This window comes from Saccopteryx leptura, chromosome 3, assembly GCF_036850995.1.
Source record: "Saccopteryx leptura isolate mSacLep1 chromosome 3, mSacLep1_pri_phased_curated, whole genome shotgun sequence".
NCBI classification, from domain to species: Eukaryota; Metazoa; Chordata; class Mammalia; order Chiroptera; family Emballonuridae; genus Saccopteryx; species Saccopteryx leptura.
This window is the reverse complement of record NC_089505.1, coordinates 118,260,725-118,504,517: the sequence shown is the minus strand read 5'-3', so window position 1 is coordinate 118,504,517 and position 243,793 is coordinate 118,260,725. Positions and strand designations below refer to the sequence as shown.

The 243,793-nt window shown below is 46.2% G+C and overlaps 3 protein-coding genes, 2 non-coding genes and 2 pseudogenes across 6 annotated transcripts; 3 read left to right on the top strand and 4 right to left on the bottom strand.

Moving 5' to 3' along the window:
• Positions 1 to 241: 241 nt before the first annotated feature.
• Positions 242 to 130,768, top strand: ERI3 (ERI1 exoribonuclease family member 3). Of its 2 annotated transcripts, none has more exons than XM_066376102.1 (9): positions 242 to 593; positions 2,967 to 3,042; positions 15,907 to 16,184; positions 32,803 to 32,919; positions 39,869 to 39,928; positions 45,415 to 45,506; positions 70,529 to 70,601; positions 102,781 to 102,880; positions 130,240 to 130,768. In XM_066376102.1, the coding sequence occupies exons 1-9, from the start codon at positions 459 to 461 to the stop codon at positions 130,320 to 130,322; spliced, it is 1,014 nt and encodes a 337-aa protein (XP_066232199.1). In that variant the 5' UTR covers positions 242 to 458; the 3' UTR covers positions 130,323 to 130,768. The 2 variants fall into 2 exon arrangements, with proteins under 2 accessions (XP_066232199.1, XP_066232198.1); XM_066376101.1 differs by having other exon boundaries at positions 102,781 to 102,913.
• Positions 130,769 to 131,183: 415 nt separating this feature from the next.
• DMAP1 (DNA methyltransferase 1 associated protein 1) lies at positions 131,184 to 141,115 on the bottom strand. The gene is made up of 11 exons (XM_066376100.1): positions 141,036 to 141,115; positions 140,713 to 140,858; positions 140,105 to 140,196; positions 139,665 to 139,860; positions 133,235 to 133,393; positions 132,950 to 133,117; positions 132,514 to 132,699; positions 132,284 to 132,355; positions 131,960 to 132,032; positions 131,518 to 131,813; positions 131,184 to 131,298 (listed from the first exon to the last, which is right to left on the bottom strand). Exons 2-11 carry the CDS (start codon positions 140,815 to 140,817, stop codon positions 131,239 to 131,241), a joined length of 1,407 nt encoding a protein of 468 aa, XP_066232197.1. The 5' UTR covers positions 140,818 to 140,858; positions 141,036 to 141,115; the 3' UTR covers positions 131,184 to 131,238.
• On the top strand, positions 140,855 to 152,925 carry LOC136398300 (transcription initiation factor TFIID subunit 9-like; annotated as a pseudogene).
• Positions 152,926 to 209,553: 56,628 nt separating this feature from the next.
• KLF17 (KLF transcription factor 17) lies at positions 209,554 to 223,147 on the bottom strand. Its single transcript, XM_066372651.1, has 3 exons — positions 223,088 to 223,147; positions 210,112 to 210,964; positions 209,554 to 209,798 (listed from the first exon to the last, which is right to left on the bottom strand). Exons 1-3 carry the CDS (start codon positions 223,145 to 223,147, stop codon positions 209,554 to 209,556), a joined length of 1,158 nt encoding a protein of 385 aa, XP_066228748.1.
• Positions 223,148 to 234,158: 11,011 nt separating this feature from the next.
• LOC136401917 (U6 spliceosomal RNA) lies at positions 234,159 to 234,265 on the bottom strand. The gene has a single exon (XR_010750840.1). It is a non-coding gene; the product is annotated as a U6 spliceosomal RNA (small nuclear RNA).
• Positions 234,266 to 235,441: 1,176 nt separating this feature from the next.
• Positions 235,442 to 236,148, bottom strand: LOC136398298 (protein sel-1 homolog 1 pseudogene; annotated as a pseudogene).
• A 1,469-nt stretch (positions 236,149 to 237,617) lies between these two features.
• TRNAG-GCC (transfer RNA glycine (anticodon GCC)) lies at positions 237,618 to 237,693 on the top strand. The gene has a single exon. It is a non-coding gene; the product is annotated as a tRNA-Gly (tRNA).
• Positions 237,694 to 243,793: the final 6,100 nt, after the last annotated feature.

Sequence of the window (243,793 nt, the reverse complement as noted above, 5' to 3'; positions counted from 1 at the left end):
TTTCTGAGTACGTGCAACCTCAGAACTACAAATCCCATAAGGCCAGCCGCGGGGAATCACCATCTTGACATATCGTAGCGCGCATGTCGGCGGGAGAGCGAACTTTTGGAGAAAATAAGCCCCGCCTATATGCACCCCATTGGTCGAAGGAGCCGGTGGCGGGCTCAGCGGTTGGCTACTGCGCCCGCCCGTCCGCCGCGTCGGCCGGGGTCAGAGTGCGCGGAGGTGAGTCGGTGTGTTGTGGACTCGTGGTGCTGGCTACCGCTATTGAGGCGGCTGGGAACGGGCGGTGGAGAGCGGGCGGAGCGGGCCTTGCTTTAGCCCGGCCGACGCCGCAGTCGGCGCGGGCAGCGCCTGCTGCTGTAAACTGCCCCGAGCGCCTGCTGAGGCCGAGGGAGACGTCGGGGCCTGCACCTGGAGGGAGCCTGCCGCGCTGGCCCCAAGGAGGGGGCGTTGCCATGGCGACAGCCTCTCCCGCAGCGGACGGGGGACGGGGGCGGCCCTGGGAAGGAGGGCTGGTCTCTTGGCCGCCTGCCCCTCCCATTGCTCTCCCCTGGACTTGGATGGGCCCGAGTTGGGGGCAACACCCCGGGGTGGGTGATGTGGAGAGGCCCCCCAGATTGGGCCCGGGTTGATGCATGCGGGGTGAGGGTCGCAGCGCGCAAATTGTGCGGCTTGGGTGTTGGCCCATGCGCTCACTCTGGATGCATGCTCTACCGAGTAATGCTCAGGCGGAGAGGGAGCGGGGTAGGGCGCTCTCTGCAAGGCAGGCTGCATGAGGTGACTAAGGGTGCTGACTTCTTACATGGGATTACCAGGGAGGAGGAAGAAAGGTTTGACCAGAGAGAATAGAAACCCAGGAAGGAGAGAGTAGATAGAACATCCCCCGTTTCCCTCCCTAACAGCCACAGGTACACACAGGGTTAGCAGTTTGCCTCTTTGAATATCTGTAACAGGTAGTAGTGACGGTGGAAGGAGTGAGAAGGGGCCTAACAGGGCTAGCTTTCTGTTTGTTTTTCCTGCAAATGTTACAGCAACAGGTGCTTTCTTAAAATTAGCTAGCATTGGGGCTTGACTTCGAGTTCTTGCAAAATATAACTGTTCCTTCTAGACTAGGAAGATGCGGAATGTGGCCCTTAGCTGGGGGTGGGGTGGGGTTGGATTCTGTCCTTAGGGCTGGATTTTGCAAACTGGTGATGCCTATCATTGCCTCTGCAATAGGTGTCTGGCTACTTCTATGGCATTAGCTCCTGTCAGACATTTTATCCTTTTCCAGCCGAAAGGCAAAAAACCACGAATCCCACTGGCTAAAGACTGAACTATAGTAGGTTGTGATTGGCTGAATGATTTTTGATTGTAGAGTTTCTACTAGAAAGTGGCTTCATCAAATTCTGCTTTATTCTGACTTTATCATACATAGCATGCCTTGTTTTAGTGGTTCGTGCCTGGAGCTTAAGTATATTATACCTGAATCCCCTACCATTTAAAAGCCAATTTATAAACGGGGACTTGGAGTGTGACTCCACTAATGTGTGTGTCTGTGATCTTGGTTAGAAACCCACTTGGCTGCGTTTCCTCAGAGAGGTGAGGGGTGGGGGAAGGGACCTGCAGACAAGTGATTGATAAGGTTTCCTTTATGGATTCTGTGGTGCTTCACTGGAGCTCAGAGCACTTTGGCAACTTAAGCACTCCAAATTAAAAGCTCATTAACAATTCCTCCCCAAAGATCCTGTAAATAATCGGCTAGCTAGGTCATAGAGCTTTGCTAAGAGCTCTCCTTCCAACTTAAAATTCCAAATAAAAATGCTTTTATTTCCTTTCATCTTGAAAAGTATTTTGTTTGTGGTGGGGATCTGAGTAGAATAAACTCTTAAATATGTCTAGAGTGGTAGACAGGAATAGATCGGTTCCAAACTTAGACGTTTCTTTGTGCAAAGGGCACTGCTGGTGCATAAGGGCACCTCTACAACTTTTAAGACCTTTGAACGATCTGAATTAGGTATAAATATGACAGGTGTCCAGTGGTTATTTGACTTGGGATTTGGTTACCTCGACTTCCTAAGAACTTGAGGTAGACCTGGAAGTATTCTGCAAGTGTTTCCTGTTTTATGTGGCCATTTGCAATATGGCTTTGTGATCTGTGGCAACCAACCCCTCCTCCAATCTCAGCCTCAATTCCTAAATTTTTTTTTTTTTTTTTTTTTTTGTATTTTTCCGAAGCTGGGAACGGGGAGAGACAGACAGACTCCTGCATGCGCCCGACCGGGATCCACCCGGCACGCCCACCAGGGGGCGATGCTCTGCCCCTCTGGGGCGTTGCTCTGTTGCAACCAGAGCCACTCTAGCACCTGGGGCAGAGGCCAAGGAGCCATCCCCAGCGCCCGGGCCAACTTTGCTCCAATGGAGCCTCGCTGCCGGAGGGGAAGAGAGAGACAGAGAGGAAGGAGAGGGGGAGGGGTGAAGAAGCAGATGGGCGCTTCTCCTGTGTGCCCTGGCTGGGAATTGAACCCAGGACCCCTTGTACGCCAGGCCGACGCTCTACCACTGAGCCAACCGGCCAGGGCCAATTCCTAAATTTTGAATGCCATCATCCTTACTAGTGTCCTCTCCTTGACAAGACTAGGATTCAGGAATTATCCAGAGAGCCACCACTTCATGGCCCTCTTTCTCAGTCCAGGCTTAGATACTGTAAATGTTTAGAGTTTCTGAGAGATAAGCCTCCTTAGGAGGAAAAGTATACCACTAGAGAACATGAATTCACCATTCCAGAAATTTATAGTAGTAGTAGTTTCTGAAACCTACACAGGGACTGTCCTTCCACATAGATGGCTATTGTCCCAAAGTGGTTTGAGTTTAGGAGTTTGAAGTATACTGTTGGTCCTTAAGTTGTTTCAAACCGTAGCCCCTCGGGATTTGATCCTTTGTATTGAAATAGATTTGTTGCAGAGATGTGTATTTATCCACAGCATTGGGGCTTTCCAGCTCTCACAGAACCTTCAGCATCCCCAGCTACCAGCCTTGGCATCTTTGAAGTAAGGAGAGGTGAGAATCCTGCTGCATGGTCAAGGTTGGCTTGACTTCTTCCTTGCGAGTATTTGGGCTTGGAGGGTGTGGGGTTGGGGCTGATACAAATTGTATTTTTCTGTAGATTTTTCTGATGGGATACCATATGCTCAAATACCACTGAAACCCAAAGTCTATAAAGTATGAGAGTTGGAGGTGGGGTATCCAGATTCTCAAGTTCTGTAGTGATTTCTTTGTGGGCATTGTATAAACACCTACTTCAAAAAGGTTTAGTAGAGCTGGAATAATTCTTTATTCTGAGAAATAGACATCTTTAGACAGGAAGAACACATTCCTATGGCTTTTGATAATACATTTGACCAAGGGCTTTGGGATCATGGTTTAATTTGGATTATGAGTCATCTTTGGGTATATGGTTAATCCCAGCCTATCTCCATTTTACAAGGATCAGGACTGGCTAAAAAGATGGACCCTGATGATTGACATCGAGAATCTCAGAAGCTGTTTCTTTAGGGCCAGACACTTTGCTAGGTTCTGGGATTGTGGTGGTAAATAAGGTAGCTACTATCCCTGACACCAAAAAGCTTACAAATTCATGAAAGAGACAGAGAGTAAAGAAACAATGATAATACACTCTGACAGTGCTATAATGTAAATGTAGGTGCTTTGGGAGTACTCAGAACTCCCCAGTCCAGTACTCAGAACTAAGTCCCTCACCCAGTCCAGTTGGCTAAGGGAAGGCTTCTCAGAGGAAGTAACCTCCTCATTGGGAATTAGATAAAAACATGGGGGACCAAGTGTGAGGGTCAGAGCTTTATTGAATTTGAGAAACAGAAGTTTAGTGTGATTGAAAGAGTACTCTGTGCGCAGGGGGTAGGAAAATACGGTGAGAAATGAAACAGGAAAGGTAAACAGAGGCCAGGACCTTATAGGTTCTTAGGAGTAGGTGTGGGTGGAAAAAATAATTAGACCAGGTCAGTAAACATTTTCTGTAAAGGGCCAGTAAATACACTGCTCATAAAAAATAGGGGATATTTTATTGCTTCATATTCACTTTGAAATATCTCCTAATTTTTGTGAGCAGTATATTTAGGCTTTGTGTATTTCTATCACTACTATTCAACTCTACTCAACTCAGCTGGTGCAGCATGAAGGCAGCCATGGTACGAAAATGAATGAGCATGGCTGTTTTCCAGTAAACTCTAAGTGGTAGCTGGATTTGGCCTATGGACCATAGTTTGCCAGTCCCTGGATCAGACTCTCAGAAGAGCAGTAAGAATCTATGCAAAGGTTTTAAGCAGAGGACTGATAATAGATTTGTGTTTTAGAAACTTTGCTCTTATTTCAGTGTTAAGAATGAATTGAAGGAGACAGTACTGGATAAGAAATACCAGTAAGGAGGCTGTGGCAGTACATGGGGAGCATTTGGTATTTCCCTCTTTGAGGCAGTATTTTGACACTTAAAGATTGAGTGTGTTGCCTGACCTGTGGTGGCGCAGTGGATAAAGCGTCGACCTGGAAATGCTGAGGTCGCCGGTTCAAAACCCTGGGCTTGCCTGGTCAAGGCACATATGGGAGTTGATGCTTCCAGCTCCTCCCCTCTGTCTCTCTCTCTCCCTCTATCTCTCCTCTCTAAAATGAATAAATAAAATAAAAATAAATAAAGAGTATTTAAAAAAAAAAAAAAAAGATTGAGTGTAACTGAATCTTTGTATATCTGTATATTATTGTTCTATATACTAATTCTCCTGGAGCTTAAAAGATGTCAACCAAAGAATTTGTTGAAGATAACCAGTTCCTAGTTCACAGACTAGGAAAGGTGTAGGAAGGGAAGATTGGTGTCGATTTATTGAAAAGACTGTGAGAGCTCTTTCCTGTTTAAAGAAGTAGGAAATAAATGGAGCCATAGCAGGGATCTTGGTCCTAGGGCTCATAGCTTAATGTCAGTTGCTTTGGACTTCTTGAACTATACTCACAGAGGAGGATGTATTTTCCTAAGCTTTCCAGGAATTATCCTCATTATATGTCCTACTCAGTCTCTCCTTGCTTGTGGCAAACTCATGACCTTTTTTCTGATTTTGGGAATGTCTCCCAGTCAGGCACAGGGGCCAAATAAAGTTGAGTGTCTGATGAACTGTCTTCCTCCTACAAGCCCCAAGTGTACTTGCGTTGCTGAAGGGGGAAGCCTTTAGGTTTTTGATGACATTGTTACGTGATTTTGGCTAAGTGACTTACCTCTGAGTTTAGCTTTCCTACCTGTAAAATGGAGATAATGGGACTTATTAGGTAGGGTTGGTTAAAGGATTTAATGATATAATATACCTGGTATGTCAAGTTCTTAGCACAGTGTCTAACTTTTGTTACTGATAGTATTTTACCCAATTAATAATTTTTTTAAAAAATCAGCCAGCAGTTGGGTGAGTTGGCTTTTGGCTAAGTATGTTTTGGCTTCTATGATAGAAGCATAGACCCTGGTGGAGGCAGTCCTCAGACAGGGGGAAGTTACAACTAATGCAAGGCACCGTTCTTCATAATGTAAAATTTTCAGACAGCAGGAGTCCCATTTAGAATCCCAGAACTCTCTTTAGGGTGGACGTTAGCCCCAATACCATCAATGAAGCGAACTGAGAGAGCAGCTATCCAAAAGAAATTCACCAAAGTGTGACCAGTCATTTCTCCCAGTCTGTCGGGGTCATTGATTAGTGGTGCCGCCTTGTGGCCCTATATCTTTGTAAAGTGCTTCTCACAGTTTATCACTTTTCACCACCACACTGGGAAGTGGGTCAAGTGGTCAGCATTATTATCCCTATTACCCATTGAGGAAACTGAGGCCCAGTAAGGTTAAGTGTGTTGCCTGAGGTCAAGATGTAAGGTATTGTGAGAGTTAATGCAGATTTGCTTCCAGGTGAAGTTGTGTTAGTTTATTGCTGTGATCTCTCTTCCTTTGAGTGAGAGATGTGTAGTCACTGCAGAAATGCATTCTGATGCATGCCTTGTTCAGATCTGCTAAGGCTTTTTTGGGTCCCACTTTATCCACTTGGTCCTGTTGGGTTTTAATTGATGGCTGCTAGGAACAGGTCTGTTGGGAAGCAGATTCCCTTTGGGTCATTGTTTTTTTTTTTAGCCCATCCTCCTTTGGGGACATTCTTGGGGGAGCCTTGGGTTATAAGAGATTGCTTTGATATGTTCAGAATTGTGCCTTGTGCCCCACAGCTACAGGTAAAATCAAAAGACGGATAATTTATGGGAGTGTCAGAGCTGGCCGCTGGCACCCTAGGAGGCCATTAGTATGCCTGTTCAGACCCTCTGTGTCCTTGCAATTGATTCCTCTTTGCATGAGCTTGATTTGGGAAGCTGTAGATCTGTGGGTAGTGATTGGATGTGACAGTCCAAACACTGGTCCCTAAATTAATCCTTTTAATAGTATTCCAGCACCAAGGCAATGTTGCGTGCTCTCTCTCTCTCTCTCTCTCTCTCTCTCCCCCTCCCTCTAACTGGGAGGACAGAATGAGGTGGTTTACTAGGAAGGAGAGAGAGAGAGACAGAAAAAGAAAAGAAGCTTTGCATGGTGCTTAGGCCCTGCTCTGCTCTAACATGTTCTGATTCCAGAGCAGTTGGCATCATGACTTTGGGTATATACATTTATTCAGCAAATGTCAACTCAGTTACTTGTGCCTGGCTCTGTGCTGGGAATAAAAAAATGAATAAAATGTGGTCCTTGCCCTTAAGGATCTATGTTTAGCTCAGTGTTTCTCAGACCTTTTAAACTCATGCACTTTTTAGAAGAAAAAAACCTAATCTTATGCTTTTCTTTAATGTTACTTGAAATTTTAAAAAGCATTAAAGCAATGGTCCCAACTTTTTTGGGGCCACGGAACGGTTTAATGTCAGAAAATATTTTCACTGATCGGCCTTTAGGGGGGACGGATAAATGTATCATGTGACCGAGACAAGCCTCAAGAGTGAGCCTTAGACCAGGGGTCCCCAAACTACGGCCCGCGGGCCACATGCGGCCCCCACTGCACTTCCGGAAGGGGCACCTCTTTCATTGGTGGTCAATGAAAGGAGCACATTGACCATCTCATTAGCCAAAAGCAGGCCCATAGTTCCCATTGAAATACTGGTCAGTTTCTTGATTTAAATTTACTTGTTTTTTATTTTAAATATTGTATTTGTTCTCGTTTTGTTTTTTTTACTTTAAAATAAGATATGTGCAGTGTGCATAGGGATTTGTTCCTAGTTTTTTTTTATAGTCCGGCCCTCCAACGGTCTGAGGGACAGTAAACTGGCACCCTGTGTAAAAAGTTTGGGGACCCTGCCTTAGACGGATGTAACAGAGGGAATCTGGTCAGACCTGTGGTGGAGCAGTGGATAAAGCGTCGACCTGGAAATGCTGAGGTTGCCGGTTTGAAACCCTGGGCTTGCCTGGTCAAGGCACATATGGGAGTTGATGCTTCCTGCTCCTCTCTCTGTCTCTCTCTCTCTCCTCTCTCTCCCTCTCTCTCTCTCCTTTCTAAAATGAATAAATAAAAAATTTTTTTTTTAAAATAAAACATCGTTCAGACTTAAATATAAATAAAACAGAAATAATGTAAGCTATTTATTCTTTCTCTGCGGACCGGTACCAAATGGCCCATGGACCGGTACTGGTCCGCGGCCTGGGGGTTGGGGACCACTGCATTAAAGGGTCTGACCAGAAACAAGTCAAAGAAATTATATCAGATATGATTTTTAAGTACACATATGCCTGACCAGGTGGTGGCGCAGTGGATAGAGCGTTGGACTGGGATGCAGAAGACCCAGGTTCGAGACCCCGCGGTGTTGCCAGCTTGAGTGTGGGCTCATCTCGTTTGAGCAAGGCTCACCAGCTTGGACCCAAGGTCGTTGGCTCGAGCAAGGGGTCACTCGGTCTGCTGTAGCCCCCCCCCCCCATCAAGGCACATATGAAAAAGCAATCAATGAACAACTAAGGTGCCTCAACGAAGAATTGATGCTTCTCATCTCTCTCCCTTCCTGTCTGTCCCTCTGACTGTCACCAAAAATAAATAAATAAATACACACACACGTATAAGCTTACTTGCTATCTTCCATCCTCACCTTCTCCCTGAAAATGACTGGTGGGAAGAGAAACAGATAACTAAAACTTTACAATATAGTGAGATAAAAGTTATGAAATAGGGATAAACTGTGCTACTGGATCACACTTAAGCAATTAACTTTATGATAGAGTGTCAGAGAAAACTGCAAAGGGGGAGATTTGAACTGGATTTTGAAGAAGGAGCAGTAATTTGCCTGGTGAAAATGGAAGTACAGTTTAAAAGAGAGGAAGGAGCATTTGCCAAGGCACAGATTTGTAAAAGGAAACAACACATTTGGGGAGTTGAGCAAGAGCTGGTTGTTACCTGCCTCCTGCCAGTTTCTCTGCCCTGTGAGTTGGGAGCAGTTGCTCCTCCAGAATTGTGTTTGAGAAAAAGCTTTGAGTTCCTTTGCGCTGTAGTTGTTTTAATTCAGACTACCGCTTCCTGTTCCTTCTTTTTCTACTCAGGGCTGCAGTTTATTTTTCTTGCTAAAAAATATATATATAAAGTTGTTATGCAAACACATTTGGATGAATTGGACCAACTAAATTATTGCTTGTGGTTGAGTTACTTTTAGTTAAAGTCACACCTCAGAAGAAAAACTGAAGCTAATATGCATTATTAGCTTTATGGCTGATTGGGGAATTAGCCCAGTGGGGAAATGTGGGTCCTCATCCATGGGAGAGGAGAACAGAACCCCAAAGAGTTGAGTGCCTCGGAGCCTTAGTTTTCTCATATGTAAAGTAATAATACTGTTACCCATTTTGCTTGCTAGTTGAGGGGATTAAATGAGATGAAATATGTAAATTCCTAATAGTGTGCCTGGTTTATAGATTTTCAGGAAATGTTTTCTTTTTTGCTTTATCATGTGTTAACAATAGCTCCCTTTTACTGAGCACATACTATTGTGCAAAGCGATGTGCATCGTGTGACTAAATTGAACCCCTAAGAGATAAGTGTTATTATAGCTATTATTACAAAGAATATATGGTAGAGTCAGCATTTGAACCTAAGCTTGGCTAATACCAGCATTTTGATAACTAGCTATGTGACTCCTTGTTTCTATATCAGTTCTCCGTCTTGCAGGGGTATAAAAGGTTCTGGGGTCAGATGCTGTCTACAAGTGTGCAAGGTGCTTAACTGGGTGAGCGTCCCATACCCTGGCCTTCATCCATTTCTGTCCTACTCATGGTGTGCTAGGAAATAAGCATTTGCCTCTTGTAAGCGATGGGGTCACAGCTGACTTACAGGACTTTGTGAAGAGACGTTTCCCAACTCTGGCCTTCTACGGAGTTTGCCCAAGCAACTGGGTATGGCTGATGGGTTAAAAAACAGCAGGCAAATCAGTCACTTCTTTTTATGTGCTGCCTTGACCTGCTCAGACAGACGGGTAGAGTGAATCTCCAGTGGCCTGTGATGTGGCCACCAGAAATTGGTGTTCCTCAAGGTCTTTAGTGACTTTAGCTCTGCTGATAGTTTGGAATTAGCAGCTGTTTCTGATGTTGGGTGAGCTTTCTCTAGCACCACATTGGAGCAGAAGAAGCAGCTGTAGCTTCAGGTCAAGGGAGTGACGGGTTATAGAGAGGAGAATGTTTTGTTGAGTCGAGGATCCAGCTTTAGAGTTCCTTCTTCCATTCTACTTTGGGACCATCAGGAAATTGTGTAGAGGTTCCAGGGCATGTCAAGCTTTGTTGTCTCAACCTTTACCTTTCAGCATACTAGATCTAGCTCTCCACTGTGAGACTGCATAGAAGCTTGGGGGACAGGTGATGAGGCCTTCTGTTGGGGTAGTGGCCCAAGGCCCTGAACTGGAAGTTGGGAGCCCTGGATTCTATTCTTACTCATACTTGCTGTGTGAACCTTGTGCAATCTGTTTCTCTTTTTGGGGCTAATTTTCACTGGCTGGCTAGACAGTGTCACCTCTAGGTTTTCTTTCACCTTTGACAATCTGATTTTCATAGAAGGTGCTCTGGCATTAGATGCTTTCATTAGATTGAAGATTATGACATTTGAAGGCATGCAGTTTATTTATATTTTTGCCAGGCTATTTTTAGCTGCCTAAGATAGAGCCTGTGACCGAATGAGTTCCAGACAGGTATTGCTATATTCTCTGTTGATGCCTCTGTGACTCAGGTGTCTGAGCAGTTGTAATACAGGTCAGATTGGGACAGAGACATGCACCAGGACTGGGCCCTGGGGAAGCTGTGGCTGATCCAGGTGCTTCCAGTCAGCTGGACTCAGAATTTGCCTCTGGTGCCTTGGATTTTTTCGGGAATCCCCTGCCTCCCTGTCTGGCTTTTAATGGAATGGATTAAATCCAGGGATATACAAGCCCGTATCTTTCCCCTACCTCCCACACCCCCCAGATTCCAAGTATAGGTTGGGGAAATGGGGTGGGAGTAGACCCATATTTCATGATGGGTTTTTCTTCTTTCCTATCCCCCATGTTCCCCTGGCCTGTATATGTGGATATTAAAGGATGGTGCCCCCTCCCTTGGCCCTCCCCCCCCCCCTCCAGTAATGGAAGGCTATAAAATGTCTATTTACCCAAGACACCAGAATGACTCCTCTGTGGTTCCCCTAATCTGGTGATTTGGTGCTTCTCTGGTCTCTCAGGTAAATACAGATTGAGGCTTTTTATAAAGGCATATTATTTCCCTCATTAAATGTGTGTTTTGGCACATGCGTTATTTACCTGACGGACAGTAATGGCTGCAGAGGAGCCATTGGTGTCTGTTGTGTAAATACTCTGCACAGAAACCGTCCTCCAGGGGCTGTGGCGCAGGGCTGTTTCTCCAAATCAGGCTGGCCCCATGGCAGTCCCTATTTACCCCTCCCCTGCCCCGGGGGGCTGGTCCCTTCATTTTGAGGAGAGAGAGAATCATTCATTTTCCTCCTTGCCATAGGCTACATACTACCATTAATTTACTAGTAGAAAGAAAGGGGTATCTGAGAATAAATGTGTATAAATCTTGGTCTCTGGTGAAAGATGGTGTGCAGAAATACACAGAATCATAAACTGTTCCTTTTGTGTCCTGCCCCTCAACTAGATATCCAAAGTCCTGGTTGATAAATTCTAGACTTATATGTTACAAACTGACTAAAGTATAAAGGCATCAGTAGAAAAGAGAAATCTATAAGAAGCCAGAGGGAACAAGGGCACACTGCCCTGAGGGCAGGTGTATTTCCTGAGAAGACTCTAATGGTGGCAGGAGTGCCCATTAAGGGGGTACCAATCGAGGAATCTTCTTTTTTCTTCTTCTTCTTCTTCTAGGTGAGAAGAAGGAAGTAGACTCCCGCATGCGCCCCAACCAGGATCCACCCGGCAACCCCCCTCTGGGGCCAATGCTCTGGCTATCTGGAGCCATGCTCGCAACTGAGCTACTTTTAGTGATTGAGGCAGAAGCTCCACGGAGCCATCCTCAGTGCCCAGAGTCAATGCACTCGAGCTATGGCTGCGGGAGTGGAAGAGAGAGAGAGAAAGAGGTGGGGTGGTAGGGGTGGAGAAGCAGATAGATGGTCGCTTCTGCTGTGTGCCCTGACTGGGAATTGAACCTGGGACGTCCACATGGCAGGCCTACGCTCTACCACTGAGCCAACCAGCTAGGGCCACCAACTGAGGACTCTTATAGAGACTTGGCATCCTCCCTGCCAGAGGAGAGCATGCGTCCTGTCCTCTGTGGACAGTGAGGAGATTGCTCCTTCACATACTGCCTGTTCTTGGTTTCATTTTTCTTTTTTAAACCAAATTGCATATGTATGAAAAGATAATTTTTAAAAAGTTTGAAATAGGCCAAATTTACATAAAAATTGAAAGTTCAGTACAAAACAATTTTTTGAACCATTTGAGAGTTATACTACCGACCTTATACCCTATCACCCTGAATACTTTGCATGTGTTCCTACATGCAAGGATATTTTCCTACCTAACCAAAATGTGACCATTAAAACTAGGACATTAACATTGATACTGTTACCTCCATCTAACCCTCAAACCCCATGCAAGTTTTTCCAGTTGTCCCCGTAATGTCCTTTGTAGCAAAACGATCCAGTTCAGAATTGTGTATTGTATTTAATTATCAAGTCTCTTTAATCTCCTTTAGATTTACCTAAGTAACTATACCTCGACACTTTTGAAGATTATAAGGCTCTTCCTCAATTAGGGTTTGTCTGAAATTATTATATTTAGGTATGCATCTTTGACAGGAATATCACAGAAATGATGCTTTGTTCTCATTGCGTCCTATCATGTGCTGCAGGATTTTGACTTATCCCATTATTAATGATGTTAATTTTGTTCAGTGGATAAAGGTGATATCTGCCAGGCTTCTCCATTGTAAACTTACTCCCTGTAATAAAAAAAATTCTTTGGGAAGATACTTTTAAACTATGTGAATATCCCTTATCAAACTTTAATTAATTAATTAACTAACTAATATCTTTATGGACTCATGGATTTCCTTTTTGTTCAGCACATTATAATCTATTAATATCATTATTTACTTGCCTGTGGTATCCCCTTCAAGCTAACTTCTGCATCCTTTTGATATGTTCCTATCATTGAGAATTTCCTTTCTCTCTGGCACAAGATGTTGCAGGTTCATTTTGTCCTTTCCCTGCCATAGCCCTGGAATCAGTCATTTCTCCAAAGAGCTCTGGAGAATGTTATTTAGAAGGCAACTGAGTACTATGTGTGCTCATTGCTATTGGAGTGTTGCTGCTCCCTGGCCCTTCAGCAGACAAAGCTAGAAAATATATATATACATGTGTTTATATATCTGTGTATGTGTGTGTATGTTAATATTCACATGTGCTTCTAGCTTCATTTTTATATATTATTTATCAGAAACTGAGTTTACTCTTTTACCTTCAATTCTAATTCGACACCACAAATTTTTTCCTTTTTCCATGTTTTAATTCTATCCTCTAATTGTAAAAAACCTGGTTTCCATTACCCTTAATATATGCCCTTCTTTAATTAATTCCTCTGGTCTGTATGTAAGTAATCTCCCATTGTTGCCACTTCTGTTTCCCCCTCTTGGGTGCCTTTTTAACCCTGCCCATGACTCCCCACATCAGACCCCTCCACCACTTCCCTATGGATGCCCTCTATACCTCACATGGACTGGCGTGCTACATCACCTTTCTGCATCTGATGGATGCCCTCCTCACCTACTTGGGCTCTCACACTAACTTCCAGACCCATCTGCTCCCCCTACTCAGCTATTGTTGACACCTTCCTCTGCCACAACTAATGGCTCTAAAGCCATTAGATTGAATTTTTCAGGAAGGGAAGAGAGAGAGGAGCTCTCTGTTTCATTTCTTGAGTTGAACTTGGCTTTTAGAAGTAAGGGAAGTATAGAAGCTAGTGACTATTGGCATGTGGAAGCCTGGTCTCCTAATGTCTGCTGTCAAGACTTCTACAAGAGAAGCTATTTGATGTCGGTGAGAGCAGGTAGGAAAAGCAAGACCTGCAGGCAGGAAGACCTTTGGCTATCAACATCTTGTTCATGGAAAGGGATGCGGCATATATAGTATGCTGTATGAAAGGTCTAGTGCATTCTAAGATGTAGGAGACATTAATGTTACTCTCTGAGGTTGCCTTATGCATTAAGTGGATTTACAGGCCCCAAAAATGGGGATCTAGGTTTGACCAAGTGGGCATAGCCTAATAGAATAGTAGTAGTAATAATAGTAAGCTAATATTGTTCTATAATTTAGTTGTAAATACAGTTTGGTGCTGGGAGGAGGTGTGTAGCTGTGTAGCTTTCACTTACTCTGTGGCCATTTTGGATTCTCCCAATAGTAAGTGAATATTGAGCCCATATATACTAGATACTTCTCTTAGTGCTTTATGTGTACCCTCTCGTTTCATTCTCACCTAAGGAGTAGGAGCTGTTATTATTGTCATTTTGCAGGTGAGGAATTGAAGAACAGAGCTTGCACAAGGTGTCATGACAAATAACTGGCAAAGCCAGGATACGAACCTGGAAGCCCTCCTTAATCATAATGCTTAATTGCCTGTAGCATCTGGGGTCTTGTCAACTATTTATATATACACTTTATACACTATATTTACACATTGGAGGACACTAACCTAAACTTCAAAAAGTCCTTATGCATGGCCTGATTTTGATAAGTGAGAGAAGTGTTCTAAAGCCCTGAAGGACTTTAGATCCAAACGAGAATGAATAATCTGAGCAGACTGGTGTCTCCCATCTCATAAGGCTTCAGTACTGTTCAGGAGTGGGTGGTAGAAGAGTTATTTTGAATTCCCACTTTCAAAGGGATATTGGCCCATTTGCCTTTCTAAGAGATTCCCTAATGAGACTCAAGCTAGCCTTTGTCTACCCCAGGCTGAGTTTTGGCTGTATTTTGTAGAGGCTGTGAAGCTATGGTGAAAACAAGCACTGTGCTTATGCAGGATCCTTGAAGAACTTAGAGAACTTTTCCGTTTTAGCTCTACTCAGTCTACATGGAATCTCACTAGAGGTAGGGAAACTGAGAATGCAAACTAGCATATATCCTAATAAGTATGCAGGAAAGTTATTGTATCTCCTTCAGTGAGTCAGGGGAGAGCCAGGATGAGAAGTGATAACTTGGTATTGTCCCCTGACCACTCAGGTAGTAGTGACCTCATTGCCTTTGAGTATGCTCTGGACTTCACCGAATACTCTCCTCCTCCACCCTCAATGAGGGTGTAAGTGCTCGTTTGCAGCCTTGCAAAGGCAAGCTTTTGGCTCTGTAAGAATGGGCTTCCAGATTATGGCCATTTCTGTATTGGCAGTGAAATTTCTTGTTTGACTTTGAGGGAATTTGAGTATTTGGTATAAAAGAGGGGAAAAACACAAAATTTTTGCTTTGTTCCTTTTTTTTTTTTTAAAAGGAAACTTGAGTTATTTAAAACATAGGCTTTGATTTTTATATTTAGTTAGCCCTCTAAGGAACAGACATTCTGCAAATTTAAAGGGAAAACTTGAAAAGTCATTTGGATTTTTTTTTTTTTTTGCACATGTTCACTCAGGAACTTTACTGGACTTTTAGCAATGCCCCATTACTGCCACATCTGGGTTTTCTCTTTTTCTTCCCTATTTAAAAAAGTCCAGCAGTCATTCAAAGCCTCTAGCAGAGAGTGAGTCTAAAGGCAGCAAATGGGAAGGAAGGCCTAAGGCTGTTGCCAGCTGTGCTCTGCAGGCCTTATTCGTTCTCCCAGGGTGCCACTTACTGGTGTGGGGGCTGGGGAATCAGCAGAATACCATGAGCAAGCTGCCCTGTGATTGGTTCTGTTTGCTTTCACATTGGAGAAGGGAGGAGGGTATGTGGAGATGTCAAGAAACAGACAGGAAAGTTAGGGGCAAATGGCTGGGAATGGAACTGAGGAGAGAATCTTGGGTGTTTTCTGCTTCCTGTGAGTCTACTTAGCTCCCAGGACTGATTGTGCAACTGGCTCACCTCATGTTACTTTGGAAACCTTAGCATTAATGTTAACTGAGAGCACAGAATTTTTCTCTCCTCTCATTTAGAAATAAATTTTAGAGTTCCATTTAAAGATGAAGGCCAGTGTCACATGTTGTTTTGAGAATGATCTGGGAGACTCCAAGCTGTCATAATGCTGCAGGGGCCAGTATTAGGGTCTTGAACTTCAGTAATGAATACTGTGTGATTTAGAAAAGGGTCCCAGAAACACTGGGGAGTGGTTCAAGTGTGACTATCCCAGAGACTAGTGGAACAGGGCCACAGTGGGAGGGGAGTAACCCAGGCTCTCTGTTTTTTTGTTTTTGTTTTTTAATTTTCCTCCCCTAAGTTTTAGATGCTTCTGGATATTCAATGCTAGCACCTTTACAGACTGGAGCAGCTCGATTTTCTTCATATTTACTTTCAAGAGCAAGAAAAGTGCTGGGCTCCCACTTATTTTCTCCCTGTGGTGTTCCCGAGTTCTGCTCCATATCCACCAGAAAGCTGGCGGCCCACGGCTTTGGCGCGTCCATGGCGGCAATGGTGTCCTTCCCTCCCCAGAGATATCACTACTTTTTAGTGCTGGACTTTGAGGCCACGTGCGACAAGCCACAGATTCATCCTCAGGTAACTGTTGCATCATTGCTTCAGAAAAGGTGGGGTGGTAAGGAGGGCGGGAGGATAGTCTTGTATCCTGGGATCCAGAGGAACTTTCTCATGTCTTCCTGGCTTTTAGCTACCAGTTGGTGAATAAGAAATAAAAACAAGTAAAAAAATGTTTTTTTTCCAACAAACCAACAATGAATGGTACTTGTTCAGGTTACCTAAGGCATAACAAATCATCCCAAAATTTAGTGACTTAAAACATCAATAATCATTTATTATATTTCAGTTTCTGTAAACCAGGAGTTCAGGAGTGGTGCAGATGGCTAGTCTGGCTCAAGTTCTCTCCTGAGGTTGAAGTAAATGCCCACTGGGGCTGGAGTTCCTGCCTAGGAAGCAGGACTTGGTTCAGGCATGCTAGGGTAAGGTAGACCTAAGTTTCTGGAAAGAACCAGGTGCATTGTTTCTTTCTGACTTCAGCCTTTGGGAATCAAAATATTTCCACTTGTCCCACCCTTCCTCTCTCCTTTCCCTCCCTCCTTCCTTCTCCCACTACTGTTACGTGCTCTTTAAGGAACACTGTGGTAGTCAGCCTCCAAGATGGTCCCCAGCAGTCCTTGCTTCTTTATATTCATACCTTTGGTAGCTCCCCTCCCAGACTGAATCAGAGCTAGCCTTGTATAGTCAGTACAGTGTAGTGGAAGAGACATTCTGAGGCTGTTATAAAAAGCATTGCAGTCCACTTGCTCTTTTAGATCACTTGTTCTGGAAGAAGCCAGCCACCATGCTATGAGGACACTTAAGCAACCCTGCGGAGAGGCAGATGTGTATGGGAACTGAGGCTTTTAGCTAAAAGCCAGTACCAGCTTGCCATTCATGTTTCTTGGTGCTATCTTGGAAGTGAATCTGCCAGCCCCATTCAGGCCTTTATATAACTCCAGCCCCAGTGGGCATTTACTTCAACCTCAGGAGAGAACTTGAGCCAGACTAGCCATCTGTACCACTCCTGAATTCCTGGTTTACAGAAACTGAAAGATAATAAGTGATTATTGATGTTTTAAGCCACTAAATTTTGGGATGATTTGTTATGCCTTAGGTAACCTGAACAAGTACCATTCATTGTTGGTCTGTTGGAAATAAAACAATTTTTTACTTGTTTTTATTTCTTATTCACCAACTATATTCAGAGACCTTTAAAATTAGTGCTACTAGGAAGCTTGGCTTAGCAACAGAGAGGCTCCTATGCTGGGTGATCTCAGAGTGCTTGGTGTTTGCTTTGGAGGAATGATTGGGAGCTGATATGGCAGTTCATTGTAGCGTGGGAAACTTGGGTATGCCTGGCTCTAGGACTGTAACTCTTCCCTGTGAGCCTGGGTTATCAGGTATGTAATTCTGGGATGCATAGACATTTGGTCTGGGAATAGTAAGGAGGAGGGAAAAGGGGGCTGTGGCATTAGGCACTTGGGAGACAGGGAAAAGTGAGGTCCATTCAGAGATAAACTGGGTTCATTTCTCATGATTGATTTAATTTTTCCAGGAAGGTGTTCTTTCTTTAGAATAGTAGGTTGTTTTTCATAAAGCAAATACCACAACCCTTTTTCCTTCCCCTTTCTCCTCTTCTCTTTCCTATTCTTCCTTAAAATAGTAGTCTGCCTTTGGGGCATTGGAATCAGGCCTACTGAGGCTTGGGAAGACAGGAACAGATTGAGGAGCCCATCCTAAGGGAAAGGATTTTATATAAAAGGGAGTACAGCTTGGAAGCTACCTGAGTCACATTTACTGTCTCAGCCCATGCTGTAGGGGCTTCTTCTCTGCCTCCCAGAACTATTGGAGAGTCTGGTGGGAGTGCCTGGGTGGTGGGTGGGAATTTTGGTTATGTAGCTTCTCTTAGGCTCAGAATCAGCGATCCCTTTCCTAATATACCATATTATTTCCCGTACTGGTATAGAGTCTGAAATCCAACACATCCATTATACATATTTTTCGTCCTTTTGAACCTGATGATTGCTTGGCACCTTTCTTATGGCCTTTCCTGCTTTCTGCCTCTGGACACATGCCTACGTGTGTTTGTTTCTGAACTTTCAGTTAGATTAGAAGCTCAGATAATTATGTAGCTCTGTTTTCTTATTCTGCTGAGGGTCCTACTAATGTTGCTGAAGGTGAAGCCTGATTCATGTCTCAGTTTGGCTTGTCATTTTTAAGAGTATTGTTCTTTTTAATTTTTGTCCTTTTTATTTATTTATTGCAATGCTGAAGACATATTGTAATACAGATTTAAGTCACTTGTATCATGAACTTCCTTCCCAGACTTAGGCACCAAGGCCTTTCAGACCCAGACTGAGGTAGGGCTTCATGCTATTTACCAGGATCTGGGTCTGATTAAAGATTATCTGCAGAATCAATGAACCCTGATGATGTGATTCCAAGGGCACTTAAGGAATTGGCTGCCCTGGTTCATTATTAGCAAAGCATTAGCTGCTGCTTTAGAGAACTCAGGAAGAAGCATTTGCTGTCTTGCTTATCTTTAAAAGGGGAATACGAATGATCTTGGAAATTATAGACCCGTTAGTTTACTGTGATTCCAGAGAAGATACTTGACCTGATCGTCAGATAATCAATCAACAAACAGCTAGAAGAGCATAGGGTACTGAGTAATAACTTACATGGGTTTGTGAAGAAGAGCAAATCCTGTCAGATCAATCTAACTTCTTGCTGTGACACAGTGATGGATTTGCGTGGATCTAGGGCGAGTGATAAATGTAATGCAGCTCCCCTTCATTAAGCCTCTACAATGCTGTGATCAACAGGTAGGAACGTGAGTTTGGGGCCGGGCAGCTCTGCTGGACTGCCCATTGAACCAGTCTCAGGAAAGGGATGAGCAGCTCAGGAGAGGCTTGAGACTCATTGTTAGAGGCAATTTAAAGTGCCCTTCTTCCTCTTAAAAAAATAAAAGTCTTCCCTAAAGTTTGCAGGAGAAGTTGTCAGTCCCAGAAAGGACAGCATCCTTCCACCGAGGGCATCATAGGTCAGATTCTCATTAGAGCCTCTGTGCTCTTTTGGTCTTCTGGTCAACAAGGGCAGTGGGAAAATTGGAAAAGCTTATGATAAGAGAAATAAAAATCATTAGAGGCACAAAAATAAGACTTGGGAAGAAAAGAAATTGAATATGGTTGTAGTGACTAATTTCTTATCCAGACTAAATAAATTCATCATATAGGAAGTAATTGTTCCAAGGAGCATGATGATAACTTGCCCTTCATTTTAATAAAGACAAAAAAGAAATGAATTTAAATGGCAGCAGGAAAGATTGAGATTTGGAATGTGATTGAACTTCTAGACAAGGCAGTCAAAGAACTAGAATATGGTGTGCCAGTTAGATGAGCCTTCCCTAGCGTGTTCTCAGAATGCCTTGATGGCTCTCCACTTGACAGACAGACTTTGTGGGCAGATCTGCACGCGTCCTGGAATAGGCTTGGGATTGTGAATCAGAACCATTTCAACTCCCCTCCTGCCTGGCTCCCAGGAGCTTTCAATACTTAAGGCCCCTGCAGAGTCAACTTCTGATTCTTATGGGAGTGTGTCATTGCCCCTCAGTTGTGTAGGAGGCAAAAAGGAATTTTGGGCAGGGGCCTATTTGGAGGCTTGGCATTGGCTTCATTCTCTCTGTCTCTGGTTTTCAGAAATCCCTCAATCAAGTTATTAGAACTATTCCCAAAGGAATGCCACTAGAAAAACTAACAGGTGTAAGCTCTACTGTGCTTGGGTGTGTAACAATATTGGTTATAAACATAGTATAATGTGATATTTTCAATTTGTTATCCTTTTTACTGTTTATTTTTGTACTTTGCTCAGCCAGGTGAAACTGGAATGGTAGGTTTGCCAGTAATAGGCTTTCACTTTCTGGGTTTTGCACTCATTTTATTTTACATGTTTTAATTCAGATCAACATAATAGGTATTGGTTGAATATGAGACTTTTTCCATTTGAAAACATTTTTTTCACTTAAATTTTAATTTAGATGGTTTAAAATGCTTTTAAATTGTGGTTCCTTTATCCTGCTAGCAGGGTTTCATGTTGCTCATTTTGGTTGGGGGTGTGCTTGGAATGGTGGTGGTTGTGACCCCCAGGTCCAGGGAGCAGCCTGAAAGCTTTGGTGGAATCTTTAATTGTGCATCTTTAACCTCAGGGCAGTTATCTCACCACCTCAGTGTTCAGAAATGACCAGAGCAAATGTAAGCGAGGAAAATGAGGTGTAGGCCAACACACAGGGGAGGAGGCGGTAACCTGAGCTGTGCTGATGGCCAGTGATGGGCCAGCCCAGCTCTCCTGCTCTGGGGATTTGATGTCCTGGCTGCTGCCTACGCTCCCTCCCTCAGTTCCCCCTGGTCATCCATCAGCTACCCGGTCTGGTCTAAGCCTTTATCTCACTGCTCTGTAGCAGCCTTGCTGACTGTTGTCCTTTCCCTCTGTATTCAGGTGCCCCCAACTTTGGAGAAAGTTGACCTTTGGGGTTGGGAGTTTTCTAGTGTTTGGTCTTTGTCCACAGGGGCTTTTTTTTTCTTTTTAAATAAGGAATTCTTGAAGAGACTCCATCTGCATTTTGAATTAGAACTATGAGCAAAGGAGTTTCTTTTTATAGAAAATTGTCCAGATGCTGGGTTATTTTGGGAGGGTAGGGTGGGGAAGGGTTGATGGTGGCATGAGAAGGAATAATTCAGGAGAGGGGCATTTGGAGAATTTCAGTATGACAGAACTGACACATAATTATTAGTCTTTTGTGAGAGACATTTTGGAAAACTTTATAGGAAATTGGTTAAGATCCCTATAAATGAAACTATATTGATTCCCTTCTCATTCAAGGCTGAAAGGCAGGACCCCTGGTCCCCAAACCCCCACCCAGTTCACACATAATGATCTTGCTGTGGATTTAGCTTCTTCTCTCTGCTTTTGATTCCTGCACACATCAAGTACACGGAAAGGCAGTTCCGTAGAAAAAGAGCCTAACCTTTCCTCTCAGCTCACTTGTTCTGGCTGCAGCTCCTCCAAGTGGGAGGGGTCGGGGCAGGCTTTTTAGCAGGAGAGCCCAGTTGTTGGGCTGTAGTCTGTCTGCCTGTGGTCCCAGTCAGCTTGCACTTTTATTTCTGTACAGACAGGCGAAGGCGCTGACACTATTCTTCTAAACTGGGAAATGAAATGCAAAACCGACGTTAATGTAACGTTATGGTTGAGATTAAATGCACCAAAATCAGGAAATTCAAAGTTATGCTTCCCACAGCAACTATAACTCAGCCTCATCTGGCGTGTGTAGTATTTTGTGTTAGTGCGGATGGTGTTATATGTTAAGACATTAAAGTTAACACCATAAGCAGAGCACAAAATGCTTGATGGGGCTGAGTTATGACGACTGTGTGAGCCGTAAGTGTTCTTGCACAGGCTCCCGACTCCTGGAATAATTTTTCCCCTGCCCATCAGACCAATTATTGCCTTTCTTTTTAGTATATCTCTGCTTTAACACATCTCTTCCAGGGTCACTATAAGTGAATTCCTCTAATGGTGGCCAATGATGGTGGCAGCTTACTAGCTCCTTTTGTCCTTTTTGTTGCTGCCTCCATAAATGTGGTATTTCCTTCTCCCTCTTCCAAAGCCCCCTCCTCCACCTGCAGTTCCCTGGTGGTCCCTTTCAGGGATGGGCCTCCCCCAGTTCTCACTGTGGCTCCTCACTATTGCTTCCTGAAAGGGAATAACCATTTGCTATGTCCTCATCTTGGCCCTGTTGTAACTTCACATGAAAACCGAAGGGCCCTTCTTTATTTGGAGCCGACATAGCAATGTAGAAGCAAAATACACAGGGAGTGGGGAACTGATGCATGGTGGGATTACATGATCAAAGTGGGCTTATTTGCTCTATTGAGATAGCTTCTCTACCCTCTACCTTTAAGTTTTCATGATGTGTATATAGTTAGGCTATGGAGTTGCCTAGGGTGGGACCAGGGACTTTCCTTAGGGAGCACTGGGTCACTGGAAACAAAATCACCACATAATTTAGTGCAAATCAGAAAGTGCCCTCCCCCCCCACTCCCAGCCTCTTAATATCCTGGTGGCCTCTCCAAGGCTGAGACAGCTGTTGGAATGCAGATTTTGTTAGGGACTGGGCTAAGGTTGGTGGTGGGGAAGAGCTCTAAAGAATAGGGCCATTGATAAATGGTGAATGAAATCAGGGACTGTAAACTAACGGTGACACTGAGCTGCCTTTTAAGGTTTTTGTTGGACATGACAAAACCAACCAAGTGGGTAAAGGAATGGGGAGGACCTTATTGTAACTACCTTAGAGCCCATGAAAAGGCCTCTTTTTACTCTTTGAATAGCAACTTCAAGCTCTGTGTTAGATGCTGGGGCTAGAAAGACAAGTAGAAAATGGTCCCTACCCTTAAGGAGCTCATATTTGAGGAGAGTAGACACCATTTAGCAGTATGATAACTACTGTCACATAGGTAAGTTCTTGGTACAATGGGGCACAAAAGAGGGGATTGATCAATACTGCTTGCAGCATAGGCGAGGGTTGCGTAGGCCTCCTGGTAAGAGAAACTTAGGAGACTGGAGAGGGCCAGGCAGGTCTGAGGCTTCTCAGAACTGTTGTAGAAGGTACTCTTGGGATAGCCAGGAGGAATAATCTAAATCTGAAAAAACTGACCTGGATTGCAGGCTTGTTTGTGGGAATATTAAAAATGAAGAAGAGGGAGGATGAGGACTTTGAACCTGGCAAATATTTCACCGTTTGGTTAGTAGGGTTATCTGTGTTAGTTACATGGTATTTCTCACATTCAAGCTAGACGGTCTTACTGGGATGCTGTGAGTGAGAGTATGAAGGCTGAAAGAGGTTTAAGAGAATTTTAGCCTATAAAGTGTGGGCAAAAAAGGATGAAGGTCAATGAATAAATATGTGAGCTGAGGCCCTGAGGCATCATCAGGAAGGAGTCATCTGACACCTCAGCTGCCACTGAAGGCAGCACTGGGCCAGGCTGCTAGGTCTCTGGAGAGAGACAAGGGCTTGAGAATGACATGACACCCCCCTACCACGTCCAGAAATATTGGCAGTTTGGATCTGGAGCTGCTAAGTATGCCTCGGGAAGACCCACCTTACATAGATCAGGGAGGTTTGTACCCTTCAAATAGGTAAATGGGTGGAAAGGATTAATGAAGAGGCAGGAGACCTGGGTAACAAGGGAAGATTTGCTACAGCACAGAAGACTGGAAGGCATGCGGGTGGGGGTTGAGCTCCCCTCTGAGTGGCAGCAACAGGTATATAATAGCCATAGAGAGAAAGCCAGTCGGTCAGGAAGGAATAAGTGGGCAGTGAAATGCAGAGGAGTAGTTAAGTTAGGACACAGCTTTCGTCTTTCCCTGTCCCCATCCTTTTTTCTCCCTCAGCGTTATTGGTTACATTTCACACTTTGTAGACTGATCTCAGTTGTTTGACATGAGGAAACTGATGTTAGGAGATGCTTTCTCCATCTCTGTTTTGTTGGGGAAAAGGATCCTGCATCATTTTGATTAACATGCCATTGGAATGATTATTTTTTATTCTCTTATCCTGGGTGTTCACAATGCTTTAAAAGCTCCTACAGTCATACATTTATGTGATGTTTTGAGCTCTAGCTGTGAAAATTGAGTCATAGCCTAAAAGCCTGAAATGCGAGTGTTCCCAGATTGACACTAGCCCCCCAGGCTGGCAGGTCTGCAGCAGAAGGGTGAGCAGGATGGGACATGCAGGGAAGGGTTTGTGTGGACTGAGTGCTGCTGCAGGCAAAATCCTGTTAGGTGCTGGGAGAAGCAGAAAGGAGGTAAATAGACTGTGGAGGGAGAGACAGACAACAGGGAAGCTTTCAGTCTGAAGCTGAGGTATCTTGGGATGGACTGCAGTTTTGAGCCTATCTCTGTATGTCGTTGGCCAGTGGGGGATCTTGGTCTATGGGCAGCAAAGCAGATCTGTTAAATACGTGCACCACTTCTCTTCCAGTGCTACGGTCAGTGTCTGGTCCTGGGGAGGCCCTTCTAGCCAAGGTCTGGTCCGAGGCTTAGTTGGAGACCCTGAAGTTCCTGAAAAGAAAGGAGCATACAGAGTCCACAGTGAGGCTGGGGGCTAAATTGGTGAGCCAGAATAGGAAGCGTGAATGTATTATTGAGTGGGAAGGAAGAAACAGAATGCCCTTGCAAGCCAAGTTCATGGGAATGGAAGGGAAGGTGCTCTAAGGGGTTAAAAATGGATATATGGAAACTGGCTAGGAGGTATTATTTGAAAGAGATATTAGTGGGTTGAACTAAGGTGGTGGTGGTGGTGGGAACGGAGAGAAGTTATATGTTACAGCCCTTAGATATGCTGGGAAAGGAATGAGCTTGAGAACCATGATTTTAAATAGCTGATAGCTCCTGTGGATACTAGTGGGCTCCTGGGAGTCAGTGGTGCTAAGAGATTTGGTAAGGAGTGGAGTGTGGAATTTAGGGTTATAAATGGAGTGCGCTGAGCTGAAGATCCATATCAGGGAGAACTGGTATGTAGTAGGTGAGTTCCTTAGTGGTGATGTGGGTGGGTACTCTAGGATCTGTTTGATGAACTGTTTGGCTCTTGGCCTGTTGGGGGAGGTAGGTGGTGATGGTTGGGTGGATAGGATGATATCTGGCTAGAGAGCTTAGAATCATGCTCTCCAAAAGTGTGATGCAAACTGAGAGCCATGGCTGGAGATCGTGGTGTTGTAAATGGAGGCCAGGCACTTATCTGCATTGTTCATGGGTTCTTTTTTCCCACCACTGACAGTATTTGAATGGAAAGACAACTGATCAACTGACAAAGACTAGGGCATTAGTTGGGGATGGAGGAGCCAACTAATGGGAATGGTGAATGAAATAAAACATGGTATTTTAATAAGGTCTACTTTCACATGACTAGGAAAACAGTGTTGGGGCAGGCCTTAGACTGAGGAAGTTCATGATGATGGTGTGGGATGTGGTGGTTGGTGAGGAGACCCCAGCTTGGAGCCTCAGCATATTGCACAGACTTGAGCAAGCATTGAATCGTCTGGAGGGTTTGTTAAAGCACAGATTGCTGGCCACACCTCAGGGTTCTGATTCAAAAAGGCTGGGGGTGAAGGCCAGGACCTTGTATTTCTATTAAATTTTCTGTTGGGATGCTGCCTGTGAGGGACCATGTGTTGAGAACCACTGACTGCCTTATCTCTCTCCTCTGTATGGTAGTAATTCCGCCTGCCTTACAGAGATGTGGGATCAAACGAGCCAGTGTGTGAGATAAGTGTTTAGCACATTGTGGGCAAGAGATCAGTCTGTGTATTACTTATTTACTGGTCAGTGATTTTCAAATATGCTGTCATGCTAGCACAGCCATTTCCCTGTCCTGGCAGCTGGCTGTCAGGTGTGGACAGAGAAAAGGGAACCTATGAAGTACCCCATGGGGATGTAGTCTTCTATGACAAAACCAGCAGCCACTGGAGCTGTGGATGAGGTTGGTGAACAAGGCCTCTTGAAGCCCAGCCAGCCCCTCTGGGTTCTTATACATGTTACCTGATCAGAACCCTCTCTGTGAGTCAGTGGGCTCGGTCCTATCTTGATCACCTGTTATTCACCCCCACCTCTTCACCCAGCTAGTGAGTCATTGGTACAGTATTTGCATTGATTAGAAAACTGGCCTTTGTTTAACCCAGCCTCTGCAGTTCATCTTGTGATCTCAAGCATGTTGCATGACTTTTCCCAAAGCACGGGCTTTGGCTGCATATGTCCCAGTACCAGAGTGTGGAATCTGGACCTCCAAAGTTAGGAAAGCTAGGTAGATTCTATTCAGGTGAGAAGCAATATAGCATAGTGGTTCAGAGCACGGACTCTCAAATTGGACTCTATGAATTTGAGCCTAGTCTCTAGCACCTACTAGCCGTATGGCTTGTCTTGGGCGAGTTACTTGTACTCTTTATGCCTCCCTTGTCTTATTGGCAAAATGAGGTCAACAATAGTACCAGTCTTATAGGACTGTTGGGAGGATAAATGTAAGTGCTTAGAATAGTGCCTGGCATGTAACAGCTATATGTGTCAGCTCTTATTAGTAGAATTACTGCTAGTATTATTCTGACTGATGGCCTCACAGTAAACTATTGGGGTATAGCAGGTGGCTGGGAGGTAGGCCCTTCTTCTCTGGGGAGCATAGAGAGAGCCTACAGGCCCTCTATCAACATAGTGGACAGAGTCAAGCACGATTTTTTCCGCCTCCAGTGGAATAGTAAGTTGGACTTGGCACCCATCCACTTCCCTGCCCTCCCTCAGTGCTGCCTCTGGGGAACCTTTCCTGTACACAACCTGAGATTTGTTTAAATTAATTTCATGACAGATATATATATATATACAGGTAGCTACAAAGAAATCATTTGGTTGCTGGCTGCCCTAAAGGGTCACCTTCACAGAGACCACTAATATCTGAAGTTATTACAATTGAATATCTAAAAATGTTTGAACTGAGGTTGATCCTGGGTCATGTGCACTTAGAGGTAGACAGAGGTGTGCATACCTGGGTGAGGATCCAGTTTCAAAGACTTCTTGTCTTCTTCTTTTATTGGTATTATGCATATTTTTAAAATTTAGCTATTAGTAAATTATAATTCACTGTGCCACTCCCCCAATAAAGAATAGCAGTATTCATTTTCAGCCTCTTTTCTACATTTTAATTGCTTTGGAGTCTGTGAGGATGGATAAAGAGGGACATGTAGGTAAAAAATCAGCCTTTTAAAGCTCCGATTTTTTTACCCTTCCTTGTCCTGAAACTTCGAGCATCAGCTCTCATCTGTCAAAGTGTAAATCAGCAATTAAAACCCAAACAGCCAAATGCCAAAGATGACCCGAAGCACAAAGCAACTGACAAACAAGTCCGGACAAATCGACGGGTAATTTATAAGCTTTGCCCTAAAATCTAATTATTTGGCAATTCGAATTTGCAGCTAGCCAGGGCTCGGCAATAAATTTAACCCGCCATAAATTATTTAGGAGCAGGCTGTGGTGTAAATCAAAACCACGAGTGTTTGTTTAAGAAATAAGCTCCTTGTGCATAAAATGTCTTTTTTTTTTCCCAAGGAAGAAACTGTTAAGCGCACCATGCCCCATCTGTTGCCCAGTGTACCCCTTACTTTTCCCTCTCGGCTTTCCCTTGTCACTGTGGCCAGGAGGCTCCTAGATCTCTTGGAGAAAGGGCCTGCCTTTCCGTGGGACATTTATCTAGAAACCAAGTATTTGGATAAAACCCATGTTTTTTTGCCAAGTCCTACTTTTTCTACCTTGTGGTGTGAGGTTGCTTTTGGATTTTATCAAACTTTTCTGTTCAGGGACACACACTTTTTGGAGTTTTCTTCAGAACATGAAGGGAAGGGATAGATGAGTCGTTACTGCCTCTAAATTAAGGAAATACCAGTTCCTAGGTTGAGAGGGGAAGCCATGAAAATGATCTGCTCATTCCCTCATTTCACACCGGACTACAGAACCATCAGCTTAGGCAAAGGAGAATCTGTGTTTTGGAAAAAAGGTCTGTAAGCACACTACACTATTAAACCCTCTGTCCCATTGTCAAGAAATTCCAACTGTTTAACCTAGGTCTCTCCTGTTTAAAATCCTGTTTTTGTTGTTCTGTCTTCAAATATAATCTTATCACTACAGATACTTTAGTTGAAGGGAGTTTGAATACCCTGTAACCAACCTACACATTTATTTCTTGTAATCTACTGATTGTGGGTGTGAAATTTCATTTGAAATGCTGTTACAGTTTTGTCCTCAGTTTATCAAGAAAATCTCTGGGGTTCCTAGTTGAGCAATTAGAAAGCAGCTGCATTCAGAACCTTTGCTCCAACTTAAACCTCTGCTCACTTAAAAAGGTAAAAGAATATTTACTTGGTTCTTCCTTTTTATCTGTCTTCCCTCCCCTTAAAAAAAAAAAAAGACTTTGTAGCTGGCATTTTATTGAGAAAGACAGCAGGTACAATTGATTTAGAATCATGGATACTTTGAAAAACCCACGTTCTAATAAAGCTTTGCCTTAGTTGTTAAGTTGTGGCCAGTTTGCATGCATCATCAACTTTTTGGGTTCCAGTGCTTGACTTTAGACAGCCCAGTGGTTTAGACAACTTGTGGATGGTGTAGGAAGTGGTCGGCAAACTCATTAGTCAACATAGCCAAATATCAACAGTACAACCATTGAAATTTCTTTTGAGAGCCAAATTTTTTAAACTTAAACTATAGGTAGGTACATTGTTACTAATTTAATTAGGGTACTCCTAAACTGGCCTTTGCTAAAAACGTCCTCAATCTGATTGAGCTGCATGTGGCTCACAAGCTGCGGTTTTCCGACCACTGGTGTAGGGTGACCAACTGCCCCAATTTTAGCTCTGGAGGTCCTGTGTTCCAGGAAACCCTTGGTCTGGAGAAACAGCAAACTGGGACATTGGTGGTTTTTAGCAGTTGAGGGAGGATGAGAAACCATTTAAAGGTGAGAGGCAAGTGATCTGGTAGAAAGTGCTTTAGAATGCTCCATGTCTGGGTTTAAATTCTGGCTTACCATCTTTGTCACCTTGGGTAGATCACGTCACCTCTCTGTTCCTATGGAGAGCTCTGCTAAAGCAGGGTGTTTTCTGTTAGAGCCACATGCTTGGTCTTGCCATTTAACAGCCCCTTTATATGTCTACACACCAGAAGTTGGGAGAGTAAAGTCTGCGTGTTAGAATGGAGTTGGATGCTGGAGGTGCAAGCTCATGGTCCCTGCCCTCCCCAGGCACGGAGCACAGTGCCACCTGTGTCACTGCAGCCGTAGTGGAAGCTGTTCAGTAGCAATTCCTTAGGACTTTCTGCCTGGAATAGTCCACATCTATTGCTCTGGTAACTTGAGAGCAGCTCTCTTCCTAGGAGATAGTAGACTGAGCTCCCTAAAGACAGGCTTTCAGACTAAAAGAATCAGATCTTTCTTAACCCTTCAGATTTTGAAAGCTTCTAGTCATACTGTTGTAAGTTTCCTTTTCCCCATGTGGAGTCCCAGCTCTGTCCCTTAGTAGCAGTATATCCTTGAGCAAGTGACAACTTCTTTTTGGGCCTTAGTTTATTTGTAAAATAGGGATAATGGTTCCCACCTCATGAGTTGTTAGGAGGATTCAATGAAATCATTCCTGTTAGCATTTAGCAGAATATCTGCCACATAGTAAACAGTAGGTGAATGGAATGAAGTGATTTCATTTTCCACATGTCTCCAACAGAGTTGAGGTTAACCTCTCTCTACCCTTTCCCTAGACTCTGAGCACCTCACAGAGAGGAGTCACTTCTCATTGTATGTATCTGTGTCCACACCCAGCCTGTCTGGTAAATAGTAGGTGCTTGATAGTATTGATTTATGACCTGATGATGATGATTATGATGATATGACCTATCTTCCAGGATTAATGAGGGTAAAATGGGAAAATATATTGAAAGCACATTGTAAACTGAAAAGCCTAACACGTGGTATATCCCTCCACTAAGATACTTATCATAGTGCAGTGTTCATTATTTGTTCACGTATCTTTTCTGCTCACTAGTTTGTGGACTTCTCCAAAGCAGAGACTACAACTTAACTCTAAAAACCACTCCACCACCTGTCTGGTGTCCTGCACATACTATCGTAGATGCTCAGGTGGTTGAACTGAATGCAAATGACATACAAATTTAAGGAATTGTGAAAGTATGAATAGAAAAAGAAAAGAAGTTCTTTCCCTCCTGGTGCTACCTTTATACAAGCAGACACTCAACTCCTCCTTAAAGAAAAATAAGAAGATCCCTTTCATCATTCTAAAGGAATAATGAAATTGCGGGAGGGAAAAAGAGAAAGGGCAAGGATAAGTTTCATTATCAAAGCAGCTGCCCCAGAAGCTGGCGCGAAAGCACGTCTTCATAAGCTCTTGAGATTAATGTGACCAACCTAGTACTTGGGGTAACCTCTCTGAGTTACCCCTCTTTTTCATGGAGCCAAGGCTGGCTTGTTCTTCCTCTCTGAGAGGGTGACAGTGAGCATGAGCAGTTAGGTTGGCTCCATTTCCCCAGGGGTGAAGAAGCCAGCAGCAGCCAAGTGAGGATGGAGCTGCAGTGGGGAAACCCACAGACCAAGTTTTCAGAGAATCTACTGGGTGCTGGTCAGAGAGGAGCTGAAGCGCTTACTGTTTTATAATAAATACTAATGAAATTCTAGATATATAATAACATTTCAGATATCTAAAACAAGCCATGTGCTTGTAAAAAAGTGGAAAGTGATCAACTTTAAGCCATAAATTCTTGGTAATAGAGGGTTTTTTTCTATTTGTGTTTGATAGATATTTTTGTTTCCAGAGGAATGTCAACTCCTAATTTCATAATGTATCATGGGCTTAAGAAAATTGAATTTAATAAAAGCCAGAGATGAATGGCATCCTTAAAGGTCCCAACACTTGTCTTTATTAGCAGGACAAACTGCAGGTCTCCAAACACTGCTTCTCTCGAAATGAAAGTTTAAATGAAAAGTACAGTTGTGTCACAGGTTAAATTTCATTGTGGGCCCAGCTAACATTGTTACTGAGGAGCTGGCTGTATTTGTTTCCTGAGACACCAGGGCATCCAAACTCACCAGGCTGTGGAGCTCTTTCTGTTGGGGAAGTATTTTTTCTGCTTAGTGCGAGTTGAAGGGTTACATCAGAAATTAAGGAGTCAGATGAGCTGCACCTCAGAGTTGGCTCTTGAAGACCTTGGATATCTGATTTTTTAGGGGGACCAATATGTATTGTGTGTGTGTCTGTGTGTGTGTGTGTGTGTGTGTGTGTGTGTGTGTGTTCCTCAATTTTGTTTTTCAGCACCACACTCTTCTACCTGGCCAGTTTTGTGTGCATTGTGGGAATAAGAGGCCCAAGGAATTGGGAAACACATTGAGAGGAAGAAGCATCACTCAGCCTGAGCAGCAGTCTGGGCTTCCTCTCTGTTCCCCCTTGGCTCCAGCCTTGTTGCCTCTCTGCCCTTCCTATTTCAGGGGACTCTTGTCAGCTTCTCCATCTTTGGGTATCACCCCAGGGAAACCAAGCTACCAGGACCTTTGAATCTCTCATGAAATCTGACAACCTTCATTTGGTCTTCAGTCCTGCAGTAATATGTTGGATAAAAATAGATGCTTTAAAAACATGCCTGATAGTAGTGGGTCAATTTAGGGGGTAGGGAAAGGACACCTGGCTGCCCTGGGTAGGAAGGAGATCGGCCATATCTCCTGTCTTTCCACGTGCCCGTTTCTGAGTGCAGTCGGATGTCAACAGCTTCGCTGTTGCTGATCTAGGCTTTCCCTGGAGAGGACCAATTTGCCTTGATTTCAGTGATACTGGAAAGGTCCTCTCCAGAATGGGGGACCTGGGATAGGAATGGAGCTGGAACTGACTGCTGGAACCACTGAGTGGGCAGAGCCCCCCTTCTCTCCCTCTCTGCAGTGGAGGCCTTTCTCACATGCTAATTTTACTCGGAGGATTTTGCTTTTATTTATTTATTTTATTATTTCCTATTTGTCTCTTCCAGATGTTTTCAGGGCAGTTTTTTTTGTGTGTGTGTTGTAAACTAATTCCATTCATGTTTTAAAAATTTATGAAAGCGCTAATAAAAATGTCAAAGTAGTAAAAATGTTAGCTTTTCCTCTGCTTTGATTAAATTTTGCAAACTGTTTTTGAATATTAAAAAGCAATAATTTTTTTTATTCTCTCTGCTCGCTTTCCCTCTTCTCTTTGGTGCATGTGTGCTCTCTCCTGCCCTCTCCCCCCTCTGGTGCATTCCTCCCTTCCCAGGAGCGATGTATGAGGCTTGCTGCACAGCCAGCGTTCTGCAAGCCTGTTTGCACATCAGGACCTTGGTGCTGTGCATCTCTATTAAATAACGGAGACAAATTAATCTTAGAGACACCAAACAAATTGTCACTCCTCCTTCTTCTCTTCCATTACGTTCCAGTGGACTGGGAAGGGCTGGTTAAGTGATTTGGAGTGGGGGGGCTTGTTGGGGGTAGGGTTTACTGCCTGAAAGAAAGGTGGGAGGCACTAGCTCCCATTACTCTTACTCAGTTTTCTCTTCTTTAATATCTCCTTTGGTTTTATTTATTATGTATCTTTTTTTTTTTGTAAAAACAAGAAATTCATTAGCTCTGTTTAAACTTCATATACACTGTACATTAGTCTGATGGCTGGTTATCTGTAAGGCTGGAGACCCAGGCCCCTTCAGGGCAGGGGCCTGGGCTAGGGAAAGGAGGGGCCTACTTTTAGTGAGCAAGCCTGTGCTAGAGAACCACTTGGGGAAATTGGAGCAGCTTGTGCTGCTGTCTTCCCTCCCCTTTTCCAGAGATAATGAGGATGGGCCTGTGTCCGGTCCCTGGAGCTTGTGAGGATATTCACAGTGGGCGGGTTAGGGCTGTAACTGAGTTAGCACTGCTTCAGTTACTCAGTCTGGGGTTTGGCCTGGCAGAAGGTAATGAGTTCAAAATACTCCCTCATTCTTAACTTTGAGTTATTATTTGAAATGGTTGACTTAAAAACAAACAAACAAAAAAACAACAACTTATTTTTCCTCTTCTATGTCTTTGCCATTCCAGGAAATCATCGAGTTCCCCATCCTGAAATTAAATGGCCGGACCATGGAGATTGAGTCTACCTTTCACATGTATGTCCAGCCCGTAGTCCATCCACAGCTTACTCCCTTCTGCACAGAGGTAAGGGCCCTGGCTCTGGGCAGCAAGGGCTACTAGGGCAAGACCTTTTGGATCATTGGTATACCAGCCAATTAAGGAAAGTTAGGTCTTATCAGCAGTTAAGGCAAGTGCACGTTGGACCCAGCAGTTGGCTCTTTACAAAGTCTGCTGTTCCCCTTGGGCCAGTCTGGTCATTGGAGACCCAGGGAGAACAGCGGCACATTCTGTCCCAGCTTCCCCAGTATTTCCCTTCCTTGTAATCCCTCCCCTTCCTGGTGACGGGGCACTTGGAGTCTAGGAGCAGGATGGTGCTTCTGGGGCTCAGATTCTTTTCAGTTTCATTTCCCTTGGGCCTCTTGGTAAGAGGTGACGATTTCAGCTTCTTAGAAGAAGAGGTTCAGACTTTCTTAGCTTTCTGGCAATGTTTCGCTGTCTTTGAGAAAAGGGGCCCTATGTGAAACATTGGTTGAGTTTGTGGGAAGCACACTGAATCAATGAGGAAGGAGAAGGGCAATCCAAGTGGAATATGAGCACAGCCTGGCCAAGGCTGAAATGTCCTTATCTTTGTCTTAGGCTGATACTATACTTAGCCACCTTATCAGCAGGTTAACAGTGGCTCCATTTTACAGACTGTGAAACCAGAACTAACTGAGATCTTCATGCTTGCTGGAGGCTCAAATGAGCCATTGACAGAAAGGAGGCACCCTTAAGACTCTCATGACTATATGGAGAGCCTGCTGTGGCTGCTTTCCCTGTGATGTGTTCTGTGATGCTCTCTGGTGGCCACGGGCTGTGGTGAAATCACAAGAATGGTCAAGAATATATAGTAACAGAAGTGATGGGAAAACATGAGTGTTTCTAGAATTCTTTTAGAAATTTGGGGGTAGGGTTCATTAAAGACTTCATGCCTTCTTTCAGAGATCTACTTTTACATATGAATGAAACAGGAGGAAAGTTCTTGAGTAATCTCAAAACAATCTCCTTGGTGTGAAGGAGGCTGGAGAAGGGCCTGCCTGCCACTGATAGGAGGGCTCAGCGGGCTCTGAGGCTGACTTAGCCCGGACATGAGGTCCTGAGGGTCACTTCTGGGCTTGGTGCCAGTGTTTGCTGCCTGACTTGGGTGGGCATTTTGTTGCAGGCATCCATATGCCAAGGTGTGTAGACTCTCAAGCCTTTTGTTGTTCCAGGTAAACGATAATGAGGTTCTTTGTGTGTGTGTGTGTGTGTGTGTGTGTGAGAGAGAGAGACAGAGAGACAGACAGAGAGAGAGAGAGAGAGAGAAGGGAGATAGTGAGACAGACTTCCACATGCACCCTGACTGGGATCCACCTGGGCAACGGGCCAATGCTTGAATCAACTGAGCTATTTTTAGCACTGAGGCTGATGCTCCACCAGTCGACCAGCTGAGCTATCCTCAGCACCCAGGGCCTATGCTCCAACCAATTGAGCCACTGGCTTCAAGAGGGGAAGAGGGCAGGGGAGAGAAGCAAATGGTCATTTCGCTTGTGTGCCCTTGGGAATTGAACCTAGGGCATCTATACATTGGGCCGATGCTCTATTCACTGAACCAGCTAGCCAAGGCAGATATTGAAGTTCTTGCTCCCTTGGGGCTTACTGTTTTTTTCCCCTTTTCCTGGGAATTACCTATATCACCAGGGAGTGTTAATCTGTTTTTTTTGGGTTTTTTTGCTGCTTTTGAAAAATCAACATTTTAATGGTGATGAAAGTCCCCTTCCTTATGAGGAGGGAAGGGAAAATTTTCCTTAAACCAGCCAGTTACTTGAGCCCTCCACCGGCCTGAAAATGTAATGTCTTTTGTCCTTTTCTTCCTCTTCTTTGTGAGTAACTTCCCCTTGGGGGATCCTGTTCCAGCCGGGCTGCTTGGCATAGACAAGGAGGCCAAAGTTTGTCATGGTTGCTGCCTGTTTAGGGATGACACAGAGCACTGCTGGAACTTGGCCTGGGTAGGAGTGGATGTTCCATAGTATTGGGAAAAAAGATCTTTAGAGTAGTGTTGCTGCTGCTTTTTATTTATTTTTGTTTATTTGTTTATTTTTTTAGTGAGAGGAGGGGAGGCAGAGAGACAGACTCCCGCATTCGCCTAGACTGGGGTCCACCCGGCAAGCCTGCTAGGGGGCGTTGCTCTGCCCATCTGGGGCTGTTGCTCTGTTGCTCAGCAACCAAGCCATTTTTTTTTTTTTTTAGTGCCTGAGGTGGAAGCCATGAAGCCAGCCTCAGTGTCTGAAGCCAACTCGCTCAAACCAGTTGAGTCATGGCTGTGGGAGGGGAAAAGAGAGAGGGAGAGAGAGAAAGGAGAGGTTGACGGGTGGAGAAGCAGATGGTCACTTCTTCTGTGTGCCTTTACCGGGAATCGAACCCCAGACATCCGCAAGTCGGGCTGACTCTCTACTTCCTGTTTTTTGGGGAGGAGGGATTGTGGGACTATGATGAAAGCTATGGAAAGTTTCACTCATAGACACACATAATTTGGATGGTAGTAGTAGGCATGGTGGTGTTGGGAAATCCTTGTTTTGAAAGTGAAAGTATGGTTGTGCTGCAGGCCTTTAGTCTACATTTTGTCTCAGGCTTCCAGAGCTCAAAACTCTCCCTGACCTGGTCCCTGCCTTTTTGTCCAGCCTCATATCTCCCTGCTTCATCCTTCCCTCATTTCCCTCATTCACAGGTCACCCTCTCATAATCCACCTCTGTACCTGAAGGTCCTTCTCCTGGATAATGCTCCCACTCTCCTTCCCCAGCCCCTACTTGTCCCTAGGACTCTGCTCAGAGTCACCTTCTCTGGGCAGCCTGGAAAGGCTGGGTTATGCTCACCCCAACATAACACTGATCGTATATATCATACTGTAATTATTTATCTGTCTGCCCACTAAACTGTGAGTTCCTTGAGAGCAGAAACTAGATCTGATCTATCTTTGTCCCATCATTAGGGCCTGGTACCAAGCAAACACTTAATATGTGTTTCTTAAATGAATGAATATTGTCAAGGAATTATTCAACCTCCACACTTGCTAGAATAACTGTACTGCTGACTTGCTGTGTTGAGTAAGTAGAGTCTTCTTTGAAAGACGTCAGATCATCTAAATATTGCCCTGTCTCCGCACCATGTGGAGCTGCTGTGCAGAGAGAGGCATGGACACAGGATGGGGCTATTGTTCTCGGACCTCATTCAAGCTGGCACTAGCTGCCTTTCCAGCTAGAGGAAATCTTTCGTTAGGAAGTGTGAGGAACAACCCAAAGCCCTTGCTTGTACCTAAGCAGCTCCTCTGGTAGAATTTTCTCTCATGCACAAGAGGTTTTTAAGAACTCAGGTGTGCATACACACACGACACGAGTACACACATGGCAAATGCTTGTGTGGAGTGGGGAGAGAATGGCTCAGTGCTGTCAGCAAGAGGAGGGATTCTGCTTTGGGTGAGTCTGTAGTGACATACGGGCGCTCTTACTGCTGTGTGTGGTGAATATGTTACTGGCCTTCTTGAGGTCCTTTCTTAGTTTCAGGTGATAGTCGGCCTAGAGACATGGTTCTTACAGAGACAGGATGGGATGGGATGTGTTTTATTCTTTCTCAAGCCCTTTCCCTACCACCTCTAGAATCTGCTCCAGCTCATCAGATCTCTATGTCTAGCAGCTGGACTGCCATACAGTCCCTGACCATGGGCAGTCTTGTCATTGTCATTATTGTGAAAAAAGTGGAAAAATACCCATGGTGCTAAATGCCAGTAAAGGGCTTTGTCTTGCACCTGTACTTATAAAGGGTGAGATTTATTGGTCTCTTTGAGCAAGAAAGAGTGGGTCTGATTATCAGATTGCACACCAGAGACAAGTGCTTATGTAATCAACAAACTGTCTTGGTGTCAGAATACGATTATGTTGGAGATAAACTGTGAAAGGAGAAAGTGCTGGATGCTGACATGCTGTTGGCACCAAGTGTCCTGGGCTGCTTCCTGTAGTTGCTAGTGTTTATGATGAAGCTGGTTCATTCCTGGACAAAGCCCTTATGTGGGTAGGCTATCTCAATAACCACCAGTCATGTTATCTATCAGTCAGGGTCAAAAGCCCCTCGCCTTGTGGTTTCTGAGTTTGGAGAAGCAGGAGTTAATCTGTAATCCCTCAGTGAAAGGATCCATAGAGCACACATTAATTCTTCCTCTCACCTCTCCTGCTTTAAGTGGTTAAGGTCTCTGAGTTCTGTTTAGCCCGTGAGCCCTGGTTCTCAGCTTAATAATACTTGGCTTTGCTCTAGTACCTTTCATTGTGAGGATGTGAAAGCTTTTTACAAATATATATTAATCTAAGTGGGAATGAGTTTAAACTGTAGCATGAAAGATTTAAGTTATGCCTAAAGTAGAACTTCCCAATATTGGTTTTATTAAATTGTCTCTCTTCCTCACAATTTGTGGTATAATTCTTTCAGGTATTTTACCTGTTGTCAGTATCAGGTATAGGGACTAACTTTTTAAACTTCACTCCTCTTCATTCAGTTCCTTGGCAGAGCTGATAACACAGTAGTCCATCCTTGGAGGAATTGACACAGGGGAATGAGGCCTCCCCCTGGAAGGTTGCCTCCAGTTGAACCAAGAGCCCAAGCCCCTGTGTTTCTGGGGGTTAAGTCCTTTAGGAAGTGAGCTGTAGCCATGTCTTGCTGGACTACAAGTTGTATGGGAAGCAGGGAGAGAGAGGGAGCTGAACTCGCTAGATTCCTCCCAGCCTGATGATTCTAGGATTGCTGACCACTGGAGAGGAATTTGGGAAAGCCGCGGGATCCTGGAACCCCAGCCTTTACCCTAGGGTGGGAAGAGGCAGGCCTAGTCTGTAGTGAGAGCTCCTACAGAGCAGCACCCCTGCTTTTCCTTTTTGGTAGAATGATTTTATCTCCCAAATGAGTGATTTTCCTAGGGCCCAGAGCAGGTGCTTCTGGGGTACACAGATGCTGACCTGAGTACCATCTCCAAGAAGGGTTCTTGGCAAGGGTGCCATTGGTTTCCTGAGTGTCTGGAAGCACTTCGGTGTTCAGCTCATCTGAGTGGCCCTAGGTGGGAGCCAAGAGAAGGAGTAGCCCTACTCTTGCCCCAGAAGCTCAGACCAAATATGAATCTGGCACACACACCCTGGAGCTTTCCAAGAAGTAAGAATGGCTGTAGGCCCTCTTTTCCAGGATAGTCCTGACCCAAAGCTCCAACTCATGGCTTGGCCCTAGAAGAACTAAGCAGGAGAGAAGCTGGGCCAAAAAGGGCCCACTGGCAGTAGTTAGTCTGGTCATGGGAACTGGAATTGATAACAAGTCTCCTCTGGACTCTGAGCCCTGTGTGCCTGAGACAAAACACAGGGCCACTGCCTGCTCAGTGTGTGGCTGTGGAAGGTGTTCAGGCTCTGGGTGCTAGTGGGGCGGGACACAAGAGGCCTGCTGAGAACACATTCAGTGAAGTCTTCATGTGTTTCTTCACTGCTGGCTCCCAAGTTCCTAGAATGGGGCCCAGCACGTTGTAGGCTCTCCATGAATAGTTGTTGACTAAATAAAAGGAGTTTTAGCACTCCAAGATTAAAGCTGCTGACCCAGAGCTCATCTCCTCCTCCACCCCTCTCCCCCAGCCCTCAGTAGATAATCTTTTCTTCTCTTTGGCTCAGGCCCTCCCTCTGCTGGGCAGTTCTTTGGTCTCCCAAGCAAGGAAAGGGTGTGGAGGTGCCAGCTGGGTGGGCATGCTGTGGGTTAAAGCCTTGTGAAACAACAGTGTAGTTAATCTTTCTAATTTATTTTCCTTTTAGACCATGGGAAGTCTGTAGGCAGCAGCTGTTACCCAATTAAAATACAGATTAATATAAAAACAGTTTCTGGAATATAAAATAGAGTGGCTGTGTCCTTACACTTCCTTAAAATACCACCTAATAATGACTTGATGAACTACAGAAACCCACCTAGAGGAACTCAGCGTTCTTAAAATGAAAATTTCTTCCCTAAAAGGTGTGTATTACCATTCCATGTAAGTCGCTATGAAAATAACCTTCCCTCTTAGTGCCAGCGGTTTCTGTGAGTTGTGTATTTGGTATTCATTAAATGTAATTATAGTTTAATTGGAGTTTAATCCAACACCCCCCGAACACTTAAAAAAATAGAAGTTTCCAAGCAAGCCTTCGATGATACTCTCTGTCTGGATGTAGACAGGGCGCAGTGGGCATGGCGGTTTTCAGCTGACTTCAGTTTTGTGGACAGCACCTCCTGCCTCATATCCTCAGGGCAGTCTGTTCTAGTCTGAGCTTGAGGGATATTTTCACTTCAAAACAAAACAAAGCAACAAGCTTGTTTCAACCTAAGCCTGACCTGGGTGGAACATAGGCCTGTGAGTCAGAAATTCTCTAGACCAGGTTTGCACATTAGACCTTTTAGCCTGAGTTTCGCCATCGGTTAAGGTGCCTATTTCCTGCTTGGCTGGTTGGTATTGAGGGCCCAGGTATGCTGGGTGAAGGGTGGATGCCTGTGGGAGTCCCCTGGCCCTTCCTTCACTGGCATTAGAGGGGGAAGTGCTGGATCTGGAGGCCCAGAGAAGGGGTGCACTAGAAACCAAGTGTGCCTGTCCTGTGTGATTTTTCTCTGAGTCCGACAGGACCCTCTGGGAAGTTTGGAGGTGAATTTACTTTAGATTGTAATTTGTAGGGAGTAATTGAGCCTGTTGAACACACAAGACATAAAATCTTATTATTTTTCCCAAATGAAAGCTGGAACAGGTCTGAGACATACCCTGTGATCAGCACATAGATGTGTATCCCTATTTTGGGGCAGGGTGTTGTTGGGAAGTTTACAGTGTGTCCTGGGACTTGGTTCCCAAGGCTTCTGTCAGGTTCTCAGCCAAAAGCAGTGCAGGTCAGAGCTCTTTATAGTAGAAGGAGAATGACAGAAAGGGAAGGATTCAGTCCAGCTTCGAGTTTGCCATCCATTGGTCTTTATTTTTTCTTTCAGCTCACCGGGATTATTCAAGCCATGGTGGATGGTCAGCCAAGCCTGCAGCAAGTGCTGGAGGTAGGTTGAGTGACCTTTAATTCCTGACCTTTGACCCCTTCCTGCTGCTTTTCTCTCCCTCCCCTCCTGAGAATGTCGCTGTGTAATTTGACTATGATTATGGCTTGATTAGAATAACATTTGCTGTCACATCAGTGACATGCTGTTGAGAGTATTGAACCATTGATCTGTCATCTCCAGCTGTTCCCATCAGGGTTACTGACAAGATGTCCGAGTGCTGCCAGGAGGGGTGTGGAAGGCCCCCACCCCTTCCTGCGCTGGCCAGTCCTGGGCAGGCTGGGGAGTAGGGGAGCTGTGCTGCGGCACTGTGGGACTGGCCCCGGGGACTAGAGGTGTTTTTGTTTAGCTTTAGTGTTGGCTTCTTGTGGCATGTGAGCACTTCATTAACTCACCCAGAACTCCCCATCGATGGCTTTTGTTTGCTGTCAGCTCCTCTAGGAGGTGCGGCGGGCCTGCCTGCCCCACTGCAGCTTGCCGCTGGACGCGTTGTGCCTGTCGGGTGCAGTGCCTGTACTGGGTAATGATTCCTAATCAGAATAATTACAACAATTGCCTGTGTGAGGGAAATCAAATTAAAGGCTTTAGAACCCTTGGCAGAGACCACACTTCTAGGATGTTCTCCTGAGGGAGCTGGAAAAGGTTAAGATGCAGCTTCTTGTGCTCCAGCCTAAGGGAGTGAGGAAGGGCAGTGCTCTGCCTCAGCTTGTCTCCCAGCCCCCTCTGCCTGGGGGTTTTCAGAGAGGGAGAAGACCCCTCTTTCAGGCCCCCCCTCCCACTTAGTGGCGGGAGAAAAGGCCTGTGGATCTCCTTAGGTGCTTTATTTATCTCAAAGACCAGTACACCCAAAACTCAGCCCTTGTGAAAACACAGGAGGAGCAGAGTATCTGGGGAAGGACAGCGCACATCTGCATCGGAGGTAGTTAGCTTAGAGCAGGGGCAGTCAACCTTTTTATACCTACCGCCCACTTTTGTATCTCTGTTAATAGTAAAATTTTCCAACCGCCCACCGATTCCACAGTAATGGTGATTTATAAAGTAGGGAAGTAACTTTACTTTATAAAATTTATAAAGCAGAGTTACAGCAAGTTAAAGCATATAATAATAGTTACTTACCAAGTACTTTATGTTGGAGTTTCGCTAAGTTTGGCAGAATAAATCTTTATGAAACAACTTACTATAGTTAAATCTATCTTTTTATTTATACTTTGGTTGCTCCACTACTGCCCACCATGAAAGCTGGAATGCCCCCTAATGGGCAGTAGGGACCAGGTTGACTACCACTGGCTTAGAGGAAGGAGGGTGGTGGCCAGGAGAAGGAGGAAGAGCTGTTTGTTTAGCCAATAGGGCCTGTCCCACAGTGGAGAGAAGCACAGACTGAATTTCCTGGGGCTCATCAAGATGGAGCCAGGGCCAGAGAAACTGGTGTAGGCTCACCCAGTGGCAGAGTGTGCGTCCTGTCCCTGACAGTGTGCAAACCCAGGCTCTGCCCAGTCGGGCTCTGGGCAGGGGCAGGGTTAGGGTATCTGAAATAGATTGGGAGAAAGATAAGATGAGCTCTGAGATGTCTCCCAACCCCACTGACCTAGATGGGACCTGGCTCCTGAGGGAGGCTATAAGATAGATACCTTGTCCCTATGCAGTGTCTCTGTTTGGGGTCCTGGGAGGAAGATGCTTGTTTTGGGCTAGCACTAAACCTTGGCTGGGGGTGGTGGTTATGAGTTTGTTTTGCTCAGAGGTGCCAGTTGAGGGGGAGAGAGATGTAGTCTTCAGAAGGCACCCTCCTGTGGACCCCTGGCCGGCTCTGAAGAAAAATGCTCAGAAGGTTCCGAGTTTTGCCCAGGAGGCTCATTCTACTTCTTCAGCATTCTTTGTAGGAAGAGGGAAGATTTCTGGCATCACCCGAATGGGGACTCTTTGGCAAGATGAGACCAGATGAGGCTCTGCTTTGTCTCACCCTAAGTTGGTTATAGAGCTAAAGAGCTAGCTTTTTGTCCTAACCAAGGCCCTGAGCCAGGTGGCTAGCTAGGTGTGTGCCTGATTCATTTGTTCTTTTTAAAAAAATTCTTTTTCCTTAGCTCCTTTGGCTGGCCATCCCCACACATCTCCCTTGTCCAGTCTGGAGCCATTAGGACCGTCACAGAGAGAGGATATAGGAGTGAATGGTGGTCATTCCTTCATCCCAAAACAGGGTCAATGGATGGACTTTCTAGGCACCTGAAAACCTATTTATCCCTCCCTTTCACTGTCCCTCCCTCCCTCCCTCCCTCCCTCCTTCCCTCCCTCCGTCCCTCCTATTAGCCATCCACACATTCATCTCCCACCCATCCAGCCATCTATTTATCCATCCATAATCTACGCATCGACCCATCCATCTATCTGTCTGACTCATTTGTTCTAAGTAGGCTCAAGCTGGGCTTCTCTAAACCTTTAGTAGCTGGGGCTGAGCAGGGCTGGCTCAGAAGATTAGGATTATTGGTGGTTCCTCCAACCCTTTATCCATTCAAACTGAGAGGAAAGGAAAAGGACAAGCCTAATTCCAAACATGGTATCACTTTCTGAGCAGGTTCACAGTAGAAGGTGCCCACTAAATATCTGCTGCATGAGTGAATGGCCTAGGCCCTAAGCTTCCAAGAACCGTAGTGAGTGTCAAGTGTTTCTTATGGTGAAAGCCTGGTCTGTCTGGGTATTGCCTCCTGACAGTTCTGTCCTAACCTCCTGTCTTTTCCAGGACCACTATGCAGGAGTTGGGGCATTGGGGAGCCACCCCCGCCCCCATGCACATGGGGCACTTACTTGGGGATTTAAGGCCGGTGACCCAGAACGTTGGGTGACCTTGGGGAAAGGGTGTGTGTGTGTGTTTGTGTATCTGTCTGTCTGTGCAAAGGATTGGACCAAAGTGATTAGAGAAACAAACCATTCAGCATTGGAAGGTCTAGAATTTAGCTACTGGGGAGACCTTTGGGCTGAGAAGGATTCTCTGGTATACTGATTATGAAGAGGATCTGCATAATCTGGCACTGGGCAGCAGCTCTGATGTTTTGCGAGATTGAACTGCCGTAGCCATGGAACTAGACAGGATCCTTGGCCCTACTCAAGGACTGCTTTAACACGGGCCAGCCTTCCAGCATCTCTGAGATGTTCAGGGAGCCAACCTACACCTGCCAGAAGTAATCTCACTTCAACATTCCCATTGGCCCTTCGTTACCTGCGGGGCACAAAAAGCCCTTCACAGTCTGGCCTAACCTAGTCTCCAGCCTTAGTTTCTCTTCCTCTTTTCTATACACTGTGGACTGTGGTCACATTACTCCCTACTCACATTTCAATCAGTTGCAAATATCTATTGAGAAGATGCTGTGCTGGGTTAGAGATTAACACAGTGAATAAGACAGATAAGAGTACCTGCCTTCATGGTGGTTATAGTTTGGTGGGGAAGGCAGACATTAAACAGATAATTGCTTCTCAAATACAGAATGATTGGGCCTGTGCTTCTGCTCGTAATATGCTTTCCTCTGTTCCACCCTGTCAAGTAAACCCAACCCCCAAGCCCTTAATTCATTTATCTTCTATCTATCTATCTATCTATCTATCTATCTATCTATCTATCTATTTATTTATTTATTTGTGTTTACATAGATTCTAGGGTCACCCCGAATGCATCCCCACTTCCCTCCTATTCCCCTCAACATTTCCCTTGCCTTCCTCCCTGCAGTGCCCTCCCCCCTTCCCTTCAGGTTTATCCCATCCTATCATCCCCTTTTCCTCTGTCTTCTTTTCCTCTGGTCCCTTTGATCCCTCCTCTGTTTTAGTTCCGTTCCTCAGTTCACATTATTCCTTGGATTCCTCAAATGAGTGAAGTCATATAATATTTTTCTTTCTCTGCCTGGCTTATTTCACTCAACATAATAGCATTTTATCTTCTTTATGAAGCCTTTCTGACTCCTTTTCCTGGAAATGGTAGAGCTGGCCACTTCCTCCTTTTGGTCCTATAGCATTCTGATCACTTCTTTATTGCTGCATCTTTATATTATATTATGATGATCTGCCTTTTCCCACTTCTCAGCCTCCTGTCTATTTTGTGGTAGGCACTTAAATACATTATTGCATTTAATTCTCAAAACAACCTGAAAGGTTAGTCATACTACCTCATTTTATAGATGAAGGAAACTGAAGTTCAGAGGTGTTAAATGACTTTTAAATGACTTCCCATAAGTGACACAGCCAGGATATTAAAGAGCCAAGGTTAGAACCCAGTTGTGTCTGACTTTCAATCCTGCACTTCTAACTTCTGTGCCATATAGTCTTTACAAATGATCCTCCATGTGAGTGGAGCAGTGGTATGATCTGCTGTACGCCTACTCCATGCCTGGGGATGTCTGAAAAATAGGTGATGCTTCATGAATTCTTTATGATAATTCTGTCATTATATACTGATTTTAGTATTTGTATAATTCACACTTCTAGTGTGAATGCAAATAATAAAACCCATCAAAGAGACCCTGGCTGGTTGGCTCAGCGGTAGAGCGTCGGCCTGGCGTGCGGGGGGACCCGGGTTCGATTCCCGGCCAGGGCACATAGGAGAAGCGCCCATTTGCTTCTCCACCCCTCCTCCTCCTTCCTCTCTGTCTCTCTCTTCCCCTCCCGCAGCCAAGGCTCCATTGGAGCAAAGATGGCCCGGGCGCTGGGGATGGCTCCTTGGCCTCTGCCCCAGGCGCTAGAGTGGCTCTGGTCGTGGCAGAGCTACGCCCCGGAGGGGCAGAGCATCGCCCCCTGGTGGGCAGAGCGTCGCCCCTGGTGGGCGTGCGGGTGGATCCCGGTCCACCGGTCGGGCGCATGCGAGAGTCTGTCTGACTGTCTCTCCCCGTTTCCAGCTTCAGGAAAAATACAAACAAAACAAAACAAAAAACCCATCAAAGGGATGGAGAAAGAGACTTAAAATGTGTTTAGGAGCAATTTCTTTCCCTGTCTAGGTTGAGCTCAGCCTTCAAAAGAATCCACTGAATTTGAATCCTCAACCAGCAGAGGAGAGCTAAGTTTGGTTAATAAACATTTGGTGGAAGAGTAAAATGAAGAAGTAAATGATGGAACTGGACTGTAGTCCCTGCTTGGGGATCCAGCCTGTTCTCATGGCCTAGGACAGCCTATGTCTATGCTGGGCTGTGCCTTTGAGAACCATAGGTATTTGTACTGACTTACTGGGATCTGTCCTTATCCTATCTGGGGCAGGCTGCCAGGTAAAAGGGGTGTGGAGGGGTTTCCTCCTCCCTAACACCTGGGCTTGTGGGATCTTTCTGCAGGAATTGTACTGCAAGTGCTTCCGTAGTTCTGAGCCAAGACTGAGAGCCCAGAGGGCAGACGGCTGGATAAGGTTACAGTTTTCTTCTGCTCTGATTACAAGCAGCTTATCTGCGTTTTACTGTTGTGGCTCTTCACAGACTCAGGGAAAAAAAAAAGGAAAATCTCATCTGTTCTTGTTGTGTACTTTTCAGAGGGTCGATGAGTGGATGGCAAAGGAAGGCCTCTTAGATCCAAACGTCAAGTCAATTTTTGTCACCTGTGGAGACTGGGACTTAAAAGTCATGTGAGTATGAGAAGGGCTGTTTTGCTGGCAGGGCTTGGAATCTGTGGGACCAGTTCTTGCCTTTTACAGACTTAAATACCCAAGCCTACAGGGCAGCTGGGTCAGGGAGTCCCTGGATTTGGGGGCTGCCTGGAGGAGCAGAGGGCTGGAATCCCTGACTGCTGCCTCTGGAACAGGGGTGGACAGATCAAGGACTCTACTGGGACTGCTGTTGTTGGGGACTTCCTGCCTTTTCCAGGTCTCACTGCTGAGGACAGCCCTTCAGTTGCAGGGCTACGTGTCATTGCTCTGGAAGGAAGGAATTAAAAGAGGGTCTGTGTGTTTTAACCAGCTGCATAATGTTTATTATTTTAAGTACATTATAAATAGTAACTCATTTTATAATCAGAGGTACTCTTATTATTTCTATTTTATAGATACGAAGATTAGGGTACAAAGAAGTTAAGTAACTTGCTTAAGAACACACAGAGTCAGGATTCAAACCCAGGCAGCCTGGCTGCAGGGTCCTTTCTCTCCACCATTATACTGTGCTGTCCTCTTATCTGGGATACAGTCCGCGATAGTCCACCTGAGGGCCCAGTGGTGGGATGAGAGAGGGCTGCTTTTAGGAAGCAGCCTGAGTCACCAGCCTCCTCTGTTCTTCTTTGTCCCCAATGCCTTTTCTCCTTTGTTAACTGATCCTGAAAGACTAAACTGGTTCCTTTGCTAGGTTGACACTTCTGCCTCTTGTCTATCCTCATAGATACCTGGCTTCAGACAGCCCCCAGGGAGCTGAAGTAGGGTAGTGGGGGTGGGGGTATTGTTTGCTGAGGATTGATAGAATCGATAACTCTATGTTCTTTGTGACTGAAGGTGGCAGCAAGCTGTGTGTGTATGTGTGTGAGTGCGCGTGCACATCTGTGCTTTTGAGGATAGGGTGGGGTGTTGAGAGTAGTGGTTCTGGAGTGACATTTCCTACCAAATTAGGCATTATCTTCTCACCAAGGCCCTTGTTATGCTTTTTGGATTCTGGGCATTGAGGCGAAGTTATGCACCCAGCTGCATGGGTATCAGGCCTGCAATCGGACACCGACTCTGTAGGTGAGACAGGAGGAAGAACAAGCCCAGGTCACATAAACACCCACACACCTCATCTCCTGCACTGACTACACACGTCCAGGTTTGCACACACAGCTCCCGGAGCTCCAGAGGATCTCTGCTCCCAGATGACACTCGTTTGTCAGGGAAATTATATAGGCTGGGCTGATAGGAATCAGAACAGGGTTCCATGAGAGAGTTAGAAGGAGGAAGGCTATTCTTGTTTGGCGTCCTGGGCAGCTTTGAGCACTTGAAGCAGAGAAGGAACTTATGTGGAGCTCCACAGCATAGGAGAAGCTATTCGGGGTGGGACAGGGTGCAGAGTGATACCCTGAGTTCCTAGGCTACCCTGGTCCAGGCCAGACGTTCCTCCAGATAGCCTCCCAGGACTCCCACTCTTCTAGTGGTTTTCAGTTTTTGGCTTTTTCATTTCATAAACACATGCATTTCAGATTCATTTGTGTTAACTGTGATTGGCATGTACATACACAAGGTCAGGACAAAAGGTGGTTTACATTTGTGAGTACACGAAACAGTTTATTATTGTATTTACTTATTATTGTATGATTTTCCATATGAACAACTGTAAGCCTACTTTTGCCCCATCTATAGGTGCCTATGACTGTTTTCCTGGGCATGAGGTTGGAAGCTTGTGGCTGGACCTCCTAAGCTTGGAGCCTGCCCTGTGCTGGCCTGCAGCACCAATTCAGCCATTGTCATGGTGGACCCTGCCAGATTTTGGTGACTCAGAAGGCTGTTCTGTATCTTCACAAGAAGCCATGTGATCAAGAGGAGGAACTGGGTTGTTGAATCTAAGCATATATGAAAGGAAACCAAATTTTAATGAACACATAGCATATGTTATTCACTCCTCCTTTCGTCTGTGGTAGGAGGTTGTATCCCTTTTATCACTGAAAAAAACAAAACAAAATTAAAAACTGAGGCTCAAATTGGTAAGGACTCATAGCTAGATCGAATTGAATTCTAAGACCACCTAGCTTCCAGAAAGACAAAAGGGGTTGGGCAGACTTTGGACACTGGTCTGGTTTGGATTGGGAAAGCCAGGGAGGCTCTGCAAGAGTGTTCAGAGGAAGCAGATGTCAGGTGGCAGGCACTGGGGGGAGGACAGCTCCGTGGCTGCCTTTTAGAAGCAGGACTCCGCATAACTGCTGGGAAGGCTCTTAATTAAATGTGTAACAAAATAAAAACAGCCGGAGAGGAAACCTAAGTAGTGCTGCGTGACAGCGCACAGCTTATCGGTGTTCCTGGAACCTCTCGTCAGATGGCTCTCGGCAGAGCCCTCACCTTGTTATGCGTCTGGTAAAGGCTGATGATGAGCCTGACAAGGGTGGTGTTAACCTGACAACCACAACTTGTTAGTGTATGGCTTACTTCTTATTTTGACACCCATTTTCAGATTTAACTAAGTCCAAGAATTCAGCAAATTTTCGTTTTTCACTCTAGTCTCCCAGAGCCATGGCTCCTCGTGCTGTCCTTCCTCTCCCCTAGCCCCGTCTTCCCCAGCCAGCTTCACATCACTTTGGTTGGAAAGGGCCTGATTAGTGAAGCACTGAGAAATGGGAACTGAAGTGGCAGCAGAAATCCCACTGGAGAAAAGAAATCTGCTCCCATCCTGACAAAATCATTTTGTGTCCATCTTTTGTCAAAACTGGATGAGCTGATACTCCAGGTCTATGTGGGCTTTGATGCTACAGTTACAGATTCTGTTTAGGTGGGTTTTAATTTGGGAAGTGCAAATTTAATTTTTTTTCTAAGCATGTTTTAGATAGGACACTTGTTCTGGCATCAGCCCTTGGTCAGCTTGCCTTCCCTACCTGCCCTATCTTTGCCTTGCCTTGCCTGGTGTTCCTGAATCTCCCCATAGGGCTTAGTGTTCTTTCACCAGTTTTCTCTCTCCCTTCTTACACAGGCAGGCAGGAATGTCTCTATAAAGGGGTTCCATCTTTGGCATGGTGGGAGGGTAGGGCTGGTGCAGAGTGAGGGTGACACCTGCACAGGTACTACCCTTGAGGAACTCAGATTTTAACTGACAGCTTGAAGATCTGGGTTCACCGCTGAACAGCGCAGAGTGGCCAAGAAACTAGACCAGAGTATTTCCCAGTGGCCTGTGGGTCTGAGAAGAGGGGCAGATCAGGGAGAGAAAGATAGGGGTGGTGGTGGAAATGGAGGGGGGTAGGGAAGAGCTGACATGAGGGAAGGCCTGGCCCTCAGTGCAGTCTGGAAGAGGACCTTTGGAGAAGATCAGGATACTCAGACTCTGCTTTGCTGAAGCAAGATCTAGGGCCTGCTCAGAGTCTGTTGCCAGGACCCTCATCTAGCTCAGCCTCAGCTTAGAATAGTTTCCTTCCATTGGAGGTTGAATGTGTAAATGCTGGGCTCCATTCCTAATGAGATATGCATACTTCACAGCTCTGTTGGTGGATCTGGTAGACCTGAAACATTTCAGGTTTTAGAAAGTCTGGAGATCAGAAGATACTTGCTCAGATTATTCTACTCAGTTTTATTTGGGGGACATGTACTCAGTGAGGATTATTGAGGGTACCCTCAGACCTGCATTCAAGCGGCCAAGACGATTGAAGAGCTGCAGTCACCTGTAGTGAAGTCCTATCGTGATGGAACCACACACTTGGGAGAGAACTGCGGGGTAGTGACTATCCTGTGTGTGTAGGGGGTGGTTATAGGATATAGATGGGAGGCTGGGACCTCTTGGCATCATTTAAGTTGACCATTTCATCCTTCTTGAAATGCTCTTTATCTTTACTTTTCTACGTCTCCTTTTCCTCTAGCTATTTCTTCAGTGACTTATGGATGCTTCTTTCCTTTTTTCTTAAATTTTGTGTTTATTGAATATCAACGTTTCTTTTATCTCTCTCCCAGTTGTCTTTTCCTTTTATTTTGCACACTCGCACTTACCAGAGTGATCTCATCTTTTGCAGTAGCTTCAGCTATCCTCTGTATGTTGATGTCTTGTAATTTTTTTCTGTAGCCGAGAGTTGGAAACTGACATAGCAGCAGAGACCCCACTGAAGCATCTGCCGTCTGAACTCCAAGCCTTCATATCCAGCTCCCTATTCTCTATCCTCACCTAGATATCTGTTATCCCCTTAAAGCTCAGGGATTGGTTATCTTTCTCTCAACACTAGACTGCCAACATTCCCTCAGATGAGGACTGGTACTATCTACTTAGTAGATCTGTCAGAAACCTAAGAATCACCCTTGATTCCTTTCTCTAGCCTTAACCAATTAATTGCCAAATCCTGTTGAGTCTTACTCCCAGAGCTTTCTCAGAGTAACTGCCTTTTTTCCATCCCCATTTCCACTGGCTTTAGTTAAGGTCACAGTATTCTTTTTTATTTATTTCTTTTCCAGGTGAGAGGAGGGGAGATAGAGAGACAGACTTCCGCATGTGCCCCAACCGGGATCCACCCGGCACCCGCCATCTGGGGCCGATGCTCTGCCTATCTGGGGCCATGCTCACACCTGAGCTATTTTTAGTGTCTGAGGTGGAGGCTTCACGGAGCCATCCTCAGCACCCTGGGCTCAAACCAATTAAGCCATGGCTGTGGGAGGGGAGAAGAGAGAGAGAGATGAGAGAGGGTAAGGAAAGGAATGAGAAGCAGATGGTTGCTTCTCCTGGGTGCCCTGACTGGGAATCAAACCCAGGACATCCACACATAGGCCGACACTCTTCCACTGAGCCAACCAGCTGAGGCTGGTCATAGTATTCTTTGTGGTCACAGTATTGTTTGTGGATTATTACAAAAGTCTCCTAATTAGTCTATTTTTATTTATTGATTTCAGCAAGAGAAGAATTGAGGGAGAGAGAGAAAGAGAAAGATCGAGCTGTTCCTGTATGTGCCCCAATGGGGAATCACACCTGCAACCTATGTACCTCAGGATGATGGTCTAACCAACTGAGCTATCCAGCCAGGGCAAACCAGTATTTTTTGACTCTAGTTTTGCTGCTTCTATTCCATTTTCCTAATTGCAGCAGATTATGTCACACCTATGCTTAAATCCTGTCAAGGGTTTCCTTTGCCACAAAGTCACACTGTTTATTGAGGCTTTCAAGATTGTAGCCTCATCTCTCTCTCTCAATACTGTCTATGCAACCCCCACCCCCAACTAGATGTTCTAGCTGGTCAATTCTTAAGGATCCCTCTGACAGTCTTTTTCTGGGTGCCTTTTGAGATAAAGCACATGGAGCACATGTACTTATCCGTACATGAAGTTGTATTGGAGCTGCCTCTACTTGTCTGTTTTTTTCATGAGATTATGAGTACCATTGTAACTCTAGAACAATGCTGGACAAGTAGTAGTTGTTCAGTAAATATTTGTTGACCCTTGCCGGTAGTGGCTCATTGGATAGAGCAGGGGTCAGGAACCAGATGTGGCTCTTTTGATGGCTGTACCTGGCTTGCAGACAAATCTTTAATAATAATAAAAAAATAACGTGAAAAATATAAAACATTCTCATGTATTACAATTCATTTCCTACTGCTCATGTTCATGGTTGCAGGTGGCTGGAGCCAATCACAGCTGTCCTCTGGGACAACACCAAATTTTTATTGGATAAAGTACACGGGACGTTGTATGGCTCTCACGGAATCACATTTTAAAATATGTGGCGTTCATGGCTCTCTCAGCCAAAAAGGTTCCCAACCCCTGGGATAGAGTGTTGGCCTGGCTGGCATATGAACATCCCAGGTTTAGTTCCTGGTCAGGGCACACAGGAAATGTTACCATCTGATTCTCTCTCCCTCCTTCTCACCCTTCTCTCCTTCTTCCCCTCCCACAGATGGTGGCTTCATTTGTTTGAGTGTGGCCCTTGGGTGCTGAGGATAGCTCGGTTAAGCGTGTCAGCCTCAGGTGCTGAAAATAACTTGGTATTCGAGCATTTGGCCCCAACCGGGGTTGCTGGGTGGATCCTGGCTGGAGCGCATATGGGAGACTGTTTCACTATCTCTCCTCCTCTCACTTAAAATAAGTAAATAAAGCCCTGGCCGGTAGGCTCAGTGGTAGAGCGTCGGTCTGGTGTGCGGAAGTCCCGGGTTCGATTCCTGGCCAGGGCACACAGGAGAGGCGCCCATCTGCTTCTCCACCCCTCCCCCTCTCCTTCCTCTCTGTCTCTCTCTTCCCCTCCGCAGCCGAGGCTCCATTGGAGCAAAAGATGGCCCGGGCGCTGGGGATGGCTCTGTGGCCTCTGCCCCAGGCGCTAGAGTGGCTCTGGTCGCAGCAGAGCGACGCCCCGGATGGGCAGAGCATCGCCCCCTGGTGGGCATGCCGGGTGGATCCCGGTCGGGCGCATGCGGGAGTCTGTCTGACTGCCTCCCTGTTTCCAACTTCAGAAAAATACCAAAAAAAAAAAAAAAAAAAGTAAATAAATATGTGTTGGATAAATGATTCTCCAAGTAATGGAGCAGGCCCATGGAATCCCTGAAAGAGAATGGATAGTGGGTAGATTCAGGGAGAATGGAACAGAAGATGAAACATTGGGCCTTCCTGTACCTGCCAGAGTGTATGGGGCTAGAGAACTGTGCTGCTAATGCCAGGAAGCTCCTGGATTTTCTCACTGCCAGCATTGCTCATTGCCCCTTCCATGGTGGCCACTGCTGAGATGACCCACAGGTCTGGGCCATGGAGAAAGGGTTTGGTTGTAGGAATATTGTGAAGGGATTTCTCTGAGGAAGTTGTGCCTTTAGGCACATAAAGATAGCTGGCATTGAGTAAGTTTTACATAACAGGGGTCCTCCTCTGCTGTTTACATATTATCTCATTTAACCTTTACCATAATCCTATGACATGTTTTTTTAACTACCTTGTTATTATAATTTTTATTTAAATAACAAATAACAAAACCAGAGTCCAGAAAGGTAAATTATTTATAAAGGGCACCCGACTAGTTTATAGCAGGACAAGGATTTGAACCTCAGCATTCTGACTCTAGAGCCCGTGTGTTGAAGCACTTTGCCATCTGACCATCTGCTTCTGTCTTCCTTCATGCCCATGGCTTTGTGACTGGCAGGAATGCCCTTCCTCCTCTCCTTTGTTTGCACTGAGTGACGGCCTTGGGATATTCTCTGACATTGTGGCTGCTGGTACCTGGTCTGGTGGTGGAGGTCTGGACTATTCATTTTGATGTTGGGGGCATGGTTGGCCAGGAGGTATGGTGGGGGACGATTTGGGGCTGTCTGAGAGCCTCCTTGCAGAGCTGCAAATGAATGGATCCTCAAGATTTGTTTTAAGAAAACTACTGCCAGTATTGCTTTGGTCACCTCTGTCCCTTAGTATGTTTGAAAACATCAGGTCATCTTATTATGTCTTCACTAAGCCTACGGGAGCCTTGCCCCTTGTCCCTTGCCCATGGCAGTGCCAGACGGCCCCAGCACTGAGCCTTATCACCTTTGATTAGCAGCCTGCTGGGGGAAAGGGCTTGAGTAAGAACTCCCTGGCAGTCTGACTTATCTCATTTCCCGATACTTTTATCTGTCACTGTAAGCGCTTGGGCTCTCCTCCTGAACTAATTAAGTTTGCATGTGTTTAGACACATTGCCAAATAGGGCTTAGCAAAGCGGAACTGAGCTACATCTCTTTCTGCGTAGGGAAGGAGGGGTCTATGAATACTCCCCCATGAGGGCCCGGGAGAAGCGTGGATGACATGCAGTAGATGTGTGTACAGATGATAGGCATTCTGCCCTGGCTTTCCTATGGGCACAGCAGGCCTGCAAAGCAACCTCTGATTGGCTGGTAGGGGCAAGTGAGGCCCACCCACCAGTTGTCTTAGTGAATTGGGCATTCTAAGAGAGCTGAGGATGGATAGAGGACAGGCTCTGAGGTATGATTTTTCTCCAAGGACAAGCAAAACTGAATGTCAAGTTTAGTGGGATATGCAGAGGGAGTTTGTAGGGCTGTGTGCTATTTGCTGCCAGCCTGAACCTACCTAGGCCTAAAGCCACCTGTGTGGCTAGCAGAGTGCAGGTGGCCTTTTTTCTATGGCTGTGAAAAGTACAATGGACAACTGAAGGCCCAAGTTTTTTTTTTGCCTACAGCTCACTAGTTCCCCTGCTCAGTCTCATGATCTTTGTGAGGTGGCACCAGAGGGTGATGGAGAAAAAGAGCGTAGTATTGCCTAGAATCTCCCCACCCCAGAGGTGGGGTTTAGCCTGGTGGATCACCATAGTGAGGTGATGGCTCGGTATGTTTTTGTGTCAGACTGATGCCTGCCTCTTCCCCAGTGCTGGGTGGCTTGAGGTCTGAGATGCACTGTGGCAGAACATGTTTGGGTCCTCTCCAGACAGCAGGTATGGCAGCATTATCACACTGTGGACTCCTTCTCTGAGGTAGGGAGTAAGGGTGTTTTCTACAGAAGGCAGGGGAGCAGAGCCAGCGACAGCCATGGTCAAAGCATCAGTTTGATAGCTCTGAGGCCAACGAGTCAGCTTCCTGGCCATGAAGAGGCTCTGTCAGGCCAGGCTCCCAGTGCACACAAAGTGTATGCGTGTGAGGGTGAGGGTGAGTGTGTGTGTGTGTGTGTGTGTGTAGGAGCGGGGGTGTTAGGTTCTGGAAGTTGTATAGGAATTCTGGACCTTTGAGCTGCAGCCAAAGCCCAGAGAGAACAAGAACCAGACCTTCTGCCCTCCCTTCAGCTTCCCTAGAGCCCTCTCGTCAGCAAAGGTGCATCGGGTTAGCCCCAAGAAGGCAGCTGGAGTTGATGGGGTCATGTTTTAGCTGCAGCTAATCCAAGTCACTCGATATAAATCTGTCCCTGCTGCCTCTCCCCCCCTCCCATCCCCAACCCACAGACAGGGAAATGAATCCTGGCCCTCACCCTGAATACATCATGGCAGGCCTCCCTCTAATGAGAGAAGGCCATTCATTGTGGGGTGAAGCTCCCTGCAGAGCCTGGGATGCCATTAATTAAAGAAGAGCCACCTGAAGCCAGTGGTGCGGTACAGCCTGCCACACGCTCAGATGGAGTGGTGGTGGGGTAGCCTCGTTAGCCTGACAGCTCCTTGGGCCGAGAGTTCGTGGGCTTGGAGGAGTGAGGGGTGCCCCGCCTCCACCTGAGACCTCACATACCTCTGGGGCCGGCATTCTCACAAAGGCTTGAGAGCCCCCTCCTGCCCATGTCTTGCGGTCTAGAATTGGCATAAAGGGACTCCTGATTTGTGTTTTGGCTGGGACCTATCCATTTCCCATGGGCAGGCCCTAGGGCAAGAGCAGGTTTCTGTGGAGGCTGAGCAGGCTCCTGGTTCCCTGCCTGTGCTCCCTTCTCACTCTTCTCCATGTGGTCCTGGTGCTGCAGGCAAACAGGCAGTTCTTCTTGCACCCTTCCCTCACAGCCTGAGTTTGTGGAAGTTGGTCTAGTCTGGAAGGACCTTGGGCCTAGAGAGGCACTGGGGGGAGGGCGCTCGTTGTCTCCCTGGCACACAGCCTCTGGTGTTCCACTTTCTGGGCACTGCTAGGCTGAAGGGTGGAACTCCAGTGGCTGCCCCATCTCACTCCTTGGGAAGGTATCTGAGGGTCTGAAGAATTTTAGTGATTATAGGAACTCCTAGGATGGAGGTTTTACTCAGTTAAAATCCCAATAAAAGATAAAGATATTTATGTAGTAAATAGGCTTTGAGAGGCTTTGGTCTGCACTAGACTTGCTGACTAGATAGCTGCCTGCTGCTTCACTGAGCCTGAAGCAAGTGTTGCTGCCTATCCCTGGACTTACATAGGGAGTTCCCTTGACCATCTGTAAAGGTCTTATTGCCTCCTCTGCTAGCAGGAGGGGCTGTAGGCACTGACACATTTGCTGTAGCCCAGAGTTGTGGTAGCTCACCAGTTTCTGCCTGGGTTGTCAAGAAGACAGATTGGTCTTGTGTCCGTGGCTCTTCAGAGCAGTCTTTGGAAGTCTAGTTCTACGCTCTGTGGCAGAATTTGATGATAGGCTGCTTCAGAGAACTTCAGAAACAGATGGGGGCGTGGCTTGATGATCTGACCCACCTCTCCTTCCCTAGAGTTTGCCTAATATGTAATGGAGGTTGTGTGGGACCTCCCACCAGGTCATGACACCTAGGACTTGCACTATACTCTTTTGTGATTTGAACATTTTTGGATCTTGAGAGGCCCTGGCCACTTGCTCAGGGTCCTCTGTCCCCTGGTAGATAACCAGGGGTGGGGGGGGGGAGGCTGAAGGGCTTATGCCCTGAAATCAAGGAGAAGGAGCCACCATTGCTCTTGAAATTTTTTTCCTTTGGGTGAGGTGAGATATTTTTGTGTTTTCTTTTTAAAACTCTCTGTGTGACTCTTGAGACCCAACATCTAAAAAAAGTCTTTCTAGAAATTAAGGTAAGGAAAAACTATATTGGGGTGCATAAAGTATACGAATGTGAAGTGTACAGTTCATTATGTTTTTATACATACACACACCTGTGTAATCACCACCCAGATCAAGATGAAGAAGCTTTTCCATCATCCCAGAAAGTTTCCGGTCTCTTCTCAGTCAGTAAGCCCTCCCTCTCCCAGGTAACCATTGTTCTGCCATCTGTTACTTTTGTTTAGTTTTTCTTGTTCTTGACATTCACATGAATGGAAGCATACAAGATGTACTCTTTTGTATCTGACTTTCTTTGCTCAACAACAAGAGGTTCATCCATGTTGTTTTATATATCAGTTCAGCCTTTTTACTGCTGTGTAGTACTACATTGTGTTTCTATACTATAGTTTATCTATTCTCCTTTTGTTGGACTACCTACCTTCTTTAGTCCTTGAATACATGTTTGTTGAATGAGTATGTGAATGTTTAGTCTAATAGAATCTTCCTAGGCCTATCAGCTTTTCCCAATCTGCTCATCTATTAAAACAATTCTAGTCCCTTGGGCATGTGTTCTTTCTTGTCTCTTCTGAACCTTACACTGGCCTCCCTCTTCTATGAACTCCTATGATAAGGAGAGGCTGGGCTGACCACAGGCCTGTGGAGTGGCCTTCAAGCCATACTGACCCATTTTTCTATTCTTTCAGCAAAAGTTTATTGAATACCCATTACATGCCTTATACTGTTGTAGGTATTGAGGATACAGCAGTGAACAAAGAGCTCAGACTTCTCAAACATCCTCCCTTCATGGAGTTTACATCCCACTGCATACAGCTAGCACTGCCCGCTGTCTTTCGGACCCCAATGCCAGAAGAATCTTAGTCTTGTCCAGGCTCCTTTATCCTGTGAGATTCTGCAGGAGCTAAGTGGCATAGGCCTCAGCTGCCTTGACAAGGCCTCTCTAGGGCTTGTGGGCTTTGATTTCCCTTTGCTGCTGCTGCTGCTGGTTGGCATTGAAAGGGTTTCTCAATATTGGTGCTTCCCTTCCACTAGCCAGTAGTCTGATTCCCTCTGTGAGGGGAGAGAATTAATCTCTAACTTTCTACACCTGTAGGTGAGTGACCTCTGTTTTGTCAGCGCTTGCCAATCTGTCCTCTAATTCCCAGCCAGGGTAATGGAGACAGTACTTTGTGCTAAAGCAAAGCACCAGTCCTTTGAGTGCTGATGCTGCACCAGTCCAGGCACTGGGAATGACAGGGAAGTGCTGTGGGCATCTCCTTGCAAGTGCATGGGCTCCTGGAGGCTACAGGGGAGTTGGCACCTGAGCAGCTTTTGTCCTGAACTTTGTTTGGCAGATTCAAGGAAAGAAAGCACCCTGCTGTCATATTCTCCCTAACCATCATCCGTACAATGGTGCTGTGTACACACTGCTGCAGTGTGGTCTGAAATAGGTTTCTTTTGTCAGGCTCCTAAGAGCATACAAGAGGCTGTGAACACCTGGGAGCAGGGGTCTTGGAAGATGAAGGTCAGGGAACTCCAAGGCTGTGGCTGGCATGGTGGCCCATGGTTTAGTGATCTGTGGACTCAGGGACTCAGCTCTGTAGGACTTTGGGAATGGTGGCTATGAGTGGATGGGATCAATTCTCAGTGTCCCTGGCTAAAGGGTGACATGATTCAAACTTGTTAGTTCTGTAAAACTGTTTCTTCCAAAGCCTGCAGGGATGTTGGTTTGGGGAAGAAAGCCAGCCAGCCCAGAGAATCCCGGGAGCCTGACAGGCCTTTTTCTCTGCTATTCTTTCTTGCAGGCAGCCTGAGGCAGCCTGTCTCTTTGTTAACAGAGTGACAGCAATGTGACACCATGGAAATAATTACTAACAAATCACGGTGCTGACTGCAAACAGCTCTCTGTCTTCAGAGGCATGTCAGGGTGCATTAGAGCAGGACTGGAGAGCGGCAGCGTGGGGCTGAGGCGCAGCGGCACTCGGCCCCTCTCCTCTCCCCCCACCGCCTCCTTCTGCCATGTCTGACTCCTGCTGTTTCCCACTGCGTCAGCTAAGGGGACAGCTGGACAAGTGGCATGTGGCTGGTCCCACTTCCTCTGGGAAGGTGCTAGGACTCCATCTTTACTAAGTAACACCCGAGTAGTGATAAGATCCAGTAATTTTTCAATTATGGAACCTCCAAAAGTCTCCATTTCTGATTTACTCTCTGCCAGTTGGGACCAGCTTTATCTGCCAGTGTTTTGGGGGTGACAGTATTTTCTCCAGCTGGACCCAGAATGTGGAAGAAGCCTTGCCTCTCAGTGTTGGTTCATCTCCCTTCCCCCACTAGCCCTGGTTTCTTCTTCAGTTGCCATAGTCAATTTTTGGTAAGTCGACTTTGTCCATTCCCTCTTGGTTAGCAGAGTGATTGCTCTGACTGTCAGGGCTGTAAATAATGTTCCTGGTGTGTGTGGCTGGAGGCAGCCGTGTGGGGTGGGGAAAGTGGAAGGAGGAGCAGCACTCCGATGGCTCCCTCTCTCGCCCTCCTCCCCTCTCATACAATATTTATCCAGGGATGGGAGTCAGATGCAGCGACCTCAGGGGTCACCCAGTTAAATAGCTTCTGAACCTCCCTGCATTCTAATTGCTGCAGTTGTCCTTTGCTCTGGAGACTTCTCCTCCCCATTGTCTGCTGAGGCACACACTAATGGCTGTCCTCTCTGGCCCTGCTGGGAGGCATGTGTGTATGGGGGGTGGGGGTGAAGGGCTCATTGCTACCTTCCTTTCCTCGGGGATAAGGGAATCTAGGGCCTATTATCAAGTGGCGTTCTCTAGGAGGAGCACAGAACGCTGCTTCTCCCTTGCTCCCTCCCCAAAGCTGGCTGGAGGAGGTCTAAGCAGTGGGCTTAGTTAATGGGGCCAAGGGACTTCGCCCGTTTCTAATCCTAGTGACTCCTCTTCAGGGGAACAGACTTTTTGCATACTCAGCTGAGGAGCATCATGCTATGTTCCCATGGTCCCACATTCAGGGTTTAGAAACTTATGGGTGATATTTCCTGTTGGAATATGCTGTATTTTGCCCAAAGATGGGCCACATGCATAAGTCTCTTTGGCTCCTTGCAGGTTGATTTAGATGATTGACAATGGTAGCATGTATGCCCCAGTTGTTGATTGAAGAGTGCATGTGCCACACATCTTCTCTAGGACGTTCTTGTAAATGTCAGTTACTCAGCTTTCTTCTTCTGCGGAAACTGCCATGGAGGATGCTAAGCACTGTGTATCCTGGAAGCACTGGCATCCCGGCGGTAGCCTAAAGTTGGTCCCTGTTGAGAGCTGCCCTGGACCCAGTAAGTACTACTGTGTTGGGAACTGTAGGGATGCCAGGTGGTCAAGACAGAAGGAGCAGCATGTGCATAATTAACCACAGGCCAAAGGAGGTAGAATATGAGAATGCTATGAAGAAGATACAAAGCAAATACTATGAGACCCCAGAGGATGATAGTAGAGAGACCGAATGGGTAGTATTTCTTTTTTTAGCAGTAAACTTAAAAAAAAAACCAAAATATGAAAGAAAGCCTAATATTACAAAATATAGAAAAGCTGAGCTGTTCTGGTTGAAGCTGGGACAGGGCCCAGCCCCTTCTTCCTCCTCCTCTCTCAGTCCATATAGTAGCCTAGTATCCCTCCTAGAACTCTAGAGCTCCATGGAGCACAGTTTAAAAACCACTAACCCATTCTAATGCCCACCCAGAAGTGTAGCTCTCTTTATACCACATGCTTACACGTCTTGAAGAATTCAGGGGAGCTGGGATCAGGGCAGAGGAGATCAGCCAGGTGTTTAGAGGGAACAGGTGTGTCTTTGAGTATATTGGAGCGGAGGTCACACTGCATCCCAGATCCTGAATGCTTGCAGGATGCCTCTCTGTGCATCCTCCAGAGGGCAATGTAGGCCATACAAAGGCAGCCCAGGCAAAGGGTCAAGATGGCCACGGGCCACATAGAGAGATTAGTAGGGGATGAGTGAGGTATCTTGGAGACAGCTCTAACTGCTAAGAAGCTCCTGATTTTCCTGGCCAAAAAGAATAAATAGCTCATCAGCTGAGACACTGACCAAAGTGCCTTGGAAACCTCCTGTCACCTGCACCCCCTCTCCTCCTACCCCACTCCCTGCTGCCTGCTGAGGCCTCTGCCATTCCACCTGGAAAAGAGAGCTCTGGCCAGGTCCTGGTGGCAGCTCCAGCACTTCCCACAGTCACAACAGGTGGGGCATGATGCCCTTTCCCTGGAAAAATTGCCCTGGGAGGGACCCTGGAAAGACTCTTGTCTTGTTTCACTGGAGAGGGACTGGGGAGATGCAAGTTACTTGATTTTATGGGGTATTGGTGGCACTGGCAAGGTGCATGTTATATTGTTCCATAGGATGTCAGTGGCACTGTGTGTTTCATGGGGATATTTATGTGGCCTCCGTATGGGAGAGATGGGATTAGATGTAGTTGGCAAGTGGGCCAAAAAACGGTGGAGCAGAGGCACTATATACATATACAGTGCCTTTTGGAGGATTCAACAACTGACTGGCAATGGGGATTTGAGGTTGGTTTTCCCTGGCCTATGGGGCGTCGCTCTGCACCCGCCTGTGTTCTGGTTTCTGTTTGGGAACTCTCCGGAGCAGCATGTCTGGGAACACTTCCAGCTGTGCTGCCAGACCCAGACGCAGGTGACGGCCTTTCGTTTGTACCATAGGGAAACCAAGAGGAAATTAAATGTCACTTGCCCCCCTGCATAGCAGATCGCTGCCAGATCAGACACTGCTGATCAGAGCTGCGCAGAGGGCACCCTTGGGAACCTTGTAACCATGCCCTCTGAGCTGTGGTGACTCCCAGGTGATGGCCTGGCTCACTCCCAGGCCTTTCTCTGCCAGTCTGGATTCACCCTGGCCTGGAGCCCAGCTCTGTGCTACATGACAGCTGTGGCCCATGCCCGACCAGAGGTGTGTGTGTGCCAGGGGAAGAGAATGGAGGCAAAGGGCAGTAGAGGACCTACAGTAGACAGTGAGGGGATCAGCCCTTCTTCAGGGGAGCTGTATGGTATTGTGGAAAAAAGCGGGGCCTTCATTAAAAATTAAGAGACCTGGTTTCAAGTCTTGGCTGCACTAGTTGCAGGATCTTGGGAAAGTTACATAACTACTCTGAACCTCTATTTCCTCATCTGTGAAATGGAGATTATAATAAGCTCTAGCTCTTGACATCTGTAGGGGAAGTAGGTTCCTGTTGGGATTGGTGCCAGAGTTTCCTTACTCCACCTCCCCTAGGTCTGAGAGAACAGTCTGGAACCCCCTGCCCATCTGTGAAGTGAGTTGGCTGAAATTGATGGGAAGCGAGGTAGGTAGTAAATCTGGCCAGGAAGGCAGAGCTGCTAATCTCTCCCTGCCTGAGACCTTCCTTGGCACCCTACTCCTCTCAGCCAAGTGTCATAGGCTGTTATGAATAAGGATGGGTGATGATGGCCACCCTCATAATTATGGACCTCAGCTGGCTCCCTCTCGCCTCACACTTACACTGCCCTTTCTGTTTGGGAGGATTTCAGGGCTTGTCCCAAACCCTCCCTTGCCTTGAAGTCCTAGTGGCAGACCCTCTACGGTGACATTTATTAACAGGGCTTTGGGAAAAGATGTTTTAATACTGAGAGTTTTCCCTAGAAAACTCCCCGCCCCCACCCCACCCCACCCCCACCCCCCATCTGAAGCATAGCTTGCTGGTGGTGAAATTCATTAGTGTTCCCTGACAGGCAGTGGCGACAGAGACGCTCGCTGTCTGCTTCTCGCTCCCTCGCTCTTGTGCTCCTGCTTCACGCACACTGATATTTAAAGCTGATGGGCTGCTTATAGACTTCTTGTACCATGACAAGTTTGGGGAGGGGGGAGGGAGGAAGAGACAGACAAGGAGCCAGCTGTCACGCTGGTATTTCAAACAGTACTCTCTCCTGACCCTTTGCAGGCTCCAGCAAGTGTATCATCTTTCTGAAGCCTGTGGTTGGAATCGCAACCTGCAGCTGTCCCAGAGGAGGGGGCAAGTGTGGGGCAGAGTGGGCTGAGAAGTCGGCAGTGCATTCTCCCAGGGCTGAACAGAGCAGAGGGACAGTGTGTGTGTGTGTGTCTCTTTTCAAGCAAAGGTTTTGTAAGTGCCCCATAATTTTGTCTTTCCATCACCAGGATTGAGAAAGCCTTTAATCAGTAGTCCCTCCTGAAGTGATCATTGTGTTTTATTCTGTGGTTATCTTATGGGTAGACCTGGAAGCTACCTGAGTATGGGAATCAGGCTTGATTTCCCTCTTCCCATTGAGGGTCCTGGTCTCAGTAAAACCTGCAAATATGTGGTGGAAATTGAGGTAGAAAGTTCTTCGATTTTGTGTCCGGACTGGGGCCTTGGCTTTTGTTCCCTAATATTTGCCTGATGATTCTTTGGATTTGGAGAATGAGTCCCAAGGTGCCTCCTCCATTCACAACTTCTTCCCTCACCCCTAAGCTTCTTGGAATTCGTTTTTCAACTGTTGAGTGGTTCTGGAACTTCCCCTTTGGCTGTCATCCTCAGTAGTTTCTTGAGTATCCAATACCTGACTTAGGTGCTATCTTCTCAATGCACATGGCCTAGAAACATCTTCAAAAGTTGTTGTAGGTTTGGTCTCCTCTGACCTTTTTTTTCCCCCCTTCTGACCTTCTTATAGCCAGAATCCCTCTATGAGCGCTTATTTATACAGTGTTTCTCTTGGTTGGCTCCTTTAACCTTCACAGAGTAGAGTGTGAAAGTGATGTAACCTGCCTAAAGCCACAGTCACTTGACCAAGTTGTTTCCTAGAATGACAGAGCCATGACCTGGGTGGGGATTGTATTGCACTCCCCCCCCCCTGCCCCCACCTGGGGCTCTTTTCTCCTCAGGCCCTGCAGTGGGGGAAGTCACTGGGGAGTAGACCAGACTCCTTTAGTCTTGTCAGTGCTGCCATTGGCCTCCTGAATTTTAGCACAGCAATATGTATGTATGTGTACGTGTGTGTGTCTAGGGGCAGAGAGGGGTTATGGGTAAAAACACCCCGGGCATCTGGTAGAGGTGAACCAGGATGCCTTTTCCGCCTGTAGACCTAAGTGTTTGTCTTGAATGTGATCACTTCCTGTAACCCCCTTTGCTCCCATCTTATCCCCCACCCTGCACTCTGTCCTATAGGCTTCTAGAAGGGATTGCTGGCATGAGGCTGCTGTCCATGGGCAGTGCCTCTGTCCCTTCCTGTCCTTGCCGAGTCTGCATCGGCTGAAAGCACTGGGTGCGTGGCCTACCAAGGGAGGCCCAGGCCGTGTCTCTGCCATAGTGCCATCTCGTAGGTGAGATGGAAGCTAACTGGCTTTGATAAGTAGGAGGCTCAAGCATTAATTTTTTATACATCAGCAGCAGCCAAGTGAGTGAATTCAATTATGAGTCTGCTTTCTCTCTATCCTCCTCCCCCCAGTGTGCTGGTTCAGAGCAGAGACTAAAGAACCTGTTGAAATGAGAAACCCCTATTTCCTGGCTTGACCCCCTCACTAATTCGGGTTAAATTGCTATGCTATTGCAGTGGTGACACATTGTGCCTGCCTCTGTTTGTATAAGAGGCTGCAGTGGGGGAGGAAGGACCAATTTGTGCAGAGATAAAAGGTGTCACAGGCAGATAACTAACGTCCCAGCCTCGCGCCTGCTCTCATTGTTGCTCAATTTGTTTCGTGTGGAAGCCCAGCCTTCCCTCTTTCTCCCTTCCCTCCCCTTGCTCATATTTTACCTCGATGCCACAGTGTAATGATGCCCTGCGTAGTGGGGGAGGAGATAGGCACCTCTGGCTGACAGCCCTTCCTGATAACCAAATTCTAGCCCATCCATCACCAGCTACTCTCCTCAACTTGAAGAAAAGTGATCGTGAAAGGTGGGCCGTTTATCACCTGGGTCTGTTTATCTCCTCTGGGTGGGGGAACAGAAACAGGAGGGACAAAGAGCTGTGTCCTCGACTATTGCGGCCTCGGCTGGGGTAGCCTGCTTGCACTGGATGCAGACTTGCATCCTGCTGATTGTGGAGGCTCTCATAGGTAGGACTCCCAGACTGGGAGCCAGTGGGAATGGAAGCTTTCCTGAGGCTCAGCTTCAGGACTTGGGGAGAAGCCTAGGAAGTGTGGCAGTTCTGAAATGCAGGATAGCCAGCAACAACATTCTGTGGGAATGTTTGTATTGGAATGAGCAAGTGGAGAGACCTTGTTTGGAAACAAGCCCCACCCATCCCTCATATGTGTCCCCTTGGTAGGAGTTTCCACCTGGCTGGTTGGCTGGATCTGTTGGCCAATACCTTCCCCAAACTAGGTCTTTGGTGCTTCCACTGTCTGGCTGTGGCTTTGAAGAAGATAGAGCTTTCCCCCTGCTCTTCTTCGCTCCTCAACACTTCCCCTTTTCTGCGTATCAAACAGGGCAAAATAGTTTGCTTTGGCAGGTGAGCAGTATTTGTATGTCCTAGGGCTTTTGGACACCAGAACTGGCAGCCTTTAGCAGTCCAAGGTCAGGGGCCCACAACCTTTTCAGAGAGGGAGAAAGGGGTCAAGTATGGTTCCATATTTGGCTGACTCCTCCCCTGTAAAGGCTTGAGTCTACTAAAAGAAATAGTGGCATGCATCTACCTGACTTGGGTTGCCCCTAAGACTTGCAGAGAGAAAAGCACAGAAGGAATAGTGCCTGTGACCTTTTCTAGCACTGGTGCCTGCTCTCCTGCTGGTCCTATCAGTTTGTGTCTGCCAGGCTGTCTGTCAGACCTCCATGGATGCTGCTGGCTTCTCTGACTCAAGACTAGCAGTTCTAGCAGAGGCCCCTCAGCTCTTCAAAGCTGAGCTCCTGCTCACATGGCTTCATCCTGGCCATACCCATTAGCACGGGTGGCGTTCCCTTAATGAGCTAGTCCCCTGCCTTGGCTGGCGCCCAGCTAGTCACACCTGTTTGCCATCAGGGCTGTCTGGACCCAGCCCGAGTGCTGGGCTGCAGGTGGTGGGGCTGGATGTGGAGTGGGTGGGGAAGGCCAGGTTCCTTTTGCTTTGTGCTATACACTTGTTGGGGGGCAGTTTCTCACACCCCTGTTTCTCCCATACTGTTCTCTTTTTTTATGAGCAGGGAGGGCTCTCTGCTTTTCTTGTTACTTTAAAAGGATAATAGGAGAACTTGAGGAGTATCCTATCTTTTCTAACTTCTCCCTGGTTGGAATAGCCAGGAGCCAGTCAGGTGTCTGAGGGTAGGGTTTGATGTTCTGTTTTGATGACTCTGGGGGCCAGTGTGATAAGAGCAGGGCCACATGTTACGTACTATAAAGGTGGAGCTCTGTCCCTAAACCTCACAGTATTTGGAAAGCAATCATATCCCTCAGTTTAGAGTCCACAGGCAGGACTGGGGGGGGGGCTTCCTTAAAGGGGGCCCCTTGCATTCATGAAACTGAAGGAAGTTTTGATTTGGTTGAAAAAACCATTCCTTTTTATAGCCTGGACATAATTGGCTCTTTTCTATTGGCCATCAGTGATGTCATTCCGACCCTCATAAAGAAGGGGAAATCACACCTGTGGACTGGGTGCATAAAATTTCATTGGGCAGCAGTAATAAGTATGGCCAGATGATGTTTGGGCAGTTGAGGAGCTTTGTGCCCAGTGATTCCAGCTGCATGGAGACCTGGGCACCATAAACCTGCCTGCACGTTCATGCCCGCAGGCTAGTCCAGGGCCCACTGCCAGTGGCTCTTTTTTGGGGATTAGTATCTAGTAGGAACACACAGCATTCAGACCCTCCATGCCAGGGGACTTTTACCCTTTTCCTTTCCAAATTGGTGGAACCATATACCCGCTGTTACCCACTGACCCTAGCCCTAGGATCCTAAGAACCTTGGGCCCCAGTGTGACCTTGAGCAGTGACCACCGTGCTACCTACTTCTCTAAAGCCCTACTTTGCCTTCCTGGGGACTGTGAAGACCTCTGAGTGCATCTACATAACTGATGCCTTGTGTAGTTAGAAGAAGACTTAGATTACATTTCTAGTTCTGCTCTTGGCTTGCTTTATGTTTAAGCAAGTGATTTTTCTTCTCTGGGTCTTAGTTTCATCTTCAATGTAGGGGATAATGACTACTCAAACCCACCTTCTTCACAGATTACTCTCTTGGTGCTCTCTAAGTTGGGATAGGGTTCTGTCATAGAAATATGTAGTTGTCTTCCCATGAGGCACCTGAGAGCAAGCTGTGGCCTTTGGCTCTGTATCTCTTGTGAAGATGGGCCTGGGCCCTGCTACATCTGTATTGCTTGTGTCTTGCAGTCATAGGACTGGGACCAACCACAGGCTGGGGGGCTCAACAACTGGAATGCTGTGAGTCTGCAAACTACATGTGTACCTGCATGTGACTGGAGCCCTGAGTGAGAATGATAGTCCTGTTCTCCTCAGCTCCAGTCAGCCATGCAGTATAGACAGCAGTCAGGACTGCTGCTGAGCCATACTTGAGGCTATGTTTCCAACCTGTCAATCTGTCTGTCTAGTCTGACCTCAGTATGGCCCCGCTGGTATAATTCAACCTTCAACAGGAGCAGGCAGGATTCTACTGAGCTAGACCCCTACTACCCAGGTAGAAATGCCGACAACTGATGTCTACCTTTGAAATCTTACCAAAGAGGAAGCCTCCCCCTCCCCCAGGGCTAGCCACAGCCAATAAGATTACTGGCCTGTGTCAACTAAAAGAATCAGGGTGCTGGGGCTGGCTGAGGGAGAATATGAGAGGCACCCCAGGATCTCTGCCTTTTGCTGGCCAGTCCCCTGACTTCCTTTGTAGATTCTGCTGCTTCCATTGCCCCCCTCCACTCACAGTTCTTAATGTGATTTTTCAAAAATTGCTGAGCTCAGCAAGCATTTTCACAAATACTAAGGATAAAGAACATGAAAGAAAAATTGAAGAAAATTATCCAAACATTACAGTTCTGCTTCTTAGGCAAACATATTCTCACTCCTAAGGCTCCGTTTTGTCCTTCAAAACCTTTCCTGGTTTTCTTACATTCTTCATCCTGGTTCCCACATGGGCACATCCTAGATACCCATCGTCTTGACCTCAGCCAAAATATCCCTTCCAGGAAATTGACTAGTTGTGGTTCATGTCAATGTGTTACCTGCATGTTTGAAAACTTACCCTTCAGGTAAGATATCTCAAGTCTTAGGAAAGTAAATCCTTACCATACTGCTTGACACATGGGGATCAATTTCCTATTAGTGTTCTGTCAAATAATTGAGGAGTAATGGAGGGAAAACTGAACTGCCCTGAAACTTTCTGGGGTGGAATCAGTCATCTCAAGTGGATTCTCATTTCCAAGCTTCCTAAAAAAGGAGTTTGCACTTGTGGTCTTCACTTTTCTTATTGCTTACTTTTAAATTATTTATTTATTTATTTATTTATTTTTATTTTTTAAAGATTTTTTTTTTAATTTTTTAAAGATTTTTTAAAATTCATTTTTAGAGAGGAGAGAGAGAGACGAGAAAGAGAGAGAAAGGAGAGAGAGAGAAGGGGGGAGGAGCTGGAAGCATCAACTCCCATATGTGCCTTGACCAGGCAAGCCCAGGGTTTCGAACCAGCAACCGCAGCATTTCCAGGTCGACATTTTATCCACTGCGCCACCACAGGTCAGGCTTATTGCTTACTTTTAAACATATCGCAGGCTGCCTCGTGCTCCCACCAGCCCACTGACACCACATTCATTGAGTTTTTCTCAGCTCTTCTCTTGCTTGACTACTCAATGGCATTTGACACTAGTGACCTGCATTCTAAGCAGGTTATATACAGGGTGGAGCAAAAGTAGGTTTACAGTTGTGAGTACATAAAACACGGAGTTTATTCTTGTATTATTACTTATTAGTTGTATTATTTTCCATATGAACGACTGTAAACTACTTTTGCCCCACCCCGTATATGAGCCTAGAAAGGGGAAGTTTAGCCTGTAGTTTAGGTTGACCATAGGTGATGTGAAATGGGGACAAAAGAGCATGTGTGACTTTGGGTAACTGATACCCTGAAAATGTCCTGGAGTCCTGCCCTTCCAGAATGGGGGTGAGTTAGGTGAGTCCTGACTCATGGTACAGTATCTCCTGTGGAATTCTCTCTCTCCTTCTCTTTTTAAAATTTATTTAGTTTAAAGCTAAAGTGGGTTTATTAGTGAAGCAGTGAGACAGAATGGGCTACTCCACAGGCAGAGCAGCCTCCTGTGGAATCCTAGAAGGAGCTGAGGGTCTGTGACCTGGAGAAGGGAACTCTGGGGGAAGCTTCATGGGCTCTCAGATCTTGGGAGGGTTCTGCAAGGAAGAGATGGAAGTCTCGTTCTCTGTAGTTTCTAAAGGCATACCTCAGGGTGGAAGTTATAAGGAAACAGACTTTGGATGGTCTAAGAATTGAAGGAGTACAAAATTAGAACTGACTGCTTTATGAAGTAGTGCATTCCCTGTGTGTGGTAATGGTCTGATAGGCGTGGCCTGGTTTCATTTTAGCTTAATAAAATATACAAGATGAGGCCCCTCTGCTCCTCTCATTCCATACTCCTCCCAGGCAATCTTAATCTATTCTCATGGCTTTAATTTTACTTAAGTTGCATTAATGATTTAACATATTCTATCTCCAGTCCAAACGTCTCTTTAAAGCTGAGTATCCAGCTGCTTCTTAGATATCATCCCACTGCCTAATGTCCCTTAGGTACCTCACACTCAACAGACATTGAGTGCTTACCATGAGTCAAGCATCTACCTAAAACTGCATTCCTAAAGTCGTGCCTCCTTCCAGTGGTGTACTAGGGATGAGGCAGGGGGAGCAGTCCACTCTGGTTTGAGCAGAAAGAAAATACACTGTATGTAGAGAATTTAAAAAGCAGTAATAAAATTGACTAAATGTTGGTCTGCTCTGGGTGTCTAGTATGCTCTGTCTGCCCGTCTCCTTCTTTATATCTGTCTTAGTGCGAACACGAAGCTAGCCACAGCGCAAACCTTTGAATTGGGTTCTACTGCTCTCTCCCTGGGCCCCACATCCCCTTTGGCCCTCCTTTACGTCTCCAGTATCTACCTGCTCGCTAGCTCTGTGACTACTGTCTAGTCTCCTGGCTACTATCCAGCTTTTTTTTTTTTTTTTTTTTTTTGCAGGAACTGAGTCTGTCCAGCTTTTCTAGTATATCGTTTTTGTTGCCTCGGAACAATCCTTGTAAACTACAACCCTTCAAAGGCTCTCTGTTGCCTGCGGCTAAGCTCTTCTTTTAGCAAGAAAACTCTATGATCTTCCCCAGCTGATACTTCTTTCTGGTGTCTTCTTCCATCCTTCCATGTACCCCAGTGCTCCAACTTAAGCTGTTTTGTCTACTTCTTTTATTGTCCATTCCACTGAACAAACTGTGAGCCCCTTATGAGCAGGAGTTAAGTCTTATTTTTTGAGTCCTAAGTGCCTAACTTATTAAATATCAGTAAATGTTTGGGAGAATGGATTTGTGTGGGTAAAATGGCAACGTTTAGCTAGGAGGGGAGACAGTTTATAAATTCTCATTCAAAGAAAAAACAAGAACAGACTTTTGGCTTAAATTTTGACCTCTTCTGCATGGTCTCTTCTCTATCTTCAGAAAGTCTATTGCAAGAGATGTCAATGTGAATGGAAGTCCCTGCCCAGCTATCTCTAATCATGTGTTCTTTTTTTTGTTCTTTTTTTTTCTTTTGTGACAGAGAGAGGAACAGATAGGGACAGACAGGCAGGAAGGGAGAGAGATGTGAAGCATCAGTTCTTCGTTTTGTCATCTTCATTGTTCATTGACTGCTTTCTTGTATGTGCCTTGACTGGAGGGGAGAGGCTACAGTAGAGCGAGTGACCCCTTGCTCAAGCCAGCAACCTTGGGCTCAAGCCAGTGACCTTGGGCTCAAGCCAGTGACCTTGGGCTTCAAGCCAGCGACCATGGGGTCATATCTATGATCTCATGCTCAAGCCAGTGATCCCGCACTCAAGCTGGTGAGCCCGTGCTCAAGCCAGTGACCTCAGGGTTTCAAACTTGGGTCCTCCATGCCCCAGTTTGATGCTCTGTCTACTGCACCACTGCCTGGTCAGGCTCTAATCGTGTGTTCTTTCTCTCTCTTGTCTTATATCTCTGCCTCTCTGTTTTAACAAAACAACAAGCTAATGCACGGGAGAGATCGTAGGCTTTGGAGTGAGACAGACCTGGGTTCAGTCTTGGCACTGTCATTTTTTTAGCTATGGCATCTTAGTTAACCACTCTGAATCTCATTTTCTCATCTGTAAAATGTACACCACACTATGTACCTCACAGCACAATTCTGAAGAATAATGTGAAAATACAAGTAAGACACTTAATATATTGTTGGCCATCAGAAAATAGTTGCTATTATTTTGAGTAGTCTTCAGGTTGTCACATTTGGATCTGAGGGCTGGATCTGGAACCCAGAGTTCTGGGTGCTGGAGGTGGGGTGCCTTTCTTGGGTGGAGTGGGACCCATGGCTGATGGGTTGACCTTTTGAGGTCTGTTTGCCTGTAGACTGTTAGCTTTCCTAGCTTAAGGAAAGGTGTGCCCAACTTGTTCTCTCCTCCCTTTCTTGTAGGCTCCCGGGCCAGTGCCAGTACTTGGGCTTGCCAGTGGCAGATTACTTCAAGCAGTGGATTAATCTGAAAAAGGTACTGTGTTGTCTGAGCCCTGCTTGGGTGCTTCATCTGGTCTCCCCTTCCTTGCTTTCTTTTCTCATTTCTGTTCTTTTTTATTGTTCTTGTCTCCCCTTTTCTTTTTGTTATCCTCCTTCCTCTTCCCTAGCTGACGTACACTGGAAGGTTGTGGCTATTTCTAGGTGTGGGGAGCTGCCTGAGGGCCAGGCTGCTGAGTGGAGTATGACACTTCCCTACTTGGTGTTACCCAAGTGTTCAGAGAAGTGCCAGTTAAGGGGATTTTCCAGGGTCTTGCTTAGAGCGACTCTCTGGGCTGAGCTGCATTCCCTCCAGGCGAGATGTGGAGCTAGCTAGCTGAGCCTCTGGGAAAGTATTTTCCTTTGATGTGATCGTGAGTGTGGCATCTGACCCTCCTGACTGGCCCTGGTAGTTTCCTGTGGTTGGGAGGTAGAGTTGGTTCAAGCTGGCTTTGGTCTTAACCTGGCCACAGCAGAGTCTTGCTCACGTGAGATGGAAACTACAGCCCAATTCTCTTTGAGCGTGAGGGAGGACACTAGCACTAATGGAGCAGCAGGAGCCTGGGGAGTGGGCTAGGAGGGGACCCCATGTAGCTAGGAAAGTGGGCTCTGGTAGAGAATGACTCACTCAGAAAACTGCCCTTCCCTAGTGTGTGCTATACTACCTAGGTAAGCAGAAGATAGGAGGGGTAGGAATAGATTCCCAAGAAACCTGCTCTAGTGCGATCCTTGCCCCAGGAGGCCACTAGGGAAGCCCACCCCATAAATCTTCTGATGTAAGAGCAGCTGCTGTGGGGCAGCCTCGGAAGCCCCATGCCACCAGTCAGCAGTGACTCCCAGGAAGCTCAGAGAAGGAAGAACACACAAGGGGTCATAATGGCTCCCTGGGGGCTCAGAGAAGAGAGGTTGTTGGAGAGTCAGGCTAGGACTGTAAGGATTTGGGTCTTGAACTGGGCATTTTCAGGGGAGGTGAGATATGGATCTGAGGAGAGGCTTTCTAGGCAGGGGCAACAGTATGCTTTTGGGGGGGCTGGAACCAAGTAACCATGTGAAGAAACAGTGCAAGATGACCTTGGGCTTGTTCCATAGGTCCTAGGACAGCATTATTTGTTGTAACATTTGTGAAGTACTTTCCCTTCTGTCTGCACTCTGGCATGTTTGTTGTTTGACCCCTGCCTGCCTCTCCTGCCTATCTCCTGTGCACCAGACAACAGCTACTTACTGCTCTTCTTTGGCTGAGTTACCTTTGGCCCATGGCCTGCAACTTTACCTGTCTCTGAGGTGCCTCCCAGTCATCTTCATCTGGCATATTCCCTCTCCTTGAAGATTCAGCTCAGGTATCACCTTTGCTGCAAAGCTTAGCAGTCAGTCTCTTGCCTCGAGGATCTTTGACACTTTGGATCATAAAGGCTTGAAACTGAGTCTGTGTGTGTGTTTCCTTGCAGACACAGAGACTGAGTCTGGCTCCTTTCTTTGTCCCCAGTGGCCAGAGCAGGGCCAGGTACAGAGTATGTGCCTTGTGAGTGACTGCTGGCTGGCTGGTCCTTGACAGCTGGCTCCATAGTCAAGTCTCACGCTAGACTTGACAGGTTGCATGTGCGGGTGTGGCTAGGCCTGCGCTCCTGGAAGACGGGGTGCTGGCTGTCAGAGTGCACCTGAGGCTGCTTGCTGGCCTCGGCAAATGCAATGTGAAGGCCTGGCCAGGCGAGGCAGGCGCTGACCATGAACAATTGCTCTGTGAAGTTCACTAGACTTTTTGGTATATGTATAGCTTCCTGCCTCTAGGTTTCTTGGCAGAAAAGCAGGAAAGCAGCCAACCCATGTGGTAACATTACCATTCAGGGCTACGGGGAGGTGGGGTGGAGGTGGGCTGTCCTGAGCCTGTTCAGCTTGGTTTTCTGCCAGACTCTGCTGATCTTATAGAGGGGCAGTGGGCACAAGGGGAAACTGAGGACTCTGTTCCCAGATAGTCTCTTGGGTAACCTAGCTGATCTAGGAAAAACAGGTCTAACTCCTTCCTTTCTGCCCTCCAGCCAGATTATGTTCCAGCTTTGCTTGAAGGCCCAGCAGAAGAGAGGTCTTCATTCCAGGCTTTGATTCAGTCCTTGCCAGCAGCCATTCAAATTAGGGAGGCTGCAGGGCCCTGGAGGTCCAGCGTAGTGATCTGTCTGACTTTCATATTGCATGACTTAATGCAGGCTGCACAAAGATTCCTGCTCCTTTAAAAAGGATAACAATAAAAGCAAAGCTAGAGAGGTCATTGCCAAGGTTGTGGGAGTATTATGCAATAGCCTTACTCTGTGCCTTCTTTCCTCATGTGTGACCTGTGCTCTGGCTATCTACAGGGTCTTCTTCTGTCCTTGATCTTCATTTATCCCCCCCCCCCTTTTCTTCTCTCTTCCACTCCTCAACTCTCCTACAGAGCTTTGCCTCATGAAAAAAGTGGGGAGGGTTCTGGTCCGCCTGGCCATCTAGACCTGCTTAGGAAGTGAGCAACTGGGACTGAATTCACCATTCCCATTTCCTAAGCCTCTCCTCTGAGAAGAGGCAAAATGCTGTCTTTTAGCTGCCCTCTCCTGTCCAGAAATGCTGTGGGTTGCACCAGGGAAGAGCAACTTTTCAGTGACCAGGTTTCCACGTCTCCCGCCTCCACCTACTTCCCCTATAGCAGAGTGGAGAAAGCCAATGTTTGCTGACATTTGGAGTGTCATTGAATGATCTTATACTCTTATTGAACTGTCAGCTTAGAGAGGACTTGGGGCCCTGCTTCCAGCTCCCTGCAGGAAGTCAGAGCAGTCACTGAGGGGCCAGAAGAAAACACACACACACACACACACACACACACACACACACACACACACACGTGTGCGTGTATGCACGTGCGCATAAATATATACATATATAATCATGTGAATGCATACACCCAAGTAGGCATACCTAAAATTGTTTATAGGTATCCATACATGCATATACATGTGTGCATATGTACTCACATAGTCACCTGCAGAAATATAGGGAAATATACAGACACAAATTTGTTTACACAAATAAATTCATAAAGTATAAAGACATGCCCATAAATAAACATACACATCTTTATCAACAAACAGATATTCTTAAGTGTCCTCTGTGTTCCTGGTACTGTGCTAGGCCCTGGAGATAGAATAGAAAAGGTGGATACTAAATCGTTTTAATTGTGTTGTAATACTAAAAAGCTAAGAGTCATGGGATTGTTTCATAAGGGGATTTGACCTAGTGTGGGGTCGGAGAATGTTTCCCTGAGGAAGAGTGGCTAAACTGAGACCTGAAGGGTGAGCAGGAATTAGCTAAGCATGTGGCAAGGCCCGGAGGTGAGGAGAAGCCTGGCGGCTAGAATGTAAGTTCCATGAGAACAGAGAACTTTTGTCTCTTTTGTTCACTGTTTTGTCCCCCTCAGTAATCATTATTTGGTGGATGAATGACTGCTGGAAGCCTACTGGATATAGGGGAGAAAGGAGAACAGCATGAAAAGCTGGAGGGGGAGGTGGGAGCTCATAGGCCCTGCTTTGGATTTTGATATTTATCCTTAAGGTAAGGGGAAGCTACTGAAGGGTACTGAACTTAGAGGCTTCAAAGGAGAGGGAAAGGACAAGAGCTGTGGGGGGACAAGTGTGGGGTTGAGGCAGGCTCTGTGTTTTAAGATGGAATATACATGTGCTTGTTTGCAGGCATTAGAGAAGGAAAGGTTGAAAATATAGGAATGACAGAGGTCTCTGAGAAGGTGAAAGGAGGTGAGATGGAAAGCCAGGTTCTTGAAATTGGCTTTCTTCAGGAGGAAGGTCCCCTCTTCCATGGTGACAGGGGAAGGAGAAGAAAATGGGTGCACAAAGATGCAGATAGGCTTGTGGGTTTGATGATGCAAGTTGAAGTAGTTCCCATCCGATAGCTTTTCTTTTTCTCTATGAAGTAGATCAGTCATTTGCTGATAACTAATAGGGGAGGGCAGAAAGTGGAAGAAGATTGCTATAGTTTTAGTAAATAGAAGTGTGAGCTGACTTGAGATGTATAGTAGAGTTTTAGGCGGTGCTGAGGATTCAGTTGAGGCTGATGACATTAATTTATAATGAAGCTATTCTGTTCAGTTGCATGACTTTTATTTTAGAGAGCTCAGCTGCCTGGCTATGTACATGCAGAAGGCAGGCATTTAGATTCATCCAGGGTGGAGATTGTTCCATGAAGTGTGATGAAAGGAACAAAGAGGCTGAAGATATTGTCAAGACAGTGGTTGCCAAGATAGACCATGGGATCTAAGCTGGATATTGAGGGAAGAAAAGACAGCAAGGGTCCTAGTAAGATAAGGAGTTACATTGGGTGTAGTTGAACATGCCAGATGAAAGGATAAGAGATTATGTTTAGACAGTAGGATATCTGAACTAGTGGTTTCAGAGATGGGTCAGAAAAAGGTGTTAGCAGGTTCCAAGGTATGGCCATAGGAACAGGTAGCTAAGTTTGGGTGGAGGGAGATTATTGTTGTAAATAAAAGGTCAAGAAATGGATAGGTCAGATGTGACCTCCATAAGGATGTGACTAGGTGGGTATATGCGTGCATACATAATATACATAGACACATACACACACATACTCGCTGCTTATGCACGGACACGTGGGCATAAATGTGTGTACAAGTACATGCCTGCACATACATAGACACAATTCGTGTACATTCAGACTAAGCCATGTAAGTACATGTGTATACACTCATAAATGGTCTGGACTTTCCTCTGATGCTTGGATGGGTTTAGATAGGCTTTTGGAGAGGCAAGCAAGCAGCCTTGGGATTCTGAGTCAGTCCTGGCAGACAGGGCTCAGCTAGTTATGCTCAGAAGTCGTAGGGATGGGGGTCACCTAGAATTTAACCGACCCAGCTGTACTAGGGTGTGAAGATTGCTGCTCCACTTTTCTTCTGCCATCTGCGCTATCTATACCCTGCCACCATGTCTGGATGCTCTGAAGGGGGTGGATCTGGGATGAGCTGTGACAGAGGAAGAGGAAGAGACCTTGTTGGGTCCCTCCATGAACCATTTCTGCCTCCCCCTCTCCTGCGAGTGGACAGCAGGAGAAACTGCTGAAGGGAGGGTTGGTGTCTACGATTGAGTATGACTTTTCCTGACCTTGGAGCATTCAGAGTCCCAATCAGCGCAGTAATAAATTAAGGGCTTATGGAGGAATAAATTCTCGGCCTTAATGAAGTTCTTTGCTGGGGGCCATAGGCAGGTCAGCAGGTCGGGGTGATGCAGATTGGAGGCTCCGGTGAATGAGCTGAACTAGCTGGGAAGCCATCAGAAGTGGAAGGATCTGAAACTCTGTTGGTTAGGTCACTTTTTGCTGTTGTGAAGATAAAGCTGCGTGAGTGATAGGCAGGCTGACGGAGGCTGGGACTCTGTAGAATGGCAGCTGCATGGTGCCCGCTGTGGAGCCCCTCAACTGGGGCTCTTCAGAAGCTAATTTGGAAAAAAACAAGAATGAAACAAAGTGAAATTCAAGAGAGACAGGAGACCTAGGGCCCTGGCAAGGTGTTTGTTTTATTTTGGAGGGAGGAGACCACTCAGTGGTAGGAGCCCGACTGGGGCTGTGGTCCAGGTGTCTGACATCATCTGAAGTACAGTGTTGTCTGTGGGCAGTAGGCAATTATAGGCTGCTCTCCTGGTAGTTCTGAGGCCAGGGAGATAAGGGCCTCTAGCTGTCTAGGAAGAAATACATGTACAGAGGACAAGGCATAGGCATCAGGTATAAATGAGGGAATGGTGGGAGCAGGAATGTGACAAGGAGAGGGTGAGTGGGAGGGCGGCCCAGTGCTTGCTGTTGGATTTGATGCTGGAGGGAAGGGGGCTGGAGGCTCCTGAACTGTAGAGCGAAACTAGAACCCAAGCCTCAAGGCTCCACATCCTGAGCTCTTCCTCTTTTTATCCCACCCTTTGCAACATCTGCCCTTGGGTTGGCGGGGAGCTCTTGGGATGTAGTCCAGTGGTAATAGAGGGAGTAGTGCTGGATTGGGAGCCAGGGGCAGTTGGAGCTGGAGAGAATGTCTCCTTTCTTCTCTTCTTCCTGCCCCATGGTGCAGTGCCCTGCCTGGGCTTTTCCTTTAAATATGTCTTACAGCTGTCTGAACTCTGAAATTTTTTTTACTCCTTCCCTCGCCTTGTTAACATGTGTTGCCTTTGGGGTAATCAGGGAAAAAATATTATGTCCTTTTACAATTACCGGGTTTTGGAATATTAAAATGTCTCGCTGCATCGGCACTGTTATTTTGATTGGTATTCTAACCTTTGACTAGCCCATAAAGCGCGCCGCTCCTGAAGCCAATATTGCAGGACTGAAATTTAATTCCGAAATGATTCCAGATAATAGGGAGACAGATAATATATGCATGAAGGATATTATGTTTGGACTAACTGCAGCAGGGCCAGGGCTGGGGAGCTGAATAATAGCCCAGAGTGAGTTATAATCTGTGGGACAGAAATGCCTTACTGTCAGGGCCAGGACAGGAACTCTTAAATCAAAGGCCTGGGAAAGGGCGCTATTGCAGTGTGCTCATTTTGACAGGAAGAACACCAGAGCCAAGAAAGTAGGTATGGAAAGCTGTGGGCCATCATTTTTCTTGAGCAAGAAACCCAAGGCCCTGGATGATCTAGCTCATTGTAGCCTATCTTCATAGCTCCTGTCTCTCTAACATTCCAGCCATGTCAGACTTCTTGCTGCTTTTCAAATGTACATAATGGCTTCACTTTCTTTTGCTTATTCTGTTCCCTTGGCTTACATTGCCTTTTTCCTTTTAATATGTTGGAAAAACTCCTGTTCATCCTTCAAAACCCTCTTCTGTGAAGCTTTCACTGATGTTCCCTTACTTCTGGTAGACATAGTTAATCCCCTCCTTTGTATGACTTCAGTACTTTGTAATGAATGTTTCACATGCTCCTGTGATTATCTGCTTACACCTTTATGTTTCCCACAAGACTGAGCGACTTGAGGTCTACATAACACCCATCTCTGTATTTATAGTGCTCAGCATGAGGCCTGGCACACACTGGGGATCAATAAGCTTTCATTGGACCTACAGTGAATAATATGCTCCAGAGTCCAGATAGCTATTCCCTTGCCAAAATTTCCCAGACAAATAGACTTAGAAGTTAAGTAACTTGCCTAAGAGCACATAGCCAAGAATAGGTAAAGCAAAGATTTGAACCCAGGTAGGTGTGTTCTGTTCTTCAGACCATGTATCTTAGGCAGGTAAGCAGGCATGGATTTGGAGGCCAGGGTAGGAAAGACCCAGATTCCTTCTTTTCATAGCTCAGGAATTGAGACTTCTTTGTTGGAAACAGCATTGTTTCTTAACATTCATGGGACTCGAGACCTGGAAGAGATTGGGCCTCTGGTTACTACTAATGACTTTTGGACAGTTATTTCACACAAAAGATACTTCTCTATTATGACTTTGTAACCAGGGGCCAGGAAAGTACCTTAAGAAAGGTACCTAAATATGGTTTTGGAGAACTCTCAGGGAGGTAGGCAGACAGAGTACATGGAGCTCCTAGTAATGTGTGAAAACTTCACAGACATTCCCTTCCCCCTTGAGCACTCGGTGGAACTTATATTTTGGGTATATGGTGATAAAGTACATAATGAAAAAAGCCACAGTGAATTTGGTTGGCTTTTAAGTGGAAGGCTGTGGACCTTCCCACATAATTATATTTTATTAATTACAATATTATTTATGTGTTCGTAGTCTGGACAAATAGTATGGCTGTATGTGCAACTTGTCCTTCTCAGACTTCAGATGGTGCTTGGTGTATACACTGGCCCCTGGGGATGTGGCTCACAGACTGGAAAGCACTGGAACAAAAGATAGAGCTTTGGAGCCAGATAAGCATGGCTCAGACTTCTAATACCACTACCAACTAGCTGTGTGGTCTGGAGCAAGTTCCCTAACTTCTCTGAACCAATAAAAGATGACTAATAGCTGACACACAGAACTTAGTCTCTGGAGTCCAGTAGGCTTGATTTAGAATCCTAACTGTGTACTTACTGGCTACTGGCTAAGGGGTTAGGAAGGTCACTTCACTCCTTTCAGCCCCAGTGTCTTCCTCTGTAAAACAGGAAAAACAGTGCCCAGTCCTAGAGTTGTCTGAGACTGAAATTATAGCACACTATACCTCTGTCCCCCGTTGTCCTTGCACTGTCTTTTTCATCCCTGTAACCTGGTCATCTCATGTAGGCTGCAGGGGTGAAGGAGACAAGACTCAAGGTAGACATACAAGCCTTTGTGGACATGAGCTAGGAAAACAAGGCTCCCTGGCAGAATTCAGGGGAGCACCAGGGAGTAGGAGCTGAAGCACATCCTTGGCTAACTGACCCTCAGCTTACACTGAGGGACAGAGTCGATTAGCTCATTGTCCTTGATTCCAGCTGCCATCAGCGTTCCTGTCTATCCAGTGCTGTACAGTCACATTCACCTCCAGACAATTGCTGGCTCTGTCACCTGTGTTATGACCTTGGACGAATTACTTTTCTTCTCAGAACCTTGGTTTTCTCATTTGTAAATTAGAGATAATGATAAACATGTGCTGTTCTAAATGCTTTTTATAAATTAACTCAGTCCTCAAACGACTCTTTAAGTACAATTATTATCCATCTTACAGATGAGGAACAGGGTTCAACAGTGAGTGATAAAGTAGGCACGTGCATTTAGGCAGCAGACTCCAGAGACCATGCTCTGAACTTATTTGCTCTGTTGCCTCCAGTGCACAGGAAGGAGTCATTTTCACCTGGGAAGAAAGTCAACGAAGTTTTCATTAAGGAAACACTTGAGTTAAACCTTGAAAGAGAGCACGTTTTCAGAATCCAGGGTGGAAAGGGCATTCCAGACAGGGGGAGATGGGAACAAAGGGCTGGGGGGTGAACCAGCTTGCTGGGCTGGAGAACTACAAACTGGTTTTCAGGTTTGTTAGATTACTGTTGTGGGCCAGCTCTGTGTATGCCTCTTAACAGAGGAGAAACAGAGCAAGCGAGCACAGTAAGAAATCATTGCCCAGCACCTAGAGTCGAGCCAGCCTAAGCTGCCTTCTAAGACTGGGGCAGCAGCTCCAGAAAACTGCCATGTTTATGTCCATGTGAGGGAAGAAAGAGTCGATGGGCCTGGGATAGCAGGGAGAGAAGGAGGCCACTGTGCCTTCTAGTGTATTGGCTGTGGGCAGCCTTAGACTGCTAGGCCAGAAGACCTCAGTATCCTTACAGCGCAATGTATGAGGAATCAATTAGATAAAGTCTGTAAAGCTCTTCAAGTGCTGGTGCTTTGTGTGTGGGTGGGAGGCCTGGCATAGCCTCAGCCAGGGAGCTGAGCTGTCCTGCCTTGTTCTATGTCCTAGATAAGTTTGGCCACAAGGGAGAAGGAGCATGGGAGGGAGTTAGGTAAAGGTAGATGGGATTTTTTTCTACCTTTAAAAAAATGTTTTTTATTTAAGTGAGAGAGACAGAGAGAGGGACAAAGGATGAATAGGGACAGACAGGAAGGAAGAGAGATGAGAAGCATCAATTCTTTGTTGTGGCACCTTAGTTGTTCATTGATTGCTTTCTCATATGTGCCCTGACCGGGGGGCTCCAGCCAAGCCAGTGACCCCTTGCTCAAGCTAGCGAACTTCGGGGCTTCAAACCAACAACCATGTGATCATATTTGTGATCCCACGCTTAAGCCAGCAACCCCACGCTCAAGCTGGTGAGCTTGCACTCAAGCCAGTGACCTTGTTTACCTAGTAGATACCACCTGTTTCAAACCTGGGTCCTCTATATCCCAGGAGGATGCTCTGTCCACTGAGCCACCGCCTGGTCAGGCGATTCTTACTACCTTCATGAGGTTCCCTGCAGGTGCTGCTGCAAATTGCCATTACCCTGGAGTTGCTTGCAGTGCCCTCAATGGCAGGCCTTACCAACAAGGCCCACCTTGTGGTCTCCCTGCCTCTCTCGGGCTGCTGCTCAGATTCTGTGCACTGTCAGGTGATACAACTCCTTCATCTTGGTTCCACTGTATGCCTCCTCTGTCTTTCTCTTGTGTCCTTGAGGAAATGAATTCTGAGCTCGTGCTGGAACGGGGGAGAGAAGGGAGCTCTCGGTCTGTTTGGGGCCTGAATTTAAAACTTTTTGGGACCTGGATTGGCATCCTGTCTAAAGAGCCTATATTCTAACCCTCGGGCCAGGCGCTAGGGCCCACAGTAGCCCAGGGTGCATGCCTCTTGGTTATTGTGTGGCCTGATTTGTTCCTGTGCACAACCATGAGCCATTCAAGGGAAAAGGACTAGATCTGCTTCTTGTCTGAATCAAAAGAGCTAGGCAAGCAGAGGGACCTCAGCAGGCTAGTAGAGGCATAAGTAGAGGCATAGATGCTGCGGCAGAGCTGAGGGCACTTTGAGAGACAGGCGAGGCAGCAGGGAGAACCGGACTTATCAGTGCTCAGTATTAAGTCTGAAAGAGGTAAGGGAAACCTTAGAAACCTCCCATGCTTTTTGTTTTGCTTTGGTTTTTTCTTTTTGTTATTTTGTTGTTGTTGCTGCTGCTGCTACTTTGGACCCTGGGAACTGGGAGGAATGTTACATAGATAGAAGGGCAAGGAGACTTCCTTGAAGGCAAAAGGCACAGCCCTTCTTCCTATCTTCCACATTGCTCTGCAGACTACTTGGAAAGGCAGGTTTGACCGTGTCCATGGGTATTAAGAATAAAGCATGAACATATTGAGCCCCAGTTGGTGCCAGCCTCTGTGCTGGGTGCTTTACACACATTTTTGGATGTAATCCTCACAGCTGCTCAGCAAGGAAGGGGCTGTTGTCTTTATTTAATGGGTGCTAAAATGGAGAGATTAAGAAGCTTGCCCAAGGCCACATGACCTCGATGTAAATGCAGTTTCTCTCTGTGACTTCCTTATTGTCATTTGTTCCCTAGTAGATACCACCTGAAGGCATCTCCTCTGGTCTGGCCTGGTATAAGTGGGGCCCAGGACAAACATATACCAGGCATTACTAGTTGTATGATTGCTGAAAGTCAGTGACTAGAAAGGGATAGGATTTGACCTCCCAGGTCTCTGGGGAGTGACACTTGTTTTATGGGGATCTCTCTGTCTGTGTAAGAGGATGTGCCTCTTTGTACATGTGTGCCTATATGTGTAATAGAAGTGTATCTCTCTAGGAATGTTTGTGTCTGTGTATACTACTAGGGTGTGTGCATATTGCCCACAATGGGAATATGGATGAGGCTATAGGGATGGGATCTGTGGTTTAGCTAAGGCGACCTGGAAGTGAGCAGATAAGGCCCTCGTCTCTAGAGCAGTGGTCCCCAACCCTGGGGCCGCGGACCAGTACCAGTCTGTGGGCCATTTGGTACCGGTCCGCAGAGAAAGAATAAATAACTTACATTATTTCCGTTTTATTTATGTTTAAGTCTGAACGATGTTTTATTTTTTAAAAATGACCAGATTCCCTCTGTCACATCCGTCTAAGACTCACTCTTGACGCTTGTCTTGGTCACATGATACATTTATCCGTCCCACCCTAATGGCCGGTCTGTGAAAATATTTTCTGACATTAAATTGGTCCGTGACCCAAAAAAGGTTGAGGACCACTGTTCTAGAGGACAATGTGGTTCAGTACAAAGAACTCCAGACTGAACTTGAAGCTAGAAGATCAAGACTTGGGCTCTGGTGTTGTGCTGCTTGGCTTTTCTAAGGCCTCAGTTTCCTTATCTGACAAAGGTTTCTACCTTTGCTATTTTTTGATCATTCATGGTAACGTAGGTTTTCTCTTTTTGCTCCCAGCAAAAAATGAGACAAATGCAAGGAAGGTGAGAGAAGGTCCTCTTTTACCCTGACCTATTTTGATCTATTACTTTGGGACTATTCTGCTCATGCACTGGTAAAAGTTGAGGGTCTGAGGAAGGCAAGGCATTGCCTGGCATCAGGTCAGGAGAGCTGGGGGCTCAGGTGTTGGGGAGGCATTTGGACAACAGGTGCCTGTCACAGTTTGAATTGGCCTGAACTAGAGCTGAATGCCATTAGGCTTTGGGCTTCTCCTTGAGAAGCTTGTTGTCTCCCTGCTCCTTTGAGGGGTAGAGGGGGGCTTCTTAAGGTAGATTGCAGCCCAAGTCCTTCCTCGGCCTTTGATCCCCTTGGTCGGTTTTCTTGGAGGATTCAGAGTGATGGCTAGGTAGACCAGGACAGGTAGCTGGATGTATGTTCAATCTTCAAATGGGAATGCCCACTGCAGTGTCTGTGAGCTCAGCTGACCTGCTATCAGCTCTCTTGGGGGAAGAGTAGTTTAGGGTTGGGTGCCTTAATTTTCTCTGGCTTTACTCCTCAGGGCTGATCTGGGTGGTTCCTAGAAAAGGGACCTTTGTCTATTGCATTCTTAGGTGGGATTATAGCAGGATTTTGTCTGTTTTGTCCCATTAATTAACACCAGTTCCTTGAAATTTCCAAATTTGACTAGCTTGGTCACTAGAGAAGGAATGGGCATTGTGTGAACTCGCAGTGAAGTTCCTTCAGTACTGATAAGAACTTCTTTGTTGGTTGGGCTTAGATCAGCCTGAACCTAAACCTCAGGTAGCAAATGACTTGTGCTATGCCTGGGCCAGGACAACTAAATTAACATCCAGCCTCCAGTCACTAACTGAAGGCCTGTGTGTTAGAGCATTTAGACTCAGATGAATCAGGTCTGCTTTCCACCTGTACAGAGCTCCTGGTCTAGCAGGGAGGCTGGGTGGGTCAAGGCAGATGGGGAGAAACACAGTAGAGACTGTAGTAAGTGGGGTGATAACAATGTGCGTATGGTTTGGGTAATTATATTTTTAAATAATTTATTTCAAATTCAGCTCTATACTGAGTTAGAAGTTATAAGGGACAGTCTGTGTAAGCATGTCTGTGACCCCTACCTGTGCAACTCAGTAACCACAGAACTTCCCAGATGAGCTAGCTCTTGCTGCAGCCAGCCCTGTGACTTCATCAAGGGCCTTAAGGCGAGGTTCTTGAGAGACTGTAGGCTGCCCTACTTGGAAAAGAGGAATGGCCCGCCTGGGGAGATGAGGTCCAGGCTAGCTGCTCAGAAAGTGCTTATATGTGGGTATGGGCAGGTGTGCTTGTGAGGGTGCACAGGCATGAGCCCAAGTGTACATATGGCAGTAGCCAGTGATCTGTCCTCAGCACCATGACCAGGTCTTATGGTGCTAGGCCTGGGCTTGACACCTACTTGGCTGCGAGCAGGAAGGCAGGCTGTAGGCAGATCCCAGAGCAGCCATGAGGCCTTCCCAGAGGTGTGTTTGCTGTGCCTAATTACCCGGCAGTTGTTTAACTATGCAAGCTGCATGCCTGCCTTTATTGCGCTGTGATTGCTGAGCTGCCTATGGGGAGTGTCATAAAAAGATATAAAATGCCCATTATCTGTCTGACGCCCTCCTCCTGGACTGTGGGTGTTTGTGTTTTATTTTATTTTTATGGCTCGAGGGAGGCTCTGCAGGAAGAAAAGGGAGGAGAGGGGAGGGGAGGACCTACAGGAATTGAAGGAGCCCCCTTCATACTGTGGTCAGCCATGAGCTGAAGGGCTCTCCTGAACAGGGGGGAGAAGTGGAAATGGTAGATCTCCAGGGTCAGGATGATGATCAGAAAATAAGGCCCAGATCTTTCCTCCTAATCCAGCTGCATGTCCTGCAGTTTACTTCCACTCTACCCATGCGTAGGTCTGCCTCCTTATGTGCACGGCAATCTGCAGAGGGTTCTGAGAGTGGTCTCTGGGAACGGTCTCTTATTGCCACTTAGTTCTTTACCAGCTTTGATGACTCAGGTGGCCTACTGGCCTCCTAGAGCTCCATGGCTGCTTTGGCACAAATACTGTGAGCACCATGCCCTGCTCCTGAACCTTCCACCCCTACAGTTTCAGCTTCCCTTTTCTTGTCAGCTGCAGTGATTGGTTCAAGGCCACGCCTATTCAAGAATCCACTGGGTCTCAAGGAAACCTTGACCATGAGAGGGAAGGGAATTAATATGATTTGAGCACCTGCCCTGTGCCAAACAGAACCTGTGCATGGTACTGAGGCAGAGATCAGAGATCAGACAAGGGTCCTGCCCTTGAAGAGCTCAACCATGTAACCAGAGTTCTAGTATCATAGTAGGTGTTGAATAAATGTTTGTCAGAGGGGACCGAATTTAGCATAGTCATTCATTCTCATGTAGTAAATAGCTGTTGAGCACCCACTGGGTCAGGCATTCTGCCAAGCACGAGATAAAAAAAAGTGAAAGAAATAGACAAAATTTCAACCCTCACTAGTCATTTGAGTTTATTGAGAGAAGGATTAAAAGATTTAAACCCTAGGTATATAACTCTAAACACCATGCCCTTTCAACTCTGACATATTTCCCACGCTCAAACCATTGAACTCTAAGCTATCCTATACTGATCATCTAACTTCCCTAGATGAAAAGTCTATATATGCTAAATGAAGTACAAGCTCTCTAGCCCATACTTTGAGATCCACAGCGTACCTTTGCAGCTATACCAAGATAGCTTGTATGATCCTGCCTACTGAACTGCTTATCCTTCAACCTAACTCCTGTACATACTCTGAAGATTTCCAGTTTCCACTGTTAATTTCCTCCTTATTCAGATACCTATATTGGATGCCTAAGCACTGTGCCAGAGCTTTCCCTGGCCTTGTTCACTGCTGGTGAGCCTGCCATAGGCCCTTCTACTGTAGTGTACTTGAAAAGTTTTATTGAGATATAATTCACATACCACTCGGTTCACCTGTTTAAAATGTACAATTCAGCCTGACCAGGCGGTGGTGCAGTGGATAGAGCATCGGACTGAGATTTGGAGGACCCAGGTTCGAGACCTCGAGGTCGCCAGCTTGAGCGTGGGCTCATCTGGTTTGAGCAAAAAACTCACCAGCTTGGACCCAAAGTCGCTGGCTCAAGCAAGGGGTTACTCGGTCTGCTGAAGGCCTGTAGTCAAGGCACATATGAGAAAGCAATCAATGAACAACTAAGATGTTGCAACGAAAAACTGATGATTGATGCTTCTCATCTCTCAGTTCCTGTCTGTCCCTATCTATCCCTTTCTCTGACTCTTGCTCTGTCTTTGTAAAAAATAAAAAATAAAAAAAATAATAAAATGTACAATTCAGTGTTTGTTAGTATATTCACAGAGTAATACAACCATCATCACCATCCAGGTTTACAACATTTTTGTCCCCACTAAAAGAAGAGCCTTAGCAGTCACTTTCTATTTCTCCCAAATACCCTAGCCCTAAGCAACCACTAACCTAATTTCTGTTTCTATAAATTTGTCTATTCTTATAATTCTGGGAATTTCTTATATATGGCCTTTTGTGATTGGCTTCTTTCACTTAGCATAATTTTTGAGATTCATCCATGCTGTACCATGGATCAGTACTCCATTTCTTTTTATTGTTGAATATTTCACTGTATGGATATACCATATTTTATTTATCCATTCATCAGTTGATGGGTATTTGGATTTTTTCCATTTTTTGGATGTTATGAGGGATGCTGCTATGACCATACATACACAAGTTCACATTCTTGTTTTTGCTTTTCTTTTTTTATACTTGTCTGTCTTTCTTAGTAGTGTGAGCTTCTTACCCTGAGAGTGGGGTTCACTATATTGTTTATTGCTCTATCCCCACCGCTTACCCCATGGTTAGCACTCAGTAAATGTCAGTGAATGAATACCTGCATTCTAATTCTTTTACCCCTTGGGATGTAATAGCAAATTGTAGGGACCTGTTTTAATAATTGTTTTTTTATTTTATTTTATTTTATTTTATTTTTCATGTTTAGAGAGGAGAGAGAGGGAGAGAGAGAGACAGAGAGAGAGAAGGGGGAGGAGCTGGAAGCATCAACTCCCATATGTGCCTTGACCAGGCAAGCCCAGGGTTTCAAACCGGCGACCTCAGCATTTCCAGGTCGACGCGTTATCCACTGCGCCACCACAGGTCAGGGTTAGGGACCTGTTTTAATTCCATAACTCACTCTGCCCTGGGTGTAACTGCATGTACATATCTGCCACCGTGCTGAAGCCTAAGTTCATTCATCAGTATCCCAGACCATGCCTTTTCATTCCACTGTTGACCTCTCTGGTGTAAGTCCTTGCCCAGCAACAACTGATCTGAGAGATTTTCCTGAGTTGCCCCCATGATGACAGATATGGCCTCTAACGGAACACTGAGGCAGAAACTAACTCTACCTCCCTTCTCCTTCCCTCTTCTCCTGAGGGGCCTGGATTATTTTACACTAAGATGGCTGAACCTGTGGGAGAACTCTGGAGGAAGGGTTGGACTGGGTGGCCTCCAATCAAGAGGCTTTCACAGGCCAGCTTTGTGACAGCTGCAGACAGTGGGCACCTCGAGGAGGAGCAGATGCTACCCCTGCCATTCTAGAAGTAGCCTGTACGGACCAGGTCTGCAGAAGTAAAGGAATTTCTAGAACCAATAGCTCTGATAGATTAGTAAAACCAATATTTCTCTTTTCTTTGTACTTACTCACCCTAATAGTTTGAGCCCATAATTAGAATGGAGTTTTATTAGGTTAATTAGGAGGTAGGAATGATGGCAGTACATGTGGAGATGCATCAGGGTGGTAGGCAGTAAATCTAGGGCTCTAATAGGTTTGTTCCATAGTCAGGTGGTCTGGAAGGCTGGTGGGGTGGCTGGGCCCCCTCCCCTTCCTTCTACTCCCATCACTCCTTGAAGTGGCCTTCACACTTTGCCGTCCTTGTCCTCGGTACTGGCAGCAGCTCTGGGATATGGGGGACTGGGGACAGAGGGAGGAAACCCCACCCAGAGCTTCATTGCCTATGCACGCGCCGTCCAGCCTGGCGGCATGATTACCTTGCTGAGAAATCCGTCCAGGCGCAGGGCTGCTGATAGCAATCATTGATTAAGAGGGTAATTGTCCTGAAAATTCAGATTGATCAGAAGGCAGAAATGATAACTTGTGTAACTGTGTTTAAAGCCACGTCCTGTCAATAGAAAAGACTGAGATGTATCGCACCAAGAGGGGGGCAGAACGGATGGGTGTGTGTGGGCGGTGGGCGCTGCCATCCTTCTCTCAGGGCTGAGCAGGATGTTTCTTGTCAGTAACCTGGACTATTGGAGATTCAATCACTTTTATCTCCCCCCTCTCTCAATCCAAATGCCTTTTCATATTAGGAAATTAGAATCGGCCCTGCTCATGCAAGATTTATTAGCTCTGCTGAGCAGTTGCACTGAAGAGTAAATGATTTTGCTTTGCTGGAGCTTTTTACACATTAGGACCCAACTTCTTCCCTGCTCTGTGCCGCTGGCTGCCTGGAGGAGTGGTCTCCAGAACCAGGTACTCAGGGAGTGAGCTTTCAAAGTCTAGTTGGGTGAAAAACATCACTTGGGTCTGGTTTCTTGAGCTGCCAGAGACCCTGTTGTGTCTGGCTGATTTCTTTCTGTCCCCAGACAGCTCCCTTACTGGAGGTAGGTTGTCTTGCTCAATGAAGGGGCCAACCCCTTGAGGGGAAGGGGTGTATCCCTCAGAGTTGGGTGACGTGGTGGAGGTGCATTTTGGGAGGAAGCACTGATATGTGTATTAGGTAAGGATTGGCAGTAGAGGCAGAAAATAGAGGGGCTGCCATGACCTCTCCTCTCAAAACCTGGGATTGTTCTCCTGTCAGGGGTAGGGATATAGGGGCTGGAGCATCTTTCTGAGCCCCTGGGAAAGCTGTCCAGTAAGTTGCTAGAGAGTTGAGCATGTAGAAGCTAGTTAGACTAAGTTTAGGGTGTCTGGGCCTGCTGGTCTACCTGTGTCTAGAGGGCTGCAGGGCTGACTGGCTGAGACTGTCTGGTCTGTCGGCAGTGCTGGCTCTCATGGAAGAAAGGGCCAGGGACCCATGCTTTTGGAACTCTGCCATGGCCTTAGACTCAGAGGCAGTGTGGGCCTGAACAGTCAGTTGGACCTAGTCTGTACTGGAGGCCAGGGCACCAGTGGGCGGTGTTGGTTGTAGGGAAGACCATTCTTTTTCACTGAGGCTAGCCTTCCCTCTGGCCTTCCCTCTATAGCGCCCCACCTCCTTGAGCCGGTACGACCCATGGACAAACATCAGTCACTCTTATTCTTCCACCCTCCCTATTTGCAGGTGTCTGTTCCTGGAGCCTGGTGGAGCAAGTGAAAGGGTGGAGAGTCCTTCTGATATGGGGCTGAGGGAAGGTTAATGGAATTTCCGGATCTTTTGTGAAAGGGATATGATCCCAAGGATGATCTTCTACCACTTTGCTCTTTTAATTGGCCCTGTGAAGCCTCCTTTTCTCTGAACTGTGAATCGTTCCCCCAAGTAGAGATGTAGCTAGGCTAACCTGAGAGCTGGGGCTGAAGTGATAGAATCCCCAGGAGTGAATAGTGGGAGTAGGCAGCAATCATTTTGATCCAAAAGGAGGACTGTGTTTTGAGGCAGGGGGAAGAGGAAGGCTTTCTGGAAGAGAGAATCTGGCAAGTGTTCACAAGACATTCCCTAAATGGGACTTGCCTCTAAACAGACCACCAGGTCACCTGTTTTCTACTAAGAGTCTGCTTCAATTTTTTCTTATCCATTACCAGACTGTCCTTGGAGAAGCCTTGGCTTTCTTGGAAAGCTCCTTCTCCTAGGCTAGATTGGGCAAGGCAGGCCTTCCTTCCGCACATGTGCCATCACCCCCACCCTGCTCCCCTCTGAGGGTATGTTGAGGGATAGAATAGTAGTGGGGAGCTGGGTGCAGCAACCTCTTCCTTCCTCACCCACTCTGATGGATTGTGAAGGAAGTGGATGCAAGGACCAACTCAGCTTCCCAGTGGAGAGTGCTTCTGCCTCTGCCTCTGCCTCTGAGCTAGGCCTGCCAGATGCCTAGGAGTATTTTGCAATCCAGAGGGAGGGTTCTGCTTCTTAGTCTTCTGCTAGAGCTAGTTTGGGCAAAGTCAGGAAAGAATGGAAGTGCCGTGAGCATCTTGGACTTGGGAGTAGAGAACTCAGAAGACAGATTTCCAGTGGAGTGAGAGACAGTCACTAAAGGGTAATGTAAATGGTGTTGCCTCCAGAGCCCAGAAGAGGGAGTACCTGAATTCTCCTGGAAGAGCTCAGATGTCTGTGAGGAGGATGGGAGTGTATTATAGAGACAGTGTGGACAAGCATCTGGGCAGAGAGATCAAGAAGTATTGCAGATCATTTGTGCTAGAACTGAGGCTGGGGCCAGTGGGGTTTATTTTCTCTGGCATACTTCTTCATTGTAGTTGAGAGATATGGGCCACCTCTCTGTTTTAGCAAACCTGAGGGGTACCTACTTTCACCATCTACCTGGGCTCCTGGGGTCTATAGGCCTTGGATTGGACCAGCTGGAGCCTTAAGTTGGAAAGATGTACAGGACAGAACATAGGGAATGGATCCCAAACACTCCCTCAGCTCTGTTTCTTCTTCCATTCTGCCTCAAGAGCAAGGAATGGAACAGAGGTTCAGGGTAAGGGAATGGCTCTCACGAAGCTTTAGGCCAGCTTGCTCCACCCTTGCTAAACCCATCCCTAGCCCTGCCTTGTGCTTAGATCCAGCTCTGTTGCCAGGACCTGGCAGGGAGGCTGGGAGGAGACCGGGAAGCCAGAAGACTCATTTTCACTGGAATTTGACCTAAAGCAGGATTGGAAGGGAAGAAAAGAATTTGAACAAAAGTGCAGGCAGGAAGAAACTGTTAATGAGCCTTTCTTTCTCTTGGGGACAGAGCGGAGCTCATAGCGGGGCGCAGCGCCTGCTCTCCTCAGTGGCTCTCTAAGGTAGCCGTAGTCTCTGGCTGCTGCCTGCTCTCGCTCTCCTTTTTTCCCTCTCCTCTTTCCCGGCTCTCTCTATTATGGGGACTTGCTCCAGCTCTTTCTCTCTCTTCTGTCTCTCCTTTTGTTCTCTCTTTGTCTATTTATCACACTGTGAAGGTTGAAAGAGATGTTATTAATCTGGGAGAATGAAGGCAGGATTAGTGGTATGAATCGGATTTTGAGAGGTGTAATGATAGAAAGACTCGCTCGGCTGGCGGCCTGCGTGAGCTTGATAAATGGGGAGCACTCCAGACTGACTCGCTCCTTCCTCCGCGCTGTGCGCCCTGCCCGCTGGGGCGTGCCGCGCTCTCAGATCTGCCAGCCAGCCCACCCCGCTCCTACCTGAACCGGAGCAAAAAGCCAAGGGTAAAGCAGACACAAATATCTCCCATCGCACTTGGAGACATCATTGCTTTCAGCACCCTTTTCAAGTGGAGGCCTGTTGAGTTCTCAAAGGGCTATGGGCAGAGGGAACAGGGACCTAGGCTTCTGTCTGCTTCTAGAGCCTATGAGAGTAGAGCTTCCCTCCTGCCCCTGACATGGATGTCAGGGGGCAGGGAGTGATAAGGCAGTCCATAGACCAGTCACGTAAGAGTGCCAGACCATATGTAACATGCAATAAGCCAAGTGCTGTTGGGAGAACTGTAATAGGAACTGTGGAGGTCAGGATGGGACATGGAAGAAGGAGGAAGAGAAATCAAGAAGGGCTTCCTGAAGGTGGTGCCCTACTAGACAGGTAGGATTTGGAGAGGGTAGAGAAAAGCTAGTGTTCAAGGTGGGGAAATAGCATAAGCAGAAGTATGAGGACAGAAATAAGCCTGACTCTTGTGGGAAGTTGAAGAACCTCAGATCTGATGAATTTCACATCAAGAAGGGATGTAAGGCCTAACCTGTGGTGGCGCAGTGGATAAAGCGTCGACCTAGAAATGCTGAGGTCGCCAGTTCGAAACCCTGGGCTTGCCTGGTCAAGGCACATATGGGAGTTGATGCTTCCAGCTCCTCCCCCCCCCCTTCTCTCTCTCTGTCTCTCCCTCTCCTCTCTAAAAAATGAATAAATTAATTTAAAAAAAAAAAAGAAGGGATGTAAGAAATCTAGAAGCAGTTGAATTGGGTACCTGAAACCTTTATGCTTTTGTTAACCAATAAATTCAATTAAAAAAAGAAATCAAGTAATTAAGTCCCTCACTTTCCAGTGAGGAAACAAGCCTGGGGACTAGAGTTGCCATTTCTATTCAAATCCTGTTGCTGTTCTAAAGGTGCCCCTTCCATCATCCTAGGACAATACAGTGAGCCTTTCCTTCTTCCTTCTGTGGCGTTGGTCACAGCCTTACAACCTTTGTTTGCAACCAGAAATCCTGGTTTAGGTTCACTGCTTCTTAGTCCCCAGCCCTTTCCCAGCCTTGGCTCAGGGTCCTCCTCAAATACTCCTGCCGCCAGCTCAATCTGCAGTCTGCGTAGAGAATCCTTTCCCAGCCAGCTGACCACTGCTTGTGCAGTGAGCAGAGGACTAAGAGGCAGTCCACCCCATTCAGAGCTCCAGATGCCTCTGAGCTTGAGCACTTTCCTTCTTTACATCGCTCCACAGTTCTCTCTAATCACTCTCTATTGCAGTGGTTGGGCACTTATTGGTGTCCATGTCTGTTTCTCTCAAAGGACAGTGGGTTCTTAGAGAACAAGGTCTACATGTGATTCATTTGAGTCACCAGGGTCTCTGGCAAACCTTCAGTGAATGTATATAGCCTGACATATAACAGGTTCTCAGTAAAGGTTGTGAATGAGGCAGTGTGATTCCAAAGTCCATACTCTTCCATCATATCACATCTGGGTAGAGTGGAGGTAGAGGTGACAAAGGGAGGTACAGGGGCAAGGATGCTGGGCGTGCCTGAAGAGGAGGCTCTGTGGGGGCCTCAGGTCTAGAGGCTGTAGTGTTCAGCTTTTCCATTTCTTAGCCTTCCTTTTTCCCTCCAAACATCAGAGAAGAGAAGGGCCTCATCTGACCCTAAAGGCTTGTATTCTCTTCCTGCATGATTTTATCTACACCTAGAGTTTCATGCCCCACCTGTATACTTTCTTAGGGCTTTCTGTGTCAGCTCAGGCCACTGAACTGAGTTCTTGGTCTACATATTCATCTGCTCAGGCAGCTCACCTTGGATGTCCCACTGAAGGCCATCGTGGTCCTTCTCAGTGATTTTCTTCCAGGCTTGGTTAGAGTTTCTCTCTTGCAGAGCCTTAGCCCCTCACTGGGTGTAAGTTTACATACATGTTTACATGTCTCTCCTTCTAGTTTGGAGGCTCCCTGAAGGCAGTGGCTTAGTTTACTCGATCTGTGCGTCTCCAACACAGAGCCTGGCACATAGTAGTTGCTCAATAAGTGTGTGGGATCTGAGCAAACCAGCGAAGAGGTAGGGGGTTCTGGGTTGAAGATTTTAAACACCTTTTTTATTTTTTCAGGGGGAAAGAAAGGGAGGTGCATTTGTTTTACATACAAGCATGCACATGCCTTTGTGCTTGAGGGGTGCGTGGTGGTGGTGGTGTCATATGCTCAATAAAGGATTATATTTTAATTTGGAAAGCACTTTAGAAACTTTTAAGTGCTTTGCCTAAGTGCTGACTGCTATTAGTGTCTCCTTTTTATTAGGAAAAAGGACATGATTTTTCTCTTTTATCTTCAGGCCTGTCCAACTTCTGAGAGTCAAACTTAGCAAAATGTCTGCCCCTCACTGAGGACTAGTTACATGCCAAGTTCAAAGCTTTGGACTTGAAACAGAATTTTGCTTTAGACTGGTTCTGATACCACTCAGGGTATTAGCCAACAGCTCCGAATCAGGAAGGGGATGGGAGAGACAGGGTCATTTGACATAGTTCAAGCTGCAGTCCTGAGCCCGTCCTCTCTCCATATAGGCCTGAGTGGGAGAACATAAGAACTTGAACCATTTCGGGGAGAAAAACTCACTTGTCACACAATATGAACGACCAGACTTCAGAGAATTGGGGAGGAATGGCCCCAGGAATAATTGGGTTTGTGCTGTTTAGGGATGATTGGAACAAGAGCCAGAGACATCACAGCTGCTGGACCTGGTGATGTTGAGAGCTGCTACCACAAAGGGCTAGGTCAAAGGGAGGGAGTATGTGTAGCAGTAGTGGGAGGAATTTTTGTCCAGGAGGCCATGAGACAGGAACTTGCCATGTGTCCTGTAAGCACCTTTGAGGGTCTTGCTGGTTTGAAGAAAAGGTAACACCCCTCCCCATAGAGAAGATTGGGTGCTGCAATGGGAGGAGGTCTGGAAGGCCCAGCTGAGACTTGTCTTGGGCCTCTCTGTATGGCTTCTGCCTAAGCTCTTCTCTGAGCAGCCACAGACAAACAGAACCCTGCTTTCACTCTGGCCTGTTTCTGCCAGCCCTGGATGCTGAAAGCTTTGCCCATGGCTGAGGCATGGGGTGGTGGGGCTTTGGCCCTGCAGTCCCATCTCCTAATCAGGCCTGATCTGGGGGAGCGAGGGCAGGGGTGGGTGGGGTGAATACATTGAGCCTTCTGCTTTAACTGGATTTCCATACCTCCTGTTGTTAATTATAGAGATGTAATAATGCAATTAGTGCACGATTAAAAAAAATCCCTGATATGATTACCATGGATTTAATATCACATGATATATCATTATATCGTTATGCAGTGACAGATGTAATTGAAATACACTTATTGGAGCCAGGGGTGGTGTTTCATTCAATCCCCAGCACCCCGGGGAGGAAAGGGCTGACTAAAAAGAAGCAATGGGAAAGGAAATTGTAATGAAAACAAAGAAAACTCACAATGTAACTCTCACCTTGGGCAATTGGCTCAGATTGACCTGCTGCCTTTGACCCTGTTACGGTACATGAGGCTCCCCAGATAGACCAGCCTCTTCTGTAGGGGCTGAGGCAGCATGGCTGAGGAGCTCCTTATCTGGTTCTCATCCCAGAAATCTCAGTATCCCAAGGTCCCCTCTGACTCAGTAATGAAGCTCTGGGAACACAAGGAGATTACTCCACCTGAAAATAGACTCAGGACCCTCCTGGGATCAAACTGAGCTGGCAGCTGTTCTCCAAATGCTGTAGAGCCTGGACCTGTGGTGCAGCCCCTGCCTTGGCTGTGGTGGTTGTCCGGTGCACTACAGGCAGCTGTCCTTTTGCAGGCAGTGAGCAGGAAGGTTAAGTACACAGAGACGGTAATTATCCCACTCAAGTTCTGTTGATGGACAGAGGCAGCACAGCTCTGAGGCCCCTGAAGTATGTTGGTCGTCGGGGAACACTGTGAGCACACAGAAATACCAGCTAGAAGTAGAGAGGTAGGTTTGTGTCACCTGATATGAGTGTCCATCCTTTTGCTGCTGTCACTGTGCTGCCTAGGCCTTTGCTGGGCCTGCAGAATGGGTGCTACCCATAAGGCCAAAGAGTTCAGAAAAGGAGAAGGGGACAGGAACAGTTTCCTTTGCTGACACAGGCAACTGAACCCCCCCATTCTAAGGACAGCTGCCAGGGGATTGCTGCTCTGCTGGGCAAAAACAACAGTGGTTCCTGAAGACTGGGTAGGATTGACAGCAGTAGCAACTCTGAAAACCACGCCTTCCTGCTTGGCAAAATTATAGCCAAGATGTCTTTTTTCCCTTCTCTCAATGGAGATCATTCAAGGAGACAGCAGGTACAACCCCTGCCCTAAGAATCTCCCAGCATCATGGGGTAACAGATTTATAAGCACATCTAATGTTGCAGCTGATTTAGAGTATGGGTGGGTTTAAAGAAAGGGTGAGTCAGGAAAGAGTAAAGGAAAGTTCTTTTGAGTTAAGTCTTGAAAGAGGAATATGTGTTCATTAGGACAACATGAAGGAGAAGTCAGAGGACATTCTAGATAGGCTGAAGAAATTTCTTGAGTCAAGTCTTAGAGGCATGAAACAGCAATCCCAGGACTTAGTGGGTGGTAAGGGAAAAGAAGGAAGCAGCGCTGACCCCCATTTTTCTGATAGACCAGGTAGGTGGTAGCAGCTTTCACTGGGATTTGGAAACCCTGGATAAGAAGCTATTTGGAGAGGAGATGTTGAAATGGGTTTTTTTAAACATACTGAGAATGAAGTGTCTAGGTAAAATACAGGTGGAAATGCCAGGAAGGCAACAGAATACATACTGCTCACAAAAATTAGGGGATTTTCAAAATGAATATGAAGCTATAAAATATCCCCTAATTTTTGTGAGCAGTGTATATGTTTGACACTCAAGTAGAGGTAAGAAATATTGCTTTAGAGGTTGGAGAGGCTGAAGACAAGGAAGTTGAAGAGATCACCCACAAAGAGGGGTAGAGTGTAGACAAAAACAGGAAGAGAGAGTACATGAGCACACACATAGGATGATCAGGTGTGGAAGAAACTTTGTAGGAGATTGACAGGAAAACGTCAGAGACATAAGAAAACTCAGAGTAGGCCCTGGCCGGTTGGCTCAGTGGTAGAGCGTCGGCCTGGTGTGCAGGAGTCCCGGGTTCAATTCCCGGCCAGGGCACACAGGAGAAGCGCCCATCTGCTTCTCCACCCCTCCCCCCTCCTTCCTCTCTGTCTCTCTCTTCCCCTCCTGCAGCCAGGGCTCCATTGGAGCAGAGTTGGCCCGGGCGCTGAGGATGGCTCTGTGGCCTCTGCCTCAGGCACTAGAATGGCTCTGGTTGCAACAGAGCTACCCCCAGATGGGCATAGCATCGCCCCCTGGTGGGCATGCCGGGTGGATCCCGGTCGGGCGCATACAGGAGTCTGTCTGACTGCCTCCCCGTTTCCAGCTTCGGAAAAATACAAAAAAGAAAAAGAAAAAGAAAACTCAGAGTAGGATGTTGAGAAAACCAAAAGAGAGGGATTTTAAAGATGAAGCAGGCTGCTGAATGGTGAAGGCAGCAAGAACCTGAAACTGCCCATTGATGTGGGCAGCATGGTGAAGACTTAACTTTTTTATTTTTTTTATTTTTCTGAAGTTGGAAACGGGAGGCAGTCAGACAGACTCCCGCATGCGCCCGACCGGGACCCACCCGGCATGCCCACCAGGGGGCGATGCTCTGCTGCATCCAGAGCCATTCCAGCGCCTGAGGCAGAGGCCATGGAGCCATCCCCAGTGCCCGGGCAATCTCTGCTCAAATGGAGCCTTGGCTGCGGGAGGGGAAGAGAGAGAGACAGAGAGGAAGGAGGGGGGGTGGAGAAGCAGATGGGCACTTCTCCTGTGTGCCCTGGCCGGGTATTGAACCCAGGACTCCTGCACGCCAGGCCGAAGCTCTACCACTGAGCCAACCGGCCAGGGCCGGTGAAGACTTAACTTTAGCAGGAGTTAAGCGGCATGTTAAAGCTAGAAACCAGTCTGCAGGGATTAAGGAGTGATGGGAGAGGTAAGTGGAGATGAGTGGAAATAACCTTGAGAAGTTGGGCTGTTAACAGAACAGGACAGGCATCAGCTCTGGATGGGGATGTGGAGTGAATGAAAGACTTTAAAAATCATAATCTAATACTTAAATAACTTTAAAAAAACATTGTTTTCAGTACGTCACATGAAATAACTCATGTAATCCTCACATCGATTCTATGGAGTTTATATTGGTTTTCCAGTTGGTATTGCTGCATAACTAATTACTCCAAAACTTCATGACTTAAAACAATAACTATTTTATTAGCTGATGGTTTTTGTAAGTCAGGAATTCAGTAAAGGCTCAGTTTAGTATCTGGCTCAGGTTCTCTCACACATTTGTAGTTAGTGGCTGGAGCTGGCACAGTGCAAGGTGGGAGCAGCTTGGGGCCGACTGGGCATCTCTCTACCTAGTCTTCTCTATGTGGTCTCTCTGCATGGGCTTGTTTGGGCTTCCTGACAGCATGGCTGCCAAAGAGCAGTCTGACTGCTTCAGGGTGGTGAAGGGCTCTAGGGTAAGTGTTTTTTAGTGAATGAGGAGGAAGCAGCCTTAGGGTTTCTGAAATTATATAGCACTTCTTGAAGTTACACAGTGTTACTTCTACATTACTGTGTTGGTTGAAATAGTTAAAAAAAAAGTGCTCGCCGTATTTCAAAGGGGGGTGACATATATCAGAGTCACATTGTAAGAAGAGCATGTGAGATGGGAGATAATGTTATAACCATCATTGGAAAATACAACTTGCTGTAAGGGGTATGTTAGACTGAACCCAGAAATGGGCTCCTGGGTATGCCATCCTCATGTTTACCTGTGGCCTCGATACTTGGTTCACCAGCTATAGGAGTAGTGGCCAGTTAGATAAAAAGGTTACATCTGTCAGACTTTCTCTCTCCATCAGAGTATCATGTTTACAGCTTTGTCTGTTGGGTGTTTATGGGAATGGCATTTGGTTCCTGATCTTGGGAAATGACCCGTCAGCCTTAGGCCTAGAGGGTGACTGTCACCCAGAGGTCTGAGTAAAGACCTGTTCCTCCCCAACTTGTGGAGAGGCTGGCTAGGTTGGATATACTAGTGTTGTTTCTAGGTTTTCTGGAAGTTGGAGGGCAGTCTGTGCTTCTGTCTGCAGACTGAGCTGGGTTTTAGCTCCAACCCTGCCCTGCCCACTCTGTGTCCACCTGTGTAGACTCAGGGCCCTGGTAGATAGTGAATGGGTGGGCAGAGACACCCCAGCAGCTGTCAGTGCCTCTTCTTTCCTCTTTGAAGGATCTGATGCTGCTGCCGATGAGGGCTACTTCATCTATTAAACCCAATACACTTGTCGCAGCTGCTAAGCCCCCGTAAGCCGCCGGGCGCGGTGTTTGTGATGGGACTGACAGTGCATGGAGGAGGCTGATTATACACGATTCCATTTCGTGGGCCCAGCAATGTAATTTCACAGGGCGATCAGCGTTTGCATGTAATAGCAGGCTGTGCTGAGGTGTCAGAATATTAAAGGCGCTAATGGCAAAGCTCCCTGTTACACAGGGGGCCACCCGCCGCGCCTACAGCAGGGCTGCGTGGCAGGCCCGTCGCAGATGGCTGGCCACTAAGCTAATGGGGCAGCAGCCAAGGCGGGCAGAGCCGCGAGAGGGGAGAGCCAGCCGGGAGCAGCTCAGCACCTGCTTCCCTGCGCTTGGAAATTACAGCAGCCCAGGGGAAGGGAAGCGTGCATGCCTGCCTGGCACAGGGCGGGATGGCGCAGTTTGGTAGACCAGCATCTCTCACCCCAACTGCACCTGCCCTGGATAGGACTTAGGCTCCTCAGACACCTTTCCACCAGCACCGCCCTCTGGTCAGGTGGGCTCTGATGGCTGGGAGAAGTGCAGCTGGAAAAGTGGCACTCGAGAATTTAGAACCAGCATGGAAAAGGGGGCTCAGGCAGAGATTGTGGCAAGAACTCTTAAAACAGATTCCTGTCCTTCACTGATCAAGGTCAGAAAGCTTCTGGGTCCCTAACCCCCACACCCCACAGGCTGGCAGGAGAAAGTACGGGGATAGGAAGCAAGTGGGGGGAAGGTAGGGAGTAGACTATAATTAGGGCCCCTCAGTTGATGCCAGTTTGCACAGGGCTGGGTGGCAGCGCCTCTAGATATGATTCCTTCCATCCATTGTCGGCTGCCACGGCAACAGCCAAGCCCTTGCCTGTGCACTTTCCAAGCTTGCTTCTGCCATTCTCCTTTGCCCTTGCTATGTCTTCTACTTGGTTCCTTCAGTAACACTCCCTCCAGGAAGCTTTCCTAACTACCTCCAATCCCCCATGGGCCTATCTGTCTCCATTGTCCCTGTAGGCAACCCATGGGGACAGCCTCTCTGAATCCTCTCTTGCTCTGATAGTTCCCTGGGTCCCAGACTTGACTTCTCAGCCAGAATCTGAGCCATGGACCACATCATCTTGTCCTGAGCTGGTCTCCCAGGAAGGCTCTGCTAAGAATTGTGGATGGATGTCATCTCTTAGGGAGGATGTCAGGAGGGAGTGGGGAATGGAAGGATGGGTATGCTTGTGTGGATATGTAAGCTCAATGGTATATATATTTATATTTATATATATATATATATATATATATATATATATATATATATTTGGGGGAGGGGAGGGGCTTTAGAAATGAGTGCTGGGAGTGGTGAGCATGTGGGTACAGATGCGGAGGGCAGCACGTGTAAGGATCCAGACCACACATTGGTAGAAGCATAGGTGGCTGGATGACCCTGTATTCTGGGTGGCTTTCTGTGTCTACTGGCTGTGCCTCAAGGGTACCCACGGTGGCAGGGGGAGCTTGAGGTGCTGGTTCATCGCACTGTGCCTTGAGGGTTCACTGTGACTGGTGGTCACGGGAGAGTTCAGCTCTGCATGAGTGTGTAGCAGTACCTGGAGGAGACATGCTGGGATTCTCAGCAGGGGCAGCAGGGGGAGAGCCCGGACTGAGGGAGAGCAGTTTTAATTAACCATTTTTAATATCATTTTGGACTTTGGCTGGTATGTGAAGGCCCCACTGGAAGCAGCATTTGTAAAAATTAAATCCCTCTTATTAGGAGCTTGGCAGACCCATGTGCACATGCTGCCCCCCTCCCCCCGCCTGTGCCCCCCTGAGGAAGTGCTGGATGAGGCCATGTCACAGCAGCAGTTGGTTATCACGCCTTATCTGGGAATATGAAACTGCGGCATGACACCCGCGGCCACGGTGGAGACACCAATTCATCTCGCCCTCCCTCTGACAAGCTAGACTGCCCTTCCTGAAAGGCATCCGTCAGGCAGGACTGGGGCTGCCACCTTGCTTGGTACCCCTGCTTTCCTGCCATGGGTGCTGTCTTGCCCTGGTCCAGCTTGGTCCTCCTGGGCTCTGCTGTCCTCTACCCTCCTTCCACATGTCCCAGTCTGGGGAAGTTCTTGGGGAGTCATTATTATAATAATAATCTAATCATGCTGACACGCGTCGGGGCAAGCGTCTAATGTTATCTGAAGTGGTCTTCCCGCTTAGCTGTGATAAGACTCAGGATGACGTGCAGATAACGTTGAGCTGCCCTGTCCCCAAGCCGAGAGCAGAGCAGGGGGCCTCAGCAGCCCTGCCGCCCACCGCTTTAAGCCGGGAAGCGGCAGCACCTGCTAATGCAAGTGTTTAATATTTGATGGGCTGGGATAAAGCAGGATCACCTTCGAATTGAATTGAGTGTCAGCCGAGAATCTATTACTGAAATTCGGGTGTGATTTGACAGCAAAGTAGACGATGTTATTCTTCACTAGTTACTGCAATCTTCTCCCCGACATCACTTAAATATTTTTTTCTTTGCTTGAGTAAACACACATTATCCTTCTTTTTTCCCCTTCCTTCCCTTTTTCCTTTTTAAAGGGGGAAAAAACCCATCCAACTCACCTTCTCCAGGCTGATAGAGTAGATTGTTATTTCTTTATTTGTCCTATTAAATGGAATTTCTGATCGTTTAATCCGGCCTTTGTAAGTGATTTTAAAGTACTTGAAAGCCGGCCCGCCGCTGCTCTCTGGCCCACTGCACTCCAGCCGTGGCCCTGACCATGCTTAGCAGCTTCTCCAGCTATGCACCACCCACTGGCTGCTTTCCCTCCCTGCCTAGTTTCCCCAGCTCCGTTTCCCCAGCTCCGTTTCCCCAGCTCCGCCCTGGCTCGAAGCCAGCGACCTCTCTCTCTCTCCTGTCCTTGAGTCTCACACTCATCCCCCAATTTGTGGTTGCAGCTGTGACCTGGTAAAGGGTGGGAGGGTTGGCTAGGAAGTTGGACCATGGCTAGTACCTCTGTGGTCAAGGAAAATGGCTTTGGAGGATGCTGAAGGTGAAGTACACTGTCTACTGGCTCCTAGTCTTTTAGTGTCTGTGGGGCCAAGGCTTGGTTCCTGCAGCTGGGAACTAAGGATGCTAGCCCTCTGCCCAGCTCCCTGGCCCTGGCACAGACTCTGTGCTCAGCTTCCTGTCCTGTTCTGAACCTATGCTGGGTGCTTTTTCTTGTGAAGGAGTCTATAGTGGGATGTGGACCTCCTGGGCCCATTGATGGGTAGGGGCAGTTCAGTGCCTGGCAGACAACGGCAGCAGTCATTTTAGTATCTTTAGCGGACTCACCACCTAACTTTTGGGGATTCACCCAAGCTTCATTCCCATTGAGCACTGTCCCACATGCTGCCTGCCCTTGGGAGAATGGCAGACTAATGTTTGGGGACTTCTCGGGTAAGAGGTCAGCTAGTTATGCGAGCCCACTGGTAGAAGCCCAGGACTTTGCTAGCAGAGTGATTGGGAGTTAATTCCCGTTGGGCCACTTAATAGTGTTCTAACCTTTGTATGTCTCTTCTTTCTGGATCTCAGTTTCCTCACCTGTGACATCAGGTCATTGTGCCTGTAAGGGACTATAAGAGAAGGTTCTGGCTATCCCTGTCCTGCCATGTACCTGCCCCCTCCCGTCTCATCAAGGTTGGCAGTGGCCAGGTGACAGGAGTAAGGGTTGGAGGGGGGCAATGAAGTGCTGGGGTCTGAGCAGATCGATGCCCCCAGCACTTCCTTCCCCAACCCCAGGAAAACAATTAAGTACAGATCGATGGGTGGCCGCTTTGAATATGCATAAGTGAGCACTTGACCTTCAGCAGAGATCTGCTTCCCCTAACACACACACACACACACACATACACACACACACACACACACACTCTCTCTCTCTCTCTCTCTCTCTCTCTCTCTCTCACACACACACACACACACACACTCTCTCTCTCTCTCTCTCTCTCTCTCTCTCTCTCTTTATATGCTTCCCTCACAGCTGCTTAAGTCAACCAGGTGACCTTACCCCTCCTCAGTTGAGCCCCCACATGGCACTCAGCCTTCTACAGCCTCACATGTCTCTGGGTCGAAAGCAACTTGACCATAAGCAGGTGGTTGGCCCCCTCTCACTTCGGTTTTCCTATCTTTGAAGTTTGAATACATTGGTCCAAGTCCTTCCCAACACCAATCTCTCTGACCAAGTAATACTATGGGGGGGGGGGGGCGCACAGTAGATAGAGTGCTGGAGACTCTGGAGAGGAGGGAATCTAAGGGTGAAGGGGTACCCTAATGAGAAGAGGGGTCCTGACAAGGAGGGTCTTAGTAAATGGGAGCTCTCTAAAGGAGCTGATGAGATATTACCCAGTGAGGTCCCGGAACCTCTGATGGGGAGATGCCCAGGAGAAAGGGGGCTGTGGAAGAGGAAGGGCTTTTCTGGTGGAAAGGGAACCCAGTGAGGGGACTCTCATGAAGTGGCATGATGAGAGTAAGCCCTTGGGGGGGAGATTTGGTAGAGGGGTGGGTGAGTGATGGGGTTGGTTCAGGGGTCAGGGCCTCTATTAACCATTCTTGCCTCCTGTCTTCCAGGCTTACAGCTTCGCCATGGGCTGCTGGCCCAAGAATGGACTTCTAGACATGAACAAGGGCCTCAGCTTGCAACACATAGGCCGGCCCCACAGCGGCATTGGTCAGTCCCTCCACATGTCCCCCTGGCAGTTCGGTCAGTCCCCTGCCCGCACGCCCCAATCCCCTGGCACACAGAGGGGTTCTATGACTCTTTCAGTGCTCTAATGGGGTGCTCTCCGTAGCTGGGGTGAGCAGGCAAAGGGGCGGAGTGAGGGAAGAGTAGATCCAGGCTATTGGAAAGGGTCTCTCAGAACAGTATGCATGAGGAGGCTGAGGTCTGGGCTTTGGGTGGGTCACAGGTGGCCTTGGATTCAAGCCAAGGTACCCCCGCCCCTGGCTGCATCTCTAGTGTGTGATGTCCTCAGAGGGGTGGGCACATGTCAGCTTACCCACCCCCCATGGAGCTGGAGGAGGCTGTTTAATATTGTTTCAAGTCTGTGGCCACTAAACTGGGCGATCAATGGGAGTTAAGGAGATGAATTATTTAAACCTCACCAGCTTTTAATTAGTCGGGGTCCTTCTGACCGATGGCTCCGTCCACAGGGTATTGACTCCCCCGCAGGAACAGCAGCCTCCATTGAGCGGTGCCTGGGTTGGGAGGGGTCACTTGGGGTACCAGGTGGGGGTGTACCCTCAGGGAGATTACTGCTTGGGGGGGTTGGAGTGGCTGTTGTTCTAGGCAGTGGAGACTCAGGTAGTCTCAGTACGGATACATGTCTGTCTGTGAGTGTGTGTGTGTGTCTGTGTCTGACAACTTCAGCTGCATGTCTCCGTGTATCCATGTATGTGTATATCTGAAGGATGTGTGTGTGTGACAGTGTATCTGTATATATTTTCCTGAGGGCATGCTTCTATGGAAGCAACCATCAGCTTGTGTGTGTATCCATCAGAAAGTATGTCTGTTCATGTCTGAGTATCGTGTTTTGTGTGCATGTGCACACAGATGCATGCAGATGCTTTCAAGCAGGCGTTGACTTTGTTCCAAGTGGGGAGGAACAGGGGTATTCTTGGGGATAGCGATGACATTATCATAACCTAGGTACCTTAGGGGAGGTATCAGCTGTTGAGGGTAGGGGACCAGCAAGGTACACCTAAAGGACTCAGTCACCTGCTACAGAGAAGCCCCTCATTCTTTCCACAGACATCACAGGTCCCTGGTAGGTGCTGGGCATTCTGAATAGAAGCTCCTGTCCTCAGGGAGCTCACATCCTGGGAGGAGACAGAGGCTGAACTGGACATTTGCCACCCAGGGCACTAAGGGCTGTGATTGCAGCACCTGGGTTGTCCCAAGGGAAGTTTCCCCTGTCCTCAGTTGGCAAGGTGGCTTCTGCTCCTTCGTTTACATCTCACTGACTTCTGGAATGCCCTGTATCATTCTAGTTGCGGGGGAGGGGGGGAGTGGAATTTGGGGGTACCCCGTGACAACTGACGTTCCCTCCCAACTGCTATTCCGTATAATCTAGAGTAGACCCCAAACCTAGCAAGATGCTTGGGGGGTCAGCAGGAAGTTTTCTAGAGAAGAGGACACTTGACTCAGGTGATCTTTGAAGATGAATAGCAGTTTGCTAGGCTAAAAAAAGTGGGCAGCCTGACCAGTGGTAGTGCAGTGGGTAGAGATGTGACTAGAATGCTGAGGTCACCAGTTCGAATCCCGAGGTCCCTGCCTTGAGTGTGGGGTCACTGGCTTGAGTGTGGGATTGTTGAAATGGTTGGTGGCTTGAGCCTAGGGTCGGCAGCTTGAGGGGGTTGCTAGCTTAACTTGAGCCTGAGATTACTGGTCTGGTCCATGGCCAGGGCATGTACGAGAAGCAATCAGTGCACAATTAAAGTGAAGCAACGAGTTGATGCTTTTCTCTCTCTCTCTTCCCCCTCCCCCAAAAAAGAAAAAATAGGGAAAAAGGTTTTTTTCTTAGGGGAGAAGTGTGTATATAAAGCCTGAGGGCATGAGGAAGCTTGGCATAGTGAGAGGACTCCTCCAGCTGTCTATAAATACATAGTTTCTACTGGGCCCTGGCAAGTTGGCTCAGTAGTAGAGTGTCAGCCAGCGTGTGGAAGTACTGGGTTTGATTCCCAGTCAGGGCACACCCTCTCCTTCCTGTTCCCCCTTATTTCTCTCTGCTCTCTCCCCTACAGCCATAATTCAAATTGTATGGTTTGAGCAAGTTGGCCCTGGGCGCTGAGGATGGCTCCATGGCCTTACCTCAGGTACTAAAATAGCTCGGTTGCCCAAGCAATGGAGCAGTGGCCCCAGATGGGCAGAGCATTGCCCCATAGGGGGCTTGCCAGATGGATCCTGGTCAGGGGACATGTGGGAGTCTGTCTCTCTGCCTCCCTGCCTCTTAAAAAAAAAGTTTCCACTGACTGGAAACTAACTTTTGGGTTAGGGAATGGCTAGAAAATCACCAGGGAAGTAAGTGGGCCTTGAATGCCAGGTTAAAGGGGGTAGATTTCTCAGGTGGTTTTTTCTTTATTTTTTATTGAATTTGTTGGGATGACATTGGCTAATAAAATTATATAGGTTTCAGTTGTACAATTCTATAATACATCATCTGTATATTGTATTGTGCTCACTACCCCAAGTCAAGTCTCCTTTCATCACCATTCATCCCCCTTGACCCTCTTCTTCCTTCTTGTGAGGTTTTGATGAGACAGGAAGTTTGTGAGGAAAAGAATGACATGATATAGAGCTCTGATTCAGAACCACTGAGACACTTTGTGCTACACAAACTCATTAACAGGTGCTGAATAAATTCAGATAGGTGGATGAATGAACAGGTGAGTTGATGAGTTAATAAAACAATGATGGGGCCTGACCAGGCAGTGGCGCAATGGATAGAGCGTCAGACTGGGATGTGGAGGACCCAGGTTCGAGACCCCGAGGTCACCAGCTTGAGCACGGGTTCTGGTTTGAGCAGAGCTCACCAGCTTGGACCCAAGGTTGCTGGTTCAAGCAAGGGGTTACTCGCTCTGCTGAAGCCCCACGGTCAAGGCACATATGAGAAAGCAATCAATGAACAACTAAGGTGTCGCAATGCGCAACGAAAAACTAATGATTGATGCTTCTCATCTCTCCGTTCCTGTCTGTCTGTCCCTGTCTATCCCTCACTCTGACTTTCTCTGTCTCTGTAAAAATAAATAAATAAATAAAAGAATGATGGAAAGGGAGGGACCAGAGAATGAGGGCCAGTGAGAGGACTCATATTGGCCCAGGGGAGGAAGAACTGCCTACAGTTGAGTCTGGCCAGTGGGACTGAGTTCCCTCAGCCTGCACAGCCCTGAGCTGGGTGCCCTGCTTCTGCATCTCTGTCCAGGGTGTGTTTTTGGAAGGAAGGTTTCCTTGTTTCCACTCTTTGCTGCCTCCCGGGACTCAGTGGTGCCCCTCTTGTCTCTTCACCCATGTTGATTCTGGATTAGGACCCCTGAAGAATTCCTTCTTCATAGAAGGTTTTTCCATCTGGGTGAGTGCCAGGGGACAGCCCAAGGCTGCAAGTGACAACAGAGTAAGGGCTTTGGAGCCAGAAGTTCTGGCTCTACCACCCAGAGCCCTGTGACAGATAAGGGACAGCTGTTGGGAAGGTTTAGTGAAGTCAGCAGTGTGAAGGGCTTGTGCAGTGCCTGACACACAGTGGGTACTCAAGGACACTGGGGGTTCCTGGCATTTGGTCTTTGTATCTTTGAATGAAGAGGGCTGCCCTGGCAGCTCCTGGCTGGCTCTGAGGTGGGGGTGAGGGTGCTTGGAAGGGAGGAAGGCTGCAGGGCATTAATTGGGCTGGGAGAGGCAGGGAGGGGAGGCGTGGGTTTGAGCAGTGAGGTTAATGGCCCTCACGCCAAAGAGACAGCTTTAATGAGCTTCAGCTGGCGGTGCCCCGAGTTACTGTGCGTGCTAAAAGGGTCGCGCTGTAAGAGTTTGATGTGGACTATTTCCCAGCCCTGGGGTCAGGGGTCAGTCCCTGTCACTGGCCACTCAGGCTGGTCCTCAGTGACATGGTGCTAATTAACTGTCTGAGGAGCTGCCAGCCTGGAGTGGGGAGTGGTATGTATATTGGAGGCTGGGGGTGAAGCAGCTTTGGTTATGCCGGGCAAGGGTTCTGCAGATCCCACAGCTTAGCCATCCCCAGGATCTGCTTGGTTCTCCCACAATGCCATGGGGAGACAGTGGCTCAGTATGCAAGTCACCAGTGACCCTAGGCCCATTGATGATCCTAAACCTCCTTCTAAGTAAGGTAAGTATGGCAGGGGAAGCCTGTGGGGCCTACGTGGCGGGAACTCCTGCTAAGCATTAGGTGAGGAACGTGCTGAGAGAACAAGGGAGCAGACAGTGGAGGGGTGGGCTGATGGGAGGGACAGCTATAGAAGGGCAGAGGGCCGCTAGGATGGATATGGGTGGCTGAACTATTTGGGGGGAGTGTGGGAATGTTCAGGCAGAGGAATGACCTGGCCAGAGTTGGGCTTTGGTCAGAGCATCCTGAGAGTGTGTACAGTAAGGACTAGTGGGGAGAAACCGCAGAAGGGGAGCTACAGTAAGGTACGTGGAAGTGACGGGTCACTCAGCACCAGCGGTGACTGTGGGAATGGAGCCGGGTCCAGGTCAGTGAACATTTACCCTGCTTTTGCTATGTGTCAGGACTGTGATAAGTGCTGGAAATGTATTGGTACAGATGACAGACACAGGGCCAGCTCGCATAGAGCTCAGGCACAGTCCAGGATGAGGTAATGGCTTGGCCCTGGGGATGAAGGAGAGAGGGCTTGGGTAGAGGCAGTGAGCCCTGGAAGGAAAGGGCTAGGGGCTGTCAGCATGGCCTCTCAGTCAGGGGACGGCCACCTGCTCCTGCTCCCAGGGGAGTGGACTTGGCTTTGTGAGCCTGGGGAACAGGGTTGTGCTGGAGTGGGTTGTGGGTGAGCAGGAGCTGCGTGTGTGTTGTAGAACTGGATGTTTCGTGGGTTCTGTCAGCTTCCTTGATTTGGGCTCTAGGCAGGCAGCCTCCACCAACGACTGCTCAGTGCTGTGTGGTTCTTCTCTCATTTCAGCCAAGGGTCAGCAGGGCACACATTATTTATTTAGGGGCACTTTGTGTTAACTAATTTAATTTTTACACCAGTATTACGAAGGCAGGCATCTTCATTCCCATTTTATAGGTTAGAAAACTGAGGCTTAATTAGTTAAGCAACTTGCCTGAGATCACACAGCCAGGTGAATTGAGGAGTCAGGATTCAAACCAAGGTCCATCTAAATGCAAAGTTCTTACCGCTGTGCTGAACTGGAAGTACCTTTTTGGTGTCAGGCTTTACATTACCAAGATGATGAGGAAGAAAACAAGCTCACTTCCCTCATTTCCCTCAGTGTCGTGTGGCACATACAGGCCTTGACAAGGCTCCAGTAGCGACAGCTGAGGAGAAGAGGCATTGCTACCCCTTCACCTCTGCTGTAGTCGTGCTCAGAGACCGGGCCTGCAGACATTGGCTTCTGACCTTCTGACCCTGACTGTTGTTACTCATTGAGTTCAGTTTGGCTCTACCTGTTGGCTCAGGAAAACTTGCCCATCTGTTAGGGACCATCTCCTCTGGGATTCTTGCCTGGCCCTCTCAGTGTGGGTGTACAGAATACACCTTTAGGCCCCAATTATAATTTATTTGGTAATGATCAGGCCCTATGTACTTGACCTCTCTAAAGGCAAGACCCAGGCCTCCTTTGCTTCTTTCCTTTTGGAAATCTGCACAGGAAATGTTACTAAAATCTTACCAGTTGTTGTGACATGGAGGCCCCATAGACCACTGGTTTCAGCTGGCTGGGAGAATAACTGGAACCTTCCCTGATGCCCAGCTGGGTGGTCCTGTCCTGGTTGCTTAACCCCTCAGCCCAGGGAGTGAGGAGGGTCCTTCTGAGACTCTTGGTAAAGTGGGGTAGCCAGACACAAGTAGACCCTCAGGAGTTTTGTCTAGCACAGTTTGGCAAGAGAGCTGGGCTGGCAGGTGGCAGGATGGGGTTCTGGCCCCAGGAGAGTAGTACTGGCCTGTGGTCTCCCCTGAAGGAGTGGGGTGTCTATCAAGAGTCTAGTCAGAGCGCATTAGCTCTGTGACATGGATCTCATTAGTGCCCGTGAGAGGTGTCACTGTGGGAGAATTGTTGGCTCAGGGAGACTCTTGTACCAAAAGGAAGAAAGGACAGTGACAGCCTTTTCTCTGCCGCCTCTGCCGCCAGCTCCCTGGGCCGCCCGCCCTCCTCCTCCTAGTGGGGTGTGGGGGTGCTGGCTAATGAGCTCATCTACAGTGCAGCTTTGCCTTCTCCTCCTTGAAGTTCTCCGGGTCCCTCTGAAGACCTCAGGCCCAGGATTAGCACACACCAAACACCAGCCCCCCTCTTGCCCAGCAGGGAGTTCCTTCTGATCACCCTGCCTCTGCTACCATAGGCAAGGGAAAGGAGGTGGGGCAAGACAGCCACTGTGGCCAGTGGGAGGGGACTTTCACCTTTGGAAGGCTCAAGCCCTCTGCCCGCCTTGACCAGGTTTGCTTCTCTGCAGCGGGCTCTTTCTTCCTGGAATTGTGACCTTCTCTTCCCCTCCCCTTTCTCTGTGACATCTCCTATCCTAGCAGGGCCTCCATCTCTTTGACGAACCTTCCTCCCAAGGCAAGGAAGAATTTGGGGACTCTGGTCCAGGGTTCGATGGAATGTGACATTTAGATACAATCTAATGCAGAATTTTCTGGCTCAGCTGGGATTTAGGAATTAGCAAGAGCCCAGTGTCTGGGCTTCAGATGACCTGATGGTGGCGAAGTATTGGTATGAGGTCCCTGCAGACATAATAACCGTCCCTGGCTATTCTAGAGGGGCAGAGAGGTACCTCGCCTCCTCCCCCCTGCTTTAGCCATCTTGGGGCTGGGAGGGGAGGAGTCAGCACAGCTGCCTTAGGGGGAGGGTCCATAGATAGCTGGAGTACATGCTTCCCCAGCACTATCCCCACTCCACTGTGTTCTTCGTGGTGCAGCCCAAAGAAAAGAGGATGGATAGCCATGAGAAGAGAGCACTCTCTAGGCGTCCAGAGCGTCTCCGCTGGCCTGCTTGGATAGTGCTCAAGGAGAGGGGTGCTCCCTCCCTGAGCTGGTACCTTCGGAGCCCCAGGAACATCTGAGGACTTAGTCCTTACCAGACACCATGCTGTAGTCTTCAGTAGCAACCACAGATGGAAAAAGGATAGATGTATGGACGAGTGGACTAATGGATGGAGGGAGGTTCTGGTATATGTATGTATGTGTTCTGTGTGTGTGATGCATTGGGAAGTACAATCTTTGTTTTTCTACCTTCCTAGCCGCGAGCCCCAGCCCAGCGACTCCTTGTCTCTCTCTGTATCTCCTGTCAAACCATCGCAGACGTAAATGACAAAGAAATCAGAAAGACAGATCAATGCCGGCCAAATTAGCACTTGCAGATAGACTGTGTGGGGATGTCAGCTCCCTGACCCTTGGTGATCTTGCAGCCTCCGCTGCTGATATTATGCAAATTGCATCCATCTGGCAGGACCTGCGTGCTTGCTGCTCCTACTCAGAGGAGTAATGGGCTGGGGGTGGGCGGGAGTATTGGAGCAAGAGTCGGTGGAGTGAGTGAGTGCGTGTGTGTGCATGTGTGAGTATGTGCTTGAGTGTATGTGAGGGCGTGCGGTGCCCACCAAGCACTGGGTGGTGATGGAATGATTGACAGGGCAGATAAGGGGCTGCATTGGATTCCTTTGGGCTGGGGGATTAGGAGCAGCCACAGATGGGAGATAACCGGACTTCATTTCAGTTTATTTTCCTCCTTATCCCTTCTCCCCACCTTCATTCCCCGAAAAACACAATCTCTCTAGTTTGTGTTTTCATCAATATTTGCAAGTCATTACCACTGGTTTAAGGTGAGCGACAATGTCAGGACCCAGACCCGGTCGGCCCCTCCCCCAGTCCTGTACAGGTCTGGTACCCTGAGAATGAATTCCTAGAGCAACCTAGACAGTCTGCAGGGCAGTGGTGTTCACAGTATCCCACCTCCCTTGCCAACAGTACTCATGGGGTGAGCCGTATGTCGTGAACCAGTCCTACTGACCTACCTCATCTGACCTAATGCCCCCGACAGTCTTTAAACCTGGTTCCTGCCACTCCCACCTGTTGCTGCTGTGTGACATCTCTACCTCCAAGTATAGCCTCCAGCTCAGGTGCTTCTGCCCCTGGTATTAGCTATGCCCTTGGGAGCTGTTATTTCTCTTCTGTGGGACTCTTAGAACCTTCCTCACAGCTCTTCTGGTCCTTAACACTACTGACCGGCATCCAGACCTAGCTGGGAAAATTGGGGCCTGTGGCCTTCGGAGAGGGGAATTTGTTTGGTCTGGTCTGAATCCCCATCTATACCAGTATCCTTCCACAACATTTGCTGAGTGTCAGATGTGACAAAGAGGCTTTATATCTATTATCCTATTGAATTCCCAAATTCTATGAGAGGAAATGTCACCAAATAGGGAACTGAGGCTCTGGAAGGTTGTCATTCACCCAAGGCTGCAGAACAAGGAACCGGAGAGCTGGAATTTAGATACTCATTTCTCCAGGACCCAAGCTCTTAATCAGCAAGCTGCACTGTCTTGCTGCTGTGCCACCAACCCCAGACACACACATCACCATGCCTGGATTCATTTAAAGGAACCTTCCTTGTACAGTAGGCAGACAAGTTCCTTCAGCTTGCAGCCTCTGAACACAAACCCTGACCCAGATCAGATGCCCTGCCAGACTGAACCAGACAGAAGGGAACAGGATTTAAGCACATCCTGCTCTCAGGAGCTGTGCATCTGAGACACTTGGTCTGTAGCAAGAAGGACACACAGAGGACAGAATGCACCCAGCAGCTGAGCCTGCCCAGGGATATGTTGTACCACGTGGCATCTAGGCTCCTGCAACTCAGCAAGAGGGGCTGAGCAGCTCAGTCCAGCCAGCTGTGGTGGCCGAGGGCACAGCTGTCCCAGAGGCCCCCCCAAAAGGGGGTTCCAGCTGTATCCACCCACTAGGCTGGGTTGGGAGCTGGGAGTGTTGGGGACCTGTCCGGGTACACGTTTGCAAGGGGAGCTTGTTCTAATGAGGAGAACATGGCTGCTAGTTAGGCGAGGGGCGGGCGGGGAGCCGCAGAGCTGATTGAAGGCAGGGGCAGGGGTCAGACAATTAGGCCCAGATCCGGCCGTTTGATGTGAGTTCTGAGGCCTCAAAGCCTCCCTTCAGCCCGCTCCCTCCACTCCCTACTCTCCCTCCTCTTTCCTTTCTTCTTCTGCCCAAAGGCAGGAAGGATGGAAACGCTTACTCTCACTGTTACTATTATTAAACTCTGTGGCAAGCCAGCCAGACCCCAGGATTCCTGCCCACAGGGGGGCCCCCAGGCCTCCCAAAGCCCTTGAACCCCAGGGGACATCTGGCCAGTAGCCAAGGCCAGCCTCAGGGCAGGGACACGGTGAGACCCAGGACAGGGCAATCCTGCCTCTCCTGTTTCAGAGGCAGTAGTGAACAGGGTCTCCAGGTAGAGATTTGGGCCTGGGGCGGCTAGGGCCACATTCCAGGCCTGCTTTGACCATCACCTCTTGCAGCCAACTAGTTCTTTTCTGTTCTGTCCTTAGGCTGGGGGTGGGGACGTGGTTCACTCACGCTTATACCCCTTTACACACACAGTTGTGTGCAGCAGTCACACCACAGCCTTGCCCTGCAAGGTAAAGATACACAGAGCCCCACGGTACTGTCACACTCATACCAGAGCAGTGTTCCCCTACCCCCAGCCCAGGTGTCTTAACCCACATATTGTCACAGGGTCCTACTCTAGTCACACTCACTCGGGCTTGTGCAAAAGCCCTGACTGTCCCCTAGGACCCTAGGAGCTAAGGCCTTCCCCCAGAGTAGCTGGGAACTGCAGTAAGACCTTATGTCCAGTGTGGGTGGGGACTGGGTCCTTCCAGTCCCCCATCACAGGAAATAAAGCCTTTTGAGCTGAAACTGACCAGAGAGTGGGAAGAAGCCAGATTGGGGGGGGGGGCAGTGGGGAGAGGGAGGGTGGGGGCAGAGATAAATGTTAGCTCATTTCTTCCATAATTAGTTACTCCCTCATCCCCGCGTTGTAATTGTGAACAAGCTGTAATGTTTAATTAGTCTGTAAATGAAACCCCAATTTCATAATGGCCTGGCTGACAGGGCTAAGTGAGCAGGGGAGGACGAGAGGGGAGGTAATAGGGAGGGCTTGCAGAGGGGGAGGGAGGGATTATGGGATCACCTCCTCTTCTTTTGAGCCCCAGCCTGGCCTCTGTGGGGGGAGGCTAAGTGACTGGGTCCAGTAAAGGCAGACTTGCCTTTACTAGCTTCTCAACTGGCCCTTCTTATCAGAGAAAGGGGAGGAAAGAGAAAGTTCTTGGCATCCTTATTCCACCCTCCCTGCCTCTCCTTCAACTCTGTGGTTGGGATACCACAGTCACGCCCAACTGAGATGCTACTGGTTGGAGAAGCTGACTTTGGGGGCCCAGGCCTGTGACCCCAACAAGAAGGATGCTTCCTCCCCAGGTCCAGTATTCCCCTCCCCAAATCACCCTGCTGAGAGGCCTTTGCTTAGCACCTGGACCTCAGGATCTGGTCCTACACCTAAAGGAGCCAGTGACTGGGACAGGGCCCCTCCCCCTCCAGAGCCACTGCTAGCGGAATCCAGCATCCATGCTGTGCTGACACCCAGGCCAGGCCTCATCTCCGTAGGTATCACAGCAGACTGTGATAAACTGGAGCTGCCGCAGGGGGGAGCCCCTGGCCCCACGGCTGCTCATCGGTCTCTCCCTGTCTCCCCCACAGCATCCTCACGGCCTGCACACACCCGGCCCGCCTGCCGCAGCCATAAATCTCAATTTACGAGGGTGGCTCTGGTGGGGGAGGGAGGCAGCACCACTAATGACAGCTCCTCAGCCGGATTTTTCATGTTGCACAGTCATAAATTTTTAAGAACAGCATGGGCAGCACGTTAGCGAGTTATCGAGGCTGCCTCTGTGCTGGCCGCCTAGCTCCAAGAGAGCAAGCAGAGTCTGGGGAGGGCAGGAGAGGCATTTGGGGCAGGGCCGGGGCCCAGCAGCCAGACTAGTGTGGAGGCAAGGGAAAGACTGGGCCAGGCAGGCAGCTAGCATGAGCCTTGGCACAGGGTGGGGAGTGATGCCAGACAGCTGGGAACCAGGGCCAGGCGCATGGGGGGGATCAGGCTTGTAGGCACACAGAGCATGGTGTTGGGAGCTGCTGATGGATGCCTCTGCTCCAGGACTTGACACCATGATGTACAGGGAGCCTGAAGACATATGGATTTTCAAAGTGGCCACTTTGAATAGAATTACAAACCCTGACCATGTGCACAGTGAGGCCTCTGCCCTGGCCGAGCTTCACTTGGTTCATAAGCCAAGTGCTTTCTAGGATTGTTCTTGAGAGTGAAGGTCCCTGGAGTTACCGAGAGATTTCTAGGGAAATGCCCACAAAGGGGGTAGATCTGTAGATGCGCTGGACCCAGGCTGACTGCATTCTAGCTAAGGCTTATCACTTCCAGGTTGGGGGTCCTGGGCAAGTCATTCACAACCCTGAGCCTCTGTTTCATCCCTTTAAAGTGGGGTTGATGATGGCTTCTACCTCTCCAGGCTTACTCTGAGGATTTGAAAATGCTTTAAAACCCTGAGTACATGTTAGATTGGTTGCGACTTAAATCTCTGGGAAGAGTTTGAGGGAAATATCTGGGGAAAGATCTCTGCTGGGCATTTGCTTTTGTTCAGTTGTTTATTCAGAAGAGGTGTGTTTGCTGAGGTCTTCTGGGTGCCCAGTGCAGTGCTGGGTTTTCAGATAAGAGGAAAGCCCCTTAGGAGGTGGTGTCAGCACTTGTGGCTGTAGTGGGTCAGTGTTCCCAGCCCTGTGCCTGGCCTGCCCTCAGGGCCATGGGCCAGACCATGTGCTGTTCTGCCATGGCACAGCTAAGCCTCAGAGTGCTGAGAGGCCCACACAGGCTCCTCACAAGCCCCCAGGCCAAGTGCTCCCCAGAGTTTCCTGTTTGTGCCATTCAGGGTCAATGATCTTGACCATCTATTGGGAGCTATTAGCACAAGGTCAAGAAAGCGGATGTTGCTCAAGTTAGCAGAGGTGATGTATGTATTTTTATCAGGGTGTTCAGGGTGACTCCATAGTAATCTACTGGGACAGATTCTGGTTGTTTAGGGAGAAGCGTGTCCCCAAACTGGGCCTTGTTGGTATAGGGGCAGTACCCTGCCCCTTCTCAAGCCATTCTCCTCATGTTCCCTGTTCTCGAGCACAATGCGCACCCTCATTTCCTGGGACCTGCCATGCCTTCTCACCTTACGGCTTCCCACGTACATTTTTCCCTTGGGAGCCCCCATTCCCTCCCCTTGGCCTAACACACACTCATTCTTCAGAGCATAGCTCAAGTTTTGCTTCAACAGGGAAGTCTCCTCTGTAGCCATGTGCGCTCCATAGCACCCTGCACTCCCTTCATAGACTCTGTCACAGTCATAATTAAGAAATGAGTCGTTGAACGCGTCTCCCCCCAATAGATCGTAAGTTCCCTGAAGGCAGGAACTTACATCTGTTTTGTTCAGCTTGTATTCCCAAAACATACCGTAGCATCTGACTGATGTAGGCAGATAGTAAATAAAATGTATTGTTTTTAATTGAGTTAAATTGAGTCGAGATGGCCCTGGCCCACCCCTATGTGCCAGGGCAGAGGGAAGCGGACAGAGAAGTGCCTGGAGCTGAGGTGGTTCCCATTAGTCCTCATGATTAATTCACAGCCACACTGTGATGGAGTGGGCTTGTCCCCAGTCAGCACCTCCGCTGGGGCCCACCTGTTAGCGACAAACAAACAAAGAGGATAAATAATGCATTGGGAGCTGAGCCAGGCAAGGCGGCGGTATTGAAATTAATAGGGATTAGCTGAGCAGCTTGAGGATGAAATATTTACCAGGTAAGACTGGGTTTAGGGAGGGCAGCTCCCCTCTGAGTCCCCAAGCATAGCCACCCTTCTCCAGACATCACTGGCTAGGATTGGGGAGCCCCAGCACCACTGCTGCTGCCCACAGTGCCGACCTGATTTACAGGACCGACTGGTCAGACTGCTGAGAGCTCAGGTCCCAGCCAGCTTCCTGGCACAGCAGGTTTTAGAGAAACCAAGATACTAGGAAGGAGTGGAGGTGGGGAAGGGCCTGGAGCCCTGGGGCACTTTAGAAACTGGGGACAGGAGCCTGACTGATTTCCGGCAGCTTTGGGTGGCAAATGTCAGGGCTGGAGGAGGTTCACTTGTGATCTTGTCACCCCATAGTTCCCTCTTTCTTTCCTCTTAATACATATAGACTAGGAGATTCTAACATTAGTGCCCTCAAGGGGTTTGTGGTCTAACAGGGTGACTGAGGCAATCACAATGGGCAAACACATAGAAGGGATTCCTAACACAAATGTGGGGGCCCAGATAAGGAACCCCAGGAAACGATAGCAAGCCCAGGTCATGAGAGTCAAGGGGGAGCGCCAGCTGAGAAGTGGAGAGAGATGTTCCACGCAGAAGGAAAAGCATGTGAAAAAGCTGAGAGGCAAGAGTCTGAATCGCCCACCTTCATCCAACGGGACAGTGGGACAGAAGGGGCCCCAGAAGGGAACCTGGGCAGGTCCCTTGGGACTTTCTAAGGAGTGTGGGCACTGTCTTGAGAGCAGTGAGGCACTGGTGGAGGTGGCAGTGGTGGTTTGTTATAATTATTAACTCAAACTTTTTTACTTTGAACTTATTTTACATTAGCAAAAAAGTTTCTATATGTCTGTTACCCGGCTTCCCTGATGTTAACATCTTTATACATATAATCACAGTGCAATTATCAACACCAGGAAATTAACATTAAACTAAAGGCCTTATTGAATTTCACCAGTACTTCCACTACTGTCCTTCCTGGGTCATTGAAAGGTTTTAAGACAGGGAGTGAAATGACCAGATTTGTGGTTTAGACACCATGGTGATTTGCCGGGGCACTGCTGTCACCTAGATGAAAGATGGTGGTGCCCTGGACTGGGATAGTAGTAGTGGGAAAATAGATTTAGAAATTATTGGAAAATATATGGTAATTAAAACTTCAGGGTGCCCTGGCCAGTTGGCTCAGTGGTAGAGCATTAGCCCAGCATGTGGATGTTCCAGGTTCAATTCCCACTCATGGCACACAGGAGAAGCACCCATCTGCTTACCCCTCTCACTTCTCTCTCTCTCACTTCCCCTCCTGCAGCCATGGCTCAGTTGGAGCAAGTTGGCCCTTGGCACTGAGGATCGCTTTATGACCTCTGCCTCAAATGCTAAGAAGAGCTCAGTTGCTGAGCAACAGAGCAGTGCCTCAGATGGGCAGAGCATTGTCCCCTAGTGGGCTTGCTGGGTGGATCCCAGTAGGAATGCATGCAGGAGTCTATCTCTCTGCCTCCTCTAATTGAATTTAAAAATTAAATAAATAAATAAATAAATAAAACCTCAGGGGTAGGTAAGGTTGCCCAGGGAGAGAGTAGAGGGTGAAAAGGGAAGAGAGCCAATGACAGCTCCAAGCAACATCCACATCTACAAAGGAGCTGGAGGAGGGTGGGTTGGAAAGAAGGTTGTATCCCTAAAGCCAACAGAAGAATGTTTCAGGTTTAAGTCCATTGGGTTGAGTCCATCTAAACCTGAGAAGCTTCCATTGGACTTCACCCCTGTGAGGCCATAAGCATAATTAGAGAAAGCAGTTTAGTAACGCAACAGTGAGATCAGATTGCAGGGTGGGAGGTGGGTAAATAAGACCTTGGGTGTTAACAACTCTGAAGTTTGGCTATTAAAGGGAGGAGAGATTGGGTACTAGCCACATGGAAAAGGGAATTAAAGAGTTGTTTTTAAAGATGAGAGAGACTTAATATATTTACATGCTAATATGAAGGAACCAGTGCAGAAGAAACAGTTGGGGTTCTTCATAATGTAAGGCCCCTGAAAAGGCAGTGAGATTGGACTCCAGAATCCAGGTGGAGTGGAGGGATGGGCTTTAGCAGTGACATCAGGATTGATGCTCTCTGGTAACACGATAGGGGAGAGAACTGGCACAGATGCAGGAGAGTGGCTTCTGTATTTCCTGTGAAGTAGGAGATGAGTGGGTGGGTGAGGGAGTCAAGGGTGATGTTGTGGGGAAGGTGTTGGAGATTGTGGCAGGTAAAGAAAATTTGAAATTGTCACTGTGGAGAAAGGGAAAGAGAGCTTACACACTGACTAAATTGGCTGGGCAATTTTATACACCAGATTGAAGTTGATGACTGATTTTATGGGTGGTGTGAATCTATATGGTTGTGATTTTTTCTGATCACACTCAACTCAGATGCAGGCATAGATGAGATAGAGTTTGGGTTTTTCCTGACAAGGGTGATGGAAGGAAAAGGGGGCAAGAGAGCTGAGAATATTGGCAAGAAAGGAATGAAATGATGAACCATGAAATCCAGGTTCCAAATGGAGGTGGATCAGTTATGTTTCTAAGACAGAACTTGCTTGATACACACACAATAGCCATTGTCCTTCTAGCTCTTAATAGTCCCTGTATCATTAGGGGCAGCAGTGTGTACCCAGTTAAAAGACTAATTTTTTTACTTCCTCATACAGTTAGATATGGTTATGTCTCTGAATTCTGTCTAGTGAGATAAAAGAAAGTGTTGTGTGGGACCTCCAGGAACACTACTTAAAAAGAAGTGACCCAGTTAGATAATACATTCATCTTGCTTTTTCCTTCTTCCTCTTTCCTAAAATGTGGATGTGAAGGTTGGAGCTCCAGCAGCCATTTTGGACCATGAGATAACCTGGAAATTAGAAACAGCATGCTAAGAAGGGCAGAGCAGAAAGAAGCCCAAGACTGATGACTTTGTGGAGCTGTGGGGCTTTTCGTCAGTTTAGATTGCAAGCCATAGGCTTAGAAAACTTTTCTAAAGTTGTATTTTCTTCCCTCTCTGTTTTCACATGGGTTCCCATCTAAACTTGACTCTTTTTGCCTTTTCAGTAACATGGCCTGTATCCTGAGCCACAGCAGGAGACAATTTGATCATTATGTATATAGCGAGCATAATTAGGGCTACCATCTTCCTAGCCTGAAAGCTCAGCGTCCTCATTGCCCTTGCTCTACCTCCTCCATTCAGCCAGATTTACATTCTAGGGTCCATTTGTTATGTCACTTTCTTTTCTTTACATTCTGTATCAGTTAGTGTGCTTTCAGCTACCAGAAAAAGAAATCCAATTTAAAATATGTTAAATAGCCCTGGCTGGCTGGCTCAGTGGTGGAGCATCGGCCCAATGTGTGGAAGTCCCAGGTTTGATTCCCGGCCAGGGCACACAGGAGAAATGCCCATCTGCTTCTCCACCCTTCCCCCTCTCCTTTTTCTTTATCTCTCTCTTCCCCTCCCACAGCCAAAGCTCCATTGGAGCAAAATTGGCCTGGGCGCTGAGGATAGCTCCATGGCCTCTGCCTCAGGCGCTAGAATGGCTCTGGATGCAACCGAGCAATGGCCCAGATGGAGAGAGCATTGCCCCCTAGTGGGCATGCCGGGTGGATCCCGGTCGGGCACATGTAGGAGTCTGTCTCTCTGCCTCCCCGCTTCTCACTTCAGAAAAATACCAAAATAATAATAATAATAATAAAATAAAAAAGTTAAATAATAAGAGGATTTATTAGCTCACAAATGTTTAGAGCTGCTGTGATCCTCAGGATGGTTAATTTAGTATCTTAGCAATGTCATTAAGGACCTGGATTTTTTTTCCATGATCTTGTTCTTTTATCTTCAGTGTGTTCTTGGGAGACTAACTCCCCTTAAGGTCGGATGGTGACTTCTGCAGTCCCAAACCTGTGCGAGCATGAAAACAGCCAGCAGATTATAAAGGGCTCTTTCCCCCTTGTGCTTCTCTTCTTAAGAGTGAAGAAATTTTCTGTGAAGGTCTTATAGCAAACTTGCCCTCCGATCTCAGTAGCCAGAACACATGGTCACCCCTAAATCAGTGACGGGCAAGGGGAATAGGGTCATCACAAGTGGCTGAGACCATGGAGCGTTCACTTGAGTGAAGAAGCAGTGGGCTCTGCCAGTGTGGCAGAGGGAAGGGCTGTCGGGTAAGCAGTCAGAAGTGGACAGGGAGAACGGTGAAGGTAGGACGGGTGACGTAGGCAGAGAAGCAAAGGTAGAAATGGTTTCAAGTGAGATGAAAAAAAAATATTACCAGAAGCTAGGAATATTTGAATTTAATATTTCAAAGAAGGAGCAGTAGAGAGGGTGTTAAAAAGGTTGAGGGTATGACTAGAAATGGTAGAAATAACATACAGACATACAGTGGACAAAGGCATTAGTGCTGAGGTCATAGAACCGAGGGGCTGGCAGCAAGTTTCTCAAAGGATAGAGGCTGTCGCGGGCCATGGTCTGGACTTTTGCACATGCTCACAGGGAATTCCCCAGCTAAGCCGATGGCACGTGGGTCTGGGACCAGGTCACAGGTGCCTGGGGCAGCCTAGGCAAGCAGCCAAACCTCTCTATGTCCCAGTGTCCCCATTTTGGAAAGCATCTGCCCTGGTGAGTTAAGCCATTTAGGAACAGGTGATGCCCTGTCACCCTCCTATAGGAGCTACCCAAGGACCCCCAGAAGACAGTCCCACAGGAGACTCTTTAGGGACAGGTTACGGTGGAAACTTGGTTGGAGCAGAGTTGGCTGCCGCAAATGGTAGGTGTGCTCAGCTGTCCTCAGTAACCCCTTCTTCCTCTCATCCCTCTCTGGCCAGGGCCCCTTCACGTGACCTTAGCTTTATCGGGTTGTCCTCTGGCATTTCTAGCTGTGGCATTCCAGGGCCAGGAGGAGGGTGAGGCTCCTTGGCCCTCTTCCTGGATGGGGCTTTGGCTAGGAATGGGGGGGCGGGGGGGGGGCAGACACCCGTTGTAATGGCCAGAGCAGCCACCCTGTTACTACGGCGTATTTCACTTTTAATTCTGACATATAATGTAATGATCTTTTTTAAGGCCCGATGATATTATCTGCCTGACTAGATTATTGAGTCTTCATCATCTCCAGATAAATTTATGGCCAGGACGAGGCTCAGGATTTATCATCAGTCAATAGAGCTCGATACTCTAACAAGGCGTGTAATAAGATATACATATTTAATGATCCAAGGGGAGGAGCGCTAATAGGAGCCCAGAGTAAGTGGTCCACAGGGCTGGGGCTCTGCCCTAGGGCTGCCATAGCTGTAGGGGAATGGATATGGTCTTTGCCCAGTGGTCCCCAACTTTGGCCTTTCTCAGGACTGCCTCAGTCTCCTCCTTGTCAAGACCCTGAAGGAGAGGCAGACAGGGACAGGGCGAGGCAGCACTGGGACATTATCAAAGCTAGGGCCTAGGCCTCTTCAGCTCAGAGGGTTCATGCATCCCACTGGGGAACTCTTTCTGCTTCTGGGCCATGGAGCGGTTTGGGGGTCTCCTTAGACCTGTACTCCCAGGCCCCTGAGCACAAGGGCGGACCCACAAGGGGAGGGAGTGCTGGGGCTACGTGCCCGGGCCGCTGATGGTGACGGATGGTTTTTCATTACAGCCTCTCAGGTCCTGCCCGCGCCCTGTGTGGAAATTCTATTTATTCCCTAATTTGTAAAAATTCCCTCTTTATCTGATCCCAATCAGGGCGGGGTAATTGGCTCTCTGGGGCAGCGGCTGGGGTCCTTGATGAAGAGCTATGTGGATGTACCCAGCCCGGCCCCCGCCCGGCCCGCCACCAGGGCCCACAATTAATAATGATTTGCAAATGGCAGACAAGCAATAACACAGAAAGATGTGGCCTCCGCGCTGCCTCTTCATTTCCTCCCCTCGCAGATATAAATGGCCACAGAACAAAAACCCAGCACTATAAATTCTGGAATTAGTTATTCACCGGGATAAATGGGGCCTGGAGCTACTGGCCCTATTCCTGCCACCCTTCTTTCCTCCTTTCCCTGATCCAAGTCTGTATCCCAGGTGTGTTCAAAACCTGGCCTCTGACTCCTCAGCATCTTTGGCTCCTGTCTCAGTTCCCCAGCTTCCTCCCAGCCCCTTCCTGTGTGGCCCAGAGTGGGGAGTGGTCACCTGTTGTGGGTCTGGAGCTTCCTCAGCCTACACCTCCTCTCACTGACCAGCCTGGCTTCTGTCCACACTCTGCACTGGGATGTAAATGGAGTTGACGTATCCTGCCAGGCCTGGGAGTCTAGATCAGGGTTGGTCTTGGGTGTCTTCTCTGGCTTTTAGGACCAGTCTAGTTGCCTGGCCAAGTCTGAGTTGGGCTCCTGGTGGCCAAATGTGGTGTGACATAAGGGGTGTGACGCTGTGCCTACTGGTCAGGCTGTTGTGGGATGTTGGCACAGGCGGTTCCGGGCACTCTGCCCTCTCGGCCAGGCGCATCCTCTCCCCACCCCCAAGTGGCTGTGAGCTGGCGGGTAATGGGCGTGTAATGGCCTCATTTCCATGCCCGGCCTCCAGGAGCAGCGGTAAGTGTTTGATTGCCTTAATTTCCAAACACATCATTATCCCAGCTTTACCAGCGCTTAATAAACACTTTATGAGGATTTTTTTAAAAACATCTTCGGTCCGCATACTTCTCTGAAGTGATAAACTCTAATTAAGTCTAATATTTAAAAATATGGTAATGGTGAGTTGTTTGAATAAGTGGACTGCATTTCTGTAATTTCATTATTACGTAAAACACGCTAATTATTTGGAGCGTGCTTATTATGGAGAGAGAAATCGCCTGCTAATCAAGATGAAATTGCCTTTTCCCCTTATTGTGGAACCACCATCATCCTTCACCATCAGCCCTGTGGCACCTCCAGGCACCTCAGTGGGATGGGGGGGTGCTGAAGAAGGGGTCACTTTGGAGTTGAGGCTCTGTCCTGGCTGTGGGGAGGGGGGAGCTGTGGGAGCGGTGTCTGTGAAGAGATAGTCTCTCAGTGGAGGGGACATATTAGGTCGGCCAAGGTGGAGCTGTTTGGGGGCCAAGGGGACTGTGGGCCACATCTGGGACAGGAAACAAGGTTAGGAAATAGCAGAGTGTTACTGTTGGAATAACAATATTATTATTGGATGTTATTAGGATAACAACAATTACTAGACCAGCCACTATTTTAAGCACTTCACAAATAAAAACTCATTTCATCATTTTAACAACCCTTTGAGGGAAGTAATTGCTATAATTATCATTTTCATTCCCATTTTAGAGAAGAAGAAATCGAAACCAGAGAGGTTAGATAAAGTACAGCAGGGGTCTCAAACTCGTGGCCCACAGGCTGCATGCGGCCCGCCAAACAATTTTGTGCGGCCCGCAGACTAATCCACGAAGTTCAAAATATTTTGGATAAAATTAAGTAAGCCTAGGGGCCTACTTGTATTTTTCATTTCTCTAGCATCCTAGCTAGATATTAGCTTAGTTAACAGCAATTGTGATGCGAACTACAGTTTCTGGTCGTTTTGTGACACTGAGTAAACAGCATGTACGATTGTGCTTGCACTGATTTTTTTTTGTTTTCAACTGCAGTGAGAAAAGTGTTGTGTAACAGTTGCCTTTTGTAGACCTAGTGCGGCCCGCCGAACGGCTGTGATCTTGCTCTGCGGCCCACATGCTGAGTTGAGTTTGAGACCCCTGAAGTACAGCAACTTGCCCAAGTTCACAGTTATTAAGTGGTAGAGTTTGGATTCAAACCCAGAATGTAAGGACATGCAGGGTCCCTCTGCTGGTTCAGTCCCAGATTCACTGCTTCGACCCCTGTCTTCCCTCTGAGCTACCATTGGATGTAACCTGAACTGCACCCAGCTGTAGCTTAGGATGCTAGCCCACAGCATAGAGTTGCCGATTTCGGTAAATAAAAATATAGGACTCCAGTTAAATCAGAATTTCTGATAACCAACAATATTTTTAGTATAAATATGTCTCATGTTTAGCTGGGGACATATTTAATCTGGCAAGCCTGTGTCAGGCAGGCTAGGTTGATCCACTGGCCCTTTGCCCTCAGGCATGCTGCCGCCAAGATGTGCACACAAACAGAAGGATGTGGGCTAAAAGGAGCTTCTAAAAGGAGTGTGAGTATGTACACACTCGGGTTTCTTGCTCTTGCATTCGTACTGTGGTTCTGCTCCTTGCACTGTTCTCCCCACCCCACCTTTGCTGGTCCCTGCTCCACGGGTTCTGGCACCATTCTTGACCATCCCCTAATAAAGGTACATTACGAGGCTGGGCTTTTGGCCAGGAGGCCTCAGGATGTCTGAATCCTTCTTCAGGCCATACTACCTCATATTCCTATAAGGCCATCAGCTTGTCTCCCTGCTGCCTTTGATGTCACCTTTGCCTCTTTGATTGTTTCACATTCATTCTCTTTCCTGGCTCCAATAGACCCATGTATGGGGATTGTACATATGATACAGGCATCATTTCAAAATGATGGGGAAAGTATGGATAGTTCAAACAATGGGTATGGACAACTGGCTATCCATTAGTTACAAAATAAAGTTAGATTTTCTTTTTCTCACCATATACAAATAAATTTCAGACAGTTTAAAAAGTTAAACATAAAAACTGAAAGTATTAAAAGAAAATATATGATAGTTTTTTAATAACACTGGAATACGCAAGGCCTTTTTAAGCAGCATATAAAGCCTAGAAGCCATAAAGGAAACATCTGGTAAATTTAGATGTCCTATTAGGAACTTAAAGACTTAACACATCCTGTCTGACCCACGGTGGCATAGTGGATAAAGCATCGACCTGGGATGCTGATGTCCCAGGTTCAAAACCCCAAGGTCGCCGGCTTGAGCGCAGGCTCATCTGGCATGAGCACAGGGTCACCAGCTTGAATGTGGGATCGTCAACGTGATCCCAGTATCACTGGCTTGAGCCCAAAAAGTTGTTGACTTGAAGTCCAAGGTCACTGGCTTGAACAAGGGGTCACTGGCTCACCTGGAGTCCACCATTCAAGGAATGTGTGAGAAGCAATCAGTAAACAACTAAAGTGATGTAACTATGAGTTGATGCTTCTCATCTCTCTCCCTCTCTCTCTCAAAAAAAAACAAACTTACCATATCGAGCTAAATTCATTACTGCCCTAAACCTGCACCCTCTCTTGGTTTGCCTTATCTCAGTGAGTGTCACTAAGGTCCTCAATTCCCTCCTTCAACCCTTCTGATCACCTCATTAAGGTTTGCTCATTTGATTTTCTAAAAATCTCTTGCCTACGTCCATTTCTCCACATCACTGATAGATCTCCACTTCCATCCTCTGCCGCCACTGGCCCAGTTCTAGGCCGTTTCTGGCCTGGACCGTAGTACAGTCTGCTAATTGATGTGTCTCCCTTGAGGGTTAATCCCTCCAATCCTCAAATTATAATTCTGAAACACAGATTTGGTCCTGTCATGCTCCTGTTTAAACATGTTAGTATCTCCCCATCATTCCCAGAATAATAAAATTTTAAAACTCCCTAGCTTAGTATTTGGAACTCTCTGGGGTTTCCTCTGGTCAGTCAGTGCTGACCTCATTAGCTTCATCTCTTGCCACTCCCCTGCCCCATATTCTTCATCACCCCCCACCACCTGCTGAACTTCGTTATTTTTGGACGCTCCATATTTCCCCTCCAGAATGTGCCTATGCTGTTCACTATGCAAGGACACCTCCCCACTTCAACCCCAGTTTGCTGGCTAGCCCCCTCCCACAGGCCCCTCAGACCTCTGCTTAACTTGTTCTCCCAGGAATCCTTTCCTGATCCTCGGACTATACTAGCTAACTTTTCTGTGCCTTCTTTTCTCATAGCGCTGTTCACACTGCACCACCCACAGGTCTGTCTCTGAGCTCTTTGAGGGCAGGGAGCTACAGAGTCTGTGCAGCCCTGTGCCCACACCATGCATGGCCCATGTGCACCCAGCACACAGAAGATATGTGTGTTTGCTGAATGAATGACCCTGTAAGACATTCCTTGGGTCCCTTGCCTCCTGGAGGTGGCCCTGGCCCATACCCTGCTTCTTGTCCTTTACTGTTCTATTCCTAAACAGGTGCAATTAACTGGAGCATGTCAGCCTCAGGTGGTTGCCCTTTGAGCTCTCACTGGGTGTCCTGAGTTATCTGAGCTACCCTTCCACTAGCAGCTCCTGTGACAAGTAGATACAGGACTACCCTTGGGCTCAACCAACAAGCTTATCCTCTGTTAGGTGCTAGCTTCACTCACCTTCCTCTTTGAGAGATTTATGCCACTGCACCCCTCCCATTATGATCTTGGCAATATAAAAATATTTCCAACATTAAGAATATTAATGCTCATAAAAAGAAGAGGCTCATTCTTTGACAGGTTGATGACCCTACAAGAATATAAAACAGGTTAGTCTTCTAGAATTTGGAGGTGAGGAAGACCTATTCTTGGATGCCTTCAATGTGAGCACAGGCCATGTCCCACCCTCTCTTGTCCCCCACCCTGTAACAGCTTCTCACACCTCATTAGCTCAGTGAGAGATGCCAGAAGGTGGGCTGCTGACCTAGGTGGCCCCAGGCTTCAAGCAGAGGACTCTGAGAGGCCATGCTGTCATCAGGCTCACCCTGCTGCTGTCTCTCTCTGATTGTATGCCCTATTAAAAGACTCAGATTTGTCTCTGTACTTCTGCCCAGTTTCCTCATTTTCTAACTGTGCCATTGACTGTTTAAACTGATCAGAAAGTAGGTTGCACTGACTCTTAGGAAGGCTTCAAGGGGCAGGAAAAGAGCCTGTGCTGGAAGCCCATAACTGCTATGCCACTGACTTCTGGATGGACTGAAGCAAGTGTCTCCCCCAGTCCGGGTCTCTCTTTCTTCATTGTAGTGTACCAATTGCAACAGCTTGGACTCCAGTATCCCAATAAACAGAACCAGCAGTAGTCAAAGTTGGAGTGAATGACAGTTGGTTTCACCAGGTGTGCCAGCCCCTATGTCATCTATGCCATAGATTGTACAGAATATACTTGCTCACCATTGGGCCATTTAGAGAGCTAGCATCATTGCCTTCCCTTTCGGGAGAGGAGAAGAAAAGGTGTGGGGGAAGGAGGAGGAGAAGAGGTATTCCAAATAAAAAACCTGTACAAAGACATGTGCATGCGTCACCTGTTCAGCCCTTGTAACACTGAGGCAGTGTCCATTGTCACCCTAGTGGAGATCCTGAGGTTCAGGGTAACTAAGCACTTGCTGTAGGGCATGCAGCTAGTGGGCCAAGCTAAGACCACAGACGGGTCTAACTATAGAACCTATGCTGTCATTTTCAGAAAACAGTAAGTAGTTCCTTGACACTAGAAGACAGAGAAAAGGATGTGATCAGATCTGTGTAAGAAAGAGCACTTTGGTGACAAGAGAATGGATTAGATGGAAAAAGAGGACAAATTGTAAAAGCAAGAAAGGACAGGCTGGCCAAGGGGATGATTGCCAGAATGATGGGAAGTAGATGTTGAAGACAGAAAATAAGATACAATCTGTAGTTTGTGCTTGATTATATTTGGGGAGTGGGAGAGAAGGCAGGGGGTGAAGCCTGACTCAAGTTTCTTATTGGAGTGTTTTAGGGGTCCTTTTTGGGGGATGGAGAACACAAGGGAGTAAAGAGTTTGGGGAAGAAAATCAGTTTATTACTGGACTTTTTTTTTTTCTGTATTTTTCTTAAGCCAGAAACGGGAAGAGACAGTCAAGACAGACTCCCGCATGCACCTGACCGGGATCCACCTGGCAGGTGCCCACCAGGGGGCGATGCTCTGCCCACCAGGGGGCGATGCTCTGCCCCTCCGGGGCATCGCTCTGTTGCAACCAGAGCCACTCTAGCGCCTGGGGCAGAGGCCGAGGAGCCATCCCCAGCACCCGGGCCATCTTTGCTCCAATGGAGCCTCGGCTGCGGGAGGGGAAGAGAGACAGAGAGGAAGGAGAGGGGGAGGGGTGGAGCAGATGGGCGCTTCTCCTGTGTGCCCTTGCCGGGAATCGAACCCGGGACTTCTGCACGCCAGGCCGACGCTCTACCACTGAGCCAACCGGCCAGGGCCTTATTACTGGACATTTTGAGTTTGTATGGATATCTAGAAGGAGATGTTCCAGAGCACTGGAGTCTGTGGTCTGGAGCTCGGGAGAGAGGTCCAGGCTGGAGACAGTGATCCTCACGGGCAGCTGAAGCTCTGGATGTGGGTGAAGCCATCTCGTGCATAGAGGGAGAGGTCAAGGACAGGGACTGGGGCACTGGATCATCTCCCGGCTCAGGACCAGACACAGGTGGGAGGTCAGTGCTTGCCTTCTGGATGGCTGGTGGCTTGGGGGGAGGGGCAAGGCACTTCTACTTGGGCCAGGGGAGGCAGATTGAGCGATTTGTCCAGCAATGAAGGAGGAGCCAGATGAAGTCAATAGAAAACTAATTTTCTTTTCTGCTGGAAGAAATGAGGTGTGTGGCTGCTGGGTAATTGCAGATAACGAGGGGACTTATTCTTAATATGCAGAGCGGCTATGGTCCCCAGAGTACAGGAGACAGGAAGGGTTGGAGATGTCCTGACAAGACCAGACTTCTTTAGGAAGAAAATCACCCTATCAGAGCCCCTCTGATGGTGCTATCACAGCCCTGGCCCTATCGTAAACCCTCTTCCCAGGGTTCTTCCTGCCCCATTCCCCTTCCTGTCAACTGCCTACTTCCTCCTGTCACAGCCCCCTCCCTCCAACCTCCACCCCCACCCCCACGGCATGGGCATACACACTAAGGGAGACAAATGACAGGGCCTCAGATGAGCGGGGCGCGTGTCCGGCCCATAAACCACGGGGATGGGTCACGTCTGGAGTTGCCATGGCCGCCACTACCCACCCATCTGTCTTCTCTCTGTTCTGCCTCAGGCCATCTCATGGTTTCCCAAGTCCTTAGAGGAACAAGGTGTGCCTGTGTCTAGGTCCTGGGTCACCTCTCCATGCTCACATCCACCATTGGTACATTCATGAACTCTGCAGACAGGCCGTGAGACTTGTCTGGCCTAAGCAGGGGCTGCAGAGCAGGTGTCTGGCTAATGATACCAGCCCTGGGATGACCAGACTTCTCCCATTCCTGCAACCCTTTTCTAGTTCTGGTGGGCCCCCTTTCCTAGTCTACGGTCTTGGCAAGGGCCAGTTGGGGGACTCAGTGGAAGGGGTTGGTCCTTGACAGCTGTGGAGACCTCCTGACCCCACCTTGACCTCGCCATCCCCCACACCTGATTATGACATTGATGTATAATACTTCTGCCATCATAGCCGTTGATCCCATGAGGGCTGGTGGTGGCTAAGGCCCTGGTTATGGCCCAGGAGCACCTGTGGGAAGTGGGAGAGGTTTGGGAGAAGCTGGTAAAGGGATGGAGTCGGCAGCCACTCTGGGCAGTGGAAAAGAAAAACCCAGGCGCTTGAGTTATTCCTGTCCTGGGCTTACTATAGTGGGACAAGCTCTGGGCAGTTGTACTGCCTGCTGGTCATAACAGAACACACCCCGGCCCATGTCCATGATACTGAGACCCTGGAGTACCTGTTCCTGTGGCCACCTGGGTTCTAGGACAGCTTTGAGAATGGGGAATACTGGTGAAGTTGCCATGACAGGGTCTGGCAGACAGACATTTAATCTGAGATACAGCCAGACAGGGCTAAAGCCTGACCAGCACCAGCCCTGAGCCTACTGGGGTGTGAGAGGCAGGACTTGGGCCCAGGTGTGTCCAGTAGGTTTCTGGCCAGGGTATCAGGGAGCCATGAACCTGCCACTCATCTGGGGCTACACAGAAGCAGGTGTCTAGGCAGCTTGCTGTTTGAGCACATAAGCTTGGGGCCCAGGGCAGGTGTTTCCCACAGCTGTGGTCCAGAAGTGCCGAGGCTTGTGCCTTGTCACCAGTGATTATGGCCTGGACCACATCTCCAAAACATACGCAAGTGCTGGCAAAGTCACCCTGGCCGTGGGCGTGATGAATGGCCGCACAGTAATGAAATGGAGACATCAAGGCGGGTGGTGGGAAGACGGAGTGTGGCGGACAGGCCGTCCCCACGCAGCAGCAACAAGAAGGATCGCCCAGCGGCCGGGGGCCGTCAAGGGAGAAATTACACATTTACTCTGCCTTTTTCTTACTGCGACGGCGTCCATACATCACCGCTGGGGCCGGGCGGGACATGCCGGCCAATTTCCAGCATGAATTATGGGGCTGAGAAGCATTGAGACCAGGCTTCCTGCCGGGCCAGCATCACCCAGCCCGACCTAAAGCTAGAGATCCTGCCACAAGGGGATGGGACCCCCTGGTTTAGAGGCTGTGGCTCCTGAATCTGACACTGCTTCCCACCCCTACCCACGTAAGAGCACCTACAGGCATGGTGGGGAAGGATCTGGGGCCCATCTAAATGTCTTCTCTTCTTTTTAGATGACTGCAAGAACATTGCCAACATCATGAAGACACTTGCATATCGAGGCTTCATCTTCAAGCAGACATCAAAGCCGTTCTGATTGGCCGAGGATGGGATGGGGCAGTACAGGGTAGCTGCCTGACCCAGCTAAGAACCCTCCTCCCCCTCACGAGAGGGGAAAATGGAGTGGCACAGCTCTACGTCCAGAGTGTCCCCAAGCCTGCCCTGTGGGCTTGTGCCCTTAGTAAGGGCTTGGCCACTTAATCCCTCTGGAACAGACACTTTGTGGCCTCCCCACCCCCCACCCCTCAACCTCAGCCCAGTACTAGCCCCTCCCATTATGGGCCTGGGCTAGGGGGACCCAGGCACTCATCGCCTCCTCCCTGGTATACAGGCTTCCGCTGGGGCTACCAGGCCCTCCTGTGCCCCCTCCCATCCGTAGTGCATGGTGTGTGGTGCCCCCAGGGCTCCAAGACAGATCTGGCCCCACCTGTGTCCACCCCTTCCCCGCTGTGAACGTGCCACTGAATAAAGTCGGGGAAATGAGGCCCTGGGGTCTGTGTGTAGACCAGGTGTGCTGTGCCTGACGCTGTCAGGAAGGGTGGGGTCAGAGCGTGTTCCAGGCTACTCTTTGCTCAAGGCCCCCAGTGCAGCTAGTTGTCACTGAAGTACCTTGGAGACTCTCACTGAATGTGCACGGGGCCACGGGAACTGAGCACAAGGCTGTCTGAAGCTACCAGTATCTGAGGCCACCGCTGCATGTGAACCATCTTGAGCCGAGAACCACAGGCATTCCTAGGCACAGGTGTTTGGGCAACATGGGCCATGGTTAATGGTTAGTGGGCTACTAAGAGCTTCCATGTACCCAGTGCCACCCGTGAAGTAGGTGTGGTGACCCCTCCTGCCCACCCTCCCGGCCAGGGGCATGAGAAGTGCTGGGAAGGAAAAGGAAGTAGCCCAGTCCAGCTCAGCAGCTCTATTTACACAGCAGCATCCCCCACACCTCGTGGGGCCCCTCATGGCTTCTTGGCTTTCTTCACAGAAGAGGAGCTGGAGGCCGATTCCCGTCGCTTCCTCTGAGGAGACACAAGGTGTTGAGGTCAGTGGCCCCCTGAGGCCTGATTCGGGCTAGGTTGTGCATGTTTCACACTGGCCACCCACTCCTGCCCTCAGTCTCAACCCCTCAGTGACAGTGCCCACTGCGGACAGTAGAGGGAGCAGAGCCTGCACACAGGTGTGTGCGTGCTCACATGCAGGACCAGTTCACACTCCCAACAGCCTGTCCGAGCGCTTACCGAATTGGGCGTGAGAGGTGCACCCACCACATCAATGATGGTGTCTTTGGCGGGGTCAGGCCCGAGACCAGATTCAGGTACTGCTGATTCAGCAGAGGCCGGCGCCGGGCCAGACGCTGGTGTTGCAGGGCCTCCCAGCACGCCAGCCCGGGCCAGTGCCTCGTGACGGTGCCGCAGCATCTGCAGCTCGTACTCGCAGTTGGCGCAGGCCTGCTTGAGCTCGTAGAGCAGCACCAGGTCACTCCGCAGCTCATTGAACATGTGCACCAGCTCCTCCGTGGGTGTGGGGCTCAGCTCTGCGGGTGGGCAGGTGGAAAGACTGGCAACAGAACTGCCCTCCCCCACCTTTATCCACAGCTTCGGGTGGGTGGGCCCATCCCGCCACCCAGCCATCCTGCCACCCAGCCATCCCGCCATCCCACGCCCCAGCCTCCACACTCACCCACACCCAGATCCAGCAGCATCTGTTCCAGGGCCTTGATCTTCTTCTGTCCCACAGAGCTTGGCAGCTTCATCTGCAATGAGCCAGCACTCAGCCCTACCCCCACAAGCAGTTTAGGATGAAGGGGACTAAAGGCAGTGGGGGGTGGAAGGAAGTTAACCCCTGGAGGCAGCTCTGGGTCAGAAAAGGAAATGGCCAGCAAGGGGAATACAGTGAAAGCTGGGACCTCAGCCTGGCCACCTACCTGAGGCCACCTCTACCTGGAGCACATGGTACAACCTCTCCCCCGGGGCCCAAAACACTGAAGGAGGTGACAACACATACCCGCTGGCTCCGCAGTGTAACTCCTGCAGACTTGAAGTCTGGGAACTTGATGCCTGCAGTCTCAGGAACAGCCTAGGAGAGAGAGTTACAGAGACCAAGGTGTCATGGGAGAGGACCCGGTATTAATCCCAGCACCCTGCCAGCTCTGGGTGCTCTCAGAGCCTTCCACTAGGGGTGCCCTGTGCCAGGCGACCCCTCTACCCTGAGCTGGGCTAATTTAGACTCCATACCGGCTTCTCAGCCTCCTTTTTCTGGGGTAGCTTCTTCTTGGGGGCTTTGCGCTCAGTGCGCCGCTGCTCTGCAGTGGTGTCTGCCGCTGTTATCAGCTTCTGCAGGTCCTGGCTGCGCTTCTCCCGCTCCTTCTTCCGGGCCTCAATCTTGCGCAGCTCCTGTAGCAGGTACTCCTCCTCTGCCACCTGGGAAGTGAGGGAGGCTAAGAAACACGTGCAGGCACATGGGCGAGTGGGGGGAGATGGGGAGATGAAGGGGCGCTCGCTGGGCTGCCTGAGGGAACGGAGAAGCGAGACCAGGAGGAGGTACTGGGCTAGGGAGAGCAGGGTGGGTGGCCAGGGGTGGGGGCAGGGGGGCAGGGGCTGAGCTGAGGGCATGGAGGATGGAGGCAGTGGGTTTTGGGCATGGAGAAGAGTGTGTGGGGCTTGGGCTGACCTGCTCTGGGGTCCGGTTGTAGAGACGCTCCAGCTGCTCTTTCCGCCGTCGCTCATGCCCAGCATCAAATACTGGTATCTTAAGGTCTGTGCCTGGCACGGCCCGTACGTTGGCAAGTTTGGCACAGATGTGGTAGTACCGCTCCTTCAAATCCTCCACAGAACGCCTCTGACAATAAAGACATGGGGTGCAGGGTACTCAAGAGGCATGTGGAAGGGGTGGCAATGGAAGCAGTGGGCCTGCTAGGCCCGGGGTTAGGCACACACGCAAATGCAGAACACTCACCTTGAACTGCTGGTGGTCATACCGGTCATGGATAACTACAAAACGAAGATCAAAGCGGCGGCTGAGATCAAAGAGGTGATCGGTTTCTGCTTTAGTCCAAGCGTCATCGTGAAGGTAGAGTTGGTACTCCTGCTCTGAATACACAGGCACCTGCACCATCTACTGGCACAGAGGGGCAGAGTGGGGGCATACCCACATCATGTCATGTCCAGTGGGCTCGTCTCCTATGACCACAGCCCCTCCTGTTTACTGCCAATCCTGGGCCAGACAAAAAGTGAATCCTCTGTCTAGGGCCCCGCACAGGGCAGCCTGGAGAGGGTGTTTCCACGGTGAGGAAAGAAACTGCCTGACCGGAGGCCATGGCAGGCTCTAGGACTGCAGCCCGCCCCTGCCTTCATTCCAGGAGCCACTTCACCAACCTGCGGTTCGAGAGCCCCGCTAACAGCATACATGTTCCTGTCCCCATGGTAGGGTGAGAAGCCACTTGTAAGCACTGCTGTGGAGTCCAAAGGTCAACTCTGGAGTGGGGCAGATGGCTAAATACTAAAGAAAGGCCCAGGTGCTCCTAGTTCATGAAACACTTGTCTGAAGCACTCCTGCCACCCAGTGGTGACAGTGAGACTTGCAGCTCCCTTAGAGCAGGCGATTGCCCCTCTCTACAGAAAAGGCACTTGAATTCTACTTCCAACATATGCACCCCAGCCCATGCCTCATCCCCTAGACCTCCCTCAGAGATACACCACCACCACCACCTGGGTCTGCCAGTCAGACACCCCAAGAAGGAGTCAATGCTAGGTTGATCCAGGGAAGTTTCTCTGTCAAAAGCCACAGGGCTCTGAACCTGCTCTTAAGACCCTTAATACCAGCTGCCTCTTGAACATCTCTGGAGGTCCCACATACAATTTAAACTTAATATGTTCAAGTGACAGATATTAACAAGACGTGGAAATCATGTTGCAGTATATACAAATATTGAACCATTATGGTATATACCTTAAACTAATAATGTTATATGTCAATTACACCTTAATTTAAAAAGAAAAAACAGCCTGACCTGTGGTGGCGCAGTGGATAAAGCGTCGACCTGGAAATGCTGAGGTCGCCAGTTCGAAACCCTGGGCTTGCCTGGTCAAGGCACATATAGGAGTTGATGCTCCCAGCTCCTCCCCCCTGCTCTCTCTCTGTCTCTTTCTCCTCTCTCTCCCTCTCTCTCTCCTCTCTAAAAATGAATAAATAAAATTTAAAAAAAATTAAATAAAAAAAGGATTAAAAAAAAACAAAAAACCCTCTTCTAGCTCTTTAAAAAAAAAAGAAAAGAAAAAACAGCCTGACCTGTGGTGGTGCAGTGAATAAAGTGTCACCCTGGAATGCTGAGGTCAAAACCCTGGGCTTGCCTGGTCAAGGCACATATAGGAAGCTCCTTCCCCCACTCTTCGCTTTCTCTCTCACTCTCCTCTCTCTAAAATCAACAAATAAAATCTTAAAACAAACTAAACAAATATGTTCATACTTAGCTCATCACCCTCCTTCAAATTTTTATCTCCTCCAGTCTAGCTCCCCGTCAATGTCACCATCACTCAACCCAAATGCCCAAGCTGAAAACCGGAGAGGCTACCTTTACCCTTGACTCCCCAACCCCACCGAATCTGTGGCTTTTACCTCTGGAATCTGTCTCTCCACTGCCGCATCCCAGTCCAGATCACCACTACCACTTTCCTGGATCAGAGGAACAGCCTCCCACGCTCTGACTCCATTCAACCCTCCCCCCAAGCAACCCTCCATCCACAGCCAAGACAGGACCTGGGACCAGTGCTACTTAAAGGACAGCCTCCTGGCCAGTGCTGTTTGCAAACTATTATCACTGGTGTATGGTAAGTAAGGAAATTGAGAGTAGGCACTTAGAAACCTTTATAACAATTTTACAGTTATAAAATGATGAGTCTAATATATGAAGAAACATGGACTTGTATTTTGTCTTGTCATTTTACCGTCTTTATCATCTGATGGATTGGAAAATTTTTTTAAATGTCCTTTACCATAGATCATTTGAGAAGCACTGTTCTAGAATATACATCTGATCATATCACCCAGCCATCTATTTTTAAACCCCTCAGAGGCTCCCCACTGCTCTAAAATTATCTTAGAGATAATTTGCAAACTCCTCAAGAGCAAGGGTTGCTTGGTTTATTTCCTATCTTCAGAGTTCAGCACAGGGCTGGGAACTCTGTAGGTATCACTGAATATTTACTGAACCAATCAGTGGACATAGGGTGAAAGAGCTCTTCTCTGCAGCCACTGTCCCTCATGGACCCTAAGTTCCAGCCAAACGACTAGCAGTGTCTGTAGCACACCAGACTCTCCTCCTCAGTCTTTGCTGTTCTTGCCTGTAATGCCTTCCCACTTCCACACTACTTCTCCCTAGAAAACTTCTCATCTCCTCTGAGAGAAGTCTCTGGTTTCCCGGGCTTGGTTAAGTATCTCTCCTATGCATTTCAATTCCATTTAATTAAAGAAAAAAAAAATACTCAGGCCCTAGCCCGATAGCTCGGTTGATTAGAGTACTGATCCGATATGCAGGTTTGTTCCCTGGTCAAGGCACATATAGGAACAGATCAATGTTTGTGTGTGTGTGTGTGTGTGTGTGTGTGTGCACGTGTGTCTCTCTCTCCCCCCCCCCCTTCCTCTCTAAAATCAATAAATAAATTAAAAGAATAAAACACACAAAAACTTCAGGAACTGCCCTGGCCGGTTGGCTCAGCGGTAGAGTGTCGGCCTAGCGTGCGGAGGACCCGGGTTCGATTCCCGGCCAGGGCACACAGGAGAAGCGCCCATTCGCTTCTCCTCCCCTCCGCCGCGCCTTCCTCTCTGTCTCTCTCTTCCCCTCCCGCAGCCAAGGCTCCATTGGAGCAAAGATGGCCCGGGCGCTGGGGGTGGCTCTGTGGCCTCTGCCCCAGGCGCTAGAGTGGCTCTGGTCGCAACATGGCGACACCCAGGATGGGCAGAGCATCGCCCCCTGGTGGGCAGAGCGTCGCCCCATGGTGGGCGTGCCGGGTGGATCCCGGTCGGGCGCATGCGGGAGTCTGTCTGACTGTCTCTCCCTGTTTCCAGCTTCAGAAAAATGAAAAAAAGAAAAAAAAAAAAAAAAAAAAACTTCAGGAACTGTGTAGCCAGCCCTGTTCTCAAGGTGCTCACAGTCAAGTGAAGGAGCCATTCATTCATTCAACATATCCTGGGCCTGCTAGGCCTATGCTGGGGACACACTGCTGAATAAGATGGACAGGGATCCTACCTTCTCAGAGCTCCCAGTCCGACTGGAAAAACAATTTAGTACAGTGTGGCTAGTCTGATGACAAAGGTATGCCTAGGGCGTCATGAATGACACTGACCCAGCCTGGGGACAGGGCTGGTTGGGTAGGGGTAAATGAGACCTGGTTCAGTCTGGAGGTCAAGCAGAAGTGAGCTACCTCCAAGATGGTAGATCAAATCCTAGGCAGAGGGGGGTGACAAAAACAGGGATGAGAGAGAAATAGCCTAATGTGTAGAGGTTGGCAGTTAGGGACATGTTAGGGAAACAAAGTGTGAGGCAGGAGGCATGAAAAGAGCAGAGGCCAGCCACTGCAGGCCTTCTGTGCCCTCAGGGTGACTGAAGATAACAGGCTAGTTTTAAAGAAAAGAGTGAAATGGTCATAATTCTCTCTAGCAAAGAGCACACTGGCAGCAGTGAGGACAGGTGGGGTGAATCAAGAGTCTGGGAGACTAGCTGGCAGGGTTTAGAAATAACCCAGGTGAGAAGTAAAGAGACCTGGACTTAAAGCGCCATAAGCGGAAGGCTGAGGAAAGGGCAGACCTGACCTGACAACGGGACAGGAGGGGTGAGGGCCGTGCTGTCACAGGTGACTCCTGTTTCTGGCTTGAGCAAGAGGCAGCTGGGCAGCCACAGACTAAGAGTGGGGGCTCCAGGAATCAGTAGTATTGGAGGTAATATCATTTGTTCACTTAACTACAACTTCATTCTCCACCTGTTGTCGCTATGATCAAAACCTGAAATTTGATCCTGAAACTACTCTACTTAAAATCTGTCAGTAGCGGCCCTGGTTGGTTGGCTTAACAGTAAAGCACCGAACTGGCGTGTGGAAGTCCTGGGTTTGATTCCCAGGTAGAACACACAGGGGAGATGACCATCTGTTTCTCCACTCCTCCCTCCCCCTCCCCCTCCCGCAGCCATGGCTTGATTGGTTTGAGTGCATCAGCCTGGGTGCTGAGGATGGCTCCGTGGAGCCTCTGCTTCAGATGCTAAAATTAAATCGGTTGGAACATAGCCCCAGATGGGGGTTGCTGGGTAGATCCTGGTCGAGTCACATGTGGGAGTCTATCTCCCCCACTCTCACTTAAAAAAAGGGGGGGGGGAATCTGTCAGTAGCTACCCAAACACATCAAGTCAAAGGGCAAATTCCTAAGCTTGGCTGCCAAGCCCTGCCTGATCAGCCTCTAATTTGTGCCTTTTCCTCATGCTGTCCCCTCTGCCAAAAAAAATCACTGCACTACTTTCCTAATATCATCTCATGACATCCTTCAAGACTCAACTCAAGGCCTGACCAGGCAGTGGCGCAGTGGATAGTGTCGGATCGGGACACGGAGGACCCAGGTTTGAAACCCCACGGTCACCAGCTGAAGCGCGGGTTCATCTGGTTTGAGCAAAGCTCACCAGCTTGAACAAGGGATTACTTGGTCTGCTGTAGCCCTCTGGTAAAGGCACATATGAGAAAGCAATCAATGAACAACTAAAGTGCTGCAATGAAGAATTGATGCTTCTCATCTCTCTCCCTTCCTGTCTGTCTGTCCCTATCCCTCTCTCTGTCTCTCTGTCAAATAAAAAAATTAAAAAAAAAGACTCAAGCTCTAACTTCTGCAGGAAGCTTCTATGACTTTCAGATTCTCCCACTACAACATGTATCCTACAAGGATATGTAATTGCCTGAGCCTCTCCCAACCCCTTCCCCAACAACGTGTCTTATTCATTTTTGTGTCCTCTATGCCCAGGGAGCAGTATTTACTACATGCAACATGAACATTCTTTTGTCTTCACTTCGAATTGTCTCATCTAACCTTCCTTCCCATTGCCTCAAATGCCTCACTTCTTGGTTGTCCCTTCTCAATCTTACATCTCCAGCCTCTCCCTGGACCTGAGGGAGCTAAGATAGCGGTGAGGTAGAAGAAACCAGCTTTTGGGGCACAGGGGAGAATGGGTCACACGTGGACGTGCTGAGTCTGGGTAGCCTGTGAGCCATCAGGGGAACGTGCCCAGGTGCAGTGGGATATACTGGGCTGAGAGGAAAGAAGTTGGGACTTGGGAGTCCTGGGTTTAAGCCCCTAGTGCTTTCAGGCTCAGAGTCTAGGCCGCTCTAGGCTGCAGGGAATGCAAGGTCATATTGTGCAGCGGCCTAAAAAGTCCTAGCCCAACCCAGCTCTGCCTCTCACTCACTGGCTGAGTCTAGGTAAGGCCCTACTCCATCGGAGCCTCAAAAATCTAAACCAAAGATAATTCAGGTTACACTAGGGTGCTGATATAGAGTATGAAAAACAGGAAGATGTAACTTATTACAGAAACGGAATCAGTAGGCCTCAATGATTATCACTCAAGTCTAGCTCAAATGCCACTTTCTCAGAGAGGCCCTCCCAAGCCATGCTATCTAAGGAAGTCACGCCTACACCTACAATTACAAGTTCACTCTTGATCCCATTTCATATCCTAGATTCACTTTGCTGATGGCTGTTATCTGAAAGAATCTAATTTCTTTGCTTACATGTTTCTGATCTGTCTTCCCCTACCTTCTTTGTCCTGTTATTGATAAAAATAATGTGAGAGCTCAGGGAGAAACTAAGTCAAGAATGATTTACAAGTTTCTGGTTTGGGCAACTGCATGGATAGCGGTGCCATTCACTGATATAGGGGACAGGTTTGCGGATAGGGGATAGAGAGAACCTACCTGAACTAAAGAACTTGTGGGACTTTAAGGGAGAGATGTTAAGTAAAAAATTGGAACTGTGGGAACTGCTGCTCTGGGCTAGAGATATTAAGTTGGGGTCAGTGGCATACACAGGGTAACTGGAGCCACAGGATAAAAGAGACACAACAAAGGAAAAAGTACAGCATGAGAAGAGTAGAGCACCCAGAACACAGCTCTCAGGAGTAGCAACATTTGAAGGGTCAAGAGAAGCCACCAAAAACCAGAGCAGGTCCAGAAAAAGACAGGATCCCATGACAGAAAAGACCCAGAGAGTCCCAGCCCACAGTTATTTGCCACAAGGACTGAATGCGTAACGATGGCTGAAACAAAGGCTTGATTGAACCTGCCTCCCGATCCCACACAAGTGGCTCACAGTGTGTGGACAACCTTGGCCTATGTCCAGATGGTGGGTGGGGGCTCACCTTATTGAACCTGGCGAAGGGGTAGTCTTTGCCCTCCTCAGCTGCTCGTCGCCAGTGGAAGAACATAGCGCCATCCTTGCGGGCTGGGTTAGTGAATGGCATCCACTTCCAGGGCCGTACCTTCTTGGAGCCCAGCTTGGCCTTCACTGTGCGGTAGCCCTGCCCAGTGTCACTGGGTAGCAGTGGGGGTGCATCCCTGGCAGCAAGGTTTAGGGAGGTGAGAGGTTAGAGTCAGCGGTGTGGAGAGAGCCTCTGGGCCCAGGCCTACCCAGGAAGTCAGGTCCTGGAGCGAGAGACCTGAGCTCCTCCTGCCTCCTACTAAGCAAGCAGGAGCCCTGGCTGGGGAGGAGATACAGGGGAGAATTGGCAGAGAAAACTAAAAGGGACATGAAGGTGGGTCAGAGAGCAGAGCCTGCAGGACTTGGGATTCTAATACTTGCTTCTTGTCAGAGTAAAGCAGTGCATAGACCTCCCGGTGCATGCCCTCGGGCCTCTTGAAAGTCAACGTCTCAGAAGACTTCTTGGACTTTTTCTGAGAAGGGAAATCACAGGAGAGGAACCACAGACTAGACTCCCTTTCCTAAAAATTCTTTATCCCAGCTTAATCCCTGAACAAACCAGCACCTACAGGAACAATGACACATATTCACTATGACAAATAATGAAGGCACAGAAATCCACTCACAAGGGCACCCCAGTCTGAGCAGACCATTCCCCTCCCCAGCCTCACCTCACCTGGGTCGAGTCCCAACCGGTCAGAGTAGAAGATACTCTCCCACCATCTCTCAGAAAGTCACACTGCTTTGGTGCCCCCACCCCAATATTTTCCAAGTGTCACAGCCTCTGGGTCCCCATCACTTCCCACAGGTGTTCGAACTCCATCCCAACTCATCAAAGTGGCACATGTTCTCTGCCCCATTATGTCACCCCTTCACAGCCCATCTCACTAGAAGTGTAGCACCCCATCACCTCACCCATCTCCCTACTGTTGTCACTCCTCCCCACCACTTCATTCCTGCTACCCAACGCTCTCAGGCGCCCCTGCTACCTTGTCTGGGTTGATAATGTCCTTCTTGCTGATGGTCCCGGAGGCCGCATCTCCTTCTGGACCCCCAAGTTCTAGAATGTCCCGCACATCTGCACCCGTAGCCATCGCGCCTGATGGAAGAGCTCCCCGAGGTCAAGGGTCAATGCCTGAGGAGGGACCAGGCTCAGATGAGGGGGCAGAGCCACTTCAGCCCAAGTGGGGGCGGGGTGAAGAGGCGAGCTGCGAGGAAGGCCGCCCCGGTCAGGTCGGGATTCCGTCTGCGTCCCGCCGCTTGGGTCTCCTTAGTGGCCCCATCTGTCTCCCAAGCCCCAGTGCCTCCGCACCTGTAGTCCCCAACAGCGGCCACCGCCGCTCCCCTGTCCCCGCAAAGCCGCGGACGGAAACTTCCGGTCGTGCTCATCAGAAATGCGGTCGGCAGGAACTCTTCCGGTCTGTGCTCAGCCGTAAGGGAACCCTTCAGCAACACTGTGTGAAAGCTACTGAGCGCAGGGAACCTGTCACGGTCCCTGGCTCCCACCAGCCCGCCAGTGTTCCTGCACTACTTGCTTTCTGGCAAATTTCTCTCCACGTTACTCGGTTGAATTTTGGGCCATGAAAGGCGTGCGCAGAGCTTTGTGACTTTGGAAGTCGTTTAATGGGTTCTCTGAACCCATTTCTTTATTCTTTTCCTTTTTTTTAAAAAAAAGAAATGTATTGTGGTGACACTGGTTAACAAAATTATATAGATTTCTTCGTTCGTAAAATGGAAATTGTAATGGTATCTATTTTAAATCAAGTCCCGATAATCCATGTAAAACACTGACACTTTGCCTGGCACTTTTAATTTTTTATTACATAAATTAGTGCTATTAATTTCCCCTGTTCATTAAGTGCTAAGTATATAGTAGGCACTTTGCTTAGCATTGGAGATGAAGAGATAAACCAGACAAGGGCTACCCAGGAGGCTGCCAAGATTGAATGAGGTCTGGATCCTCACTTGCACCACCTTTGAATGAAGTATGTATCTGCCTGTGGGTCCATGTCTTGTGGGGCTTTCCTGCAGCCCAGCTTCCTGAAACTTCACTAGCAGAGGAGCTAACTGCGTTAGTGTGGATTACAAAAAGGACCAAGACAACTGCAGTTAGCAGGGAGTAGCGGGAAGAAGTATCTCTCAAGGGAAGAAACATGCCAATCTACCTAGAATGAGAAACTTCTGGAACACGTGGTCCTTTAGAAGAGCAAAAGGGATGGCAGAAGCAGCTCCCATTTTTAGCTTCTGAAAAGCAGCCTGCAAACCAGGAGGATACAGTGGACATTGAGAGTAAGTGGGGTGTCTATGGCCATACCACCCTGAGCATGCCTGATCTTGTGTAATCTTGGAAGCTAAGCAGGGTCTGGCCTGGTTAGTACTTGAATGTGAGAATAAGTGGGGCTTGGAGACCAGTGCCCAAGCGGAAGCCTGCTAAGAATCTAAGCAGGATCTGGAGGAGCAGACAGGCCACACAAGTTGGCTATCAATGTAATCTGTTCTGGCTTGGGGGATACAGGGACACAACAGGTGCAGCCATAAGCCTAGCTAGACCCAAAAACTTTGGAGTACTGGACCTGGGGGTACAAACCTTGCCCTGGTCTTTAAGGCTTGGTTCCTAGGTAAATCCTCTGAGCTCTGAACAGTTTTCCAGGGAAGCCAGGGTCTTTTTTTTTTTTTTTTTTTTACAGAGACAGAGAGTGAGTCAGAGAGAGGGATAGACAGGACAAACAGACAGGAACGGAGAGAGATGAGAAGCATCAATCATTAGTTTTTCATTGCACTTTGCAACACCTTGCTGGAGCCAGCGACCTTGGGTTCAAGCTGGTGGGCTTTTGCTCAAACCAGATGAGCCCACACTCAAGCTGGCAATCTTGGGGTCTCGAACCTGGGTCCTCTGCATTCCAGTCCGACGCTCTATTCACTGCGCCACCGCCTGGTCAGGTGGAAGCCAGGGTCTTGCAGCAGAAATTGCCCACAGGGTGAGGGAATGGTCCTTGGAGACACAGCAGGCAGGGCAGAGGAGAGGGTCTTGCACCTCTGCCTCAAACACTGGACTTTACATATAGTTAATTCATTGTGTAATTATTTGTCAAATATGTATTTCCCTTAGTAACTCATTTTTGTGAGGATAGGGGTCATGGTACTTAAATGCATGTATTTTCAGGCACAGTTCTAGGCTCTGAGGATGCTGTGAGTGAATGAGAAACAAGTGCCTCTTGGTGGGCTTATCTAGTGGAGGAAGAGAAACACTGAGCATATAAACAAAGTAATGAAACTTTTTTTTTTTTTTTTTTTTGTATTTTTCTGAAGCTGGAAACGGGGAGAGACAGACAGACTCCCGCATGCGCCCGAACGGGATCCACCCGGCACGCCCACCAGGGGCGACGCTCTGCCCACCAGGGGGCGATGCTCTGCCCCTCCGGGGCATCGCTCTGCCGCGACCAGAGCCACTCTAGCGCCTGGGGCAGAGGCCAAGGAGCCATCCCCAGCGCCCGGGCCATCTTTGCTCCAATGGAGCCCTGGCTGCGGGAGGGGAAGAGAGAGACAGAGAGGAAGGGGGGGGTGGAGAAGCAAATGGGTGCTTCTCCTATGTGCCCTGGCCGGGAATCGAACCCGGGTCCCCCGCACGCTAGGCCGACGCTCCACCGCTGAGCCAACCGGCCAGGGCCAGTAATGAAACTTTTAATGGTGATAAGAGCAATGAAAAAAATAAAATAGCTTAATAGAATGGGGGACTACTTTACATAGCATGGCCAAGGATGGTTACTCTGAGGAGCTGAAATCAGAGGTGAGTTTATATAATGTGAACAGCCACAGAATACCTGAGGATAGACTGTTTTAGACAGGAGGAATAACAAGCGCAGAGTACCTAAAATGGAAGGAACTCTATATGTTGGAGGAACAGAAATAAAAAGATAACTGTTGGGTGTGGAGGGGGGAGATAGGAAGACTTAAAATCGGGGATAGGCATTGGAGGCCATAGTCAGGAGTTTGGGTTTTAACCTAAGGGCAGTCATATGTCATCCTGTCTCGGCCACAGTCTGGACTCTACCCCCATCCTTGGAGTGCCACCTTAGCTACTATCATTGGGAATGCCCCAGGATGACTGGCCCAGAGCTTCTCATCCCTTGGGGAAACTGAGTCAGGTATTGGGGGAGAGAGGGGGAAAGAAGGATGCCTCTCCCTTGTTCCTCCCAGGAAGCCACTGCCTGCACTTCCTGTACCAGACTGCAGGTGGCATTAGGTCCCACTGCCAGTCCTTGAGGAGCTTGCTCTGCAGTGTCATCCAGCTGGTCCACTTGGGGAAACCAGAGTCACTTCTGAAAAGTCTCTTGCACAACTGTAACCTGGTAAGGGGCCTGGGAGAAGGACTTGAGGCTGGACTCTGGGGCTCCAGAGACAACTTTGACGGAGGTTTTACTAAATCTTGAGAGAAATGTAAAGCCATTGAAGGGCATGGTAGTGGTGGTAGGGGTGAGCAGGAGATTTGGGGAGGAGGCTGAAAAGAGTCAGATTCATCTTTTAGAAAAATCACTGCTGACCTGCCCATGGGGAAGGTGGAGCTGGAAGCAGGAGAACCAGGAAGGAGGCAGTGGAGATTCAACTGGAACTAGGAGCTGATTGGACACGGCTTTAAGAAGCAGAATCTAAGGGTTCCACAAACCCATTTCTCCTCAGCCTATCTGTTCACAAGTGGACCCAGAAATAGTAGACTGGAAGTCCTAAGTACCTGGCTTGGTTTCTCTCCTTCCTTTCCAACTCTCCCTTCTCCCTTTCCGCTCTACCTCATCACCCTCCTCCCTTCCTCCCACCAAGACTATGCACCCCTTAAAGAGTGACAGTGGGTCTCCTCATCCCCTGAGCTATCCTAGCATGTGGTATGCATGTGCCCTATTGACAGGGGCTCCTTAGAAACTGTGGGAAAGAGGAGGTCATTAGTATATGGTGTGACCAAGATCCAGAGCATCTCATTCTGACCTTGTCTTGCTCAGGTTAATTATAAACAACATTTTTTCAACCAACTGGAAAAAATTTCTCACTTATTAAAATGGACAAAGAACATGATTAGTAAGTCACAGAAGAGGAGCAACAACTATAAAATGTACAGGTAATCTTTTGGCCTCCCTGATATTCAAAGAAATGAAAAATTGCAAAGTATAATTATATACCATTTTTTTGCCTATCACATGGATCAAACTTTAAAATAGTTGTAGTATGCATTCATGACAAGGATATGAGTGAAATAAGCAATCCAAGAAGACCACCAAGTATCATATTTCAACTATCATATTTCGACCATCAACTGAAAGGTATGGGGGGGGGGGCAGTGTGAATGTACTAAATGCCACTGAATTTTTCCCTTGAAAATGATTAATTTTGTTATGTGAATTTTACCTCCATAAATTATTTTTAAGTGAATCAATGAAATATGATATTCTGTCTCTTTCATGTGATAGGATGGGGCGATGTGAAGCAACTTGTACTGTGGAACACTCCCACTCTCCAGATCCTGGACACCAAAGCTCCAGAAACATCACTGAGATGTATTTCATGGGGTTAACCTTATTTCATTAGATTTAAGATGCTTTGATCCTGGCACATTCTTGATTTGTCAAAAGGTGTCAACAGAAGGCTTTCACCGATCTCTGTCACTCTTTCCTCTTACCGACAAGGATTGTCAGAAGTCACTTATTAGCCTTAGCAGAGGAAGCCTTGCAGTTCTACACAAGTTCAAGGAGGTAGGATTTTGTATCCTCTGAGTCATCGTTTCTGGTCAGCACTGCAACATTCACATAGAGATCTGACAGGGCTGTGAATGTAACTGACATTGTAGTACAGTATCTCAGTATTATACTTTGTACTTGATTTTCAGGTATGATCAGTCACATGGTTGCAGGCGATCAATTATGTTTAGCATAGACATAGAAAATCAATGGCTCAAACTTTAGTGAGTCAAAATTTTAGTGTCTTGAGCTTGACATTCCTTTTTTTTTACTCTCTTAAGAAAAAAAACCCCTCTTCATTGCAGTTTACCAGGCCCGTCTGCCCCCATCTGCCCTCCATACTGTTCTGTGGCAAAGGTCATTTGGTTCCCCAAAGCTTTGCCTTCAATGCATATTTCGTTCCGGTGGTAATTGATTTCCGGTAATAATCTATTAGAAGCAGGCCAAGGGCTGCCTTTAATATTAGCTGGATATTTACTGCCCCCCCAAATACCAAATTTATGCCTGTCCCAATGCCAATTTTTTTAGCAGTTAAGCTCATAATTCTTATTTATGTCTTCTCATAAAAACAAGTAGCCAGACCTAACCTGTGGTGGCGCAGTGGATAAAGCATCGACCTGGAAATGCTGAGGTCACCGGTTCGAAACCCTGGGCTTGCCTGGTCAAGGCACAGATGGGAGTTGATGCTTCCAGCTCCTCCCCCACTTCTCTCTCTCTGTCTCTCCTCTCTCTCTCTCTCTCTCTCCCTCTCCTCTCTAAAAAAATGAATAAATAAAAAAAAAGAAAATAAAATATTAAAAAAAAAACAAGTAGCCAAAATTATTCTAAGAATTAGAAAATCAAATAGAGCAATAGCCAAAGAAAAAGACTAAAAATATTGTTGTTGAGCTATAATTTTAAAAGGTAACAGGATGAAAATTATAAATAAGTGAGTTCTCACTGACCTTCAAAGAACAGATTATTCCTCATTTATTCCATTTGACTTTAAAGGAGTGTTTTTCAACTGCTGGTCCATGGACCAATCTGGCAGAAATTTTGTGCTGGTCTGTGAAACAGTTAACCTTCCTGATGTTATATGAAAATTATAGCCCTGGCCAGAGAGCATCATCCTGAAGTACAGAGATTGCTGGTTCAATCTCGGGTCAGAGCATATACAGGAACAGATCAATGTTCCTGTCTCTTCCTCTCTCACTAAATCAATACATTTTAAAAATAAAAATAAAAAAGAAAAGATAATTATAGACCCAATGATCTTAGTCAAATTCACTTATGCTCAGGGTGATTGCCACTTATTAGCCTGTATCATGTATGAAAATGCTATTGAAGTTGTTTTAGGTATCTTTGGAACTTGTAGGCTCATTTGAACAACCTTTTGCACTGTGCAGAGCATTTACAAACCATGCACAATAGACAAAAAGCATTCGGACAGACTCACGTCATATTCAATGCATTGTACATGTGGAGTTCAGAAACCAAGCATTAGTTGTACCCTGTTGCACTTTGGTGAGCAGTACAATAAAACTTTATCTGTTGCAGTTTCTGTTTCCAGCCCCTCATATTTTTTTTCATTCTTGGACAAATAGTCATGCATGCACCCATCACATCATGTCCATATTGTTTGCAAATAAATTATTATGTGTTCAGTGTCATTGTGCTGTAAATTTTAAACCCTAGAAGATGGAAAGAAAGAAACAACAAAATATTTAACCTTCTTCAAAAGCAAAAACAATAGTCAACAGAAAAGTAGTGATGACATCAAAAGTAAACCCAGTACCAGAGCTTCAAGTTTAAAAGAAACAGTGAAAAATAAATGTGTTGACAATTTGGAAGGTGCAACAGGAGCTGAAGAAGAAAAAGATACTTTGTTAGGTAGCATGATAAAGAGTATTTAAAACTTGATTTCACTACAGCATGTGGTAGTGAATTATCGCCCATGGCCCTTCTGTGTAGTATGTTCAGAAATTCTGTCCAGTGATGGCAAAGAAACTTTCGTTTGCATTCAAATCACAGCAATCTTATTGAGAAGCCACTGGATTTTTTAAAAAAAGATTACACAATCAGGACCTGGCCAGTTGGCTTAGTGGTAGAGTGTTGCCCCAGCATGTGAATGTCCCAGGTTCGATTCCCTGTCAGGGCATTTAGAAGAAGTGATAGAAGAACCATCTGCTTCTCCACCCCTTCCCCTCCCCTTCTCTCTCTCTACTCTCTCTTTCTCTCTCTTTCCTTCCCACAGCCATTGCTCAATTGGTTTGAGTGCATCGGCCCTGAGAGCTGAGGATGGTTCCATAGAGCCTCTGTCTCAAGTGCTAAAAATAGCTCAGTTGCGAGCATGGACCAAGATGGGCAGAACATCAACCCCAGATGAGGATTGCTGGATGAATCCTGGTTGGGTTGCATTCATGAGTCTGTCTCTCTATCTCCCCTCTCTCACTTGGAAAAATAAATAAATAAATATAAAGAATAAAAAAATTGAAAAATCAAAGATTACACAACCAAATGAAAAGTCAGAAAATTCAAATGAAGAAAATTATGACTAGTGACAAGTCACTGTTTTGAGCATCTTATTTAGCTGACCATCGAATATAAAAACAGCCTGACCTGTGGTGGCGCAGTGGATAAAGCGTTGACCTGGAATGCTGAGTTTGCTGGTTCAAAACCCCGTGCTAGCCCGGTCAAGGCACATAAAGGAGTTGATTCTTCCTGCTCCTCCCCTCTTCTCTTTCTCTCTCTCTCTTCTCTCTCTCTAAAAATGAATAAATAAAATCTAAATAAATTTTAAAAAAATAACAAACATTTACTATTGATAAAGAATTAGTAAAACCTTGCATCTTTGAAGTCACTGGGGAAATTTTGGGTCCTCATGCCACACAAATATTTGAGGCTAGACTGCTTTCAGAAAATACTATTCAGAGAAGAATTATTGATATGGCCAACAATACTGAAGAGCAAATTGTAGAGTGGATAAAGAAATCAAAATGTTTTGCCATACACTTGACCAACTGACATGCATAACCATGCTATTCTAATTTGCCTCGTGAGTTACATTGACAAGAAGGACTTTAGGGAAGAACTACTCTGTAGTCTTGATCTACCTAGTCAGGGTAGTTCAGAGATATTTAATGCTCTTAATGAATACTTTCAAACAGAAGGCTTAGACTGGGGACAGTGTTTAGGAGTGTGTATGGACAATGCAGTGAGCATGTTTGGACATCACTCAGAGGTAGCTGCGAAAATAAAGGACATTGAACATCCAGAAATGTTGTCCATGCACTGTATGATTCACTGGCAACATTTAGTTGCAAAGAAGCTTGTCCCTGAATTGAATACAGTGATGAATGATGCAGTGAAGATTGTTAGTAATATTTGCAGTCCAGGTTTGAATTCCAGACCATTCACAACACTATTTGAAAGCATGGATTCACAACACCAGCATTTCCTTTTCAATATGTAAGTGAGGTGGATCTCAGGAGGGAGGATTCTTTCACGCCTTTTCAAGCTGAGAAAGGTGAACAGTTTCTGCAAAAGTGAAATTGCATTAGTAGAGCTTTTGTTGGATGAAGAATGGATGGCTAAGCTTACATGTATAGTGGACATATTTAGCCTCTTCAACAAACTAAATACTTCTTTTCAGGGGTTTAACACAAACATTTTTACATTAAGAAATAAGACAGATGCATTCAAACTTGTTCTTTGGAAAAGTTGCACGCAGGAAGAAGATATAAAAATGTTTCCACTAATCCAAGACTTTTTGATTGCTTCAGACATCAACTGGAAATTCATATTTAATAAAATTAGTCAACATAAGAGCATTAGTTCAAAACTTTGACCATTATTAACCTGAAAATGAGGATTCCTGTAAAGGTAACCTCTGGATCAATAACCCATTCATGAACAATATCAACCCCTGCTCCCTTAATCATTGTGAAAAAGAAAAACTGATAGATTTATTTTCTGATGTCAATGTGGTGTCCAAACATAAAATAAAATCATTGTCACAATTTTGGGTAGCACTGGAAGAAGAATATATATCTCTTAGTTACAAAGCTATTAAAATTTTAATTGTATTTTCTACTACCTACTTGTATGAGAAGACTTTTTAGCCCTTTCACTAATTAAAACCAGACAGAGAAACCAAATGGATGTCAATGCAACGCTTCATCTGTTGGAAGCAAAACTGCTGCCTCAGTTATCAAGTATTCTTACAAAGAAGCAACAGCAGATTTTTTTTTTTTTTTTTGTATTTTTCTGAAGTTGGAAATGGGGAGGCAGTCAGACAGACTCCCACATGCGCCCAACCGGGATCCACCCGGCATGCCCACCAGGGGGCGATGCTTTGCCCATCCAGGGCGCTGCTCTGTTGCGACCAGAGCCATTCTAGCACCTGAGGCAGAGGCCATGGAGCCATCCTCAGCACCCAGGCCATCTTTACTCCAATGGAGCCTCGGCTGCGGGAGGGGAAGAGAGAGACAGAGAGAAAGGAGAGGGGGAGGGGTGGAGAAGCAGATGGGCACTTCTCCTGTGTGCCCTGGCCAGGAATCAAACCTGGGACTCCTGCACGCCAGGCCAACACTCTACCACTGAGCCAACTGGCCAGGGCCAAAGCAACAGCAGATTTTTCACTGGTTTTACTTGAATTAAATATTACTCTCTAGAAAATTCATTTGTATTCTATTTAAAAGTTTTTTTTACTGTTCATCTGGTTATTTTAGAGAATTTTCATTTTATAGTACTATAATTAATTAAAAGATAATGCACAAAATACTAATAATGGTTTTTATTTCTGCCTTAGTGGTCCCTGAAATAATTCTCCTATTTTCATAGGTCCCCAAGTGTAAAAAAAAAAAAAAAAAAGGAACACCACTGCCTCAGAGCATCTAAGAAGTTGAAAATTTTCTAAATTCAATCTATGAACATAGCACAATATCAAAGCTTACTAAAGAGAGAAACGGCTTTGAAGAATACATAATTCTCACCTTATAAAAAATACTTAAGAAAATAAGAAAAGGCCGGAACATCCTGCTCTCAGGTCAGGGTGAATGGCAGCGTGGAGCGGGAGGATGAAATAGGCAAGGTACACCAGCAACTGGAAACACCATGCTCGACAAAACTTGCATGATGACCAAAACTGAAATACATTCATGTGGGTGATATAGTTTGAGAAATCTGGTCACCAAATATCATGGAGTCTGGCAAGATGGCATCTCCCAAGAGCATGTGAGAGATGCACAGATGACAACACAAATCCTGAAGGAGCCTGACCAGGCGGTGGTGCAGTGGATAGAGCATCGGACTGGGATGCGGAGAACCCAGATTCGAGACCCCGAGGTCGCCAGCTTGAGCGTGGGCTCATCTGGTTTGAGCAAAGCTCACCAGCTTGGATCCAAGGTCGCTGGCTTGAGCAAGGGGTTACTCAGTCTGCAGAAGGCCCACGGTCAAGGCACATATGAGAAAGCAATCAATGAACAACTAAGGCAGTGATAGTCAACCTGGTCCCTACCGCCCACTAGTGGGTGTTCCAGCTTTCATGGTGGGTGGTAGCAGAGCAACCAAAGTATAAATAAAAAGATAGATTTAACTATAGTAAGTTATTTTATAAAGATTTATCCTGCCAAACAGCGAAAATCCAACACAAAGTACTTGGTAAGTAATTATTATTATATGCTTTACCTTGCTGTAACTCTGTTTTATAAATTTTATAAAGTAAAGTTACTTCCCTACTTTATAAATCACCATTACTGTGGAACCGGTGGGTGGTTAGAAAATTTTACTACTAACAGAGATACAAAAGTGGGTGGTAGGTATAAATAGGTTGACTACCCCTGAACTAAGGTGTTGCATCAAAAAACTGATGATTGCCTGACCTGTGGTGGCGCAGTGGATAAAGCGTCGACCTGGAAATGCTGAGGTCACCTGTTCGAAACCCTGGGCTTGCCTGGTCAAGGCACATATGGGAGTTGATGCTTCCTGCTCCTCCCCCCCTTCTCTCTCCTCTCTCTCCTTTCTAAGAAAATGAATAAATAAGAAAAAGAAAAGAAAAAAAAAAGTTAAAAAAAAAACAACTGATGATTGATGCTTCTCATCTCTCTCTGTTCCTGTCTGTCTGTCCCTATCTATGCCTCTCTCTGACTCTCTCTGTCTCTGAAGAAAAAAAAAAGAAAAGAAAAAAACAAATCCTGAAGGATATGGGGGCTACAGACTATGAGGCAAGAGTTATAAATCAGATGTTGGAGTCTGCCTTCCAATTTGTGACACAGTTTTAAACGATGCAAACATTTATTTAAGACCTGCTAAGAAAGCTACTGTTAGTGCAAGTGATGTGCTATTGGCAATCCAGTGTTGCGCTGACCAGCTTTTAACCTCTTATCCTCCTTTTTTTTTTTTTTTTTTAGCTAGAAAGAGAAAGAGAGAGAGAAAGAGAGAGAGAGAGAGAGAGAGAGGAACAGACAGGAAGGGAGAGAGATGAAAAGCATCAACTTCTAGTTGCGGCTCTTTAGTTGTTCATTGATTGCTTCTCATATGTGCTTTGACTGAGAGGCTCCAGCTGAGCCAATGACCCCTTGCTCAGGCCAGCGACCTTGAGCTTTAAGCCACTGACCTTTGGGCTCAAGCTAGTGACCATGGGGTTATGTCTATGATCCTGTGCTCAAGCGGTGACCCGACACTCAAGCCAGATGAATCCGCACTCAAGACAGCAACCTTGGGGTTTTGAACCTGGGTCCTCAGTGTCCCAGGCTGATACTCTATCCCTGCACTACCACCTGGTCAGGCTTCCCCAAGAGGTTTTTTAATTTGATTTTGTGCCTGACCTGGGGTGGCACAGTGGCTAAAGCATCGACCTGGAATGCTGAGGTCGCCAGTTTGAAACCTTGGGCTTGCCCGATCAAAGCACACACGGGAAGCAACTACTACAAAGTAATGCTTCCCATTCCTCCCCCTTTTCTCTCTCCCTCCTCTCTCTACAATCAGTAAATAAAACATTTTTAATATTTTTATTTTGTAAGGCAAGTAAATCAACCTCCTTTGCCATTCATTGATCAAGCCATATTCATGCCCTAGATTGCCACTTGATAGATATTGCTTGACTGATTCAAACTATAGACTTAAGTCTTTACAAAAAAAGGGATATACTTCTGCAGGAGAATAACAGTTCTATAGTTAAGTGTTGGCTCAGTTGCAAACCAAGATCACTCTAGGCATACCAACACCGTAAGCCACGTCTGATTCAACTAAAATAAGGATTCCAATGTCCCTCACAGGGAAAGGTCTACAATACAGATCCCACTTCATTACGCAGCTATAAAAACATCAATTCCTGCAACATCAGCAGTTCAGAATGTTCTGGTTAATTAATCATTAATGGAGTCCAAAAACATTCTTATTATCACTAACATGGTATCATCACAAAATACTTCCAACGAATCATCACATGCATTAGAAGAAAACAGAGATGATAATATGATGACAACTAAGATCATTTGAAATCTAGCCTTAATATAAGTAACATGTATACTGGGTCTTATATCCATTGTTCTGAAATTAAACGTGTATGCTCAAAGTTTTCAAGTTGTTTTAAAAAATTTAATAGTATTGCCTGACCAGGTGGTGGTGCAGTAGATAGAGCGTCGGACTGGGATGCGGAAGGACCCAGGTTCGAGACCCCGAGGTCGCCAGCTTGAGCGCGGGCTCATCTGGCTTGAACAAAAAGCTCACCAGCTTGGACCCAAGATCACTGGCTCGAGCAAGGGGTTACTCAGTCTGCTGAAGGCCCCCAGTCAAGGCACATATGAGAAAGCAATCAACAAACAACTAAGGTGTCGCAACGAAAAACTGATGATTGATGCTTCTCATCTCTCTCCATTCCCCATCTATCCCTCTCTCTGACTCTCTCTGTCCCTGTAAAATAAATAAATAAATAAATAAAAAAAAATAAAAAACTTAATAGTATTTAATGAGTAAGTATAGTTACCATTCTTTTCAATTCAAATGTTGTATTTTCTTTAATAGGATTAGTAATCCTGGCCTGACCTGTGGTGGTGCAGTGGATAAAGCGTCGACCTGGAAATGCTGAGGTCGCTGGTTTGAAACTCTGGGCTGGCCTGGTCAAGGCACATATGGGATTTGATGCTTCCAGCTCCTCCCCCCTTCTCTCTCTCTGTCTCTCCCTCTCCTCTCTAAAAAAATGAATGAATAAATAAATAAATAAATTTATAGAGTGGCTCTGGTCGCAACATGGCGACGCCCAGGATGGGCAGAGCATCGCCCCCTGGTGGGCAGAGCTTCGCCCCATGGTGGGCATGCCGGGTGGATCCCGGTCGGGCGCATGCAGGAGTCTGTCTGACTGTCTCTCCCCGTTTCCAGCTTCAGAAAAATACAAAAAAAAAAAAAAAATAGGATTAGTAATCCTTTTCATTAGCCTTTCAGTACAAAAAAATTAAGTTGTCATTCATAAAATAAAAAAAGAAGATAGAAAGCAACCCAACACATTTTACTGACTAGCAAATCCTGAAACCAAAGCCATACAAGACCTGTAAGAGAAAAAATTAATATACATGATTCTAAGTATGAACAACAAAGCAAAAACCCTAAATAGAATGTTAACAAATTAAATTCAACAGTGTATTAAAAGAACCCACAGAGGAGTTATTCCAGTGTTGCTAAGATGGTTCAACATTAGAATATATATCAATTTAAGTTATTACATTACTACATTGAAAATAAAAATATCTTAAATTCAATAACCATTATTGATATAAAAGTAAAAGTCCTCTAGCAAAGTAGAAAAAGAACAGCCTTAACTTGACATAATTTGTTTTTAATAAAATAATGATAAAAACCTACTGCAAATATCATACTTAATGGTGAAACAATAGATACATTCCAATCGAAGTCAGAAACAAGACAAGAATGACCTTTAACATCACTGCTATTCAAAATGGTACCAAATGGTCTAATTCAAAGTGCGAAGGAAAGAAAGAAGAGGTACAAACATGAGAATAGAAGAGGCAAATTGGGGTTATTTGTAGATGACACTATTGCTTACACAGAAAAGCATAAGAAAATCAATTGACAAACTATTAGAACTAATAAGAGAATTCAGCAAGCTAACCACATATAAGATCAACATGCAAAAATCAATAGCTTTCCTATATACCAGCAATAACCAATTAGAAAATGTAATAGAAAATAAGACTCCATTCACAATAGCAACAAAAACTATTAACCACCTAAGAGTAAATCTAAAAACAGGATTCATTTTGGGCCCTTAAGGATAGTTAAAAATTAGGAAATTCATCACATTTATAAAGTCAAATTGAAAACTATATAATTATATTATGTAGCAGCTAAAAAAATTCAAGAACTATTTTTGGTAGAACCTTGTAAGTAAACCAAGAGACAGAGGACATTTCCTAACTATGATAAAGAGTTGGGCCTGGCCTTGATGGCTCAGTGGATAGAATGTCAACCTGAAACGCTGAGATTGCCGGTTTGAATCCCTAGGCTTCTCTGGTCAAGGCACATAGGAGAAGCAACAAGCAAGCAATGAACAACTAAACTGAAACATCTATGAATTGATACTTCTCACTCCTCCTCCTCTCCCTTCACTCTGTAATCAATAAATAAAATCTTTTAAAAAAGAAGTGGTTTGTTTTCTTCTTCTGAGACACTAAGAGCAAACATATTAAATGGTTAACTATTAAATGCACTGTCATTAAAGTTAGGAACAAGGCAGGACCATTGCTATTCCTCAAAATTGTTTTGTGTAAAAAAAGAAATAGAGATTTTGGAAATGGGAGTAACAACAGAAAGCAGACACTATTCCAGAGTTTGCCAAAATATAGAGGAAAATGCCCCCTTTATAAACAAGATTACTTTGATTTTATATTACACAATAGAATGGAAATTGAAATCTTACCCTAAGACAAAAGCTTATCAAAAGGGTCTTAATTTTCTTTCTCCCTATCAAAGCCATGGCTATCCACTATTCAGATACTACTTCTACTGCTCTGTCCTCTGCTTGAAGGAAAGATTTTTAAATTATCAGAACAATCCTGAGACCCTGAGCTAATTTTTACCATGAGGTAACGGGGACCGATGACAGGAGTGCCTGATACACAGCTAAGCCTCTGAGGGTGCCGATGGCTGTTATTTCAGTGGAGACGGGGTTTTAACATCTTTTACTATTTGCCACATTCTCACAAATTATAGGTATATTTTGATAGTCTATCACAATTCTTACCTTGTTCTGGATAATGAGGGCTAGGTTTACCTTAAAAAACAAACAAACAAACAAACAAACAGGCCCTGGCCGGTTGGCTCAGTGGTAGAGCGTCGGTCTGGCGTGCAGAAGTCCCGGGTTCGATTTCCGGCCAGGGCACACAGGAGAAGCGCCCATCTGCTTCTCCACCCCTCCCCCTCTCCTTCCTCTCTGTCTCTCTCTTCCCCTCCTGCAGCTGAGGCTCCATTGGAGCAAAGATGGAGATGGCCCGGGCGCTGGGGATGGCTCCTTGGCCTCTGCCCCAGGCGCTAGAGTGGCTCTGATCGCGACAGAGCGATGCCCCAGAGGGGCAGAGCATCGCCCCCTGGTGGGCGTGCCGGGTGGATCCTGGTCGGGCGCATGCGGGAGTCTGTCTGACTGTCTATCCCCGTTTCCAGCTTCAGAAAAAATACAAAAAAACAAAACAAAAACAAACAAACAAAAAAACTCCTGCCCTGGCCGGTTGGCTCAGTGGTGGAGTGTTGGCCCAGCATGTAGAAGTCCTGGGTTTGATTCCCAGTCAGAGCACATAGGAGAAGCAACCATCTGCTTCTTCCCCCTTCCCCTTCTCCCTTCGCTCTCTCTTTATCTCTATTCCCTACTCACAGCCATGGCTCAATTGGCTCAATCACATCAGCCAGGTTGCTGAGGATGGCTCAGTGGCACCTCCACCTCAGGTGCTAAAAATAGCTTGGTTGTGAGCAATGCCCCAGATGGTCAGCGCATCAGCCCAGTCTGGGGCGGGGGTGGGGGTGGCGGCGAGGTTTGCTGGTGGATCCTGGTAGAGGCGCATGTGGGAATCTCACTGTCTCCCCTCCTCTCACTTAGAAAAAAAGAAAAACTAAATTAATAAAAAATAAATAAAAGTTAAGCATTTAAAATAAAATAAAACCAAGATGGATTCTGAATAAGTTGGAGGGTGGAACTCTTAAGCAAGGGGTTTACTTAAGTTACATTTTTGTTTTCTGTTTCCAAGAAAGAGCATACATACATTGTTTTAGAGCAAAAGCCCAGAGTAAGTTGGAGGTGAGATGAGGGATTGTTTCGAATTTCCTCATAGCTTCTCATGGAAATGGACAGAAAGTACTGTGCCTTGAAGCCCAAGGTCGCTGGCTTGAGCAAGGGCTCACTGGCTTGGCTGGAGCCCCCACCCCCGCCCCATCAAGGCACATATGAGAAAATAATCGATAAGCAACTAAGGTGCTACAACTATAAGTTGATGCTTCTCATCTCTCTCCCTTCCTATCTGTCCCTGTCTGTCCCCCCTTCAAATAATAATAATAATAATAATAATAATGTAAAATAAAATAAAATAAAATAAAATAAAAGGATGAACAAATATATACCAGGCAAAATGTCACACACAAGGAGAGCAGGATTGTGATGTTGATATCTGTCGAGGAAGAATTCTGACCAAGAGCATTAAGAAGAAAAAGTAGGACTTTTTATAATGCAAATAGTGATAAAATAACAAGGCTTCCCCTCCTCCCCTGTCAAGGCACGGTCAAGAAAAATATAAGTAGCAATCAATGAACAACTAAAATGCCGCAACTACGAATTGATGCTTCTCATCTCTCTCCCTCCTCCCCTCTTTAAAAAAAAGGGGGAAAATACTATTAATAGTTATAAGGAAGACTCTGAAACAAAGGGAACTTTCTATACCATCTTTTTTTTTAATTAGGAAGTGTCCTAGTAGAGCCCAAGCTCTATGTCCGTCAGGGTCCCTGATTCGACTTCCCCGCACAGTGGGGCACTCGTGCTTAACAGCGGGGCTGGCAGCCTCTCCGAGACCACTCTTGAGGCGGCTATGAGGATTCTACTTATCAGTGCCGAGACCGACTGCCACTGAAGGAAAGACACGACTGACATACAAAGTTAGTTGCAAGAATCACAAAGGCAGTTTATTACTCACAAATCCTTTTGGCGTGCCTGGGTACAGTTTAAGGGGGGCCCGGTCCGTGTGCTCCTCGTGGCTGTCCTTGGTCAGAGCAGCGTGGAGACAGTCCATGTTCAACATTGGAGTCTGGGCAACTACCACAGCAGCGGGCCCTCAGCTTTAGTACCTTTTCTGGCCTACACCTTCTAACAGGTGTTAATCTACAGAATTATCACCTCAAGCCGCCTTTTTTGGGAGTTCCTTGCAAGGAGCCCTTTTGATGTTGATCTACTAAAATGTCACATCAAGCCACTTTTAAGGCCTTCCTAAGGAAGCTTCTAGTTTATGTTAACCTACAGAGTTATCACATCAAGCCACTTCTTATCTATATATAACTTCACACACACACTAACTGGGCCCTGCGCGGAAGGCAGAGTCTGCCTATCACATCTGTACACACTATATTAGTTCCTATCCAGATGGCATAACTCTAATTTCCTTAATTGCTTTTAATATTATATCCTAATTATTTCTATATATCTTCCACATTTTTCTGTTTCTATATATTTAATTACTGTAACATAATATTACTGCCACAGGAAGCTTGTATTCCAGCTTGGCAATGCACTTTATATTGAGATGAACGCTAAGTGAAGCTGGAAGGGAAGAAAACGGTATGCTGCGTAAATTAAAAAAACAAGCTTACCTTCATCTTGGCAGATTTTTGCCTTTGGTCCACACATTTCTGCCTAAACACTACATACAATTCTGTTCTAAATGTACACTGTTAATCTATTCAAGTTAATTTACTCAATTTATTAGTTTTCTTAGACCAGGCCTTTTTCTTCTATTCAGAAACCTGGGCCCTGGCCAGTTGGCTCAGTGGTAGAGCGTCGGCCTGGCGTGCGGAGGACCGGGGTTCGATTCCTGGCCAGGGCACACAGGAGAGGCGCCCATTTGCTTCTCCACCCCTCCGCCGCGCTTTCCTCTCTTTCTCTCTCTTCCCCTCCCGCAGCCGAGGCTCCATTGGAGCAAGGATGGCCCGGGCGCTGGGGATGGCTACTTGGCCTCTGCCCCAGGCGCTAGAGTGGCTCTGGTCGCAACATGGCGACGCCCAGGATGGGCAGAGCATCGCCCCCTGGTGGGCAGAGCGTCGCCCCATGGTGGGCGTGCCGGGTGGATCCCGGTCGGGCGCATGCGGGAGTCTGTCTGACTGTCTCTCCCTGTTTCCAGCTTCAGAAAAGTGAAAAAAAAAAAAAGGAAACCTGATGCCTGTTTGAGGAACTAGAGAAAATATATATTACTTCAACAGAAAAGACTCTATTTAACTTTGAAGAGAGAGACAGACAGACTTAAGAAACCTACCAACCAAATGCAATATATAGATCTTATTTAGATCCTGATTTAAATAAGCCCACTATAAAAAGACGTTTTGAAACAATTGGTAAAAACTGAACCTAAACTGATTATTAAATAACATTAAGGCCCTAGGCTGGGTGGCTCAGTGGATAAGGTGTCAACCTGGCCCTGGTTAGGACATGTATGAGAAGCAGTCAAAGAGTACACAACTCAATGGAACAAGTAATTGAAACAAGGAATTGATTCTTCTCTCTCTCTCTCTCTCTCTCTCTCTCTCTCTCTCAAATCAATGGGGAAAAAAATTTAAGGTAATATTAAGGTTTATTATCAATTTTTCTGAATATGATAATGAAATTGTGGTTATTTTATGACTATAATATTAGTCTATATGTGTTAGAGGTTTTTGCTAAAGAATTTACAAGTGAATAATATGTCTTGGAATGTTTTAAAGTATTACAGCAAAAGAAAAAAGTAGTAGTGGGAGGATAGAGTATAAATAAGAACAACAGAATGTTAGTGATTGTTGAAGCTAGGAAATGGCTACATGGAGGCTTATTATAGCACTTTCTCTACTTTAAGTATCTTTGGCGTCTTTCATAATAAAAAGGTATGAATACCCTCACTCATGTCTCCCCAGGTGAAGCCATTGAACTCAAAAGAGAAAGATCAAATGTTAAATCAAATAAAAATTGTATAATATATATTACTTTTCTTAAGTTAATTTCTTTGGTCTTGAAACCCTTTTAAAAGATAGATGTTAAAATATTATGGAAAAATAAAAGACCATTGTCACAGTCTGTTAATCCCATACGCTTCCCACGAGAAGGGTGAAATAGTTATATGGCATTTTTATAGGATCCAGGGCCCAGTACAGGAAAACTTCCCAAAGGGTTCTCTAACACTCCATCTTTTCTATCTTTGGGGTTTTTTTTTAGTTAGTGTGTTTTTTAAATCAGTGGAGCAGATTGGTGGGAGGGGGGGAATTAAGCATGAAATAATCTCTAATTTGACTAATTAGAGCAAAGTAAAGATGGGGACAGTAACCTTTGGTTTGAGATACTCTGGTTTGATAGAAACATAAGAACAGTAACGCAACAAGGACAATCATTTGGTATTGCCAGGTGAAGCTGAGTTTACCCTAATAACTAGAGTACCATACAGAAAGCAGGTCCTCTTTAGCAAATGGGTCTTCTTTTGAGAACTAGCACCTGGCCTGCTTCTGGACTCCAGGAAAGTATAAAAACACTTAACAATGAAATACTCAGTGACTATGCAACCCAAACTTATCCCAAACCATAAAATAGAGAACACACCATCCATCAGGTGAAAGTGGTACTTATAAGTCCAGGCTCACGTCTTAATATATATAAGTTAGTTGCATGAACTGGCTGCTTGCATTTACAATATGGCTACTTCTACCAAATGTCATTCATCCCTCAGCTATATCTATGACCTTACAGCGAGTTTGCTATGATCAAGTGAGCCAAGAGGAACAGCTTTTAGCCTTGTCATGGAATACTTAGTACAATGTTCTATTGTATTACTATATTATGTTCAGGGTGTCCCTGAAAGACTGTAGAGAAGGGAAATTCTTCTAGTGAGTAGCATTTCAAGTATCACAGCTTGTTGTCCACCTTCCCTATTAGAAAGATGTCCTGAGGTAAGGTCTTATGGTGATAAATAAAAAGTGGCAAATTGTTAAGCTGTTTGGTCAGGGACTGGAGTAAGCAAGATAAGAAAATTGATGACAAGGAAGATTGGAAAAAAGGTATGTAGATGAGCCTGACCAGGCAGTGGCGCAGTGGATAGAGCATTGGCCTGGGATGCAAAGGACCCAGGTTCAAAACCCCAAGGTCGCTGGTTTGAGTGTGGCTCACCAGCTTGAGCATGACATCATAGACATGACCCCATGGTTGCTGGCTTAAGCCCAAAGGTCGCTAGTAGAACCCTAAGGTCGCTGGCTTGAAGTCCAAGGTTGCAGGCTTGAGCCCAAGGTCACTGTCTTGAGCAAGAGGTCACTGGCTTGGCTGTAACCCCCCAGTCAAGGCACATGTGAGAAAGCAATCAATGAACAACTAAATTGCTGCAACGAAGAATTGATGTTTCTCATCTCTCTCCCTTCCTGTCTGTCTGTCCCTATCTGTCCCTCTCTCTGACTCTCTCACTAAAAAAAAAAAAAAAGTATGTAGATGAATTTAAGACCTTGAAATGGTTCAGACTATGCTAGTATTTATTCACTTTTTGAATCCTCAAACTGGAGGAGACACTCCATAATCTGGTAGACAAGATAACCTGTTCTGTGGGTATTAGTTTCATTCCCTAGTGACCCTGGATCCTGGTTTGTTCAATGGATTCATAAATAAAATGGACTTAATGACATAGACTTCCCCTTACCTAGGTTGACATTCTTGTTGCTATTACTGATGTCTAATTTGGCAGCAACAGTAGCTAATATTTAGCCCTTTAACTTGGGGACAGCCAGACACACCTGGAGGCAAAATGATCACATCATAAAGTAACAGTGATTTGACCCCTCACTAGAAGAGACACTTATTCTGATTTGGATTTTCCCCCCTGCTCACCATGTCTCTCGGAGCACTGCTGTCCAAGGCTGGTTAAGTGTCTCTGGACAGTTATGGTATCACACTCACGAATAATGTTAATTAAAATGCAAAGAGCCCTGGCCGGTTGGCTCAGCGGTAGAGCGTCGGCCTAGCGTGCGGAGGACCCGGGTTCGATTCCCGGCCAGGGCACACAGGAGAAGCGCCCATTTGCTTCTCCACCCCTCCGCCGCGCCTTCCTCTCTGTCTCTCTCTTCCCCTCCCGCAGCCAAGGCTCCATTGGAGCAAAGATGGCCCGGGCGCTGGGGATGGCTCCTTGGCCTCTGCCTCAGGCGCTAGAGTGGCTCTGGTCGCAACATGGCGACGCCCAGGATGGGCAGAGCATCGCCCCCTGGTGGGCAGAGCGTCGCCCCTGGTGGGCGTGCCGGGTGGATCCCAGTCGGGCGCATGCGGGAGTCTGTCTGACTATCTCTCCCTGTTTCCAGCTTCAGAAAAATGCAAAAAAAAAAAGCAAAGAAAGCAGTCAACTAAATGGGAGATTATATTTTCAAACAACAGCTCCAATAAAAGGTTAATATCCAAAATATATAAAGAACTCACAAAGTTCAGCAACAAACAAACAAACAATCCAATTTTAAAATGGAGAGAAGACCTGAACAGACACTTCTCCCAACAGGACATACAAATGGCCAACAGATATATGAAGAGATGCTCATCTTCATTAGCTATTCAAGAAATGCAAATCAAAACTACAATGAGATACCACCTCACACCAATTAGATTGGTTATTATCAACAAGACAGGTAATAACAAATGTTAAAGAGGCTGTGGAGAAAAAGGAACCCTCATCCACTGCTGGTGGGAATGAGAATTAGTATAACCATTATGGAAGAAAGTATGGTGGTTCCTAAAAAATTAAGAATAGAATTACCATATGACCCAGCAATCCCTTTACTGGGTATCTACCCCAAAAACATAAAAACATTTTTACATAAAGACACATGTGCTCCCATGTTCATTGCAACATTATTCACAGTGGCCAAGACATGGAAACAACCAAAGTGTCCCTCAATAGAGGGTTGGATAAAGATGTGGTACATATATACAATGGAATACTACTCAGCCATAAGAAATGATGACATATTGCCATTTACGACAACATAGATGAACCTTGAGAACATTATACTGAGTGAAATAAGTAAATGAAAAAAGCTAAGAACTGTATGATTTCACACATAGGTGGGATATAAAACTGAGACTCATGAACAAAGATAAAAGTGAAGCAGAGAGCATCAGCCCAGGGTGTGGAAGTCCCGGGTTTGATTCCCAGTTAGGGCGCGCTCATCTGCTTCTCCACCCTTCCCCCTCTCCTTCCTCTTTATCTCTCTCTTCCCCTCCCGCACCCAAGGCTCCACTGGAGCAAGGTTGGCCTGGGCGCTGAGGATGGCTCCATGGACTCCTCCTCAGGTGCTGGAATGGCTCCAATTGCAGCAAAGCAACACCCCAGATGGGCAGAGCATCGCCCCCTGGTGGGCATGCCCGATGGATCCTGGTCTGGCGCATGCGGAAGTCTGTCTGCCTCCCCGCTTCTAACTTTGGAAAAAAAAAAAAAAAGTGAAGTGGTTACCAGGAGGAGGGTGACATGGGGTAGGGATGGGGAGGCAAGATGTAAAGAGGGACAAATATACAGTGACGGAAAATGATTTGACTTTGGGTGATGGGTATACAACATAATCAATAGTTCAAATGTTGCAGAAATGTTTACCTGAAACCTATGTGCTCTTTTGATTAATGTCACCCTGTTAAATTTAATTTTATAAATAATTTTTTTAATGCAAAGAAAGGCACCCACCCATATTTTTTAATATGAAATCCCATTAGTCATAGATTTATTGTATTCTTAAGCATGAAAGGAAAAGACAAAATTTTTAATCACGTGCAATAAAGAAATTATAGTATAAAATTGAAAATATCTTTTTTTTTTTTTTTGCTTGCCCTAACCAGATAGCTTGGTTGGTGAGAGTATCATTCTAAAGCTTAGAGGTAGGCCCTGGCCGGTTGGCTCAACGGTAGAGCGTCGGCCTGGCGTGCGGGGGACCCGGGTTCCATTCCCGGCCAGGGCACATAGGAGAAGCGCCCATTTGCTTCTCCACCCCCCTTCTTCCTCTCTGTCTCTCTCTTCCCCTCCCGCAGCAGAGGCTCCATTGGAGCAAAGATGGCCCGGGCGCTGGGGATGGCTCCTTGGCCTCTGCCTCAGGTGCTAGATTGGCTCTGGTCTCGGCAGAGCGACGCCCGGGAGGGGCAGAGCATCACCCCCTGGTGGGCAGAGCATCGCCCCTGGTGGGTGTGCTGGGTGGATCCCGGTCGGGCGCATGCGGGAGTCTGTCTGACTGTCTCTCCCCGTTTCCAGCTTCAGAAAAATACAAAAAATAAAAAAAAATAAAGCTTAGAGGTTGCCGTTCGATCCCTGGTTGGAGCACATACAAGAATAGATCAATGTTCCTGTTTCTCTCTCTCTCTCTCTCTCCTTTCACCTCTCACTCAAATCAATAAAATAAAAACTATTTATTTTGATTGTTGGGAAATACTTTTCCCCTGTAGAGATACCATGTTCTAGGTAGTGAATCCAGGGCAAAATAACTGTATTTTTTTTTTTCACAAAAACATGTGGGTTTTTTAGGCTGTACAAGAAAGATGTTTTATTTGCCGGCACTTACTGAAGGAAAGAATGGCAGTAGATCATCACTATGTTGAATAAGACTAAACAACCAGGAAACATATTATTTAAGCTCTTTTAAATAATTTAATAAAATATGGTTATTCCCCACCTAACAACGGGATACATTTTGAGAAATATGTCATTAGGTGATTTTGTTGTGCAAACATCATAGAGTGCACTTACACAAATGTAGATGGTATAGCCTACAGCTCACCTAGGCCGTATATATGGCATAGCCTATTGCTCCTAGGCTACAGGCCTATACAACATGTAGCTGCACAAAACATCGTGGGATTAAATGAATCACAAGAGAAAATGATGTAATCGAGAGGAGTGGTAAGCACGAGAGGTATGAGGTTATTGTCAGTGGCATACGGCATATTGTTTCACAGCAAATGTTTTTTAATAAGTAGAAAAAGGACACTCTAAGATAATGATAATAAGTATAGTATAGTAAATACATAAGCCAGTAACATATTCATTTATTATCATTATCAAGTGTTAGGGCAAAATGTATCTTCAGGGATCAAAATTGCCCTCTCCAAACCCTTCCTAAGTCAGTATGTGATGAACTGTACTTAACCTTTAAGGCGACCAAACAGAAGCCTGTTACCAATGGAGGCAGAAGGTAAAACAGCAGAAGGAACCTGTTACCAATGGAGGCAGGAACCGAAACAGAAGAATACCATAAGCCCAGGCCAGATGCCTGGTAACCAGCATCAACAGAAATTGGCAGAAGGAGGCAGCAAAGTATAAAACTAACCCTCTCACCCCTGATTGGGGCTGACTCCCTTATCAAACTCAGCCCACCTGCACCCAGGGGCTTACAATACACTCTCTTTTCTATACTTTGGGCTCTGTGTTGTTGATGTGATGGGTCTAGGACCTTTCATCAAATATTATGTACTGGACATAACTGTATGTGCTGTACTTTTATACACTGGCAGTGCAGTGTTTGTTTATATAAGCATCACCACAAACATGTGAATAATGCATTATATCATACTATATAACATTACTATGGCTACAACCTCACTAAGTGATAAATTTCCAGCTTCATTATAATCTTATGGGACCACCATTGTACAAGTGGTCTGTCATAGACTGAAACGTTGTTATGCAGCACATGACTGTAGATAGGCCTTGGAATGTTTTCTGTGTAGATTAGAATAGAGAAGTAGGTGGTTCCTAAATCTGTGATTGTGAAATATTTAACAGTAGGTAGTATGTCAATGTAGTGGTTGATAAGAAGCAATTGGAAATGAAAGCAATATTGCTTCATTTACAGAATAGAGATCTCAAGTTAAAAAATAGTTTGTTTGTTTTTTTGTCCTGGCCAGTCACTCAGTGAATAAAGCATCTTCCCAGTGCACCGAGGTCATGGGTTTGATCCCCAGTCCGGGAACGTATGAGAAGCAACCAATGAGTGCACAACTAATGGAACAACTAAGTGGAACAATGAGTTGATGTTTCTCCCCCACCCCCTTTCTCTTCCTCTCTCTCTCTCTCTCTCTCTCAAATCAATGGGAAAATAAGATAGACATTTTTTTTGCTAACTTTGTAGCCTCCCTAGAAGGCATCCAAGTACGTATTTAAAAGGCACCACATGGCCCTGGCCGGTTGGCTCAGTGGTAGAGCGTCGACCTGGCGTGCAGAAGTCCCGGGTTCGATTCCCGGCCAGGGCACACAGGAGAAGCGCCCATTTGCTTCTCCACCCCTCCCCCTCTCCTTCCTGTCTGTCTCTCTCTTCCCCTCCAGCAGCCAAGGCTCCATTGGAGCAAAGATGGCCCGGGCGCTGGGGATGGCTCCTTGGCCACTGCCCCAGGTGCTAGAGTGGCTCTAGTTGCAACAGAGCGACGCCCCGGAGGGGCAGAGCATCACCCCCTGGTGGGCAGAGTGTTGCCCCCTGGTGGGCGTGCCAGGTGGATCCTGGTCGGGCGCATGCGGGAGTCTGTCTGTCTCTCCCTGTTTCCAGTTTCAGAAAAATACAAAAATATAAATAAATAAATAAATAAATAAATAAATAAATAAATAAATAAATAAAAGGCACCACATTTGCCTGAAAAAGTTGACTCAGTCAAATCAACTCTAACACATATTTGGGTAGAATTATTAGACTGTAAAGACAAAAACTCTCTTACAGACTCCAAGCAGAAAGACAAGGGACATTATGTTACAGACATAAACGTTCAATACAAGAGAAAAGTGGGATAGCACCTACACAGAGAAAAAAATGTGAGACAGTTAACCTATAATATCAAGGTTATATGAAAGCACTTTTAAACATGCCAGAAATCAGGGAATATTATTTCCATTAGTTCTTCCTGAAAGGGGGTGGAGGATGGAGCTGCACAGGAACTGTATTTGTATGCTATTGAAGTTAAGCTGGTATAACTTAAAATCAGAGTCTTAAAACATAGCCCCCATGGTAACCACAAAGAAAATAGTTATAGAATATATACAAAAGAAAATAAGAAAAGAATTAAACCCTACAAAAGGTCAACTAAATAAAAAAGAAGACAGTAATGCAGGAAATAAGGAACAAAAACTTTATAAAGCATTCAGAAAACGAATAACAAATGGTAGAATTAAATGTCTCCTTGTCACTAATTACTTTACATGTAATTGGATTAAACTCTAATCTAAAAATAGAGATTGATGGAATGGGTTTTTAAAAAAAGATGCTGTCAGCCTGACCTGTAGTGGTGCAGTGGATAAAGTGTAGACCTGAAAATGCTGAGGTCGCCGGTTCGAAACCCTGGGCTTGCCTGGTCAAGGCACATATGGGAGTTGATGCTTCCAGCTCCTCCCCCCTGTCTCTCTCTCTCTCCTCTCTCTCTCCCTCTCTCTCTCCTCTCTAAAATAAATAAATAAAAAATAAAATACAATAAAAAGTAATAATGTTAACTTAAAAAAAAAAGATGCTGTTTACAAGATATTCGCTTTAGATCCAAAGGTTGATAAGAGGACTTGAACAACACAAAAACCCAACCAATTTTGACTGCTGTATAGAGCATTCAACCTAAAACCAGAATACACTTTCTTCTCAAGTGCACATGGGACATCCTCTATTACAGACCATATATTAGGCAACAAATAAAGTTTTAATAGTTTTTAAAAAAATATAAGATACAAAATATTGTCTCTGAGTACAGCAAGATGAAGTTAAATCAATAATAGCCTGACCTGTAGTGGTACAGTGGATAAAGAGTTGACCTGGAATACTGATGTTGCAAGTTCAAAACCTTGAGCTTGCCTGGTCAAGGCACATGCAAGAACAACTACTGCAAGTTGATGCTTACCACTCTTCCCCCTGCCTTTCTCTTTCTATCCTCTCTTTAAAGTCAATCAATAAAACGTTTTTAAAAATTAATAACAGCCTAACCAGGTGGTGGCACAGTGAATAGAGCATCGGACTGGGATGCGGAAGACCCAGGTTCAAGACCCCGAGGTCGCCAGCTTGAGCGTGAGCTCATCTGGCTTGAGCAAAAAGCTCACCAGCTTGAGCCCAAGGTCGCTGGCTCAAGCAAGGGGTCATTCGGTCTGCTGAAGACCCACAGTCAAGGCACATATGAGAAAGCAATCAATGAACAACTAAGATGTCGCAACGAAAAACTGATGATTGATGCTTCTCATCTCTCTCCGTTCCTGTCTGTCTGTCCCTATCTATCCCTCTCTCTGACTCTCTGTCCCTGTAAAAAAAAAAAAAAAAAAATTAATAACAGAAGGAAAATTGAAAATTTCTCAAATTTGTGGAAATTATACAACATACTCTTAACTAACCAAGTCAAAGAGGAAGTCATAAGGGAAAATAGAAAATACTTAGAGATGAATGAAAATACACTCTTTTCCTTTGCACAGTAATAACAATGCACAATAAAAATAACAGAACTTGTGGGATACAGCCTGATCAGTGGTGGCACAGTCGATAGAGTCAAGCTCAGGTCCCAGGTCTGAAATCCTGAGGTTGCTGGCTTGAGCGCAGGCTCATCAGCCTGAGTGCAAGCTCACTGGCTTGAGCACGGGGTTGCCAGTTTGAGAGTGGAATCATTGAAATGAACCTATGGTCACTAGCTTGAGCCCAAGGTCACTGGCTTGAGCAGGGGGTCACAGGCATGGCTTGAGCCCCCCAACCCCCATCAAGGAACATATGAGAAGCAATCAATAGTTATACAACTATGAGTTGTTGCTTCTCATCTCTCTCCCTTCCTGTCTGTGTCTCCTCCCTTCTCTCTCACCAAAAACAAACAAACAAAACCAGTGGGATACAGTGGGAGCAGTGCGATGAGAGAAATTAAAGCTGTAAGTGCTCATGTTAAAAAAAGAAGAAAGATCTCAAATTAACAACCTAACTTTACACCTAAGGGATTAGTTAAGAAGAGCAAACTAAACCCAAAACTATCAGGAGGGAGGAAGGAAATAAAGATTAGAGCAGAGATAAATGAAATAGAGAATAGTAAACGAACAGAGAAAAATCAATGAAACCAAAAGTTGGTCCTTCTAAAAGATTAACAAAATGGACAAACTTTTAGCTAGATGAATTAAGAATACTATATTAGAATTTCAACCATTTTTTCCTACTGTTTTTTCTCTTTTTTTAGACTCCAGCACAGGACACATTTCATTAATTGTCATGTTTCCTTAGTCTCCTTCAGTCTATGATAGTTTCTTATGTGTTGCCTTGGGGTTTTTTTGGTTTTTAAAAAATTTTTATTTATTTATTTATTTGAGAGAGAGAGAGAGAGAGAGAGAGAGAGAGAGAGAAAGGGGGGAGGAGCAGGAAGCCTCAACTTCCATATGTGCCTTGACCAGGCAAGCCCGGGGTTTTGAACTGGTGACCTCAGTGTTCCAGGTCAATGTTTTATCCACTGCGCCACCACAGGTCAGGCTGTTGCCTTGTTTTTAATGATCTGGATAGTTTTGAAGAGTACTTGGTCAACTGTTTTGTAGAATGTTCCTCAATGAAGGTTTTTCTAAAGCAGGGGTCCCCAAACTTTTTACACAGGGGGCCAGTTCACTGTCCCTCAGACCATTGGAGGGCCGGACTATAAAAAAAACTATGAACAAATCCCTATGCACACTGCACATATCTTATTTTAAAGTAAAAAAAAACAAAATGGGAACAAATACAATATTTAAAATAAAGAGCAAGTAAATTTAAATCAACAAACTGACCAGTATTTCAATGGGAACTATGCTCCTCTCACTGACCACCAATGAAAGAGGTGCCCCTTCCAGAAGTGCGGCAGGGGCCGGATAAATGGCCTCAGGGGGCCGCATGTAGCCCGCGGGCCGTAGTTTGGGGACCCCTGTTCTAAAGTTTTCTCACGATTAGATTGGATTTATGCATTTTGGGGAGGAATCCATAGAGGTAAAGTACCCTGTTGGGGTACATGGTATGAACATGACTCTATTTTTTAATATTTTATTTATTGTGCCTGACCAGGAGGTGGCACAGAGGATGGAGCCTCAGACTCGGATGCGGAGGATCCAGGTTCGAGACCCCGAGGTCGCCAGCTTGAGCGCGGGCTCATCTGGTTTGAGCAAAGCTCACCAGCTTGGACCCAAGGTCCCTGGCTTGAGCAAGGGGTTACTCGGTCTGCTGTAGCCCCACGGTCAAGGCACATATGAGAAAGCAATCAATGAACAACTAAGGTGTCGCAACGAAAAACTGATGATTTATGCTTCTCATCTCTCTCCATTCCTGTCTGACTGTCCCTCTCTATCCCTCTCTCTGACTCTCTCTCTGTAAAAAAAAAAAAGAAAGAAAGAAAAAAGATTTTATTTATTGATTTTAGAGAAAGAGGAAAGGGGTGGGGAGAGCAGGAAGCATCAACTTGTAGGTCTAGTTGTTTGTATGTACCTTGATAGGGCAAGCCCTGGAGTTTCAAACGAGTGGTGACCTCAGCATTCCAGGTCGGAGCTTTATTCACTGCACCACCACAGGTCAGGCTGAATATGACTCTTCTAGGTAGAAACAACCATATGACATTCCTGAAGTTTTTCTCTGTTTTAAGTTTTCCCCACATTGGGAAAATGGCAAACGAGGCAGTTTTTATTGCATCGTTGAACAACTCTGGAAGAATTGAAAGCACAGGAATTTTTTTTCTTTTTTTATAAAGATTTTTAAATACTGATTTTAGAGAAAAGAGAGAGAAAGGCAGTGGGGGAGGAGTGGGAAGTGTCAACTCACAGTTGCTTCTCCTATGTGCCTAGATTGGGCAACTCCAGGGTTTCTAATTGGCGATCTCAGCATTCCAGGTTCATGCTTTATCCACTGCGCCACCACAGGTCGGTCAGGCAGATTTTTTTTCTAAAATCCCTTTGATGTTACATTGCCTTACGATGTCCAAGCAAGTTAAGGAGCAAACCTTTGGTGATAGTGACTATCTGGACAGGGACACATTCTTGCTTATGTAATCAACAAGATTTTACTACATCCTGACAGGAAAGTAACATCAGGATCATTAGAAATGTCTACTTCTTTAAGGGTGATTAGCCTTTTTTTCTTTTTTTATTTTTCTGAAGTTGGAAACAGGGAGGCAGTCAGACAGATTCCCGCTTGCGCCCGACCAGGATCCACCTGGCACGCCCACCAGGGGGCGATGCTCTGCCCATCTGGGGGTCGCTCTGCTGCAATCAGAGCCATTCTAGCGCCTGAGGCAGAGGCCACAGAGCCATCCTCAGTGCCAGGGCCATCTTTTGCTCCAATGGAGCCTTGGCTATGGGAGGGGAAGAGAGAGACAGAGAGGAAGGAGAGGAAGAGGGGTGGAGAAGCAGATGGGCACTTCTCCTGTGTGCCCTGGCCAGGAATCGAACCTGGGACTCCTGCACGCCAGGCCGACGCTCTACCACTGAGCCAACTGGCCAGGGCCAAGGGTGATTAGCCTTATTGTTTCACAAATGTCTCAAGTTGAACTTAGCAAAAATATATTACATCCGTCCAAATGTTACAGATTCTTTTTTCCCCCGAAGTTAGAAGCAGGGAGGCAGTCAGATAGACTCCTGCATGCGCCCCACTGAGATCCACCAGGCACGCCCACCAGGGGGCGATGCTCTGTCCACCTGGGGAGTTGCTGCATTGCAACCAGAGCCATTCTAGCACCTGAGGCGGAGGCCATGGAGCCATCCTCAGTGCCCGGTCAACTTTGCTCCAAGGGAGGCTTGGCTGCCAGAGAGGAAGAGAGAGATAGAGAGAAAGGAGAGGGGGAGGGGTGGAGAAGCAGATGGCTATTCTTCTGTGTGCCCTGGCCGGGAATCAAACCTGGGAGTTCCACGCGCTGGGTCGACGCTCTACCGCTGAACCAACAGGCCAGGGCCATGTTTACAGATTCTTAAGGATAGGATCCATGCTTGGGTGAGGGCACCTAGACAGAAGTGATAAAAGAAAAAACAACATTTTTTTTTCCTAGTGTTAAGTGCAGATTATGTACCCAGAGTCCAAATATTTTTTTATCTGTGCCCCAGTCTCTTTTATACATTTCTTATATTTGCTAACTTTATTATACATTGATAATTAAGTATGTACAGCTACATGTATTTATAAAGTCATGTCAAACAATATGTTTAAATGATAATATCATGTAAAGCTTTAAAGTGTTTTGAAAATAAAGTAATCTAGTCAGTCTCATTCTGGGGTACAGTTATACAAAATAGTTTATTGGTCTACAGTGGTGTTTCCCAACGTGGGGCCCACACCCCACAGGGGGGCAATTCGATAGTTAAGGGGGGCAATTTGAAGATGGACTCGACACGACTTTAACTCTTTCGCCCCGGGCCATTTAAATGCAATGCTAGATATCGGTGCCAAATTTAACAAAAAATTCAATTCTTAAATAATTGCGGTAAATAATTATTAAGTATAATTTCATTTGACGAGACCAAAATATCAACTGGGTGATTGGCGTCGTCAAGTAAACTTCGTCCTGGGTTCACCTCGGAGCGTGTCATCTGCCGCAGGGAACCTCGGACATTTTAAAAACTCGCTAAACAACGCAGTTATTCTCACCTAATTGGCCCATCGCAACTTCTGTAGTGTTTCACATCATTCAGTTGGTGTTAATTTGAAATAAGTGTCAGTCAAAACTGTTGTAAAAGCTCGTTGATTTAATAAATATACATATATATAGTATAAATATAATTGGTAAGTATTTGATTTTATTTTTATCAATATTAAACTCTTTATTAAGTACTTCTTGCATCGGGGCTAGAAAGCACTAATATTTTATAAATATTATTGGGGCTATAATAGTGCATGCATGACAATTTTAATTTTAGAAGCATAACTTTCCAGAAAATTTTGTCAAGTGGAAAAAATATAGATACCTTTTGATTTGCGGTGGTAGTGTAGTAAATGTGTTATATACATTTAAATAAATATGAATTTTTAGTATACGTTTACTCTATGTCACATTGAATATATTTTAACACATATTTTAATATTAGTTTTTAATTGATCTTATTTTTATTTCTTATAGCCCATAGTAAAATGAGTGGTGCAAGCAAGAAAAAAACTCGTCAATATTCGGAGGAATATTTAAAATTTGGGTTCATACCCGCTGTTCATGATGAGCGGATTCCTTTTTGTCTTTTATGCCAGCAATGCTTGACCAAAGAATCAATGAAATGAGGTCGTCTTGAGGCGCATTTGAAGGTGAAACATAGTGCTCATATTAATTCAGATTTGAGTTACTTTAAAACTTTAAAGAAAAATTTTGAAAAAAGAACATTAAAGTCTCTATTTACTGCTCATACTTCAACTAATAATCGTGTTCTTGAGGCTAGTTATCAAATTTCTTTATTCATTGCTAAAACTGGAGAAAATCACACTATAGGAGAGAATTTAATAAAACCATCAATATCAGCATTTCTTAAAATGGTTCTTGAAAAAGATGACAAAGATGTAAAAGCTATGCCACTCAGTGACAATAGTGTTAGCAGAAGAATAGACGAAATGAGTGAGGATATTGAAAAACAACTTATTGAAAAGCTGAAAACAAGAAAATTCTCCTTGCAAATGGATGAATCAACTTTGAGAGACAGTGAGGCAGTATTGATAACTTACGTAAGATATATTGATAAAGGACATTTTGCTGAAGAAATGTTGTTCTGTAAAAAATTAGAAAGCACCACTACCTCCAAAGATATATATAATAAGCTAAAAAACTACTTAGATGTCAATGATATACCAATGAAAAATATAACATCTTGTGCTGCAGATGGTGCTCCCAATATGATGGGCAAGAAAAATGGCTGCTTAAAATTGATGAAAGATGCGAATCCAGAAATGATTCTTGTGCATTGTGTTATTCATAGGGAAAACTTGGTAGCTAAAAACATCTCGCCTGTTCTGAATGAAGTATTACATACAGTAATAAAGTGTGTTAATGCTATTAAAGCTAGTGCCAAATGTGAGCGTCTTTTCAAGCTATTTTGTGAAGAACAAAATGAAGACCATGTGAGACTTTTACTTCATACTGAAGTAAGATGGCTATCTAAAGGAAACTGTTTGAAAAGATTTATGGAACTGTTTGATACTCTTAGTGATTTTTTAAGCGACAAACCTGAAATGAAGTATCTGTTAACAATAGATGGTAAAGCGTTTGTGAGTTATTTAGCCGATATCTTTGAAAAACTAAATATATTAAATAAGCAACTTCAAGGAACAAATAAAACTCTTGTCGATGCAAAAGCAAAGATATTTGGTTTCATTACCAATATTGAGTTATGTCAGAAACATATTAACAACAAAAACTTTAAATAGTTTCATTGGCTCCAAAAATGTAAAGTAACTGATACCACTTTACTTGTTATTGTCAATCATTTGAATATTCTTTCGGCTGATTTAAAAGAAAGATTTTCTGATTTAAAACAAATTGATTTCCCAACATGGATGATGCAGCCAATGTTAGTGGATTTGTCTGATATATCAAATATGCAGTATCCAGAAGAACTCGCAGAATTGCAAAATGATGAGTCAGTTAAAGCTTTATTTAATATCAAAGGAGCGATGGCATGGCTTTGTGAGGAAACAGAAATCAAATACCCAAATTCAACCAAATGTGCAAGAAAACTATTGCTACCATTTCCATCTTCATTTTTAGCTGAATGTGGATTTAGTGCTGTAAATGATTTACTGGTAAAAAAAAGAAATCAGCTGGATATAACACAACATGGAGACTTGAGACTAAAGCTAACCAAATTGGAACCTAATATAAAATCTCTGTGCAGCAAGCATCAAGCGCAAGGATCACACTAAATTAAAATAATCAATTAATATAGAAAAATCTGTATTAAAATTATTTGGAATTTAAATTTCTCTTTTTCATTATATGTTTTGAAATTTTACTTACTGTGTTTTGTTAACAATTTCATAGTGATTTCTTCCTAGAACTTATCATTTATGTTTATTAAGTGAACAAATCAATTTTTTAATGTTAAAAATTATGTATGTTACATAGGGGGGGACATAAAAATTTTAGAAAGGTTAAGGTGGGGCATGGCAAAAAAAAGGTTGGGAAACACTGGTACAGCATCATTTCAGAGCTTGTTAGCTTCAACTTCTCTGGCCCTACTCCAGGCCTGCAGGATCAAAACCATCCGGGGTAAGAATTAGGAATCTGTATTGTAATAAACTCTCTAGGTGATTCTTATAAACTAAAGCTAATGCAAAGATGCACTATGGTAAGGCAATGACTTTATGATATAGGTTCGTTCTACATCTTCATTTGAACATTACGAAGAACAAAAGTATAGGCATTCTTATGCACTGGTTAAAAATTCATTTGGCCTGACCTGTGGTGGCACAGTGGATAAAGTGTCAACCTGGAAATGCTGAGGTTGCCGGTTGGAAACTCTGGGCTTGCCTGGTCAAGGCACATATGGGAGTTGATGCTTCCAGTCCTCCCCACCTTCTCTCTCTCTCTCTCTCCCTCTCTGTCTCTCTCTCTCTCCCTTTCTCTCTCCTCTCTAAATGAATAAAAAAAAAAAAATTCATTTGAAGATTGAATGACAATTAAGAATTTTATTTTCGCCTGACTTATGATGGCACAGTGGATAAAGCTTCTATCTGGAACTCTGAGGTTGCCAGTTCAAAACCCTGAGCTCGCCTGGTTAAAGCACATATGGAAGTTGATACTTCCTGCTCTTCCCTTCTTCTCTCTAAAATGAATAAATAAAATCTTTAAAAAAGAGATAGAGAATTTTATTTTCTCCACTTCTCTGAATTTTAATTTCTTTGGAGGCTACCAGGTAAACAATGACTGCTAATTATCTCAATATTGTTTATGTTTTAGCTCAAGACCCTGAAGTCAGTTAGCAATTTTAGATAACATCATTAAATAATCATAAAAAAATAATACAGTCACTGTTAATGATAAGATCCTGACAAGAACTATGACCCCTTAAAACTTGACCCAGTTAGTATAGTTAGCATAATACCATAGGCTCACATGATTTTTATTTATTTATTATTTATTTATTTATTTATATTTTTTGTGACAGAGACAGACAGAGAGAGGGACAGAGAGGGACAAACAGACCAGAAGGGAGAGAGATGAGAAGCATCAATTCTTCATTGCGGCACCTTAGTTTCTCATTGATTGCTTTCTCATATGTGCCTTGACCCAGGAGCTAGAGCAGACCAAGTGACCCCTTGTTTTAGCCTGTGACCTTGGGCTCAAGCTGGTGAGCCTTGCTCAAACCAGATGAGCCCATAATCAAGCCAGCGACCTTAGAGTTTCGAACCTGGATCCTCTTATGTCCCAGTCTGACACTCTATCCACTGTGCCACTGCCTGGTCAGGCTGATTTTTATTTTTATCTGAAGTTTACAAGGACAAAATTTATAAAGATACAAGTTAATTAAATTATAATTCAACTTAATTGTACACCCCTGTTTACATTTAGAGTTCTTAAATATTAGTGTAAATAATATTAACTGTATGGCTCATAAGCAATTTAAAAGAATTAGGTAATCCTTTTAATTCAGCCTTTTCAGTTCAACCAAATCCAGTCATACATAAATTGAAATGACATATTTTCATGTTTATTTCTCACCGTGGTGAAATCAATTAGGTCCTATAGCCATCTTTTAAGCCCCAGATATGGCCGAAAATTTAATTAATCAAAAGGTATATACCTTATTAGATGTATTAAATTAATTTTGATAAAATTTTAATTTCCTTGATTTAGTTTACTTTCTAAATTTCAGTTGTACAGGATGTGAGGGTGGTCTGGCTGTGACATCTGTCACCCCATTGATTGTCAGGGTTGACTCAACTGATCTGGCTAGCTAAGTGGGTGTCCCCTTCCTCTGTCGCCGCTCAGTGTGTCTCCTTCCTGAAGGACACTCTTGTGTGGTGGAAGAGGATGACCTTGTACAGCAGTTGCGCTTCCCCAGTAGGACCTCCAAACAAGCTCTCAAGGTCCCTTTGTTGGAAAAAGTAGGACAGTTAAGCTTCCCGGACTCCAGATACATTCAAATGAGATGCTGCATGTGGCAGTCTGCTTTTCTTTAAAAAAAAAAAAAAAGAAAAGTGGCGGGGAGGCTTAGTACAAAAGAATTTCTTAAAACGGTTTTTTAATGACTACTGATTATTGACTTCATGTCAACTTTCACATCTTCATTCTTTTTTTTTTTTTTTACAGAGACAGAGAGTGAGTCAGAGAGAGGGATAGACAGGGACAGAGAGAGATGAGAAGCATCAATCATTAGTTTTTCATTGCGTGTTGCAACACCTTAGTTGTTCATTGATTGCTTTCTCATATGTGCCTTGACCGTGGGCCTTCAGCAGACCGAGTAACCCTTTGCTGGAGCCAGCGACCTTGGGTTCAAGCTGGTGGGCTTTTTGCTCAAACCAGATGAGCCTGCACTCAAGCTGGCGACCTCGGGGTCTCGAACCTGAGTCCTCTGCATCCCAGTCCGACGCTCTATCCACTGCGCCACCGCCTGGTCAGGCCACATCTTCATTCTTTATCTTCAACTCAGCAAAATACTAGAGCCAGCATTAGCTTTTCTCTTTGTTATACAACAAACTCTTTAGGCAAAGAAATTATGTTAGAAGAATATTACTACAGGGTGTGGCAAAAGTAGATTTATAGCTGTAAATATGCAAAACAAAATTTTAATTGGATTATTTATAATTATTGCATTTATTGTTTTCCATCTGAACAACTATAAACCTACTTTTACCCCAGTCTGTATTTAAAACTTTGCCAGTGCCTGACCAGGCGGTGGCGCAGTGGATAAAGCGTCGGACTGGGATGCAGAGGACCCACGTTCGAGACCTCAAGGTCGCCAGCTTGAGCGCAGGCTCATCTGGTTTGAGCAAAAAGCTCACCAGCGTGGACCTAAGGTCACTGGCTTGAGCAAGGGGTTACTCGGTCTGCTGTAGCCCCACGGTCAAGGCACAATGATGAGAAAGAAATCAATGAACAACTAAAGTGCCACAACGAAAAACTGATGATTGATGCTTCTCATCTCTCTCCGTTCCTGTCTGTCTGTCCCTATCTATCCCTCTCTCTGACTCTCTCTCTGTCTCTGTAAAAAATAAAATAAAATAAAATTTTGCCAATAACTTAGTTGTTTACATGGTTACTCACATGAAGTTCTAAATCTTCAGTGGAGTGTAATATTTACCTTTTAAACAGTTTTACAATTTATTCTAGTCCAATTTATTATTTTCACTTGGCAAACATGTTTTTCTTTTTTTTTCTTTTCTTTTTTTTTTTAATTTTAATTTTTTTTTTTTTTTTTACAGAGACAGAGAGAGAGTCAGAGTGAGGGATAGACAGGGACAGACAGGACCGGAGAGATGAGAAGCATTGTGACACCTTAGTTGTTCATTGATTGCTCTCTTATATGGGCCTTCAGCAGACCGAGTAACCCCTTGCTTAAGCCAGAGACCTTGGGTCCAAGCTGGTGAATTTTTGCTCAAACCAGATGAGCCCACGCTCAAGCTGGCGACCTTGGGGTCTCGAACCTGGGTCCTTCCGCATCCCAGTCTGACGCTCTATCCACTGCGCCACCGCCTGGTCAGGCTTTTTTCTTTTTAAAAAATTTTTATTTATTCATTCATTTTAGAGAGGAGAGAGAGTTAGAATGAGAGAGAGAGAGAGAGAGAGAGAGAGAGAGAGAGAGAGAAAGGGGGGGAGGAGCAGCAAGCATCAACTCCCATATATGCCTTGACCAGGCAAGCCCAGGGTTTTGAACCGGTGACCTCAGTGTTCCAGGTCAATGCTTTATCTACTGCGCCACCACAGGTCAGGCGCAAACATGTTTTTCAAAAACAGAAAACCACCATTAAAAGTCAGACTACTAAAGACTAATTTCTTGGAAAATGGTTTGACTTTGGGTGGTGGGTACACAATGCACTATACAGATCAGGTATCAAATATACAACTTGATACTGATATGACCCTATTAGCCAATGATATTCCAATAAATTTAATAAAAAAAGAGAAAGCAAAAGAAAGACTAATTTTGTCAAACTACTTACTGTATTTTTTTAACCAATCAATGTAAACTAAGTTAGCGACCCTGAATTTGAGAGACTTATACCCTTTATTTTCTACACCTCTATGAGGGTCAACTAGTCTGCCTTATTCAAAGGTAATTTCTCAAAGTATTCAAAGGAAACCTGAAACCAGACTTTCCTTTGCCCTGCTGGCTGGCTGCTCACACCAAAGGTTTCCTTACTTGCCCTGTTTCAGAATCTGAAAAGGACGTTTCTCCTAGGATTGAAAGTCCTTTTGTATGGCCCCTCCTCATTCTCTCAAATCACACAGGGGGAAAGTTAAAAAAATAAAAGCACACTAGGTCCTGCCTGACCTGACGGTGGCGCAGTGGATAGAACGTGGGACTGGGATGTGGAGGACCCAGATTTTAGACCCCGAGGTCGCCAGCTTGAGCTCATCTGGTTTGAGCAAAAAGCTCACCAGCTTGGACCCAAGGTCGCTGGCTCGAGCAAGGGGTTACTCGGTCTGCTGCAGCCCCATGGTCAAGGCACATATGAGAAGGCAATCAATGAACAACTAAGATGTCCCAACGAAAAACTAATGATTGATGCTTCTCATCTCTCTCTGTTCCTGTCTGTCCCTATCTATCCATCTCTCTGACTCTCTCTCTGTCCCTGTAAAAAAATTAAAATAAATAAAAGCCCACTAGGTCCTGATGTGTGGCTTCGTGGACAGAGTGTAGTCCCTGGGGAGCCAAGGTCGGCGGGGAGTTTGATCCCTGGGCACGTACCAGAAGCAATCAATGACTGTACAACTAAAGGGAACAACAGATTGATGCTCCCCCCCCTCCTTTTCCCCCACTGCTAAAATCAATGGAAAAAAACTTTCAGAATAATGCCATTTATATAAATTTAAAATCATATAAAATCAGTATAAATTTATATACATGAAAAAAATACATACAGTGGAAAATAATAGATCAGTGGCTGCCTGGGGATGGAGGGGTGGGGTGAGAATACAGTCTGGATTAACATTTATCCTATAATAATAGCAGCTGCCTGTGAGTGAGGGGAGAACACGGCGACTGGAGTGGCGACAAGGGCCGGCCTTCAAGCAGCTCCCCTCAGGCTCCCACTGGCCGCTGGCCTCACATGGACAACCCATCCAAGGCTCGAGGCAAAGGGGCGTGGGCAGCCAGCTTAAAAATAGTAGAAACCAGAGGCTGGCAGAGGACGCTGAGAGGACTGGGTCTCCCGAACAATCACTCAAACCCCAGGCTTGCTGGTGATGGATAGGCCGTAGGTGATAGGGACCCAACCGAGACCCAGAGCAGAGTAGCGGGGACTGAAACAATCTCGGTGGGACCTGAGTGGTGGGGGGAGGGGCGATGGGCATTCAAAAATGCCATTACAATTTCTAGGTGATCTGATCAAAATTCTTACGCTGTCACGCGCTAGAAGTAATTTGATTAAAACTACAACAATCAGCCTGACCTGCGGTGGCGCAGTGGGTAAAAGCATCGACCTGGAACACTGAGGTCGCCCGTTCGAAACCCTGGGCTTTCCTGGTCAAGGCACATATGGGAATTGATGCTTCCTGCTCCTCCCTCCCTTCTCTCTCTCTCTCTCTCTCTCCTCTCTCTAAAATGAATAAATAAGATCTAAAAATAAATAAAAAGGAAAAAACAAAAAACCTACAACAATCGAGAGATGGTATCTGTAGAATGAGCGGTGATTGGATTTAGGGATTAAGGCCTCGTGTGTGTTTATGGACTCCGGCAAGGCCTTAGGAGTTCAAATTTAGAATGCACGATTTACTCTCTTTGTGGCCCCCAGCAAAGTAACCTCTTTGGGCCTCAGTTTCCACACCGTATGATGACAATGACAAAGTCCACCTGATAGGACTGTGGTGAGGAGGAAAGTGGATACACTTGGGAAATGATTGCAGGAACATCCTCGCAGGTAACGCAGTCCGTGTCCTGAGAGGTGGAGACTGCAGCAGACCGCGCTCCGGGCTCCACCCTGAAGGGCGTGGCAGACCCGCGTGCCAATGGGCATCTCAGTGCCTCCGGCTGCGGGCTCTATAAGAGGCCAGACCAGGCAGCCCGCAGCTCAGTCCTGGTTCAACCTCAGCCTGCGGCGGAGGGGTTCCTGACCCCGTGCTGAATGAACTGATGGTGAGTCTGTGCCTTCCAACGCAGGGGCAAAAGTCTGGGTCCGGGTGGGGGGTCAGAAACTCCCAGGTGGACAGTCGGGAATCTTACGAGGCCGTCCACTCATGGGAGAGGAAGGGCTGAAACATGAAAATGATTCTTTTCTTTGAGTATGTTCACTGTGCACTCCTGCGTGACTGCACTGCTCACAGAGGTGCCCTCCTCCAGACAGAGGCAGGCCTGCAGAAGAGACAGTGATGGGACAGGTCCTGTTGACTGCCATCCCCAAAGTTCTTCCGGGGCGTGACCGCTGCCTTGCTGGTCCCCTGGAGTACCCAGACCACCACCTGGTCCTGGGCAACTGCGAACGTCTGTAGAAGGGATGGAAGGAGGTGAAGAAACCGAGGGAGATGAGAGGAGGGGCCTGGTTGGATTGGGTTCAATATTAAAGACCAGGAAGGTGGGACTAATTTCTTTCTGTCTTTTCATTTTACCTTTTTTCCTTCCCTGCTTCTTTCCTGGAAAATCTTTTTATTTTTATTTTCCCCAGCTTTATGCTTTATGAGGTATAATCAACAAACTAGCATACATTTAAAATATATATATAAAGTATATATATATAATGTGATAATTTGATATATGTGTAAGTTGTGAAACAGTTGCTACAACCAAGGTAATTAACATGTCCATCATCTCAAGTGACTACTTTTTTGCTTTTTTTTTTTTTTACAGAGTCAGAGAGAGGGATAGATAGGGACAGACAGACAGGAATGGAAAGAGATGAGAAGCATCATCATTAGTTTTTCATTCCAACACCTTAGTTGTTCATTGATTGCTTTCTCATATGTGCCTTGACCTTCAGCAGAGCGAGTAACCCCTTGCTCAAGCCAGTGTGACCTTGGGTCCAAGCTGGTGAGCTTTGCTCAAACCAGATGAGCCCGCGTACAAGCTGGCGACCTCGGGGTCTAGAACCTGGGTCCTCCGCATCCCAGTCCGACGCTCTATCCACTGCGCCACCACCTGGTCAGGCACTCTTTTGCTTTTGGTGAGAATGCTTAAGCTCTTACTCTTAGCAAATGACAAGTGTACAACACAGCATTATTAACTATAATCACCATACTGTCCATTGGTCCTCAGAACTTATTCATCTCATGACTGACGTTTATACCCTTTGATGTTGTACCAATATTTCCCATTTCTCCACCCTCCACTCCCTAGCAACCCCCATTCTACTCTCTGATTCTGAGTTTACCTTTTTTTTTTTTTGGATTTCACATACAGTATTTTACTTCAGCTATATTGCGTATCATTATGTTCTCCAGGTTCATCCATGTTGTTGCAAATGACGGATTTTCTTTATTTTTTCATGGCTGAATAATATTCCATTGTACATGTATCACATTTTTTTTTTTTTTTTTGTATTCTTTCGAAGTGAGAAGCGGAAGTGGGGGAGGCAGACAAACAGACTCCCGCATGAGCCCAACAGGGATCCACTCGGCATGTCCACCAGGGGGCAACGCCCCTCATCTGGGGTGTTGCTCCACTGCAATCCGAGTCATTCTAGTGCCTGAGGCAGAGGCCATGGAGCCATCCTCAGTGCCTGGGCCAACCTAGCTCCAATGGAGCCTCAGCTGTGGGAGGGGAAGAGAGATAGAGAGAAAGAAGAGGGGGAAGGATGGAGAAACAGATGGGCACTTCCCCTATGTGCCCTGGCCAGGAATTGAACCGGGGACTTCCACACGCTGAGCCAACGCTCTACCACTGAGCCAACTGGCCAGGGTGTACATGTACAACATTTTATTTATTCATTCATCATTGACAGACACTTAGGTTGTTTTTATATCTTGACTATTGTAAATAATGCTGCAGCAAACATGCTTTTGCAGATATCTCTTTGGTATGCTGAACTCATTTCCTTTGGATAAATATCTAGAAGTGGAATGACTAGATTATATGGTAGTTCTATTTTTTTTTAAGATCTTCTATACTGTTTTTCATAATGTATGTACCAACTTACATTTCCAACAGTGCACAAGGGTTCCCTTTTCTTCACATCCTTCCCAGAATCCCTGGGGACACCCAGGGAGGTCCCTGAGGAAAATATACACAGTGGTTGTAAGTTTGTGAACACCCAGAGCCAGACAGGTCCAATTCAAGTTAAGAGTCTTCCACTTGGGCCAAGTCACTTCCCCTTCCTGGACTTCTGTTTTCTCTCCTTTAAAATGGGATTAATCATGGTTCCTGTTTTCTAGGGTCATGGAGGGAATGAAAAGAGATATGTTTGAAAGTTCATTAATTTAACCAAATCCAGTCCCATGTATGAAAGGCAGGGTACATTTGGGAAAATTTCTGGGACAAGATCTCTGCAGGGAATGGTGAAGCATTTGGGTATTCATCTAGATTCCCATCTCCATTCGTAGATAGGAGTAGCATAATAAGAGTTTATGCTTTATTTTATTTTTTAATTGGTTGATTGATTGATTTATGAGAGAAACATTGATTAATTGTTCCACTCATTCATGCATCACTAGCTGATTCTTGTATGTTCCTCGACCAGGGATCAATCTGCAACCTTGGTGTATTGGACGATGCTCTAACCAACTGAACTACCTGGCCAGGGCAAGAGTTTACATTTTAGAAATGTTTTCCTGACTGTGTGTGTGTGTGTGGGGGGTACACTGGATGGAATCAATTCTAAACTCAGGCTAATTAAGAAGTGAGGTAAGGCCCTGGCTGGTTGGCTCAGTGGTAGAGCGTCGGCCTGGCGTGCAGAAGTCCTGGATTTGATTCCTGGCCAGGGCACACAGGAGAAGCACCCATCTGCTTCTCCACTCCTCCCCTTCTCCTTCCTTTCTGTCTCTCTCTTCCCCTCCCGCAGCCAAGGCTCCATTGGAGCAAAGTTGGCCCGGGCGCTGAGGATGGCTCCATGGCCTCTGCCTCAGGCGCTAGAATGGCTCTGGTCACAACAGAGCAACGCCCCAGATGGGCAGAGCATCGCCCCCTGGTGGGCATGCTGGGTGGATCCCGGTCGGGCGCATGCGGGAGTCTGTCTGACTGCCTCCCCGTTTCAAACTTCAGAAAAATACAAAAAAAAAAAGAAGAAGAAGAAGAAGAAGTGAGGTAATTGCAGGCTTTTAAGCAAAAGATGATGGTGGACTAGACTAGGATAGGCTCAACAAGGGATGGAAAGGAAGGGTGTGTGGAACTGGGATTTGAGTTGGCTAGGATTCCTGAACTTCTAACTTTTTGGCAGGATCCCATGACTGAAGATCCCATTCACTCTTTACATCCAACACTTGAAGAAATTGAGGAGTTTCTTCAGGATGTCTCTGAGACACATGAGACAAGAACCCCAGCTGTACCAGAGCCGCAGCTCCATATGCCTTTGACTGCTCATGGTGAGAACAGCCAACATTGGTCAGGTCAGAACCAGGTGCTGACTCCCTGGAGGCCCACAATGATGATTTCTACACGTTCTAACATCCCTGGGACAGTTTTTGACCAGAACTCAACAACACTTCATGTTAATGCCTTTCATATGGCCCCTGAAAATCTAAGTGAGAATTTTTACAAGGGTCAGAAGGTGAACTATGTTGATCAGAGAAAATCCACAGCAACCTCCTGGGTGACAGATGTTGCTAACAACCCAAACACGCCATTCACTGGTTGCCAAAAGACAATCAGCAATGCAAACAACATGACAATCTCCAATGAAAGTAGCCAGATGAAGACCCTCTACGGAGACCAGATGCCCTTCAGCAGTTACCAGACCTTCTACGGGGGCCAGATGAAGAGTCTGAATGATGACCAGACCCTCTATGGAGGCCAGATGAGAGATTTTAAAGGGAGTTTTACAAAGATCTTTACTGGGGGCCAGATGACAACATACAGTGGTGACCAGATCCTCTATGGGAGTCAGATGGTAACCCGTAAGGGGGACCAGATGACAACCTTCACTGATGACCACAATCTCTATGAAAGCCATATGATGCCATGTCAGTCTTCATTGCCATACCCAGGATATTTGTACTTTTCAAGTCTCCATTTGACACAAGGACAATTCCTAGAAAAGCAGAAGTCAAACCTCAAGACCCAGAGACATCATGTCCAGAAGAATCCTGACATTCTGAAGCCCCACACTTGCACACACGAGGACTGTGGAAAATCATACACAAAGCGTTCCCTCCTCCAAATCCATGAGCGCAAACACACTGGTGAGTAGAGACCAAGGGCTTGGGGTGACAGGTAGATCTGAAGATTTGTGCTTTTACAAAGCTTTGGGATGACTTCAGATTGTTGTCCCTTTAGGACTGGGACTCCATGAGGCCTAGGAAAGGTTGGCAGATTTGAAAGGGTGGATCAAGCAGTCTAAAGGACCGACTCTAGTTCTGAGCCAGAGCCAACCTGCCTGCTGCCTTTTGTGCTGTTGCTTGTGCTGGAGTGATGGGAACAAGTGGAGGGGTTTGCTTGACCTTTTCTGGGTGGTTTTGACGCTGCCTTTACTGGGACTATCACTTCATGACCCCTCCTTATGCGAAACAGACCCCCTCCTTCAACCTCCTTACCCCTTCCCGTCTCCTGATACCCCTACTTCTCCTATTCCGTTTCCTTTCCCTCCTTCGCAGCTTTCTTCTCATCCTTCCTTCCAGCTCATGCTGCCCTCCCTTTTTTCCTCTTTCACTCACCCTCTCCAGTTTCCTCTCCTCTGGCTCCTCCACCCCATCAACATACTCAAAATCATTTTAGCCTGACCAGGCAGTGGCGCAGTGGATGGAGTGTCGGACTGGGATGCCGAGGACCCAGGTTGGAGACCCCAAGGTCACCGGCTTGGGCGCGGGCTCATCTGGTTTGAGCAAAAAGCTCACCAGCTTGGATCCAGGGTCACTGGCTCGAGCAAGGGGTTACTCGGTCTGCTGTGAGCCCACGGTCAAGGCACTTATGGGGGGGGGGCGGTCAGTGAACAACTAAGGTGTCGCAATAAAGAACTGATGATTGGTGCTTCTCATCTCCCTCCGTTCCTGTCTGTCTGTCCCTGTCTATCCCTCCCTCTGACTCTGTAAAAAAAAAACCCAAAAAAAAACCAAATACATTTTATTCTCTGTTCACATTTAACTTCCTTGTCTCATGTTAGCTTGAAACATGACGAGTCTTTCTTTCTGGTCCAGGGGAGAAGCCCTACAAATGCAGCGTGGAGGGATGCACAAGGGAATTCGCCCGTTCAGATGAGCTCATCAGACACAACAGAAAGCACAGTGGGGAACGACCTTACCTGTGTACTCTATGCAACAAGACATTTGCCCGATCTGATCACTTAAAGCAGCATCAGAGAATCCATATTTTACTATGAACCCATCAGGCCATGAGGAAATGAGCACAGCCAAAAGATTCTCCCTACTGAGCTTCTGTCTGCCCGGCACCTAGCACTGTGCCACCACATAGTAGTGCTTAATATTATTTTTGAAAATGGGAATATATGTGTGCATTCCAATAGAATCAGAAGCGTTTAATCTATTCAAAAGCTTAACCTCCTATCATAGTTCTTTCTTTTAGGCAAAGTGTCTCCTTTTCACCTGTGTCTTCTCAATACATTGTCAGAATACGGGGGGTGGTGTTGGAGGAGGGATGGTCAAGTGCTGGCTAACAGCAGAAGGACCTATCCCCTCTGCTGGACCCTTTTCTTCACTGGTTCTGTCGACATGTCTGGCAATGGGGTGGCCTGCAGCCCGTTTTCCTCTGCATGGTCATGGCTTGACAACTGCTGCTGAGGAGCTTAGCCATCTTCCCTGCTATTAGGTTCTCTCCCAGCTCTTGCAGACCCTGGCCTCTCTGCTTTGACTTTGACTCTTACTCAGCCCCCTGTGTAATGTCCCCCATGGCAAAGAGCTTAGGATAAAGTCAAGACTGTAATCTAAAAAAAAAAAAAAAAAAAGAATGTGATCTAGTTCTGACCTGTGGTGGTGCAGTGGATAAAGCATCAACCTGGAACACTGAGGTTGCTGGTTCAAAATCCCAGGCTTGCCTGGTCAAGGCACATATGGGAGTTGATGCTTCCTGTTCCTCCCCTTCTTCTCTCTCTCTTTTCTCTCTACTTTCTCTCAAAATGAATTAAAAAATCTAAAAAAAAAAAAAGAAGAATGTGATCTATTGCACTTCTCATTTCCAAGGGGGAGGGGGACACTTCGGATAGCTCTTTCCACCCAGAGCCCTAAAAGGGGAGTGGATCGATCCTCAAGGCTTCAATCTGCCCTGCAACACCAAAGTTCTACCCACTCTTACCTTAACAAAGGCCCCAGAAGCTAGATCCCCATCTTTGAGGGATCCGAACAGCATTTTAAATCAACAGTGTGGGCAGTTATTTCTTTTTCTACCCTAAGCAGCCAGTATTGTTTTGGGTAGACAATGGTATTAGCTATTGGTCAGTAATTGGGTAGGTTCAGAGGTTATCCACATGGCCTGCTAAAATGCAACAGTTCTTAATTGAAATTTGGGACAAAGACAAGTAGCAGTACACATAGACAATTCATCTATACCAATAATATATTCAAAGGGGGTGCCATACACCACAAGGGAGGTTTGTAGAGACCTAAAAAGACCTGCTGATCTTGGTAGTAGCCTCAAACCCAGAACCAAACAGCTTTATCTGCTTTCCTCATTCTGGAGCCAGGGTTTCAGGAATCACAGTCACCTGCGCATGAGAAGCCAAAGCCCAAGAAGTGCATTTCTCCCTCACATCCTCATTGCACCTTGGCCCTGGCATAAGGCTTCCAGTCCCCTGTGGCATCAGAGGGACCTTGGCCTGACCCTTATAACCTTATTTATTTTTGAATACCAAGTGGTCCAGGTAAGATTGGCAGTACTCTCTGACTAATCTCCAGGGTCACTGAGAGCCCCAACAGGTGTCCCATGACCTGGTACTCGGTCCGGAATTTCTTGGGCTATCAGTCTCCTCTTTGAGACTGCCAGAAATCAAATTCAGAGATCTTTTGGGGAAGGCCTTTGCTTAGGTTGGCCAGAAGAGGGCACTAGGTTCTTACTCTTAGTTGCTCTTTGTTCTGGTCAGTCTGCTATTTTGCCACTCGCCACTTTTTTCATGTCCGAGAGGTTTGTCAGTTAAAACTTGGACTGTGTCGTGGACCAATTTACCTGACTTCGAAGGAGGTTTAACAGGGCCGGTGACCAGTGTCAACAGGTGCAGCATGGACAAACTTGGAATTTTGAGTTTGGCTAATAGTCTTACCCTCTACTGTTCTCAATCCCCTCACAGTACACCCACAGGACCGCAAGAATGGCTTACAGGGATATTAAAACCTCTGCAAGTGTGGCCCAAACAACGACTTTGTCATGGGTGGGCCAAACCTCCAGAGTCAAATAGTACCCACTGAGGAAGGAGATCTTAGATGTTCATTCCTTCTCTTCCTCCTTGGGCAAAGTTGCCAGTGTCACGGCATTTCGAAAGAGCAATTTTGTAGTAATGCACCTTATAAGGCACCACTCTCCATCACAAAATTTAACAAGATGATCTTTTTGAAAGTGAAAGCAGACTAACCAAGTCACTAAGGTCTCTTTGGGCCACCGGACAAAGTGATCCTGAAAGACTATACACTCTTACGGATAGCATGGGATGCAATAACATGCAACATCGCAAGATAGTCATCCGTGGTTCCAATGACCTACTTTAGAGACTATAGTTGTTTGATGCAATTCAGCATGTGAGCCCTCTCATAGCTTTTGGTCCCCTTGCTGCAGGCCCAGGAATAGCAGCCAGAGAACTGCTTCTGTAGTTTCCTAGAGTCCCTTTGCTGTATTTCTAATTTGACCCACTGAACAAGCCCAGGCGCGGATTTGATGAAAAATAGTTCCCCTCAGAACTGAAAAGTTTCTGTAACTAATCCACCAGCACTCCCCAAGGCCCATTGGCATGACTGTAAAATTGCCCCCTGGGACCCTCAGGTTTTTTTATTCCAGAACGGCTTTGCACTCAACTGGATACCCTGCTCACTTCATCAATTAGTTGAGTTGCCAAGTGCCAAGATGGTCAATTAGGACAATGACTCAAACTGAAGGTAAAAGTCAAAACTTTATTCACTTACTGGGATGATGCAAGAAGAGGTGAGAGGGAGAGCTGCTGGCTCCCTGTGCTCTGTTTTCTCCAAGGAATAACACCAGACAGGGTCACATGAACACAGGCAGATGGGGATTATCTCACTACCTGCAGCCCCGACCTAAAGATTCCTGCCTCTTCATGGACCTGGAGGACCTCGAGGACCTGGAGGACCTGAAGGAGGAAGAGGAGGAAAGGCTAGGAGTAGAAAAGTACTGAGGGCCCTGGCCGCTTGGCTCAGTGGTAGAGTGTCGGCCTGGCGTGCAGGAGTCCCGGGTTCGATTCCCAGCCAGGGCACACAGGAGAAGCACCCATCTGCTTCTCCACCTCCCCCTCCTTCCTCTCTGTCTCTCTCTTCCCCTCCCGCAGCCAAGGCTCCATTGGAGCAAAGATGGGCCCGGGAGCTGAGGATGGCTCTGTGGCATCTGCCCCAGGCGCTAGAGTGGCTCTGGACGCAACAGAGCGATGCCCCAGATGGGCAGAGCATCGCCCCCTGGTGGGCATGCCGGGTGGATCCCGGTCGGGCGCATGCGGGAGTCTGTCTGACTGCCTCCCTGTCTCCAGCTACAGAAAAATGCAAAAAAAAAAAAAAAAAAAAAAAAAGAAAGAAAGAAAGAAAGAAAGAAAAGAAAAGTACTAAGTCAGAGTGATGATAGTGTCTCACCAAGGACTCCAGGAAGGCGGCCCCTGAAGGAGGTGACTGAGCTAGAAAGGCCAATATGCACAAGGGTGTGTCTGGCTCAGAGGGCCTTGAGTCTGTGCAATTCCCTTCAGAGAACACGGTGCCCTGGCTGTTACACCAGGTCTGCTGTGGCTCGGAGGGTAGCTTCCCCCGTGAAGCCAACCAGGCAATGCCTTATGGTCAGGCCTGAAAAATTATAGAGCACTTTGGCCAGGAGCCAGACTCCCCACCCAATTTAAGAATTGGAATATTATTGATACTTTAGTACACGTATGTGCTTCCTCCATCGACCTTCTGTCTATCCTTCAGAATTAACTGCTACTCTGAACTTTGTGTTTATAAATCCCCTTGATTTTCCTTGAATAGGTTTATCACAAATGTATATGCTGTATTCAAAATGTTTATTTTTGAGCTTCATATAAATTATATTAAGCTGTATATAATTTTCTGGAACTGGTTTTGTCCTTGACTCAACATTGTATTTCTAAGATTCATCCATGTTTTTGCTAAGATTAAAAAAAAGAATCCTAGCCTTGGCAAGATAGATCGGTTGTATAGAGCATCGTTCGGAAGTGCAGAGGTTGACAGTTCAATTCCCAGTCAGGGCACATACAAGAATAAACTGAGGTTCTTGTCTCTATCTTTCTGCTTGACCAGGTGGTAGTGCAGAGGACAGAGCATCAACCTGGGATGCTGAGGACTCAGGTTCGAAACCCAAAGTTGCCGGTTTGAGCACAGCCTCATCTGGCTTGAGCACTGGCTTACCAACTTGAAAGCAAGGTTTCTGGCTTGAGTGTGGGATCATAGACATGACCCCGTGGTCACTGGCTTGAGTCCAAGGTTATTGGCTTGAGCAAGGGTTCACTGGCTCAGCTTGAGCCCTCATTCAGGGCACGTATGAGAAGCAGTCATGAACAACTAAAGTGTTGCAACTACTAGTTGATGCTTCTCATCTCTCTTTCTTCCTGTCTCTCTCTCTCTCTCTCTCTTTCTGTCTATCTCTCTTGAAAAAAAAAATTCTAAAGACCCCAAACAAAACGTTTATACATATCAACACACTAGGGTGGGGAGGAGACCAAAGAGATATAAGAGTGTACTTGGGCTTCATGTTAAGTGCAACCACCAGAAAAAGAAAAGATAATACAGTCATCCCTCATTATACAAATTTAATCTGCTGAGCAGTGAATTTTTAGACATCATTCAAAATATGAAAAATAGTAAAATAAATGTCATCTGACGAGGCAGGCAGTGGCACAATGGATAGAACATTAGCTTGGGATGTTGAGCACCCAGGTTCAAAACCCTGAGGTTGCTGGTCGAAACCCTGAGGTTGCCACTTGTGGCACAGACTCACCAGCTTGAGTGTGGGGTAGCTGGCTTGAGCCCAAGGTCGCTGGCTTGATCAAGGGGTCACTGGCTCAGCTGGAGCTCCTTGATCAAGGCACATATGAGAAAGCAATCAATGAAAACTAAGGTGCCACAACAAAGAATTGATGCTTCTCATCTCTTTCCCTTCCTGTCTGCTCCTCTCTCTTTGTCTCTCTCTCTCTCACTCTCTTGTTAAAAGAAAAAGAAAAAAATAGTAAAATATCCCAAACCCATCTAAAACCCCAACCACTTTCCTCAAATTTCACTAAAACACTCATATAACAATCCACCCAGGATTTCACATTTTATAAAGCACTGAAATCCCCAATTACACATTTACTTAAAATATAATGAACTCACTAATAGACATGATGGTGTGCAGTATGCAATGATGCTGTGCAGGATTGGATGCAAATTGCATTCTCCCTATATGCCACAACAGACATGCTCTGATGGCATCGGTCTGAGTTCAACCAGGACAGAAAAAGCACAGAGTGGTTTTTACAGGAAGTGTAATATAGAGAATGAATAAACTATGATGAAAGAGTAACCAAAAGATGTAAGACTACCCTGACCAGATAGCTCGGTTGGCTAGAGCATCGTGCTGAAGCACAGAGGGTGTCAGTTCCATCCCCAGTTAGGGCACATACAGGAACAGATCAATGTTCCTGTCGTCTCTGTCTGTCTCTCTCTCTCTCCTTTCCTCTCTCTCTAAAATCAACAAAATAAACATAAAAAAAAAACCCCTAAGATGTAAGAGAACACTGAGGACAAGCATGGAAGATGAGCCCCCTCTCTGAGGCTGAGGTTCAGGTCTCATTGAAGGTGTAGGTGCAGAGGTGATTTGTAGTCTTTGGGGAAGCAGAGCTGGCCCAGTCGCTGATCAAGCAGGGAGTAGTCCTCCAGGGTGCAGGTGAGCTATAGACAGGGCAGGGTGCGGGGGAGGGAGCGGAGGTGTTGGTGCAGGCAGGAGGCATGGGACATGCTGAGCCCCAGGTAGAGGGCTGTGGTGTTGGGAGGGACAGGGGAGACAGCCTGGGGAGCTAGGCGAGGGACGGAGGGCACTGGTGCGGGTGGGAGGCCTGGAGTGTAGGGTGTCTGCCGTACGAGGCTATAGGAAGGTAATCCTCAGGCTGGGCACTGCAAGGTCAGTGAATAATGTGAGGCTGGTGAGAGAAGAGACAAATAGGCCAGTGAATTAAAATAAGAAGTCCATAAATAGACACCAGTACTTATAGAAAATAAGTATATGATAAAAGTGACAAAAAACTGGAGCAAAGATGAATTTTAAGAAATTGTGCTACTTAACCTACTAGCAAAAGCTAAATTAGATTTGTACCTAATCCCATACATAAGAATAAACTCCAAATGGATCAGATGTCTAAAAGTAAACATTGTCCTGGCCAGATAGATTGGTGGTTAGAGCACCACCCCGATGCATAAAGGTTACCGGTTCAATCCTGAGCACGTGCAGAGACAATTGATGTTTCTCTCTTTCAATCTCTCTCCCTCTCTCTCCGTCAAATAAATAAATAAATTTTAAAAAATAAAAGTAAAATATAAAACCATATAAGTATTAGGAAAAAAATAGGTGAATTCCTTTATGACCAGACTTTCGACAAAAGGTTCTAACTACAACTCAAATCCAGATGCAATAAAGAAGAGGGGCCTGACCAGGTGGTGGCTCAGTGGATAGAGTGTTGAACTGAAATGCGAAAGAACCCAGGTTCAAGACCCCGAGGTCGTCAGCTTGAGCGTGGGCTCATCTGGCTTGAGCAAAAAGCTCACCAGCTTGGACCCGAGGTCACCGGCTTGAGCAAGGGGTTCCTTGGTCTACTGAAGGCCCGCAGTCAAGGCACATATGAGAAAGCAATCAATAAACAACTAAGGTGTCACATCAAAAAACTGATGTTTGATGCTTCTCATCTCTCTCTGTTCCTGTCTGTCTGTCCCTCTCTATCCCTCTCTTTGACTCTCTCTCTGTCCCTGTAAAAAACCCCAAAAAAACAAAAACCAAAAAAAAAAAAAAAAAAGAAAAAAGAAGAGGGTTGGTAAAATTGCATGAAAATAGAAATCTTTCACATTACAAAAAATATAGATAGCTAGATAGATAAAATCAAAAGACAACTGGTTAATCTGACTGGTGGTGGCACAGTGGATAAAGCCTCAACCTGGAATGCTGAGGTCGCCAGTTCAAAACCCCAGGCTTGCCTGGTCAAGGCACATATGGGAGTTGATTCTTCCTGCTCCTCCCCCTTCTCTCTCTCTCTCTCTCTCTCTCTCTCTCCTCTTTCTAAAATGAATAAAATCTTTAAAAAAAAATTTAAAAAGACAACTGGTGAACTTTTTTTTTTTTTTTTTTACAACAGAGCCAGAGACAGAGAGGATAGACAGACAGGAAGGGAGAGAGATGAAGCAGCATCAATTCTTCATTGTGGTACCTTAGTTGTTCATTGACTGCTTTCTCATATGTGCCTTGACTGAGGGTGCTACAGCAGAGCGAGTGACCCCTTGCTCAAGCCGGTGACCTTGGGCTCAAGCCAGCGACCTTGGGCTTCAAGCCACAGTGACTTTTGGGCTTAAGTCAGCGACCATGGGGTTATGTCTATGATCCCACACTCAAGCCAGCAACCCCATGCTCCAGCTGGTGAGCCTGTGCTTAAGTCAGATGAGCCTGTGCTCATGCAGGCAACCTTGAATTTTAAACCTGGGTCCTCAGAGTCCCAGGCCAACGCTCTATCCACTGCGCCAGCACCTGGTCAGGCATCAATTGGTGAATTCTTAAAAATTTTGAGAAAAAGACACCCAAAACCCAAAACCCTGAGGAGAAAAATAGACAAAATCACGGACAATCACAAAAAATAATTTAATAGTCCATAAATACATAAAAAATAATCGAATTCTCATTTAAAATTTAAAAAATGCAGCCTGACCAGGTGGTGGTGCAGTGGATAGAGCATCGAACTGGGATGCAGAGGACCCAGGTTCGAGACCCTGAGGTCGCCAGCTTGAGCGCGGGCTCATCTGGTTTGAGCAAAAAGCCCACCAGCTTGAGCCCAAGGTCGCTGGCTTGAGCAAGGGGTTACTCTGTCTGCTGAAGGCCCGCGGTCAAGGCACATATGAGAAAGCAATCAATGAACAACTAAGGTGTCGCAACGCACAATGAAAAACTGGTGATTGATGCTTCTCATCTCTCTCCGTTCCTGTCTGTCTGTCCCTATCTATCCCTCTCTCTGACTCACTCTCTCTGTAAAAAACAAACAAACAAATAAAAATAAAATTTTAAAAGTGCAAATTAAAACAACAATGAAAATGACATTGGTGAAAATGGTGGAGTAGGGACCTCCAAAATTTTCCTCCATAAAAGTGATGAGAACACTAACAAATTGTTAGAATCATCATTTCCAGAACTCAGGAGATTAGATTAATCAAAGACTTGCAGCAATCTGAGGAGCATTTATTCCTGAAAAATGGCAGGGTGGCCTGACCTGTGGTGGCGCAGTGGATAAAGCGTCGACCTGGAACACTGAGGTCGCCGGCTCGAAACCCTGGGCTTGCCTGGTCAAGGCACATATGGAAGTTGATGCTTCCAGCTCCTCCCTCCTTCTCTCTCTCTGTCTCTCTCTTCTCTCTCTCTCTCTGTCTCTTTCTCTCCCTCTCTCTCTCATCTCTAAAAATGAATAAATAAATAAAAAAAATTTTTTTTAAATGGCAGGATGTCAGTAAGAACAGCGAGCTTTGTGGTATTTCAGTTTGTCCTATTCCCATCTACCCAAGCTCAACGGTAACCTTGAAAACCAACAGCCTGCAGTCATGGTGAAAACCAGTAGCCCAGCAAGCCACTGGGGACCGAACAGAACTGGAGTTCTTTAATGCTCCGTGCCCAGGGAACTATCATTATTTGACCTGTCTGTGCGTCCCTGGAAGACTCCACTTGGCAAGACGGTCTATATTTGACCTGACTCAGAAATTGCCCAGGGCTAACAGCCTTTCCTCTGGGGGCATTTATGAAAAATGAGCAGAAGCAATTGTTGAACATCATACCTACCTGAAGCAGTGAGGAACAGTCAGGAGCAAATAATAAGTGTTACATCCTGGCGAGATAGGCCACAGCAGACACAAAGTGAATTTTATAAGTTTTATTGCAGACCTGCACAGGGACTGCAGGCAACCCATGCAAGGGAGCACTGCAGCCCCCCAAACCTGCGCAGGGACTGCAGGCAACCCACGCCTCCGAAGAGACTGGAGCACTGCAGCCCCCCCAAACCTGCGCAGGGACTGCAGGCAACCCACACAGGGGAACACTGCAGCCCCCCAAACCTGCGCAGGGACTGCAGGCAACCCACGCCTCTGAAGAGACTGGAGCACTGCAGCCACGAGCTTCTAAAATGGCTCCTTTTTATAGGGTGGCTATCTAGGATGAGCAAGCATCATACAGAAGCTGATGTGGCTGTTAGTCATTGGCTAGGGAGGTCGTGCGCAGTTACAGGGGGAGTATTACTCAGTGGAGAATTTCAAACATAAACTTCTTTTTTTTTTTTTTTTTTTTTTTTTTTTTCATTTTTTTTTCTGAAGCTAGAAACAGGGAGAGACAGTCAGACAGACTCCCGCATGCGCCCGACCGGGATCCACCCGGCACGCCCACCAGGGGCGACGCTCTGCCCACCAGGGGGCGATGCTCTGCCCATCCTGGGCGTCGCCATGTTGCGACCAGAGCCACTCTAGCGCCTGGGGCAGAGGCCACAGAGCCATCCCCAGCGCCCGGGCCATCTTTGCTCCAATGGAGCCTTGGCTGCGGGAGGGGAAGAGAGAGATAGAGAGGGAAAGCGCGGCGGAGGGGTGGAGAAGCAAATGGGCGCTTCTCCTGTGTGCCCTGGCCGGGAATCGAACCCGGGTCCTCCGCACGCTAGGCCGACGCTCTACCGCTGAGCCAACCGGCCAGGGCAGACATAAACTTCTGATAAGGGTCTCTGACTCAATGCAGGATGTTGCTGAACTCTTTGTTCTCGGCATCACAGGGACCTTGTACACTCTTGGCAGCCCCAGCATGTCAGTACTCCTTGAATCTAACAATAAGCTAACTAAATTGGTTTAAAAGAAAAACTGGGGAATAAGATGTTTGTAGGAGACCTTGGAAAGCTGTAACATTGCTGGGAGTCTAAAGGGCCAAGCACAGACAGAGGGCTGTGCTCGTGCCCAGGGCGCCGCACAGGCTCAGGCAGGCCTGAAGAGGCTCGGAGCTCTCAGCTCTGGCTAGCCTTGAGGCTTTGTGCCAGCAGCCAGTGAAGGCTAAGATGGAGTGTCAGTTGCCTGGCTGAATGTTGAAGATGTGCTACCCCAATAAGCACGCAGAGCCAGTAAGTAAAGACTGGGGGACCTACTGGTTCCAGGCATCTAAGGAAATTTCTGCCCCATCATTAGCTGACCACTAAGGTCAGTAGAGACATCGTTGATCACACATAACAAAGAATATGGCCTTTGTAGAATTTGAAAATTTATTAATTCAGAAAAGTCATTAGACAAATAACAAAGCAAATGACAACCAACCTCGAGGAGGAGGGGAATCAGATTTCTAGAGTTGCCACATTATATGATTTAGGTTTTGTTGTTGTTGTTGTTGTTGTTTTTAGAGAGAGGAGAGGGAGAGACAGAGAGAGAGAGGAGAGACAGAGAGAGAAGGGGGGGAGGAGCTGGAAGCATCAACTCCCATATGTGCCTTGACCAGGCAAGCCCAGGGTTTCGAACCGGCGACCTCAGCATTTCCAGGTCGACGCTTTATCCACTGCACCACCACAGGTCAGGCCACATTATATGATTTAAAATGCCCAGTTTTCAACAACAACAACAAAAATGGTGAGACCTGAGAAGAAACAAAAAGGCATGGTCCATACATAGCGGCAAAATAGTCAGTAGAAAAAAATAAAAATTAAAAAAAAAATAGTCAGTAGAAATTTTACCTGAGGAAGCCCAGACATTGGACTTACTGAACAAAAAGTTTAAATCAGCTATTTTAAATATATTCAAAAAAACTAAAGAAAAGTATGAAAATGATGTCTCAGCAAACAGAGTATCAACACAGAAACAGAAACAGCTGATATCCACATGCAAAAAAATGAAGTCACAGCACAGATAAAAATTACCTCCAAATGATTAAAGGCCTAAATATAAGAGCTAAAGCTAGAAAACTCTTAGAAGAAAACATCAGGATAAGTCTTTACGACCTTGAGTTATTCTTAGATATGACACCAAAAGCTCAAGCAACCAAATTAAAAAGATAAGCTGAACTTCATTGAAATTTAAAACTTTAGTGCTTCAAAGAACCACATCAAGAGTATGAAAATAGCATCCACAGAGTGAGAGAGAGAATTTATAAATTGTATATCTGATAAGCATCTAGTATCCAGTATATATAATAAAAAAACCTTACAACTCACTGATAAAAACACAAATAAGCCAATTAAAAAAATGAACAAGAGATTAGAATAGACATTTCTCCAAAGAGAATACAATTGCCAATTAGACATATCTGTAAGAAAAATACAAAAAAGATATACAAATAGCCATAAAAAGATGCTCAACATCTTTAGTGATTAGGGAAAGGCAAGTCAAAATCACAGTGAGATACCACTTCACACCCAGCAGGGTGGCTATAATCCAAAAGATGGACAGCAAGTGTTAGTGAGATGGAGAAATCTCAGCCCGCATACATTGCCAGTGGGAATGTAAAATGGTGCAGTCACTTTAGAAATAGTTTAGCAGTTCCTCAAAATGTTAACTAAGTTACCTATGACTCAACAATTCACACTCAAGAGAATTGAAAACACATGTCGACACACAAAAAAACTGTATAGTATGTTTATAGCACCATTCATAGTAATCAAAAGAAGTGGAAACAATCCAGGTGTCCGTCAACTGATGACTGGATAAACAAAGTGTGGTATAGCCATACAGTGAAATATTCTATTTTTTAAAATTGATTTGAGAGAGAGAGAAACATCAACTTCTAGTTGATTTACTTTATTTATTTATATATTTTTAATTCATTTTAGAGAGGAGAGGGAGAGAGAGAGAGGAGAGACAGAGAGAGAGAAGGGGGGAGGAGCTGGAAGCATCAACTCCCATATGTGCCTTGACCAGGCAAGCCCAGGGTTTTGAACCGGCGACCTCAGCACACCCAGGTCAACGCTTTATCCCACTGCGCCACCACAGGTCAGGCCTCTAGTTGATTTACTTTAGTTGTTCATTGCTTACTTCTCATATGTGCCTTGATGGGGGTTGTGGGTGAAACTCAAGCCAAATCAGTGACCTCTTGCTCAAACCAGTGATGCTGGGCTTCAAATCAGTGACCTGGGGATTTTGTCAACAATCCCACTCTCAAGTCAGTCACCCTGTGCTCAATCTGGCAAGCCCGTGCTCAAGCCAGTGACCTCAGGGTTTCATACTTGCACCCTCAGCATTCTGGGTCAGTGCTCTATTCACTGTGCCACCACCAGTCAGGCTGGAGTATCCTTTAGCCATAAAAAGAAATGTAGTCTTAATTCATGCTAACCTAGATGGGCCTTGAAAATATGCTAAGTGAAAGAAGCCAGTCACAAAGGGCAGCATGTTGTATGATTTCATTAATATGAAATGCCCAGAAGGCAGATCCATGGAGACAAAAGATTACTAGTTGCCCAGGTTAAAGGAAGAAGACAGATGTGCAAGTGACAGATGTGCTAGTGGGTATGGGGTTTCTTTTGGGGGTAATGAAAATGTCAGAATTAGATAGGGGTGGTGATTGCACAACTTAGTGAATATATTTAAAAATATTGAATGTTCACTTAAAAGGATGAATTTTATGTTACGTGAATTATATTATTTAGATATAAGTTAGTAAATGAATAAATAAATATGCTATTCTGGATGTAATTCTGAAATAGAAAATAGACATTGGGTAAAATCTAAGGAAGTCTAAATAAATTATGAACTTTAGTTAGTAAAATGGTATCAATGTTTATTAATTGTAGCAAATAGTAATGTGAGGTGATAATAAGAGAGAAAACCAAGTATGAAGTATATCAGAACTCCCTGTATTGTCTTCCTTTTAAAAAAAAATTATTCATTTTAGAGGAAGAAGAGAGAGAGAGAGAGAAGGGGGGAAGAGCAGGAATCACCAACTCCTATAAGTGCCTTGACCAGGCAAGTCCAGGGTTTTGAAGTGGCAACACCAGTTATCTTCCAAAGTTTTCTTTTCTATTTTTTTATCCAGTGGGAAGAAGGGAGACAGTGAGGCAGACTTCTGCATGCACCCCAACCAGGATCCACCTGGCAAACCCACTAGGGGGGCGATGCTCTGCCCATCTGGGGAGTTGCTTTGTTGCTCAGCAACTGAGTTCTTCTTAGTGCCTGAGGTGGAGGTCATGGAGTGATCTTCAGCACCCGGAGCCAACTTGCTCCAATCGAGCCATGGCTACAGGAGGGGAAGGGAGAGAGAGAGAGAAGTGAGAGCGAGAGGGGGAGGGGTGGAGAAGCAGACCAGTGTTTCTCCTGTGTGCCCTGACCCAGAATCGAAACTGGGACATCCATACACTGGGCCAACACTCTACTACTGAGTCAACCAGCCAGGGCCCTAGTTTTTCTATTACTGCTCTAATATAAAGTTTAACTGCACCCCAAAAGCAATAAATAAATCATTAAGACTAAATGTAATCACAATTGAAATAAACTATTCTATTAAAAGAAAAATAACTTTCTCCAGATTATAGCATTGGTCATAGCAAATTAGCTATCCTTTTTATCCTTCGGTAGAAAACCGATTAAATAAATACAATATGTTCATACATTGGAATTATAAGCATTAATTTAAAAGATTTTGGTAGTTCTATATTTGCTGAGAGAAAACAAACTTCAAGATGGACTGACAAGTAAACAGCAAGAGAACCAACAGTGTGAATAATATGCGTGTATCATAGACAGGTCTGGAAGGCACATAACAGAAAGTTGCATCACATTCAAAGAGAGAGGTTCAAAGGTAGCAGGACTTATCACTCAGTAATATGTTCTACCTTTTGAATTTTGTACTATGTGTACATATGATTTATTTAAGATATTTTAATATTTAATGAAGAGGCAAAGGAAAAGAAGGGAAGAAAAAGAATACACTAAAAGTTAGAGGGTTTATCTTTTATCTCAACTCAACTAAAAGTATAGTATGTGTCAGCCACTGAAAACTGAATAAATGAACTAAGCAACAAAGGAAGAAATGAACACCTAAGAAAACTGAAGGAGAGGCCCTGGCTGCTTGGCTCAGTGGTAGAGCATCAGCCTGGCGTGCAGGAGTCCCGGGTTCTATTCCCAGCCAGGGCACACAGGAGAAGCGCCCATCTGCTTCTCCACCCCTCCCTGTCTCCTTCCTCTCTATCTTTCTCTTCCCCTCTCGCAGCCAAGGCTCCACTGGAGCAAAGTTGGCCGGGGTGCTGAGGATGGCTCTGTGGCCTCTGCCTTAGGCGCTAGAATGGCTCTGGATGCAACAGAGCAGCGCCCCAGATGGGCAGAGCATCGCCCCCTGGTGGGCGTACCGGGTGGATCCCGGTCGGGCACATGCGGGAGTCTGTCTGACTGCCTCCCCATTTCCAAATTCAGAAAAATACAAAAAAAAAAACAAAAAAAAAAACCCACAAAGGAGAGATTTATTAAAATGGAACATTTTTTTGCTATATTGCAGGTAAGAGTAGAATAGACGTGTCAGTGTTTTCTAAAAGCCTTTTTACAAACCATCTCTCCTACCTCTCCCTGCCCTTCCTCCAAAAAACCTTTTCTGTGCCCATCCAAGACTTAATTCAAAGGGAGCTTCTACTTCCACTTACACAGAACCTAGGATTCTCTTTAAGAACTGTCTCTCCAGTCTGTGGAGGATGACTGAGTTCTACACCAGCCTATACAGGAGAGGGGGACGTGTCCTCCTCTGGCCCTGGCCACACCCAGGAAAGTTGCCTTCAGGACAGCATTAGATGTTGTCCTAGACCCCAAAGCCAGGCAGCACCCTTCTTGACAAAAACAGAATCATGTGTACCTAGCACCTGGGGATGTTGCCAGTACAACCTGTCAGCAGGTATCATGGCTGGGGGTTGGGAAGGGACCTATAACATAAAGTCAGGATAAATTTTTCAGCTCAAATACCTCACCCCAAACTCTGCTCCTTACAATCTGCTTGACTGTGCACACCCCCATCTGCCCCTTCCCCATATGCTGTTGTCTACTCTTCAGCCCAGATCTCCCCTCTATCCTCCACACAAGACAACGAATATAGGCTTCCCGGACATAATGTAATCATGTTTCTGGGTCAGCCTTTCCTGCCCTTAGTCCAGAGCTCCAGGAGGAGCTAAGATTCAGCGACCACTTGGCCCTGTATTCCCAGCACCGAGACCCCTGGGCACCCAGGAGTCAACCAGTAAATTGATTAAAAAATGAGAATAAAACGAGGGCTCCAAACCTGCAGACTCAATGTCTGAAAGACCACTGGCAAACAACTTCCACCTTTCCAGGTCTTATTGCCCATCTTCCCCCAAGCGTCCTCCCAAACTACCCCACTGTACCCTCTTGAACTCCTGCTCCATCATCTGGGGACTCCCCGACCTCCTCCACTTCTGCCAGGAAGCTCCTTCTTCTGCTTGCCTTCATATCCTGCCATATCTCTACGTCGTGGAGACCTCTCATTCTCCCAATCCCACATATCTTTGAATCTCATCATAAAGCTACTTAAAAATCTCTATTCTCTATCAAAAAAACCCTGTTCCAGGCCCTGGCCGGTTGGCTCAGCGGTAGAGCATCGGCCTGGCGTGCGGGGGACCCGGGTTCGATTCCCGGCCAGGGCACATAGGAGAAGCGCCCATTTGCTTCTCCACCCCCCCCCCTTCCTCTCTGTCTCTCTCTTCCCCTCCAGCAGCCAAGGCTCCATTGGAGCAAAGATGGCCTGGGCGCTGGGGATGGCTCCTTGGCCTCTGCCCCAGGTGCTAGAGTGGCTCTGGTCGCGGCAGAGCGACACCCCGGAGGGGCAGAGCATCGCCCCCTGGTGGGCGTGCCGGGTGGATCCCGGTCGGGCGCATGCGGGATTCTGTCTGACTGTCTCTCCCCATTTCCAGCTTCAGAAAAAAAAAAAACACCAAAAAAAAAAAAACCCCTGTTCCATTGACTACACTCTTCTAGTCACTATTCTCCACTCACCTCCCTAGTCACTTTCACTCATTCTTAGAATTTGTCACCTGCCTCATGTACTCCCTCTCCACTTAAGGTTTAGCCAACGTTCTGAGCACGATCCAAGGATGACCCAAATAACACCCTGAACTCTATGTATTTCCAAAACCCTTCTCCTCTAGTCCACCCTACTCCAGCATACACATCCCATATCTCACCATCATTCCACCTCCAAAAACACCTACTCAACGTGCAAATCTCCACCACTATTTCTCTTTCCAGCCTCACTCAACTATTTCTAACACATCAGTGGTCTGACTTCATTGAGACTTATCGACAGCTATACTGTGTCTATACCTCAATCTCCTCTGGACTTCACATCCCTCACCACCCCAACCTTGTCTTAAATTCCAGGATTCTTTAAACTCTCCTCTTTGTCCTGCTGTGGAACTCACCTGACAAAACCTTAACCCCTGCTGACTCTAAATCCACAACTACAGAAGCAACTGATGCCATAGGAGAAAACGCCAAAACAGAGTAGATGAAACAGTTTTATGAATTACACTGACACCAAGCTCAGCAAGGTTTGCCATCTTGCCGTTCAATCTTTCTGTTTCTCTAGTCAACTCACAACCCACTGAGTTAATAACTACCCTTTGAAAAATGCTTCAAAAACTTATCACAAGTGCAGCAGCAGGTTGAATCAGGAATATTTAAGGAAGCACTGTTCTCAAAAACAAAAAAAATTGGAAGTGACCCAGTAGAATACATAAATCATTTATTGATATAATGGAATAATAAACAACAGTGAAAATGAACAACTACATATGCATATATGACATTAATCATCACAAAAGCATAATTGTGAGCAAAAATAATAAATTCACAGAATTCATTACAATGATTCTATTTAGATGCATTTATTTTAAAGATGGAGTAAGACACTGAATTTAACTTCAACAACTAGAGAACCATGCAAAATACATGAAGCAGTGGATTTCAGCAGGAGACAATAGGCAGCGCAGGACTACAGTCCCTGAGAAAAGGGAGGAAACCCGAAACACAGCGTGGAGGTCTGCGTTGAGGACACAGACTGAAGTTTGAGAAGACCGAGGTGGCTAGAACTTGTGAGACAGAACGCTTGAGGGGACAGAGTATATACTCTGATCTTGATCTTGCTAAGAGCGTATGCTCAAGATCTTGAGAGGTGTCCTTCTGAGTCTTGGACTGAGTACGGACAAAACACAAGAGTTACCCAAGACTAGGAAAAAGATCACTGACCAGAAGTAGGCAGGAAGCTTGAAGCTCACACAGGGCTGGAAAAGGTCTGTTTCCACTAGCCAGAATAGAGAGACATACTAATACACAGATCAGGCAGAATCCTCAGGATTTTACCTTAATAGTGGGGCTCAATTGTATCTAGAAAAAGGAGTTTTGGGCCAGGCCTTAAAAAGTTTAAAAGTAAGCCACAGATAAAAATTTTCTGAGGATAAAAGGCTCAAAAGGATCCAAAAATTCTAAGTAAAATGCATGTCAGAAGGAAAAGCCAACTCTATTTAAAGGAACAAAACCCAACAATGTAAATTTACAATTGTCTGGCATCCAGTAAAAAATTACCAGCCATTAAAAGTAGCAGGAGAGCCTAACCTGTGGTGGCGCAGTAAATAGAGCAACAACCTGGAATGCTGAGGTTGCCAGTTCAAAACCCCAGGCTTGCCCAGTCAAGGTACACATACAAAAAGCAACTCTGAGCCTGACCTGTGGTGGCACAGTGGATAAAGCGTCGACCTGGAAACACTGAGGATGCCAGTTCAAAACCCTGGGCTTGCCTGGTCAAGGCACATATGGGAGTTGAAGCTTCCTGCTCCTCTCTCTCTCTCTCTCTCTCTTTCTCAATCTTTCTCTCTCTCCTCTAAAAATGAATAAATAGATAAAAATAATTAAAAAAAAAAAAAAAAAGCAACTCTGAGATGATGCTTCCCATCCCCCCCCCCCACTTTCTCTCTCCTCTTTAAAAATCAATAAATAGCCTGACCAGGCGGTGGTGCAGTGGATAGAGCATCGGACTGGGATGCAGAGGACCCAGGTTCGAGACCCAGAGGTCGCCAGCTTGAGCATCGGCTCAGCTGGTTTGAGCAAAAGCCCACCAGCTTGAACCCAAGGCCGCTGGCTCCAGCAAGGGGTTACTCGGTCTGCTGAAGGCCTGTGGTCAAGGCACATATGAGAAAGCAATCAATGAACAACTAAGGTGTTGCAACGTGCAATGAAAAACTAATGATTGATGCTTCTCATCTCTCTCCATTCCTGTCTGTCTGTCCCTGTCTATCCCTCTCTCTGACTCATTCTGTGTCTCTGTAAAAAAATAAATAAAATTAAAAAAAATCAATAAATAAAAACTTTAAAAGAAACAAGAGAATAAGGACAACTACAGGATAAAATTCATCAGTTAATACAGACCCAGAAATGACAAATATGAGCATCTGAGGCATTAAAACAGCTATTGTAACTATGCTTCACAACAGTGGTCCCCAACCTTTTTTGGGCCACGGACCAGTTTAATGTCAGAAAATATTTTCACAGACCCGGCCTTACACGGAAATAATGTAAGTTATTTATTCTTTCTCTGCAGACCGGTACTGCTCTGCAGCCCAGGGGTTGGGGACCACTGTTTTAGAACATAGAGAACAGCATGAGCACGATAAGGATAGACAGGGAAGATTTTTTTTTTTTTTAAAGGATCCAGATGGAATTGCTAGAGAAAAAAAGTACAGTATCTGAAATGAAAAACACATTTTCTGGAACTGATTAGACACTATGTTAGAAAAGATCGGTTAGCATGAAGATATCTAAAAAGAAGCAGAAAAAGTAAAGACTGAAAAAAATGGACAGAGCCTCAGTACCCTGCGAGACAATATCAAGCAGTCTATTATATGAGCTGACTGTGGGTCAGGAGAGAGGGAGGGACAAAAGACTGACAAAACAAAGGCCAAAGTTTTTTTTTTGTTTTTTTGTTTTGTTTTGCTTTTTGTATTTTTCTGAAGCCGAAACGGGGAGAGACAGTCAGACAGACTCCCGCATGCGCCCGACCGGGATCCACCTGGCACGCCCACCAGGGGAGACGCTCTGCCCACCAGGGGGCGATGCTCTGCCCCTCCGGGGTGTCGCTCTGCTGCGACCAGAGCCACTCTAGCGCCTGAGGCAGAGGCTGCGGGAGGGGAAGAGAGAGACAGAGAGGAAGGAGGGGAGGGGGGTGGAGAAGCAAATGGGCGCTTCTCCTGTGTGCCCTGGCCGGGAATCGGACCCAGGTCCCCTGCACGCCAGGCCGATGCTCTACCGCTGAGCCAACCGGCCAGGGCCTAGGCCAAAGTTTTTATAAATTTTATTAAGACTATAAGACTTTGGATTGAAGAAGCTCAATGGACCCTAAACAGAATAAACAAAGTTTAAAACAACATTAAACCAATTACAATATATATTGTTTAAGAATAGATACAACCTGACCAGATGGTTGCACAGTGGATAGAGCGTCGGAGGACTGGGATGTGGAGGACCCAGGTTCGAAACCCCGAGGTCGCTACTTTGAGCACGGGCTCATCTGGTTTGAGCAAAGCTCACCAGCTTGAGCCCAAGGTTGCTGGCTTGAGCAAGGGGTCACTCAGACTGCTGTAGCCCCCTGGTCAAGGCACATATGAGAAAGCAGTCACTGATAAACTAAGGTGTTGCAACAAAAAATTGATGCTTCTCATCTCTCTCCTTTCCACTCTGTCTGTTCCTCTCTGTCTCTGTCACACACACACACAAAGAATAGATACATATATGATAAAAAACAACAAATTAAAGCAAAGGGAAGATAACAAAGCCCTGACTTGACTGGGTAGCTCAGTTGGTTAAACAATCATCCCAATACCCTGAGGTTGCGGGTTCAATCCCCAGCCAGGGCACATGCAAGAATAAACCTATGGGGCCTGACCCGTGATGGCAGTGGGTAAAGCATCGACCTGGAATGCTGAATTTGCTGGTTCAAAACTCCAGGCTTGTCTAGTCAAGGCACATATGGGAGTTGATGCTTCCTGCTCCTACTCTCCTATCCCCTTCTCTCTCTCTCTCTCTAAAATGAATTTTAATTTTTTAAAAAATAAACCTATGAATACATAAAGAAGTAGAACAACAAATAGATATTTCTCTCTCCATCTAAATAAAATCAATAGAATTTTTAAAAAAATTAACCAAAATTCAGAATAGCGGTTACCTCTATGAAGGATGGGGGAATGAGGTCAGAGAGGGGAGCTCAAAGGCTTCAAAAGTAAAGTTTTATTATTCTTTAAATTATATACATACAAAATAACTCTTTGCATGTGTAACAGAGATCATAATAAAAAAAAAAACAGAAAATTAACGAAGTCCATTCATTCTTCTGTGCTAATTATAACACAAGCCAAAAACTTGGAGTCACCCATGATCACTCCCTCAACCAAATCCAATTATCACTCCTAAACCTTTCTAATCTTCCACCTCCATACCCTGGTCTAAGCCTCCTCCAGTTCTCACCTGGAGCACTGAAATCTCTTCCTTTCCCTTAAGGCAGCCAAAGAAACCATTTTTTTTTAAAGCACGTAATTTATTGTATCTTTTTAGTTTGAGTTCAATCTTGCTCACTTGCTATCTGAAGCAGAGATATAGGTACATAAATTGCTCAAGACTACCCAGCCATCTACCAGTCTTAGAGAACCCACCTTGTCTTCCCACCCGCTATTCTGCCTCATGTTGAACAAGATAATACTAGGAGGCTTAGCCTGAACTTGATGTAGGGCAGGAGTCCCCAAACTACAGCCCACAGGCCACATGAGGCCCCTTGAGGCCATTTATCTGGCCCGCTGCACTTCCGGAAGGGGCACCTCTTTCATTGGTGGTCAGTGAGAGGAGCATAGTTCCCATTGAAATACTGGTCAGTTTGTTGATTTAAATGTACTTGTTCTTTATTTTAAATATTGTATTTGTTCCTGTTTTGTTTTTTTACTCTAAAATATGTGTAGTGTGCATAGGGATTTGTTCATAGTTTTTTTTATAGTCCGGCCCTCCAACGGTCTGAGGGACAGTGAATAAGTTTGGGGGGCCCTGGTGTAGGGTAATCACAGGTTAAAGGAGAGACTGATTTCTTCTCTGATCACTCCCTCACCATGGCAGGGACCTGGTGCCCAGATGGGAATGAGTGATCTTTGGTACTTGAAACCAGAGACTTTGGGGCCAGTAATTGGGTCACAAATGACCACCCTCTGGTCCTCCTACCTTTTAAAAATATCATATCTACTCCCCTTACTTGGAATTTGGGTAGAGGACACCTGGAGACCTGGCTCAGGTACGCTGGGGCCACCAGGGGAACAGAGCAAGGTGGCCATGTAGAAAAGCATTAGGGTGGGGGAGAGGGGCAGGCATAGCCAAGGCTGTGCAACTTCCCCAGCTGCCCAGGATACGTTCGAGCCCGAAGGTCCAGTTCTTCACCTTGGCAGCACTTTCAGAAGTTTTGTCCACGATCTTTCTGTCCTGCAGCAGGCACCGTCACGTTCTGAGTTCTTAGTGTCCAGCACAAGCACGACCAAGGGTAGGCATCCAGGAAGTGAGAGGTCTGGCTAAGTCCCGTGAGCCCTTCAGGTTTGACTCAAGCATCTCCTTGGGAAGTCTCTCTTCTCTGACACTCTTTTATTGTTTTCACGCCATCCACCGTTGAGTCCCCACAGCTGTGATGCTCTCTGAACTGTGTGCTCAGAAATACTTGCCAAATGATTGGAAACTTGTGGGCTGACTCCTCTGAGCAGTTGCCAGTTACAGTGTTCTCTCTGCTTGGAATTCTCTTTACTCTTCATTTACCTGCTTGGTTTACTTCAACATTTAAGGGATTCCTAAACATTACATACACTTGCTTACTGAGCTCTTCCAAAAAGCCTTTCTGACCTTCCTCTTTAGGTGATCCTCCTCTCTTTGGTCAATGCATCTATGTGGACCTCTCAGCTCCTAGAGCAAATGGTTCCTGGACCACAGGGACCAGTCCTGACTCATCTCACTGTGGCCATCATCTGGCAGTGCTCGGCATCAGTCTAAGCACAGGCAGCACCTGTAGAAGGCATCATATCTTAGTTAAGAGATCTACCTTGTGAGTAAGCTGGCTAGGATCCCGGCTCTGCCATTAGAGAGCTTGGGCAAGTTCTTATCAGTTTGCTGGTCAGTAAAATGGCTGGCTGAGAAGTCCAGAAATGAGGTTCTGAACTACCTGGCTGAGTTGCCAGGATAGCCACTATGCCCTTAACCCTAGGGGAGAGGCAGGGCAGGCTCCTTAATACATGATATTTGGTATCCAGGCACCTGAACTCTAAAAAGAGGACAGGAAGTTTACAGTGGGGTCTGTCCTTCTCAGCCTCAGTATAACGTCTTCCACCTCCAGTTCACCTAGAAAACAGCCTAAAACAAGAACTAAGCACCGATGTTTTATTTGGGTGGTGTAAACCCAAAGCACTGAGAGCGAGGAAAGGAAAGCAAGGAGGGGAGAACAGGAGATAATACAAGGTGACAGCAGGAGGGGTCCTGCTTCACAAGACCCCAGGAAGCACAACAGGTGTTCTTTGGGCACTTGGGGGACCTCCCCATGGGCTGCACTGTTTGGAGAACTGGTGCCTTCCAGCCATTTATGGGAGGGAAGCAGGAATTTATCTGCCTGGGTCTGTCTCACTTCTCAGGAGTCAAACATTATTACCCCAGGAGCATTAACCCCCACATTTCTGGGGTGCTTGTAGCTACTTGAGATGCCAGATCCCATGCCCTTGCAGTGGGGCATTCCATCCAAGTCTGGAAGTAGTCGGAGGAGGCAGAAATTCTGGGCACGTGGCTAGTAAGTGCTGGATAGAATCTGATTCAAAACATAAGATGTGTCACAAACAGTCCATCCAATACTGTTTTTCTCATTTACCAGAAGAGGAAATATGGCACAGTACTCAAAGACCATTCCCAAGGTCACATGGCTGGTATGGAGTAAATCCAGGATTTGAACGTGGCCTGGCTCTGGAAACGTGGAAGGCCAAGATTAGGAAATTATCTTGGATTTTCTGGAGTAGGCAAAGCAGAGTCACTAAAGGGTTTCAAAGTGGGGAATAACATAAGATAGAGAGCTTTTAAATAAAACTCCCAATGTATTTTGCTCTATCTTCCCATGTGGCTAAACTCAGCAAATGTAGGCGGCCTAAAGACGTAAGGGCATCCAAGACAGTTTTTGAAGAGTCCCTGACAGGGTCCAAAGCACACTGCCTCATAATCCTTCTTGGTCTGCATCTAAGCCTATACCCAACAAAGAGACTAGTCAGTCAGAGGCAGGCACGATCTGGGTGGAGAAGCCAAAATGAGGGGAAGAGGACATTGACCTAAAGACCAGGAGCAGGAAGACCAGCTGTCTGTCCATTGTCTGCCTGTGAATTGGGGGATCCTGGCAAGCGCAGGTGAGTCTTCTGATGTTGCTTGAGATGGTCAGATCTCATGAACTGTCGGCCACACTGATGACATCTATGTGGTCGGTACTTGGTGTGTATTCGCATGTGTCGTCCAAGCTCATCAGAACGGAAGAAAGACCACATACAACCTTCCCACGTACATTTATAGGGCCTCTCACCTGGGAAAGTGACAAGGGAGAAAAGGAATTAAGTAGAGGAATTTAGGCCAGCAGGTGGGAAGGAAGGAGTCTCACTCTATGAGGCAAGAGGATCAAGGTTGAGGAATCAAAACGATAGCACAATCAGCAGCCCCACCATCCTGGTGCAACCATACTGGACTGCAGGAAAGCAAGTCGCTGAGGACAGTGTAGCCTGATCCCAAAGTTGAAGGCTGACAGGCTAAGCATCAGCCATGACAAACCAGTGGCCCAGCACAAATCTAAAGCCCAGAGACTCCTCCACCCCACCCCAACTGCCTGAAGCCTCATTTACCTGTATGTTTGCGTTGGTGACTCACAAGATGGGAGCGCTTAGTGTAAGCTTTTCCACAGTCCTCATACTGGCAGCAGTAAGGCCTTGCAACCAGGGACCTCCTCCTGGGATCCCTTTCCTGAGCCATGCAATTCTGCTCTGCTCTTTGTGGAGCAGGTATGGGCTGCTCAGGGCGGAAGGGGTCTTCCTGGAAGGCTGTCTGGCTAACAAAGGAGCCCTGGGATTCTGAAGTCAGCAGTGATGGGGACCCAGGTGGGGGCATTCTGGAATTGTGGAGATCTCCAGGGGGCAACATCTGAGCCAAAGAAGGGAGCATTGCCTGGCCCTCAGCAGAAGGCATGGGTGAGGTCAACAACATTTTAGGTGTTAAAGAGTCTCTATTAGAAGACATTATTGGGTGGCCAGAATAAGGCATTGTTGGTGCCCTAATGTGGGACATCACTGGGATTCCACTGGGAGCTGTGACTGGTAGCCCATTGAGGGGCATCTCTGGATTCCCCTTGAAGGTCATGGCCATTCCTGGCTCTCCTGAAGATGTCATCTGGGGTCTCTTGAAAATCATTCTTCCTGGTTGAGAAGGAGATATTCCCTGACAGTAAGTCATTTGGGAAGGTAGTAGAGCCACTTGGGGGCAACAGTTCACATCATGCTCAGGCAAGGATACACTGAGATGTGGCCCCATTTCATTTGCATTCTGCATGGGTGCCTCAGCAGAAACCAGAGGGATCCTCTCCAGCTGTGGACACGGAAGGATGTGTTGAATGCCTGATGAGTCATGGTTCCAAGAGGCGTGTACTCTACTGCTTCTGAGAGATGAAGACATGTCCAAGCTGCACACTGACTTCTCAGCATCCTTGGAGTAAGAAAGAGGGAGGGTGTGTGAAATTCATCCTACTTCAAATTCCAGTCTCAAATCCCTCCCCATTGCAAGACTCCACCTGAGCCCAAACCTACATCATCACTTCTTTCAATTATCCTCCCCCTAGGCCATTCTCTAGCCTGGGCTTTTCTGAGATGCAGGTCTGGCTGATAGGACAGTGGAAGCTCAGGTGTGACATATCTCATTTCCTCCTTGTGATGTTTTTGTTTATTATTTCATAAAAAGCAACAGAGAGCAAATATATTCCACAAACTACACTGTCAACAAAACTGAGAAAACTGCCTGACCAGGCGGTGGCGCAGTGGATAGAGCATCAGACTGGGATGCGGAAAACCCAGGTTCGAGACCCCGAGGTCGCCAGCTTAAGCAAGAGCTCATCTGGTTTGAGTAAAAAGCTCACCAGCTTGAACCCAAGGTCGCTGGCTCGAGCAAGGGGTTACTCAGTCTGCTGAAGGCCCACGGTCAAGGCACATATGAGAAAGCAATCAATGAACAACTAAGGTGTCGCAACGAAAAACTGATGCTTCTCATCTCTCTCTGTTCCTGTCTGTCCCTCTCTCTCTCTCTTGCTAAAAAAATAAAATAAATAAAAATAAATAAAAAAAATAAAAAAATTAAAGATGGTAATTTCTCAAAAGAAAGATAAAATTCATCAGAAAAATGCTGCCACAGATCTTTTACACCAATTACAGAATCACAGAGCAGAAATAGAGGAATTCAAGGAAGTTATGTCCTGACAATAGGCTACAATTTATATTAGAGGAGAAGTAGGAGGCCCCTGGAGGGGTTTCTGTGGTATGACATTGCTTCACAAGTCTTTACTTTGTGATTATTCATTAAGCTGCACACTTTTTTTTTTCAGAGACAGAGAGACAGTCAAAAAGAGAGTTAGACAGGAACGGAGAGATAAGAAGCATCAATCATTAGTTTTTCGTTGCGCATTGCGACACCTTAGTTGTTCATTGATTGCTTTCTCATATGTGCCTTGACCACGGGCCTTCAGCAGACCGAGGAACCCCTTGCTCGAGCCAGCGACCTTGGGTCCAAGCTGGTGAGCTTTTCCTCAAACCAGATGAGCCCGCACTCAAGCTGACGACCTCGGGATCTCGAACCTAGATCCTTCGCATCCCAGTCTGAAGCTCTATCCACTGCGCCACCGCCTGGTCAGGCAAGCTGCACACTTTAAATGTTTATAACATTGAACATTTAAGGAAGAACATCAACGTTTTTCCAATTCTTTCCAAAAACTGAAGAAGGGAATACTTTCTAACTCGTTTTATGAAACCATCATTATCTGACAAAATATAGAAACCTGACAAAAACATCACAAGTAAAGAAAACAATAGATCAAAACTGTTATGAATATAGATGCAAAAATCTTTAACAAACACTAGCAAATCAAATCCATCAGCACATTAGCTGATTATCCAACATTAGGAGATAGTGGAATTTATCCCAGAAATGTTGATCAACATGTGAAAATCAATCAATGTAATAAATGAAGGGGAAAAACACATCATCTCAGCTGATGCAGAAAAGGCATGAAATAATTCAACACCTTTTCATGATTAAAAATCACTCAAGCCTGACCAGGTAGTGGCGTAGTGGGATAGAGCGTCAGAGTGGGATGCGGAAGGACCCAGGTGTGAGACCCTGAGGTTGCCAGCTTGAGTGCGGGCACATCTGGCTTGAGCAAAAAGCTCACCAGGGCCTGACCTGTGGTAGTGCAGTGGATAAAGCGTCGACCTGGAAATGCTGAGGTCACCGGTTCGAAACCCTGGGCTGCCCTGGTCAAGGCACATATGGGAGTTGATGCTTCCAGCTCCTCCCCCCTTTCTCTCTGTCTCTCCCTCTCCTCTCTAAAAAAAAATGAATAAATAAATAAATAAATTTATAAAAAAAAAAAGAAAAAAAAAAGCTCACCAGCTTGGACCCAAGGTTGCTGGGTTACTCGGTCTGCTGAAGGCCCGCGGTCAAGGCACATATGAGAAAGCAATCAATAAACAACTAAGGTGTCGCAATGAAAAATGATGATTGATGCTTCTCATCTCCCTCCGTTCCTGTCTGTCTGTCCCTATCTATCCCTCTCTCTGACTCACTCTCTGTCTCTGTAAAAAAAAATTAAAAATAAAAATTACTCAAAAACTAGAAATAGAAAGAAACTTCCAACATAATAAGGGGCGTTCATGAAAAACTCACTGCTAACATACTCAGGTGAAAGACTGCAGGCCTTTCTTTAAGATCAGGAACAAGACAAGTATACCCACTTTTACCTCTTCCATTCAACATTATTGGCCCTGGCCGGTTGGCTCGGTGGTAGAGCATCGGCCTGGTGTGCGGAAGTCCCGGGTTCGATTCCAGGCCAGGGCACACAGGAGAGGCGCCCATCTGCTTCTCCACCCCTCCCCCTCTCCTTCCTCTCTGTCTCTTTCTTCCCCTCCCGCAGCCGAGGCTCCATTGGAGCAAAAGATGGCCTGGGCGCTGGGGATGGCTCCTTGGCCTCTGCCCCAGGCGCTGGAGTGGCTCTGGTCGCGACAGAGCAACGCCCCAGATGGGCAGAGAATCGCCCCCTGGTGGGCGTGCCGGGTGGATCCCGGTCGGGCGCATGCGGGAGTCTGTCTGACTGCCTCCCCGTTTACAGCTTCAGAAAAATACAAAAAAAACCCCAAAAACATTATTATCGGCAGTTCTAGCCAGAGGAATTAAGCAAGAAAAGAATCAAAAAGCATCCAAATTGAAAAAAGAAGAAAAACTATCTGTTCTCAGGTAACACAATCTTATGTGCAGAAAATCTGAACGACTCCATATACACAGACACAAACCTGTTAGAACTAATTAACAAATTCAGCAACATATTAGGATACATATCAATACACAGATGCTACACCATGACAATCAACAGTCTGAAAAGGAAATTAGGAAGACAATTCAATTATGATAGCATAAAAAAATTAAATACTTAGAAATAACCAAAGTTAACTTAATCCCTGAAAACTATAAAACATGCCTGAAAGAAATTAAAGACTTAAATAAATGAAAAGATATGTTCATGGATTAGAGAATTTAAGAGTTATGATGTTGATGTTACCCAAAGCAATTTATAAATTCAACACAATCTCTATCAAAATCCTTTTTGGGGAGCAAAAATAGAAAAATCCACCCTAAAATTCATATGAAATCACACAAAAGTCCAAATAGTAAAAAAAAAAAATCTTAAAAAAGAGCAACAAAATTGGTTAAGTTACACTTGCTCATTCAAAACTTACTACAAAGTTACAATAGTCAAAACAATATGCCTGACCAGGCGGTGGTGCAGTGGATAGAGCATCAGACTGGGATGCCGAGGACCCAGGTTTGAGACCCCGAGGTCACCAGCTTGAGCGCAGGCTCATCTGGTTTGAGCAAAAGCTCACCAGCTTGGACCCAAGGTCACTGGCTCAAGCAAGGGGTTCCTCGGTCTTCTGAAGGCCCATGGTCAAGGCACATATGAGAAAGTAATCAATGAACAACTAAGGTGTTGCAATGCGCAATGAAAAACTAATGATTTTTGCTTCTCATCTCTCCGTTCCTGTCTGTCTGTCCTTGTCTATCCCTCTCTCTGACTCTCTCTCTGTCTCTGTAAAAACAAACAAACAAACAAAAAAACAATATGACATTGGCATTAAGGATAGACCTATAGACCAACAGAAAGAAATAGAGTCCAGAAGTAAACCCTCACATACATGGTCAAGTGATTTTCAACAAGGTTGCCAAGACCATTCAATGGACTATCTTTTCAATAAATGTTGCCATAAAACTCTTAGAAGAAAAGATGGAGTAGCTTTCATGACATTTGATCTGGCAATGATTTCTCAGATTATGTCACCAAAGGCATAAACAAAACAGATAAAATTGGACTTTATCAAAAAAGCTGTTAGCCTGACCAGGCGATGGCACAGTGGATAGAGCGTTGGACTGGGATGCGGAAGACCCAGGTTCGAGACCCCGATGTCGCCAGCTTGAGCACGAGCTCATCTGGGTTGAGCAAAAAAAGCTCACCAGCTCGGACCTAAGGCCCCTGAGCAAAGGGTCACTCGGTCTGCTGAAGGCCCATGGTCAAGGCACATATGAGAAAGCAATCAATGAACAACTAAGGTGTCACAACGAGAAACTGATGATTGATGCTTGTCATCTCTCTCCGTTCCTGTCTGTCTGTCCCTATCTATCCCTCTCTCTGACTCTCTCTCTGTCCCTGTAAAATAAATAATAAATGAAATAAAGAAATACTAAGGAAAAAAAAAAAAAAAAAAAAGCTGTTAGCAAGATGTGAAGAAATTAGAATCCTTGTGCACTGCTATTGGGAATACAAAATGATGTAGCCACTATGGAGAACAGTATAATGGTTCCTCAACAGATTATCATATGTCCAGCTATTCCTCTTATGGGTCTATATCTGTAAGAATTAAAAGCAGGGACTGGACTAGATATTTGTACCACCATGCTCAGAGCAGCATTTTCCACAATAGTAAAAATGTGGAGGCCCTGGCCGGTTGGCTCAGCGGTAGAGCGTCAGCCTGGCGTGCGGGGAACCCGGGTTCGATTCCTGGCCAGGGCACATAGGAGAAGCACCCATTTGCTTCTCCACCCCCCCCCCTCCTTCCTCTCTGTCTCTCTCTTCCCCTCCCGCAGCCAAGGCTCCATTGGAGCAAAGATGGCCCGGGCGCTGGGGATGGCTCCTTGGCCTCTGCCCCAGGCGCTAGAGTGGCTCTGGTTGCAGCAGAGCGACGCCCCGGAGGGGCAGAGCGTCGCCCCTGGTGGGCGGGCCAGGTGGATCCCGGTCGGGCGCATGCGGGAGTCTGTCTGACTGTCTCTTCCCGTTTCCAGCTTCAGAAAAATACAAAAAAAAAAAAAAAAAAAAAATGTGGAAGCTACCCAAGTGTCCATCAAATGATGAATGGATAAACATATATGGAATATCTATCTAACAGAATATTATTCAGCCTTAAAATGGAAGGAAATTCTGGCACATGCTTCAACTGGAGTGAACTATGAAGACATTATGCAAAGTAGAATGTACCAGTCACAAAAGGACAAATAATGTACGATTCCATTTATATGAGGTAGTTAAGGAAGTCAAATCCAAAGAAACAAAGTATAACTTTGGTTTCCCAGGACTGAGGAGTGAGGTGGGGGACAATTAGGAAGTTGCTGTTTAATGGTTAGGGAGTTGCAGTTTTGGAAGATAAGAAAAGTTCTAGAGATAGATGATGGTGATGGTTGCCTAATAATGTGAACGTGCTTAAAGCCACCAAACTATAAACACTTAAATATGGTTATGATATTTTTATATTATGTATATTTTACCACAATTTTGAAAAATGTCTTTTAAAAGTACACAGAGCCTGACCAGGCGGTGGCGCAGTGGATAGAGCAGCGGACTGGGATGCGGAAGGACCCTGGTTCAAGACCCAGAGGTTGCCAGCTTGAGCGCAGGGCTCATTTGGTTTGAGCAAAAGCTCACCGACTTGGACCCAAGGTCACTGGCTCGAGCAAGGGGTTACTTGGTCTGCTGAAGGCCTGCGGTCAAGGCACATATGAGAAAGCAATCAATGGACAACTAAGGTGTCGCAAAGCACAACAAAAAACTAATGATTGATGCTTCTCATCTCTCCATTCCTGTCTGTCTGTCCCTGTCTATCCCTGTCTCTGCTAAAAAAAAAAAATCACACAGAAGGGGTCTCCAAATTTGTGAAAATTTGAGAATCAAAAAGAATGTTGATTTCAAAAGATTGAATCTATGAAAATTTATGAGCCAAAAGTAACAAAGGGTCAGCTCCTACCCCAGCTTTACGCATTGCGAATTGACGCAAAAGAATTCAGCATTTATTCTGTCTCTCCGGGAGAAAACTATTATTTTTAAATCACCAAATGATTCTAGTTGTTTAGGGAAAATCCTATTTTACAGAAGAATACATGGTAATAAATGTAGAGGGAATGGTAGAATTAAAATATCATTACTTTGGCTTTTAAGATACCTAGAGGCAGAAAAAGCCCAATAAAGATCAGGGGAACTACCAGCTTTTAGGATACACCCTTAAAGGCTCCAATGCCCCAAAGGGGTCTCATAGGATGCCATCTGGATCCTGCTTCAATAGTGGAAAGGAAGGTCATTGAGCTAAAGCCTGCCAGGCTTACACGCCTCTGCTGTGAGGAAACAGGGACACTGGAAGGTGGGCTTCCCCCTCGCTCCTCTAAGGGAGGGTTCAGTCTCTTCCAGCCCTGCTCCAGCCATCTATGACCTAACCTTGCCCAGAAAGCTGGGGTTTGCCACTGAAGGCTGAAGGTGCCCAGGGCCGTCGGCCCCATCTACGACACTGTGGACGAGTCTAGGGTATTTCTTCCAAGAAGCAGGTAAACTGATCTCATTTGTACAAGGGCCACTTAACTATGTCTTGCCTGAATAGTCAGGTTTTTTTATTCTTCCCTCAAAGATCTCTGTTGTGGGTGTTGATAGTCCTATTTTCTGCTGCTTTGCTTAATATATAGTGTTTCCTTTATCCCTCCTACCTCAATGCCCCACTCATATTTCAGGCTGGGACCTACTCCTAATTTAGAGCTCTCTTTCCTCCTTTTGCCAACTTGTATTATGAATTTACCTTTGCCACCCAGCTTAGTGTATCCCAAGGTTCTCTTTACCATGCCACAGTCACAGAGCTCCAGGGAAAAGCAACCTGGTCTCAACTCTCCAGGCAGAGGAGAACAGAAGCTCCATATCCACGCATGCTGCAAATGGCTTTTTCCAGTCTACCTGAATCATTACCAGCTAGAAGCAGCGGTCATTGGGACTTGGACATGAGCTGCAAAGTATAGAATGGTGACAACAATTCCAGTGCCATGCGGACTTTTCCTGTGGGGAACTTTCCTGGACTCCTGCTCCCTGTGACAGCTCCTAACAGACTGAACTGTGGTTGGGTTGCATTTTTCAGGGATTTGGCATGGTGATGAGGCCAACTTGGACTTGGTGAACATGTTAAGGACACTACTCTTTTATGGATCCTTGCTGTATTGGCCAAGAGTTTGCTTAAAGGCTTTTAATCACTGTAAAAAAAAATAGAGGTCTGGATGAAGAAGATGGGGCACATATACACCATGGTATACTATTCAGCTAGGAGAAATGGTGACATCGGATCACTTACAGCGGAATGGTGGAGTCTTGGTAGCATTGTGCGGGGGTGAAATAAGCGAATCAGAAAAAAACAGGAACTGCAGGATTCCATACATTGGTGGGACATAAAAGCGAGACTAAGAGGCATGGACAGGAGTGTGGTGGTTATGGGGGGTGGGGGGAGGGAAGGAGGGAGAGGGGGAGGGGTACAGAGAGAACTGGATGGAGGGTGGCAGAGGACGATCTCTCTTCGGGTGATGGGTATGCAACAGAACTAAATGACAAGATAACCTGGAAATGTTTTCTTTGAATGTATGTACCCTGATTTATTGATGTCACCCCATTAAAATAAAAATTTATTTATAAAAAAAATCATTACTTTACAACCCCTAATGAAACTTTTGGTTGGAGAAAATGAGTATTTTCACCAGTAGGTGAAAGCTTGGTGGGGAACTGGAACATTTGGATGCATCCAAAGTAACAGTACACAGATTACTTTCTGACTGCAAGGCTAAAGATAAACTTGAATGGAGAGAGCATTCAAGATTTTTGTTACCTTAATTCCAGGGCCAAGCTGAAAGTCAGCAAATGTGAAGAGCCGGGTGAGCCTTCTGATATAACACAAGATGAAGTTTACTGAACCTATGAGACAGTCTTACCAAAAATCAAGAACCCAATTAAGCCTGACCAGGCAGTGGCACAGTGGATAGAACATCGGACTGGGACGCTGAGGACCCAGATTTGAAACCCCGAGGTTACCTGCTTGAGCACAGTTTGAACAAGGCTCACCAGCTTGAGCTAGGGGTCACTCGGTCTGTTGTAGCCCCCTGGTCAAGGCACAGATGAGAAAGTAATCAATGAACAACTAAGGTGCCGCAACAAATCAAATGCTTATCTCTCTCCCTTTCCGTCTGTCTGTCCCTATCTGTCCCTCTCTCTGTCTCTATCACACACAAAAATAAATAAAAATTTAAAAATCCAATTAAGCTTTAAGATCTCATTTTATTCGGAAGTAATAAAAAGATAGAATGCCAAGCTAAATGATACCATGAGAAAGTAATCTGATAAATCCACAAGAAGGAACATGAAAAAGGCAAGTTACTCAGGCAAAAAGAAAACCATTCTGATTTCAAAGAGATCCAAAGGATACCGCAACCGGATACAATGTGTGGTATGAAATTGGATCCTCGCTTGGACATATCAGCTAAAGCAGTGGTCCCCAACCCCCCAGCCGCGGACTGGTACCGGTCCGTGGGCCATTTGGTACCAGTCTGCAGAGAAAGAATAAATAACTTACATTATTTCCGTTTTATTTATATTTAAGTCTGAACGATGTTTTATTTTTAAAAAATGACCAGATTCCCTCTGTTACATCCGTCTAAGACTCACTCTTGACGCTTATCTTGGTCACGTGATACATTTATCCGTCCCAACCTAAAGGCCAGTTCGTGAAAATATTTTCTGACATTAAACTGGTCCATGGCCCAAAAAAGGTTGAGGACCACTGAGCTAAAGGATATTTTAGGGACAACTAAGAGAATTTGAATAAGAATTGCACTAAGATGACATTTAAGAGATCATCTAACCATCAATTTTGATAGGTTTGATTTTTTTTTTTTATTCAGTGAGAGGTGGGGAGGCAGGCAGACAGGCTCCTGCATGCCCCCTGACCAGGATCCTTGCAGCAAACACCCTAGGGGTGGGGGTGCTCTGTCCATCTTGGGCTGCTGCTCAGTTGCTAAGCTATTTTAGCCTCTGGGGTGAGGCCATGGAGCTATCCTCAGCATGGGACCAACTTGCTCAAATCATTTGAGCCATGGTTGCAGGATGGGAAGAGAGAGAGAGAGAGGAAGAGAGAAAGAGAAGGAGAGAAGTGGGGAAGTAGATGGGCACTTCTGTGTGCCCTAACCAGGAAAAGAACCCGGGACTTCCACAATCTGGACCGATGTTCTACCACTGAGCCAACTGGCCAGGGCTCGGTTTGATAATGCTTTGACTATGGAGGGAAAAAAAAGTCTTTAAACCTTAAAAGTGTTGAGGAGCCTGACCTGTGGTGGCGCAGTGGATAAAGCGTCAACCTGGAAATGCTGAGGTCACCGGTTTGAAACCCTGGGCTTGCCTGGTCAAGGCACATATGGGAGTTGATGCTTCCAGCTCCTCCCCCTTGTCTCTCTCTCCTCTCTCTCTCTCTGTCTCTCTCTCTCCTCTCTAAAATGAATGAAAAAAAAAAAGTGTTAAGGAGCTCCTCTTTTCCTCAACACTATATGCTCAGCAACTAGCATAAGTAGACAGGTAATATGCCCCAGATAAATAATGGGTATTTATCTGGGGCCTAATACTAATAGATGAGTATTTCTGGAGTGTCCATCCCCTTTTCCCTCCAAGTTTCTTATTTTTCTGATCCTTCACAGTCAAACTTTTTTTTTTTTTTTTTTTTTTGTATTTTTCCGAAGCTGGAAACGGGGAGAGACAGTCAGACAGACTCCCGCAAGCGCCCGACCAGGATCCACACGGCACGCCCACCAGGGGGCGACGCTCTGCCCACCAGGGGGCGACGCTCTGCCCACCAGGGGGCGATGCTCTGCCCCTCCGGGGTGTCGCTCTGCTGCGACCAGAGCCACTCTAGCGCCTGGGACAGAGGCCAAGGAGCCATCCCCAGCGCCCGGGCCATCCTTGCTCCAATGGAGCCTCGCTGCGGGAGGGGAAGAGAGAGACAGAGAGGAAGGAGAGGGGGAGGGGTGGAGAAACAGATGGGCGCTTCTCCTGTGTGCCCTGGCCGGGAATCGAACCCGGGACTTCTGCACGCCAGGCTGACGCTCTACCACTGAGCCAACCGGCCAGGGCCACAGTCAAACTTTTTGGAAAATATCTAAACTCACCTTACCACTTCCTTACCTATTATTCCCCCAAATTCACTCTGGTCCCCATCACTCCATAGAATGAACTTGCATAAAGATCACCAATGGCGGCCCTGGCCGGTTGGCTCAGTGGTAGAGCGTCGGCCTGGTGTGCAGAATTCCCGGGCAGGGCACATAGGAGAAGCGCCCATCTGCTTCTCCACCCCTCCCCCTTTCCTTCCGCTCTGTCTCTCCATTGGAGCAAAGATGGCCCAGGCGCTGGGGATGGCTCCTTGGCCTCTGCCCCAGGCGCTACAGTGGCTCTGGTCGCAACAGAGCGATGCCCCGGAGGGGCAGAGCATCGCCCCTGGTGGGCGTGCCGGGTGGATCCCGGTCGGGCGCATGCGGGAGTCTGTCTGACTGTCTCTCCCCATTTCCAGCTTCAGAAAAATACAAAAAAAAATTAAAAAAAAAAAAAAAAAAAAAAAAAAGATCACCAATGGGGGGAAAAAAAATCACCAATGTCCTCCATGTCACTAAACCTAAAACCTTGTCAGACTCCTTTCTGCCTGAACTTTCAGGAGCTTGAGTCTCCTGGCTACACTCTTCTTGAAATGTTTCCTTCCCGTGGCCTCAGGAACACATTTGTAGGAACACCTTGACACACTTGCCTAGTCCTAGATTTCTCCTTCCCTTCTCTCCAGCCTGCCTCCTTCTTAGTCTCCTTTCCCAGGTGCTATCTTTCTCATGCTAATGATCCATTTCTGTTTATTTTCCAATTATTCTTCAAACAATAGCTCCAGGGCTGATCTCTCCTGAATCTCCAGCTGCCTAATGCTCAGATCCATAAGGAAGGATAGCCCACAGGCACTCTGGACTGTGTCCAAAATTCCTGATCATCCTTACCCACCCCCAAGGCACTCCCAAGGAGAAAAATAAAAAACTTAATCCTGTTTCTGCTGCTCCTGTCCTCTCTCAGAAAATGTCATGATTCTCACCAGAAAGCTGTTAAATTGTCTCGGATCCTCCCTCACTACCTAGATCAAAGTAATTACCAGTTCTTGGGGTGTCCACCTCCGAAGCATCTCCAGGATACCCATCGCCACTTTCACCTCTCTAGTTAGGCCACCGTTTTAATTTCCACTTGGATTATCACAATAGCTTTCTAACTATTGCCTTGAATTCTGCCCGTAACCACCAGAACACACTTTGGAAAAAATGGAAATCTAACCCTGGCCGGATAGCTTAGTTGGTTAGAAGCATCAGCCTGATACACAAAGGTTACAGATTTGCCCTGCTCAGGACACATACAGGAACAGATCGATGTTTCTGTTTCTCTCTTCCTTTCTCTCTAAAATCAATCGATACATTTTTTAAAAAAAGAAAATCTAAGTTTGAAAAAATACAAATCTAATTGAGATTGATCATGGTTAAACTCATCAAGGGCTTCTTCCTGCTCTTGCAATAACCAACTCAAGCCCTACATGACCTCCACGGTGCCAGAATCCGTGCCTCGCCTCTCCTGGGGCCACTCCCCATCACTCTCTTGGCCTTCTTTCATAGCCCATCTCTCACTTCTTCTCAGCTCAGGACCTGCAAACCCTTCACCCAACCAGTCCCCCAGTCCCAAACCAGAGTGTCCACTGTCTTCTCCGTGTCCTAAACCGGATCAAACGCCTCTGCTGTTTGCCCCCGGAAGTCCCTGTACTTCTCCGTCACAGTACATACACTTTCAATCATTCAGTGATTTATTAATAAAATGGTAATCATGTCTCATAGGAAACCAACCATGTATTCCCAGGGTTTCACAAAGGCCTGCCATTTTGTAGGGCTCTAATAAATAGTTAATTTTTCCTCCCTACACGCGTCCCACTGAATTGCTAACTTTGCCTTCTTTCCTCAGCACTCAAATCCCTCTCTCCTGGTGGCTAACAGGCGTTAAGGCTCGGTGAATATTAATTGAATAAAGAAATGGGATTATTTTTTGCAATTACATTTACTATAATGACTCATGACCTCGCATCCCTCCCAACCCCGTCCCTCCAACTCCTCTGGCCCAAACCTCTGCTCCGCTCCACTTCCCACGCGCGGCCCCAGGGCTGATGCCTGACCCACCTCTGTGAACTGCTGCAGGGCCGCCTGCCACTGGCTCAGCCCCTCGAACTCGTGCTCCATCTCAGCCTGGGTTCCGCTACACCTCGAAACTGTGTGCAGGTCTATCTCAAAGCAGAGCAAAGCAGAGCCCAGCCACCTTGTCGTCGCAAGTCGTGTGTCGCATATCACCACGCCACAATGACAGCGTTCCACTGCTGCCGGCTGGCGCTGGTGGGGGGCGGGGTCAAGGGCCGCACCCACGGACCCACCCAGCAGCCGTAACCCCACCCTGTCTGACTGCAGGTCAAATCAGGGCCACGACCTCAGACCTTCACCACGTCTTACGTCCGCCCCACCCACCACCCTATCCATCCTTCACCTGAGCATCCTAGGCCTAAATGGAGGTGGGGACACAGGTTTCAGACTGCAGCCTGGCTTTGTTGACCTCTGAATGGAGAAGCCTCAAAGGAGACTGGAGAGAGAGGCAGATCCGGCCGTAGGGCCTCTGCAGACTGGAGAGCTTACACCGTCACCCAACCAGGTCCCGGCTCTTGTTGTATAAGCTCCGGGAGGCCCGGATCTTCTACACTAGAGACGCCTGCCCCTCCTGCGGACAAGCCCAGAGCTGGGAGCTCCATGGCACAATGCCTTTATGCTATGATCTGTATGGAGTACCTACTATGTGTCAGGCACTTTTTTTTTTTGGAACTAGGGATACAGTGGCAAACAAGACAGTACAAAGTCCTTGCTCTCAAGGAATTTTCATTCTATATGGGCAGACGATAAATGAATATAATAAAGCCAATAATATAATTTTTTTATGGTGGCGAGTCCTATGGAAAAAAACGTAATAAAGAAATGTGAGCTGAGAACTAAGGGCCTAAAAGGAACCATGGATAGGATGATTGAAGGGATCTAAGGCAAGAAAGAGCTTGGCGTGCTAAGCGAAAAATAGGACAGCCAGGTGGCCTTAGTGACGTGAGCAAGGGGGAGAGAGGAATAACATGAGGACCGAAGGGCAGGGCCTTGAAGATCATGGACAGTAGCTTGGATTTTATTTATGCTAAGTGTGATGGGAAGCCAATGAAATATTTTAAGCAGGAAATTGATGTGATCTAATTTAGGTAAGTTTTTAAAGCCATCATTGGGCTCCTTTGAGGCTTATGAGTTATAGGGGACAAGATGGAAGCAGGGAACCAGTTAGAAAGCTAAAAAAGCTCTCCCAAAAAAGATGTCATTGTTTGGTGGGGGTTAATGACAGTGATTAGAGAATATGTTAGAATTAAATGAGACAGATTTGGTAATGAATTGGAGTAATAAAGGCCTGGGAGGAAAAAAGGGATCAAAGATGATTCACCTGACCAGGTGGTGGCGCAGTGGATAGAGCATCGGACTGGGATACGGAAGGACCCAGGTTTGAGACTCTGAGGTCGCCAGCTTAAGTGCAGGCTCATCTGGTTTGAGCAAAGCTCACCAGCTTGGACCCAAGGTCACTGGCTCAAGCAAGGAATTACTTGGTCTGCAGTAGCCCCACGGTCAAGGCACATATGAGAAAGCAATTAATGAACAAGGTGTTACAACGAAAAACTAATGATTGATTCTTCTCATCTCTCTCTGTTCCTGTCTGTCTGTCCCTATCTATCCCTCTCTCTGACTCTCTCTCTGTTGTAAAAAAAAAAAAAAAAAAAAAAAAGATGATTCCTAGATTTTTGGCTTGAGCATCTGAGTGGTGACTGCACCATTTGATGATATGGAGAAATGGGAAGGGGAGCGGATTTGCAAGCAACTGAAACAAGAATTCCACTTTAGACATGTTGATTTTGAGATGGCTGTGAAATACACTCAGGTAGAGGCCAGGACTGTGAATGTACCATAAATTTGGGTGTGGTCAGCATAGATATGGTGGTTATAACAAAGGCTGGAGACCTCCTATATTTAAGGCCCAGCAGAGCAGTGTGGTCATCCAAAGAGATTCTAGAAATCACAGCCAGAGAAGTAGGGGAAAAGTCAGGAGACTCTATTTTAAGAAGCCAAGAGAAGCCCACACTTAAAAGAGGGACTGTTCACCTGCATCAGATGTTGCTAAGAACCAGGTGAGTGCCCATTGGATTTGGCAAGATGGAGGTTACTGGTGACTGACAAGCAGTTACAGAGGAGACAGAAGCTGACTCGAGTGGGGAGAAAACAGGCACTGCTGAGATGGAGACACTGAGACACCATAAACAACTCTCAAAGAAGCTTTGCTATGAATGGGAGTAGAGAAATGAAGTGATGGTTGGAAGGGGGATTAAGAGAGGCTGACAGGGATCCACCAATAAAAAGAAAACAATACTGAAGCAGAGAGAGGGCTTAATTATAGGAGCAATATTGGTAAGTCAAGAAAAGACAGGCCTGCCTCACCTGTGATGGCACAGTGGATAGAGCATAGACCTGGAATGCTGAGGTTGCCAGTTCAAAACCCCAGGCTTGCCTGGTCAAGGCACATATGAGAAGCAACCACTATAGTTGATGCTTCCCGCTCCTCCCCACCCTTTCACTCTCACTCTCTCCTCTCAAATCAATAAATAAAAAATTTTTTTAAAGATTTTATTTATTCATTTAGAGAAGGGGGGAGAGAGAAGAGGGGGAGGAGCAGGAAGCATCAACTCCCATATATGCCTTGACTGGGCAAGCCCAGGGTTTCGAACCGGCAACCTCAGCATTCCAGGTCGACGCTTTATACACTGCGCCACCACTGGGCAGGCAATAAATAAAAATTTAAAAACAACAAGACAAGACCCAGGATTCGAATAGACAAGTGGGCCTTTGGTGAACTCAGAGACTTTTACTCTCTCGTAACAGGTAAGATAACAATAGTCCTACATTCTCTTTGTGTCTCCCACCACTAGCCTGGTATGGAGCTAAGAGCAGGCTCTTGAGAAATAGTGGCTATGCTTCTACGGTGAACACCTGTTAAGGTATCACTCTCCTGGGGCTGTGTTGACTGATTTGATGCCTCTGCCAGTTACCATGTGCCTAGTGCGTTTCCCAACATGGCACTAAGAAAATATTTGTGGGGAGCCTCACTGTGTGGCTCACTCGGTTAGAGCATCATCCCAATACACCAAGGTTGTGTGTTTGACCCCTGGTCAGAGCATATACAGGAATCCACCAATAAATGCATAAATAAGTGGAACAGCAAATTGATGCTTCTCTCTCACTTTCCCTTCCTCTCTCTCTCTCTCTCTCTCTCTAAAAAGAAAATAAATAAAGAAAATATTGTGGAATGAATCATTTGACACACAAAACAGGTCATTTTTTAATATCTCACTCTTCTGTAGGGTAAAATTATTTTCATAATTCAAATTTCATATTTTAAATAAATAAGCATGAAATGAAATTAATAATAATAATGGCCAGAAATGTAAAAGTGAAAATTTTCTTTTACAAATCTTTGTATGTATATTCATGCCAGTTAAATAAATATATACAGTTAATATATAGTGAAAAAATACAACTATTTATTTCAATCATTTTCATATCTACCTTTTTGAACTCTGATTCTTTTATTCTTTTAATATAGACTGATGTAATACCTTATGTGAATGATCTTTCAACAACTAAAGTGAGTTTTTTTAAAGAGAGCGAGAGACAGGAAATGAGAGAGATGAGAAGCATTAACTCATAGTTGTATCACTTCAGTTGTTTATTGATTGTTTTCTCATATGGCCTTGATCATGGGACTCCAGCTGAGCCAGTGACCACTTGCTCAACTCAGTGACTTTGGGCCTCAAGACAGTGATCTTTGGGCTCAAATGAGCAACCATGGGATCATGTCGATGATCCCCCGCTCAAGCTGGTGAGCCCGCACTCAAGCCAACAAACTCGGGGTTTTGGACCTGGGACCTCAGTGTCCTAGGTTGATGCTCTATCCGCTGTGTCACCACTGTCCAGGCTAAAGTGAATTTTAGTTCACAAAACTGCTAAATTGCACCACTGATATGACATTATTTTCCTGATTCATCTCTCACTTTAAAATAAAACAAAAAAACAACTAACAGTTGTTTTTAACTAACAGTTTTTAAAGAATAAACTTCCATATCAAAAGTATAATTCAAATTCAGTAAAATATTTCATGTATGAGCTAAAATTTGCACTTAATGAAACAAAAATATTTTGCCTCTCATTTTGCACTCTTTTATTTTTTTAAATTTCAACACAAAATTTCAGCTGGTTACATTGAATGATAGAATTGAAGTAAGTCAAGTTCTATTTCTTTGCCTTTATAATCACCAACTATAAATCATAATTATTCATTGTGAAGCTACTGTATAAACACAGTGGGAACTAATACCACAAGATTGAAGTCATGACCTGCGCCTAAAGGGAGCTCCAAACATGTGTGGCTGAGTACATATTTTTCCACATGTAATTGGCATTCTCCAAATTAACTTCCATATAGACTATAATGTTTATTAAAGGGTCGGTAATAAAAATATGCTAATGTAAGCTTACTTATATAATTTTATGTGGTTTTCATTGAAAATTTTTTACTGAAATATAACTGACATATCATATTAGTTCCAGGTGTATAACAATGATTTGTTATTCATATATTGTGAAATGATCACACAATAAGTCTAGCTAACATCTATCATCATATGTAGTTATAATTTTTTCTTGTGATAAGAACTTAAAGATTTATTCTCTTAGCAATTTTCAAATGTACATTACAGCAGTGGTCCCCAACCTTTTATGGGCCACAGACCGGTTTAATGTCAGAAAATATTTTCATGGACCGGCCTTTAGAGTGGGACAGATAAATGCACAAAATAAAATTATGCAACCGGCGTAAAAACTGTGGTATTTTTAAATATGTATATAAGTGTCGAACTTACGAGACAAGCGTCAAGAGTGAGTCTTAGACGGATGTAACAGAGGGAATCTGGTCATTTTTTAAAAATAAAACATCATTCAGACTTAAATATAAATAAAACGGAAATAATTTAAGTTATTTATTCTTTCTCTGCAGACCGTTACCAAATGGCCTACGGACCAGTACCGGTCCGCGGCCTGGGGGTTGGAGACCACTGCTTTACAATATTACTAACTATAGTCACCGTGCTATACATTAGATCCCCAAAACTTATCTATAACTGGAAGTCTGTACCCTTTGACTGCCTTCACCCATTTTACCCATCCCCACCTCTGACACCACCAATCTGTTTTCTGTACAGTATTTCTAAGTTTAGTTTTGTTTCATTTAGTTTTGTTTTATTTCGTTTTAGATTCCACACATAAGTGAGATCATACAGTGTTTGTGTTTCTCTAACTTTTTTCATTTAGTATAATGCCCTCAAGATCCATCCATGTTGTTTTTTTAAATAAATTTATAATTTTAGAGAACGAGTGGAAGGGAGAGAGAGAAAAGAAAACATTGATTTGTTTTACTTATTTATGCATTTATTGGTTGAGTCTTTTCTTTCTATATTTTTTCTTTCTTCCTTACTTTCTTTGTTATTTTATTTGAGGGAGAAGAGAGGGAAAGGGAAGAGAGAGAGAAAAGCATCAACTCATTGTTTCGCTAGTTGTGCACCCATCATTGATTGATTCTTGTATGTGCCCTGACTAGGGATCGAACCCACAACCTTGGCATACTGGGTCGACACTTTAGGCAACTGTGCTACCTAGTCAGTACTCTATTCCATGTTGTTGCAAATGGCAATATTTTCTTCTTTTTTTATGTCTGAATAATATTACATTGTATATATGTGCCACATTTTCTTTATTTATTCATCCATTGATGGACATTTAAATTGCTTCTATGTCTTGGCTCTTTTAAATAATGCTGCAATGAACATGGGTTGCAGATATCTTTTCAAGTTAGTGTTTTCTTTTCCTTCAGATAAATACTCAGAAAAAGAATTATTGAATTATATGGTAGTTCTCTTTTTTTTTTTTTTTAGGAATCTCCACACTTTTTCCATAGTAGCTGTACCAATTTATATACCCACCAACAATGTACAAAGGTTCCCTTTTCTCCATATCCTCACCAACACTTGTTATATTTTGTCTCTCTTTTTTTTTTTTTTTGTATTTTTGTATTTTTCTAAAGTTGGAAACAGGGAGGCAGTCAGACAGACTCCCGCATGCGCCTGACTGGGATCCACCTGGCATGCCCACCAGGGGGCAATGCTCTGCCCATCTGAGGCATTGCTCTGTTGCAACCAGAGCCATTCTAGTGCCTGAGGCAGAGGCCACAGAGCCATCCTCAGTGACCGGACAAACTTTGCTCCAATGGAGCCTTGGCTGCGGGAGGGGAAGAGAGAGACAGAGAGGAAGGAGAGGGGGAGGGGTGGAGAAGCAGATGGACACTTCTCCTGTGTGCCCTGGCTGGGAATTGAACCCGGGACTCCTGCATGCCAGGCCAACGCTCTACCACTGAGCCAACCGGCCAGGGCCTATTTTGTCTTTTTTATGATAACCATTCTAACACGTGTGAAATGATATCTCAAATTGTTTTGATTTGTATTTCCTTGATGATTAGTGATTTTGAGCACTTTTTTGTGTACCTGTTGGCCATCTGTATGACCTCTTTGGAAAAATATCTATTCATATCGTTTGCCCATTTTAAAATTTTTATTTATTAATTTTAAAGAGAGAGAAAGAGGGGGAGGGAGAAACATCAGTTTGTTGTTCCACCCATCCATGCATTAATTGGTTGATTCTTGTAAGTGCCCTGACTAGGAATTGAACCCTCAACCTCAGCATGTTGGATGATTTCCCAACCAATTGAGTTACCCTGCCTGGGCCTGTAAACTTTCTAAATGTACCATCTGGTTAAGAAGTGAAGCCTGAAATTGGGGCCTGGGTTTGAATTCCAGTGTTGGCTCTGGTTCTGAGATTTTGGGATCTGTGATTTAATCTTCTTGATTCTATATTTTTATTAGCAATCAGCACATGAAAGGATTAGCTTTGTGATTTATGAATGATTCATTAATTCCATCCAAAAATAATCCATTTATTCCATTAAACCCCCCAGGGCAAGGCTGGACAGGACGGAGCCTGCCCCTCCCTTTAGCTTTTTGACCTTGAGCTTTTTTTTGTTGTGGACATCTGGAATGCCAGGGCTCATGGGGAAGAGACGTTACTCTGGAACCTTGCCTCCTTCCCCAACCTAAACTACACCCCATTAGGCCTTGGCCACACTCAGTTGGCTAGAGCGTCATCCTCATATGTCAAGGTTGCAGGTTCAATACCAGTCAGGGCACATACCAGAATCAACCAATGAATGCATAAGTAAATGGAACAACAAATCAATGTTTCTCTCTTACTCTCTTTCCCCTTTCCTCTGTCTAAAAATCAATAAATAAAAATTAAAAAAACAAATACACCCCATTATCTGATGACTATCCTAGAGAAACATGCCTGGGGCCTGGGAATGACTCAAGGACAAGCATGTCCCCTTGTTTTCCCTGTCACTCTCCCAGAACCTGGGTCAGTGAGCTGTCCACCCACCCACTGCTCCCAAGGAAGGAGGGAGTCATGAGACTCTCGCATCGGTAGCCAGTCAGTCAGAAGCACAAGTAACAACCTGAGCTTACTACTGGCCTCTGAAGTGGATGGGAGTGGGGGTGGGGGGGTCAGTGGAGGCGGGGGATGGGGGGGCAGGGAAGTCTTGTAGGACTGAGCCCTTAACCTGTGGAAGCTGATGATGTCTTCAGGTAATAGTGTCCGAATTGAGTTGAATTATAAGACACCCTGCTTGTGTCCAAGAATTGCTTGTTGGTGTGGGGAAGCTTCCTCCCTCACCATCCCCACATACACATTCATACACATTGGAATTAGGTCCAAGAACCTAAAAAAGTTTGATAAAATGTTTGTTTATGATAAATTGTTCTTAATATCTTACTCCCCATTCTCTCTCTTAAGGAAAAACTAGTTACTTTGATAAAATGTATAGCAAGGTGATTGAGGATGTGCCAGTAGCAACTGCAGCAGATTTGGAATGTTCATATCAGCTATTCTCTTTATGAGAAAACAAAAGCAAATCTTTTTATTTTTATTTTATATTTTTAAGTTTGTTGATCCTACAGAGAGAGAGGAAGAGAGAAAGAGAAACATCCATTCACTGTTTCACTTATTTATGTCTTCATTGGCCGATTCCTGTATGTGCCTGACTGGGGATCAAACTCACAACCTTGGCATATCAGGTTGACGCTCCAAACCAACTGAACTACCAGCCAAGGCAGAACAAAAGCAAATCTTTTTTTTCTTATAAAGATTTTATTTATTCATTATAGAGAGGGGAGAGAGAGAGAGAGAGAAGGGGGGAGGAGCAGAAAGCATCAATTCCCATATGTGCCTTGACCAGGCAAGCCCAGGGTTTTGAACTGGCAACCTCAGCGTTTCCAGGTTGACACTTTATCCACTGTGCCACCACAGGTCAGGCACAAAAGCAAATCTTAAAATCAAACTGAAATATATGTTCATATTATATTCTACACTGGTAAAATCAGGAAAAGATATGTTTGTTTTTAAGGCAAAATTTCAGATCAGTCCAAAGATTAAATCTTGCTGGATTACATGAATTTGGGTTTTATATAAAATGGCTTCTGAGCTAGTAGTATCTATGAGAAAGATTTTCTGTTTTATTTTGTTGAACCCATTTAAAGCATTAGAAGTTCAGCTGCTTTGTTTTCTGGGATTTGGGGCAATATTGGATTCAGGTAAGCTCTTATTAGTCTCTATAAACCAATCAGAACAAATCCACTTGAACCTGAGTCTACATAATCTAATTTGTTAATACCCTTAGGAGGTAGGAAAACATTCCACAGGTGCATAATGGGATTTAAGGCTTTTCTCACTTACAGGCTTACAGATACCCAGTTTGCAGCTTCAGTGTGATGTCAGTCGTAGCTGGAGGAGACACAGAACCACAGAAACTCACGTCCAGGTTTCAAAGTGCTCTTCTCCTTTCAAGTGATGTGGTCTTACAAATCAACAACCAGACAAACAAAAAGAACTAACAAACCAGATTCTCTGTTACCTCTCACTCTACAGAGAGATCTCGTCATCCATCCGGCGGAGATCAACAACGGTCAAACCGTGAAAGCAGGCTCCTGACCACTGCAGCTCCCCATGGGGAGAACACATGGTCCTGTAAATTAGACTCGTGTTTACACAGACTGGTGCAGGAAGTGACCGACGGAAGATAGACACTCAGATAACTCAATCAATAAAGGAAGGAGAATTTATTAAGCCGGTGGAGCACGTGGGATTGTAGCTCCAAAACACGGGCTCCCTGAAGTTGATTTTCTTACAGGTTATATACCTTTACAGTATCTAAGCAATGTGCATGTGATTTCTTTGTTTAAGGTTTCCCAGGACTCAAGGAGAGGGGAGGGAAAGCTTCGGTGAGGTAAACAAGGGGGAAGAGGTTCCCAGACCACTGGCCATAGTTACATACAGATCTTGCTGTTCTTGTTTTGTATTGTAACTGTGGGATATAGATAATTTATCACTGGCTGACTCAGTTACCCCAACTGGCTCCTTTCCCTTGTATTCTTTTCATTTCTTCCTTCTCAGGGAAGAGGGGGCCTGCCCTTCCTTCCACAAGACTGCCTTCTTAGCAATGCCATCCAGCCTGGCCTAGTGGTCTGATACCCTTTGTAAAGGAAGATTTTCCACCTCCTTAGTAGGGAAAAACCCAGTTCTTCCCTGTTATGTCTTCATTCCCTTGTCTCCTTTACTTTTACACAGAACACTTCACTTCTACCCTACCAAGCAATTCTCCAACACCAGTTGGGTATGCAATTTAACCCAATTCTGACACTATTTATCCAGAGATCACATCAGATTCCAGTGTGGAGAGCTCAGTTTTACAAGACCCCCCCCCCACCACCACCACCACAGACCGACCTGAGCTTCTGTCCTACCCGCTATAGTTGGCAGGTTCCAACAAACCCTTCCTTGGGTCTGAATAATTTGATAAAGCGACTCATAAAATTTCAGGAAACATTTTAGTTTTTAGATTACTGGTTTATTATAAAGCGATACAACTCAGGAACAGCCGGATGTAAAAGATTTGGACAAGGCATGGGTAAGGGGGTAGAGCAGGGGTCCCCAAACTACGGCCCGTGGGCCGCATGTGGCCCCCTGAGGCCATTTATCCGGCCCCCGCCGCACTTCCGGAAGGGGCACCTCTTTCATTGGTGGTCAGTGAGAGGAGCATAGTTCCCATTGAAATACTGGTCAGTTTGTTGATTTAAATTTACTTGTTCTTTATTTTAAATATTGTATTTGCTCCCATTTTGTGTTTTTACTTTAAAATAAGATTTGTGCAGTGTGCAAAGGGATTTGTTCATAGTTTTTTTATAGTCTGGCCCTCCAACGGTCTGAGGGACAGTGAACTGGCCCCCTGGGTAAAAAGTTTGGGGCCCCTGGGGTAGAGCTTCCACACTCTTTCCAAGTGCGCTACTCTCCCTGCATCTCCCTGTGTTCCCCAACCTGGAAGCTCTCTGAACCTGTCCTTTCCACTTTTTTTAAAAAATTTTATTTATTCATTTTAGAGAGGGGGGGGAGAAAGAGAGAGAGAGAGAGAAGTGGGGGGAGGAGCAGAAAGCATCAACTCTCATATGTGCCTTGACCGGGCAAGCCCAGAGTTTCTTTTTCTTTTCTTTTTTTTTTTTTACATAGGCAGAGATAGGCAGGGACAGACAGACAGGAATGGAGAGAGAGATGAGAAGCATCAATCATTAGTTTTTCGTTGCGCGTTGCGACTTCTTAGTTGTTCATTGATTGCTTTCTCATATGTGCCTTGACCGTGGGCCTTCAGCAGACCGAGTAACCCCTTGCTGGAGCCAGCAACCTTGGGTCCAAGCTGCTGAGCTTTTTGCTCAAGCCAGATGAGCCCGCACTCAAGCTGGTGACCTCTGGGTCTTGAACCTGGGTCCTTCCGCATCCCAGTCCGACGCTCTATCCACTGCGCCACCACCTGGTCAGGCAAGCCCAGGGTTTCGAACCGGCAACCTCAGGGTTCCAGGTTGACGCTTTATCCACTGCGCCACCACAGGTCAGGCCTTTCCACTTTTTTTTTTTTTTTTTTTTTTTTTTTTTTATGGAACGCTTCACGAATTTGTGTGTCATCCTTGCGCAGGAGCCATGCTAATCTTCTCTGTATCGTTCCAATTTTAGTATATGTGCTGCCGAAGCGAGCACCCTTTCCACTTTTTATGGAAGCTTCATTCCATAGGTATGACTGGTTAAATCGTTGGTCATTGGTGGTTGAGTCAACCTCCAGCCCCTCTACCCTCTCAGGATGTCAAGGGGATGGAACTGAAAGTTCCAACCCTCTCATCACCTGGTTGGTTCTCCAGGGCAACCAGTCCCTAGTCTTAGGTAGGATCCAAAATGATCTCATTCACAATAACGAAAGTCACCTTTATGCTCTCCTCACTTAAGAAATTCTAAGGGCTGGCCCTGGCCGGTTGGCTCAGTGGTAGAGCATTGGCCTGGCGTGTGGAGGTCCCGGCTTCGATTCCCGGCCAGGGCACACAGGAGAGGCACCCATCTGCTTCTCCACCCCTCCCCCTCTCCTTCCTCTCTGTCTCTCTCTTCCCCTCCCGCAGCAGAGGCTCCATTGGAGCAAAAGATGGCCCGGGCGCTGGGGATGGCTCCTTGGCCTCTGCCCCAGGTGCTAGAGTGGCTCTGGTCGCGACAGAGCGACGCCTCAGATGGGCAGAGCATCGCCCCCTGGTGGGCATGCCGGGTGGATCCCGGTCGGGCGCATGCGGGAGTCTGTCTGACTGCCTCCCCATTTCCAGCTTCAGAAAAATAAAAAAATAAAAAAGAAATTCTAAGGGTTTTTGGAGCTCTGTGCCAGAAACCTGGATGAAGACCAAATATTATTTTCTGTTAAAAATTACAACATCACAGTAGGGAACTGGCAGAGTATCTTAAAGCTCAACTAGCTTCCATGGTGGACTGGCCTACAGGCAACTCTAAATCACAGGAGCACAGGTTGCTGCAGGGTAGCACCCTCCTGTTACCCTGCCATCTCTCTCCAATTCCCTTCCCCACCTGAAATGCCAGTGGCCATGGCCAAATTTTTTTTTTTTTTTTTTTTTTTTTTTTTTGTGGCAGAGAGAGTCAGACACACAGGAAGGGAGAGAGATGAGAAACATCAATTCTTTGTTGCGGTTCCTTAATTGTTCATTGATTGATTTCTCATATGTGCCTTGACCCAGGGGGCTATAGCAGACCGAGTGACCCCTTGCTTGAGCCAGCGACTTTGGGTTCAAGCTGGTGAGCTTTTGCTCAAACCCAATGAGCCCGCACTCAAGCTGGTGACCTCAGGGTCTCGAACCTGGGTCCTCTGCGTCCCAGTCCGTCGCTCTATCCACTGCACCACTGCGCCACCGCCTGGTCAGGCTCTCTCAGGGCTTTTATATGGTTCGTGCTTGCTGCTTTTTGAAAATACCTATATACAATATTTCTCTCTTTTTTGGCTTTTCTTAGTGCTTCCATTGAGGATTTTCATCCCAGTCTGGTACGTCATTTCTGCTTCCTGCATTTGATGTCTTTTAGTAGCCTCTTCTTCAGTTTCACAAAAGTCTTGCTTTTCATCTGCTTTGTAGTCATAGGTTGTAGCACACCCTCGTCTGCCATCTTCCCTCCCATCTGACACACACTCATCAGATTCCTTATCCAGGAAAAGAAAAGGGAAGGGGCAGGTCTTCCCAAGTGCTGTACCTTTAATGGAGGTCAAAGTTGATTTCTGTACTTTCATTGCATCTTCATAATCCTGGTTTTCTGGATTTGAAGATTCTAGAAAGCTGATTTCTTCTGTGACACTTTCCCTTTCTTGGGTCCTGAGGTTGTCTTCCTCCTCTTGAATAGGTGATTCTAACTCTGATTCTTCTGAATCAAGAAATATCAGACTGGCTACTACTCTGCCTGCTGTGCTGTGGTTCTTCACTGACTCATCTGATGGCAAAGAAGTCTACGGACTCATCCCGGCTGTCTTCTTCATCCGAGGAAGCCGACGCCATGTCCAGAAGTACCGCGCAGAGCAGCAGCGTCAGCCCAACCCAGACCCACATCCTGCTCTTGGGGCCCTGCCACCTCCTGGAGCTGTCTCCTTCGCCCCTGCCACCACCAACTCAGCCACCGCCGCCTCACCGCTGCTCTTCCTGGAGCTCTCGACCTTGTGCTGCCTCTCACACACAGCCCTTGGTTTCCTCTCGGAAGATTGTCGAAAACACCCATCCCACAGTCCCCAAAAGGGTAGCCCCCAGGAACCATACCCTGAAGAGCAACAACCACTCCTCTACCCCACCCTTCAAGGGTGTCGGTGGCTCCACAGCTCCTTTACCATCTGCCCGAATCCAATGTGAACCTGCATGGCCGTGGCCACCGGCCTTACACCGCTCAGCCGGGCACAGAAAGCAGACCAAATCCACTGCACGTCCAGCATGGGCCTGGCATGCCAGTCTCCTCGTGACTGCCTCCAGCATCTCTGCAAGTGATTCTCTCAGACCACCCTTTCTCGGATAAGGGTGTGAAACCTCCTCCTCCCTCAGGTAAAGGTGGAGCAAAGCCATGAATCTGCTCCCAAGGCCAAACACTCACATCTTTAACTCCCCCGTTTCCCTCTCTCCTTCCTTTCCTTCTGCTTACATGGAGATGGGGAGTTTAGGGTGATGGTTAGGGGTCGCAGAGCTACTGGGTTAACTCAGGTCCTCAAAGGGGTGGCTAGCCTTTAATTATTGCAGGTTTCTTTTTAGAATCTGGAGTACTCGGCACTGCTTTGTCTTCCACTCTGGTCCTAGTGGGCCCTCTGGAATATCAGGAAAAATCCCTTTCTTTTTTTTTTTTTTTTTGTATTTTTCTGAAGCTGGAAACGGGGAGAGACAGTCAGACAGACTCCCGCATGCGCCCGACCGGGATCCACCTGGCACGCCCACCAGGGGCGACGCTCTGCCCACCAGGGGGCGATGCTCTGCCCCTCCGGGGCGTCGCTCTGCCGCGACCAGAGCCACTCTAGCGCCTGGGGCAGAGGCCAAGGAGCCATCCCCAGTGCCCGGGCCATCTTTGCTCCAATGGAGCCTTGGCTGCAGGAGGGGAAGAGAGAGACAGAGAGGAAGGAGGGGATGGGGGTGGAGAAGCAAATGGGCGCTTCTCCCATGTGCCCTGGCCGGGAATCGAACCCTGGTCCCCCACACGCCAGGCCGACGCTCTACCGCTGAGCCAACTGGCCAGGGCCGGGAAAAATCCCTTTCAACATCCTTTTATAACCATTGTTATTGACTTGTTTTCTCCTCCAGGTATAGATGTGCTTTTCCCCGGTATGAACTGAGCATTAATCAGAACAAGGTATGCTCCTTGTATAAAGTGAGTTATATTGCCCTGGCAGGACAACAGCTTGGTTGGTTAGACTTAGAGCATCATCCCAAAGCTCAGAGGTTGCTGGTTGGAATCCCGGTCAGGGTACATACAGGAACATATGTACATACAGAGGCTCCTGTCCTCTGTCTTATCTTCCTCTCTCTGTAAAAAATCAACAAAATAGGCCCTGGCCGGTTGGCTCAGTGGTAGAGCATCGGCCTGCCGTGCAGGAGTCCCGGGTTCGATTCCCGGCCAGGGCACACAGGAGAAGCGCCCATCTGCTTCTCCACCCCTCCCCCTCTCCTTCCTCTCTGTCTCTCTCTTCCCCTCCCGCAGCTGAGGCTCCATTGGAGCAAAAGATGGCCCGGGCGCTGGGGATGGCTCCTTGGCCTCTTGCCTCAGGCGCTAGACTGGCTCTGGTCGCAACGGAGCGACGCCCCAGATGGGCAGAGCATCGCCCCCTGGTGGGTGTGCCATGTGGATCCTAGTCGGGCGCATGCGGGAGTCTGTCTGACTGCCTCCCCGTTTCCAGCTTCAGAAAAATACAAAAAAAAAAAAAAATCAACAAAATAAACATTAAAAAAAAACCACTCAATTTTGAAAAAATAATTTAAAACTAACAATTTGAGTTATAACAGTTTCTAGGAGAACGTTCCCAAATGTTTATAGCCTGAGGCAGTCTCCCAACTCTTATTCTTCCAGCCTTTAGTTGGTAATTCTTAGCCTTTTACATTTCCACAAATATTTTACAATATTCTTGTCATTGGAGTCTTCTTTTGGATTACATTGAATCTGTTCGGAGAAACTCGACACATTTAAACTATTGACTCTTCCACCTGACCTGTGGTGGCGCAGTGGATAAAGTGTCGACCTGGAACACTGAGGGTGCAGGTTCAAACCCTGGGTTTGCCGGGTCAAGGCACATATGGGAGTTGATGCTTCCTGACCCTCCCCCTTCTCTCTCTTTCTCTCTCTCTATCCATTCTAAAATGAATGAATAAAATAAAAAAAATATTGACTCTTCCAATTCATAAACATCTTTCTATCTAGTTAGATCTTCTGCAATATCTTTTTATTCGTTTTATAATTTTAGGTAAAAAGGTCTTGTACATTTTTTTTTTTTTTGACAGAGACACAGAGAGTCAGAGAGAGGGACAGATAAGGACAGACAGACAGGAAGGGAGAGAGATGAGAAGCATCAATGCATTGTTGTGGCATCTCAGTTATTCATTGATTGCTTTCTCATATGTGCCTTGAGGAGGAGGGGGCTACAGTGAGTGACCCCTTGCTCAAGCCAATGACCTTGGGCTCAAGTGAGTGACCTTGGGCTTCAAGCCAGCAACCTTTGGGCTCAAGCCAGTGACCATGGGGTCATGTCTATGATCCCACACTCAAGCCAGTGACCCTGGGCTCAAGCCGGATGAACTCCCACTTAAGCCGGCAACCTTGGGGTTTCGAGTTTGGGTCCTCTGCATCCCAGTCTGACACTCTAGCCACTGTACCATCGCCTGGTCAGGCTGCACATATTTTAATAGACACATTCCTAGGACTTCATTTTTTTTAACGGTATTGTGAATTTAAAAATTTTTTTTACAGGGATGTAGAAATACAATTGATTTTTTAATGTTGATTTTGTGTCTAGAAACTGTGCGAAACTATAGTTATTTATCTTTAGATTGCAGTCATATCTCATTTTATTAGTGCTTCACTTTATTGCGCTTCACATGTTAAATATCTAGCGGCAATATTCACGTTTTCTTCACTCTAGAACCTGGGCAGGTAAAGCAGCCCTTACCTAGGACATGCTACTCACATCACAGAGGCTGAACCACACAATGACTCTGAAAGCTCCCACTCAAAAACGGCCTGGGTCACTTTTACTCACATCTCATTGGCTACGGCAAGTCTTTTTTTTTTTTTTTACAGAGTCAGAGAGAGGGATAGACAGACAGGAACGGAGAGAGATGAGAAACATCAATCATCAGTTTTTTCATTGCGACACCTTAGTTGTTCATTGATTGCTTTCTCATATGTGCCTTCACCGTGGGGCTACAGCAGACCGAGTGACCCCTTGCTTGAGCCAGCGACCTTGGGTCCAAGCTGGTGAGCTTTTGCTCAAACCAGATGAGCCCGCACTCAAGCTGGCAACCTCTGGGTCTCGAACCTGAGTCCTCCGCATCCCAGTCCGACACTCTATCCACTGCTCCACTGCCTGGTCAGGCAGCTGCAAGTCTTTTGATAGAGCCCAATGCCCACATTGAATAGAAGCATAATTGTCTCATAGGATGGGGCATAAACCATTGAAAGCGGCGACACAGTGTGCTCAAGTTGTGTTTCAGATTTTGGTATCCCTGTTCGTGGGTGAGACTGGCCCATAATTTTCTTTCCTCCAAGTATGCTTGTCAGGTTTTGGTATCAAGGTTATGTGGGCCTCACAAAATGACATGAAGAGTGTTCCCTCTTCATTGGTTCTCTGGGAATGTTTGTATGAGATTGGAATTGGGTCTTCCCTGGATGTTGGTGGAACACAACAGTGGTGAGGCAAGCTGCCATCTAGCTCCAGAGCGCCCAGACGGGTTAGTTGAGGCTTCGTAGAACCGGCACTGTGGTTCAAGTTTTTCCTCTGCCCAGACCTGCTTCTTCCCCTGCTTTTCATAGGTGTTGATCTCTAGTAAACTCACATCTCAAAATTCCATCTCAGCCTCTGCTTTTGGAAAGTCCATCTACGATGTGGATTGCAAATATCTTCCTCTGTGACTTGCGATTGAGTGTGCTCATTCGCCCCTCCCCCCAGTAGTCCTGCCTTATTGCCATCATCTACCACTCTAGGTTGTTCCCTTCCTTCCTTGGAGATGTAATACCTGGCTCACTGGCACTCTCTGCAACATTCTCCTGTGATAATGCCTGGTAATTTCAGTATACAGAGTTGCTCTTTCTTTTTCTTTTTTTTTACAATTTGTTTATTTTTTACATTTTATTTATTCATTTTTTTTAGAGAGAGGAGACACAGAGAGAGAAAGAGAGAGAGGAAAGAGATAGAAAGAACAGAGGGAAGAGCAGGAAGCATCAACTCCCATATGTGCCTTGACCAGGCAAGCCTGGGGTTTTGAACCGGAGACCTCAGTGTTCCAGGTCGACGCTTTTACCCACTGCGCCACCACAGGTGAGGCGCTCTTTCTTTTTTTTAATAAAAATAATTGTATTTACTTAGAATCATTTAAAATGTCAACAAAACAGCTGCAAGTTTACTTTTGCAATTACAAAACAGTATTCAATTAATAACAATTAATTCATATAAGCTGCATCAGAGACAACTGAATATGAAGAAACTACCATCCCCATATGTAGCTAGTTTGTGCTGTGCACCAGCAAGAACCTGCTTTAAATTTCCATGCCATTTTCAACCCCCCTCCTGTAGCAGGCAAGGTTAGTTGCTAATGAAAATACTATAAGGATAGAGCTATCTAAAGACACACTGAGTAGTGTATTAACTATACAAAAAAAAGTTTAAAAATAAATCTTACACCACCTTACATTTCAATTTTTAAACTTTTTATTGATTGATTGATTTTTAGAGAGAGAAGAAAGGGGAGAGAGATAGAAACATCAATTTGTTCCACTTTTTTATATGTTCACTGGTTAATTTTTTATTTTAATTTAATCTATTATGTGAAATAAATCAGAGAAAGACAAATACTGTGTGATCTCACTTATATGTGGGATTAAAAACAATGACAAGGCCCTGGCCATTTGGCTCAGTGGTAGAGTGTCAGCCCAGCCTGTGGATGTTCTGGGTTTGATTCATGGTCAGGGCACATGGGAGAAGTGATCATCTGCTTCTCCACCCCTTCCCTGCCCCCTTCCCCTACTTTTCTCTCTTCTCCTCTTATAGCCATGGCTCAATTTCTTCAAGTGCATTGGCCCTGGATGCTAAGGATGGCTCCCTGGAGCCACCGCCTCAGGTGCTAAAAATAGCTTGTTTGTGATAATGGCTCCACCCAGATGGGCAGATCTTCAGCCTTAGATGGGGATTGCCAGTTGGATACCAGACAGGAGCCTGCCTCATTAGCTTCCCTAATCTCACTTGAAAAAGAAGGAAAAAAACAAACAATGACAAACAAGCAAAAAGCCAAGCTCGCAGATACAGAGAATAAACTGGTGGTTGTCAGAGGTGGGGTGGAAGGGCAAAATGGGTGAAGAGGGTCAGAAGGCACAAACTTCCAATTATAAAATAAATAAGTCATGGGGATATAAAGGTAACTGTAGCTAGTAATACTATATTGCATATTTGAAAATTGTTAAGAGAATAGATCTTAAAAGTTCTCATCATAAGAAAAAAAAATGTAACTGTGTAGGTAAAGGATGTTAATTAGGTTTATTGTAGTGATCATTTTGCAATATATACAAGTGTTGTACAGCTGAAACAAATATAAAGTTATATGTCAGTTTTACCTCAAAAAAGAAGAAGAAGAAGAAGAAGAAGAAGAGGAAGAGACTCCAGATCTCTCTCTCTTTACGTGCACATAAGAGAGGCCACATGAGGATGCATGAGGGTGCAGTTGTCTGCAAGCCAGGAAGAGAAGCTTGACTAGAAATGAACCCTGCTGGCACTTTGATCTTGGACTTCCAGCCTCCAGAATTTTGAGAAAACAAACATCTATTGTTTTAGTCACCTAATCTATGGTATTTTGTTATGTCAACCTGAGCTGACTAAAATAGTACATTTTCTTACCCAGTTCTATCATAACCAACCATTGTAAACACCCTCGATGCCTTTGGCCAGATCTCAATTTGTATTACTTGCTTGGCAAAACCCAAACCTTGTTGAAATCCAGTTCTCCCAGTTACTCCATGTCTGCAATCAGTGCTGCTGAATATGGCTGAAGGAAAGCAACTATGTTAGCTGGACTACTTTAAATTCATGACTGCTTATCTCCAGTGAGCACTTACCTTCCTAGCAATCATTCTACATTTTTCTAGTCCATTAACTCTCTTAATTATTTCAGATCTTTTTCTCCTTTTTCATAAAGGTTCCATCCCAAACTCCCTGCAGATGACCTTGCTTCTTGTTTGACTAACAGATGCCACCAGGAGAGAGTTTCCACGGCTCCCACCGTCACTTCCACCAATCTACCAGCAGTTCTCCACACGCACTCTGCCTTCTCTCCTGGGCTGTCTGTGCCCTCATTCTGGTCCTGCAATTTCCCTAGCTCTCCCAGAGCATGGATCTTCACCTCTAGTGGATAATTGCCACCAGCATTAAGAGATGCTGTATTATCTCCCAACACCCTTCCTCCCTCCAGAATAAAAAAGGAAAACAATAAGGCAAAGACTTCCCTTTACCTTATTTCTTATTTCCCCTTCTAGCTATTGTACTACTTCTCTGCTTTCAAGCAAAATCCCTCAGAATAATAGTTTATACTCACCGTCTCCACTTTCTCTCCATCTGTTCTCCCGCAAAGGCACTTCAGCCAGGTTTGTACTCTGTTGCTCCCCCAGAGTGGCTCACCCTCCCCTCATCTTCTGACACAGCTGGTCACCCTCTTCTCCTTGAACACATTTTCTTCACTTGGTTTCCAGAACAATATATTTATCTTTCTACCTCAGCACAGCTTTTACTGGTTCTTTCCTGTATCCCATACCTCTAATAACAGGAAGGCACTGGACCATTTCCCTCTTTAATTTTTTTTTTTTGTGTGTATTTTTCTTAAGTGAGAGCGGGGAGGCAGAGAGACAGACTCCCACATGTGCTCGACCAGGATCCACCCAGCATGCCCACCAGAAACGATGCTCTGCCCATCTGGTGTGTTGCTCTGTTGCAATCAGAGACATTTTAGTGCCTGAGGCAGAGGCCATGGAGCCATCCTCAGCTCCCGGGCCAACTTTTGCTCCAATGGAGCCTTGGCTGAGGGAGGGGAAGAGAGAGACAGAGAGAAAGTAGAGGGGGAGGGGTGGGGAAGCAGATGGGTGCTTTTTCTGTGTGCCTTGGCCGGGAATCGAACTGGGGACTTCAACACGCCGGGCTGACACCCTACTGCTGAGCTAGCTGGCCTGGGCCTTAAATTTTTTTTTTAAATTTATTGGTTTTAGAGAGAGAATAAGGAAGACAGACATTAGGGAGAGAAAAACATCAATTTGCTGTTCCACTTACTTATGCATTCACTGGTTGATTCTTGTCTGTGCCCTGACCAGGAATTGAACCTGCAACCTTGGCATATCAGGACGATATTCTATCCAGCTGAGCTACCTAGCCAGGGCATTTTCCTCTCTTTTGAAATGTACCTTCACTGAATAGAACTTACTAATAACCTTAGCAAGCTCTTCTCTCATATGTATATCCACATGGCTTTTTTTACTTTC

What these genes read in the sequence shown, in the direction of transcription:
- DMAP1 (XM_066376100.1), bottom strand. Translation starts at nt 140,817, where the DNA reads ATGGCTACGGGTGCAGATGTGCGGGACATTCTAGAACTTGGGGGTCCA. An exon ending in CCTTCGCCAGGTTCAATAAG is followed by an intron (nt 133,394 to 139,664) that starts GTGAGCCCCCAC and finishes CTGTGCCAGTAG; the next exon opens with ATGGTGCAGGTGCCTGTGTA. An exon ending in GCTGCTGGATCTGGGTGTGG is followed by an intron (nt 131,814 to 131,959) that starts GTGAGTGTGGAG and finishes GCCCACCCGCAG; the next exon opens with AGCTGAGCCCCACACCCACG.
- KLF17 (XM_066372651.1), bottom strand. Translation starts at nt 223,147, where the DNA reads ATGGAGCACGAGTTCGAGGGGCTGAGCCAGTGGCAGGCGGCCCTGCAG. An exon ending in CCCTGCAGCAGTTCACAGAG is followed by an intron (nt 210,965 to 223,087) that starts GTGGGTCAGGCA and finishes TCTTACTCCAAG; the next exon opens with GATGCTGAGAAGTCAGTGTG. An exon ending in TCACCAACGCAAACATACAG is followed by an intron (nt 209,799 to 210,111) that starts GTAAATGAGGCT and finishes TCACTTTCCCAG; the next exon opens with GTGAGAGGCCCTATAAATGT.
- ERI3 (XM_066376101.1), top strand. Translation starts at nt 459, where the DNA reads ATGGCGACAGCCTCTCCCGCAGCGGACGGGGGACGGGGGCGGCCCTGG. An exon ending in GTTGGGGGCAACACCCCGGG is followed by an intron (nt 594 to 2,966) that starts GTGGGTGATGTG and finishes ATTTATCCACAG; the next exon opens with CATTGGGGCTTTCCAGCTCT. An exon ending in AGTGGATTAATCTGAAAAAG is followed by an intron (nt 70,602 to 102,780) that starts GTACTGTGTTGT and finishes CCTGTCTTCCAG; the next exon opens with GCTTACAGCTTCGCCATGGG.